Raw genomic sequence first — 212,427 nt, 5'->3', positions numbered from 1 at the left:
CTGGACGGCGGACTGAGCGATCGGTTACACCGATAAAGTGACATCGGTGTGTCGTATCGGGAGGAAGACAATAGGGAATAATCTTATGTGCTATACAGAATTCTAAAAATCCAATATTGATGTGACTGCTGTGCCTATCGAAAAGTAAAAGTTGAGAATTGTAACCGGTACGGGTATTCGGTTATTGGTTTTGTTTTTATGTTTTGTTTTCAGTATCACCTTGATACTTGGTTTTGTTTTATGTTTTGTTTTAAGTATCGCCTTGATACTTGGTTTGTTTTAAGTATCGCTTGATACTTGGTTTTGTTTTATGTTTTGTTTTAAGTATCGCCTTAATACTTGGTTTGTTTTAAGTATCGTTTGATACTTAGTTTTGTTTTATGTTTTGTTTTAAGTATCGCTTTGATACTTAATTAGTTTTACCAAAGTGTATCAATTGATACCTTTGATTAGTTTCGTTCATGCTAGACATGAACAGATTTGTGTATTTAAAGACCGCCTGTTTCTACGATAGAAAAGGCAGACTTCGACAGACAGTATTTCAATATACTTGGTTGAACGGTTACTTCTTTGTTCCTCAGTACACCCTCGAAGCCTCCTTTAGTTCTCAGCTCTCGCCTCCTCTCTGGAAGAGCAGGCCACCTGCCAACTATCGTACCTATTACCGTTAATGTGATTAGCACCTTGCGAACACGTTACAAGAATTATCTTCCACTTTCTGTGCAGAGAAGCCATTGGGTCCGAAGTTTCATTGTAGGTATTCATAAGCTATGTTTTCATCAGTCTACCCATTATGTGAATGTCCAAAAAGTATATCTTCTGGTACATCTTTTTACCTTTCTAAACTATTCGGCTATGAACTCTTCTGCCTTTAAGATAATTATTAGATTTAGAGATATTCCATCTGCACAGATACCTTCAATAACTGTAACAAACTCTCATGTACCATCTGATATATTGTAAGTACTTTTTCTTATCAATCTATTTTTAATATATACTAATTGAAAACTAACTTTGAGTATGATATTTCAATTTTCCATTCTCTCTTGGGTTTCTTATCACCTCTAATACACATTCTGACTGACCAAACCCCAGTAGAAATCCAACCTCATCAATGTTATATGTATTTTCAGGTTTTATTTCATGCTCACTGATAATAGCTTCTAACTAAATATATAGTCCAGAGTTAATATTTAATTTAAATTAAAACTAATTCAATTTAAAGTTATAATAAATTTTGAAAACTTGAATAGAAAACTATATTGAAATATAAAATTAAAAAAAAAAGGATAATAAAATACCTTACCAAATAAGCGATTCATTAATTCAAGATTATTTCCACGAATATTTCTGATAAAGTCCAACTGTCGACTAAATCATGTTTTCACCTCTGGATATCTTTTCCCAAACCCTTGTTTCCATCTCTTGCTTAATCTCTTGCTCGGATTTCTCCTTTGTACAACAGAGGTGACAATTTCTCACAATTGTCATATTGTCAGAGGAAACCCCAACAGGCAGCAAAAGTAGTAGTGCTCAATCACAATCCTCTCCTCTTCCAGCAACAGCTTTTGCCTTCACGGTCCCTCCTCCTCTCGTTTTCTTCTTCTCTTCTGCCGGTACATAATTGTACTAGGTGCTGCCCCAATCATTGCCGCCGCACTTCAAAGGCTTGAAGTAGTTCCCACTGTGGCTATCTCAATAGCCATTTGTTCATGTACTTGAACTGGAACTGGGTTCTAGTTTGGTGCCATTATTGAAATACTCTGAATAAAGGAGATTGAATCTTGTATTTGTTGGTACATTTACTCAAGATTTTGTTATAAAATTTCATTTACTGATTGTTCTAAAATGCCAAGTCTCATCGTGCCTCACTGAGTGTGCTGTCTTGCTGAAAGCTCACCCGCTTTATATGGATCAATGGAATACTATAAATGGCATTCACAAAAAAAAGTATGCTATTCTATTCCTTCTCTTTTCCTCACTTTAGTAGCCTATGATGAATAAGTATTAGTAACAAGTACTTTTTTGTTTCTTTAGATTTGGTATTCGTAAAAAGAATAAACCTCTGCGAGTACAATAGTATCAGGAATGACTTTATTGGACATATAATGATTTGCTCCAAACCTTACGAACAGATGAGTCCACATTCACAACTACAGGCTTTGGCTATCGACAGTGGATATTATATAGACCTGAAGAAGAGTTTCATCCAGATGTATTGATGAAACTTGAGAGTCAGAGAAGAAAGGTGTGATAGTTTAGGGTGGGCTTTGTGGTGAAATGAAGTCGAAGTTATATGTTATCCCTCCAAAAATGAAAGTTAACTCTTGGTACTATGTAACTCATATTCTCGATCCTATTCTTATTTCATTCTAGCATTGAACTTATGAGTATTATAAATAGACTCAGATAGTATTACATAAATAGTTGTTTTTAGTCAGATTTACAATTGCTAATAGAAGTAAAATAGGTTATTGAAGAGGACGCCCCAGGTTACCAAAGATTTTCAAAGCATTGCCGGGAAATCAACAGGGTTGAGCAACTCCAGTAGCCACCTTAGTTTCCAGATTTAAACCTGATTGAGGCACTATGGGGTGATATAGAAACAGAATTAGGAGAGATCTTTGGGAGAATTCAGGATATAGAGGTTCTAGTTAGGGCAGTAGATGTAACTAGTATGGGTACTCGGTTATTAGTTTTGTTTTATATTTTGTTTTAAGTATCGCTTTGATACTTAGTTTTATTTTATGTTTTGTTTTAAGTATCGTTTTGATACTTGGTTTGTTTCACCAAAGAATATCACTTGATACTTTTGATTAGTTTCATTCATGCTAGACATGAACAGATTTGTGTATTTAAAGACCGCCTGTTTCTACGATAGAAAAGGCAGACTTCAACAGACAGTATTTCAATATACTTGGTTGAACGGTTACTTCTTTGTTCCTCAGTACACCCTCGAAGCCTCCTTTAGTTCTCAGCTCTCACCTCCTTTCTGGAAGAGCAGGCTACCTACCAACTATCATATCTATTACCGTTAACGTGATTAGCACTTTGCAAACACGTTACAGTAGAGACTATTTGGAATTCAATTAGGATGCACTGTTTAGATGGCTTAGTTCATAGTATGCTAGAATATCTTGAAGTAGTTATTGCAGTAAGTGGTATGGATATACCATTCTAGAATAGGAAAATCTTGTGCTTTCCGATTACTTTTTTTCTTACGTTAAAATTGAAACCTAATTGGCTGCTCTCCAGTAGCCAGTAGCAATAATTGGTCAAATTAGCGTTTTTCCGATCATTTTTGTCCACACCCTGGTACGTTAGGCCCAGCAAACAGCTCATCTCAGTTCATCTCAACCCCAACATGCAATACCCGATTCAATCAAAACTTCAACTGTCTCTTCTGAGCAGCTCAAATCAAGCCACTACGAAGTAAGTTACAGGCATTAAGCATAGTTGCAACGAGACTCCACAGAGTACTATTACAGTTGACTAAACCTATACCTATACCGGTATCAAGAGACTACCATGGTAGGAATGGTGGTAGACTAGAGTCTACTGGCAAGAGGTACTATTGGTTATGTACCTCGGTTGGGCATGCTATACTATACTAAGAAGTATATGGGTACTAGTAAGGAGCGGTATTTACCCTACTCAGTAGGGTAATCTAAGTAGTCAATTTGGGAGTTACCGTGAATTACTCAACGGTGAGTCTGGGTAGAGTTACCCTACCTTCGGACTAAAGTTACCCTACCTTAGGCTATGGGTTACCCTATTATGGAGCCAAGTTGCCCTACCTCAGATGTAACTTGTTATGTAGGATTTCGGAGTAAGTTACTAGATTGTTTGTCACGCGAAACTACATAGTGTATTTGAATCTCAGGTTGTACAAATCACTTCCGTGCAACCAGTTGAGCTCCAAACAAGCTGTAACTTGGAGGTATGGTGGCTAACACCCCCTTCCAGCCCTGTTATAAGTCACTGGCATCATAGGCTATAGCCTGGAAAGTTGCTGTAAGCCTAGTAAATATCTTCAGGTAGAGATGCTCCTGTAATACTGTATACGTTCCCACCGTCCGTCCGTCTGGAAGCTGTCTGCCGGATATATGAGGGGGTACAGGTGAAGCTGGAGAATGGTCTCTAGGTGGTTTCATGTAAAATAGGCCAGAATTGATGGAGTAATACTACTTTGAAGTCTAAGGTAGTATGTGAGGTTACCAAAGGCTAGTAGGCAAGGTAACTGAAGTCCATTGCCCTGAAAGTATAATAGTATTGGAGAATCGTTAGGGATTCTGAGACACTAGTCTAAGGTCACGATAAGACCTGTTTCTAGGAGGGTTGACTGTGAGTAGCGCCTATTAGTAGTCAACATCCGAAGGGGTCTATCAGGGAAGCTAAGTGGCCATCATCCGGAATAATATAGAATAGAGTAGAACTAGATAGATGTTCAGGGACTGCAGATCCTTGTAGAAGACTAAGTATACATGGATAGAAAGTTCTATAGTTGGTATCGCATCTACTCGGACATGGCAGCTCACTACTGACATGTCCACGATATGAAGAGTTTTTACTCCTGCGGTTACATTGTAAATGCAGCGGCTAAAATGCTTCTATTGGGTAGATGTAAGCAAACCACAAGAGTAGTTTAGTTCGCTACGAGGAATCTTTAGTCTAACCCGTGGAGGTTAGCTAGTCAGCCTAAGGGAGTTGGGTGCTCGCAAATACAGAGTAGTGATGGGGAGCAACTGGTAGTTTATGAAATCTACTTAAGTATATGTAAGTTCTCCTCTACTCTGCCAATCAACTACCTCTCAAGATCAGGACTTAATTGAGTAAAAGCTGTAGTTTAATGATATTCAGTTTTACTGTTTTGTTTCTTCAAACTCTACTGTTAAGACTTTTAAAATTTATTATATTTGTTTACTTTGTGGAAGAATTCATTTTAGTGCAGTCGCAACCTTGGGATCCATCTTCCCAGAAAGAGCCCCCATTACAATAGTGAAGGTTGCGGAAAATCATCATATTCCTTCGTTTATCCCAGTTTTCATAGAACTTCTAGTGATTTTAGTAAGGGCATTAAGGGGAGTCTTATTCCAATCAAGGAAGAATGGTTGCAAGCATTGTAAGGATTTGATGGCTAATGGAGGTGAATCTGAATGTACCTAAACTACAATGTTTGACAATACAGATAGATTTTATTCTTTGTATTGATGATAGAGATCAAAGCAAAACCCACAGCAAAGAGGAACTTTACAGTAACTACATTCAAAAGATATCTGTCGTACCTTTCTCTTAGATCCTTTGAACTAATTATTGAAAATTGATACATGTGTAGGTGACTTTAACAGATAGCATCAGAAGAGACAAAAGGGAGAGGAGCGCTTAGGAGAGGAATACTGAGTTGATTGCTGAAGGGAATGTGTAGTAGGAGCAAAGCAAGCAGGAAGGGGAAGATAATTTTTACCTACATAACCAGCCTACCGAGCCTCCACTGTGTTTCCTTGTGGAATACTACCCAGACAATTTTGACCAGAAGTAGGACGATTAGTTTGACTTTGCACCTTTCATGCAAAGGTAGGATTAATAGACTGAAAGCCAGATAAGACTAGGTTCCAGGCAAGGCAGGTCTGGTAATGACCATGACGTTGTAAGAATGTTGCATTGTATAGAGGATTTGGTATAGATTCCTGTACAATTAAATAGGAGTTAATGATAACAGTATCCAACAGCTAAAAGAAAATTGGAAACCAATTTCTGCATACCTGAAGTTGAGTACTATAATAACTCCTCTGCTGATCAGCAATATTGACTCTGCCCATAAAGTCATTGTAGTCTACCAAAAACTGAGGAAGAAGTAAACATTGTACTGGATCGGCTCTCCAACCTTGCTCAATCAGGTTCCGATTAGTATTAGTAATGTGAGGTTTTTGCCAATTTCGATAGGTATAGTTTTCTGGCCCTAGAGTAGCTTCATGGGCAGTACTCAAAAAGTGAACTAATTTCTTATCCTGCCATTCTAAAGCTAGAACATCTCTACAAACAATACCAGATACAGTATTCTATGGTAAACTAGTATTCTGTTTGTTAAATTTAAACAACTTAGGATAACGAGCAGAATTGGTTCAGACGTTACCACAAGTACTACTTTGATATTCTCTAAGTGCTGCGAAGAGGGGAATATTGCTCAAATGGTTATCATAGTAAAGAGTAAAACAGAACAGTTGTGTGGGCAGAGTTGTAGCCAGTTGAAAGTCAGCCTAAGACGTAGGTGATAACTACTCTGTTCTATGGTAAAGAGATACCATATTGGAAAAGAATTCAGAGTTTGAAGTAAACATGAAACTAAACATATAGCCATGTTAACATAATGCAAAAATTTTATATCCCTGAATGATTGGTTTCCCCTTTATCATAGTCATATGATTTGATTTTCCAGTAAAGTAAACCATCATTTTATCAATTGATACCTCAGTAGCAGGTCAACAGTAATACTGAAACCAGCGCTGAAGGTTATATGCTAGAGATTGAAGCTTATACAACCACTTGGAAGAGGGGAGAGGAGATGCTTGTAGAGGAGAAACATGAAAGAATCTTTTTAATTGTTTAAAGCGAAAGAGCGTCCTATAGCGAACAATTTCATAAAAAGGAAACTCGTGATTTTTTGTCCAATAGAAATGAATACTGGTTCCTCAGTGAACACCTATATAGATTAATATACCGCAAAATATCTTCAGTTCTGCAGCACAAGTTGGCCTCTATGGTCTACCATGTTTTCCAGCACTCTTCTGTTCAGCAGATAAGTTTGTATTTCGAGCTAAGACTTCAAACTCAGTATTGGTAAAAAATAGCTGAAAAAGCTGGAGTAGAGATGACTAAGCAGTATCTTTATTTTCAGCTGAAGTACAATAATGATTATCAGAAAAGTAGACACTTTGATCATAGCGGGAGGCTAGTTGCTGGAATGACTGAAACTGTGGTACTTCTGGAAGTAAAATATTTCTGTATTGAACCAGCTGTGGAAGATCTATTAGAATGGCTTTTATCAGTATAAAGAACACTACAAACTAGAATAGTATAAAGTATCTTCGATCTGCTCATCTGCTGGTATGTCATCTCACTTCTTACCCTCCTCAGATTCAGTACCTGAATCATATGCTTCAACCTCTATCTCCTTCTCCGAGTCATCAAGATTTAATGGTAGCGCATGTTTGCCTGAAGGATTCCATGTGTTCAACACATTCTCCTCCTCATCTATAGAGACCATTGGAGCTTTTTAAAAGAGACTTCAGCAAGCTTATGAAGAGAGCTTCCTGAATGTCCTCCTCTCCTCTGTGAGGTACTTGATGTGTAGGAGAGTGAGATTGAAAAGCAGGCCTCAAACTGGGTTGGGAAACCGGATTGGAGGATGAATAGGCAGGTGAATTGGAAGGGTGAGTTGGGAAAGTGGGTTTCAGGTTTGATGCTTATGGTGGTAGGGATTCAACTCAGTATGCGGGATCTGACCTGCGGCATACTTCCTATTATTTCTCTTGTTAGTATCAACATATATTTTAATTTGAACCGAAACATACGTGAAGTGCTTGATGTTCACATTAGTAAATAATCTACCCATCTCTCAGTCAACCTGATGGTGGTTGCAAGTCTCCGCCTAATTCCCGGAATTTCCTGGGAGGAGCTGATGGTGTGTGCTAGCTCCAATCTAGCTAAAGGCTTTGCCTAGCGTGGTGCTTGAAAACGCACGAAGGGATAGCATCATCTCAATTCTAGGGTTAGGGTCGGGTCAACATTCATTCATTCATTCATTCATTGAATTTTTGCCAATTCTCCAATCCCGAATCCCAACCTTGAATTCAGAGTTGCCTCCACCACCCCCACCGTCCATCCGTGCGGAGCCACTTCACATAATGAATACCGCACTCCGACTCCATCCACTACTTCTCCGTCCGCCCCCGCATTTCTCATCACGAAGCCTCAATGCCCGCCGATCCAGCCTCCTTCACCTTCTCCTACAATCCTCCTATTCAACAGTCTCAACACCAACACCACCGCTCCCAAAGCCGAACCGGGACCACCCCCCCCCCCCATTAAACCGCCCCATAGGCCTCCCATACCCACCGGAACCCCTCCTGCCGAGCCCTAACATCAGCGCAACAGGAAAAAACGGCTTCCGCACCCTTAACCAGATCTACACAGACCTCCGCGACCCGGGACGAAACCTTGCGAAGCGGCGACACCTAACGAAGGAGCTGGCGAAGCCCTACTTCCGTGATATCAGTCGTCTGTCCGTAACGGATAAGGGGAAGTCGTTCATTGCGCCACAGAGATTGTTCAAGAGCGAGCGTGCGCTTTGGTTCCCGAACTTGAATGGCCGGACGCTTGTCGCGGCGGGGAAGGATACTACGGGTGTGCTGAGGGGTAGAGTGTCGATTGTTGCGGTATTTTCCGGCACGTGGGCGGAAAGGCAGGTTGAGCTTTGGGGGCTTGATGAGGTTGCGGGTATGGCACGGGAGGCGGGAGGGGAGGAGGGGGTGGTGGGGAGGATGGATATCAATGTTGAGGAGAACTTGCTCAGGTATTGCATTGTTATGATGTTTCGGGGGAGACTTATGAGGAGGATGGAGGAGTCGCGCTGGGGGAGATACTTCATTATTAAGGAAGGATTGGGTGATGAAACACGGGATCAGATGGGATATCATAATTCTAAGGTTGGGTATGTGTATTTGCTGGACGAGGAGTGTAGGATTCGATGGGCAGGGTCTGGGCCTCCTATGGCATTGGAGAGGGCCGCTTTGATTAGGGGGGTTAAGAAGCTGGTTGCTGATTCGAAAAGGAAGCCCGGTGGAGTGAGGGCTGGTGGGAAAGAAGGAGAGGGGGTAAATATGGGAAAGACATAGATAGACAATAAATGTATCACATCATTAAGATTATATTCTGTAGTTATAATTTCCTTTCTCCCGTCATGTATAGTACAATAGCCAAACCAGCGCCAATACAATCCACAAGAACGAAAAGAAAAATGGCCGGTCCTTGCACATGACCTACAAGTACGCTGAGACCTAAAACAAACAGACAAAAGGTACCCAATCATGCCTTCTACGGCGACGATGGCATAGCCACTGAACACCCAAAACTCACTCTATCGAAACCATAAAACCATCAAGAAACAAGCAGCAATCAAACCGGCCAAAATGATACTGTCCCTCTTCTTCCTAGTGTTAATCTTCGCAATGATAGTATTGATCCCTGGAATTTGGCTAGCAGAGTGCACAATCCTTCGATTAATGCTTCCTAGTAGCTGTCTCTGATCCGTAAAATCTGACTGGATAGCATAAGCTTGACTCAGGACTGAATCAGCAACATTATGAGAGTTATCAATGCGGTCACGCTCATCTAGCATGTAGTCTGCCTCAGATCTGCCTTCTTCAATCCTAGAGGCCGATCGGAAGGCATTGATATCGTCGCGGACGGATGATAAAAGATGTGTGCGTGAGCGGGATTCTGAGACGGTGCCTTTGAGACGGACGAACTCGTGGCGATGGTCTGTGAGAGTGGAACGGTGTAGAGAAAGATTTTGAAGTTTGGTGGCGGAGGAAGTTAACGCCGTTTCGGAGTCTAGCAGTCTAGAGAGAGAGGAGACGACGGTTTCTCGCTGGGGGCGTTAGCTTTGGGGGTGTCTAGAAGGATAGACCGGTGTACTTTTTGAAGGATCTCTTGGAGTTGAGATTCTGTTCGGAGCTCCGCTTCAGAAGGCTTTGCTGCAGGGTTGGAGACGAAGGAAGAGTAGGTGTGGAATAAGTTGTCAGTCTATGTTCATATTAGCAAGGTTCCTTATCTACACAAGCATATGGGTCGGCTAACTTGAGATTCTAGAGAACGGGCCTGCTGTCTGAGCTGGGCCCAGCTGTTCGAGGTAGAAGTTGTCATGAATAATACTTGAAGAGCGAATAGATCGGGTGTTAGAGAGCTCTTGTTTGAAGGGTCTCATACGTCTTTTGTCGCTTCCTGTTGGAGCATTACGAGTACTTCTCGGTCGCCTGGCTTTGTCATTGTGCCCTTTCATCTGATTAGATCGTTGTCTTATCTGATCCTAAGTGGCAAGGGCAAACCCTAATCTCTTCCACAGACTGCTCCCACACAAAAATGATAATTGGAGCACCACTAATTCTGGGCAAGCAATGAGGCAAGTCTCAAGTTGACCAATTCACGACCGACGACGATAATCGCCCATCCAACACCTGACAAATAGATCTAGCATCTCGCCTTCACCATGGTATGTCAATTTCTATCCTCCGCTACAATCCGGACCAAGTAAGGGGAAGAGTGAAATGCTGATGGAATAAAATTGTATAGCCCGGAGTCAAGACCTCAACCTTGTGGACAAAGTCCAAAACCGACCTCAATAAACAACTCGAGGAGCTCAAGCAGGAGCTTGCAAACCTTCGTGTTCAGAAGATCGCCGGTGGTGCTTCATCCAAGCTTACAAAGATGTAATTTTCCATCCTACACAACGGAACCATGTCTGCAGACCTTAAAACTAATGAAAAATCCAGCCATGATGTTCGCAAGTCCATCGCCCGCGTCTTGACCGTCATCAATGCTACCCAGCGTCAACAACTTCGCATCTTCTACAAAGGGAAGAAATACCTGCCTCTCGATCTCCGCCCCAAGCAGACCCGCGCTATTAGGAGGAGGTTGACCAAGCACGAGGCGGGATTGAAGACTCTGAAACAGCAGAAGAAACTTACGCATTTCCCTAAGAGGAAATACGCTATCAAGGTGGGATTACACTCCTAATCTGCTTCGAATTTTTAGGCTGGAGGGATTCGCAGTGGTGTACAGGAGCAGAGGCATGGAATACCGGCTTGAAATCTTAGACTGCTAGTCCGCTACAGGAGTACGGGGGGGCTTATTCTTGTGGATCTTTTACTGACATAATCTCCAAACCTAGGCATAAGCGTGTTTTTCCTTTTTTCTGCTTTGGATGTTCAAAACTGGGTGGTTTAAAAAATACAACTTGGTTCACTTGGGCGAGCGGCTTCTCTCCTTTATGGCCATGTCATGGGCGTCAATTTTTTCCCCTTTTACAACAAATACAAACCCGAATATACATGAGGGCTTCCAAATGTGCGTAGGGTGGTTTTAGTTTTCTTTGGTGTCAGATCTTTTGTTAGTGACTCTTACCAAAAAAAACCTTGTAATCTTAGCTATGAAGTACGGTGAAGACCTCATGGAGTAACTCTTGATAAACTGTTAGGATCGTAGTGTTGGCTTAGCGCGCTCTCGCTACGGCAGTCACTTATCGCCGGCTTGCACTGCATATTGGTATCCACCTACCCTGCCTGTTTCTTCTCTACCCCCTTCACTCCCCCCACTGCTATTCTATATCCAAGCACATAGGCGGCCATTGTTATTTCCCTAGTAGGTGGGACACTAACCTGTTAGGAGTTATCGTTAGCGCATCACTTGCGGGATATTGGAAATGTTCTTGAAATGCCCTCCGCGCGACTCTCGAACTAGAAGTTACAGGTGAAGTTTAAGAGAAATGAACCTTACTAGAGGTTCGAGTGAGAATTGATGTCGCCCCGGTTTTGAGCAACCATTGTTGTGCTAAGATCTTTGACCTCTTCGGTTTTGGGATCCGACCTTGCGTATAATACGAGTACGATACGCTGTTTATCTTCCGAGTGCCACATATTTCTACTATGCACATGCCATTATCTGGGTTGTGCAGGTGATACCTAATGAAGGAGAGCCTCATCCACACAACCACTACGGCAGAGTTTGTTACCCGGCGGCATGGATCAGGGGCCCGACCCCACTAACGGTTTTGGATGACCACTGCTGCCCCACCAGACTTTTTCTTTGTTTATCATACCCCAACATCCTAAATACCTTTTCTCTGCGTCAACCGACCCCTATTCTGATTCTACAGATAGTAAGAAATTACGCTTGCTTCGTTTCGGTTAGAAGGATATCTCGCGATCTACACGCAGGACCTTAGTTGGTGAAGATCTCTCAAAATGGCCTCCCAAATGGTCACTCTCAGAACACCTGACCTTCAATGGTGGCTCGATCACCTCGACACAGCATTTGCTCCCGATGTCTCGGTTGATCTATTTGTTGGGTAATTCCCTTGAGCAAATGGTATTTCTTGTGTGCTAACATGCGTCTTGTTGGTGAAGTGTTCTCAAGCGTCGTAGCGTTAAGGGTCCCGAAGCCGCAGCAATAGCAACGGCTCAACTTTTTCTTCGTTTGATCTACGCCCACCCGTTTTCTAGCATAGGCGATCTTGTGGATCATATCTCTTCGATTGGGACTAAGCTTTCAAAAGCTGTCCCCCGCGAGTTAGCTGTTAGAAACATGGCTCGAAGGGTGATTGGTATTATTCGTGAGGAGGCCGAGAATAATGGCATGGGAGATCTTTTTCAGGCTGCACTGGAGATAGGTATTTATTTATTTATTTTGAATGGCCACTCATCATTCAATGCCTGGGCTTTATGCTGATTGGGAGGGTTTTTTATTTATATATTTATTTAGAGGAACCCCTCCAGGTTTCTCGTGCTCCTATAAAGAGTGCCGATACTAGAGCTCAGCTTGCTGGGCATGGCTCATTTGCGAGTCCATCGAGCTCTGTGACTGGAGTTTTCGAGATTCTCTCTGTTGCTTCTTCGTCTCGCGGGTCGTCCGCAGCTTCAACACCCCCGTCCACCAGCATGGGGATGGCGCCGCAGGCACAAGCCGTCCAATATGATATTCGCCCGGCTGTGATACAGGATATCCAGGAGCTCCTTGAGGAGCTTGATTCTTGTGAACATAACATTTCTGAACTTGCAACGCAGGTAATCTACAAGAACGAAGTGATTTTGACTTATGGGCTTCCACCACCTGTTCATAAACTTCTCCTTCGTGCTGCGCAAAAGAGAGAGTTCACATTGATTGTAGTTGTGGATGAGATAGCCGGTATCAATAAGCAGGCCAGCGCTGCTGTTATGAACAATCCGGTGGGTAGGGAGGAGACCGGGGGTGACCAGGAAACTGCTGCCAGAAAATCTCTACAAGATCGCGGAATCCAGGTCATGGTTATCATGTACCATGACCTTGAGAATCTGATGCCTAGAGTTAACAAGGTGATCGTCGTAGCTCGATATATTTTCGCGGATGCGGGCATGGTGGCTGTTACAGGAACAGCGGGTGTTTTAATGGTTGCTAAAGGACACCGTAAGCTGGTATACACCGTTGCTGGAACTCATATGTTCTGTCCCATGACGACCTTTGGTCCCTATGGACTCCTCGAACGAGGGCCTCCGGATATCACACTTCGTAAGATCCGCTTTGGTTCTGCGTTGGTTCGATTTCTTCTAACTCTTTTGGCTCCTGCAGCCTATAACCCTGAAGGGTGCCGACCTGCAACTATTCTCTCTGAATACATAGAAAGTGGTTCAGTTGATTGCTTTATCACTAATAAGTATGTTGCCATTCCCCTCCTGTTGCCTAATGTGCTAATGCATATATAGCGGTCTTATTGCGCCCAATTGTATTAACCGTACTATCATGGAAATGTATCATACCGCTAAGTGTGATTTGTTCTAGCCTGGAGGCTGGGGGTCTTGGAGTGTGTTTCTCTTGTGGAAAAAGGATTTCCACTGTAGACTTGGGGTCACTTTCTATCTGGGATATTAGATCAAGGGCGTCACCGGCGGAAACCTCCTTAATTTTATGTTTTTTTCTTCTATTGAATCGTATTATTTATTTGTACAGTACAAGATATTATGCAGACAGGGCCATGGATTAGTGAACCGTTTATTCCAGCGTATTTAGGAGTAAAAAGAGGGATTTTGGACCTTCTCCACCGAGGTCCTTGTGTGGATAGAAACTAACTGAGCAAAAGATGCACGGAATACAGTGTACCAAAACCTCCACAGATAGAGAATAAAAAATAGCAAGAAGTGGATAATAAAATTATAAATAGAAATTGGCCGTGATTAAGAATTGGAACCACTGGTAATGAACCAAACAACTATAGATAAACACCTAAGAAAGTAACCATGACCTAATGCTAATTGCCCAATAGCAACAACACCTTAGGGCCCAATACATCATATTGGCTGGCTAGTGGTGTGGAATAATAAAAGGCCCAGGAATGCAGAGTATAGGAGGAAACAACTTGAAACCGGGAGTGGAGGAGTATGATATTGTCGTAGATCCTTAGGAAAACCAAGCACCGGAACAACAAAGTAGGGTCACGGTCATGATTGTAGTATATTGCAAGGGAGAAGAAAATGTGCAAAGAAGCAGCAAGGCGCTAGTGGTATGTATAATATTATGATGGTAGTAAGATACCGACTGAAGGGCAATGATAGAGGAGCCCGAGTGGGCCCATTCGAGCTGTGTACCGTAAGAACCGAAATAATTGGGCATCACGCTAAGAGGTGAAAATAAGGTTAGTCATGCCAAGATTCTGGCGCAATATGGGTTTCAGATTATGCTAATATAATTCTTCATAGTATACACCTTCCTCATCATCGTCAACCTCAGCTAACTCTACAGGATCATCATCAAACTCAGTTCCTAGCAGTATACTTTCCTGCCTTCCCCACTCCTTTATGCCCTCTTGAAGGTAAGTACTATCTAACCCCTTGATACTAATTTCTTGGTCATGTGTGCCATCAATTGGCAAAGCTAACCCAAGTACACGAAAGGATTTTTTAATAACCTCAACCCGCTCTCGGGTAAAGATCTCCCAGGCTTCGCCTACTGCCCATGTGGTCAGAATCCTCCTTCTTCCAACCATGCTGCCCGTTAGTTGGCCTCCAGAAGCAAGAATTACTTCCTCTTCTGATTCAATCTTGTCTAACTTCTCTTCTAGTGCTTCCTATTGACAAATTAACTGTTAGTTTCTGGTTTTCAGTTCTTTTTATGTTCATAACAATTCCCTGGGATAAGTGGTAAGTTATTTCCTACCTTTAATATATCTTTAAAGGGACAGTTTATACTAACATCTAATAGCTGTACCAATGAGGTACAACCACCAGGAATTAGGCTAACAGTAATATCGTTGGCCAGAAAGGTATCTAGTACCTCCTGAGTTTTATGTGCTCCAAAGAGGTCGAGGACTAATAGCGTTGGCTGATTCTTGAGAACAGGTACCAGCTGCTCTTCCAGCCACTCAAGAAGGTTCTCTTCGTTGGCATATGCCTTCGGATTGAACTTGACTATGACACAGGGATCGTACTGCTGCTTTTCCTTCACGATACTGGGGCCTATACCTTGGCCTCGGAAAAAAATCAAGGGTTTTATCCGTGGAACACCATCAGAAAATACCGTAAGTTGTATCGTTCCCTGACGCTTATCCCAGCCTGACTGACTTCCTTGCACCCATATAGTTCGTTCACTAGTACTGTTATATGTCTGCCCTTCGAGATACTCGAAGGGTAGTGGTATCTGATCCATATTACAGATGTTGGCTAAGCGAAAGCGGCCAACATCTGCAGGTATGTCTTCCAATCCTCAATGATCATCTGGTCGCAGCTGGGAATTTCGTCTGTTGAACTGCATCCAACTTAGGATTGCTTCGGTGAAATTGGTGGGAAGCTGACTGGACTTATTTGTCACTACTCTTAGGGATATGTGATGCCACTGAAGAAATCCATGAAACCAGCCATTTGAGAATCGAAAGTTGGTAAGTGGTTCCCCCGGATATGTTGATTGAAAAATCTCTTTGCTGACACGGCGAAACTATCCTCTTCTAATGAAGCCTCCCTCCGCTCTCCGAACCCGAAACTGATCGTACAACTCTCTCTCCATCAACATCTATTTTCTTTTTCTTCCCTCTCTGGTTACTCTATACTGACTTCTTGTCAGGTCTTTATACTTCCCCTTCTCCTCCTCCTTCTTCCACCGGTAAAGATTTGTGCCTGGAATCTTGAACTGTTTGGCAACCTCTGAATGGGTTGGCTTCTGAAGCTGGGTTGGGCTTATAGGTATGGATGGTGTTCTCCAATATGATAACACATGAAGTTTGTAGCTAACGGTGTATAATCGATAGGGATTGTCGACACGCTTTGGTGGAGCCCGCAACCTCTCTGCAAGCTTCTTTCTTACCGGGCCTGACTTCTTTTTTACTCCCGCATAGAATCTATCTGCGGGAAGGGGTTCTAAGACTGGCTTTATCTTGGTTCTTCCGGCGCGCTTTGGAGGCATTTTGTATCGGAGTTTGGTTTTGAGTTTCTTCTGTTTTTTGCCACTTTGATGTCGCTGTTTTCTCACTTCACCAATTTTGAATTGAAGTGCAGTGTCTATTCATTTATTACTATTTTACATCTATTTATCTATACTTTCAATCTATTTTTTGTTTTTTTTCTGTTTTTTCCATTCAACTCATTCTCATGTTTTGATGAGTTGAAGTCAAAATCATGGGCCCGTGTACTTGTCTCATGTGTTGAGTCACTCGTATTTCACCGATCTGTCCATGCCTCACCTTATTTTAACCCCTTAGCGCGATGCCCAATTATTTCAGTTCTTACGGTATCAAGTCTATACTAAACACCATCGGGTCAAAGAAGAGGTGGAAATTGACCAAGTTACAGCCTATCAAAACATTTTATCATACCATAATGTGAACTGTGTTCTCAGCTATTTTCTATGATAAAATTTAATGGAAACAGAAGGTTACGGACCCTAGAAGTCTCTAAACAAGGCTTAGGCAGAGGGGGGTAAAAAGGTTTAAACTAAACCAACATTATGAGATATTGGGATAAGGAGTTGTGATATGGGTCGCGGAAGGGTATAGGACTCAGGAGGAAGAAAAGTATGTATCATACTCGAAGGCAAGAGGAAGGTGCGAAATGTGACTTATTCCCCGCTACATTCTCCTGTATGGGGGGGAGGGTGCGGGTGGTGAAAAGTGGTGATAGTAGGATATGGTGTTGGGACATCCCCAAATAGGCAAAAATCTGAATGGAGGTTATGGGGGGTGTCCTTAATTTTATGGGCTTGTGATGTTTTATATTTCTATATCATGTGATAGGTTGCTATATTCTTGTACTCTTAAACAATGAAGGAGTGGTGCATTTTTTTTATTTGTACTCTGGGGCATGCGGGAATGCTACTGGTAGCCACGAGGGTTCAATGGCGAAGGTGTGAATTTTTCAAAGTAAAGGGTGTATCGTACTTGTAGCAGCATAGCAAATTGTGTTCCCGGTTTGGTACTCGGTATTCTCAGAATTTGTACAAGCGTTTCTAGTGACCTATGAACAAGAATTGGCACCTTAATACCGACCGAGCTTGAAATCACCCGCTTGGTCTCTCTTCGGAGGTGGAAGCTTCCCCCCTGTCAACGCGCCGGCTACCTCAATTAAGCGGGGGTTACTCTCCATTCCAAACGACGCCCCAGTATTTTCAATATCCCTCAACATATCCTCCATGGTAGGCGGATACCTCTTGACAAGGGCATTCTGCGACTTGAAAATCTTCGCAATCGCCTCATCGAGGTCTTTCTCCGTGAGCAAAAAATCCCTAGCATTCAAGTAGAGCTCGTGCAGCATCTCCAACTTCTCCTCCGTCTTTTCCTGCTCTTTTGCAAGCCTCAACCGATTCTTCTCTTCCACCCGTTCCAGTGTCATACGGTTCATGGTGGTAATATCCTCGCTCCTGAGCGTGGATAGTACGGAAGGAAGCGTCAACCGGACGTCCTCGCTCATCGCAGTGTTTAGCAGCTCGTCCCGCTCTTTGTTCCTCTTCTCGAGCGCCTCCTTCCTCCGCTGGACCGTTTGCATTGCCCTCTTCCTTAGTTCCGACAATCCCTCGCGAAGGTTGCAGCGACGCATGGTGGACATTTTGTTCTTCCATTCTATGTAAGACTTGGCCTGCTCGTTTGCTGCCGGGCCCGCTTGGTGGGGCTTGAGGGGCTCGAGGGTCGCTTTGAGGGTGGATTTGTCGTTTTCAGTGATCGGGCGTGGCCTGGGGAGCTTCCCCTTTGGCGGAGGCTTGCGGTATGGTCGGATTACCGGGGATGTTGGCATGTCGATGTAATGGGGGGATTCGGGACCAACATCTTGCATGGCGGCGGTGGTCGTGAGGGTTCTTTTCATATAGGTTGGTGCTAAACACACTGTGCGCCGGAGGGGCGTTAAGAGGGACATTTCGTTTGAGGTGTGGTTGGGAGAAATTGTACCCGTGATAGTAGGTTTGGGGAGGGTGAAATTCAATGGTTTAAATTTTGGCAGGAGGAAGTGGGTGCTGGACAAAATTATCATGACTGAGGGTTTTTTGAGATAGGGATCCTTGTAGGTCGGGTAACCCCAACACGCCGGGAAATCGTCAAGCCTTGAACCTTCTTTGTTTCCCTCTAAATTACCGTCATTGTCCGAAACGAAACAAAAACGGTCCAAACTTATCAAACACTCTCCCCATTCGTCAATTCTCCGCTCATCCACTCTTTTCAAAAAAATGCCTGCTCCAGCAGTAATTCCCCTTCTCACATAATGGATGGAGTCCTCAAGTCACTAACGGTAGAATCCGTAGAGAAGCGCGGCCCTAAAAATCAACTGGGCCCAAATCACCACCTCCCTCGGCCTAAAGGGGCAAACAGTCGCCTCCCTCCAAGCCTTTAAGAAGCGCAACGAAGACGTCCGCCGTAAGGTTGCCATCCTCTCCGAGACCCCACAGGAAGTCGACTTCAGCCATTACCGCGCCATCCTCAAGAACCAGGCCGTCATCGACGAGATCGAAAAGGCGTACCGCTCTTTCAAGCCCGCTACCTACGACCTAAATAACCAGCTCAGGACCATCGAGGCGTTCGAGGCCGAGGCCGTCAAGAATGCCGAGGCGACGAAAGGCAGGGTCGACATGGAGTTGCACGAGTTAGAGAAGACACTCAAGAATATCGAGGAGGCTAGGCCGTTTGAAGACTTGACGGTGGTATGTTTGCGGGCTTTCCTCTTACGCTATATATAGCTACTTGGGGAGGTTCTGTGTAGGCGTTTAAAGATATTGTATGGTTACTGACCTACCATGTTATTACTTGCAGGACGACATCGCCAGCGCCCGCCCTGATATCGATGCCCGAACCGCAGAGATGGTTTCCAAGGGTCGCTGGATGCCAGCTGGATACAAGGTTTGTCCCCCCCCTCCCTCTTATCTATGCATTCATCCACTGACCCACCAACTCTCTAGGAAAAATTCGGCGAACTCTCCGTTCTGTAAATGCGGACCCAAAATATGTGCCGACAGAAGTGAAGACGGCGCCCCGAGATGTAATTTCCGGGTTTATAGAGGGCTATGCTGTCGCAGCATATTCATAGAAATTCAAATTTCTCGGTAGATTGGTTCCGTGTCCAAATAGTTTGTATCACCATGTCTCACTCGGAGATAGTACAGTACTTAAGATGAAGCCATTTTATTTGAGGTTTGTGAAAGGCGGTATCAGAATGCATTAAGCTGGATAGATGCTGTAATAAGGAAAAGGGGGGGCGAGAAAGCTCCTGTTTAACTTTCATCAGCTACTAAAGATGCGTAGCCGTGGGAGCAATAATCATGCAACGAGACTCATTTAATAATATTCAGGCGGACACTTTACATTGACTCAAGAGAAAATAGAACCTACCCTCCCACAAACTCCACTACGTCCCGTTCAAGCACAAGTATGATACCGCTCCCACATTTCATTAAGATTACTGAAGATACTTCCATCAAGCATGGCAGCGATTCGTCTCAAAAGAAGAAGAAAACACGCCCAAATCTTCCACATGACATCTCATCATTGCCGCTATCCACAAATACACCCAAAAAAAACTCGCTGTTTATGAAGACAAAGTGAAAGCGAAAGAAAAAAAATCCCAATAATTCCACTCAGAAACAAGGGTGAGTAATCGGGTATAGAGAAACAATTTCAAGAAACAAGTAAAATCCCGAATAGCACAGTTTAGTCAGTTAGCCGGTTAGCTCGTTTCCTTTGCTTTAAAAAGCCCTAAAATTATAAAGTCCACATAATTTCCGATAAGGCCAACAGATTCTCATTCAACGACCTCCTCGCCTGTAAAGCCGACGCCGATTCGCGACGATTGCTCATAGCCTCAGAGAAGTACAATTCAACAAGGACTTTTAGATCGTCGTAACTGAAGTCGATCTTGCCCTCTTTTGCGGCTTTGATCAGGTCCTAGTTTGGGGTTTGGGGAGTTAGACATTGACTTGACTAGACTAACGGTACCTTGGGGAATTTGGTCTGAATTACCTCCATGCCGCCAGCGTAGAGGGCATAAAAGGCTGAGGCCCGCGTTAGCTCCCCGCCTGTCTCTATGTTCTTGAGGTTTTGTTGGAGGACCAGGATGTTCAGTTGCATGCGCTCTACGCCCTCTTTGTTGATGATTTTGATGCAGTTTGCGTTGGCTACTAGAAGGTGGTCCATCATTGCGCCGAGGCCTTTGACCAAATATCTGTAGAGGGGGAGCATGGGTCAGTAGAATTTCTGACTAAGTGAGGGGCCGGGTCGAACTTACTTAGTTTCTGTGTCACGGAGGAGGTGTGAGATAACTTCGTCAAACCAGACTAGGTCCGCGTTCAGGGCTAGAACGTTAGGATCAGGGGTGTTTACGAGACTATCGAGACAATAATTTCCCTCTTTCATGCATATGTCCAGATAATGTAGTACGTGGCACCGGGCCTCGGCACGCAAGGTGAAAAGAATTGTATTGGCCAATTCCTGGAAGGAATTCACAACACCGTCAAATCCACTGCAAGAGGTTAGCCTTATGCAGCTGCTTCTAAGCCTGGGGAATTTCGCACCTAACGGTTTCAGTAGTCATGGGGAGGTATACCGGTTTTGCTGCTTCATCGCGAGACATTGAAGATTCTCCGGAGATCAAAGTCCAGCGTCTCCTCCGGCGCTATTGAAGAATTAGCAACAGGATCTTTTCTTAAGTCAAGGGCTAAGCAAACCCCCGAGAGTCCTCCTTCCTGCCGAGAAAAGCTTTGTGTATCTTCCACATGTCGAAGTTGAACAACATTGCTGGCCAACCATTTCATGCTGGAATAAAGAATGCATAAAGAATTTGTGACCTTGCGATCAGTAATAAGATCGGCAAGAGTAAGTGTTTTGCCTTCTTGATCCCCAAGTTCGACTTCGGTCTCCTGTAGCAATGGTGAGCGATTAGGTTACTTGGCGATCGAAGGGTTGCAAACCTTTTTGAGGGCTTCAGCCTCTTCATTGCCGGTCCAAAGGCCATGCATGGCAGAGCGAATTTTGTCCACGCGTGCCCATTGGGCACTTCGCTTCATATCCAACATTGGCGTGGTTCCATCCTCTGGACCGGCCCGATGTCTCGCAACAAGCTCTAGTTTTTTTGTCTTGTTAACAGCTAATTCCATGCGGCCAGAAATAGGTCAAGATATACCTTTGTACCATTCATAGCACTTTTCATAATACGAGTTAAGCAAATCAATAGTCAATTGTCCAAAAGCTTGATCGGGAGGAATGGTATCAAGCATCTTGCATAACGCAGTTATAAGCCCTAGGAAAGCTGTCGCACCCTTCATAACAGGCTTCTTTGCGACTGATGCCCACTGAGGATCCTGCTGGAAAGCATCAAGGTCACTAGTTGTCTGGTTGAAGAGGTCCCGGATGGTGTCTTCTAATGAAGGGTGAAACACGTTAACTAAGAAATCGTCCAAAAAGGAAGTCAGTGTGCTAAGGACAATCCCAGAGCCTGCAGGAACAATATCTTTGATACGGTTGAGAAACGCAAGTGATGGGGGAAGAAGGAACCCCATGTTGAAGACGCTTGGCTCAATTAGTAGCTTGTGTCCAGTCGCAGCACCATCAGAGGACGTGTTCACATCCGAAGAGGTTGCGGCGGGTCGAAGGGATTCGGAGACGAGACCAGGTACAGAGGCCTTTAGAATAGATTCTAAGTCGTCCTGATCCTTTTTAATAGAAGCCGAGTTGCTGTCGGTGCTTGATAACTTAAATAAGATCTTATTCTTGTCTCGAGGTGTCTTTCCAGTAACAATGTTGTTGATAGCGTGATGGATGCCTTTGGGGGCACTTGATACACTTCGACTGTCAGTCATGGTGAGATAATCGTGGAGCAAAGATCGCATCTAGAAATGTTAGCGCATAAATGCCGAAAGATCTTCGGTAATAATATGTACTTCGCTCTGTATCAGTTGCCAGACTTCCATAAAACCACCTGCTAAGGATGCTACATCTTCGGAACCATCTCTCCTGCTGATGCCCTTAACGACATCGTAAATAACTCTATGACCCTCCATAACAGCTGCGAACTTAGAGTATAGAGTCCATAATAAGTCATGTATGACAGTGACCCGAACGTCATTATCGCTCAGACCCAAGTCAAGAGCTTTAGTGAAAGTCCCAATAGATCGAGCAACACCGGTTAAGGAGCTCGGATGCCGTTGATCAACTTCATTATTAGTCTTCTCAACAAGTTTAAACAGCTCTACTGGTAGGCGCTGGTTCACAGTTCCAACGGCGTTAGATATGTGACCAAGGCTATTTAATGCCTCCAGAAGCAGCCTTATGTAGTAGAGACTGTCAGCCTCTGGGTTCTTATTCGCATTTGCGTCTTCTATCATCTGAGTGTGTTAGCGTGGATAGGCATCAAGACAGAGATTACGAGACTTACAGGCTGGGTGAAATCTACGGAGTCAAGAAACACATGGAGTGGTCTCTTTCCCTCAGCTTTCGTTAATAATGCTTGTCCGGGTCAGCAAACGAAGCCAATAGTTGGGATGCGAGGACAGTCGTACAAGGCATAGAAGCTTGCTTTTCGCTAAGGTCAATTGTGGGAATATCGCCATTTGTCACTTATCCTGTTAGCCTCAATTCAGCAGCCAAAAAATTACAGAAACGTACAGTCTTTCTGATGTGGAGAGTAAGGCTTCCATCGATCCATACAGTATGGAGACTTCAGGTAAAGATGGTTATGGAGCTCCTCAATTAAGATGTCGGCAAGAGACTAATCACACTATCAGCAGAGCTCGGGGTCATAAATAACGAAAAATTGAGGGCGAGAACTCATATACCGATTCTTGACTGCCTAAATATGTTCTTAAATCGGATAAGGCGCCAATCTCCATCATTTCTGGTTGCTTTATAACCTTGAGGGCATCAGATAAGACCTCAACGGCTGTCAAAAACCGTTTTTCGGATATACGTGCTTCTAGCTTTTCCGGCACACCATTGAGTTGTTCTCTGTTGAATAAATCAGCCTCAAAAACGCCCCGGCTACACAGAAAGGAAAATCAAAAATCCAGGAAAATCAAACATTAAATTGAGTGTCCGTAGCATTGTGTCATATGTTTGAGATGTTTCCACCATATTTTTAACCTCCGGCTTTGAAGTTGAAAGATCTGTCTTTGCTTGGACTAGTGATTCTCTGAGTGCTCTAACCTTTGCCTGTGACGTTGTTATACTCCTCATTATGCTGTGGAACGTCCCAATAGAGCTATTGAAACCCTGGTGGTGATCTAATATTTCCATTTTCTTTTTTTCAGTCCCTGTACATGAAGCTGTTAGGGAGTAATTCTGGAATAGGATATGTACCGTTCACGATAGATTGCAGTGCATGTTGGAGCTGGTTATGTGTTTGCTGGTAGCTGTCGTACTGGTACGCTCTCCCCAATGAGCTGGTATCCATAAGCTGTAAGGCCACTTTGACGGGAACACAACTGTCAAGTGTCATGAAATCCCAATCCTTCTCGATAAACTGGAGAATATCTAAACGCAGGCAATTGACTGAATTTAGTATCCTATTCTCAATCCCGCAAGGAAAAAGTGGAGGTGGGAGAATTCCCCCGCACCTTCGAGCTTCCGGGTACCAGGACCATAATTCTTCACGCCATTCTGCCTTGGTTTACCGCGCAGAGCCTGATCATTCCTATCCCTACTTCTCTCTCTAATTCTATCTCCTCCATAGTAGCCCTGTTGCTCGTTCTCCCATTCTGAGTTGATGGGAGCGAACTCTCGTTGCTGTGATCGAGGTGGAGGCTGCTGTCTAGCATCTCGACCATAATCGCTTCCCCCATAACCACTGAATCCACTTCTGTCCTGGTCCCGCTCGTTTCTCCATCTGTCTCTCTCCCCGTATGCGGGTCTTTCCCGGGTGTCGCCATAGTCGTACCCGCCATAGCCAGAATATCCATTATTGATTCCCCCTCCCCCACCCTGACGGGGGCGCTGGTATCCATCCATCACCGGAAGAGGCCACCGAAGCCTGCGGAAAGCGCTCCAAGACTGAGGGCGACTTAAAGGAAGCCGGTAATCAAATTTCTAAGAGCTGGAGTCGGTTGTGGTAGGCTGGATGCAATTGCTGACTTGATAAATTGACGCGACACAAATGCCAAGACTAACGGTTTTGGTGGAGCTGGTCAGCGTTGGGAACCCTGGGGATGCGGAGTGATGGAGTGTGTGAGGTGTGGGGAATATAAAAATTATAAATCTTTGGAAACAGTATTGTAACTAGTGAGGCAATAATGCTTTGAAGCGATGACTTGTAAATTTGGGGCTCTGTCACAATTTTTCATAGTGGTGGGTCCTTTGATGGTGGATTTGAGTATCATACAGTCTCAACACGGAATGAACTCAACAATTTTGCCAAGCAAATGCCGGTAAGCACAACAATCATATGATAGAACAACTTTTTGAATTATGTATAATGAAAGCAATAGATTATTTTATAAGTATACCATCACGCAGATGGTATTCAATATCACCCTTACTCCATTCGTTGATATGCTCCTTAGCAGCGGACTCAAACAACCTTGCCCCGAGCCTTTTCATCAAGATTCTGTTTTCTACCGAGAGAACCCTAGACAACTGGTTCTCTATCCAAGAAATAATTCCGTTACGAGTGATGAGTGTGGTACCACCTCCCTCAATCCCAGCAGCGTTCCAGAGCAGTTCGATGATCTTTTCCTTCTCCTTCTCACTCGTGTAGGGAGAATTGTAGACGTTTAGGCAATTGCCGAACACATTCCGTTTCCGGTATAGATCGAGGTCCTAGGAAAGACGGGCAATCAGTCTCAGAAACTTGGAATGGATCTAGAATAATACAAACCTCTTCAGTCTTTAGACCTGCTTCCAGCACATTCAGGATCCAAAAAACTTCTTTGTGGTACTCCTCGCCAATATTCGAGAGCGATATCATGTGTGGGACATCGTGCAAATTCAACAATGGCTGTCGAAGTAGGAGTTCCATTACTTTTTCATAGAGGAAGTGGTTTGGGTTAGATAGGACTTGGACTAATTGGGCAAGGAAAACTCCAACAACTGTCGGGATATGCAAGGGTTGGGAAGCATCCAATTTTTCGTAGATTGTAAAGGAGGCTAAGATGGCGCAAAGGAGATGCAAGATTTGAGCTCTCTCCCGATATGCTGAAGCCTGGGAGTGTTAAAATAGGTGTACTAGAAGTGTCGAAAATCTCGGAGATATCTTACCTCTAACTTTGCAATAGCTGTTTTAATATAGCTGCGCGCTTGGCTGTTCGAACTCTTACGATAAGAGCAAAGACCCATAATAGCGAAACCTAGGGTATGTTTTTCAACGGCGGCCTGGGCATCAATAATAACATTGTCTGACATTAGGCAATATGTGAGAACAGGAAGCAAGAACTCGGGGTTGTACGTCCGGGAATCGATTTCCCTCTGTTCAGCACGAGCACTCATGAACGATTTAAGTGTTTTGAGATCTACATCGGACACGGTCGCCTTGCAAGGAGAGTATTGGAAGACACTCCTGGCAAGTTTCTTAGAATCCACGGCGACAAAAAGCCGACCCCGGACTCGTGAAATAAACGATTTTCCTCCTGCTCTCTCAAGAATTGACCAGTCCGCAATCCTGTTGGCGCAACTTTGGGCTAGATGCGCTTCGATACTCCATATAATGTTTAGTAAAGCGGTGTCTATAAGATCGTTGGTGCCGCGATATAATCCCAATACTCCGTCCAGTGTTGTTATAGTAGATTGAGATAATCTGGCAGCGGAAAAGAGGCGATAGATAACGAACGCCATATGGTGTGAGATCTCATCGGGGGTATCACCGCGGAACAAAAGAGGGTTCCCGCTGTGTCCGAGCACCATTTGAAGTAGCTTCCTAGCGTCAAGTGACTAATTGCGGTATTAGTATACAATATTAGGGCTGGAGAAAGAGCTGTGCGATATACCTTGGAGGCCAACTGTGAAACCACAACCGAAACGAAATAGACTATCTCTGGGGTGTCAATGAGTTTTTGAAGGCCAGACTCAAGAACAGCATTTAGAGCAGCTCGTGGCACCGATGCTGATAGGTCAATCCTTTCTTGTGCGAATAATTCTCCTAACCGTTTTGCAAACCTCAGGACTTTCTCTGACGGTAATTCATCTTCCGAAAATCTCCGAGTTAGGAAGTCAATAGCTACTAAAACCCAACTTCGAATATCTGCTGTTTCTCGAGAGTCCATTAAAGAGTCGATAAGGTCGACAGTCTCTACCGCGAGATTAATACCTCTGCTGTCTTGTATTACATTCTGGAGTGCTTTCTCTTTATCTAGGGATGGGAGCAATGGCGCCGCTCGTTGAAGAAGATCAATCTGCTCTAGGGACAGGAAATCCTTATGAAGGTCCACTTGGAATCGGGCAAAAATCTTATCAAGCTGGTTTCGGGCCCCAGCGCTTACCTTCACTGTCCATTCGAATTGAGCGGCACCTTTTCCAGGCATAGAAAATGACTCGAGTAGTGCCGTTAAGTAAGGTGAGATCTCCTTGGCCTTGGTGAAATCAGAAGTGGTGGTTAAAGATGAGAGAGCGAGCTCTCGCATAGCACCCACCTTCCTAATGAGCGCACACTCTAGATCTACCTTCGCTGCCGAATGTTCTTTTCCAGGATCTAGCGCAGACAGATTAAGGGGGATGGAGCCTATATCTATGTTCTGCTCTGGCAAGTCAAGCAGGGATTTCCCTAAGGCCCTATTAAACGGCTCGTGGTCAGGGAGGCGCCCCCGAAGTTGTACTAGAATGTCCTTCAGAAGTTGAGGCGGCAGGTGCTCGCCCGCTGTGGACAACCGCTCCAGGGCAAGTCTAAGGAGACTGAATTGCAGTTCGTCGAGCCCTTTCGCGTTGACGCTCTTCAATATCGCATTGGCGAGGTTGGGGAGATCCTCCAAGAGTAGAATTTGAAGAATTACAGGTTCGCAAATGACGGAAACCTATGAAAACAATTAGCCATGGTTTTGGGACTTGATGAAGGTGGTTATAGCTCACACGTTGCCTGCGATTATCAATGCTGTCACCGGCAAGGAGCTGATTGATATCCATCATAGATGCCTCGAACCTCGTGACAAAAGGTCTTAACACCGGCTCAAAGCCATCGAAGATAGAGCAAAGAAGCTGGGAGAATCCTAAAGTCAAGAATATTTAGCAAGCTTTCGACTCGTCCAGCAGACATAGAGGGCAATTGCCTGTTGAGAAAATGATGTATCGTGGGACTCTTCCTGGATCCACCGGCACATGGAGAAAAGACTCAATCCAAATGCTGTCATGGGCCAACATTGCTTTGGCACGACCACGAAGCCCATCGCCCCTTGGTATCCGCTCGAAGAGAGCCTTTAAAAGGCCTAGTAGTTTAGAGATAGCGGCGCAAGCATCGCCTTCGTTTATCGTGCTACCATCTAGTATACTACCCACCGCTCTACAAATCACCACAATATCAAGTAGTGAAACCTCAGCTCCTACATCCCGATAAAGGCGCAGCAAATTCTCAATAGCCTGTGTGTCTAATCTCCTCAAACTTCTGAACAGATCCCGGGAGCGCTTCTCTCCTGAAATTATTCCTCCGTATCTCTTTGGCGTTGGTTCGGGTGATTCTCTATTAACAAGTTGGAATCCCCCTCCCCCCTCCAGATCCTGTTTTAGCGATTTGAAAACACCTTTACTTGCTTTGTCATACCCGCAGAGTTCAACAAGGCGATTGCACAAAGCGGCAAGGGCATGCCCGTTTTCTCCTAAAATTGCACAAGACTCCATGAACCTTGCCAACCAAGTCGAAAAGCCTAGTTTCACTCCACGAGGGGCATCTGATTCTATGAAGAATTTGAACTGCTCAACTATTGTCATAACCAGAGGGCTCACAGCCGCGGTACCTTGCCCTTGCCTCTGAGGCCCCGATATATTCAGAACAAGCTCAGCGTAGTCGTCGATATATTTGAATGGAGTACGAATACACCTCAAGATAGACTCATCCAGGAACACCAGAGTTGCTTCAAAAGTGGCCGGCTGAGCGATAGCTGAGAGGCTCTCGAGAAGTGCCTCCAGAGGAGACACTGGTGTTTCAGCTTGTAATAAGAGACTTGGGGCTACAAATGAATGGAGCAAGGTCTTGATTTGCTGGGGAGGGAATCTTGAGCTTGAACCACAGCAAGCCCTGAGGATAGACACAAAAGGCGAAAGCGGCATCGTAGCTGTATCTCGGAGTGAGCAAGTAGGTCCGATAACGAGATTATATGAGGATATACCTGGCTTGTGCCACCACTTGATATCCGGGGCATCTCTCGCAACTCTCAACAGGTGACGCATCTCGAGAAATTTCAATCCCTTCTCGTCAGCAGCTTGGCTCTCAGACCCTCCCATATCTGCGAAAAGCGCCCCCAAAGCCAGCGCAATATCGAAATTGCCCGCGAATGCGACCTCTGATAATGTGTCACAGTAATCGGCGAGTAATCTGCTGGTGACTTCCTTTTGCAGCATGCCTTGCCCAGACGGCGACTTTACCAAACCCGAAACTGTCGGCATATCGGGTACTCGTTTGCAGAATTCCTCAACGAATTCAGACCGCATCCTTAGCCAATTTGTCGAAGGGTCCACCATAGAAGCAGAAGCCTCATCGAGGGCCGACAGAACCTTCCGGAGTTTTTGAAATGAGACTACCAAAAGACGAATAGTTAAAAATTTGATTAGATTGCAGCTACTCTCATGAGAAATGCATTTTGTCAACACCGCCTTTGTTAATGGCTTTGGTATTACGTTCTCGATAATCACATTTGTTGGGGGAGGTGTCGGGGATAGCTCAGCTAGCCCGAAGTGATCCGGTATGGGCAGTCCAATTGCTGCAGTGAGGAAACCGTAGTATCCTACCCATGTAGAAGTAAGCTTAGGATCGAAGCTGAAAGAAGAATTCGAGATAAAGTAACTAGCAACAAGCTCCGGGCACGTCTTGAATATAGCCAGTAATAGGTCTTGTTGAAGTGTGTCGGCATAGGGCCTGATGGCTGAGATAAACGACGATAGAGTGCGGTTGTGTACCTTTGGCGGCCCGGAACCCCAACGTTTTTCTTCACCCTCAACCAACCCCGGCGGATACCATCCAAAACTAGGGAAACAAATGCCGTTCCCAGGAGTGGTACAAACACTCATTAAAAACTCATGCACAATCTCCGCAATAGGTTTTTCTTCTTCTTTCCCGGCCTTTGAGATTGTAACCCTCTCTTGCCGACCATACAGCCCCGCTATATGACCCAACACCCACTCGTTGAAAACCGCCGTTTTAGTGGCCCTTGGGATTTCCTTGTCTTTTATAATATATTCAGACAATGCTCCCAATACTTCATTGATGGCTGCCGGAGAATCTGTCCTAAGATATTTGAACATGGGTGATACCCAAGCACGTAGGCCTAGTATTTGATTCTTGATATTGCTGCTGCCGTACTGGAAAAAAGATGTGATAAATCTTAGGAAGGTTGTCCTAATAGTAGGTCTCCGCGAATCGTCTGTCGTCTCAACCTTTCCGTACCGGACTTCCAGATTTCTCGTAATATCCTTTGCCGTGAAGTCGAAGGCTGAATACAAGATTCCACAAGCGCTCCCATAATCAAACCGATTAACTTCCGTAAGCATTCTCAGGCAGGGAGCAACAACATGTTCCCTATTAGAGACTAGTGTTCTGTAGATAATCTTTAGGTAGCTTTGCTGTAAAATAGCCTTGCATAGAACAAATCCGCTGGGTTTTAGATCTTCGTTCTGTGAACATATCCGTACTAACCAAGCCAGTGATGATACAACCGACGATAGTACTGAAAGAGAGTTTTTCTGATTTTAGACTTAGCTCAAACACCAGAGGTCGGAGGCAAAAATGAACCTACCTGTGAGGCATAACTCCAAACTTGCAAAATATCTCCAAATGCATTTACTTGACCTTCTCCGGCATCACCATCTGTAGCCCGCTTGCTCTGGATTTCTAACCATTCCTTTAGAAGTTTTAAATTGAAATCTGCGACCTGGTCGGGAACCTCTTCCCCCTTCGAGCACCGATTCAAAAAAGCCTTAAAACATTGAATACCTGAATCGTATTAGAGAGCTTCGCAATCAATAAATTTTGCAAGAACTGGAGGCTCTGTGCTCACCGTTATTTAGTTCCACTGGTTTAGAGAAGTCGCCGAACAAACTCTGTAATTGCCGCAGGGTCTGGATGTCTTCCGGGTTTAGCTTTGGACCAGCACCACTTCCAGTAACCTTATTCGGTCTCCGACGCTTGCTAACACCATCCGACTTTCTAGTGTTGTTGGTCTCGGATGACCGCTTCATGGTCGCAATTGGTGTTGATGGGTACGGGACGAAGTTTGTTTCCAAACGGCGATTTTCTTGAAAAGTCATAAAGTAGCTGCCAAGCCTGTAGGCACGCCCCTGCAGCAGAGCCGCCATACCGGTACCAGGACTCGATTACTCGTATCGTACCGGTACTAAAACCTAATTTCATTCTTCCTAGTCTGGGCGCCGCCCATTTCACCCAACTAAAGGTACTAACTTATAGACTACCTTACCAGTGTCTCGCACAATGCTTGGGAATGTTCAGGACATTATTTACAACCTCTGTTACGACAACTACGGTATGAAATAAGTTACAACGAACTAGTCCTGAGATATTGCCATCAGCCAATTAATGTATTTAGGTATCTACGGTGGAGTTGGGTGGAGTTGACAGACTGGTTTTCTCCATGATACCGGGTATTGAGATAAAATTCGTTCAATCCGTATAATATTGTAACGACATCCAGTCATTGTCATTGTTTCAAAACTAATGAGCAGAAAATGAAGAAAAAAACCTTTTGCGAAGACACCACCCGCAAGAGAACTATTGCTCTATTTCCCCATCCTCCGCCCCACTAACATCGATCAAATCTCCTCCGTCCTCCCCTTCAAGTCTCAAATAATGATCCCACTCTGGAAACAACTCCTCGTCCTCGCCTGGGACTCCAATAGCCTCGGAGAGCTTTCCCTTTTTGCTTTCCTTGAGATTGTCTTTCCATTTGCACACCACTTCCGTTGTTAATGAAGGTTTATAGGTTTTAGTAAAGAGAGCTGCTTCCGGAATTCTGGATGTTTTTACCAATAGTTCGGTACATTCCTTGATATCTCCTGTTTGCCATAAAGCAGCGAAAGCGATATTGTTGGCCCCAGTAATGATAGCAGAACCTGCGAGTTCCCTCAGACCCTCTTGATTGCCGGTCGCAGTGCGCAAGAGAAGTAGTGAGCCAATGTCTTTAGCATTCCTGAAACACTCCTCCGCAAGGACCAAATCCCACGCTAGTAGGGCGGCATCACCCACAGTCTTCCATTTATGTTCTGCATCGGCCTCTCTAGCGATTTCTAAGGCCGTATCGAGGTTTCCAAGCGATAGCGATAAGTCAAATCGATGCTCGGGATCTGTGGCAATCTCCAATGCCAAATCTTTGTGGCCCTGCCCCTCCAAGAACCTAGCAATCTTGCTCTTCTGGTCCTCTGGGATATCACCTAGAATCTCCGCAGCAGCTTCCATATCGCCACGCAGAACCACAGTTTGGTACTCTACTACTCTGAGTGACAAAGCATAGGAAAGAACGTTAACATCCTTATCAGCAAGGTAGATGCGACCATCGCGCGGAAGATATCCAAGGAGGTACATAGGGTGATCGAAGTGAGAGATAGTGTAGGTTTGATCACCAACGAGGTAGTTCAGGCGGTTTGTGGAGTTGGTGTAAATAAAGCAGTCACCGACCCACTCTCCGGTGCGAACCGTTTCATTGATATCCGTGATGACTTCGAAGGCGGCCTCAACGCCATCCTCCTCAACAGTCCCATTTTGCACGGCGGCAGCGTACTCGTCTCTGTCAAAACGAAGGACATAGAATGTATCCTCGCATGCGAGTATAACAAGCTCACCACTATCTGACCAGAACACACCCTGGGGGACAACATCGATCCTTCGGACAAGCCCACCAGTTTCCCAGTCAAAGAGTCCAACTGATCCCTGGCCTCTAACAGCCAATAGAACGCCACCAATCAACCCATCGGCGGGAAAGCCCACATCCAATCCTCCTGGTTTTTCTTTGAAGTTTTTGAATAGTTTTACACTCGTCTGGCTCTCGCGGATTGCATAATCATTGCTGTTTTCCCTGGAACCCCAAACGAAATCCAATGCCTGCCCGAAGGCTTTGTTTCTCCATGCAAGAGCAGTGTAAATAATATATTCTCCATCACCACAAACAGAAACGAAACGGCCATTGGGGGAATGCAGGAGTGATTGAGGGTAGATTTCGCAAGAGCCTAGATCTTTGGAGGGAAGTGATAGAGGTTCACCATCTTTGGCTGACACATCTAATATGGAAAGTCAGTATGTGGATAGGCGGAAACAATCATTGAAAGATCCCATACCACTTGGTTTAATAACGGCCGTCAGTACCTCACTATGCCTAGCCCACACTATCTTTCCACCCGCATCCATGCTGACTGCGGGCTCCTCTCTTCCCATCTTAACCACAACACACCCTTCATCGAATCCCATCGCGATAGCATTCTTTCCCTTCTGTGATGAAACACACCAGGCTCTTTCAAGACCATAGTTTAATGTTTGCTCGAGACGATAGGTGTTGGCATGCCAAATCTTAACAGTTCCATCCTCCGAACCCGAAACAATAACTGGTAGTTCAGGGTGAAAACAAGCAAAGGATACATTAGATGTGTGTCCTTCCAATGTGGCAATCAAAGATTTTGTGGTATAGTCCCAAATTTTGATTGTTCGGTCATCGGAGGTGGTCAAGATGTATGGTTTATCGGCTGCCGGATAGTAGTCGACATGGTTGACACCTTTCGTCTCATGGGCTTCCAATGTGAAATTAGCATTTCCACCGCCGCCCAAACTCCATATCTTAACAGTTCTATCCAAGCATGCACTTGCAAAGGTGTTGGTATCTTTTGGATTGATTGCCAAACTCATGACATAGTGCGCATGCCCTTCAAAAGTTTGTACACACTTCCATCCTTTCTCCCAATCCCATAGCTTGATAGTCATATCATCACTAGCAGTGAGCACAAATGGCTGAGTAGGATGTACGACGATGGAACGGATGTAATCCGGATGAGCCTCGAATGCAGCAATCTTCTCCGAGGTATTGTAATTAAAGACTCGGAGGTGGAAATCATCAGAGCCCACCACAAACCAGTTCTTTCGGGCAATAAATCGGCCGGCCCTGACAGGAACATCCGTAACTTCAAACGTTTTTACCAAAGTCTGGGTCTCATGAGACCAGATATTGACATGACCTAGAAGGTACCAGACTATCAGTAGTGTTTACTAGAACACCAAGTTAGATCCTACCGCTGTATAAAGTGCTTAGAACCCAAGGCTCTATAGGATGGAAATCAATCCCCTTCACTCTGTCGGAGCGGGCAAAAAGTTGTCTCTTAATAGTCAGGTTCATCAGCCCTAATTCCTTAATACCACCTACTCTGCTGGTCTGCCATTCCCAATATAATATGGGGATGTTTTTTTATTTTATTTTATTTTTCTGTTTTGCTGGGACTTGATAAAATAACAAGGAGGAGCTTTACCTTCACGTCTAGCCGCATGCTGTTCTATAGCTGTTCCGTAATTCCTGATGCTGGGTTGTTGGGGAGGACTTTTCTTTCGCCTGCCGCCATCTTCTGATCCCCGAAGCTGTCGCAGAGGACAACTTTCCTAGGCTTGGTGTCTTGGCGTCCACATTTGATGCTCTCCCAGCAACTCCAACAGAAATTCCGTTTCTCTTCTCCCCACAACCCAACCCAACGGGGCTGCTCCCAATCCAGAAGATGGATTCCACTTTGCCTTCACCAAACCCTGCCCTCCTGGTACCTCCATCCATGCCGCTCTACGATTCAATACGAGGATCTATATTCGCTCCCTCGCCGACAGTCCTGATAACTACTATACTGGTTATCTTCCTCACACCTATCTTCCTTCACTTTATTGTGTTCCACTCTCGTTCTCCGATTAGCCTTCCAACATTCTTGTTAGTTGGGCCTGCAGCGAGCGGGAAAACCTCTCTTATGACATCGGTGAGCGCCTACTCCGCAACCATGATTTGTGAGCTGTTGCTAAACTTCCTAAAGTTTGAATCTGAGCCTGGTCAACCTCCCGTCGAAACACGCACAAGTCAAACACCACATTCCCTAGAATGCTTTGTTCCTGCCTCCATCGCTAGGACATCGGAGTACAGATCTGCCCATGACCCTTCTCTCAAAGCGCATAAAAGATTCCTTCTTCTCGACACACCTGGGCATGGCAAGCTGCGTCATATAGCTCTTACTCGGATTTCCTCCACAACAATTCGTGGAGTTATTTTCGTCCTCGATTCCTCTCTCACCGATGTTCGGGTAGTAGCTGAATATCTCTATGATGTTCTATTGACTTTACAAAGTTCTGCCACTTCAACCACTACACAGTCCAAAAAATTACTAGTCGCTTGTAACAAAAGCGATGCTTTTACAGCACTACCTCCATCTAAAATCCAGAAACTTCTGGAAGATGAAATCACAAAAATGAGAGTTTCAAGGTCCAAAGGAATCCTGGACGTTGAGGATGACGGTGAGGGCAATGATGAGAAGGAGTGGTTGGGGGAAGGCGGTGAAGGTCCATTTACTTTTCAGAGCATGGAAGAAGTTGGTGTGGAGATTGAGTTCAAAGGAGGTAGTGTGGAGAATGGAGAATGGAGAAACTGTCTGAGTCCTTGGATTGGCAGCTGTTTATAACCTTCCCTTCCAGGGTCATAAAAGGAGTTGATGGCTTGGGCTTTTAGCAGTTTAAATTATTATTATTTTACACTGGAATTAACATAATTATTGTAGCGCCAGTTTTTATATTTTTACTATCGGGTCGAATTGCGCTTTCAATACCCAGCCTTTTCTAACACATACTTCAGAGACCTAGCTAGGTATTTGCTAAGGGTTCCAGAAACAAAAAATCTGTCTTCCTATCTCTAGTTTACTACTATGGGTACGGCAGAATTTAGCATTTAGAGGGATAAGGCCATAACCGGTCACCGGTATAACGAGTAGTGAGTGACTATACGTGATTAACTGCTGCAGGCCTCTATTGCTTCATAGGCACTATGGCTTATACCTCGAAACACTGGCGTACAAAGTAATAACCTATCATATTACAAATATAAACATTAAGTGCTTGCTCGAGTATATAGAATGAATCATGCTCGTGGTATCGTATGGGGAGCGTTAAAGTTACTGCTAGCTTCTGGCCATGATATCATCCTCCCCATTCACTGTCAAGCAGCGAAGTTCATAGCCTTTAAACTTACAAGTAATTTTAGATCTTTGTAGCTTCCAAGGGGTCTATTAAAGAACTTACGAACATTTTCTTCTCCAGTACCAGTACAGAACCCGCACGAGATACTCGTACAATACAACGCCCAGGCAGCAAAATATCGCCAAATCAAGGGGGGTGGTAGGGATTCACAAGTTATTATACTATCTTAGGCACAAATAGACCGAACCTCTAATACCGGTAGCTGACCCTCCAAGATTATTGGGTCAAAGATTGCGGAACAGTTGAGACCTCCAATTTCATAGCTTGTCTAATATTTATGAGGGTCAGCTAAAATAAAAATACACAAGTAGACATTTTCAAAAGGGAAACATCAACGACAATGGCCTCAAACACCGTGCACCTTGGATAACCACCATACATATTGAGTACTGCTAGCAGATATAAGGCACAGGTTTTCGTGGAGCAATAGGCAGAAAGAAGAAATATCGACCTAGGTATGGGCACTGCCAATTATTCCAAAAGTACTGTCTTAAATAATCGGAAATCTTGGGACACCTTCGGCCTACTCGTAGGAAATGCCAATTTCCGGGTATTTTTGGAATTGTCAAGTACTGGTGCATTATTAGTACCGTTTTATTCTCTCCCCTAGCAGGGAGCTACTGTATGCCTCGAATTTAGTGCATATTGTAACTTGTACCGTACATCATCTGGGCGATTTGATCTCAACATGCACTTTCAGAAACAATACATCCGTAGATTACACAGTTTTGATCTCTATTGGCAGTCTTGAAAGAAAAAATTTACCACTGTTGATTAATCTTCAATCACGGTGCGAAAATCATGGAAATCACGAAAACAATTGGCTAATCTCCGGCGCCGTCGGAGGCTACAGGAGAGTTGATATTGTGCGTGAAAGGCTTTGAAGCTAGGGGAATCAGGGCAGTGTGACCGGATACGGGTGGCTTCAGGCATTGTTTTTTTTTTGGGGGGACCTTAAAATGATCTTGCAAAGAAGCAGTACTATTACAATACTTCTATTATGGTCCATGAAAAGATAATTTTGTTATTATCAGATTCTTATCATTTTCGAAAATACTCGATAAGCTGTGGCATTGGAGGCCTCGACCGATTTGTAAAGCACTCGGGTACGGTAAGTTGCTGGCACCGGTACAAGGGTACTCGTAATGTCGAAGCGTTTTTAAAAAGAACTGTTATTTCATCCCGCCCAGATCTGGGCGGGAAGGCCAATTTTTGGTGGTATGCAATAGCAGTCTTTCTAAAAACGCTTCGACATTAGAGTACGATCTTGGCGACAAAATTTGTCGGCACCTTGGCGGCTAATCCCATCTTCACATCTATGAATATACAATGTCTACCACAACCCCCTCAAAGACCACCCCACAAGGCGAGTGGACGACACCTGTCCGTGTAAGAGTACTCAAGTGGCTTTCACTTGGCTACAATAAAAGTGAAATATCTCGTGAAACTGGGGTACCTCGGCAAACAATTCAGAAGTGGGCACAAAACCTGTTAGGAATACTGGAATCCGATACCTAAGAACCACCCTAAGTAGGGTAACCCCTCTCAGAATCAGAATCCATAGTCTCCAACACCCTCCTCCAGCCCCCTTACAGGGCCTACATATCACCATATATATTGATCTCAGTTGTGTCCTGTAACTATAAAGTCACAGAATTAAAGGAGTAAGAATAACACCGTATTCATCACCACTGTCCATCTGACTAGATCTTTTTCACAGGATATATGTAAGGGGACCTTCGGCTAGGTCTGGGAAATGTAACGGAGTAAATCTGTCAACTACTCAGGAAGTTACTAGGCTTCAAAGATGTGACATCTTTGGCATGGGCTATAAGTAACAGGAAGTTTTCGTGTAAAGATATGGTATTGAATAATAAGGGATCTCAATAAGAAACCAATACATTCGCATCCACCCTACGATAACTACAAGAATTCAGAACTCCGAGGAACACTACAGCAGGAACCAATAGACTTCATGAAGTATTACAACTAGGTTTTGGAATACGTTGTAACCATGGAAATAAACACCAATACTAAAACAATGATTGAAAGCGTACTACCTAGAGCAATCAAGGGTTGTCGACCATGGGATTATCTGTTAGTCTAGTGGAATAGCTCCCTACGAATTAGTAGGAAGTTTTCTGGAAGATATCTATTGGTTGGGTAGGAAGTTATGAAGGTTTGAAGTCAGACGGCCTAGAAAGATTGTAATGACGACAACCTTTGCAGATACAACCCGCAGATGAAACTGATCATTTTATCAATGATGCAGACAATTGGTGTTTAACTTGAGAACTAAGGCCATAAGTCTAATGACTCTGATAATTGGATAATTACTATTGGGAACAGCATGGTTCCTAGATAGTTATATCGTAATTATCGAAGAGAGTGTAGTGATTTTCAAGGTCTTCAGGTGTTATCACCTTTGAAGAATACCTGACATTGCAAATTACAATAAGAGAGGTACATAGTTGTATAATAAATGGATGCAGTCTACAAACACTCAGACGCAGAATATAAATATTGTAGTGTCTCTCAAGCTTTTAGATATCATCAAGTAATGGAGAAGAGATGTTAACAATGAAATATAGTTTTTACAATTCTATCTTACTTTACCTATTTTACTTCGCTCTTAGTAGTCATAAATAAAATAAGTGAATTTGAGTCTTCTTAGACAATCTCCATCTATAGAAATTAATGTTGGTTGGACTAGACAACTCTGAAGTCTATCAGGTTGTCTCTGCCTAACAAAACCGTACTCTTGACATACTAGCAAACAGTACTCTGGCCGCTGATACCTACTTACACAAAGCGATGTTTAATATCTCATTTATGTTTTGCAACACAACTGGGAGAGAAGAAGGCTGTATTGGAGGAAGTTAGCTCAAGAGGTGGGATTTGGAGTTTTGGGAAGAACTGTTCAGTGAGTATTAGAGGCTGAAGGATATACACGCTACAAAGCCTGTAAAAAGCCTTTCATCTGCTGGGATGAACAAAGGGTACATCTGACCTACGTGATCGACCACATCTAGTGGCCAAAGTAGTATTAGCGGTCCTATATTTAAAGTGACAAGGTTACTTTTAATACGTCCCGTAGAGGATCAGTATGGGTAACACAGCGATCAGATGAGCACTACCACAAGGACTGTATTCAACAAACTTTCAATAGTGGTGGTGCATCGGTCCCAGTCTGGGGTACCATTAGCCACAACTGGAAATCTCTTCTTGTCTTCCTAGAACCTATGGAAAAGCACGGAATTACGACTATTAACTATCAACAATAAGTACTCAATCCTATCATATCGCCAGCCTTTTATGGCTACCTGGTTGGGTATTCACTGTCTTCTAATAGCCTGTTTGTGGAAGACCAAGTGCCATAGCATGGTACCTAGAAGGCCATTGTCACGAACATGGCTTGGCACGGAAAAGGTTTTCACATGACACATGGTTATGAGTCACCGGTATGTTATTGTTTTACTCATATGACTCATTCGGGTTATATGGTTTGTTATCTGTGGGATTTGTGATGCTTTCGCACATGGCTCAAATATGAGCCATGGGAAGTGTGCCTGACGAGGATGCCTTGCGAGTGTGCCTTGTGGGTAAACCTTGTGCATATGATTTATGTTTCGCACATGACCTTGTTATGAGGTCATGGGTTTCGCGCATATGACTCGTTTATTGTGTTATGATTGGTTTATGAGTTTTTACACATGACCTTGCTATGAGGTCATGGGTTTTGAGCATGTGATCACTTTGGTCACATGACTAGTTTGTTATAATTTGGTTTCGCACATGTGACCACTTTAGATCACATGACTATTGGCGAGAAGAATACTATATAAGGAGGCCGATGTGGCTGAGGAAGATAGGTTCTTTATGCTTTGTTCTAAGTACTTTTCCTACTTATTACTTTAACGAATATAAAACATCTTTACGATCTTTATCTTTGTTGCACCGTTATTGTTACGCCAAGAAAGGTCCTTCATGAAGACAACTTAGAGAAAGCTTACGATAGGCATTCCTGATAGAAGACAAAGGTCTTGTACTATCGGTAACATAGGCAGAAGCCTAGAGCTATTGTAAGACAAAGAAAGAAGAAGACAGAAAGAGAAGTATCGTTTCCCGTCGCCAAGAACTAACTAACCAGAGAGGGATCGTTACATTACAAAGCGTCACCTATGTGCGACGCCAAACGATACAAGACGGCATCCTTCAATCTAGACAGGGAAGGAGATATCGACATCGATGATCAAAACCTTTACCTGGGAGGATTCAGCGACACCTTAGATCACGTCTCAGCAGAACTCTCGAGAGCAGCAAGCTCAATGACCCCAGAGAAAGGATTACCAATTGATAGCTCTCCTGCAGGAACTCCACGACCCAAGAGAATGTCGGGATCCGCAGTACCTGGGCCATCAGCCCCAGCCGCTCTGGCACCAGGAACCAGCATACTTGGAATGACTGAAAATCAGTTTCAGGCATCTCTCGCAGCCACATGAAATACAGGGCAAGGAAATGTCCAAAGACTGTAAGCAAAGGAGCCCGACACATACGGAGGAGCTGAAGACAAGCTACGAATATTCTTAGCGCAATGTGAAGGATATTTTGCTGTCAAGGGATATGGAGATCACCATGATGAGATCAAGATTCCATATGTGGAATCTCTACTCAGGGGACTTGCGGGACAATGGATCATGCCTTTCCAAGATGGAAGGAAGTAGAGGGAATTGGTCACATACGAAAAGTTCAAGGCGACACTCTTTGAACAATTCGGAGACCCCAATGCCAAGGAAACAGTAAGACGAAAGCTAGAAAAACTCCAACAAGGAAAACAAACGTTCTCGGCATACTGGAATGAATGCCGACTATTGGAATACGAAGCCGAGTTTGATGATGCTACTCTCTACATCATCCTCCTGAGAAACTGCAGCGAGAGTGTAACCGGTACGGGTACTTGGTTATTGGTTTTGTTTTAAGTATCGCTTTGATACTTGGTTTGTTTTAAGTATCGTTTGATACTTGGTTTTGTTTTAAGTATCGCTTTGATACTTGGTTTGTTTTAAGTATCGTTTGATACTTGGTTTTGTTTTAAGTATCGCTTTGATACTTGGTTTGTTTTAAGTATCGCTTTGATACTTGGTTTGTTTTAAGTATCGTTTGATACTTGGTTTTGTTTTATGTTTTGTTTTAAGTATCGCTTTGATACTTAAAGAGTTTTACCAAAGAGTATCAATTGATACCCTTGATTAGTTTCGTTCATGCTAGACATGAACAGATTTGTGTATTTAAAGACCGCCTGTTTCTACGATGGAAAAGGCAGACTTCGACAGACAGTATTTCAATATACTTGGTTGAACGGTTACTTCTTTGTCTCTTAGTACGCCCTCGAAGCCTCCTTTAGTTCTCAGCTCTCACCTCCTCTCTGGAAGAGCAGGCCACCTGCCAACTATCGTATCTATTATCGATAACGTGATTAGCACCTTGCGAACACATTACATTTTTTTAACCTCAGAAGTAGTTAAGAACCTGTCCTCAGATTTAGGCCTGATCAACCTATCGATATCCACCTCAGAACGCTAGCGGAGAGAAGCGGCAGAATCACAGCACATTCGCTTCATCTCAAACCCAAGATAGAGTCTTTGACGACCAGGAGTGGGAAGCAAATCCCACGGCAAGACCTTACAAGAAAGAAACAACCCCGGAGCTCTGCCAAAGAGCTGGGCGATCCTGCAAACACGGAAGACACACAACCCCCAGGAGAATTCCCTTCTACTCCAGCAAAGAAGCCTTCCTTTGAACCTCCAAACGACCCAGAATCTAGTAGCGAATCAGATATGGCTAGCACTGGAGGAGGGCCTTCTGGAGGAGGGAAATCTCGGGCAAGGCCTGAAGAAGAGGAGGTACCCGCAGCATTTGAACCCCCTAAGTTTAAACTTCACCTCCCAGCGAAGTTCACAGGCGAAGGGAAAGACCTCAAACCTGAAGCCTTTGAACGATGGGCCACAGAACTCTCACACTTCCTACTCTTACAAGGAAAAGATGTGGAAGATCCTACAACCGGACTTATCATTGGATCATTCTGTGAAGGAAAGGCAACCGACGCATACCACCAATGCTATAAGGACTTCGGCGGGAATGTAAGATTAAGAGGATCTACAGTTCTCGATTACCTGAAAGGACGATTCCAATCCTCTATAACTAACAACCTCCTATACAACAAATTCAACCAGCTCCAGCAAGTTAACGGAACGCATGTCAAGCGAATCACCGATGTGGCTACGGACTTGATAATGTATAAGGACCGAATGGAGAGAGGAAGCATCTCCAAATACATCCTGAAGCGACGATTCTACGACACTATGCACCCTACCCTCCGGCGAGAAGTAGAACCACTCGAGGAAGATGGCGATGATATTGCAGTAATTATTGCAAGAGCAGAACGAAAGGACGCCATTCTCCATGAGACCAAGGCCTACAAAACACAGACTTCCTCTAGTAGAAACAGCCAGCCAAGACACAAAGCCTCCAGCAACTCTGGAGATGACACCCCACGGGTTTTCAAGAAGAAAACAAAATTCTCCAAAGAATCGAGACGGGAAAAAGGAGAATGTTTTGAATGTGGAAAAACAGGACACATGGCAAAGAACTGCCCTTTGAAGAGAGGAAAAGGAAAGGCAATTAAGCAAGAGGCATCGGCCAACAATGTTGAAAGCGATAACGTCCAATCTAGTGAATATGAAGAAATCCATATCGGATATATCGATGTGGAATGCAACAGTGTTCGACCTCCGGCTACATTGAAGGCACACACCGCTCTGGAAGGAACAATCCTAATCAATGGTAAAAGGGCTCGAGTCCTATTCGACACTGGCGCAATCGGAAGAGATATGATCAGTAATGCCTTTGTCTCTGTCTATGGACTCCCCACTCGAGACCTTAACCAACCCATACCAGTCAATATGGCTGTAAAAGGATCACGATCCACAAGCCATAAAACCTGTAGTGCAACCATTCGACTTGGTTCTGCAGTCCTACCCCCCCAGGAAATGCTGATTGGAAACTTAGCCAAATACGATGCCCTAATAGGCATGCCATTCCTGAACCGCCACAAAGCTATAATCAGGTGTGGGGAATCAACCATCGATTTCCCAGATCAGAAGGTCAGAGTCTCATGCAAGCCAACAAGCGGAGAGTACCGAGCCGCAGTCTGTGAAGCAACTACCCAAAAACTATTGGATGAATACTCTGATGTTTTCCCTGATCAAATACCCGAAGAACTGCCACCTATGAGAGAGGTGAACCACCACATCCGCCTCCGAGACCCCTCCAATCTCAAGAACCAACCGACCTACTCTATTCCTGACGCATACAAAAGCCCACTTTGCGATTGGATCAACCAACAACAAAGAAGAGGAGTCATCTACAGGGCAGAAGCCCCAGGTGCCGCTCCTATGTTTGTCCAACCCAAAGCAGATGGCAAGAGGATCCGTCCCTTGGTTGATCTCAAACTACGGAATGAAAACACGGTTATGGACAGCTCCGCTATCCCAAACCAAACACAGATCCTAAATGCAGTTGGACGGGCTAGATTCCGAAGTAAGATTGACCTAAGCGATGCCTACTTCCAAACTAGGTTAGACCCAGAAAGCGAACACTACAACAGTTTCAAAACACCCTTCGGAAGTTTCATTAGCCGAGTTATGTTACAAGGTGATATGAATGCGCCCGCCACCTTTATGCGAATTATGGAAAACCTCCTAAGCGAATACCTCCACCATTTTGTTTGGGTCTACATTGATGATATTCTCATCTTCTCGAACACCGCAACAGAACACGCCTACCATATAGGTTTGGTTTGTACCAAACTTAGGGAAGCTAAATTCTACGCTAGCAGAAACAAATCAATCCTGTTTGCGGACAAACTCGATATTCTAGGACATGTTATAGATGATGAAGGAATACATGCAGCCCCAGGAAAAATAGCCTGTTTAACGGAATGGTCAACATCCCGGAATCAAAAGGAACTCATGCGATTCCTAGAACTAGTCAACTATATTTCCCAGTTCCTTCCACACCATGCCACTGTAACAGCGCCGCTCACGGACCTTACCGGTAATGCGGAATTTGTCTGGACCCACACTCATGACCAAGCCTTTACCAACATCAAGGAATTAATTAAAAACGCCAATGTTATCCAACCAATCGACTATAGTAAACCAGAACCGATATGGTTGATTACTGACGCATCAGATGTTGGAGTTGGAGCATGGGTTGGGCAAGGGGCCTCCCATGAAACGGCAAGGCCGGCGGCATTACACAGCAAGAAGTTCACTAACTCACAGATGAACTATGGAACAACAGACAAGGAAGCCCTTGCTGTGATTGATGCCCTCGCCGCTTTCAACCACATCCTGATGGGCAATACCTTCACCATTGTTACCTACCACTAACCTCTCACTAATCTTAAAACAGAAAGGATACCAGGAAGAAGAAGAACAAGATGGATAGGCGAAATCAGCAAATACGATGCAAAAATTATCTACACCCCTGGAAGAACGAACTATTTAGCTGATGCTCTTTCCCGCCTATATGAGGATCAAGACCTCGCAAGACCCAGTCCCCTTGTTTACGACCACACAAGACAAAGCGAGGACAGCCCTGACGATACCTCCTATGAACAAGAAACATCGATGGTTGCGGCCAGCTCTACTACTCCCTCCAATCCTTTCTCTTACACCATGTACTGTGCTGCCGGAACAGAACGAGGAAAGGACGTTGATGAAGAATGGAAAGACAATTACACGCTCCGCAGCACACCTCCTCTCGAACTTGAACAAAGTAGACTCCACTGGTCCCATTGCTATCACGACACGTGCCCTTTTCACCAGACTGAGATCAAGTTCGGCAACAGATACCAACGACCGTACTATATGCCTGCTGATGACTCCAAAAACACCAGTTTCGACACCGTTGAAGGAGCAGAAGAAGTGATCAATGAAGATGAATCAACCCAACCTCCTTATACTCTTAATCCTGTTCCAACACGATACCAAGGTCTTAAAGAACTCGAACAAGCAGCAGCCTACGTGGATGCAATATCCTATTTACACTCCCCACAGTCAGCCCCGCCATCCTCTCCTCCCATAATCGATTCACGACCACTTTATAGTGGACCCTTACGAGTATACAACAATGAAACCATTGTCTCGGTCATACCCCCTACTATTCCCGAGCATCGGCGTCAACTCTACGAAACCTTTGAGGAAGAGGAAGCCCCTATCGAACCAACAAGAGGATCCCTAATCGAGGATGAACGAGATGTTAGATCGACTACAGAAGAATTAACCTCCTCATTCCGAAGCCAAATAATAGCAGGATATCGCCATGACCCGATTTACTTCAAAGCCATGGATAGCTCCAGGCATGGAGACCTCGCCCCCTACAACATATCTAATGGAATGGTCTTTACCAGCACCCGTTATGGTGAACACTGCCTATACATACCAAAAGGTCATATGTTCAATGGAATGACTATTAGAGAATATGTCATATCCGAGATTCACAACAAAGGACACCATAGTGCCGACCGCAACCTTCAATATGCCTCAGAATATGTTTACTGGCCTGAAATGCGAAAGGACTTCCGCGATTTCGTCAAACAATGCGAACTCTGCCAGGCAAATAAGGAGCGAACACAACTACCTGAAGGGAAAGCACAGACCCTCCAACTACCATGTGAAATATTCGAATCGTATGCCATCGATTTCACAGGACCATTCAACAAATCTGCTGGATTTGACACCATCTTGGTAGCAGTGGATCGATTTTCTGGATATACCTGGCTCCTTCCAATGAAAGTTACCGATTCCTCCAAAGACACCTGGAATAACCTCCAACGATACCTGTTTACCCCCCATGGGTACCCCTTATCTATTGTCAGTGACGCTGATCCCCGTTTTACTGCCAGATTCTGGAAGCAAAAATTAACCTCCGTCGGAATAAACCACATTATGGCTGCCCCTGGACACCATGAGACTAATGGCCAGGCAGAACGAAAAATCCGCGAAGTTAAGACCGGAATTAGGAATATGATCAATGAACAACAAACCAACTGAGAACCAGCCCTAGTTGAACTAGCCGCATATATCAATGCCGGATTTTCGGATACCCTGGGAATGTCACCATATAAGGCAGTCTTTGGCCGCCAATACCCTCTCCTACCTACAACACTATTCAAGAACTCCTCAGTCCCTGCCTCCGATGACCATCTAAACCGCCACCAAGCAATTCGGAACGATGCCTTCCAAGCTGTTAAGGCTGCCCGATTCCGAAGCACCACTACTGCCCAGAAACGACGTCGCAAACATGTTCCCATCTCACCAGGAAACATGCTCATGGTACACGGTAACATGTTTATTACTAATGTCGGACGCAGCAAGAAACTACAACCCCGATGGCGAGGACCCTTCAAAGTCATATCCTTTGACGAGCATACAGAGAATTACACTGTCCAGATGGATGGACGCATGTACCGCCGCAATACTGCAGTCTTCCACGCCTCAGCTGTCAAACGATTTCATCCCAATGACGACTCCAAGTTTCCTGGAAGGACCCACTCTCGGCCTGCACCTATCATCATTGAGAAGAAGGATGTATGGGAAGTTGAAGAAATCAGAGATCACCGTCTTTGGCATGGAAATGATCAATTCCTAGTCAAATGGAAAGGATATCCGACGAGCGAAAACAGTTGGGAACCACTGGAAGGACTTGAGCACGCTATGGATATGGTAAACGGATGGTGGAAAGACAACATGCCAAACGAATCCCTCCCCCCAACAATCAATTATATCACCATGTGCTGGACACCTACAATGCCAGAAACTGAGCGATGGCACACAGAACTCGAAACTAGAGATGGATTTTGGGCACCACACTTTGAATCAGAGTTCGAAAGTAGCGATGAGGAGAATCAAGCTATGGAGCAGGCTCTCGACAACTTTATCTAGTCACCAATCACCATCCGAATACCATAACGATGTCAAACTATGTGGAGCTCAATGTGAGGCAGCGACAACAGGTTATTGGACTGTTGTTGAACCGCGATGCTATCCAACTTGAAGACTACTTCGAAATCCTCTGGATTGACTACTGTCCGGATTGTGACTCATGCTCTGGCCATCTGATGTACAGCACGAATCTGGTATTCGTGACTACTGTGATTTAGATTTCTTTGAGTCTAAGCGTTTCCTTAGAGTTTCCTCTTGTCCTTGGTGTGATACCTATGATGAAGAGTTTTTGGCGGAAACTGAAGCCATGAGTTTCTCGGAATCCGCCTTTGATGATTATTAGGTTTTGTTTGTTTAAAACAGTTGTTTTGTTTTGGGGAATGTAACCGGTACGGGTACTTGGTTATTGGTTTTGTTTTAAGTATCGCTTTGATACTTGGTTTGTTTTAAGTATCGTTTGATACTTGGTTTTGTTTTAAGTATCGCTTTGATACTTGGTTTGTTTTAAGTATTGCTTTGATACTTGGTTTGTTTTAAGTATCGTTTGATACTTGGTTTTGTTTTATGTTTTGTTTTAAGTATCGCCTTGATACTTAAAGAGTTTTACCAAAGTGTATCAATTGATACCTTTGATTAGTTTCGTTCATGCTAGACATGAACAGATTTGTGTATTTAAAAGACCGCCTGTTTCTACGATGGAAAAGGCAGACTTCGACAGACAGTATTTCAATATACTTGGTTGAACGGTTACTTCTTTGTCTCTTAGTACGCCCTCGAAGCCTCCTTTAGTTCTCAGCTCTCGCCTCCTCTCTGGAAGAGCAGGCCACCTGCCAACTATCGTATCTATTATCGATAACGTGATTAGCACCTTGCGAACACGTTACAGAGAGACTCAGAGAGGCATGGAGAATCTCCAACCTGCACTATACTACAGCCGAACGATTTGCAAGATGGGCAATCGATAAAGAAAGCAAATTAAACATGGTTCGAAGCAACTCGGAAAACACTATAGCTCACAGGGTGGTCCAATCATTCAGGAATGTGGATGGGACCTTCAAACTACAAGCAACTCAAGGAGAAAGTCGAGCATTGCCACCAGGCGAGCCAATGGAGTTAGACAAATCAAGAGCAAGACCTGCTCTGAACCTCTCTAAGGAAGAATACACCAGAAGAATGAACAGGAAACTCTGCCTGAGGTGCGGAAAAGCAGGACATTAGATACGAGAATGCAGAAGCCGACCCGACAACGGATACCAAGAAAACAGAGCTGCTGGAAATAATTGTTTCCAAAATCAAAAAAGGAGTAACATCCGCGAAATGATAGCAGAGGATTCACCGGCGGAAAACGATGAGGGTTCCCAGTAAACGGTAGTCTGCGAGACCCAAGATGTGGACCTAGAAAACCCATCAAGTTAGCGAACTACTACACGGCACTACACACGCAAAGAGGAGAGAAAGATGGAGATCATGTGATGATCAAAATGAAGATATACAATGAAGAAAACAAAGAAACAACAATATATGCAATGCTCGACTCTAGGGCCACCGAAGACTTCATCGACAAAGAAATATGCATCAAATATGGCCTCCACACCAAACAAGCGAAGAAAGCGAGACAAGTCTACTTAACGCATGGAAAGCCAAGTGCTATGGGTCCTATAACCCATACGACGACAGTACCTATGGACATTGACAGCCATAGGGAAATGGCAACCTTTCAAGTAGCAGATCTAAAAAACCATGAGATAGTCCTAGGGATGCCATGGTTACGAAAGCATAATCTGACGATCGATTGGAACGAGAACAAGATGACCTTTACAAGCGAACTATGTGCGACACGATGTCTCAACAGTTCGCCTGTGGTCTACTCAACACCGATACGAGAAGCGGAAGAAGAAACTTTGCATGCAAAGTTTGCCGAGATGCGGTAAGATAAGAGAGTCCGGATACAGAGGCTGGACCAAGAGGCAAGAGTGCCTACCAAGGATTCCAAAGGGGCAGCAGGACACGACCTATATGCCAACGAAGAAATCGAGATACCTGCCAACGGGCAGGTAACAATAGCGATGGGAATAGCCATTGGACTTCCAGAAGGCACCTATAGACGAAGAGCACACTACAGTGGTCTAGCGGTCAAACATTGGCTCATGACTATGGCAGGGGTGATCGACATCGACTATACAGGTGAAATCAAAGTGGTCCTGGCTAACCTAGCTCAAGAGGACTACCAAGTCCAGAAAGGTGATCGAATCGCAAAGTTGATAATCGAAAATATTAACAAAGAAGATCTGCATAAAGTAGATTAACTGGAAGAAACTACAAGAGGAAGCAAGGAATTTAGAAGTACGAACCAAAACCAGCTCGATACAACAAAAAGAATTGAGATAAAAGAGATCACAGTACAAGCCTTTGGACGGTACTATCGAAGAGGAGATACAACAGGAATTCTCAACTGGACATACGAAGACGAAAATGCAGTTCTAGCAAAAATCAACATCAGCACAGAGTTAGCAATCCAGGACAAGAAATACCAAAGCAAAAAGGGATGGAAAGAATTGGTTCCAAAAGAATATCACCAATTCACAAATATAGTTTAAGAAGAGGAAGCTACAGAGCTACCACCTCGAAGACCAGAAATCGATCACGAAATTCAGCTGGACAAAGATGAAAAAACGGGAAAGACAAAAGAGATTCATTACAAGAAGTTATACCCACTAGGAGAAGCAGAACTCGAAGAACTTAGGAAGTACATCGAGTAAAACTTAAAGCCAGGATGGATCAGGGACTCTTTCGCGTCAGGAGGATCCCTAATACTATTCATCAAAAAGAAAGACGGAAAAGTGAGACTCTGCGTGGACTACAGAGCCCTCAATTCAGTTACCAAGAAAGACCAATATCTACTACCCTTGATTGGAGAAGCACTGGACAGACTGCGGTCCGCAAAATACTTCACCAAACTCGACAACAAGGATGCATACCACAATATACGCATCAAGGCAGGAGACGAATGGAAGACTACATTTGCCTCAAGATACGGAATGTTCGAATACTTGGTTATGCCCTTAGGGCTAACCAACGTACCAGCTTCATTCCAGAGATGGATCAACAAAGTACTTAATAAGTACCACAACATATGTTGCATCGTATACTTGGACGATGTACTCATATACTTGGAAAACATACAACAACACCAAAAGGATATCAGCAATATCATGGCCGCAATACAAGGATCAGGAATGAAGAACAAACCAACAAAATGCAAATTCCATAAGGAAGAAACAGAATACCTCGGATTTATCATCAATCGAAGTGGGGTCAAGGTCGACCCTGTCAAAACAGGAGCCATATGGAATTGGGCCAAACCAAACAACAAGACAGATGTTCCATGCTTTATGGGATTTTGCAACTTTTATTACAGGTTCATAGAGGGATTTGGCAGGCTTGCAAAACCACTCTACAACCTAACAAAGAAAGACAAGAAATGGGAATGGGGAGAAACAGAACAAAAAGCATATGATGCAATATAGACGCATCTAACATCGGCACCCATACTGTTTCATTTCGACCCAAACCGAAGAACAATGATCGAAACAGACGTCTCAAAATATGTATGCTCAGGCATACTATCGCAACAATACGACAATGGAAAATGGAGGCCAGTGTCTTACCGATCCAAGACAATGACCCCTGCAGAGTGCAATTACGATGTTGCAAACAAAGAACTATTAGCGATAGTTCAAGCATTAAAAGAATGGAGGAGATATGTGTTGAACAACGACCATCCAGTCCGAGTTCTAACTGACCACAAGAACCTGGTCCCGTTCATGACTACGAAAGAACTGAATGACCGCCAGATAAGATGGATGGAATACCTCAGCAAATACAACTTCAAAATCGAATACCGACCAGGCAAAGAGAGTGGAAAGCCAGATGGTCTCACAAGGATTGCAAGCGACAAACCACAAACGAAAGAAGACGAAAGAATCAAACAAAAAACACAAACACTATTACAAAAAACCTACTTCGAGGCAATGGAGGTTATCCAATTCACATCAACGGAGAAAAGAAGAATTGAGAATGCAAACGAGAAAGACAGAACAATTCAGGCAATAAGAGAAACCTTGGAGGAAGGGAAAAAGGAGATGAAAGGAATTGCTCTGGGATTATGCCAATGGAAGGAAGGAAATATGTGGTACGATGGAAAACAATGGATCCCGGAAGAAGAGGAGATAAAGACAGACATCATACGACAACACCATGATATCCAAACGGCAGGACACAGAGGAACTGCTAAAACCACGGAATTTATCACGAGGTCATTCTATTGGCCAAGACTGCGCGAAGATGTCAAACGATATGTCAAAAACTACGATATATGCCAAAGGACGAAAATGGCTAAACACGCACCATATGGATTACTAAAATCAAACGAAGTTCCCGAACAACCATGGGAAACAATTACTATGGATTTCATCATGGACCTACCAGCATCGGAAAATTGCGATAGCATCCTAGTCGTGGTAGATCGTCTGACCACAATGAGTCATTTCACTCGGGTTAGAAAAGATATCAACACAAGGAATTTTATACAAACATTCTTCCGAGAGGTCTTTCAACTTCACGGCCTCCCAAAGAATATCATTACTGATTGAGGAACACTATTTATATCGGGACTATGGAAGAAAGTAACCGGAGAAATGGGAATACAAAACGGAATGAGCACAGCGTTCCACCCACAAATAGATGGACAAACGGAATGGGTAAATGCGATACTGGAACAAGATTTAAAGGCTTATGTCAATTATCAACAAGATGATTGATCCAAGCTACTATCTATGGCCGAATTCGCATACAACAATGGAAAGCAAGAAACAATCGGCACGACACTCTTCTTCGCAAATTACGGATAACATCCACAAAGTCAGACCACATATCATATAATTAATGATGTGATACCAGATAAAACCGATATGGGGAAACTACACAAAATATTACAGTACAAAATGAGTCAAGTACAACAACGACAAAAGGAGCAATACGATAAACACCGAAGACCAGATCCGAACATACAACCAAGAGATATGCTATGGCTAATACCACCCAATATCCATACGACACGACCATCAAAGAAATTGGACTACAAGAAAATCGGACCATTCAGGATATTGGAAAGAGTGGGCAGTTGAGCTTATAAACTCGACCTTCCCCCCTCGATACGAATATACAACACATTCCACATCTCACTCCTCGATTTACATAACGACAATAAGATTCCCTCACAAACAATTATTCCTCCCCCTCCGATCGAACTTGACGGAGAACCAGAATACGAGCTCGACGAAATAGTACATTCCCGCTTCTTTCACGGTCACCTCCAATATCAAGCCAAGTGGACAGGATACTCGCCCAAATACAATAAAACTTGGTACTTCGTACACAACTTTGAACATGCACAAGATGCCATCTCAACCTTCCACCAGCGATACCCAGGCAAGCCCGGCCCAGGTGACGATCACGTTCAACCAAGACAAAGGTGAGAGAAAGGCTCCCGCGTCAATGCAACCACATGAGGGCTGGGGCGACAGCTCCCACCAAACTACACCTACCAGCCCCGAATACTCATTCATGGGGCCGACCAACGAAGAACTCAAGGAAAGGGAACAACAAGCACAGCATAACGCCATGTCATGGATGGTATACTACGATGACGGGTGCCAAACCCATTTTGGTGACAAAAAAGGCTTGGGATGGTTCCCGAGGCAATGTTGGAAACATGGTTCACGCCTGGACCATGTCCTGAAGCATTGGCAACAATGCTTCAGAAATGGGTGCAGAATGCACAGGGCACAGAAAATATCTGCGGGATTCTACCCGCAGAAAGATGGAAGCCGGAAAGAGTTGGAAGGAGAAGATGCCAGAAAGGCATGGGCCGTGAGGACGCGGTCCAGGTAAGGAGGGGCCCAAAACTCCTCAGCGGACATGGAACTGGACGTCAGGAGCCTACACAGGCAGATCTGGGGACTCAGAGAACAACTTGGCCATGCCGAGGCCACAATTTCGGCAAATGACAAAACGATTGCGGAGCTATGACAGCTGAACAATAATCAGCGACACACGATCGAAATGGCGAATCTGACCCTAGAATCGGTAAGGGTCAGATGGAGGATGGCAGACAAAAAGTTCCACAAGCTGAGAAGGACCATATGCTCAGCAGGATGGGAACTATTGAAACTGAGAGAAAAAGCCTGATGGAACTTAGGCTTAGGAGGAGGGGAGCTAATGTCACGAACGTGGCTTGGCACACAAAAGGTTTTCATATGACATATGGTTATGAGTCACCAGTATGTTATTGTTTTGCGCATATGACTCATTCGGGTTATATGGTTTGTTATATGTGGGATTTGTGATGCATTCGCACATGGCTCAAATATGAGCCATGGGAAGTGTGCCTGACGAGGATGCCTTATGAGTATGCCTTGTGGGTAAACCTTGCACATATGATTTATGTTTCGCACATGGCCTCATTATGAGGTCATGGGTTTCGCGCATATGACTCAGTAGAGTCATATGACTCGTTTATTGTATTATGATTGGTTTATGAGTTGTTGCACATGACCTTGCTATGAGGTCATGGGTTTTGAGCATGTGATAACTTTGGTTACATGACTAGTTTGTTATGATTTTGTTTTGCACATGTGACCACTTTAGGTCACATGACTATGGGCGAGAAGAATACTATATAAGGAGGCCGATGTGGCTGAGGAAGATAGGTTCTTTATACTTTGTTCTAAGTACTTTTCCTACTTATTACTTTAACGAATATAAAACATCTTTACGATCTTTATCTTTGTTGCACTGTTATTGTTACGCCAAGAAAAGTCCTTCACGAAGACAAGTTAGAGAAAGCTTACGATAGGCGTTCCCGATAGAAGACAAAGGTCTTGTACTATCGGTAATGTAGGCAGAGGCCTAGAGCTATTGTAAGACAAAGAAAGAAGAAGACAGAAAGAGAAGTATCGTTCCCCGTCACCAAAAACTAACTATCCAGAGAGGGATCGTTACAGCCATAGTAGACGTTAAGAAAGAGTTGGAGATTCCACTTTACAAAAGACCTCTATCATCACCTGACCTGAACCACATTGAGAATGTCTGGAGAATTCTGAAGTAGCATCTCAAGGCTCAACCCCACTTCTCTGGAACCTATGATGAGATGAGAAATACTGTGGTGGAGGAGTGGAAGAATTTGAAGCCATCTGATTGGAATTCATTGATTGATAGTATGTTTCAAAGATTGAAGGATTGTAGGGAGCGTCATGGTTTACAAACAAAGTGGTAATTTTCTTTAGCATGTATACTACAACATACTCTATGGGATGCTCAGGAAATATCAAGCTTGTATTATAGTAGGATAATTGTTACTTGTGTATCGTGAGGGGTGCCGACGAATTTTGTCGCCAAGCTTGTACATATCCGTACTCGGCGATTGTTAAAGTAATCAGAACATATGTTATGCACACCCAGTAGTTTATGTGTAGGGTATTCAAACTCATAACCCACAAGTATAATTGCAAGCATACTGTAGTCTGCTGCCGCCAAGTCTGTGTTATACCTGCGTGGCATACCAGTACCTATATCGTATTTTCCCAGTTCCGATTATTTTAAAAATCGCCAAGTAGATTCTGAATTCATGGTACTTGTTTTTTTTTTCTTTATTAAATCCGCTGTTTATTTATAGCTAACTACAGGAAAAATCCATGGCAAGCACACTAAGGTATGGCCTGAAAACCTCCTTAACATAATAAAAGAAACTTCATTCACACCCTAAAAAAACAAATAAATGATAAAAATCACTAAACAAGTCCCATCATAAATGAAAATCATTCCATATCATCATAATGCCAAATCAGCATTCCTTGTAAAAGGAAAAACTCCCATCTTCACTGGAAAGTTAATCCTATTCTCCATCATATAAGAGAGAAAATCTCCTATCAGTTTCTTGCCCACCTTACCCCCCTTCCACAGCTCCGACTCTGGACCCATGTCAAAAACCTGGGGGGAATGTTTCTTCTCGACTCGGTGAGAGCCGAGCATTGCACTACATGGTCAAAAGTTTCCAGGCATTCGAGGCACCTCTCACAGGTTGTGTCCCGGCCCTGATTCGACCAGTCTGTTTAAGCCACAAGGTAACTTTTGTTCGCCCGCATTTGATAAAGTCTAGAGGCCATAAACTTAGAGAGGGTCATAAAATACCAGCATTCCCTAAACAGAGGCCTATACTTGTAGTAGGGTGGGAATTGCCATTCCACCCACTTTTTATATGTCTCATTCCTAACTCCCTCCCTGGCTTTGAAGTGAACCTTGGCCTGGGTAGGAGTAACCAAAAGGAGTCTTGAAGGTCGCATTAGTGTGGTACCATCCTCTAGCACCATTGATGCCATGGTGGCTACCTTGTCAATCGGAAGTCGTACCTGTGCGGTGGTCATGGCCGTTGAACCCCATGTCTTCTGTCTCATCTTCCCCTTATTGTTATTAAACGCTAACCTCCGGTTGGTAGGGAATCTAAAGTCCCTAGCAGTTGGGAATGACAATGGAAGCATTGCCGTAGCGATGTTATTCTCTGGAATGGCGGAGACAATTCATACCACCGTCATCTTCTTTATTTGTTCCACATACAATGAAATTGGGGCCAGGCAGGCTTCCGCCGACAGCACCATTATATTGGTAGCGTAGAAAGCATTCGTAATCCAACGGAGGACGCGATTCCAAAAGGTTTGCATCTTCTCCATCATTGTCTTTAAGGGTGTCAGCACCTCTGCCCCATACAGGAGCATGGATAGCAGAATTCCTTTTGCTAGCCTTCGGACCCCATAGGGAGACAACCCCATGCCCGGTCCTGACAGCCTTTGTATTCTCCAAAAGGCTCTCTAAGTTAGGGACATCCTCTTGGTAAAGTACGTACTCGTTTCCCTGTTGTCCGTCAACCAAAAGCCCAGCCACCGTAAGGTTCCATTGGTCGGCTCAAGTCGATGGGAATTTACCGTAACCACCGCCGTAGATCTGGGACCTTTCTCCCTCCTCTTGCGCCAGTGCATAAGTTCTGTTTTCGCTATACTGAACGACAGCCCCAAGCTGTGAGCCCATTGGTTGACCCACTGGACCTTAGCCTCTAGTAGTCACTCGTTCCGCTCCCAGGAAGTGGAAGCCACCATTATCTGGAAGTCATCAATATACGATGTAGTGAAGATCTCTGTGGGGTCATCCGACAAGTAAAAAGGTTTCACATAGATGACGAATAGGAGTGGGGATAGCAGAGAGCCTTGCGGAATTCCTTTGTTCACCTCATGGGTGCGTCTTAGGCTTCCCGGGTAGGCCAATCTTATATTTCTCGTGGCAATGAAATTTCTAATCCAGTCGGTCAAATAGTCAGGGACTGATAGGTTCTCAGCCAACCTGTCTATTAACTTTTGGTGATTCACATTATCAAAGCCACCCTTCATGTCCAGGAAGATTGAGGAGACCTTCTTTCCTGCAAATTGCACCTCTCTCGTCCAATGTTGTAGAGTAAGCACTGCGTCGACTGTATATCTCTGTGGCAGACTACCTGTTTTATTGATGCAGTACAACCCCATTTTATAAGCGATGTCCATTAGCCTACTATTGACTACCCTCTCTACTATCTTCAAAAAGGTCTGCATCAGGGCGATCACTCTGAAGCTGGCGCAGTCATTATAGTTGTCCTTATTTGATTTCGGCAAGATTACACCAGTCAACTCCTTAAGCATGGGCAGGTGAATCCCCCATTCTAGCAGGTGTTGTACCATGGCCAGAATTATCTCCTGGTGTATGCCGTGTATTCCTTTCCACACCCCATACAGTACTTGGTCCGGGCCAGGGGCTGAGTTGCTACTATATTTCTTGAGGACATCAGTAATGTCGGACGAGGTTATGGGATGTAGATTACCCAGCTCATATGCCATTGGTTGTTTCATTACAACTGGCTCAACATTCTGAGAAAAGAAGTGATTCATTATCAAGAGTTCTGCCTGTTCAGGCGTGCTACTCAGACCACCGGGTACCCTGTTCAGAACTTATTCTTTCGTAAACTAGTGTGCTGTCTACTCGTCATTCTTCTTAGTCATAGACAAGAATTGAACCCAGTGATCATGCTTCCCTTTGACCAACGCCTTCTGGTATTCTTTCCTCACCCTGTTGCTTTCTTCCACTCCCGCTCCATCCCGTCTTACATGCCTAGCAGCAGCAGTATAAACTCTTCTCAACTCTATGATCTCCGGCATCCACCATGTCTTCAACCATCTTGTAGGCCTCTTCATAGGCACTAACTCCTTGACCATATGGATCAACCTATTAAGGTTGTCCAGGAAATCATCTATGGCCTCGGCTGCCACTGTAGTTACTTTATAACCGTCTCGGTTCTCGTAGAAACCTTTGAGCATAGCTTCTATTGCAGGGTTAGGTTCTTCTTTCTCCCCCCGCCATCGTATTTCTTTCCAATTTGGCACCGGTTTCGCAACCTCTACCTCCTCAGAATCAATGTCTATGCAGATTACACTATAGTCCGATCCAGCTTTTTGCGTAATATCCTACCATCTCGTTACTCTACCCAACAGGGAAGTGTTTGCCAGAGAGTAGTCGATAGTCGATGGTCGATGTAGAATCAGGTTATCTGGAAATCTCGTGTGTATTCCGGGAGTATTTAGTATCGCATATCCATTCAGGGCTGCTGTATGCATATACAGCTTCCTTTGTCTTCTCTTAGTATATGAGAGGTTTCTCAGGGAGTCTATGTACGTCATATGCACATTAAAATCTCTGACCACCAAAGTAGGTTCGTTCATTTCTTTGAACAGAGCCTCTGCTAGAAGTGAGTTCTGTCCATCGTTTCGTCAGTTATAACCATTTATAATCCCCAAAGAGCGGCCTGGCCTCAAAAGCTTCCCCTCTCTCGCAAAGACCCTCATATGTAGCATGTCCTCCACGCTGGGCACTAAAACAAAGGAAACCTCCATCAATACCCTTAACGAAATATACATGCACACACTAACCTTATCTGTTTTTTGAAAAACATACTCATATCCTGGCACCCTTAAGGGTAAGCCATTAAATAAGGATGGATCTTGAATATATACAAAGGAAATACAAAAATTCCTAATGACATAAAATAACGAAATAAAAACATTATTACTCTCTCTGCAATTATGCTGTGCTATCTTCATCTTGATCTTCTGCTCACCAGCATCTCTTCTACGGTCCTCCTTCATCCCGGCCCAACTGCCTAGTTCTGGGTTCCCAAAGTTCCAGCACTGGCTACGGATGCCATCCACTGGTCATATTTCGCCTTCACTTGTTCCTTGACTCTGACCTTCTCAGGGCAGTCCGCATCCCTGGCTGAATGTGGTTCCCCCTGGGCTGGGCCTTTTGCAGGTGTCATAGAACAGCAATCTGAAATTTTCTTCTTGTAGCTCCTACAGGCAGTTTGATAGCATTTATAGGATTCCTCCGTGTGGTCCTTTGAGCAGATCGGGTATGTGTCATTGGTTTGCTTACAACCTATCTTAGGGTGTCCAAACTTCCAACACTGAGTATACTGCGTAGTCAAATTCGCTTGCTACATAACATTGGCTTCCTTATATTTCCCCAAGTACAGGAACTTGGAGGTGATCTTTTCGACCGCGGCCCCCGGTATCCTTACGATAATGGACGTCGCTCTCTTCCTTTCCCTATCACCCTCACTCAACTTGAGGTATTTGGCGCTTAAAACATCAATATCATGGGACAGCTTGAGAGCACTGTTGACGTCCACAGACAATTCTTTTTCGTCTTCCGGGATGGCATCGAAAGGGATTCCATGGATAAGCACATCCACGTCGGTTGGAGTCCTCCTGAAAGCCAGGAACTGTACCTCCCCATCCTCAACCACTGAGTTCAATGCCTCGGTCATTTTCTCTAGGTATTTCGTATAGTGCGACGAATTGAAACTTGCCGGAGTAGTTAGCAACACCTTACCGTTCCATATATTAGAAGAAACCTGTAGGTTGATCGGAGCTTTGCATTTGCACTTCGTCAGGGTGTCCGTGATCGCAATGGATATTCTGGCCTCATCTCTGGCCTGGTGCCTGAGTGGGACCGCCTGAGTCCTAGTCGTGAACAATTTCCTAGCTGCCGAGTGCTTCGCTTTCAACTTCTTTTTTGACCCTTTCACCTCCTATCCCTGGTCCTCTTTGTCAGTCTCATGGTCCCCTTTCGGGGTCTTCGGATTAGGCTGTTTCGGGGGCGTCAGTTCCTGATCCGCCTTTCTCTTCTTATCTCCATTCTTAGGGGTCTGTGTCCCAGGATCTGCCGTGGCCTGTACATATGACTTGGAAGCCTTAACAGGTGTCTTTTGCAAGATCTTAACCGTTTTCGTTTGACCCTCATGGATCAGTTCTCCTTTGTTCTTGATATCCTAGATCGTTTTGGCCATGTTTTGCACCTCGACTGTGAGCACCTTGACCTGTTGTGCCAGACCCAGTATCAACAAGTATGTTGTCATCTCTGCCGTCCCGACATCATCTTCATCCAACAAGGTAATGACCTTGTCAGCAGGGGAGTTCTTCGGTAGCCTGTGTACGGACAAAAAATTGCAAAGAGTTTTCTTGATCTGAGTGAAGCCAGGATCTTCCCCCGTGCGCCCACCACCAGGAGTTGGAAATTCAGGGGAGTCTGACTGATCGGTTTCTATAACCTCTCCAGAGGAAGCCATATTCTGGAGTAGCCTATCCGTTTCTTAATCTCAGCTGAGTTGGTGTTCATGTAACCTAACAGGTCACGTTACATGATGAGAGAAATTTTTTGTATGGTGGTGTTGAAAAAAGTGCAAAATGCACTTATCCGGAAAATAGGGGGAGCGGAGCTTGATTCATGGTACTTGTACGAGTACTGTACTAGTACTGCACAGAGCAGGGATCAGAGGTTTGATGGCAGTGGTACTTACAGCCTGAGTGCTTGCAATATGGGTACAAAAACTCCGTCTAAATCGGAGCTACGTATTGAACTCGATGAAGCTAGAGCTAAGGAACCAAATATATTGTGATCATAGCTAACAGTTTCTGATTTTATTTTTTCCCTTTCACCTTTCTCATCAGTCATTCATGGCCCTGGATTGGACTGCATATGATAATTTTCCAGTGTTCCAAAATTACCTTTGCGAAGGAGGAATAAGGGGCTCGGTCGTGCCAAGCCGTTTCGACACTTTCTAAACGCGGATTACACGCCGTAGAATTCTTGGCAACAAGCCATCAAATCGAATGCCTAAAACACCAACTACCGCCATCGCGTCTCCCTCACTCACGCCTAGAGTTCTCCCGCTACATCCCCACCACCTTCTCCCCCACAACGAATTTTTCTGCGAGATCTTGTTTTGATATCATTTTTTTCCTTCCACTTAGTCTTGAATCGTGGTCGGGTACGATAACATGGCGTTTAGGGATTCCAATCCCCTTGGAGCTCTTGCGACGGGTGGCCAAGAAGGGCAGCCGCAAGCTCAGTTGGTCGGGGGGGTTCAGCAGTTTGAGGTTGTACTTGAGGTTAGTAGCAGGTATTGTTGTATTAATTTCGCGATTGTTAACAAATTGAATGTGTTATAGAACCTTGGTTTTTTAGGCCTGAACGGAGAGACCAGAGTCAAATTATTTGCACAGGGCTACAACACCGACTCTTTACCTATCCCGAGTGCATCTTTATTTGCTATTGCCAACAAGCGCGGTTTATTTGCAGCTGCTACGTTTTCCAGTGGGCACCTTTCTCGCGCTGATCGAAGAAGCTGTTGACCCTTTCTAGATCTTATCGTTGGAAGCACCTCATCCCTTCGCGAAGCTTTCGCCAACACCACCCAAAAGATTGCATCCTATAACTCTCGAATTTCCCTTTCTCTACCAACCAACATTTCTCATGTGGCATTTACAGCGGATGAATCTCATCTTGTGCTCGGCTCATCCTCTGGGGGTCTTGCGATATATCTGGTCAGTGACTTTTCCTCAGCTGGGGGCGATTTGAAACCTATATTCGAGTTGGGCACAAATGGTGTTCCATTGCGAGAATTAAAGCCCAATCCTGCGGTGCCAGAGCTGGTGGCTATTGTTACCTCGACAGGAGAGGTCCAGATGGTCAACATAGACACAAGGGGTTTTGAGAAGAGCTCAAGTGGAGATGTCGTATTGAAGAAAGAAGCCTCAACGGTGTCATGGAGTCCACTGGGAAAACAGATTGTTTGCGGGATGGGAGACGGAACTGGGTGGCAGATGACCCCTGGGGGGGAAGTAAAAGCTGTTTTACCGTCGGTTCCAGGCCTGGAGAATTACTTTATATCGTCAATTGTTTGGGTTGGGAATGCTACATTTATCACTACGCATACCCCGGTCCCATCTGATGATGCGAATAACGAATCTGTTTTTCATGCGTTGGTGCGAGATGGTACATCATATCAGTACACGAAACTTCCTGATCCTATTCCGCCGTTTGGGATGGACTCCCGAACTCCACCCTACTTTTTCCACGCCATGATTCGGCAATATGCTCCAGGCATGAGAGATATGATCATGTTTACCAATACTTGCTCATCAGACGTCGGCCTTGTTTGCCGGTTTTCTACTGCATTGACTGGAGATCCTTCAGTGCCAGCGGATAACTGGATCACCGCCGGCATCGGCGATGATCATCGGAGAGCCCAAATACCTTTGGGCGGTGAAAGCTTTTCTGATACCTCGCCAATCGGAATGGCTCTGGATTTGAGCAATAAGGCAAACGTGAAACGCCCCGTTGGTGGAGAGGAAATTGAGGAATCGCCGGGACCGTTACCAATTCTTATGGTGCTCAATCACGAAGGATTGCTGAGTGCTTGGAATGTTATTTACAACGATGCTATTGAACAGAACGAAAAGTATAATGGAATGATGGTTTACGTAACGCAGGAAGGACCCTCACAATCGGCACCGCAAACGCCACAGCAGCCAGCATCTCAGAGGCAGTCAGTTCAGAATATAACGCCTAGTCCCGCCTTTGGGGTGAACTCTTTTGGACAGTCACCAGTTTCTAATGGCAATGGCACATTTGGCCAGCCCTCAAGCCTAGGAAGCCCGAATACATTCGCAAAGCCCGCGACTGGCGCTTTTGGACAGTCTGCGGCGTCACCAACATTCGGCCAACCCTCTAGTATTGGTGCGAGTGGGGCAAGCGCGTTTGGAAAACCTTCTGCTCTTGGAGGATCTATGTGGGGTTCCACCTCAGGAGCTTCTCCTAGCGCACCTGCTCCAACTTCGGCAACCGCTTTTGGTCAACCATCGGCCCTTGGAACAAGATCTGTATTTGGTCAACCTGCAACTCTTGGGGGTCAACCTGCTTTTGGCCGGACCGCTGCCCTTGGTGTCCAGCCTGTGTTTGGCCAACCTGCGCCATTGGGATCAGCTACTACTGCTCCAGCATTCGGGGCACCTACTCTTATAGGGGCAAATAAGCCCGGAACTGCTGGATTCAGTGCTGTTTCCTCCCTTGGAAGCCCCCCTGCTGGAGGAAGCCCGTTTGGAAGTACTTCTGCTTTTGGAGGTGGAAGTGCATTTGGTGCGTACGCGAATAAGGGGGGATTCTCAGCAGCAGCGGCAGCGGCAGGTAGCGGAGATAGTAAACCTATCTGGGGCACAGGTAAGAGCCTAGGCTCTGACACCACGTCCACAATGTTCGGGGGCGGTGATAATGTACCTAGTCCATTTACTTCCGGGAGCACCGGTTCCTTCAAGCTATCCAGTGCGTTCAAGCCAGACCCTGAATCCGCCCCTGAGAATAAACCATTCCCTCCAAGCGGTGGTTTTGGTAGCCTTGGAGTGGGGCTAGGGGATGCTCTTACTTCTACACCGTCTGCCATTTCTCGCCCCGGACCACTGCCTACTCCGGGGGGAGTATCTGATCAGAATATCAGAGATGCAAGCATGGACGATAGCGACGAGCAACCAGATGAACCAAGTGACGATGATGACATAATTTCTCCTGAAGCAACAGAAGCTCGACAAGCCGGGTTCCCTTCAACACCCGCGAAGCCAGGCCTTCCCCATGGTATCTTCTCGAGCACGAAAGCGGCAGGCTCCAGTTCATCTGCGAGCAACCCGTTTACGTCAGCGAATCAAAGTTCATCACCCTTCAGCTCTGTACCTGGCCCTTCTTCGGGATCACCTTTTGGTGCTTGGGGGGCGCAACGCAAGACACCCTTTGGCGTTCCAAGCACTCCGCCAAAGTCCCCCTTTCCCACTACACCAAAACTTTCGAGCCCGTTTCCTGGTCCGAGTAGACCTTTGACCTTTGCTCAGTCACCCGAAAAAAGTCCCGAATCCGCCCAAGCGGCAGTGGCAGCGCCGGTAACTAGCTCGCCCCCTCCGCCATCGCTTCCACCTCACTCACCATTTACTTCCGAGGAGAAGGGTCTCGAGACACTTCCAGCATTGCCAGCAGACGAGTCCTCTACACCCGCATTAACTGAGGAAGCATCGTCGATACCGTTACCCTCAGGTCCTGAATCCGTGAAGGAATCAAGCGGCACTCAGGCTAGTGAGTCGCCTAGCTTGCCTTCCCCGGGGCCCAAGAGTGTGGGAACGGATAATGAACAAGTTACCTCGCTAGACGGAAGCGATGATGACAATGATGGACACCAAGAGAGTAAGGGAGAGGGTGATGAAGGCAAGAGAGACAATGGAGACGAAGATGAGGACGAAGATGGAGATGACGAAGATGGAGATGACGAAGACGGAGGTGACGAAGATGGAGATGACGAAGATGAAGATGACGAAGATGAGGGTAACAGCGAAGGGGATGACAGCCCACTATCCGAGGGGTTTGTATTTGAACCTAAGCCAAAGTTGCCCTCCGCATCGAGTGGTCCAAGCACATCTGATGTTTTTGGAACCGATACAACCTTTAGTGGGACGTTTATTAAGGGAGGTATTGAAGAAAACGCGCTATTCAGTCCTTTGGCTAAAACCCCCCTCCCAGTCAATGATAGTGACAGTGATCGATCGAGAAATTCGTTATTAGCCAGCCCAAATCTAAAAAATCGTTCTCCTGGCGCCGCTGTTGGCTCCCTAGCGAACAAAAATAAGGGGGGGAAGAACAGTCTAGGTCGACGGGGCGTGTCCAACAGGCCGCCTAAGAAACCTGACGCTTCTAAAATACTTAGTACTCTTTGTCCGTCTGATTTTCTCGCATCTAGAAATAAGCCTCAAGGGACTTTTCCCTTCCAACCCTCGGCGGACGACTCCATAAACAAACCAGCCGGGAGCAGCCCGTTAGCTGCTCCGGCGTTGCAGGCGAAACAGGCTAGCCAAGAGGAAGGAGAGAAGGAAGTCCAAGAGGAGGAGAGAGTCCAAGAGGAAGGAGAGGAGGAATTCCGAGGGGAGAGGGAAGCCCAAGGGGAGGAGAAAGTCCAAGAGGAAGGAGATGAGGGACCCCAAAAGGAGAAGAAAGCCCAAGAGGAGGAGGGAGCCCAGGAGGAGGGAGTCCAAAAAGAGAAGAAAGCCCAAGAGGAGGAGAGAGTCCAAGAGGAAGGAGAGGAGGAAGTCCAAGAAGAGAAGAAAGCCCAAGAGGAGGAGGAAGTGGAAAGTGATCTGGATTTTGATAACGAATACGACGACTACGATCCGGACCGGGTACGGAATAAGTTGTTGAATAGTGACGTGAAGCCTGTCCAGGAGTTGCCGAAATTCAGGCGCAATGGGGAGGTTGAGGTCGCAAGTGTAAGGTGCCTGCTCTACCCACCCAAAGTTACTCTACTAAACCGCCATTTCGAACTTTAGGATTTCAATGCAGTGTTCGATTCCATTTACCTTAGCGGCAACATGATGATTAATAGGCTTGGCCTAACTGTTCAAGGGCTCAAAGCCTACCATCTTGGCCAAGAGAACCCACTCCCGGATGTGGAGCATAAGACGGCAAAGGAAATGAGGCATCCACTAGACTGGAGGTTTTGCGAAATGGACCAAGTCAAAGAGATACTCGAGCAGTTACTTGCAAGTGTGAAGGGCGAAAACCAGGGAAACGATGAATTGGAAGCGAGGTATCAAGCAGCGAGTAAAGGGTTCATTAAACGTTGGTTTTTCATTACCCCCGTTTTATTTTTGCGGCTTAGAATATAACTGATGAAATTGGATAGTTGATGTTAAGGATGCGGAAATTAAACGGCTCCTTGCTGTTCACAACGATGCTCAGGCCGCCGCGATTGCTCGCGCTAGGCCACTTACGCCAGAACAAGTTCTACAACAACGGAAGCTCAGGAAGGAGTATGCAAAAGTGGAAAGGCTCCTTAAGGAGGCCGAAAAGGAAGTAACGCAGCTCAAGGCCAAAATCGCATCCCGAGACAGGGACAGGCCTGGGGCCGTGGTTCCACCGACTGTGGAAGCGGTCAAGAATACAATCATGAAATTGACAGGGATGGTCGAAAGAAAGAATGGAGATATCGATTACCTCGAAGAGCGTTTGAGACGAGTCAAAATCAAATCTCGAAGCGCTTCTGCCACTCCGGGCAAGTCTAGAGGTTTAACCCCGAACCAGACCCCTAGAGGAGAAACACCGCAAAGATTTGAGACTCCAGAGAAATTGAGATCATACGATAATAATACTTCAAGTGTTAGTTACCCGGCGAGCCCAGTGTTGGCCCTAGCAGATCCCTTGGATGTTGAGGAGGCTAGGGAGGAAATTAGAGCAAGGAAGGAGATGGGGAGGAAAATGAGGGACGCTCTGGAGATATGTGGACCTAAATTGACGACGGTGTCAAGATGGAGCGGTGAAAATTAATCTTTCTTGTTGGAAGGGAAAGTAACCTGGCTCCTTGTATTTTTAATTCGGTGAAATTTAAAGCTCTGGTTTCAAAGTTCGTAAGTGGTTTGTGGCAATGGTTTAAAATTCCCTGACCGTATTATCATAATTATTATTATGATGCATTGCGGTTCCTCGCAGATCATGTTTCTCGGGTGTTAACCTGGGGCTTGGTCTTGGCCAATGCGCATTACAAGAGCTTAATCTATGGTATAAAAACTTATATTTGTCATTAAAATTTACCGAGTGACTGTCTATGATATAAAGTGATCTATTATAGATAACTTTTTCTTACCACACATCTCATAGGTGGCCCACTTTTTCGCAACACCCTCTAGGCTCGTTCGTAACTAGGCGGACATCTAGGCAAGAGCTCATTTTTCATTCAAACGGAGCCGAGAGCACCGCTGGCTTGGTATTCTGCAGACTGGGTGGTAAATGCAAATCAAGGTTCCCCCAAGCCACGGTCTTGCATCTTGACCGATGCCCTCACCACGCTTGATGTCGAGGGCCGAACCCCGAAAGCGTCTCAGGAGGAAGAGTCGTGGCTGTTGATACGTAGCAAAAGGTTTCTTAAAATCAGATGGAGCACTGGCGCTTAATCAAGATTCACGAACCTTTACAGACTAGTTCCATGTATACCCATGCGTGGGAGCCAGCTACGGTACCAGTACTGGGTACATACACGTAGCTAAGCAATTCGTACCGGTATTTACCCCGAAGGAAAACCCCCCCCCCACACGGATGGCAGACTACGGCACTTGCTCTGTGGTAGACGTTGTTGCAGCAAAATAAACGTCTGCAATATCAAAGCTGAAAAGAAAAAAAGAAAAAAAGTGAGATCTCTTTTTTTAAATTTTTTATTATGGCATTGTAGGTTTTCATAAGACAGCAGTGTTCTTCTACTCGGGATGCACACGTTTATAGTATATAATTCACCCTAATTAAAAAGAGTTCGCAGTAATCTCAGTTCGGACTGACTTTGGGGTATTATGGATAATTTACTTTAGCACATATGATATATGCTGTATGATATGTATGATACGGGCTTCAATGGTCGGAAAGTTACCCAGTGACCTCTGCATAGGAAAATAACCCAGCCTTTTTCTCTCCTATTTCCGCCCTCCACAACCTACCGGTGGGAGTTCGCTTGTCCTCTTTCCCCTAAACAAAAAAGTCCCCTACAAAAAAAGAGCAATTCATGAACAAAACCACCATACGATAATGTCACTCCCCGATTTTCCGAATGAGATTCTCCTCCTCATCGCGAAGCATCTAAGCCCTGGAGACCTGAACAGCTTCCTCTCCACAAACCGCCATTTAGCCGCCGTGCTTACCCCGCTTCTCCACGACCTTGCCGTCCAGGACAAGGACGGTCTGCCGGCATTGGAATGGGCGGCAATCGAGGGCTACGAGGACTTAGTGACCCTGGTACTAGAGCGTAAGAAGGAAGAATGCGCGGGCATTGATTGGGCGAAGGGAGCGCTGCACCAGGCCTCAGCCTACGGCCACGGAGCCATCATAAGAAAATTGCTGAATAGCGGTGTAGTCGAGGTGCACAGTCGGCTAGACGGGCTAACGGCATTGCACTACGCTTCCCGCTATGGCAAGGAGGTTGCGATAAGATTGTTGTTTGAGTATGGCGCGGATGTCAACGCCCGTGACGGAAGGTCAAATGATACGGCGTTGCACTTTGCCATTCATGGATTCGAGTGCGTCGCGGGCGGAAGGAGGATGGAGGATGAATTGGGGGTTTGGAGGACGTTCGGTGGTGGACATGGCGTTACTTGTTCGGGGATTCAAAAGGGCTTTCTGGCGTGCGTGAAGGTGCTCTTGGAGAAGGGTGCAGATGCCCGGTTGAAGGATTCGTGCGGGAGAACCGCTCTTGATATAGCTCGGAAATATAAACTTGGGGATGCAATCGGGTTGCTGGAGGAGGCCAGACTTAGGCCTAATCTCTGACTACCGCTGAGCTCTCCCTATCGGATGTTTTCTCTTCCCTCCCCGGTATGCGAAATGGATTCGTCGGGCTATTTATCCTCCTCTTTCCTCCCGGGACTACAGAAACGATTCCGAGCGTGTTGATGTCAGTGGTATGGTTTGATATTGGGAACTTCTGGAGAGGGTTTTCTTTCTACTCGAGTATTGAATTACCTATGTTTCACTTTTACAATCGGATACGTCATCGGGCAAGGGAATGGTCATTGCTCAATCATTGATTGCTGACCAGCCTTTCTCACTCCTGGTCAGGTATTGGCAGCTACAGTCTCAATTCTCCTTCCCACCCAGTTCACTCACAGATAAATATTTCCGACCCCTTGTTACAAGTATCTTTAACTACTTCCTATCCAAAAAAAGCTGCATTACTTATTATTACCCTTTTCGATCCCCCCACAACTAAGACTTTCCTACCTTACCTTACTTTCTTTTTCTTTTTCCAAATTTGGACGAAGAATTCAATCGCAATACGTGTGAACCCACCCCCTTTGTCAGCCTTAGGACTAATATAAAAATCGGCATCGCGAGCATCGATAATCTGAATTCTGCGTCATTACCTCGATTCGCAAGACCTTCTTGACTCTTTTTTTTCTTCTTTTCTTTTCTTTCCTTTTCTTTCTTGCATTCGATGTTCCGCTGGATCTTGGTGCGCCATTTCGGTGCTCCTATTCTGCCCCTTGCCTCTGGAGTAACTCTCTGTGCCGTAAATACGTTCGCGGCGCATCTACTTACCGTTGGTCATGTCAGCTGCACATGTTCGTCGGGTTCTTCTTCTTTTCTCTTCTCGTGTGTTCACCTCCCCCCTCCTTCCCAACAGGCAAGCTGTCTTTAAAGTGCGATCGTGCTGTCCATAATGAGCTCCCGTTTCCGTCACCCGGTTTTCGTAATTTTTTGTCATTACTTCGGAAGAATTGAGTGCTCCTCCACCGGTTCCCCTGCAGTCTGTGGAGGCGGGTGGGCGGGCTCTGCTGTGCTGTACAGTATGATACTTTACCGTACAATGCGAGTCCTCGAGTACTCAAGTACTGTAGGACGATCAGATGATGGAACGATAATCATGGAATGTCAATCGATCGTACCGGTTTAACTTGTGACTTTTCTTACCCCCAGCCGGTGAGCCCACTTCTTCATCGCCACCACGAGTATCTCTGGATGAGAGGGCTAAAAAGAAAAGGTTGTCGGAAACAATGAGCTCATCCCGTAATCCAATTAAGTTGAGTTTGAAACGAATGTACCGGTACTGCGCTTCTCAGCCATTCGACACCTAAACTCTCTATCGTCACACTGAGGGCCTCAGCCTATTCGCTAGTTCGACGGCTTGCTCCTTCGACCCCATTCGCGGCGCAGTAACCGTTACCAACCCCACTTTGTTTTGAATACACAAGAGCGATTCTCTATAATAGCAGTTGTGGGAATGTTCTGAGGGCTCGGTGGGGGAAAGGTGAGAAAAAAGGATAGGTGAGAAAAAAATATAAAAAAATATTAAAATCGATAATCAATTGGCCAGCAAGTGCCCGATCCTCGATGGAAATAAAAGTGGAAAAAAAGTGGAGTCTTGTTCCAACTGGGACTAGCCTTTGATTTTTGGCTCCATCCTAGTTTCCTGATCTCCCGCCTGATAGGTTACACGTTGTCCCAGTTGTGTTACAAAGATGGTTTTGTAGTGTTGATTTTTTGCCCCCCCCAGTCACCGCCCGCCACGCACCTACTTAGAGAAGAGTATCGGGGACGTGTCGAACCCACAGTAGGCAAGCAGGCAGAGTTCTACTTGACACGAGTTTTTTTTTGAGGGGGTAGAGGAAGCTGTATGGTTGCTTTTTCCTTATCCTTGGCCAAATATCGTTTTGGGGGTGCTATAGGTTATTCCTTGGGTAGTAGAGTAGCAGAGGTAAGAAGCGGTTGATTACTCGAGTATTGTTATCCGTCCAACTGTCATCGTATCACCGGCGGACCGTCGACACTCCTATACAACACTGGCTCGCTCTCTAAACTGCCTGACACTCTGCCATCACCAAGTAAAAAAAGGAAAAGAAGAAAAAAAAACACACAACAGTCTATCCGTACGAGTAAACATAAAAGTAAGGGAGCTCAGGGGTAAATTCTGCCTCATAGCTTTTCTGTACATCCTATTATTTTCACTACCCCCCCCCTCCCTACGATTTTTCCTTTTCACCACCGTATTATATATCTTTTCTAACCAAACCAGCATTTCATTTTATTTCATTTCATTCCCTTTCCTTCTCTTCTGCGACCCACCTCCTCTTAGTTGATCTAGGAAGGCAGAGAAGAAAAAGAAAAAAAAAATCGGTCTTTTTCTCGATAATTTAACGATAAGCTCCCCGTTTACCTCTGAGGTGGAAGGGTTTTGAAAAAGAGGGACCTTGAACCAGTACAGTACAGTCAGTACATTACAGTAACAACAACGCAAACATGCCTGCGATTTTCACGACTCCCATTAAGCGTGCCAACCATTATGCTGTTCTTGGTGTCACTGCCGATGCTTCGGACGCTGAGATCAAGAAAGCGTATCGAACGCTTGCCTTTGCACATCACCCCGACAAGAATCCAGGGAATGTGCAGAGCGCTACTGAGAAGTTTACTGAGGTACGTTTTGGGGTTTATATTTGTTTCCATGGAGTCATTTGGTGGAAGTGTGGGAGGTGGTTCCATTCGATACTCTTTGTTCCCATTGAGAGCAAGTTTGGAAGAAATGAGCAAAGCGGCTTATAGGATATACGGTGATATCAAGGTCAAGGAAGCATACGAAGTATTGAACGACCCAGAGCAGCGGGAGAAATATGACAAAGAACTCGGAAGATACAGCCTCAAGAGCTCGAGTTCATTCCCAGGTGAGCAACGCAAAAACTCCGACATTTGTATCTACAACTAACAAAAAAAAAACCAGTATATGAAACTCCTGTGCCAAAAAAACATCAATATACTTTTGACGGAGCCCCGAATCGCTCCGCATCAAGATCCCGTGAATCATACCCACCTTCTCCCCGTCGCTCATCGTCAAAACCCCGCGACCTCTTTGATGGGGCCGCCATACCCCATATTAGGCGTTCGTCGAAATCCTCTCGTGATCCATTCGACGCCTCGCCAACGACCCCACCCCCGCCGCATATTCGCCGCTCCACATCGAAACCCCGTGGTGACGCCGCTTTCGACGCCTCACCAACGACCCCACCACCTCATATTCGTCGCTCCTCATCAAAATCCCGTGGTGATCACTCCTTCGACGCCTCGCCAATAACCCCACCACCCCATATTCGCCGCTCGCCATCGAAACCCCGTGGTGATCCCTTCGACGTCTCGCCAACGACCCCACCGCCTCATATTCGCCGCTCTTCCTCAAAACCCCGATCTGACCCCTTCGATGTTCCGCACAGCCCATCCAGGCCGCGCGCGGACACGTACAACGGCACCCCGCTGCGCTCGTCGTCAATGTCCCGCGATCCTTTTGGTGTATTGGGCACACACACATCTTCCAAGCGGCGGGATTCCTTTGACGCTGTTTCCACTCGCCGCTCTTCCTCGCGGTCTCAGGATGCGGACCAAATCCTGCTCGACCCAGAGTTGGGCCGCTCGAGGCACACTGCTGCAGAGCGGGCTAAGGCGCCCTGGGAGCGCAGGCAGAAAGAGGCAACAGAGAGGATTGAGGCCGAGAGAAGAGAGGCTGAGGCCCGCCAGGCAGAGTTGAGAGAGGCGGAGAGGAGAGAAAATCTGCGGCGAGAAGTGGAGAAGCGGGAGGCTCAATGGCGAGAAGAAGAGGCTAGGAGACTTGCTCGCAGAGCGGGGCTGGAGAAGCGCCAGATGAGGCGGGAGGCAAGACAAAAGGAGCTGGAGCGAAAGGAGGCTGAACGACGACAGGCAGAATGGAGAGAATCTGTGAGAAAGGCTGCGGAGCGAAAGGAAGCAGAAAGGATTGATCTTGAGAGGGGAGATAATGGCAGAAAAGAACAGATCATCCAATCCATCTCGACAGTCCAAGATATGATCTCGGAGTATAGAATGGAAACTCCTACTAGGAGCAAGAGTTGGGCAAGATATCGATCAGAGGACGAATTGAAATCGTACCTCCAGCATCAGTGCGCAACCTTAGTTGAGATTCTACAGGAGTTGAGCTAGATTATTCCTTCCAATTCCCCCCCCTGTATTCATCATCAAAAATGGCTTTGAGAAAGTTATTTTTTTCATGGTAAACAAAAAATTCTTTGTACATTTTTAAAAACGGCTTTTTTTTTTCCTTTCCCCTCCCTTCAATCTCATTTGTACGAACACTCCCACGCCCCCCCCCCGTTACAATTTATTGCCTTTTAATTCTCGTTTTGGAAAAAAAAAATTCAACTGTATATATACTACCCCCGCCATGTCGCAGTTAGTTCTTCAACCCCCAAAATTTCTTATGTTCACTTGCACACCCAGCTCATCTGCCTCCCTCCCTCCCTACTTCACCACCTACCTGCTCTCCACAAAAATACCATTTCCTTTCTTAGGGCTGGTCTCACAAACGCTCACTCGCTTGTATGAATTAATTGAAAAGTATTTACCGTGTAAAAGTTTACGTCGGTATCCCATCATCAAATTGCAAAATGTCTCTTCTATAATAACACTAAAATACCAACCCCTCCTTTTCTCCCTTGGGGAGCCTGGCCCGTGCACACTCCGCGGTGTGTTCGATGTTTATACGATCCTGGCGATATGCACGAGTAAACTCCCTACCGCAGCTTACCATAGGATACCACAGTAAGAAAAAACGGGGAGGAGCTAATTAAGTGAACAACCAAACAAATAAGTAGGTAAAATAAGGAAATGAATGAATGGAGGGAGAAAGAGGGGAGGAGAGGAGGGGCCTCTTTGGAAATACTTGTGCTTCGCGCGTTGAGAAAATTGGGATGGCGGGGCGGGCGGGGGTTGCTGCCGGTAGTGGGGTGGGGTAACCCAGTTTTGCGGTAGACAGTTGGGTAAGATATGTATGGATGAGGGAAGCTCCCGTTCGTGCGTGTGCTATGTTGGTTCATGAAGGGTCACTCGGTGGGCTCGGACTCCACGGGTGGCGTGGCCTGTGGGTTTGGTTGGGTGCTTTTTCGAAGTGCAAGAAATTTATCTTGGCGAACCAGATTGCGAGCTGCAAGTGTTCCCTATTCTGCGACGATTATTGGCTGGATAGTTGTTCTCGTACGGTTTCTAGTGCTGCTCGAGGATTGTCTGGAGATCGGTCGGCCCGGGGGGGGGGGGAGATCCTAACATACCGGGACCCGGAACCGGGATGTGCCCCGCTTGGCGGTGAGTGGAGTGGGGCACGGCCGACTATTTTTATGGATCCCGCTCAGTACGGTAGTTCGGTCGGCCCCTTGCGCACAGGGGGTAAACGGTTTGGGGAAGTGTGTGATGGACTGTCCAGGCTTGGTATGTGCTAGGTGACGGTTATAGCACTGTACTTCGCAGGCACCCGTGTATACTAACACTGACGTGGTATTCTGTTCAGGACGTATACCGTCACGAAGGTTGGCGCCTGACCTAGTGGTTGTATGATACAGTAGGCGCACATTCGAACCCGACAACTTACTCGAGTGTAAATACACCCACTCAGAGGGAATTGCATCGATAAGAGATGAGCTACTATAACAGCGCTGTAAATGACAACGATTCGAGTAGCACGGAGGTACATCTTAAACGGCTCGGGATCCAGTGATTCCACTGCAACGATGGAAGGACATGCGGAAGCATTCCTCTACTGTGGCATGTGTTGGATAGAATGCGGACACAACACCATAAACAACGAGACTCAATGAAAGGCGCAAAGCGGTACTGTCCGCTACACAGCAGGTGATACTGCAGAAAAACTACCTTGCAGGCGCCTGTCTTTATGATAAAACACGTGCGCTTCTAGGGTATTCACGGGCTGTACTAGTAGGTTCTCTTATGTCTCTACCCTGTAACACATCAGCCGTACTGTCATGGCAAAAGTATTGTGCAACATATAGTGCCTCACAACAACCCAACTTCACCAAACCTCAGATCCCATTGGAATATCATTCCTCAGCTGCAGATAATATAACCCGAGCATATAGGAAAAGGCGGAACCCATTCCTACGATGAACCAAAGCTCTCAAGAACACAGGTAAGGACCCCAATGTCGCCATTTTCCCTCTCATGTGAATCATGCGCAATTTCCGCAGCAAATTCTCTCTGAGGACAGCAGGATCGATAGGCGAGGGTCATTGGCATAATACTCGCACAGAGTACTTATCATGCACGCTTCCATACAACGGAACCAGAAGGAAATGCAATGGATATCAGCATACGTCAGTGCGCGTTTGACGTACTCTTACTGGACATCATTTTGTGGTTGCTGCTCATTGATTTGCTACTTTAAGGCCTCATCCCCTCTCCTCCCTTTCGAAGGTTAAAATTCATTGGGCTGGACTTTCGGGTGGTAACCACTATCAGCGCAGTATTCTGGCGGAGGTTACTTATGGTTATCACATATCTCATTAACTTCAGAGAGTAAATATGCTTCTTCCGAACAGGAGTTCTTCAGGTCCAGGGAGTCACCGGACCCCGATTCATGAAGGGTGGTACGTAAGTTTCTCTTCCATCGCCTCCGAACAACTGGATACCACAAAGGGAGGAGGGAGAAATAAAAGAAAAAGAAAAAGAGGGCTTCTCTTTTTCGCCTTTGGCGCATTTATACACTTTCTTAATTGCGCAGTTTATTACACGCTTTACCGATGTTTCCCACATCTCATTACTCACTTATCCTACTCCGCATCCCGCAGACTACACTCTCCACCTTCTGGTGAGAATTTATTGGCAGCCCTAAAGTTCTTTTTATCGCGTCGCACCTCCGTGGGTCGGCACTGGTGTCAACAGTCTTCTAGAGAGTGAATACCGACATACCAAAGTACTCTCTAATTACACTGCCGGGGTACCATAGCTTTACTACCGACGCCCTCACACCTGTGGACAAATGGACTACCCCACTTTTATAGTCAATGCTACCTGAGGTTCATGGTGGCGTGATCAGCACCCAGGGGGCGTTGATATTTCGGGTTCTCGGGGGTGCATTTTCTATCTCAAGGAAGAGATGAACCGCTATGCAGCTCCGAACGAACCAAACGTGGGCTTTTGAATCACGCGCGGGAGTCGGTAACTTTTCGGTGAACGGATTATTTAAAATTAATCTCCTAGCCTTTCTGGAAGAAATCAATATTCCATCATATCATACAAAACCTAGCTATAAGCTGGCCCGCAGCAAGGATGGGTGGGAATGTGGGGTCGGGGCCTGGGTTGACGCTGATAGGGTGGATACCAGACCGTGAATACGAGTGTGATACTATACCGGCCCCGTGTGGTGTTGTGCTGCCAATGGTTTGTGGAACTATCCGCCTAACTTATGCCCGAGGTGATAAGCTATCTGCCTAATATTTGGGTTTGGGCTATATAACCTAGGATGCAGAAAAGTGTCTCAGCCACCTCCGCTCGAGGATTGCTTATCTCATGTGAACGGGAACTTTATATAGCCTTCAGCTGGAAAAGTTAGGTTTCCCGCGACGCTGGGACTGCAATTAAAACATTTACATTTCCACCAGTTTCATAAAGGCAGTCTTATTGCAAACAATTGCTCCCTTATCCTAAGGCATTATTGAGCTCAGCGTTTCCAACGTTCTAGGTTGGTGATGGGTCGCTCTATCAGGAGGCCTGGCCAGGCGGGCACAGTACAGGCAGAGCTCGGTGGAACGGTGAAAACCCCCACAAGACCCGGCCCTAGCCTACGGCCCACAGGGCTACAGGTTGTTTTCAAAGACAAATTCCTTCCCCCATCCGTCTCTCCCTTCCTTTCATATTTTTGAGTGACTGAACCATGAGTAATCCACTATACACGTATTATACAAATCGTGTTAACTCATCTCCCGGATCACTGGGAACCCCACCTTAGAATACTATAGTTTCTCTTAGGCTGGAATCTTTTTCGCTATGGTAGCCATTCCTGGACACCAAAGTTACCACCGTGTCGTTGGCCCAGAGCTCTCACGGTATTCTACTCTACTCCGTAATGTTGCGTCATGAAGGTGTCTTATTTCACAAGCTCGTCTCATCACCGCAGGGAAGCCATACGGGTTGCATGGGCCAGGCAGAATTGGGCTGTGCATAGGCAGTTTTGGCCAGGCTTTACAAGCCGTGCACACAAGCTCTGCATACAGGGTCGGCCCGTCGAAATCACAGGCCGAGTGAGTACTAGTACAGTAGCGCAATCCGCATCCAGCCAGTTACTAAACCTGTGGCCAGCAATCCTTGATCTTGAATCCGTAAATCTCCCACCGTATCAAAGCATCTGCCACATCAGGACTTCACTTGTAACAGAGGATGTAACTACCGAATATGGCGACCTGGAGCCGAAGATTCTAGAGCTCGTAGGTAGGTTAGCTCTCCAATTGTCAGCATTTATCTGAAATCTCTCTTGCGCCCGGCATGCTAAATTGGGACCCTTCTTTTTGTTCTCTTGCTCAATCATTGTTTCGTTGTTCGCAAGGTATTATACAAAATACTAGGACCCTTCTACCCAAATACAGATTCCTGTGCATTCATAGAACTAGACCAACTGTAGAGGGGGAGGAAAGAGACACTTCTCCAGCAAATACATTAGTTGGACCCCATCGTCGTTATTTCAAATCTATCCGGCATCCAGGACATGTAAAAGCAATACTTATATGCCCTTTGGAAAGACCGCCGTTCAGGAAGTTGACGGCAAGCCCCCCCAGTCCTCCAGCTAGCTACCAGTAACCCCTCCCACCACCAACAGGCAACTGATACACTAGCAATTGAGGCCCCTACAAGGCCCACCCGTCCGTCAGGACCCCGAAGACGGAACGGACCGGGTACTCGGGCACATACCGTACCACCGAGTGCAGCGTTCGCAGGCAAGTAGGCGGGCAACGTCAAAAGCAGCATGCATGCATACATGCAGGCCCAGCGACTCGTAGTAGTCTCTCGGCATATATTCCCCCGTGGCCAATAAATAAATGCTTTGCCAACAGGGTAGGAGAAACATTTGAAGATCTCTACCAGGGACTGTATGTTTGAAAACCTCTGAGAGTGGTTGCGTGCTGAGCTACTTCTTATCACTCGATATGTTTTCGACATGTACTGTACATAACGCTTTACCTTGTTGCTTCTTCGCCACCATGATAACTGGAATTAATTAGTGATGGTCGTGAAGGGGTCTGGACGAGCTAGTCGTTTATTGAAACTTCGGACTCCGCGAGTGAGTGGGCGGGATCGTAGGACTTGCCGACTACATTCGCTAGCCTCGACGGCGGCTGCGCTTACACGTGCAATAGGAAGTGAATCCTAGCGTGGTACTGTGGTGTTCGCGGAGGTTATTTCGGGCTGTTCAGTTGCCGGGGGTGCTAGCTCGCGATTGTTTCCTCAAACGTAATTCTGATCGGCCATATATCGGGAACATGATTGTCATTTTGCGATGCTCCAAGAGAGCCCTTTGCAAGGGGCGCTCAAGTAGTGTACATACACATGTCCTGACAAAAGACCAAAAATTAGAGTGGTCATGCCGGATCACTCGGAAACTCGCAGATATCTGTTGGGGATATCGACATCCAGCCTACCACAGGTTGCCATAGAGATGTCTACATGCCGCAGTATGACATATCTGAGCGAGTTTTCACGTATTCAAGACGCTCGTTTATCCCACCTCGAAGGTAGGTCGCTCGAAGATACAATCTATCCCGATTATTACCTCCTACAAACAATCTACCCTGTCCTAATTTGCCGAACGATCACAGCTCAGTTCCCGTTAGGCTAACTTAAAAAGGAGCCCATGCCGGCCTCTTGGGTAGCACCCTCCGCCCCATCAGGGCCTGAGGACGGACGGACAGACCGGGTTAATTGTCCGTGGGACCGAAGCTACAGCGCAGTGGTCCTCAAGGGAAACATTAGCTTACAGCATATCCAGAACGTTTGTTACAATTTCTAAGTTATTCGGTACGATTATATAGCAAAACGTGCATCGCATTTTACTCACCCACGAGGGGTTCTAGCATCTTAGCAATCCATCCATAAACTGGGACAGGAAAGAACCTCACGGATATGATATCATACATACCTCTACTGTGCATAGAAGGGGCTTTTACTAAGTTACTACTCCTACAGCGCATCCCAAATCCTCAAGCCATCATGTATGTATATAGACCACCCCACACGAGCGGCGAGCCCCCAACTATGATACTTCCCTCACACGGACGTGAGAGCCCGCCGGCACCCGTGAGCGCGAGGATTTAATACAGAAATCCATCAGGCGTAATACTCGCGCTATAATAATAATAATAATAATAATTCCAGTATTCGATAAACTCGGTATTGGACAATTCCTCCAAAATTCACCCCGATAGGGGGAAAAGGTGGCGCCTACCGAAAATTCAATGATTTTCACATCCAGATTCTCTAGCATAATAAATACCCCGAATGAGAGTAAGTAAAAGTCTAAAGACCGAAAAAATAAATACACTGCTCAGCAACATCAATGAGCGCGTCTCCCGATCATAGTAGTGACCTGGGTGAGGGTAAGTTAACTCCCCCCCCCCACCCCTCCCCTGAGTGGTCATTTATTCAGCAAGTCCAGACCCGAAATTCACCAACCAACCACACCAAACTCAGCCCGTCATCCCCTATCACTCTAATCCCCCCATTCGATAGATTCAATAAATGACAGACAGACAGACAGACAGACAGGGCATTCATGATGGTTAGACCTTTTTTTTTCTTCCCCCTCTTTGTAACGTCCTCCTCCTCCCATATATGCCTTTCCAAGACTCCGCTGGCGGTGCTTGAGCAGTTCTGTTGAGCGTCATATAAATCAGTGTCAATACGGGAGCACGCGGACAGTACAGTACTTGTCGCGGTTCGAGCCCACGGCCCAGATCAAAAAAGTGTGAGTATGAACACACACACACATCCAGTTCCCAATCAATAAGTTACCTTGAGGCGGTAGTAATCCTAAAACTTCTAACCTAGCATTTGCAAAAGGCCAAAGCGACATAATACCATACTACCAACACGACATGCTAGCCCCAGACAAATTCCAACATGGATAAACCAAGTCACATCCTTTCAGCGATTGCAATACTTAAATCTAAATCGGAGAGTGAGTAGAGATTTTCATAGTTATGAAAATCCGAGTAATGGAAGTATGACAAACGATACGGGAAAAAAAAAAATCAAGTAACGACGTTTCCATATATTATGATAGTATGTCATCAGTCATAAAAAAATCTAGGAACTTAATGCCAAATCCCTCGCACTACTTGCTACAAGTTATCGAGCAATTGTGAAATATGTGAAGCTCTGAATGGGGCGGTGGGTGGTGGAAATAAGGAGGTGTCTTTGATACATTTTGTGAAGGAGAAAAAAGAAAAAATTCTTATGATAAGTCATCTTACTTCTCAACTGTTATGTGATGGCTTTGCTTTTTCACCTTGGCGTAGGTTTTACAGAACTGGGAAAGCTCATATCTCCCCATGGACCGAGGAGGTTTGGCGGAATGTGAGAGTGGACCGTGGTGATATCATACCAACTTTGCAGGTTCTCACAGCGAAAATTAAGGGCTAGAGACGAAGAAATTGGCGAGACACTCATTTCGTCTATCCATTGCTCCCCCCCCCTTTTTTTCCAGTATCCCCATAGTAATAATCCCTTATAGATCTCCAATAAATGTCACAAATAATCACTCGTTTATAGAATTGTGTGCAAATAATAAAAGGCATCCAGGTTTCCTCGCATCATCACTCAAGAGCTCTCGCTTTAGAGTAGTATACTTGCGCACTGCAGAAGTTTCCGGAAATGTGGAAAATAACTTGGCACCTTGGCACCCAGGTTGCAACCTGTCAACACACCGTTTATGGGTTTTTTCTTGTGATCGGTGCAACCACAACAACACCGCCATGCCACGGAATCTAGTAAAAAGAGGTGAGTTTGAATAGACTCTGTATAGATGTGTTACTAATATATCTTAGGAAAGGAGATTTCACCTCGGCGGTGTGCGGTCATCATTGCCTACCAAAGTCTACCAAAGCCAATAACCTATAAGCAAATAAAAAAGGAAACTGGAGTTTCAATATCAACCGCGAATGATATCTGTCATAATGCGGTGGATAATGCACGAGTGGCCCGCCAGGAAGCCACCACCAATACCCTTGCCTCCGGCAGTATGTCTGTTATTAGACAGGCTGAAGACAGTGTCGGATTAGCGGTTCCACCAACTTTGGAAAATCGTGTCACACAGTCCGGCCCCCCTGATTCAACCCCTCTGGACGCAATTCCTGCCCTTGCGGTTCCTGCCAATAGTGCACCGGTTACCGAGGCACCATTCACTCTATATGAGCTGATCTCAGGAGGTTGCCTGAACTCTAAGAAGCGTGCTGGTAGGCCAGCTACCCTCACAGCAGAAGATAAAGATCAGCTTGTGAGGACAGTAAAAACAGGCTTTAAGACGCGACATATGAAGCTGATTGATATACATCGTGAAGCTGGCCTGGAGCATGTAAGTGATGCTACTGTGTTTAGAGCCTTAATTGAGCGAGGCATTCATGCATACAGGGAGGAATTTAAACCAATATTGGATGCAGAAAATAAAGCAAAACGCTTGGTAAGTCAACCTAATTTATTATACTATTTTATATATATATTGGAACTTTACTAACTATCTACTGGTTGACTATATAGATATACTGCACGGGCAGGGAGAACTGGAGAGCAGAGCAGGAGTGGGCCGGCCTTATCTTCATGGATGAGATGTCAATTGAGGTTGGAGCGGTGTTCGGAGTTAGTATTGTGTGGAGAGAGAAAGGAGAAAAGTGGCACAATGACTGTGTTGGTGCCAAAAAAAAAAAAGGCCGTTCGGTGATGTGCTGGGAGGCCATTGGATGGGGCTGGAAAGGGCCTTTCTTTATTTGGTTGACTGAAACAAAGCAAGAAAAAGAAGAAGCAAAATCCAAAGTTCTTGAGTACAATTAGCAGTGCGAGCAGGAGGAACATTTACTCAATACAGCTTGGCGGAGCAGTAGTGAGTGGAGAGAGCTACGAGAGGCGGAGCTGAAGGCAGCTCAGGAAGCCCGCAAGACAGCAAAGGACACAGGGGAAAAGGTGAAAACGAAGCAGACCTGGTAGTCTAAAAAATTGAAAATTGAAAAATTAAAGATCCGGGATGGGGGGGGATTGATTCTTGGAGGTATGTGGCTTGTGTCTGTCGGCCAATTTTGTGGCCCACCTACTTGGAGAAATTAGCTGCCGATCCAACCTCGAGCCTATTGTTAATGGAGAATAATGCTCCATCACACAATTCAAACTTTACGAATTCCAAAAGGGAAAAGGTGGGGGCAAAAAAGATTGCTTGGCCACCAAACTCTCCGGATTTTAATCCGATTGAGCATATCTGGCGGATTATGAAGGCTAGGATCCTACGGCGGCGTGAGGAGGAGCAAGTCATGAATTCTGCAGATATGAGAACAATTCTCAAGGAGGAGTGAAACAGAATCACAGTTGAGGATATCAATCATGAGATATCTAAATTGCACTCTATTGTTGCTAAATGTATTCTACAAGATAGAGGTAATAAGTTTCAAGCATAGTATACTTTGATTTTGTTTTCTCTTTTCTTTCTGATTGCCCGTTTCCTACTCCGGTTGTTTTTACTCTTTTTCTTTTTTTTGATCGTGCCAAGGTGCCAAGTTATTTTCCACATTTCCGGAAACTTCTGCAGTGCGCAAGTAGAGGGTGATATTCACTCCGCGAGGTGCCAGAACACCGCTCAGTAGACCATCCCATCTCCACTATCTTCATACTCAATCACTCGAGAGTATGCTAAAGTTCTGATTCCACCTTACCTACCTGTATCACATCGTGTTACCAGCCAGCACTACACCCTGTCCGACAAACAAAACCGAGCATAGCAACACCGTCCATCTCATTACCACCACAAAACTATTACCTACACATACTTCCTTCCCACCATCATGAATTTCAAGCAATGTAACTTACACCCCAACAAGAACGAAAAAAAAAAAATGAAGAAAAAGAAAGAGAAAAAGAGAAAAAAAAGCTGATACTTTTTAAAGAACTAACATTTCACTAACTGCAAAAAAGTGAAGGGTGAAAGTTCCATTAAGAACAATTACGGAAGGGAAGTGACAAAAGAGAGGAGAAAGTAAAAATTGAAGGTAAACATTTCCACCGCTCATGCTTGCAGGGGTATGGGTTTCAAGGGAAGCGCGGAACAAGAAAGGTGTTAACATAAGGGACAGGTAGAGATGGCGCGGAGTATGGGCCAGACTGGACAAGACGAGAGACAGGGACCAACAGAACATAAAGGAGTATGACAACAATAGCGTGAAGTAAGGAATAAAAGAATTTGTTCGCGGAGCAAAACAAATGTGCTAAGTCTTCCCTCTGCTCTCATTCCGGCATTTTCCCAGTCCATCTTTTCAAAGATTTTTTTGAATCTCTAAAATTCACAGGTAGAAAGGAAAAAATAAAGCATGAAATAGAATAATAAACACCAAACTTTGCTTTAATAAAATAAAATAAATCACCATTGGTAACTTCTCCGCGCAACTTACGAGCTCGTTTGCATTTGCGAACCGAAAAAAAAAAAAAAAAAAAAAACCGAAAAACCCATAGCAGGAACTCTACCTGAACTTTGCTACACAACGACCCATAACCTCGCCTTGGCAGACCAACTCTGCATTAAATTCTGATCCGTCAAGGGTGAGGAAAATATCGAAATAGACCCTGTAAAATGTTCCCTGAGGAGTATCCATCCGCTCGAAGTCCTTCTCCAAGTTCTTTCGAGACAAGTCAGAGGTGAGTGTCACAACTTCCTTGATACCTATATCATAGCTTATATAAGTACTTTACATCAGGTTAGGATGAAGGATAGGGGATACTAACGAGGGTCTTTGGTGTACTCTGGGCAAACGTCGTCGTCACAAGCATACAGGATATCCTCGTACATCAGAGTAGCGCCAGGAGCGACCTGTCTGAAGAAAGAAACCTTGACAGGTTCCCCAATCTTGACTCTCTGTCCCTTGGTGACGAAAATCTGGCGAGTATATTTGCACCTGTCCTTTCCGTCCAAGCTGGGTACGCGGTATTGCTCGGGGTGATGCCCCTCTTTGAACGGTTGCAGAGTTGCCATGAGATAATGTCTACGGGCAACACGCGATGTAACAACCTTCTCAGTGATACCAGCGGTGACAGCTCCCTTCACAATAGCAGCCACAGAGTCCATAGGACGTACAACCTTTGATTGGAACTGAGGAGGCACATGTAATTTGATTTGCTGGAATAGGTACTCTGAGGCACCAAATCCACCAACAACCAAAACATTCTATCAATAATATTAGTTATGACTGTAGCTCCCGTGTAACGTTTATTGCAAAAACATACCTGAAGTTGTCTATTCTGCGCCTGGATGGCAATGATTTGATTCCTTACCAGCTCCAGAATTCTATTGACCACAGGTTCAAAACACTGAAGAATTTCTTCATTGGTGAAAGTCATGTAACCTTCCTCGATACCGGCATCAGGGAACTCAGCCTCAATGCCGACATCAACAGCCCACTTTTGTCCATTATTTCTAAAGTCCGCCTTGATGCGGTTCTCAAAGTCCATAATACACTTGGCGTATACCTTGCCAGCAGTTCTCGATCCATCCGGCAACTTCATCTTCCTAATCTTGGCACGCAAGATGTTCGAAAAGTTCCTATTAAGAGCTGTCGAACCGCAAGAGTCACCGGAACCTGCTGTACACTCCGCCACAGAGAAAGGGACCTCTTCTTCGACCTCGTAAGCAATTAAATCGACAGTTCCACCACCGCAATCAACAATAAGAACAGCATCATGGATCTTAAGATTAAGAAGACCAGTCTTGGAACAGAACATTGCCGCAGCCTCGGGTTCTGTAATCAATGTCAACCTATTGTCGTTTTCGTCTCTCAAAAAACCAGCCTGAATAGCTGCAGCTCTGGTTGCGGCTTTCCCCGCATCATTCCAGATAGCTGGTACGGTCAAGAAATAGCGGATATTACGCTCCTCACGGTTAAAGACTTCTCCTAAGGTCTTCTGAAGCTGAGCTCTCATAGCTTGGCGCAACTTGAAGAGATAGTCCGCAGCGACATCGACTTCAGATTTCCCAGGAGGAAGAGGGGGAAGATTGATGGGATCGATGTAAGTATTTCCAGAAAGCATAAGCTGCAGTTTGAACCATTCGACCTGCACAGGTTTAGTATGCAACATACCAAAAAGAGGCCAAGATATTATACCTTTTGTACACCAGGCTTAGGATAACCGGTAGGAGCCAAAGCATCCGCAATATCAGGTCCCCAACCGACAACCTTCTGATACTGGTCATAGTACAAAACAGTGGGGATCTGCGTGCAAGTTAGACGTGATTGGTTCAATTCCAAAACGAGAAGAGCGAGTTCACCTTATTCTTAGTCTGGTTACCCGCACCGGGCCACTCGGTAATAATATCCTCTTTCGCTTCCTGATCCGTAGCAAATGCAAATGCAACACCACTGAAAGTGGTACCCTATATATGCCTTTATCAGTGAACATTCCCCGCTTCTCTGGATAAAATATCTGCGCTCTGGTATGCTCACAAAATCAATTCCAACGATCAGCTGCGCTTTGCTCTTGTTGGTACCTTCAACTTCTGCCGCATGAGGCCTATTCTGCATCTGGTGCATTCCAGGATGACTGTCCCGGTGACCCCCCATCTGAGGGGCAGGAGGGTAAACTGGTGGATGTGCACCATAGGGTCCAGGAGGAGGGCCCTGCATACCCATGGGAGGTCCTCCTTGCGGAGGAATAGGGCCAATCTGACCCGGTCCATACGGCCCTGGCGGAGGCATTGGGCTAGAGGCTCTACCTGCTATATGCTGTGGAGGGGGAGCGTATGGTGGGGGATACGATGAAGGCCTCGGAATTCCGGGTTGGTTCGGAGGAGGACCAGATGGTTGACCAACGTTCGGAGGAGGGGAGGGATTATTGTTGTTCTTTTTACTAGTATTGAAGGTAAACCGTCCTAGACGGCTGCTGAGTTGATTGCTCATACTTCAAAAAAGAGAATGTGATGCGGGGGAGAATTGTGGGTTTATAGAATGCAAAACAGAGGATCGGGGACGGAGGGAGAGAGGGGAAGGAGGGGTGGACGTGAGGAGATTTCGGTGAGGCTGAAAGATTCGGGTTTTGCCTTGCGGTAAGGTATCGAGTGGGCAAGAGACAGCAAGCGGCAAGAAGCAACAGAAGAAGAGCGAGCGTGTGTGATGCGGGAGGAGTGACAGAACGAAGAAGAAAAAAGAGAAAAAAAGAAAAAAAAGCTATGGGGGAGGAATAGAACACGAAGAATTGAGGGCTTGATTCCTCGATGTATGCAGCAGTAGTTAGGAGCCGAAGAGACTCGAGGTCGCTAATTTCGGCTTGCAACGGGGTTTGTTGAACAGTTGGTGAATAACGGTTGTCAATGAGAGGATAGCGAGGAGAGGAGTCGGATCTAGTGAGGAGATAGTGAGGAGATGCCGTTGACTATAGGAGTCTGTGACTTTTCAGCCGTGGTGCGGCTGGACTGGGCGAAAAGAGGGGGTGGAGCTGGTCGTGATGGTGGAGGTGGACGGATGTGGAGATGGTGGAGGGTGTTGGCTGTGAGGGACACACACAAAGAGAGCAAGAGGCAAGAAGACCCAGTTTCTGAGGAGTTCCAAGCGCCTTGCGTAGGGGGGGGGGTTTTTTTTTAGGAGTGAAATTTTTAAACAGAAGGGGTTGTAAGAGAATGAATAAGGATCACTAGAGAAAAGGGGAACGGGAAAGAAGATCCCGGTGCTCTGTATCGACCGGACCTATTCACTGACAGCTATTTACTTGCTTCGCTCCTATTGCCCTCTCAAAATTATTATTTTCAATACCTTTCTCAATCCGAAGACACGGAAATCTCGATTCACTGGCGGGCTGTGAAACCCAAAAAGGCGGTCAGTCAGCCTCCTCCAACAGTGACCAGGGGGTCGTTCAAGTTTTCCACCTTTCTTGTGTAGCAGTGCCCAATTGTGGGTACGACAAAAGGTTTCCTTGTCCACCCGTACTGCATGTTGTGATAGTGGAACCCAAAAAGTATCATAGAGTACTCAAGTAAGGGCAAGCAGTGGGTGCAAAATGTCTAGACAAACAGGAGTTGCAATTAATTACCATGGAATGCCTACCCTTTCAACGATACAGCTCTTCAACAAGTGGCAAAGGGAAGCAGAGGAATCGAGTGAGTTCCCATATCCTGTAAGGCTGAGTACCCGTACAGTGCCTATATAGCTCGATTATTGGTTGCTCCACGCGATCCAAGTCCTTTTGTGCTTCTAGAGGTAAAGTACAAGTACCATTAACTCTCGTCGGGCCCAACGAAAATCTCTAGTGGACGACTTGTGTGCTCCTTGAACAGCTTCCGCGCTTCAATATTATCAGTGCAAGCACAGAGCACAGCTAATTACCTGTCCTGCGATTTCGGCCCTTTCCTCGCGCTCTCTGGTCGGTCGGGCCGGCTGGGAGGCGGAATTCTCGGTCGGTAGGCCACCATAAGAAAAGCTCTGCCTCCCCCGCCTAACCCAACCACGATAAGAAGTGCCAAGCTTCAGCCGCAACGACCATACCGATAAAGTCCCCTGTAACCCTAAAATGTGGGCCAAAAACCCTCTCGCACCATGGCCATTCGTCAGGGAATAGGAAGAGGGAACATAAAGGGTACCGGTACCATACAGTAAATAGTGAACTTGGCGAAAGTCACTTATACTCACTCGTCAAATTTCTCTCAAACCAATCAGTTGATTTTTGGATGGTTTGCCGTACTCGAGTACCAGTGTTATTGGGAAGGATTGTTGCTGAAAAGAGGGAAAAAATAGGGTGAAGGCTAGGATTACTCAACCCGGCGCCTGTAAGCATGGAAGGGTCTGTGCTCAGATGGCCAGCTGCAGCAAGACCTGGGGGGAGATACTCGTACTGTCTAGCCCCTCGATGATTCGACGTTTGCTAGCAGAGTGAAACCTTTCTCCCTATAATATCCCCGAAGGCAGAAATTTCTTGAAGAATGCTATCGTGTTGCTTTACTGTGTTATCAATGAGATTGCAGTAGAATCACACAACTTCATCATAGCCTCTTCGTATGCTGTGACCTCTGGGTAGCCACCCACAGTGTATTGTCATGGGTAGCGAATGGAGGAGAGTGGGGAACAAAATACTGATATAAAGTTAGTACGGTATGGTACTCAGCAGAAGCTTAAGTTAGCTACTCAAGTATAAACGTCGGGCTGTGCAGGGGGGCACGAGGTGGTGGAGATCTTCGCTCTCCCGGGAGTGAGCGCGCTATCAGATGCTGACATTGGTGCCATCATATAGGAAAGCACTTGTTTACCGTACCGGTACTAGTACAAGTACTGTCAGTGTTTGAGCTGAGATTAGACCTGTGGGTGCGCCGGGCCAAGTCGCAACCATATTATTGCAAAAGAAATAGTGCGGTGGCAACTCGAATACACAGATATCTTTTCAAAACTGTGGTCGCAGGCCTGACCTCTGCACCTACAGGCACGATCTCACTGGCCAAGTACTCGTACTCGTAGACTATCATACATGTGCTCGAGTTCTGATACCGGTGTGTCGTTCGCGCACTTGGTATGCAACCCTAACCCCGAACCAGCACGAGAAACTGGGTCAAACTTTCTTTGTTCGGGCGATTGATGGTCCAGGCGGGGTGTCTGTTCCAAGCCCCTGCGGCTATCACGCTAGAGTAGCCTCTCCAGGTCCCCCCACAACAACAACCATGCCTAAGCTTCGAGCACCGCACCGGCACTGTACGAGTACGATGAGGATTGTGCCCACCCGCATTACCCCAAAGCTGAAAGGAAGGCAGGCACGAAGGATCGAAATATCGGCAGGCCCTCAAACGTCTCAGATTTGGAGATGCTGGTAAACCAGCATTAATCCCAATAGCATTAGAACCCACCTTCATTTCTGACTGGTTTCGGATGTACGCTGCTAAAAACTTGAACCCTACCTACCTACCGCACTGTCAACATCGCGGTCCCCACCTTCAATGAACCAGCCGTTAAATTTTACAGAGGTGTATTTTTGGAACTGCGAGTATAGACCCCCACCCCCGAACCAAAGGACAAGAAATGACAGTGATCAGCTATGTATAATACTATGCGAAAATGCTCACTTGAACATATGATAACTACAATAATAATAATTATGGGCAAAAAAAGTGGTAAAAACGAAAGAACCTAATACAGAAATATATCCGTCGCCCTCAACACTATTACCCACATACCTTCATCTCCACTATATAACCTTCGCCCAGAGTTCCAGAAGCCGTTTGGTATGATAAACAACTCCTTGATTCCTCTCCTCCCCCTCGACCCTGCCAAGGGCCTTTGTCGCAGCATTGGTCAAGTGCATGTACTGTACTGTACGGTACTGTATGTCGTCCACGTGGCCGCATAAAACGTCTTGAATAGCTACTGTAAACGCATTGAGCAAGTCTGATGATAATTAAGGATAATTACAGTTTATTGGGATTTGTTTGGGGGGGGCGGTGCACGAAGTATACTTCTTCTAGAAGAGATACCGGTATGGTGTGGTGAGATCCTGTGCGGTATGGGGTTGAACAACGCACTGTGGGTCGCCGTTGTGTGGAGAGTGACAGGGTATGATTGGCTACGGGGGGAAGCCGGGGACGTCTTTGTTTTTTTTTATTGTTCTTTCAAGATTAATTTACTACTCGTACTTGTACGGGTGATGCTTGGAGGGGGAGAAGGTGAGAATAGGAATTAATCGCTCGCATGCGGCGCACGGAACACCGCCCAATGAGATAACATTATGATAGAAAAAGTCGTAAACCGGCTGTATGCCACACCATTCCTACCAGCAGCTGTGGGGGCCAGACCCACTACTTGAACAGTGACCAAACGCTATTATGGAACTAGAAGACCCCAATTAGTTTCCAGGCATCCTCCCAAGAACTGGCAGCAGTAAGTGTAGTAGCAGTAGAGGAAGCGCATACCCTCCCACCCAGCATCACAATATTATCCACACAATCCAGCACCCGATACCTCTGCTCGGCCATCTTCCTGAGCGGGTACGTATCCGGATCACTCCCGCCCAACCTCGGCAGCGTGAGGAGGTAAACGGCAAAGCTGTTCCCCTGAAGTTTCTCGAAGCCGAACCTCCTCTTCTCGTACACCACCTGCCTCTCCAGCCACCTTATCAACCCCTCACCACTGGTCGGCTGGCCCCACTGCACGAATCTCAGCTCTTCCAGGAAAGCCCTGACCTCCTCTTTCCCCTCCACCCTCCTTCCTTCGAATAGCAGCTCGACAAAGTAAACCCTGCACAGCGGCGCCGACAGCCCCAGCGTCAGCGAATTGAACAGCGTTCCCCAGGTGCTGTTGGAGGAGGTGAAGGTGAAGGTGGTGCTCTCGCCATCGTAATGGGAACCGCTGAACCACAGCTTCGTCGAGAGGAAGCGTCTGGACTTGTCCGGCTTCGTGTCCTCCACCGCCGCGATGCTCTCCTCGGCTTTCCGCGCGGTGGCCGGGGTGGTTGTCTGCGGGGGCTCGTAGGCGGAGGGTATTATCGCGGTTGGGGCGTGGTAAGTGAATGTCGCTGAGGCACTTAAACTCCCACCACCACCACCACCACCACCGCTGCCGCCGCTGCTGGATGAAGAACTGGATGTTGTGGTGGCAGAGCGCGGGGTTAGACTGTACGTCGTCCCGTTCCGTGAAATGCCCGGCACTGGGGTGGGCTTTGAGGAGAAGGAGGGAGTGCTCGACGAGCGGGATAATGTAGCTGTTCGAACAGTCGTTCGAATAGCCATTTTGGCAGAAGTTTTTTTTCGGCGTACAAAGAAGGCGCAAGCTCGATATATTTTTTTTCTTTTTTTTTTTCTTTTCCGTTTCCCGTTTGTATGATACCGGTATGCTGCTGCGGATTAGTATTTTATGTATATGTCTTCTAACAGCGAGGATGGAGCCGGCCTTATTTCTCCTTTCGACTTTTGGATGGAGGGGGGGGGGGGATGAAATCTGTATATAAACTGACTGTGCTCGAGGGGAAGGGGAAGGTAAGCTGGCTACTTTATATTACCGGTTTATTGTTTATTAGGGGTGTGAGAGATGTCTGGATCTCTTCTGAAACAAGGAGGTTGCATGTGTAAGTTGTTTCGCGAGTTTTGCTATAATATAGGCGCTGTGTGCTACAATACCGGTATAATGCTTTCGTGCCTGCGTCACGGTTAAAATAACCCGGAACATCATCATCATACAAGTAAGTATGGAAGTCGCCTGAGGTACAGTACTGTACTGTACAATACAATAATAATATTATTATGTTTTTTTTGTTTTTTTTTTCTTGCCCCTTCATCTATCGAGGCATCCTGCGAGATGAGATTTCATACAAGTACACTTTTGTTGGTGTGGGGTAAAATGTTCCAGTGAGCCTCATCTAGACCAAGTACAGTACAGTACTCGTATCTGTTCATTATTCGAGAGTGACCACCTGTGAACGAGACCAAGCCAACTTGATCAAGTCTGAAGATTGTAGACTCGAGTTCGGTGACCAACGTAGATCATCTCAACGCTTCATGCTATGCATCCATTGATGGGTAAGGATTTCTGGAAATTGCAATGACAAATAAATGTGACAAGGTGAGTCCCTCTCGCTGATTACATTAAAGCACCCTGTATCATATACGAGTGTGTCGTCGTCGTCGTCGTCGTCGTCGTCGTCGTCGTCGCTTGGTACCCGATCATGCGGGTTACGGGGGGGGAGAAGCTTGTTTTACCGGGGCAAAAACTCAAATCACGTGTTTTAGGAAGGTAGGAGAATTTTCATAGTTTCACAATAATTTACCGCTATGATGCCCCACTTAACCAACCTTATTGAGGGTGTGAAGTAGACAATAATATTATCTTACAATTTTTAGTAAGGGAAAAAAAAAAGAGAGAAAGAAAGAAAGGAGAAAAACATAGGAAAAAATATACAGCAGAGCTAATAGAGAAAGAAGAAAAGACATGGTATGATGGTGTGTATGATAATTGTAGTTGGGAAATGATGATAAGTGAGAATGAAGGGACCTGAAAACCGTAACGCCATGCCCATCCTGTAAACAGTAAGCCCCCAATGCAAAAAAAAGGAAATCGAGACCAGCTCAACCATCTAGCTATGTACGAGTACCAGTCCAATCATCTAGCTTTCTCCACTTCCCTCCTCCCCTCTCCAATCCAACCATTATGCTTTCTTTTCTTTTCTTTTCTCTAGTATGATATGTGCCAAACAAAAGAAAATATGTAAAGCGGGAGAAGGCATCCAGAAAGGGTACACATGCGGGGTGTGTTCCTCTTTCTTGCTGTGCATCCTCCACTCTGATCCCTCTCACAGTCCGGAAATAGCCAAAACCAACAAGACTCCTCCTAACATCTGCAATACTTCCCTCCTCCCAATTAGAGATTTGGAAGCCCCACTGCAAACATAACCCTGAGATCTCCAATAAGCGCACCCTTGAGTATCCTGCACACTGCTAGGTCCTGAATCGCCCCCCGCTATGTTAGTTTCAACAGCTCCATCTCCCGTCTGGGTGGCGGGGTTGACCGTGCTCACCACCACCTCCCCTCCAGCTCCACCGCCGCCAGTGTGGACGGGGGTATCGAGCGAAGTGAAGGACTGGGGTCTTGCAACCGTTTTACTGCTCTTCTTTGCAGCGCTGGATGAAGCACGGCGGGTGGCAGTGCCCGTCGCCCCGCGCCGGGAAGACGAAATGAAAGTTACGGAAGCCTCACCTCCTCTATTTCCACTACCCTGTGTTCCCTCCCCCGTGGTACCTGTTCCAGCGCCGCTGGTGTCGCCCCCGGCTGTGCCGGTGCCGCTGGAACTACCGCTTCCACTACCACCACTTGTGCCGGTTCCAGTTCCAGTTCCGGTTCCACTCCCGCTGCCACTCCCGCTTCCACTTCCACTGCCCCCACCGGCGCCGGAATTTCCACCTTGACAATTACCGGTGGGCGGAGCCCTGGCGCCAGCGTTTCCTCCATACTCAATATTCGGTCCGGGATTAGGAAAGGTCACATCCGTTCCCGCTGGGGTCGTACATCCGTTGCCGATATTCGCTTTGAATACCTCGGGACCGCTAAAGGCTCTCTTGGCCACCGCTCTGCTTTTTTTTGTGCCGCCGATTGTGACCGATGCGCAGTTCATGTACATCTCTCGATTTCCGATGTTGTTGAACCAGGTCCTGACATATCTCGTGAGCCTTTTGTGCCTTTTCTTCTTCCGGTGATGCGCGTCACATAATTACCAGGCGAAGACGGCATTGCCAGATGGCGCATCTTTGGGAATTGTGAATTTGAATGTTTGGTCGCCGCCGGGTGTTGCGTGGGGACAATTTCCTACGAAGGATTTTATGACCGTGAAGGTCTTACCCTTATCATAGGAGAGGGCGCATTGACATGATCCACCTGCTCCGGATACAGCGATTGGTGAGCCCTCTTCCTTTAACTAATTCTCTGGTTTGGGTATTTTTTTTAATTTTTTTTAATTTTTTTTTTTACTTACCACCATGCACAGCTGAGCCAGAGATACTGGAATTATGAAGTCATGTCAGTGCCCATTTGAGGAGATTGGGATATACCAGGGCCTCGATTAATACGCACACCATGTTATAGGTTCCGCCCTGTGCATAAGTTCTCACAGGTCTGCCCTCTGGCGCATCCAAATCTTTAAGGTGCCCTTTACATGGGTAATTTGACCCGGAAGGCGATAAAGGAGCGCTGTAATCGAAGTCGCCCTTGGCAGAATTGTAGTTTGGGTTGGTTTTATAATTGATCGGCGGGGGCTCCGACATGGACATGTGCGCTGCCGAAGGGGTGGCCCAAAGAAGGAGAAAGAAAAGCATTGGTGTGACCAGCCAGGAGTGTCGGGTTGCCATTGTGATTGAGTTTGATGGAATTGAATCAATAAATATGCTTTATGAAAGAATGTGAGATGTTGGTATGCCTTGTTAGGACTTTGGAGGTTTGTGCTCGACCTATTATCAGTACTCCTTGGCTGGCAAGGTGAGTTGATTGAACTACGGAATGATGAAATGGGAGTCGAGACGCAGTAACTTAAAGAAATGTTTGGGTATCAGGAAAGGGGACTCTTTTGAATACTTCTCGCAATAGGAATTGTGTTGACGTGGAGGATATCTGAGGTGTTCAGCCCGAAAAATCAATATCTAGTTTCAACTTGGGGCAAAAGAAGGGTACTGAGGATGGGGGAATACGTGGACTAAGCAAATGGGAGGCAGAATGACGAAGGGATGGGTGTGAATCCTTGGGTATAAACGGAATTGGATGCGCAGACACGGGAAGTAGAAACGCAATGATCACTCTGGATTCAAACGAAAGCAGATAGGCCGTCTGGGGCGAGCACACGATAATTTTATAACAGATTTGACCACTGCTAAAGCTGGGTCACATAGATACAGTCACACCTTCATCCCCCTTTGGTCCGGCTTTGTTTTTTTCTTTGCAGCCTTGACCATCAGCCCCCCGAGCGCCCTGGCAAACAAAAACGGCCAATATGAAAACGGTGCGGCAGAGCCACAAGGCAAGCGAGGACCCCCGAGCAATCGGAGAGGAACCTCACGGATGGGGAAGTACTAAGATGACGAATGAAACTCCATGCATCCCTCACCGACCTAGAAAGAGGTTGACAGCGGATTCAATTCTGCAAGCCTTTTGAATAGGTACTAGGGCGACCTAAGCTCAAAGAATAAGAGAAGGGAAATCAACCCACCTTGCACATTGCACATTATGCGCTGGTCCAAACTCGCAGTGCTCGTATGCACGAGCAAAACCAGCTGCACCTTAGTGCTTGCCAACAATGCAGGGGAAACCTCTAATTCCATTGCGAGAGCGGGCCCGAGATGGCTCGCGGGAGCGTCGAAAACGAGAAGAGATTGCAGTCGTTGACAAGGAACAACGTGTTCAAGGCGTGGGATAATTGCATTCTTGCTGGGGGTCGCTGCATTGGCGTAATCAAATCCAACTGCCCTCCCGCGCCTACGGAACGGAAACGCCTCAGGAGGTTTCTCGAGGCCATGATAATAATAGGGATTAGCTTGAGCAATAGTAGCATCGAACACAAGGGTTCCATAAAAGAGATGTTTTACTTTCGTCGCTAAGCAACCTATGGTGTTTTCATATTGGATCTGGAGAGATAGAATAGCCCTTCTGTTGGTCCCGAAAGAAAAAAAAGAAAAAAACAGCAATCAGGAGTGTTGAAAGACGTGGAGTCCAAAAGACCCCACACTTCTGGTTGTCTCAGAATCAATCCCGGGAGTTCTGGCAGTGGCCAACCCTAGTGCGCTTGTTTCGTTGGTCAACGTGTCAACTAGGGGAGCCACACGAATTGCCGTACTTGGCAATGGTCCCTGCCAGCTTTTGGCTGGGGACTTGTGAGGGGTAAAAACTTCGGCTGGTAGTGGCATTGCTGGTGCTTGACGAAAATAAGTTGCCAGGCATCTAGGATCCCATGTCAAGGGTATCGTACTGAAGCTTTTTTCTTATCGATTAAAGTGTCGGCGGTGTCAATAATCTTTGTAATTTGCTCGAGGAACGGTTGGATCCTAGGGAGCTCGCTAGTAACTCCCTAATATCATGCCTGCGGTACGCTCTTTTGCTTATGAATTAAGCTTCAAAAAAAGCTGTTGCAGAAAGGTGACATGCACAGTTGATCGCTCAGTCTGACTCCGACTTTCGAAACACTGGCGTCCAAAATCCATCATCGCGCAGGGCTGGAGGCAGTACTTCCGTTCTGGAGCACCCAATGAGTGAGGGTGTCCACGTCAAGGTCTTTCACCGAGATCGTGGGATTTTGTTGACTGGGCCGCACTGCCGTTTGGGGATCATGGCGTTGTGCCGCGGACTTTGACAAACTTCACATTAGCACTAGCAAGCGGCATGGTCCGATATCATGATTAGCTTAAGACTTTTCAAGCAATCTGGTACGGGCTCGAAGCAAAGCGGCCTCAAATTCGCCGACTTAAATTCCGCCATAGCAAATCTGTTGGCAATTGGGAGCACTCTAGCAGATGCATGAATTCTGCAGGAGTGGCTTAGGTCCGATCGGAATACCCCGTATATTTCTTGGTGTTGGACGGTGTTTATGGCCAGGCGCTACTTCGGATGATGTGGAGAAAACAAGTGCTCGCGCTTATTAAAGTATTCGAGTGACGCAGCGTAGTAATTCAGTCCAAGGTGTTTAAACGTGCTAAAGTATTCACACGTCGAGCGTATCCCAGTACATGGGCGGTCATCGCGGCGGTTCCCATTTGAGTGATAGTAGGTCGGTGGAAGCCAGCATGTAATTCTAGTTAGGTAGGATCTAAGTATAAGCCTCTTTAGAGAGATGAGTGCCGTAGCAATTCATATGTTTGCAATCGGTGGCGACCAGATGTTCTATCCCCTGAGATAGATAGTTGTATCTTGGGTCGCTGAGCTCCGGAGAAGATGCTAACAGCATGAAACCGCTCTGAAATGTCTTGATAAATGGAGGCTGCGAAGCCCCTTCATTTGGGCCCTTTGTGCGAGACTCAGCTCCTTGCTTCATGCTTCGATTATTCGAGTGTTAGCACTGTCTCCTCGGTCACCCGCCGTGGTGTTGGATATCAAATTCTGATGTGGAGTCTCTGGGATTCAATATCTTTCGTGTATTGAAAAAACAACGGTGAATAAGATAATTCTTAATTCTCCCTCGGCAGATTTTGCTGGATGATCAAATCCGATTGCGATGCCTACCGGTCAGCGAAATTTCGAAAACTTTGAGTAAATGGTCCTACAAGATTAGCAAGCCGCCGCGAAATTAGTGGTCTATCTTCAAAGAATTAGATCCTAACACCATAACAGTTGTATAAACACATATAGAACAAGAGCAGAAGATGAGGGGGAGACATCAAGGTTTGGGAGAGGTACTGGTAAAGGATAGCTTGAAAAGACTTCGATGAGATGTGTGGCAGGTCTAGCAAAGGTTGAAACTGGTATGAGGCCGAGCGAATCGATCCAACTTTAACAGGGCCGGAGTGAACTGATGGGAAGTAATAGTAAGCACCTAAGGGGTAGGGACGATTCGAGGGGCAGAACTGATATGTTTCAAGTGTCCTTGGCCTGCTTGTGCCACCAATTTGAGCTCTTCGTATATCACAAGTATCGATATCCTCCATCCACACGCTAGCTTTCCCAAGCCTTTAAGCAACGGATAGTAAATCCGGGACCTGCTGCTGAGCGTCCTCAATCGCCTGCGTGTAACCGATACCCTGGATATCCGAATTCCTGCGCATCTGATGTGGACGACATAACTAGTTGTTAGTTGAGAGATAATGTTATCAAACATGCCGAAGCAAGGATGAGTGTTCAACCGCAGTTCAAATTGCAAACCCACTCAATATGAACGAGTCCAACCCATTGCCACAAACACAAGCTGGGGAGCCTGCTTGGATAGGGCATTCCTTTGCATGCGCATAATATGTATGTGAGTGCGAAATTTGATCTTTTCCGATCGAAAAAGTAGACATGCAGATTTGGGTGCGGGGAGAAACGGTAACGATTTCCCAGTTCAGCCCTGCTGGGTTTGAATGCTCCTATCCCGAGCCGCCGTATCAGGGAAGGTTGTAGCTTTATTTCATCCTCTCCCCCGGCTCCTAATCCCAGAGCAAATTGTCTTTTGATCCCGCAGGGCCAATGCAATGAGAGAGGTTGCAAACTGAAGCCCAAAAAAGCGCCAGTGTGCCGGTGATGGCCACGGTTTATTCGGGCGAATCGGCGCCAAGCTAGGTGAGAAACCGTGCGGATAGTTCAGATTTAACAAGTTAGTTGTTTTTGAGAACCTTACCTTTCCCGCAACGGCCGCCCCCCCCGTTCACCGCACTCGCCCATTATCAAAACCAAAATCCTCAGATATCGCAGAGAGGGAACCAGTTATCCGATGTAACTCCAGACCTTCAAAAATTCTGCCGCAGAAGATGAGTTCGAGTGCTGATTATCTGGATTGTTCGGAACCTTGTGTTATAATAGGGTTGGTGAGCTTCCTGAGATTTGAGATGCTGTTGAGGTACTGCTGAGGTATTTTGGTGGTTTTAGAGCTCCTTTTTACCACAGGCGCGGTGTGCTTGCCGATGAGGGTCCTCGCCGTCCCCTAAGATAGTAGATAGTTTGGAAAGAAAATGGGGACTACGGTCCTAAACGCTATCTTTATGGATTCCCCCAAAGCTATATTCGGTGGGCGGAAGAGGTGAAACGCTAGGAGGCTGAGGGCCTTCTCTGGGCTCTGGGAATGAGAGTCGATTCTATGGTTCCCAGGCGCAAGTACTCGAGCAGGACCTGTCTGATCCTGCCACTGGAGGGATATAGTACACGTCGATGCCCTAACTTACATTGGTATGGCATCAGGATCCTAAAAGGAGTACACCCGAAGAGCTTTGGCACTATTCCCTCCTGTCATATCAGACAACGTGTTTGAGAGAATAGTTGCAAAACACCCTCTCGTCTCCCAGCGGTGCCAAACGACGCCAAGGGCCCCGTGGACCCTAGAGAGATGCTCACATCGTGATGAACTCAGCTGATACCGAGCAATCAGAATTTCTCAAGAAGTTAATGGCGCCAGAGATTAGAGGTTTATGATGGGAGATAGCGGCAAGTAAGCCCGACTTGCGAATCCGGGTTCTCTTGACGCATGCCACAACCTCCCAACCCGAATCAGCCATCACCCCTACCGATATGACGATAAAGACCACCAACTGGGATAACTACCCACCTGAAAATGAAATCAGCTCAGATAACTCCCAGGGCACTCGGAAGCATACTATGAAACATGCCCCCCCGGAGGCAAATCCTCTGGATAGTGGGTCGTATTTAAAGCTCTCGGTAGTGGTCAGGTGCTTCATATTCGGAAGGGATAGGTTTGCTTACTGGAGAACAGGAGGATATTTATGAATACCGGTAGGGGCAAGTAATGGCAAACAGAGACGAGATGTTGAAAGTGAAGATTGGGGTTTCGCGTGGCGTGGGTGCATGGGCCCCTGCTTTGGATTTTCCGAGACGGAATAACGTATCTCCAGGCACGGCACGCCATCTCCAAATGATATCCCGTCAACCTATGATATGTACTGGTACCTACCCCATGCGTTTGTGGCTGTTGATCTATTGATCCATAGAAGACTACCGAACAGAACCGCGGTTGAGTGGGCAACTGACGCCAGATTCCCATAGACATTCCACTTTCTGTGGGGATTATGAAATTACTGGAGAACATTTACCGGTATCACTTTTTGTCCAGAACCGATAGAAGATCTGCCCTTATCAGTCGAGTTTTATGAAGCTACGCGCTCACCCAGGAGCTCCCTACCAGATATTATACCGAGAGCTCGCCTGCCCAATTCGTCTCTCTGCCACCCACCCCATTGTTGACCTATCTCATGCTAGCAGTTCTATCAGGGATTTTGTTTCGGGAGCCCTTCCCGGATCTCCCCATCAGCTTTGCTTCCACATCCGGGAGGAACGCCTTTGGGGATTATCCTCACCTAAAGTCTGCGAGCGATCCGGAAACTGCGCTATTGGGCTTACTCTTCTCGATTATATATTAGAGGCTAATATTCCTATGCCTCGGAGTACTGCGTAATCGTGCAAGTGGCCACCTGAGGACTCAGGTCTATTTGCATACAAGAGTTAACAAAAGTGGGTTAGATGGTGAACTTTTCATGACACCGGGTATCTTATCAACCCTGCATCTATTTTCTTGCTTCTTATAAAGTCGTCTCCGTTGTGGGGGGTATATTTCACACTTCGGTCACTTTCAGGGCTCTTACTTTATCATTCAGTATTCTTGAGTATAGAAATGATGTTCGGTGAAGGGTATTCTGCAGAAGATAAAGGTTCGTTGAAACTGGGGAGAGACGTTGAAGCCAGACATGCCTCACTCAATCATGGAACTGCGATAGATTCCCGGCGCGCCGAAGTAGATTTGCCTGAAGCAATCAAGTTCGGAAAGGCTACATGGGGCCTTTCTAGCAGGCAACTCCAGGTTTGTTTCTTTTATCCTCTAAATAAAATGGAACATATATTAGCTGAATTGACCTTTAGCTTAAAGCAATTGGGGACTCGACAGGCACCGGCCTATTCGTCGGAATTATATCCTAAGTAACCGCCCAATGATCAGATACTCTACAACCGCAGATCTAGTGGCTGCTAACTCGAGGTGATCAAAATGCTCCCGCTGAGGCTGGACCTTGGTTGGTGTTTCTTGCGTATTACTTCGCTCTCCTTCCGAGTATTGGTCAGTATTTTTCTAATAGTGATGTCAGCTCACTTCTCTTTGCTATCGCGGCTCAGTATGGGCTTATGGTAATCACTAATTCCTACTATTGAGATAGGGGGGGGGAGTCGAATTAGGAGCATATCGCTGCTCAGGCGTGTCCCTGGCCACCTGTCTACCGAGCCTCGAATTTCCACTCTATTGAAAAGTGGGCGAACGGTGCTCTCAGCCCTGATGCGGGATTACGTATTAGGTGGGTCTCTCAAACCACCAGGCGGAAGGATCCAGAGTTCTAATTAATTGATAGTGTGGGGCTAAGGCGTTTGTCTGTATTGACCTCGTGAGTAGCCCCACTTGTTTATATGTTGATTTTAGCTTTCCTGATTCCCAAATAGGTTGCTTGGTCTGATCTGAGTCCTGGCATCCAGATTACAGTTGCCCTTGGTCTTTCGATTCCACTAAATTGCTTTGCCGTGCGGTACTCCGGTGAGGCCAAGTTTATTTCCTCATTATTCAAGAATTTCCCAATCGCAGGATTGATCTGCCTAACATTCACCACACTACTTGGGTGTAATCCCAAACATGACTAATATGGGTCCAGATGCTGGAAGGATCCGCCTAATGAGGGGATGCCTGGTTGAAGGCACTACTGGAAGATTTCTAAGCATTTGGTCCTTTCTGATATACGCAGCGTTTGCCCGAGTTTTCATATTGAGCTAGAATTGGGTGACCTATATCGGTATGAGGGCAGCAACATCAATACTTCCAATGAATGACATAGGCCCCGATATATTAATAATGATCTGGGGGAGTCCAGAATCCACGCAAAATTATCCCCATCGCAGTTAAAAAAGTCTATATTAGTCTCTAAGTTACCATTTCTATGTCATGGGCATGCTATATGTAGGTATTACCTAACTTACAACCTTATCCCAACCACCTCAACCTAGGCTACCATCATTCCGCCTTCTTAACACCCCATATGTCAGTATTACAGATATGTCTATTCTGCGAGGCGAACTCGATACGCTTTAGCACGAATCAACAAAACGCCCAAAGCACCCAAAAGGTGCCTGGGCGCTGGTGTTCCGATATATTGTGTGCTCCCTACCGCACTTATCTCGTTGATATCAACTCTTGAGCGTTATCAGCTCTACTAACCCTATACTCGGTTGGAATTATATATCTCATCCGAACTACAGATATGGTACCATAAGCTTAACTAACGTGTGGGGTGCATGTAGTTTGTTAACTCCAGCACTGCTAACTTCTTACTATCATACATGATTATTCCCACAACACACATCCGGCCCAGAATGAGTGGGCTCTGAAGTCCTATCATCTGAGGTCACACCTTCCTCTCATGATAGAAAGACATGCGAGCACAAGGGGCAGTAATGAGGGCATTTGCCACAAAACACTCATTCACCTCTCACCATATCCAGCATATGTTGGATTACCTTCTTTTTCCTCATTCTCTTTCTCAATGGCAGAAACTCTCTCCACCCGTACGCTGTGAGAATGGAATGCCGATATCCCAAATAATATATGGTTTGGCTTTTCCTGGCCAGGCGCTTCCCCAGTGCCTAGTTTCTTTACATGCTACTTCTGCGCTTTCTCTCTGGTCGCCCGCTTCGTCTTCTGGGAGATTTTCAAGGAACGAGGAGACAAGGAACCGGCGATGAAGAAAAAAGAACCCTTAGAAAAAAGAGGCCCGGAGGTCAAAAACTGGAAGATTTTATTGTATAGGTCTTTTTTTTAAGAAGCTAATGCAGCATCCTTAGAACTCTGGCTGAGATTGGTGAATTAAAAGTTGATGATTGATTAGAGCTCCACAAACAAGTCGTGTATGGAGTCACAAAGTGTGATTTGACTATCCGATGCCCCGAGACGCCCAACCAGTCGTGCTAATTTGGCTACAGACATACCCTCAAGAAGACATGATCAAGTTCGCGATTGGAATAGATGGTAGTTATGCAAGCTTAGGCTACAAGAGTTCTGAACACAACTCGCAAAGTATTGAGACACTTTTTTTGAGTTTAAATTGCCCTGGGCTTCTCTCGATTCGCTAGTGAACTCGATCTCACCCCATAGTCATGTGCGCATAGTTCGGGGCATTATCAGGATCCGATACTTCTCCGAAGCGCGCCACCAATACGGGGGGGTTTGCTGCCTCAACATTTCGACAGAAAGAGCACCTTGAACCACACGTCGATACTTCATTTTCCGCCGGCAAGCCGCGAACTTGAATGAATTCACTGGGAAGGCTTTTTTTCCTACTTTTGTCAGAATTCCTCTTCACCTGCGAGTCCACTTGGATATGTGATAGCGCATGCAAAGGAAAGGATCCGCCAACGGCCCGGCACTGACACCTGATAGGTGAGCTGCTGCATGCAGCTGTCCGCAATGTTTTGCTGCATATGGTCCGCAATGGTTAGCCGGTTCGGCGAGTCTATCTATTGGTCCATTGCCCTGATAAGAGAGAACGAGTGATGATTAAAAGAAACTCATCTCTCTATTTCAGGTCACGCATGTTACTGCCCCAACTGGTGGTGCCCACGAAGCTTATGGATTATCACCGGTGTATGAAAATGTTTCTTGTATAAAGGGGACTCCCCTTTCTCGTGTTGTGTTGTACTATCATGTTACACATCTTAGTCTTAAAAACCCTATTCTGTATCCTCAAAAATGGCCGCTACTACGACCTTACCGGCTTCCTGGTTCCAAAGTGCCCCCCTCTATCAATTAGAAAGAAGGGCGATATTTCTGAATGTGTGAAACAGTCCCATCCCCCCCCCTCCTCCTAACATCCCTTCGCACCAGAATTGTACTAACAATTCAAATCTCTTGGTAAAGGCATGGCATTTTGTAGGACCTGTCACACGATTCGTAAAGCGGGGTGAAAGAGTGTACTACGAAATCGCCCAGGTCAAATTCTACGTTGTCAACACAAGCCCTGAGGGTACTGAATGGGGAACCGATGGGATAGAAGTACACCGAGACTACGATGTGAGTGTCCCATGTCTTCACAAAAAGTACAGCCAGTAGTAACCCAGCATGTTCGAGCAATACCGGCCCACAGGACAGCTCTATTCAAGTGCATTTCACTTCAAGCGGCCTAGTCTTCATCGCCCTGTCATCGGATTCACTACCATTCGAAGAATTCTTTCCAGATCTCGAACCTCTTTTATCAAAAGTAAATTTCACCAAATTAAAGTATCGCCGGAGCATTTCCTATGAAGGTGGTTTCAACTGGAAAACCATGTACACATTCCCGCATCATGATCATGGGTTCTGGTCAACTAACAGCCTAACACAGGATAGACGGCTACCAAGAGTGTCTCCATTGCCAGTACGCCCATCCTTCCTTTAGCAAACGCTATCCGCCTACTTTCTACTCGATTCAGAACCATGGTAACTTTTGCAGACACATTGCCGACCCCAAGAAGGTGCACACCCCTACGCCCCTGTCGCCCAAAGAACATTAGGGCTCACCGCTAACTTGCACTTGTGAAAGCCTGACGATGGACTCTTCTTGTACTTCTTCCCAATCTGCACACTAAACGTAAGTCCCCAACCTATCCGGTGGACCGCCGATCTAACACACCTCAGGTCTACGGCGGTGGCATGTCCTCATTCCGCACATGCCCAACTTCGGACCCCACCATCTCAAGAATGGAGTTCGACTACTACTACAATGGAGAAGACGAAGCCTTTGAGGAGTATTTCAAGTTTGTGCGACAAGTTGCCCTAGAAGATTACGAGTTGTGCGTTGCTGCTCAACGAAATCTCCAGAGAGGTGTGTATGTAGAAGGGGTGCTGAACCCTGAGAAGGAGAGCGGGGTGATATGTGTGTCTATCATACTCTATCTTGGCAGTCACCAAGCGGATGACTAACACCAGCTTGTCCGCTTAGATTACCAACAGCTAGTCAGAAATCTAGTCCTAGAAAAATACAAAGCCGAGAAAGCGGAAGCAGAAGAGGAGGCAGTAAAAGGCACCATCTCCCTCGTTTCCCAAGTTAATCAAGCCACTCCTGGGCTCTCGGCGTCGACAACAGTCGGTGTGGGCGCTTAATATCTTTGGGCGGGAAGTCCGCTCCGAGTGATACTACTACCCTACCACCTCCTGGGAATGGGCAACCCTCGTTGTAAATAAAGTTATTCAACCCTGCCTCGTATTGATTTCTTGGCTTTTTTTTTCTTCTATGGGAAGAGCATCTGATGAATGAAGGATAATTATTTCGCAGGGGCCCTGAGAAGGAGCGGTAAAGGTGACAATTATTATTAGATTGTCAGTCACGATGGATATGTTTTTTCTTTGCTTCTCGTCCATAGTCTATTGGAAGTAAAATTTGCACGATAAAGACATGTCCCTATTATCATTACCGACCAGTCCCCACTAAACACAAGTCCATCTCCCCCATCCATCCATCGAACCACTGTAGCATAGTCCAACCACGATAGAAGAGCCATCCACCATAACAGGGCCATCAGCCCGTCACAGGCTCACGACAGGCGCTCGTATTCACAATTCCCTCGCAGTGTAACTGCGACTTGGAAGACCACTGCGACTGTATCATACTTACTGTAGTCACCCATCCCACCTTTACCCTACCCTACCGCCCCCCCCCCCACAGCAGTGCAGACCTGCGAACAGGACGGTCAGGCCACGCCAGACTGGACCGGGCTAGACTCGGCCAGGCCTGGATAAACGAGAGCACGATATATCACCAGCAGTAAACGCAAACAAGAAGCAGAACGATACTCGCACGGCAGGCCAGCACCCGTTTCCATTTCCATCAGGGGTAAGTAACGAACCAAAAACATTCGATTCCACGGCAGCCGTCCGTTCGCACTCTCTCTCACCCTCTTTCCTGTCGATATCCGCGTGGAACGGCTGACTACCATCCCGCCTTGTCGAAGTTAGGGGAGTTCATCATACCACCCTCACCAACGGGTTCCTGAGTTTGTCTATATCACACAGTGGAAGAAACTTCGTATGTTATCTTACGACGGAAGGGGGAGAGAGAGAGAGAGTGTGTGTGTGTGTGTGGTCAGTATTATAGGATCACCCGTGACTTGAACAGCGTGGTAATGTGGGGACCAATCCCACTCACTCACTCACTCGAGAGTATCATAGTCTGATGTTTCTCGTGGTATGGTGGTGGGGGTACGAGAGCTGTGTATCCGACTATGGCAGTTTCGCCATGAGTTGCGCTCCGTTGCGTCGTAGTTGTGGAGCTATAAATTTAATTGCTCGTGATGTGGTAGGGACATGGTATCGTAAAAGTATCGAACCGTGGGTATCGACGATCTCGTATCTGGCTGTTGCTCCAATTACAAGTGTACAGTACAGTACAGTGCAGTATAAGTAGTGAGTGCGCTTAGGGATAAAGATTGTTTTAATTATATCATATATATATATATACGAAGCACCTCGCATACATACTGAATTATTATTATTATTATTATTATGTTTCAAGCAGGAAAGTAATGATGCTCTATGCTACCGGATATGCATCCGCCGAAGCACCTTTATCGCCTCGATATAAATAAATAAATAAATAAACGAATAAATTTTAATAAAACAGCCCGCATCTCGTATCCATCTATCCACGATATTAGCGGGTACATATCTTCCACTCAACAAGTAAAGTTAGTATGGCACGATATCATCATACCAACATGTAGAACAGAAAGGTTGTAAGAGCACAACCTTCCCGATTCCAGAGCGATATCCCGTTTTTCCATGGAGTGCGTTGGGCGGGTGAACATGGGGTCGGGAGTATAAAGAGACAAAAAGTAGGATACAGTACAGTACAGTACTGTACTGTACTCGTACCGGTAGGGGGTAATTGTGATTCGTAAAAAGCGATCGACTCTTTTAGAGAAAAAAAAAACACGAGCTTTTCATTTCCTCGATGGAGAGGCCGGGGTATGATTTCTGTATGATAGCGGCAAGTTATTTTGGTAGAGCGGTGTACTGTAACTGCACTGTACAGTACTTGTACTATCGTTTTTCATCACCGGCTTTCCCTATTACAGTACTGTACACGACTGACGGTGTGTTAATATATTCCTACCAAGGTATGATAGAAGATCCCCAACACTCTGTCTGTTCCTCTTTTTAAGAAAGAGAAGAGTGGGACGGGGGGGTGATTCGTCGAGTTAAATTTACTTTTTTTTTTCGTACTAGAGTAGGATACTTGCGCACTTGGTGCCTGGTAGGTAGACTTGAACCGGACAGGTTCTGCGAGTTCGGAAGAGGGATCGTTGTGTAGCACCAAGTAAGCGGACAATAGTATAATACAGTGCGGAATACTTGTATCACCCCCCCACATTCCATCGCGCTACCGTATATACTCGAGTACTCGAGCACAGGTATTCGAAAAGTGGATCATAGGGCTCAAAAAGAAAAAAAGAAAAAGCAAAAAAAGGAGGCGAGTTCTTCATGCACCGATCAGCAGTCGTGCAGTGCCGGTATTACTACAATTCCTTCTATCCCATAACCCGTTAAGACATTCCGGTCCGTTTTTAAATCTGGAACACTAGCCTATTCGCGTAAGGTGCAAAGACACCTGATATAAAATAGAAGATACTATTTACAGTGAAATAAAGTAAAACACTTGTGGCATAAGGAAAGGTTACATTCTCTACAACATGTATTTACTGACTGAACATTTAAGCTACCTCCAGTTACCTTTCTCCATTGACATAAAACATACCAGGTCCGAGTTGGCTGTTGCTCATACGAGTGGGCAGAGGGAGGAGGGAAGTGTACTGGTTCAGGAGGCTTTGAGTAGGTAGAAATATAAAGTATGCGCTTAGAGCTAGCATGATTGTAGTGAGAAGGTGGTGGTAGTACTGGGCAGGGAGCGGAAGGTGAACATATATGGGTATCTGGAAGAGGAGAGAAAGGTATAGAGTGGTAGTGTTGACCGGGGACACTATTTCTGGGAGGGGGGCCAGGCAGCTCAGACTCTGCAAGCTCAAATGATTCCGAACGCTCAGTTAAGCAAATATTGATTAGCTTATTAGCTAATCTCGTTGGGAATAGGTAGTGTTGACTTTTGCCCTTAAGGTGAGGATAGTGGGTTTTCAGTAAACAATAGGTATTCACAATAGAGGTATCTAGAAGCTAATAAAACAATGGATACCAATTGCGGGAAGCCTTCTGCTGAGTACAGTAATAGCTCCGAAGTTGATCTGCGATGTCGACATTACCCATATGATAGTTGTAGTCATGAATAAAGGTAGGAATCGGAAGGAGCTTTCGAGATTCATCACAAAAGGTCCTCCGAACCATATGTGCATTCGAGCTCGTTTTCTTTGGCCATCGACACATTCTGTCTACTGTGCTTGTAATGTCATGATAGGTTGTCATGAACAAAACAGAATTGTTATCCTGCCAGACTAAGCAGCAGGTATTTTCTACCACAGCTCCACTTAAGTATCCCCATGGGAGAACCTTTTTTGCTGCAGATTTCTCAATCTTTAAGCAAATAGGAAAGCCTTGAGTATCAACCTGGGTAGTACCTGCTGCCCCAATTCCAATCTTTAATAACTCTTCAAATAGCGGTATATTGGTAAAGTAATTATCCAATACTAAATTCCACCTCTTTCCCACTGAAAGTAGCTTTGCCAGCTGATAGACCCCAGAGGCTGTCGGTATCAAGTTAGGCAACTTGACTAATTCTGCAATGCCTTGCGAGATAGAGTACCATTGAAATCCATATGTATAGCCATGAGAGCAAAGGGCAAATATCTTGTACTCTTGCTTGATTAGCTTATTCTTAACCTTTACCATATGGGAACTCCGGCCACAGAACCTCACTATCATTTCATCAATCACAACCTTAGTTCCAGGAAGAAAGTATCTTCAATAGCTTTCCTTTAGCTGATCTGCTAATGGGCTAAGCTTCCTATACCACTGCTTTTGGTCAAGCTCAATCGTCGGATCAGATACATGGAAGTAGCACTTGAGTTGCTCGTATCTCACAAGAGACATGCAATTTTTTGGAAATTTGTACCGGTAAGGACATGACAGATGTCTTTGACGCAATATGGGTCGTATCGAGGTCTTTCTCCAACAATTTCTTCCTTCCTTAGACCAATGATGAACTATTGAGGACTCTCAGTGAATGCTGATCTTAATGGTCAAACCGAGCCAAATCTTCAGTTCACTTGCAGAGGTTGGAGTCTATTTGCGAGATCACAAGTCTGCTTTCACACAAACAGACTCTCATACGGACTCTGTCTTTCTTCCATGGGTTCCTCTTCCCTGAACCTTTTTCTTCATCTCTGCATACTTGTTTGTATTCAGAGCCAGTTCCGCGAAGATCTCATCAGTAAAAAAAAGTGCAAATAATGCATATGGCTCATCCGTAAGCTCTGTTGGCAATAAAGCCTGCTTCCTATGTTAGTCCTTTACCTCTACGATGATCTGTATAGATTCTGAGCTGGATTTCTACCTTTGAACTATGTTCTGGATATGGAGAATTGAACGGCTGAAATTGGGTAGGCAGTGGGAGTGACTCGGCTTGAGCTCGCTGCTTTATTTGTGGCTTTTTCTCTTGTAGAATACCAGTAGCACTTGAAGCTGCATGCTGGCTGGCGGCTTGCTTCAATTCCAAACTTGATCTTATTGCAGATTCCTTTTTGTGCCGCCGGCATTGTCTCTTCAAAGGCTTCACACTTTCTTGGTAAGTTGGAGTATTTGCTGAACAGGTATTATTGGTTGGTAAATCGCTGAGAACCTTCCACTTGGGTGGCATTTTGATCTGAACCTGAAGGTTCTCCTCTCCCACGAGTGTTCTTCTTGGATGAGCTGAGGTTGACAATACCTTCAACACTATCCCTTAATAGGCTAGTGTTCCAGATTTTAAAACGGACCGGAATGTCTTAACGGGTTATGGGATAGACCAATAATTTACCCTCTATTGTACAGTACGAGTATCTCAACTTATTCCTCTCCACCGTCAAGTTCGATAAAAGCGCCGCTACGTTGTATCATCACCCATGGAGAGAAATACCGGTAGTCTACTGTACTGTGCGCCATCACACTGTGCTCAAGTTTCCAAGGGGGGGGCTATGGTTAGCGCGGGAGCACGATATAATAGTTTCTTCATCGCAGTCTTCTTTTCTAAACTCGTACTCGAGTACAGCGCAATCGCGGTATAGTATCCGAACTTTTTTTTTTTTTTTTTTTTTTTTCCTTCAAGCGCCCGGCGGAATCTTGTAAATTTATATAGATTGTGGTTAGCGTAAATGCTATACACTACAGTACTGTATAGTATATGCCCCTTTTTCCAGATAAATTGTGCTTGAAAGTTTTTCTCGTATACTTCTTGTACGAGTACAAGTTACACTGTGCTGTACAGTACGGTACCTTACTGGTGTGAAACGCCCCGGGCTTACAATAGCTACGGGAGATGTCACCGTGCCAGTATTACCGGTATCATTGATGAAATTAGTTACGGTGTCGCGCCGTCGAGCTTTTTAGCTCGCATATGGTTTTTTTTATGTATCGGTGCAAGCACGAGTATCATACTCCAGTACAGCATAAGTTGGTGAAACCAGTTCTCGCCGCAGAGGGGTCGTCGGAAGAAGGTGTGGCGTAGACTTTGCTCGGTTGAGTGGGGAGAGCGTGTGTGCGCGTGTGTGTGGAAAGATAGTCGAGTATCTGCCTTATCCTGACCTCTCGACGTGGAAACGGGTTTCGTCAGTTTAGACTGCGGTATGGGTTTGTTGGGTTGGTGAGAGTGAGGTACAGTACAGTACTGTATAAGTGATGATACATCTCCAACAGGCCAAACCAGGTACTGTATTGTACTGTGCTCGCGAGAACCAAGGTATGATACCGTGTGAGAAGTTTGAGGAAGCAGACGTGCCCAAGCACAGTACTGTACCCGTGCTCGAGTACTCGTACAGAGCTCGAGTAGCACAGTACAGGGTGTCATATCGCACTCGAGTAGTAAATCTAAATCCCCAAAAGCCCAAACCTCGATAAGGGTAAAAAAAAAAAAAAAAAAGAATTAACAAGGCACCACCACACCACCCCACTCAGATGGTCTGAGCTTTCCCCACCACCCCCTCCTGGCAGACATTTAACGGCGATTCAATTCGTCCACCCCCATCCATTCGCTGTCCTACTGCACTCGAATACTCGAGTACTGTACTATAACTATCCGATATGAATAAAGTACCTGAATATCTTTTTTTCTCCCAAAGTCCAAATTTAGCACTGGCGCTCCGACACACAATCTGCCATGCATGCCATGCAAATCTCTGATCCCTGTGCCCACTTCGTTCCTGCCCTGCTACCCGCACCGTGCTCGAGCAGAGCGCCGTATGCAAAGCAAGTAAGGCCAGGCAACAACGGTAATTCCGGCACGTCTGTGAGACCCTTCAATCTGCTGCAGTCACCGGTACATGTTCTTTACTGTACTAGTACTCGAGTACTGTACTCGTACATTGCGCACAATGTATGGTACCGGAAAAACTCTAGAAATCCATTCATTTCTGCCACCCCCCCCCCGTCATCTCCGGATTCGATATGATGGAACAGAACGGGGTTCCCGAGAAGAATGGTGAGCACTTTCTCCTTCTTCTTCGCGTGGTACAGGGTTAGGCCATCGGATCCGTGTTGGGTCTCTCCCCCTCTCCCCCTCTCCCCCTCTCCCTCTCTCTCAGCGACTGGTACACATTCGTAACTTTGTCGGATCAAACATGTTGTGTGGGATGATGGGCTGATGGGCTGGGCTGATGGGCTGATTTTCCGGTGATGATCCGGTGGTAGCTTTCGAAAAATTTTACGGCGCAAGTACTGTACAGTACCGCGCTGTACTGCGTTGTGCTTTGCGATGAGTTTTTTCCACTCCTGGAATTTTAAAAATGTTTCTATCGGGAAGGAGTTGGTTGGGAGCTTGGACCGGGGGCGAGCCAGTGAGAGTGGGAAAGTTTGTGGGTTAAGGAGGGTTGGATTGATTAAACGGGTTATGGTTACTATCACGGTATCGTATTGTATTGTATTGTATTGTATTGTACTGTACTGTACTGTACAGTACCATACTTGCATTTATGATACGAATAGGGCAGGGAAATGGGGTAGGATAGATACCACGATTCGGGTTTTGTCTTTCTTGATTGGTCAAGCCATTGTTGTGCGAGGGAAGGGGAAGGTGTGCGGTTCTTGTTTCGTTTCAATTATACTCTGTTCAATTATACTCTGTTCAATCATACTCTGGGTTGTTTAAAGGTGTGAAAGTTGTCAAAGCCTTTGACACGGTGTGATACCGGTAGCGAGTACAGTACGTACCGGCGGCACTCGCAAGTGGGGGGAGAAAAGCTATTTATGTTTTCATGTCAAGACCTGATCCTAATAACGAACCCTCGTCATAGATCCCTTGCATTACCTGTAATCAGTGTGCAGATATTGTGCGGTTGATGACCACGGGTTAGGTAGGCTAACATCATTACCAAAGGAGGAATATGGCCGGGGGATATCTTACTATATGACCCGACCAATAATGGTGGAGAACATCTGCCGGTAAACGATTGCCATACTTGGACCATTCCTAATCTCGGAATATCATACCAAGTACAAGTACAATACAGGAAAGGTGACAGTACCGGTACCGGTAGACGCTCTCATGTATAATGTACGAGTACTTTCAATGGTACTCGAGTATATTGCTAAATAAAAGCAGGGCTGTGAGGGAGAAGTGTAAAAAAGGGAAAAAAGAAAAAGAAAAAAAAAGTAAAAGCCGTTATGGGCAACGTGGGATCCCTGATGTGATTCCCCCACAGACACGGATTGGTGTCTCCATTGAAGAGGGGTGGGGATAGCCCCAAACTGGCAGAGGAGAGAAAAACAAGGCAAAACACAATAAAACCTCCTCTATCACAATAATCATTGTTTAGGAATGTGCTCCCCATTCGCCCTGCAAGAGAAGAGAGAGAGAGAGACCGATAATATTATGATAGCTTAGATGGGACTTTTTTTTTTTTTTTTTTTTTTTTCCCTTCAAACTACCACACCGAATCTCGCTCGTCCCAGTGAACGGCAAGCCCTAGCCAGCAAATGCACCCTTAACCGCCAAAAGCTGCCCCCCCATTTAGGGACTAAACCTGAGCGGTGGTCAGCTCGATAGTATCATACCGGAAGGGCACCTCTCTCCCTCTCTCCTCTCTCCACCAAGGAACGTCCACTCGTGTGCGATATTCTACCGGTAATCTTTTTTTCTGTCGCTTTGTCTCTTGATCCCTCCTATGATAGCGAATCCACAGAACTGCACGGTCTGTGAGGAAGTTATGGAACGGTTATCTAAGGTTAAAAAGCCAAATGAAAAAATGCCCGTTTCAGTTAGTAATCGTGCCCTTGTATCAGAGCCGGTTATCCATCGTTATCTACAGCTACTCGAGTAAATCCCCCACAGATTTATTCCTGGTGTGGGAGCACGCCACTCCGCTCGCCGAGGCTCACATCCCTTTCCTGATAATTCGGACTCTCTCACACTCTCACTCTGTCTCCCCTTCTCTTTTTCTTCTCCATTTGGTCTTGCCACCCTCGTTCGATGGGCTGGCTTCGGGGGGGGGGGGTTGCCATAACATACTTTTACCGGTAGTTTGACCAAGTTAGCATAGTACGTACGAATCTGATACTGTTTTGGGCGGCAGGGCTCTCCGTCCGCGCTGAATCACTGTAATAATAAAAATATTTATTTGCTTCTCCCACTCACTTGCTTGCTTGCGCACTCACTCAGCTACCAAACCCCCCATTCGTCCCTCCGACAATCCCATCCGTCCACTCACCCTCCTCTGCCCCATCCTGCCCATCCCAATCCAACGTAAAATACACATATATACGTGCCCGCGCCTAACCTACAAGTATATCTCCCTTTCCCCCCACCTCCTCCCCACACCCGCCATACATACATACATACCTACATACCTACATACCGTATATATACACCCATCCAACCACCAAAACCCATTACATGTCCGCCCAAACATTTCAACCCACCACCGCCACCCTCTAAAGCAATCCCCAATATCATGATGCCGGACGACATAAATGGTTTCATAGCTCTCGTGGCGTTCATAACAGTGCTGACGATATTTGGCACGATCGGGAGGTTATGTATACTAAGGCGGAGGCCCAGAACACTCGCGGTGAACATTAGTGACGCTGCGTTCGTGCTGTTCACCGTTTTGATGGTCGCGACGGCCGGGATTGCGTATGATGTGGTTCTCCAGGAGCTCCGCATCCGGCGGGACTTTGGGGATCAGGCCATTCCACACATGTTGTTTACGGAGGGATATCTGAAGGTGGGCCTTCTCCGGATGCATCACTGGTGGGGGGCTGCGAATGGGGAATTGGGAAATTGGTGAAGCCGAAAGCTAATTTTGGGGGGATTGCTTGTTTCTAGGAATTCTTCGCCATTACCCTATTCTGCACGACGCAGGTTTGGTTACTAAAGGCCGCATTCTTGGGATACTATTGGAGTTTAAGAGAAACTCTTACGGATAGGATTAAATTTCTGCTGTATGCTGTGTCGGCGTATTGCCTTGTGACATATATTGGGGTTCTATCCTTTCAATTTGCCTATTGTCACCCAATATCTACGAATTGGTACGTTCTCGAGCACAATTATCTCCTATAGCTCTAAAAGGTCCCCAGCTAAGAGAATCTACAGGTCCACCGGCTCAGATAGATGCCTAGCAACCCTCACCGTCCCGGGGATGATACTCCAGCAATGGACAAACATAACCAGTGACATAATGGGTACTTCCCCCGCCCCCACGTCTCCCCTGGCCTGACTAACCCACCGCAGTCCTAATAGTCCCCCTCTTCACAATCTCAACCCTAAACCTCGGCCGCAAGGACCTCTACGCCTTAAGCGTAGTCTTCTGCATCGGCGCCCTCTCCATCGCTGCGTCGGTAGTGCGCTTCACGCAGGTCTACTACGTAGTAATGCACGCCGACAACTCCATCGAGGCGATCCGGAGAACGCTGGTGTGGGCCGTTATCGAGAAGCTGTTCGCCTTCACGGCCTTCTGCTTGCCGTGTCTCAGAGTGTTTTACAGGAAGAGGCATTCCGGCAGCGGGTGTCTGCCAGCGGAGAAGAAGACTTTGTTTTCTACGAGTAGTCACTCGAATTCCTGTAGGAGTGGGGGCGGAAGTGGGCGGTCTTGTTAGACGAGGAAGGGGAGTGTATAATTCAAGGGGTTTTTTTTCTTTTTCTTCTTCTAGGAGGGTTAAGCGTTTAGGATTTTTCAGCGGAGATATCATGTGGTTAGTTAGCTGGCACTGTAGTTATCGTAGATGGAGTCGGGCGTTTTTTTCTTCTCCCTTTTTCTTCCCCTTCCCTTTGTTCAAAGGAATGGAACCGGGTTTCTATTCAGCTTTAGGCATTTACCGAAAAGTAGCATATCCATCTGGACAAGAAGAATCAAACATTGTCATATCAATGCAACACAATCTGTGCTGGTTTCTTTAATGAGAGAATAAAAATAAAAAAATAAAAAAATAAAAAGAGAAATCGTCACAGCCCCCAACAACCAGCTCCGCATAAACAGCACACAGTACAAGTACGAGTACAGTATAGTGCCAGAAGTGATAAATGTGAACCAAGATTTTGACACCGGCAAATGTTAACGACCTTAAGAGTTTTGCAAGATTTACAATAAAAAAACCACAACAATGTAGGCCAGACCAAGCACTAGAGGGTAGTAGTTTTTTGCAAAGTGGAAAACCAGATAGCGATGCTTGGTTTAATGATCGATTCTAGTCAATTTTGGTGTAAATGTGAGAGATATGCAACGTGTCAACGGTGGCATATAAGCACGAAATGCTTGGCTAGAAAACAAACTCCGGGATATACCATATCATGCTAATCAAACCAACGGATTCTACTTACCAGTACCATTACATACCAGCATTAACCTTTCTTTCACTCTTTCTAGTACATCAAGTATTACAATTGCCAGGTGCTCAGAATGGGGTGACTGAGCGAACCAGAAATTGTTTAAGAGGAGTGTAGGCAGACCTGGTGGTCGGAACAAGAATGGTATCTTTGAGCAAATCAGCGGTATTGTTCCTTCAGCAAGGCTTTTAAGTAGAAGAGAGGTAAAATATAGCTAACGAGTATTTGAACAGGAGAGGTAGCAGAGAAGTGTGACAAGGCAAATACAAATAGTACCTTATCCTAAAAGGCAGGTGGTAAGATGCCACCTTGCTGGCAAACACTGTGGCAGCGAAGAAAGTAGGCAGAAGCTGCCAAGGAAATGGAGAAGAAAATAGAGAAAGCAATAGAAAGTAGTCACGCTAGTAGATTCAGTCCAGATAATGAGGCGAGGAAATTCCAGGAAGAAAGTATGAATGATAGTTTGGTAGAAGCAATTGAGGGTATAGCTTCAGATTGAGAAAGTACAATAGAGGAAGTGGTCATCAAGGGTCTGCGAAATTGGCCCCATATGTTGATAAAGCAATAGAAGAGAATTAAGAACAAAAGCTTGACTGCAGGTATGTTCTCTTCCTTTCTTAGTATACTTTAAGGAAGAAGAAGAAAAGCTAATCTTAAGATCTTATGTTATATAGCAATGTCAGACCTCCGGAGAGAGTTAAAAAGAAAGAAAACACAGTTTGTGGGTCATGATCAAGTCCAATACCATCACCTCTTGAATTCATGTGGCTGGAGCAGCTTGGTCTTGTAAAACCATTTTGGAAATGTTACCAGAAAGAGATCGTAGCTATGATAGCAGCTACAGCAGAGAAAGGTCACTGAGTAGTATTGTGGATTATCCATTTGCGATGGCAGTGGATCCAAAACCATATAATTATTCCATAGAAGCAAGATTGATTTATGAGTATTACATCTAAGTTGCAGGATGAGTCTACCTTAATTGCTATTCGGGAGTACATAGCTGGAGCTGGTATAAATCTAAGTACTCAAGTTTTTGACAATACTGTTACCACATACTGGAGATCCAGAAGGCTGGACTTTGGAGATGACAATTTGTGGGAAGTGCCAGAATGAGAAATTTGTAACCTACATCCCTCTACCCTCACTGTCAGTACTGTAGAGAAAATTATTTCACAGTATAGTAACAGTACCTGGTTACGATCACTAGAATACAAGTACCATGAGGTAAGGAAAGATGTATATAAAGATGGTCATGAGAGACCTAATGTAATTTCCTATCGGCAAGATACTTTTCTTCCAAAGCTTAAAAGCTTAGAACACTGGCTAGTTTAATGGAAGGAAGACTCAGGAGGACAACCTCATGTCCACTATCCAGACTCAGGGGTGTTAGGGCCAGGTGAAAAGCCCCTTATTCTAATTATACTTGATGAGTCAATCTTTGATTCTAATAATGGCTGCCATTACCTATAGAGTCGTAATGGAAATGTAATCTTAAGGACAAAGTCATGGGGCCAAGGAATCATGATATCAGACTTCATTTTTCCAGGAGGATGTCTGTGTTCCCCTGAGTGATTACCCTCTGAAAATTTACCTAATTATAGAGAAAGGGAAGGGCAAAGAATAAGCCTCTATACTGCTACAATGAAATTGGAATATGGAAAAGGGAAATAGTGGAAGGTAGAAGATTTAGTGGAACAGGATCTGTGTCTTGCGATTCTACTTATTTGCCCAGATTTTCCTCAGTGCTAGGCTTTATTTTTGTTCAATAATGTAACCAGACATGCCATCTATGCATCAGATGCCTATGAATCTCCATCCCAGTAGCTAGCAGCCAATCATGTGCAATGGATTCAACCCTCTTACCTCAGCATCACAACCGATAGTACAGCTAAATGGTGAGTCAAAAGGGCTCAAAACAGTATTGGAAGAGTGTGGCTTATGGCACTGTGGATTGCGCACTCAGTGATGCAAACCTGAAATAGATAAGTTACATAAAACCTGTCTTGGAGGTGATCAATGCTGTGCACATGTTCTTCTTTCTAGTCAGAAAGACTTTCAAGATCAAAGATGCCAACTTCAGGAGGAGGTTGAAGCTAGGGGTCATCTAGTACTCTTCTACCCTAAGATTCATGGTGAATTGAACCTAATTGAGTATTTCTGGAGTACAGTGAAGTGTTTTACACATAAATACTGCCACTTTAAGATTAATGCTCTCCAAAAGCTCATACCCATTGAACTTGATTCTGTTTCTGATACTTTGATATGGCACTTCTGGTAATACTCATTTCATATAATGCAGGCCTATTGAAGTGCCACAGCTTACTGAACTCCAGAATTTAAAAACTATGTTCAGCAAATCTATTGTAGTCATAGGCAAATTCTAGAGTTCCATACTATAATGTATTGCTTGTGCATAGGTACAAACAAGCTTGCTATACTGAATACATGTGATATTACGCAGAGTGCTTGGTACTATTTGTACTCTGTCAGTTACAGTCATTCAATTAGAACTTTTACTCATAATTTTCTAACATTTGTAAAAACAACTGGGTCCACATGATCCCACATATGTAGCTAAGAAAAGATGTAGGAGACCTACATGAGCAGGAAGGGAAGTACTTTTTAGAAACACAGAATAGCTTATTGAAAGGATTCAGGTGCAAGAAGTGCTAGGAGGAGATTCTGAAGAGGGTCCTAAGAAATAGAATCATAAAACGGTCACTCAGCAGTAGGCCAGTGGGAAATTACTGTACAATATATAGATAGAAAATAGAAATGAAAACAAATTATAAAACAACTAATGGTCAAAGGAATTACCACTACCATCAATAATACATGCTTTTATTCGGCTCTGTATAGACATAATATGCTGATTGATCCTCTCTATAGGATATCAGAGCTATTTCTTCTCCACAAACATCCAAATCCCAGTAGCAGTAATCCAAATTCCTCATCATGCCTTAATACTAACCTTTAACTCACACCAAATCGTCTTGATTGGGTTGAGATCTGGGGAGTTCGCAGGCCATTCCAGCTTCTGAAATTCAAGCTACTGCCATAGGCAGCCATGATAATAGTAGATATGTGCTGACACATTATTCTCTATTATCACCATCCTAGAGCGGACAGCCTGAACCAGGATTATAAACGGATGGAGGAGGGGGCTTAGAATATGTTCACGATATATGAACCAATCTATACCCCCTCTTCTATCCTTCCCTCATTCCTTCATCACTGGTAGAGGTCTTAGATTCTCAACACTAAGGTTTATAAGATTATACCTCTCAACTTTGGCATTTTTATCTTTCCACTTTCAGCAAAGCTGGAGAAGAGTGGCAGCCTTCTGGTTTGTCAACTCATATGGAGTCATATACATATGGTATGGAAGTTCAACTCCTATATATATTGTAGATTAGTATTAAAACATGTAAATAAATTAAATAAAATTAATAAATTTACCTGACTTTCTGTTAGTAATACTAGGATTCTATACCTAGGAACTACCTTAAGTAGGGTAACCCTATTCGGAATCAGAATCTCTGGTATCAACACCCTACTCCAATTCCTTTATGGAGTCTGCAGGTCCATAGCCCAATGGAAATATCACATGACATGCTTTCTGAAGGTCACGTGTTCACCTCCTGTTATCATTAAAGTTATTTCTGGTATTGAGTAATTTTCAACCAATACTACTTGCAAGTGCAAGGCTTCCTGTATGACACCCAAGGACCTGTGACTAAAGAGTTATAATTCTATCCTATGGAAGTGTTTCTCCTCTACACAAGGGAAGTTACTGGATAAGAATCTATCAGTTAGGTCAGGAGATATTTAGTATAACCAGTAAGGGTACTCGCTTATTACTTTTATTTTAAGTATTGCTTTGATACTTGGTATGTTTTAAGTATCGTTTGATACTTAGTTTTGTTCTATGTTTTGTTTTAAGTATTGCTTTGATACTTAGTTTGTTTTAAGTATCGTTTGATACTTAGTTTTGTTTTATGTTTTGTTTTAAGTATTATTTTGATACTTAATTAGTTTTACCAAAGTGTATCAATTGATATCTTTGATTAGTTTCGCTCATACTATATATGAACAGATTTGTGTATTTAAATACTGCCTGATTCCACTATGGAAAAGGCAGACTTCGACAGACAGTACTTCAATATACTTGGTTGAACAGTTACTTTTTTGTTCCACAGTACACCTTTCAAACTCTACTTTAGTTCTCAGCTCTCACCTTATCTCTGGTAGAGCAGGCTACCTGTTGACTATCTTACCTATTACTGATAACGTGACTAGCACCTTGCAAACACGTTACATTCAGCTTCAAACTGGGCGACCTAAGAAGGTTGCATATACAACATCACAAAACCACCCAAAGTAACCAAGAGTTGCTGACCAAGGGATTATCTATCAATCCGGTAGAATAGCTTCCTGCAAATTAGGAGAAAGTCCTCTGGAAGGAACTTGTCAGTTGAATATGGAGTTATGGAGGTTTAAAGTTAGGCGATCTATGAAGGTTGCAATCATGACTACCTTTGCAAATACAACCTGTAGATGAAACTGATCATTTCATCAATGACAGAGACAATTGGGGCCAACTTAGTTCGACTTGAGAACTAGGCCATATCTAATAACTGTGATGATTGCATAATTACTATTGAGAACAGCATGGCTCCTAGTTAGCAATATCGTAATTACCGAAGAGGGTGTGGTGATTTTCAGGATCTCCAGGTGTTTGCATCTTTGAAGAATACCCAACATTGCAAGTTATAATCAGAGAAGTACATATTTGTATAATAGATAGATGTTGTCCATGAACTCTCAGACATGGAATATAAATATTGAAATATCTTCCAAGCTTTTAGACATCATCAAGTAAGGGAGAAGAGACCTTAACAATATAATATTGTCTTCACGATTCTACTCATCTTTACTTACTTTACTTCACTCTTAGTAGTCATAAATGAAGCGAGTGAAATCCGAGCCTTCCTAGACAATCTCTGTCTACAGAAACAAATCTTAGTTGGCCTAGACAACTCTGAAGTTTATCAAGTTGTCTCTGCCTAACATTTATATAAGGGTCATAATAGATTAACTAACTATAGTAAAATCTCAATTGTATAAAAGTATTTATCTACTAGTGTAGGCAAGTTGCCCAAATGTCATACAACAATGCTTACTATCTGAGAGTGCCACCTCAACTAAGTATGTTTTTTGCTCAGCTGTGAGGACAGTATTGCATCCCTTCTGGCTATTAGGCTTGGGAGCCAGATTAACTGGAGCATAAAGATCAGGATTTCCTCCAGGTTCCACTGCTCAACGTTTTGCCTCCTGGATAATATTGGAACATGTACTGAGAAGAACACCTGTTTTGGCTGCAATTTGCATTAAGGTTACCTTACGGTGACCTCTCATAGTTGAATAACCTACGATTTGGGCTCTCTTCACCATTGAGGTTGTTGACCCTCATGGAACAAAAGGCATCTGGAAAAATATTCTTTTTTGAGAGAGAAAATACAAATTAACACTGAACAATTGAATTACACCAAGTACAGCACAGAAGCAATTTTTAAGGATGGGAACTTGTGTACTGGGTATCTGGGTCACAATTGTAGCTTTTGTGCGTTGTTACTATCAATTTTATTGGGCTATCCTGCATATCGTGGCTTATCCAGGATCATGCTGACCCGGTCGTTTTTACAAACGTCAGAAAATTACGAGTACACACATTCATCACTTCTAGCATCATACCAAACCACCAAACCTCATAAGGCTGACCAAAAACAAATCATAGAACCCACCCCCCTCAACCATCAAGATAAATAACAACTCCACCCGGCGCCAAAACGCCCGACGTGCCGCCGCGCCGCCCAAATCAAGCAACTATACTCGAGCACTCGAGCAACTTCCCCCCCCCGGAAGGAAAAAGAGAAGGAAAGAAAAAAAAACAATAACTGCGGTAGCACCACACAAACTATCCGCCGCACCCACCATACAAGTACAATAACACAATCGCTCGGCCCCGCAAACCCGATTAAGGAGGAGAAGCGATAGAAGGAGCAATACTAACTTTTTTTTTCCTTTTTTCTTTTTTCTTTTCCTCGTTTGTGAGTATTACGAGCGTGGCAAGCATGGCAAGCGTGGTACACTACTAGTATGTACGGTACTACTTGTGATTGCGCTTCGAGGGGAAGGCTGCGAATTGGCGGCCAGGAGTTCTATTTCCCCTTAACTTTATCGTACCGGTGTCTGCCTACAACACTAGAGCACTTTGTGTGACAGTACTCGAGTTATCATAGTCACTTTGGCACATGTACATACCTTATTAAGGTAGCAGACGGGCCCCTTCCCCTCGGAACGGAACCGCCACCGCAGTTGTGGGACTTTGTAGTAATTTACATAGCGTAACTTTTTTTATCATAACACCAGCGAGTTAAGTTAGAGTCGAGCAGCCTTGTTACCGGTATGTCACCTTGACGGCGAAGGGAGGAGAAAGGACGAGGATGATCGAGGGGGGCGAAAAGAAATGTCGGTTGCTCTCCGCACATTGCCTCAAGGAAAGGAAGTTTGTCCAGTCATGATATGATACATGAGCGATCACTCGCTTGCGAGGGTGTGCTATTGGACTGGATAAGCGAGGTGTGTTTTCTTTTCTCTGCTTTTGCCTGGATGTATGGTTGGTCACGCACTCGCTCGTTTTGGATAACTTCACGGGGTGATATATTAGTATCATGTACTGTGCCCTCTGGTTCGGTCGGGACTTGGATTCCATGTCCCCGTTTCGATGGAAACTTCTCTTCCCCCGCGGTCGTCTAAAACGGTACGATAGCGTAATCGGTGACCTGCTCGGGGGTGGAATAATCGCACCCTTTAGTACACGAAGGAGAAAAAAACCGTGTGCAAACGCCATCTTCCTACACCGATACGAGTGGATAGATGAAATAGTTCTATCATACCCATCCCATCATAGTGTAATCTGTAAATTCCGGTTAAATCCGACTTAGCGCTCTCGTTCTAATGGTTCGATGGTGGGAGCGCAAGGGATTTATTATTACTATTATCATCAAGTACGTTTTTTTCGTAAATTTACGCAGCGTATCGTATCGGGTTGTTCTTACTTCTGGAAGTTGTCCTAATTTTGATTTATGATGGGTGGGTAGGGTATCGTAGGTGCGTTTATGGTTCGGTGAGAACTCGGGATCGTGATTCCGATTATTAGCACAGAGTCCTCGGATATTCACCGCGGGCACGAGATCTCACTCGTGATACCGACGCTGCGCTCCGGTACGAGTACGATACGGTCCTTACTGTGCGACTGCTACAAATATAAGATCGTGGGTTCAGAATGCGGCCTACTTGTACCGGCGGCGTTTGCCGGCCTTTTGTGGCGCCCGGACTTGGGTGATGTGTGTCGGCCTGGAAGGTTTAGACTATGGCATGATCGACGTTTTGTGGGGCGTCCGGGCCAAGACTTGACGCATGAGACCCGTCCTACGATACCGACCGTGGTGGTGGGTTTTTGAGCATTCCTTTTTTTTCTTTCAATCATCATAACTGCTTGGATCCAGGTCACATCTCCTCATTTTATTGTATGGTCCGGGTTGGGATATACTCATGTGCGGAAGGTGAGTATGACATAAGCAGAGATATTAGCCACTAGACTCTGACGAAGCCGCTTCGGCCCTCCTGCGGTACCGGTACTCAACTATAAACAATAGAACAAAGAGTCATCATCAATTTCGAAAAGAAAAAAGAAAAAAAAAGGTCAGGCTGCCCCAATTCCTTTTTCTTCCCACGCCAGGGGTTCAGGATAATTCTTCAACCCAGAGGTGAAAAGGTTCAAGGCCAGAAGAGGGCCGTGGGAAATCCGAACACTGCAGCGAGTGAGCTTCCACAAGCACCCATGTGGAGGAAGAGTAGGATTGCAACAAACACCAATGGGTAATCACAGGGGGCGATTACACCACGCGCCGGAGAGGAAGCCAATTTAAAATTGGGTATACTTGTACCGCATTCCAACATGACCATGGAAGAAGGGGAAGAGGGAGCTTATGAGCCGGAATCCTGGTTGGGGAGAAGCAAAGCATACCGTAAGAACCCCAATACCGGTAAAAGATCCTCGTGCTCGGACGTTCGACTTGCCTCCCTTAGTAAGGTCTGGTGTTTCTTTTTTCCTTTTTTTATCTGTCTCGGAGAGCAGGTCTTTTGGTGTGTTTTCGCCCCTTTTCCAGAGGAGGAAATTTTGGACTACCTTGCATAAGGATCGCCCATTCGAGTTCTCACGGTAGTATGGATTATGGGCTGCTTGTACAGTTGTTGGAGGGAGGAAAGGCTGGGGACTTGTAGCTTATTTTGCACAGCAGTGGAGTTGGCACATTGGCCAATTCTAGCTATTCGCAGTCGACTGCCGCCCACCTCGCCCCATCGCCCTCACCCCACATTGGACGGTCTACGATAGAAGCTAGGAGCACTACCGGTATCCAGAATCATTGGTGATCACTTGTAGTACCGGTATTCGCCCAACACCCTAATCTCACAATCAGAAACTATGCGTCCTCAGTGTTACACTTACTTGCGGTTTTCATTCACTACCGGCACAGCGCCAGAGCATCATTTCGGAGAAGCTTGTTTCCGCAGCAGCAACAACATGAGCGCGGGTGGTACAGTGCCTGTGCAATAAAGTATCTATATGAACTTCTCTCTCCCCGGAGATTCCTAGCTTCTCGGATATCTCTGCGGTGTATTCCGGTACTTTGTCAAAGAGACATACCTGTACTGTTCTTACCGCAAAAGCTCTCGAAATCGAACATCTCCCTCAGCCCCGTAATCTCCGGATTCATGGACAAACTCTCCTGAGAGAGATTACCCTCTTCCCGATACGGTATAAGATCAGCCCACTGGGCGCCCCGGATCTGGTGAACTGATACCGGTATTCCAAGTTCTGTTGACTTGTCGGGCTGGACCTACTGTGGGCCGATGAGCCGGTTTCCGCTGACCATCTAGTACGGGTAATTAGTTTCGTGAGTTTTATGGCACAGCAGGAGCCGGAATAATTGAACTCCGCACTAGGACATTGGAGTTGCCCCTCTTAGTAAAGTATGTTTTATCCCTTTCTCTTTTATCTGTCTCAACGGAGGACTGAGTCAGTTTCTTTTCGGGGTGATTCCACCCCCACCCTCACAAAGAAGGGAATTCTAGACGTCCCGGCGTAAGGTTTAATCATTTCCAGTTCCTACCGCAGTTAAAGGAGAATGGGAGACGAAAGAGGTAGAAAAAATAAAGTTTGAGACAGATGAACTGGATCCCGGTCCCGTATCACGTGAGACTTGGTATCGAGTTACTGGCACTCGCACAGGGGCTGATGCGTCGTAATATGACACTATACCGTACTTGTATGATGCTTGGTAGGGGAGTGTCGGAGAGAGTGAAGGTTCGGCCTGGCGGGATATGCCATGAACCCCTCTCTTCCCCGATCTCGGACTGTTCTTTTGCGGGGAAATTATTTGCGGGCGATGATTGTGGTGCTTTGGGCAAAATTTCGGTCTTCTCGTGATGGGATTGCTCGTACCGGTATCGCGGTGTGTGCTTGTACCCTGCGATACCCGGAGGTTCTTTTTCGGGAGTTTGCCACGGCGCTCGGGAATACCAAAGGAGTTCAGTACCGGCGACAGAATACCAGTGGATATCACCGCGTTGGTCCATGATAGCCTTGGTTTGGCGGGCAAACAGAATTGTGAACTTCGGTCAACGGGATCCAACACGTCCAAGATGCTCCAGGGAGGCGCTGACCTCTCTCGCGAGAGCTTTTTGTTTCTGGATCCGGAGATTAGAGGCCTGCGGGATAGCGAATCACGAGGGTTCCCGCCACAGTGGTTTGTTCGTTCGGGGGGGCACTCCCGGAAAGCGTAACTTGTCCGATGCGGGTCCCGATTCCGAGTGCATGATAGTTGCCTTGTCCTGCCCTTTCAGAAAGCCACTCGTCTAGTTACAAGGCATGTGGCAATATTTGACCAAGTTACATAATATCTATACGGCAGCTGAAGTAATGATAGTGGGTGAATGAGACTAAATCATATTCACGCCATCCAAACCATTTGCCCCCGACACATTCGCCTCGCGGTACACTGCTGAGGATAGAGGAAGAAGAAATAGGAACCACGATAAGGTCCACCAGTCCATCGATTCGAAACAAAACACCTCGAACATCAACCCCCAGTCAAGTCCACAGTATCCGCCACACATTCATCCCACCCATCCTCACGAGCAAAACTGGTTCACCCTCTTTTGAGGACAAGCGCGTGCAACAACGCCCCTCACCCCACTATTGACACCCATCCCGCAATACCGCATACTGTAGTCAACCGGCCTCTTACGAGTATTTATTGTACAAGTGCCATACCCTGAAACGACAATGCACGTGCCACCCTACAACTCCCCCCCTCCCCTACAAGGAAACTCGCATCGTGAGAACCCGACCGGCCGACCGACCGACCGCTTCTCCAATCCGGCAGCGGTTCGGTACGGCGGCCCGGCGGCAACACATGATCTATTTTCACAAAGTATCACTCGCAGAGCGAGCGCGACAACGATGTTGAATATATTTTATTGAATTCCGTTGTTCATAAACCTTTTCTTTCCTTTCCCATATCGTTCTCCTCATATATTGTTGCGTTCTTTTCGCAGTGTCATACAGTATGGCGATTTTCATTGGGTCCCAATTATCGGGCGGCTAAGCGGTACCAGGTTGAGTTATCTTCCATACCCTTTGGGATGGAGGCGCATTCTGATGTGTGGGCGATGCGTTACTAATGGTGGATGAGATCATTGCTACTCTCCATATACGTTCGGGTATTAGGCCTTTCCCTTTTGTTCCTTTCTTTCTTTCTTTCTCCAAGAAGTATTTGAGTTCATTTCGTATTCTACTACTACCTTTCTCTTCAAGTATCCGCGTTCGTAACGAACGGCATTTGATATGATACGATTATTAGCAGGTGAAAACGTGAGTGGCGGGGATGAAAAATATGGTTCGGTTCGGTGGTATTTTGCAGATTACCGGTATTTGGTTTGCCTTTGTTCTATTCCATCAGTGCACCGGTATATTCGATGCAACCCACCGCGAGGCCCGGGCCCGGTTCCCAAACAGTTGCACCTCCCAGTGTGATATCATACCGCTCTAAAAATCTTGGGCTTCGTGGGCATCCCCGCACTCATATGCTTCATTTTTTTCAGTATGGCAATCACAAAAGGCCTATCATGCTTTCCTCCTTCCCTCTCACCCCAAGCATCGAATAATCAAATAGCGAACAGCACCGTCCCACCACCATCGATCCAAACGTAAATTTTATACGACGAAAAGGAAGCTCCAAGCAAACTACTAATACAATCCCACCCCTCACCATCCACACATTGTATATACCGCGTTCTAAAGCAACCCCTGCTTCTGCAAATCCTCATAAACCTTCCTCGGCATGACATTCCCCTGTCCGTCCTCCATTTCCTCCACAGTCTCATTGGCCATCTTGGTCTTCTTCTTGTCATTCTCAAGTTTCTCCCAAAGCCTCTGTGCTTCGTCAATCTTGGTGATTTCGCGGAACAGCGTTGTGTTTGTGATTCCAAGGCAGCGGAGGCCGTAGGTATGTCTGTACTCGTTGAAGTGTTTATCGAACGCGCGGCGTCCCATGTAGACAAAGTTTCCGCAGATCTCGCAGGAAAACTCGACGCCGAGGCCGTGGAGCTTGTAGAGCCAGTATGGGATCGGCTTGCCGTCCCAGGCTAGGGGGAGTTTTAGGGGGTTGTAGATCTTCTCGTCGTCGTTCTCATCGTCTGTGTGGGTCTCAGCTTCGATGTTTGGATCAGCCGAGTTTTCTTCATATAGGGCATCTAATTCCATCTACATAAAGGTTAGCTTCATCGTTAGAATTGGTAGGGAAGGAGGGAGGGGTATGTACTTGTCTTTCACGCTCTGTAAGTGACTGTTTTCTCTCAACATTGGTCATTGTCTCATCTCGCTCTTTCGACATGACCTCCGTCAGCTTGACTATCCGCCATTCCCGCTCAGCAATGGCTTTGTCCTTCAGTCTTGACGCTGCACCACTACTCCCCCCTGCTTTTCTGGCTTCGCCGTTCTCAGCACTCCCTTCAGCCTGTTTCGCCGCCGCCTTTTTATGCTGTTTTCCATTGAAATGGTGGTCAAAAACATTATTATTTTTGAACCCCTTTGCGCAGACATCACAATAGAACTCCTTCGGGACCCGCATCTCCTCCTGCCTTGGTCCGATATCACCGTCACTCTTCTCTAATCTGCCCCATCCCACAACATTATCCTCTTCCCATGCCTTCTCAAAATCCTTCCCAGTCTGTTCAACGATGCCTTCCGGATTCTCCAAGGGCCGAGTCCTCGACAGGAAACTCTCGAGATACTCCGCCAATGCGCTGACATACTTGAAATACTTGTCATTCATTTTCTGATTGCGCGCGAACTTGTCGAACTTATCGAATAATGACAGATAACTCAAGTAAGTGATCCTCTTGACGCCGGGAAGATTTAAATAGTCCTCATGATTCTTAGTCAAGTCAAAGAACTTGCCATGAGCCTCCTCACCGGTAAACATGGTGTCTATCTCAGAGACATATTCTCCATCGGTAGCTTGTCGTCGCTTGTATGCGCGCTCTAAGTTCTCGACGGGTTCGTTGGGGTAGCGACGATGAAAGTCTTTGATTTGGCCCAGTTGGCGGTAGAATTCTTCGAAAGGGTCTTTGGACGAGAGTGAATCAACCTCTTTTTGCCGGGTTCTGTCCACCGCGCCGGTTAGCTACAGCCTTAAAATTTTGGTGAGTAGAGGAAATGTACCCATTTCTATCCGCCTGCGTTTCTAGCAGCCGCGCCGATTGCTGTTGAAACCTATCGACAAACTTTGCGATTTGGTGATCGCGAGTAAGGCGTTCTCGTGCCTGTTTGCCGTTAGCTAGCTATCGTGGTGGTTTTCGAGGTAGGCAACATACTGATTTAGGCTCTTCCAAGATTCTGTCTGCGCATGCTTGCTCGAGCCGTTCGAGATCCTCGCACAAACTCCGTTGTTCGTCGAGAATACCCATTTCGTCCTGTGGGTGATTGGGGGAACGCGGTAGCTGGCAGAATTAAACTAGGCCTCGTTAAATTGGGTGCTGGGACTTGGAGAGACGCGCAGGAAGGGTAACTTTAGTGCCAGCTTAGGTTGTACCGGTTACCCGGATGTGAATCATGGTCTCTCACTGTAGACACCTGTATCATGGTATAGACCTATCATAGGTTTCTATTGGGTTTTTCATTACAAGAGCGGTGGTGACACCCTATATAACAATTTAAGGACCCATCATATTTGAATTGACGTGCCAAATTCAGTTTACTCTTAGAAGTATGATAGTGTCTATTTGAATTGTCGCAATATTGTCATACTCAGCAGGATAAGATTGGAAAAACGACAACACCGAATAGCCAGAAACTATGATACAGAATACCAACTCGGAAACCCAGTTGCCGCCCCGTACCCTTAGTACGCAAACTTATCGTGCTTCCCAAATTTAACTCTAATGTCGAGCAATGCCTCGTGAAATCGTCCCTCTTAGAATCCACGCGTTAGCTTGTATTCGGCTTTGGAGTTTGGCAGGAAGTTCAGGTGCTTACCTCGCCTGGCACGTTTCAGCGCCTTTACTTGCTCATCGTCAAGCTTCACACCGGCCCTGAGAGGTTTCAAGAGTTAGCTTAATCACCAACTGCGTCTTAGAAAAGGTGATCGCACTGTTCTTCCAGCTCCTTCCGTGTAATCTTATCCTTGCCCTTCCCTTCTGTCCCCGACTTCTTCCTCTTCTTATTTCTCGCCTGTAACCGAACAACAAACGTCTCCTTAAACCCGACGGCTTCCGCATCACCACGAATTTCCGTAGCCCCACCAGCGCCCACCTCATCTACACTGAGAAATTTATCCCTGACGGTCTGCAGCGCCCACCTTCCACTTCCCAATTCATTTAGAACAGGCAAGAATTCTTCCTCCGGCGAGATGGCTTCCCGTGTAGCGCTTAGGCCCCCAAATTTGTCACACGAAAGATACCTTCCGTGATGAGATTTGAAAGAGTATTTCTCGGTACCGTGTATCTTGGTTGCAACCCAGACTTGCTTAACATCTGTGGGCTCCGCCGTAGATAGATCTTCACCTTCGGTTGAATCAATCGGGGATGCAAAGACTTTCCCTACGGCGTCGCAGGCGATACATATCGGTCTTGCTGCGGAAAAGGTAAGAATTATCGGTCCGTTAATATCCTCTATCTCCTCCCGTTAGCCCTTTCCCTCTCTTGCGAGTTCTCAGTTTCTCAGTGAACAAAACGAACCTAAGCTCTCGGAATCAACCCATCCCTCTGGCTCCTCGCTCTCCTGTTGTTTGGCAACTTTTGACGAAGAACTTTCTTCAGTGTTGCCATTATCGACTTCTGTCCTCTTCCTCTTCTTGACTTTCTTGTCGCCTTTGAATCGGAGTGCTTTTACCATTGTGTTGTTTGGTTAGTGATGTTCGGGTTTGGGCGGTTTCAGTTGTGCCGCTGGCCGGGTAACGACGAAGGATGGTCTCCAAGACTTGAGGAGAGGGGGATGGCAGCTGAAACCGCGAATTTGGCAGCAAGAGGGCAAACAGGGAGGAACCATCTGAACGCTGGTATTCAAGTGTTGAGCTTTTTGTATGGTACTTGTAGGTTGTGCCATCCGTGCTGTCATGTGACCTAGCATACTATCATACCGTAGTATCACCTGGCTTTCTCTGAGCTCCAACGCTCCAATAAACTCAAGGTTTAAGTTACTCAGAAAAAAAATAAAAGGAGCCAACCAACTTCCTACAATATTATGACCTACCAAAAGGCAGATCCAGTTCTTGTTCGTTTGGACGATTTGAGATCGGGTATGTGGAGCACAATATACCTCCATGCTTGGCTCCTGACGCTGTACCAGGAAATGTTGATCTTAAGCGCCTCGAGAAGGCATTTGGTCCCGAGTCCTTAGGAATAATCGTTGTTAGCGGTCTTCCAGAGAAGTTTATAGGGTTACGCCAAAGGCTTCTATCGTTTGCCTCACATTTGGGAAATCTTTCACAGGTAGAACTTGAAGCTTTGGAATGCCCTGAAGCAAAGTATCTAGTTGGATGGTAGTATTCGCTTTCTAATTTTCTCTCTCTAGGAACTTTGGTACTGATAGAAGTGGAGAAAAGGTCATGCGGAAAAGAGAAGCTATCAAATGATAAAGTGGATACATTGAAGGGATCTTATTATGCCAACTGCGCATTTTACAAAGACCCAAAACTAGATGGCGCAGATGGCGATTATCCAGATTTCCCCGAGTATACGAAGGGTAATATTTGGCCGAGGGAGGGATTGTTAGTGGGGTTCAAGGAAACCTTCGAGGAATTCGTAAGTAAAGTAGCAAATCCTTTCTCCAATTTAGCTAACGGTGACAGTGTGTAATGGTTATTGATATCGCTGGCCTAGTTGCTAGGGTGGGTTTCTTAAAAGTCTGGTTGTGTTGTGATAGAGCTGATGAGGTGAACATAGGCATGTGATAGATATGGTAAACACCCGCCTGTGCTTGACAGTGCCTAGAACAATTACTAAGAATTAGCATAGCATTAAAGCACATCTCCGGTTACCAGGAGGGATATCTTGAGCACGTAGTCAAGACTTCCACTTCTACCAAAGCCCGCCTTCTTCATTACTTCCCGCCTCCAGCTCTCGAGACTGGCTCCATCGAAACCGAGGAAGACCTCGACAATTGGTGTGGGACACATCTTGATCATGGCTGCCTGACAGGTTTTGTACACACCGCTACTGTCTGTTTCTCGGCCTAATGTTGTTACAGGTCTAACTTCTGCCATGTACGTGGACGAAGGCTCCCTAACTCTTGATATCTCTAGAGGCGTAGATCTCCCGGAGCTTGAGTCGGCACCGGATCCAGATGCCGGTCTTTACATAAAAGATCGTAAAGGTGGTGTCGCTAAAGTTGGTATTCCAAGGGACTGTCTTGCTTTTCAAACCGGAGAAGCACTGGAGGTTATAACCAAGGGCAAGTTGAAGGCTGTTCCACATTTTGTGAGAGGTTGCAGAGCTGGCAAAGCGGCAGGTGTCAGTAGGAACACTATCGCAGTTTTTACGCGTACGTACTCCGGTTGTGTGGAGGAAGGGGATGCTAACAATTTTGGGGCATGACAGAGCCCAATCTCTGGGAGAAAGTTGATGGGGATAGAGATTTTGCTACATTTGCGAAGGAGATTGTGGCTAAAAACACTGAGGGATAATCAAATAGCTTCTTCCATTGAATCAATATCCGTTAATCGCGTAATATTTCTGGAACAATAATCTTATCCTGATCTGGTTGTGAGTGATTCGTCGTGAAGGGGATAATTGGTGTCACGTGATCTTGAAATTTCCCGAGTTCGATGGGGGAAAACATTGATATTCAAAGGTGCCCCATAGTCTGGGGCTCAGAAGCCCCTGTGACGGTGTTATCGGAGTATCATATAATATGATATCATACTAACCCTGGTCCGTATTTTTGCCGCGTGATGAGGGATTCGGGACTTTTAATTTTTTTATGGTTGTGGATCATTTAATCATATCGCACAATTTGTATCATACTTATGATAAGAAATATTGCACCAAAGCCCGCATCTCATCCCAAAAGCCACAACAACCCTACAACCAACCCTTACAACCACCAATTGCCCCTCCACCCCGCCCTTACATTTCCCTCCTAATACTTTACACTATTCTCGTCACCACACCACACTCACCTAACCACCCGTTTACGCCCGCAGTGGCGGGATTGCCATGTCACTTGGATCCCGGATATCAAGTTTCTTCACGAGTCCTTCTGCCGAGCAAGACCGTCCGCGTCAACCTTCACCGATAGCGATCGCCTATGATGATCCCACGGCTATAAACTCTTCCAAAGCTTATAAACCAATGTTTGAGGATCATGAGACGTTTGAGGCCCGAAGACCGCCGTACCTACACGTGAGTTTCTCCTTGAAGAGGGAAAAAAAAGAAGGGGATTTACAAAAAGATTTGATGATTGACGGAGGCGGGACTGACCCTTTTCTAATACAAAGTGTATGGTAGCCGGCGGTATTGGGGGAAGTACGGGCGACATCTTGATGCATTCGCTTGACACCGTCAAGACTCGTCAGCAGGGTGCCCCTACGGCCATCAAGTACTCCACTATGTCTGACGCATACGCAACTATTCTCCGTGAGGAGGGTTTTCGAAGGGGGCTCTACAGTGGTGTCACTCCCGCTTTTATGGGGAGTCTTCCAGGCACAGTCATTTTCTTTGGTGTCTACGAGTTTTCAAAACGGAATTTGATCGATGCGGGATGTCCGGAGAATTTGGCATATCTATCTGGTGGTTTCTTGGCGGATCTCTTTGCGAGTGTGGTGTACGTTCCATCTGAAGTTCTGAAGACAAGGTTGCAATTACAGGGGAGATACAATAATCCTTATTTTAAGTCCGGATATAATTATCGGGGCACGATAGACGCAACTAGAACAATCATTAGAAGAGAGGGACCGGCAGCTTTGTTTTATGGGTACAAAGCTACAATTATGAGAGATTTGCCATTTTCGGCCCTTCAGTTCGCGTTTTACGAGCAGTTCCAGAAGGCTGCAAAATCGTATCGTGGATCTAGAGATATAGGATTGCCGTTGGAGATTGCTACAGCCGGGTTCGCAGGTGGTTTAGCTGGTGTCATCACTTGCCCTCTTGGTTTGTCGCACCTTCTCATTGTATATAGATTTTCGAAAGAATACTGACCCAGCATACAGATGTTGTAAAAACGAGGATACAAACACAGGTCCGAACATCATCCCCATCTGCGTCCAAAGCTGCTACTACACTAGTATCCGGTGCGCTGAAAGAGTCTCGGCAGTTTGCTACATTACAACCTTCGCCGTCTCCCCCACCTCCCCCGCCACAGCACAGGTCAATATCAACATCATCCCCGTCCACAACCTCACCTCCGAAGACCGGTCCATTAAAGTTCAATACGTCCTCTGTTTTTGAAGGTCTCAAACTCCTATATCGGACTGAGGGCATCCAGGGCTGGTTTCGTGGCGTAGGCCCTAGAGCCGTGTGGACTAGTGTGCAATCTGGGACAATGTTGGTCCTATATCAATACCTTCTAAAGCAACTGGAGCATTGGTCAGAGGCCCAGTCAGAAGGGAGTCCTTTATGATAAGATAGACATCGGAATCACGGAAGTTTGTTGGTGAGGGGAATGGGGTGACTTTTGTAGATAAAAAGGGATTTTTGCTTCTTGTAGCTCATAGACTACCGTATGTGACCCTCCTCTTTTTTCTTTCTATTTTTTGTCTTTCGAGTGGTGGGGTTTTACACATACACTTTTTTTCACTGTAAAGGGTTCATAGAGCGATATGAGTGAGGGTTTAGGTCCAGAGGATAGATGAGAAATAGAGAATTATGATAGGAGGTGACTTTAAAAGGCTCCGGGGGACCACTTAGTAAGGCAATTCATAATATTATTATCCTAGTGACAAGTAATTTTTGCGAGTCTTCTGAAGGTTTATGATACCGCAGATTTTTACCACTGCGTTTTGGTACCTTGCAGCAGGGCTTGGGCGTTAAACATAATTTGAGGGTTTAGGGTTTGATGGCTGACAAACTGCCTAAGCTCCTACGAAACACCGCCGTGCTTCAAACACCATGCTAAATCCCTTCCATCATCCACCCACCATCGTCATCCAAGTCGCCTTTATCCTTTTCTATTCATAATACTCATCTGTCGTCCAGTGTCTTCTATTTCATCAACCCTTGAACGATAAACTAAGCAGAGTCACCATAAAGATTTGATATGGTAGGATATTATCCGAAAGCTGTTTTTCTGAAGGGCATCGAGGTGTCTATCTTAGAGAGATAACCTTTGATTGATATTTGGATGGGTTCGATATTTGATACTAACGGGAGCAAATACAGGGTAATACTCAGTCTGGAATAGGCGGACCTCCAGCGGGAGATGGCGAGAAGGGCAAAGATCAAAAGGTAAGGTCCACTCTGCTTTTACTCATTATTGCTGGACCTCCCAACCCTATTTTTATCCATTCCATCACCTCCGGTTTCATCAAAAATTACCACAGATAATGCCGCCAGGCTAATTTCATGTGCAGAAGGAAAAGCCAAAGTACGAACCCCCCCCACCGACTACTCGTGTCGGCAGGCGCAAGCGCCGTACCGCTGCCGGACCAGACGCTGCCAGCAAGCTTCCAACGGTTTACCCCAATGCTCGTTGTAAACTCAAACTTCTCCGGATGGAGCGTATCAAGGATCATTTACTTCTTGAGGAGGAATTTGTTCAGAATCAGGAACGTCTACGAGGGAGCAAGGGTGAGAAGGGAGGGTTGGAGCAGAGGCAAGAGGAGGAGCGGAGTCGTGTTGACGATATGCGTGGGAGCCCAATGGGAGTTGGGAACCTGGAGGAGATGATTGATGATGACCATGCTATTGTCTCTAGTGCTACAGGCCCTGAGTGCGTTCCGCATTATGAGTAGGCTGTACTAGCACGTAAACTAATTATTGGGTTTTAGGTACTACGTTTCCATCATGTCATTTGTCGATAAGGATCTCCTGGAGCCTGGGTGTTCCGTTTTGCTGCACCACAAATCGGTCTCGATTGTTGGTGTTCTTACAGAGGATTCAGATCCTTTGATCTCAGTTATGAAGCTTGATAAAGCTCCTACAGAGTCTTACGCGGATATTGGTGGTCTGGAACAACAGATTCAGGAAGTTCGTGAGGCGGTTGAGTTGCCCTTACTTCATCCTGAGCTTTATGAAGAGATGGGTATCAAGCCTCCCAAGGGCGTCATTCTTTACGGCTCTCCCGGCACCGGTAAAACCTTGCTTGCGAAAGCGGTTGCCAATCAAACATCCGCTACATTCCTCCGTATCGTTGGTTCTGAGCTCATTCAGAAATACCTTGGGGATGGCCCTCGTCTTTGTCGTCAAATATTCCAGGTCGCTGCTGAACACGCACCTAGTATTGTCTTCATTGACGAGATTGATGCTATTGGTACCAAGCGTTACGACTCAACAAGTGGTGGTGAAAGGGAAGTCCAGAGAACCATGTTAGAATTGCTAAATCAACTGGATGGTTTTGATGATAGAGGTGACGTCAAGGTCATTATGGCTACCAACAAGATTGAGACTTTGGATCCCGCCTTGATTCGTCCGGGTAGGATTGATCGTAAAATCTTGTTTGAAAATCCTGATCGTATGTCTCTTCCCCTTTTCCCAATTTGAACGATATAAAGTTACTAATGCTTCCTAGAAAATACAAAACGCAAGATTTTTACCCTCCACACCTCAAAGATGTCGTTGAGCTCTGATGTAGAACTTGAGGAGTTTATCAATCAGAAGGACGATCTTTCTGGTGCCGATATCAAGGCTATCTGTACTGAGGCTGGATTGCTCGCTCTGAGAGAGCGGAGGATGAGGGTACAAATGGCGGATTTTAGGACGGCTCGGGAGAGGGTCTTGAAAACCAAGAGCGAGGGTGAGCCTGAGGGACTGTATCTGTAGCTGGTTGGCTTGTTGTTGCTTTGCGCGTAAATAATTGAGGTTTTACAATGGACTCAGTTGGCTCTTCATACCCACGCGTTGGTGCATGTGATAGTATAAGTTATCTCAATATAACAACTCGACCGTTTTTCCACTACTCATTCTCACACATGACATTTACAAGCCACCGAAACACTCACAGCTTTCACTACTTGAGTGGAAAAGTAAGTATTGTTTTTTCTTTCTTTTTTTCTTCGGGGGAGGAGCGCTGCAGGTAAATATACATTTAAGATCTTACGCAAAAACCAAACTTTTTTAGTGACTGTACAAGAAAGCTTCCTCCTCCCTATCTTACCATACATACCATACCGCATATCATACCATAACGCAATTACACCCCCCCCACTCTCGCCAAATTCCCAGAATCCTTAGAAAACCTGGGCGGCATCTTAACGTCCCACATGGGCCTCTCGATGATCACCATTTCCATAGCCTCCAGCACCTGACCGTCCCTCCAGCCTTCGCCCTTGATGAGGATCTCCTCGCGGTAGCCGACGGGCAGGAAGCCAAGCATGCTCTTGTACCTATTTGAGCTCCAGAACGCGCTCTTGACGCCACTTTTGCTGCGCTTCTTGTGCGTGCTCGCAAGGACGATAGCTCTACTGGCTCCGCCATCTTCGTAGCCTCCGCCTTCCCATTCTGAGTCTGTCACTGCCCCTCCGGTGTTGGTTTTAGCGGGAGCGGGGAGCGGGGGGTTAACGATTGGTCCGGAAGCCACGAGACCGCCTGTCATCACACGTTTATGCCCCGCTCCGGAACCCAATTTTCCTCTGGTGGCTTCGGCGCGGGGTTGGACTTCTGGTAGGTCCTTTAGAAGGTCAAACATCCAGAGCCAGTCTGCGGACCAGACCCACAGTCGCTGCTTCGCTTTCCATTGACTGGTTTCGAAGAACGTGCCCGTTGCGTGCGACTTTAGCGTGCGGAAGTCTAGTGGTAGGTAGGTTGGCGGGTTGCGGCGGGACCAGTCTGATAGTGCGCCCGTGGTCAAGTGGAGTTCTAGGATGTGGTTTTCTTTGGAGGTTATTAGGATCAGGCGGTCTTCGGGGTTGCTTGTGGAGGTGATGGTGGAGGTAGTGGGGGAGGGGAAGGAAGGGCGGAAGGTTAGGGTGCTCAGGGAGGAGTTGAGGCGTGGTAGGAGGGGGTTTTTAGGGTTGAGTTTCCAGGTGGAGTTGGTTAGGATGTAGGTGTCAAGGTACCCGCTCAAGTCTGAGACTGCCAGGAGGTTACTGGTGGAGGAGAAGAGGTGGTGGTTGATGGTCCTTGGGTAGGCTTCTAAGTCACCTTCGTCAATACGGTGGACTAAACGCTTTGGTTGGCGTTTGCTAGGGGTGTCTGCGGTTGGCGGAGGTGGGGCTCGAAAAGCTGTCTCAGGGCGACCTTGTCTGGGTAGTTCGAAGACTGAGGATTCAAATGTGACTGTGGCTTTAGACTTAGGACTTGCTGGTGGTTCTACTGCCAGTTTGGCGATCAGAACCCGGGAGTCGGGAGTGACTATCGAAAGCCATTGTCTATCTGGGGATATCCTGATGAGTCTTGCCCCCTCGTTGGCGAGGTCAACATCTTCTTCCATCTCGTCGTCGGAGTCGTCTTCGTCCTCTGGTGCTTCGAGATGTAGTGAGTCTGGAATAGTTATTTTGCTAACCCTAAGGGACGCAGAACCAGAAGAAGACTTAGGAGGCCTTAAGAGGAAGAGCTTGACTTCGGCAATTGTCGAGACTGCGAGAAGATGACCGCCGTTCTGAGGAATTGGTGACGATATTGATGCGGAAGTAATGTACTCGTCATTCTGCATTATATATTAGTCCTAGATTGGATAGAAAGCTGGTCGAGATGAACTTACGGCCAAGACAATCCTGCTCAAGAGCCTTCTACCTCGTCCTTCCTCTTCGCCAGGGAAGAGGTATAACTCGTCTCCTTTGTTTTCGTCATAGCCCAGTTCTTGGATTCGCCAGATCTTGATTTCTTGCTCCCACCAACTCATTATCAGTCGTGATTCTGGGACTGAAGTGACGATTGGTGATTGCGGGACTGCAGGGATCGTAAGGTGAGATTCATCTAAGAATTGTCGTAGAGGTATAATTATTGGCGTCATGTCAACACCTAAGTCTCCGTTAGAACAGATTCTGTTTAATCTAGGGTGAACGGAATATCACCTCCTGAAGCAATAACACTGAACTTTCCACATTCATAGGCCGCCATAGCTCTCACATCGTGTTTGTGAAATCGCCGGAGAGTGACTTGAGCCCACTTCCTCCCTTTACCAATATACTTGTAGAGAATAGTCTTCATATCCACACCTCCAGAGATAACAGTGTCCCCATTGATCCCACCAACCTCCAGCGTCAGACAATCCCCATCATGGCCTTTAATTCTCTGCTTGAGCGTATAATTATCCCCATCCCAAAAGCACACCTCCCCCCTCGAGTCTGCGGATACCAAATCCCCGTTTGGCAGCGCTCGAACAGCCCAGACCAAGACATCCCTCCCACGGCCCTTGTTCAGCGACAACCTGGAAACTACTCGACCGGAGCGAATATCCCACACTCTAATTGTCGAGTCAGCCATCCCAGCAGCCACCGTATGTCTATTCTGCCAGGCCATGGACAAAACCCTGGATTTACCAGTTCCGGCCCTCATCAGTGTCTTGACGTAACTTAACGCGCCTTTTCCACCGGCGGTCGAGAGAATTGTCAGTGCCCCATCCTGCATGCCCACGACAATCTTCTGTGAACAGGCCTCCTGGTTCTCTTGGTCGACCTTATCGGAAGAATGAAGCCGTGGCTGAGCAGCGATACTCCAGATCACGCCGCCATTGCAGTCCGTATGCGTGCGCGGGCGGCCGGTTACCAGGTCCCATTCTGTAACGACGGAGGAATACCCAATGCTGAAGAGGCGGAGGAGACCTCTTCCATGGGAATCATAATCCTGAACCCATGTGAGGTCTTCTATTGAGCGGTCTTTTCCGCCCGCAAGAGTGCTCTCATAGACCCAGGCACCTAAAAGGGGATTCCAGATCTCGATGGATCCATTCGCGCGACCAATTGCTAATCGTAGATTCTTGGGCGGAGGATGCGGTGACGCAGGCGTAGATTGGTGAGAGAAGGCTAGAGCTGTGATCTGTGAGGGTGGGAAGTCGACGAACCGACAGCGGTGGAGAGAGACGTGGGTCATCCTTTTTATTTATTAATTGAAGTCGGAATTGTCTCTTCCTGTGGTTGTTGTGGGTTCTTCACCCAGATTGGCAGTGGGGGGGTTGAGTTTAAATTCCCCGAAATTTTGCACCAAACTTTTTTCTTCTAGTTTTTGGGGCTCTGTTTGCCAAGATTTCGGCTCAGGTATGATAGGGGACTACCGGTAAGTGATGGCAGGGGCATACAAGTTGGGTTTCGCGGTAATACGGTACTGGCGTTATGCTTACGTGGTTTTCAGGGCTGTGGGGCAAGTCACGTGTCTCACAGGAAAAAGGAATGAAAGCGGGGGGATAATAAAAAACCGCTTTATTTTAGTGCCCGTTCGTCTATTTTATAGATTCGAGCTAATCTCTATCCAGCCTAACTGCTGCATTGCCCTCCACAAAACCTAGGTCAACCTTGTGGCCCACCAACTCTCTGATATTATTGACCTTATATCTGATCATGGTAGGGCGTTCCAAGCTCAATCCCCATCCGTGGACTCGCATATCTTTAGGTAATCCCATAGATTCCAACATTTCCGGCCGGAACATGCCAGAGTTGCCAATCTCAACCCACTTTCCGAGACCCTCATGATAACCGAAGATTTCCATTGACGGTTCGGTATAGGGATTGTATGCCGGCTTGAAACGCAGCCGATGTACACCCATCTTCTGGAAGAACTCTTGCATGAAGCCAATAAGATCTCCAAGTGTAAGGTTGTAGTCTGCAATCACACCTTCAACCTGATGGAATTCGGCGAGATGAGTTGCATCAACAGTCTCGTTTCTGAAGACGCGGTCGATGGAGAAATATCTTGCAGGTCGTGGGTTTTTGGCGAGCTTATGAAGCATGTTTGCCGAGATTGCAGTGGTGTGTGTACGAAGAACTAGACGAAGAGACTCCTCCTCTTTCCATGGGTAGCGATATCCGAGGGAACCAAATTTGCCTTCTTGATGGACCTCTCGTACATTCTCCCAGTATTCGGCAAGGAACTCTCCTGTTTCGTCATCTCTGGGTTTATCGGCGACAGCAGGATCTGAGATGTAGAAGGTATCTTGCAGGTCGCGGGCGGGATGCTGTTGGGGCACGAAGAGGGTATCGAAATTCCAGAAACCTGTCTCGACAAAACTGATAGTGTTGTCAGTTCGCTATTCATGGGCTAGTGACTGATTGGGGGCTTACCGATTGGTTGGCATTTCTGTGAAACCCATCTCAAAGAAGATATTCCTGAACTCGCTGCGAACCTTGTTTACTACAGGGCCGAAGTGTGAGTATGCAAGCTATAGCTGTTGGACAAGGAGATAATGGAAGTAGGCGGGGGCTTACGTGGGTGCAAAGCTCCACTGGGAGTATGTGCGCCCAAGGCAGCAAAGTTATAAGGCTTGAAGGGTTTGCCCTTCCAGGCGCCACTGGGGGCTCCAAGTAAGCAATTTGAACATGGCTCGTATTGGCAAGGGAAGAAGGAAAAAAACATGCCTAGCGATCATTTCCACTGTCAGATCTGTCTCTTCTTTCACAACCTCCAGAGCAAACTTTGGTCCCTTATCTATCTTGAAACTAATGCGCTTCTGCATAGTGATGAGCTTCCTCTTTTTCAGCTCTACTAGAAGTGCCGGCTCGGGCATAGTTTGCTTGGCTTTGATTAATTCCAATTGATCTCGAGTAGTGTCTTGAATCGAAGCTGCCTGGGTACAGCATCTCAGCCATTGTCTCAGATATTGAAAAACACTATTAGCTCCCCGGCGAGAGTTCATACCTTTTTAAGCAACCTATCACCATCCTTCATGATCCATCCCTCCTTGAAAGCTTTCCCCTGACCAACCTTCGCGGTAGTCCCACCAACGATTCTCTACCCGAATTAGAAGCCAAAGCAAACATTAGACTAAAACAGGGGCTTCCTACGGGCAGTTCACTGATTTTGATACCGTCCATAGCAGCGCAAACCGCTTCGTAGACTTTCGCCTCATGGCTTCCATCCCTTACAATTTCCTCAGCCTCCTCTGTCAAGACCGGCTCTTCGCGGTCGATTGTCTCATAGACGAGCATCTCCCTGCTTCGGAGTGAGTCCAGAGCTCCCTTCAGCACCGTAGGCTCAACATCTGGAAAGGCCTCGCTGGAGGCAAGAGGTAACGCTGACAAGTCGTTGAGGGAGTGTAAGACTCGAGTCGCTAGCTCTGTGGCCATGGTTCATAAAAATTATTGAAAGTTCGGAATTTGTAGGTAGCGGCCGACTAGGTTTTTTTTGGTTGTTTTCCAATAACTGGCTCAACTGGATGAGGGGTTCTGGTTGATAAGTTAAACAATTGCGGGGAAGGGGTTAATTTCTATGCCGGGTAACTACAATGAGAGATTTAATGCCGAAAGTTAGGCTAATTACCCGGTCGTAACGTCCAGCTCATCTCACTCTTGCCTCCTCCTTCGCAGTCCACTAAAAACTTCTCCTAGCACACATCGACGGCAAAAGCCAACGCTATTCAAACACTTCGACTTACCACACGACAAGCGATTCTCAACTAAAGCACCAATATGCCTAAGAATAAAGGAAAGGTATGTTTTCTTCTCCTTTTTTCTTCTCCTGCTGCTGGCGCTACCATTCAGCTAAAAAAAATACCACAAATATTGTACATTACGCAGCAGGTGGCTAACTACGCCGTGACAAATAGGGAGGAAAAAATAGGCGTAGAGGAAAGAACGAAAACGACAACGAAAAACGCGAGCTGACCTTCAAAGAAGATGGTCAAGGTATGCTTTCAAAGCTTTGGCTCTCTGCTCCCATGGGGACAAAACGATCATAATCAAAGCTTGAGCTGATGCCTCATAGAATACGCACAGGTCGTCAAGATGTTGGGTAATGGTCGTTTAGAAGCCTTGTGCTTTGATGGCGAGAAGCGTTTAGCGCACATTCGCGGGAAGATGCGCAAAAAGGTATATATTCTTGCCCCTCTTAAACACACCTCTTTATATCAGGTGCGTCGGGCCATGAGCTAACACAGTAAACAAAGGTCTGGATTAACCAAGGAGACATCATCCTTCTCTCTCTCCGTGACTACCAGGACGAGAAGGGCGACGTCATTCTCAAGTACACCGCAGACGAAGCCCGCTCTCTTAAAGCCTATGGCGAGCTTCCAGAGAATGCAAAGATCAACGAGACAGATACCTATGGTCAGTTACCTATTACCCTTCACTGCCACAATCTCACTCTTGAAACCAATATTGGTATTAATATATCAAACAGGCCACGAAGGAGCCGATGAGTGCAACTTTGAGTTTGACGTCGAAGCCGGCGATATCGATATCGATGCTGTCTAAAAAAAGAAAGAAGAAAAAAAAAGCATATCAACTAAACAAAAGTTACAATTTTCTTTTCTCCTTCCATGGTGAAACAAATGAGAAAATACTGCCCTGAAATATCTCGAGTAGGGGGAAGAGAGAGAGCGTGTGCAGTTCAGGTTTTCTTCTTTTTTCCCTTCTGGCGTTTATGATACTTTTCTTCTTTTTAATCCCTTCGTTCTCTCTTCCTTTACCATAAGGTGACTAGAGGCATAGGGATTTAGGGTGGGTCGGGGGAATGGGAAGGTCGGGGTAGTTGGGCCGGGCGGGCTGTTTTTCTTTTTTACTTGCGTACCAGTCCGGTGTGAATGGTCCGCGCACCGATAGCTCACTTCACCTCTTCTCTAAGCGACGTCTTTCTGTGAGTTACGATACATAAAATAGAAGAAAAAAAGAGATTTTGCAATCTTGTATAATCTAGAATTTGTCTTACCCCTGTTCTGCCTTTGATTTGTACGGAAGTATTGAGTTGGTTTGGATTCTGGTTTTCTGCTTCCTCGGTGTGATAGTACTTGAAATCTAATGCGCTCGAGTAAAGGTAATAGCCTGACGTTAGGTACAGTACTGGTACTGTACTGGGCTATCACACTCTCTCGAGTACGGGTGTAGACTATTTGTACCCTCAAGTACGATTCCACCGTACTGCCCCTACTTTCTAAATTACATGGTAAGAGAGAGTCTTGGTGCCCAACCAACACAGCCAGGCGATGGTCGAACGAAAGCTAAACAAGCCCAAGGAGGATATAAGCCCGTAGTAGGCTTCCTCTAAACCACCTCAGTGTGTGATGCCCCTGTCGGTTATAAGTACTCGTACAGTGCCGGTACTCACGAATGCGTCCAGCCCAACCAAAAAAACCTTCCTTTACGGTATGATACCAGGAAGTACCGTTCTCGTACAAGCATCCCCAAAACGACCCGCAGACAAAGTCGGCCCAACGGTGTCAGCACTACCCTTGAAGTGCACCTACGACCACTAACCCTGACTCATAAGCGCACGGTACTGCACTGTACTTGTACCGTACTATCGGTATCATTCGGGTTCAGACTATCGATATATATATCATAAGCAATGGCAAGAAGTGCTGTCGCTGTGCCACCCATACAGCACCGCATCCATAGACGGCTATGGTATCGATAATACAGTAAGGTATTGAATCCAGATCGAACTTGGAAGCAGGCGGGATAAACTGCTGTGATGTACTGTTCTGTACCAATACCGCAGTGCACGATGTGTATCCGGGGGGGGGGGGCGGTGAATTGAGGACGGTTGTGCACGGCCCAATATAGCAACTCCCGGTGCGGGAGAAGTACGTAAGGTACGATACTCGAGCGCACTATACGAGATTCACAGTGGGGGCTCTGGTAACCTGCGAACTTCTCACGTTCTCATATGTTGGGAGGATGGACTATGATACCCTTGCCCGCTTGGGGAAATATCATAGCTGTGATGGGTACTTGTAAGTTAACATACACCACCAGATCAAGTCACATCGACACAATGGCATATATACCCCTCTAGAGACCTCCACAACAAGTGCGTGAAGATTTAATTAACTAAACCACACTACTTGTACCGGTACTTTCCAAGTTTGATGTGAAATTCGGCGGTAGAAATTTTTTTAAAAAAATATCAATTCCCAAAAAACAGTACGGTATGGAAAAGCAGACAATGACCTTACCTAGCAACAGGCTTCTCCAGAAGATGCATGCATGCATGCGCTGCCACTATGTACAGTACCTGCGCTGGCAGAATTCACCTCAGCTTGACTTCACACCGGCCTGGCTTCACGACGACGTCTGTGCCATGATACTAAGGTACTGGTCATGAGAAAGCGCTAAATATTGTTAAAAATAAGGATATCTGAAAACGGGGTGTTTTGTTACGGAGCTTTTTTACTCTAGAATATATGATACCACGAAAACTCTTTCGATTCACTTTCTTCTGATAGGTTGCTAATATCTGGATTCAGTGATAAAGATTCTTAAGAGGGATTAGTGCCTTCCTGACACGGTATGGTCCGAGCCATTTGGCTGTTATTGAATCTCGTTAACTGGCTTTTGCAATTGTGCTAACCTGGCGGGCTGAATTTATCTTGGTTTGATATTGCCATTTACAGGAATATTTACGATACGGTGGAGCTAGCAAATCACAAGAGTTTTTATGGTACAAGTACCACGCCGGCACTTGTATCATATTGAAAAGGTTGTCCCATTTCACACATCCCCGTGCTCCGACAAAAAGTAAAAATAATAGAAATAATAAAAAGCAGATCCCTCTGAACATCTTTCTATATTATCTTCACAGAGGGTTTTGATCTCACTCCCTACATATCAAAACAACCTTTCCATATTTTTAGTGAGATGTGCAAGTTACAGCTTGAATATCTTAGAGCTCTAACAAAGAGTTAGTAAAACCGGTGGCAAAAGTGAGAGTGGAGAAATTTTGTTTAACCTTCTTCATTTCTATTACCCTTCTACTCGTACAACCGAGTCCAGGCTCAGTTAGATACTAGTACTATCACGTCTAGATTAGTATTTTTGTATTTATACTATTTTGCTCAGTTAGTACACATGAACAACTCTTATCAAGATTAGTTGAAACTCACCAGGCTGGTGCTAAACCATCCAAAACGGGAACGGAAATTACTATATGTAATATCAACTTGAGGAAACGATTTCAAGGCAAGAATTGAATGTTTAAAATAATGGTGATATAAAGGAGATGGCGGTATTTAGACTTAGAGGAGTTCCTGCCTTAGCTATATGGAACACTTCACTCTGACCTAAAACCCCTCAGTATATGTGCAGGTACTTGGAATGGGTTAAAATTTGCGAACAGCTGATTAACTCAGGCTACTAGTATACTGCGTCAGGAAAGCACCAATACTTTTTATGAACTGTTGCCTCTAAATCCCAAGGTTAGCGACCTAATGGGGATAGCAAATCACAAGAGTACATACGGTATAAACAGAATAATTTGATCCTGCAAACCCTCTTCAAGGGCTCGGCCTTTGGGGAGTAGAGCCTTTCTTGGTCCTCAGTATCAAGGCGCAATAACGTGGCTGAGATGAATCATACCGTAGCATGTTTTGATACTTCGCGAAGTGTTTCCGACAGCCTAGGAACTGCCAAGAGCCTCGGACTGGACCGGACGGCTTTCAGGAGTCCGTCCAGGGAAGTGATGTTTCAGAGCGGTTGTCTTTGGCCTGGACGGCGAGGGACAGAGGTTAATTGTCGGAGTTTACCGGATCATACAGGGCCAGGAGCTTGCCCATGGGATGTGGAATAGCAAAAATATTGATGTTTCCTTTCGCATAAGGGGTAAGAGGTGGTAATGATCTAAAGTGAAAATGTTCTGAGTGATGGCTGCAAATGAATGAGTGTGAATGTGAATGTGAATTGCGGGGAACTGAGATAGTTGTACAAGTAGAAAGAGATGTCGGAAGGGGGGTATGAGACGTATTTATATAGAGCTGGCAAATGATAAGAAACAGTGGACTCCTAGGCCGAAATACCGGTATGCCGCGCGTACCAAGCTCTAAACTGCATGAAGGGGAAACTGGCGACGGACTGTTCAAACCGAGTGACAATACATGATAATCGGCCCCTAACTTGCGTATAAAACGTGAAGCAAAAAGCAAATCAGATGATGGGACAGCCCAGAATACATTCTCTTTAAGTCTTGACCTCATCCCTAGGAGTTGTCCCCACCTCCTCTGTCTCCTCCGGTTCCCCCTGCTCATCGTCTTCAACCGAAACTCTTAACCCCCCCACACCCTTCTCAACTTCATCCACAAGGCCCTCGATGTACTCTTTATCAGGACCGGTAAGGGTTACCGTGTTCCTTTTTTTCCCCCAACGTGGATAACTCCCGACTTTGATCCTCCGCTCCTTGACCTTCTCCTGCAATTCTGTTAAAAAGCCGGCAATCTCGCTTTCCTTCATTGGAGTAGAAATAAGGACACGGGTTTGCTTGTTGTGGTTATCGACATTAAATTTTAAGAGTGGGCGTAGCCCTTCAAGGAGCTGCTCAAAAATGCGCGGGATGCCGGGGAGAATGTGGACGTTGTCTACAATGCAGATCGGGACCCATAGGTCTGGGGAGATGTAGACATTCCGCACATTTGGTCCGGTGGGTAAGAGTGCCATTCGCTGCTTTGCGCTAAGCATCGGGGAAGGGGTTTCCCAATCAAACGGTGGGTTCGTTTTGCTCGATTTCGAAAGCCTGCGCATTCGGGCCCAGGTTTCGTTGTGAAGGGTGAGTGGTAGGTTAAAGGCTTTGGCGATCGATGAGTAGGTGATATCGTCGTGGCTATTATGTGCCTTAATTATTATGCGCCTAGAGGAGAAGATTCGAAACATACGTAGGGCCAATCCCCCCAGAGGTGACCACGAAATCGTAGTCCTTGTTCATGCGTCGAACAGCTTCCATGATTTCCCCTTCGTCGTCGGCGATTACCTCCACCCGCTTCATTTCAACACCAAGGTCGAAGCAAAATCTCGCGAAGTAGTTACTATTCGTATCCACCGTCTACCCTACGGTAAGTAACCTCCTAAATCGGCGTATAAGGGTGGATGGATACCTTTCCGTTAAGCAATTCGTCTCCAATGATGAGACATGCTGAGGTGCATATTGGTTTCTCGGGGCGTGCGTTTTGTGGGGTAGTCATGATTGGTCGTGCTAAATGGAGAGTTAACTGGGAGAGTCGTGGTACGATAGCATGTAGATATGGGTTGTATCTTGGGTATTTAAGTACCATAATAGGGCGGAATGGTGTGGGTGTAGGAGTATCGTGTGGGCTCCAGTAAGTCACTGTACCCCAAAGTCTCGAAAGGTTGATGCTCGGCGATGTTATAAATGGCGCAGCCCGGTGACATGGGGACAACTGCCGTGGTTTATGATCTACACAAGTCGGGGATGCCCCACGTCCCTTCATGAACCTCAGCTTCGGTATTCTGTTCCCAGGTTACTGCGAATCTCATGACGTCGTGCCATGTTGAGGGACACCATCAGCCATCTGCTACCGGTACTCGTGTACAGTACCGGTATTGTCCATGTGGTTGTGGCCGTGCTGCCTTGGAGTGCTGAAGTGTGCTGCCAATAGACTGTCAGGAATGGTGCCTGGATGATGGGCGCCGTGCATGTTTTATTCACCTAGATTTGGTAAGTCGCTTACCCGAGCACGGCAGTCTAATTCAGACCCCGAACATCAACAGTTCCTAAGAAGCTGGGTCGCTCTTATACTTACCACGTTGAATAAAGACACGATACTGTACCTTAGGCTACGATAATGAGGGAAAGTCGCCAACAATCTATTGGCTTCTATCAAATACCGGCAATGATTGTAGTAGGCCTCCAACAATGGTAGTCCTTATTATCTTATCTTGAGTTCGCACTGCGAATTTCGAACTACGATGCGTCCACAGGTGAGGCTGAGGTTTGGTCTGGCTTCTTACGACAAGGGCGGGGATCTCATGATCTTTGAGGCTCAATACTGGTAATTGCATGCCAGCTCTAAAGTTAGAGGGTATCCTGACCTAATACCGGTAGTTGGAGCTGAGCTCTACATGTGGGCTACGGGGTACCAATATGATATAATACAGTACTCGATTGGGCAGCGAGAACCACTGCCTCCCTAGGAGGAGATAGAGTATCACACTGGTGCCGGTACTCGAGTATCGCAATGAATTAAGAATGAAGAATGCTGACTCATCTGGACCACTGTACTCGCTACCATATTCTGCCTGGCACCCTACTGAGCGCAAGTAGTCTACTCGAGTACGAGAAGATAATTTAATCTCGTGTTGACAAGCCTTGCGCTGAAGGGATTCCCTCGCGATACGGGGCTCCAGGTGGCTTTTAATGCTTGCGCCCCACCAAAGTTCGTCCGAACCTCACAGGGAAACTGGTTGCACCCACCACCGCTGACCAATCCCCCTCCCACTAAGCACGTGTCCTGCCATCTACGGGTAAACCCTGGCATCTTTCCCCCTCCAATCCGTAGACTCGTTCACTCATTTTCAGCACTGAGCCTCTTAATTAGCTACCGGCATGGCTGAAAGCCAAACCCACACAGCCCGCAAGTGCTTGCATTTCTCCTGTTCATGTCCACCCCACTAACGAATTGCAGAGTTGCTGGGGTTTTGGCATTCATTCCGTTATCCGTTGTTCTTCCTTGGAGTGGCTGGAGTCTTGGTTATAAAGCTTCGATCGTACATTCGAAACTTCGAGCAACGTGAAAGCAAGGGTTTAACGGCATTAAAGCCAACAACATGGGTCGAGGTTCCTGTGAGAGCTGGGTCCGAGCCGGTGGCTAAGACACACCCTAATCCAAGGAGGGTGGTTGGGAAGAAGAAGGGCTTGAAGCCAAAGAATGGAGGGAAGGTAGCGTTGGAAGTCGAGGAAGGAGAATTCGACATTCAGACTCTGATTTTTTATTCCACACTTACTGGGTCGACTCAACGGTGTGCAGAGGAGCTGAGAACCCGACTGTTTAGTGTTAAGGGTGAGAGCATTTATCCAACCCTTTCAATTCCCACACCAGCCAATTCACTTGGCTCGGTCCCTCTTCGGAGGAGCTTTTTACCACCGGTCATATACAACCTCGAAGAGGTGGGGTTGGACGACTTCTTTGTTGCGCCACCGAGCGAGATAGGGAAGAGAGTGAAATATGTTTACCTTTTGTTATTGCCTACATACGAAACAGAGGCTCCCATCCGTCCCTTCCTGGCACACTTACAGGAGACCCACCACGACTTCCGCATTGACACCGCCCCTCTTCGTTCGCTTGCTGGGTTCTCGGTGTTTGGCTTCGGCGACTCGTCAGAATGGCCAGCGGAGGAAGGCAAGTTCTGCAAAGATGCAGTTGAAGTGGATAAATGGATGGGGAAATTGACAGGAGGAAATGGAGGAACAAGGAGAATGTTCCCTGTTGGCATGGGAGATGTAAACCCGGCTGTGGGACTTAATAGTGCGGAGAAAAGTTTGGACGAATGGAGAGTCCACCTAGAAGATGCTATGCGAGAATATGCTGCGACTGGGGCTCTGGGTGATTCCGCTGATTGGCGAACGGCAATTGAGTCTGGAGACGAAGATTCCGATTTCGAGATTACCGACCCTGCAGATGATATGGTCGATGTTGAAGATCTCGGAAATTTAATCCAAGGAAACCCGACTGTTGCTAAAAGTGGCGGTGTAGTAAAGAAAAAGGCCGTCCTACCCGTGGATTTTACCACACCAACAGGAAGGAAGGCTTTGGAGGCCGGAGAAGGGCAGAACGCGGACCGTAAAGAGATGGTACCAAACGGGAGTGTTACATATGAAGCATTGACCAAACAAGGCTACACCATTGTTGGTTCCCACTCGGGGGTGAAGATCTGTCGATGGACTAAATCGGCCCTGAGAGGACGAGGAAGTTGTTATAAATTTTCTTTCTATGGAATCAAGTCACATCTTTGCATGGAAACTACACCATCCTTATCATGTTCAAACAAATGTGTATTCTGCTGGCGACACGGGACGAATCCTGTTGGGACTACCTGGAGATGGAAAGTAGATCCACCAGAGGAGATTTTCAAGGGTGTCGTTGAGGGCCATTACCGCAAAATCAAAATGATGAAAGGAGTTCCGGGGGTCCGGGCAGATAGGTTCAGCGAGGCCTTCAAAATCAGGCATTGTGCATTGAGTCTAGTCGGCGAGCCTATCTTCTACCCATATGTCGGTTTCCATTCCATAACTCTCCACGGAAGTCTCGTACTAAAGATGTGTTTTTTTTCTTTTAGATCAATGAATTCCTCCACCTCCTCCACTCCAGTAAAATATCATCCTTCCTCGTGTGCAATGCCCAGCACCCGGCCCAGCTTGCAGCACTTGGCCACACAACCCAGCTTTATGTCTCGATAGACGCTTCCAACAAAGATAGTCTAAAGAAAATCGACCGTCCGCTCCACCGTGACTTCTGGGAGCGGTTTCAACAGTGTCTCGACATCCTCCGTGAGAAGCGCAACCAACATAGGACGGTCTTCAGACTAACCCTAGTAAAGGGCTTCAACATCGAAGACGAAGTGCAAGGCTATGCAGACTTAGTGGAAAAGGGACTCCCCTGCTTTGTCGAAGTCAAAGGAGTGACGTACTGTGGAACATCGACAGCTGGAGAAGCAGGCCTAACTATGAAGAACGTACCCTTTTACGAGGAAGTCGTAACTTTCGTCGAAGCGCTTAACGCAGAACTTGCCAGGCGTGGGCTGGGGTATGGTATCGCCGCCGAGCATTCTCACAGGTTCGTTCCCCCTTCCCCCTGCCCTATAATGTGCTGGTGCAGTGGTTACTGATGTTTGCAGCTGTTGCGCCCTGATCGCCTCAAACCGCTTCTTTATCAACGGGAAATGGCACACACTAATTGACTACGCCAAGTTCTTTGAGCTGCTTGAGAGTGGGAGGGAGTTTGGCCCAGAGGATTATATTGGAGAGGCTACTCCGGAGTGGGCCAATTGGGGGAATGGGGGATTTGATCCGGCGGATCAGAGGGTTTATAGGAAAGGGAAGGGGCCCAAGGAGGAGGTTGAGGAAAGTGGCGGGTGTGGGTAGTGTATCATAATATTATGATAGTGGGGGGGTAGATGTACAGATACTGGTTTCTGGCGAATTTGGAATCGAGCTAGATAAAATATCACTAGAGAATCTACGTAGGTGCATGCACATGAATCAAATTCTTGGGCTCTAGATATTCACTTTTGACATAAGGTTGAGAGAGAAGAAACCACAGACAGTTGGGGTTAAACTTTAGTAGTATGATATCATCAAGGCACTCCAAGTACGAGGAACTGTGATATCTAAGAATAAGATACTAAAACACCTTTCGCTAATCCTAAATATACCTGAGTATGATACTTACCACTGCGAGCAAGCTCAAGAAGTCAATCAACGCCCGAATTCAAACATTATCCACCCTATCCCAAGCACCTACACACCCCAAACCAACAATCAGCCCACGAAACAGACGAAAACCCACTCCTCTCAAACGCAAGTAAAAAGCTCAACCCATCAGAAGGTCTCCAAGTTCATTCAACACAATTTTCAGCCGGTACATACTCATGTATTTGGAACGTTCTTCTCATCACAGGATTGTCCCCCCCCCAAGCCAGCCTATCTACAAAGCAAGCAAGGAACAATAGCGAAATGAGACACATACATACATTGAACCCATACATGCACACCAATATTACTACTGCAACCGCTACTAGCGACAAGAACCACCAAAAATCGACCTGAGAGTATTATTATTAACCGTACCCCCTACCATACCCTACCTCCCCCCCCACCTCCAGGTAAACTTCCCTAAAACACATCAAAGTCAGCCCCCCGCACTCGCAGCGAGCGAAATTAGAAGGAGGAAAGAAAGAAAGAACAGGTAGGAATCAGAAGGTGGTGATGCAAAACGTTTTGTCCACAAGCTTTTTTTTTTGCGTTCGGAACAGGTCTGTGTTTGTTTGGTATCATATCATCATGAAATCGACTCCCCGCGCGGTTGTGCGCGGAAGGAAGGGGGGTGGGGATGGGGGGATTGCGAGATGGATGGATTGTATGATAACGTACCGGGTAGTATGGTAAGGGGTTATTGGGTGTGGGGCTGGGTTTGTTGGCTGGTTGGTGGGTTGGTGGGTTGATGTTGGGGAAGGGGAGGAGGGGGTTTCGTGGAGAATTTATTTGATCGGCGAAAATTTTGATGTCGTAGGGTTTAGGGCTTCTGGTATGCCATTTGATCATTGATGGCGAGTGAGTTACTGTGATAGACAGGTATTGGAAAAGTGCTGATATTATCATAAGCGACCCGTCTACCCAAGGTTCTTGGAGAGCATGTGACCGATGTGGAACAGCACTGCAGACCTTCCTTCCACCACATCATTAAAGAATGCCACATGCTGGAGGACTTCAGGAGGGTGGAAGAAGACCCGGAGATCTTCACCCAACATAGGGTGCCGATTCGGCCTTGTGGAAAAACAACAACGGGGGGGAGGAGAGCTGATCAAAACGTTTTCTTCAGATATGATAACTAATTTTTCCCAGTTGGGATCGGAGGTTTTTTCCTCTTACAAAGGGGGACTCCAATTCAAGGGCATAATTTGTTCTCACTACCATTTCGGTCCGGATTCGATGGGATGATAAGCCCATCGTTTATCATACTTATTCTCTTATAGGGATGGAAGGGAATTTTCTCTTCTTATTGGGTTTTTTATAGTAGGTCATACCTTAGTGCTGAATTTTGCGAATGAACCCAAGGACTTGACCAAAAAAATAAAACCCCCAAAAAAACTTTAACGATAATTCCTCTGGTAAATACTGTGAAAGAATTTATACGTTTCAAAGGCCTCTTTACTTTTTACCTTATTCTTATTTTATTAGTGCTCTCAAAATCAACAACTGGAATCATGTTGCTGGATAAAGTTCGTGCAACGACTTCGATTCTGATTCCAAACCCCAAGAACGACTTTCCCGCATGACGTTAGAATGTGATGGAAAAACAAAAAAATCATAGACCAGTTTTGGTTTACTGTTTAATAATTTTATCGGGGAAAAAAAGAGGTTATATCTTCTCAAGAAGAGGTTACTCACAATTTTAGATTAGGTTGGCTGTATGCATAGGTTTTTGTTGTGCGGGACCATGCGATGCCGTGTCCATAGTTCCGCTTCACCCATTCACAGCAAGAAATGGTTGACAGTAATAACTAGGGGATTACTGAAAAAGTCTAGCTACGCATGATTGAAAAAGCCCAACCCGGCAACTCCCCCCACATAATACTAATAATCCCCCAGCCCCAACGGTGCATTACAATTTACTAATAACATTATTATCACACTCCCCTTCTCTACCATCCTTCAACCTCACAAGTCCCTCCTGATAGCAGGTCGCCAACAACCCAACCTCCGGGTCCCAAATCCTCTGCGTAGCCAATGCCCTCTCGTCCGCCGCCCACGGTGAATCAGACTCCATGAGGAGCCACCGATCCGCCCTCGTCTTCCGTGCGTTGTGGAAGTAGATGGTGTGGTCGAGACTTAGCATCATCCCGATCTGCCCGTGGCGAGCCTGGGGGTTCACTCTACTCACCGTGCCAATGAGTGAGCTGTCGGAGATGTATGCCAGGGCGGGTAAGTGTGCTTCCTCATCGAAGATGTTCCCGCGAGCGCGGATCCACTGTCGCTGGATTTTGTGCGTGGGGTCGGTCCCTGGGATGTCGCTTACTATTCCGGCTCTCCGGGATTCGAATGGGCCGCCCGCCTCACGTTTCCTTAAGAGTTCGGCTACTTCAGTGTCGACCTTGCCCCCGCTCAGCCATTCATCTATTGTCTGGGCCCCTGTCGGACAGTCTTCTGGAGCGGGAACATCCTTGGGGAACTTTATGGAGTGCTGGACTTTGCGTTTCGGCTCATCCGTGTCTTCTGAGATGGGACGGGTAAAGGAACATGTCGTTGTGAATATCGCCTGGCCCCTCTGTTCAGCGTACACGCTGCGGGTGGCGTATGACCGGCCAGAGCGGACGTTCTCGACACGGTAGACTATGGGAATGGTAGCGTTCCCGGCGAGGATGAAGTAGCAGTGCATACTGTGGATTTCCATCCCGGGTGGAACGGTCTTCTGTGCTACTGCCAATGTCTGAGCAATTACCTGTTGTATCCTGAAAGTCAGTAACTAACTCCTAACTCTCGACATCCGGAATCTACACAAGTACTCACACAGCCACCGTAAATCCCCCTTGCTCCAACCGGCTTATACAAAGCCCGCGTATTCGTAAACACCCCCTCGCCGAACTCCTCCAGCGTCGTTATCTCAAGATTATTCTCGATTTTAGACTTCTCAGGATCAGCCGGCCGCGGAGGCTTTATCGTTGCGGTGTCGGAAGCTCGTCGTTGCGCACCCATGATTGTTGATGAATAGCGATAAATTAGATAAATTGACCAGCAAAAACCCGAAAGTAATTCGGATGAGCCTGATATAGGAAATGGTGGTGAGGAGGAGTAGGAGAAAGATGGGGATGAGGAATAATTGGGAGCATTGCTCACCCCGTAATTCTAGGGGCCTGGGATTCTAGTTACGGTTGTGGTGCCGAGGTTCGGACATCTGATACAAGGGTCAGGCAGTAAGAAGTTGTGAGGTGTACTCGTACAACTGAACTTCCAGCAGGGGCGGTACCCGCACGCCAAGAAACATGACCCTAGAAGAATCTCTTCCCTTCGTCAACTTGTATCATAAGAAATACAACTGACGGATGAAGTGTGTAAACTCCAATTCAATCTATCTATCAAAAGAGCACTGGTGCAGGTCACATGAGTTCGTGTGTGTTGCTGGGGAACCAATAGGAGGTTTTGGCGCTTGTGAAAGGAGGAGCGCGCGGTGGATGAAGCTTCTTTTGGACGTCTGAGCCACCCTTTTTGGCGAGTGGACTTGCATGATGGCGAGATATCATATAGATCACTACAGAAAACCATACATCGGTATTTGATACGGCTTGATGTATCACAATTATTATCCCAGTATCACTATCTCCGCTCTAGCGAAACCCTAGCTTGGGAAGGAATACCGGTATCGCGGGATCTGTCAAAACGAAGATTTATTCACTTGACCCCCCTCACCGGGAAAGAACGACTCAAGAAGATCGAATTTCCATCGAGTGACTGGGCGTGATAACATCACATTCGGTAATTGTATGATAATATTATAATGCTGCGCTTGTACCCGTACATCTTACGTATATATTTGGGAACTGTGTAGAAATACCGGCATCGTACCTGGATTATTAGGGTGCTTGCAGCACCAGCACACACCTTCCAGCATCTCAATTTGTGTCTGCAGTACGCATAATTTCATAAGCCCTATGTTACGGTAGGACAATTGTGCTGCCATAGTACCACATGACGACATGGAGGTCTCAGATGGTGGTACTGTACAAGGCTGATTCGGATGATGATTTCCTTGGGAGATGCTTAATATTTACACTACCAAAAAAACCGGGTAGAAAAAAAAAAGAAAGACTTGGTCCTGCCAACATCTGTGAGTTGCTACAATGCTGGACTTGAGTAGGCCCCAAGAGCGTATTAACTCCTCAGTTTATATCATGCACCAGTATTATCCAGGAACTATCCGAGCTCGGCTTAAATTGGGTTTGGAACAACTGAGAGGACATCTAAAATCACTTTGTACGAGTACTAATGGGGGAAGTCATAGTGGAGATATTCCCCCTTTCAGCTCGCAGTTGAGACAAATATCAAGAAAACACAACAGACCTTACTGGGAAAGGCAACTTGAGCGCTTTCTCGAGATTCTCAATTGTTTCATGGGCAGTTTTTAGGGCCCGATACCTCGCGCCTTTTTCGTATCATACAATGATCAGAATTGAGGCGCAGTCAACTCGACTGCGACTATATAACCAGCCGTACCGTGCTGTTTGCACTGAGTCACCAAAAAAACAGTCCCCCCTCTTCCCTCTTTTTCCTGGTGAAATTAATTATTATACACTCCCTTAGCCTGATCGTACCCCACCCCACCGAACCCCACAAAACATCCCCCCCCCCCTCCCCCCCATGGATCAGGAATCCTCACAAGCGGAGCTAGTCGAGCACTACCGACTGGAAACACGCTTCTGTGAAGCTAGTGTCTGCCACACTACCTTCTCACCCTCCATTCGCACAAACGAAGAGGAATGGAGGCGTGCGCAAGTAATTGGAAGAGGAGGTTTCGGTGTAGTTCACTTAGAGCACGGCCCAAAGAATCGCGTTCGGGCTGTGAAAGTTATTGACAAGACGACATTCCCGCCCGGGTCGGATTTTACTAGGGAGTTGGCTATCATGAGTTTCTTGACAAAGGTATGTTTGTTTGTTTGGTATTCTTCTAGATAGAGTGTTTCTGGATCTGATAGCGAGATAGCATCGTGGGTCGTTGTTCGTTCAGTTCTTGGGCTGGTTCGAGAATAGCGAAAGTTTGTATATCGCTATGGAGTACTTTGAGAAGGGGGACCTGCGACGGCATCTCGGTGAACGAATGTCGGTGCCCACGGTAAAGCTGCTGGCCAGACAACTTCTGGAGGGTTTAAGTTTCATGCATAAGAGCGGGATTGCTCACCGAGATATAAAACCCGAGGTACTTATTCGCTCACCCAGCCTATCATACAAGCACAGAGATGACAAAGCTAAGTAAACCGGGGGGAATAGAACATCTTCGTAGTCTCCCTCTCTCCCCTCCGTGTAAAACTCGGCGACTTCGGCGTATCAAAGTGCATCAATGAACACACCATGCTTCACACGCTGATATTCACGCGTTCATATTCTGCGCCGGAAATCCTGGGAGTGTTAGATTCCTCGCTGGAGACATCAGAGTATACCTGCGCTGTGGATATCTGGTCTCTGGGATGTGTGATATTCGAGGCCCTGACCGGGAGCGTACTCTTCCGGATGGAATGCTTCGTTTGGCATTTCTGCTACGGAAAAGCCGAGCTTATGCTTGAGCCCTTGAGGGAGGCTGTGGATGGGGAGGATGGGTTTGAATTTGCGCATAGACTGTTGTCGCCGGATCCTCTGGGGCGGCCGGGAGCTATGGAGGCACTCCGTGATCCCTGGTTGAAAGAGCCTAGGATTAAGGAGGTGAAGGAAGGAGGGGACACGCTTGCCCGCGTTCGAAAGTTGCTACTCCCGATTCCTCAACGAGTCTTCACGCACATATCTCTCTTCAACGGAGTTCTGGAAAAACCCCTAACCCTATACCTGGGATCCTGTACTCGTACTAGTACTCGTGGCGGCGGCGGTGGACGAGGGTCCGCCGTGCGCGACTCCAACAATGCCGCACGTTGGCATGGGCTCCTCTACGCAATACTCGTCCGCGGACGTGAAATTAATGGAGAACTCACCAAACCGCTGCTACCACTAACCAAAGGTTCCAAAAACCTCCTCGTCTTCTGCCTCAAAGGACTTCTCGCACTGGCATCTATACTGCCCGACCGACAGAAATATCATCGGGATCACTTAGGAGGAACCACCAGCGACGCGATTGGCTCACTCTTCGCATCAGCCCTGGGACTTTGGTTGATGCAGGAGGCGTTCAGGTTGATCTTCAGGCTACTACTTCCCCAGCAGAGGCTCGTGTCGGTGGGAGAGAAGGGGGGCTCGAGATTTGCTGATGTGTTGACCCCGGATTCGTTGGTTTTCTACTTCTTGGCAGTTGCTTTAGGAGGAGGTTGGAAGAGTGGGGTTGGGACGGATGGGACGTATGTTGGAGGAAGGTCTGGGGGGGGCGCTGTTAGGATTACTGGGTTCGATTTCGGCAACTAGGGGATGCGTTGCTGACCTTGTGGGAGTGGTTGGAGAGCTGTGTTGGCTATGGATTTGTACTTGAATTATTAAGTTCGGGTACTGTACCGTTTGATGCTGAAAGTCTTGGTTGGGTTTCGCATCTTTGGGCAGTAAACTGAGATATCGGCATGGCCCAGTGTTTTCTTGCATAGTCATTGTTTTACCATTTCTATGTCTAGTCCCTCTCTAGAAGTTTGGGGTACCTAATGCGCGTACTACCAATAATATAATACTCGATTCCCAAGAGGGGCTGTCAATGATCGCTGAGCACGGCTTAAGTCGTACTCGTACTGTGCCGGGAGCTAAAATACAAGTAGCACCACGAATCCTTAATTTAACGCTAGTCCTCACTGGGAGCTTTAGCATACTATTTTATACATGATACCTACTTATATTATTTACTGTCTGCGCAATGTGCCTAACATTTAACATTATTTTAGTTAGTATCTGCTCTCTAGGGGAGGGCGTGTAGTTGCCCGAGGGGTCAGGAAGAAAAATAACCTCAAAGAAGGGAAAATATATATATATATATATATCTCGACATCGTCTTGCTATCCCTCACACCCGTGTTCGCAGAAAATACGATCAATAGGGGATATCAGTATCGTACAGCAAGGAAGAAGAGCTCGAAGTATCAGCATTTCAAGGATGCATATGCCTCTGAAGATTTCGCCCGGTAGTGTACAGTGGGGGGGGGGGCTGAGAGGTATCACAGGACGGCGACTAGTGATGAGAGATTTTGGTTTGATGGTATAATAAGTGGCCACACCTCAAACACCGGTTCGGTCCCGTCTGCGCTGGGGGGTATCATAATCCTGGGAATGCTAGCGCTATTACGAATCAAGAAGAGAAACAAAACATTTTTAATCATTCTCGTCTTTCTTCCAACACACCGCCGATCGCGGACCTCATCCCCCTCAGTGTATCAATCATATATGGTCTCTAGAGTCGGATTCAATGATACCACCTCGTAACAGGTCTGATTCATTCTTATAGCCTGATTGAGGGAGGACAAGTCTTCAGTCTCCCAATTTTCTAGGGATTGAACTCCTGGGCTCCTGCTACGGTAATTGATTGCACGGGGGTTAATTGGCTCTTGACGTCTTAACGACCCCTCCGGCTAGGTATTTCACGCAATATTACCATCCGAACGAATACTCATACCGCTAGTGGGCGGGTCCGGAGTCTCTTTCGCCAGGGGTCCGTGATAGCGGTATTGCGATACATTTATTAGACATAGAGTGGATTGTATCATATAGGAGCGGATATATCCTTAGGAAAAGAAGAGAAATCACAACCGGTCGTGAAAAATGGGTAAGCTTGATAGAGGAAAGTAGGATTTGGAGGGGGGGTTACGAATTACAGATGTGTAGTGCGGCTGCGAGCTGCTACGGTAGGCGCCCGTACATTGATGGGTGTATGATAGAACAGAGGAATGCCGGTACTGTGATACAATATTCATAACTTATGGCAATCTGGCGCAGGGAATCGCGTCCGGCTTTCGGGTCGGGAGTTACAACTCGTGTAAATGCGAGCCATGTTAATGTGTTTCTGGAACTGCTTTGGGGAATGTGGGATGGAGCACTGTCTATATGAAATCGTATCGCGTTTGGTAGGTCTATACGCACACGCTGCCCTTGGGCACAGTGTTCGGAGCTTGGTGGGGGATTATCATAGAGGGCTAGGAGTTAGGGGCGAGGCCTGAAAAACTTTCGATTGTCATTCGCCCCTTGTCACTTGACATTATAATATATCATAGGAAGGTTGATTTCTCACTCCTTCCCTGATTGGGGTACCGAAGCCAATATGGTATAAATCCCTAGTTAATCCTAGCTATTAGCCTTTTCAGAGCTAGATCAAGAGATATTAAACTATGTTACTCTTAGCAAATACACAAGTACCCAAACATAATATCTATTTTTGCGAAAACGACTGTCAACACCACATATTTAACCCCCTTGTCTAAACCTTGCCAGCCTACTAACTGGAGCGGCTCCGCTAACCAATCTGTAAAGAGATGAACGAACAAACAGTCAATAATAGTCATGGAAATCGCAGAGCACAGGAATACGTACTTCTCCAGTAGCACCGGTCCATTGATCGGATTAACGCTAGCATACCGCCTCATCCTGGTATCGATACTGTAAAACTCCTCCGCATTGTCAGACTGCAGCAAGTCGATCGTCTGCCTCAGCTCTTCAAATATGGTCGGTAGCAGCGGTTCGTTGAGACTATCCACAAACTCCATCAAGTACCGAATGTCCATATCCAGCGCCGCAACGGCGTTCTTGTTAATCTTTTTGACAGAGTCTGACATCGGCAAGGCTAGTATCGACGTAGCGATGTGACTCAGCGCGTCAAAGTAGATAAAACCCTTGATATCTTTTGGCAATCCCAAGAGCGTGGAACTCATGATGTTGCGCATCCACAAGGTCATTTGCTGGAGGTATTCACTGGGCTCTTCGAGTTTCTTGGTTGCCATCCAGTCGTACTCTGCTGTCTCTACGAGGTCGTCGATTTTGCTATTGACTAGTTCGAAGATGCGCTTTTCGGCAGTCTTCTTTTCGGAGCGGAAGCGCTCAGTGGCTTTTAGCGAGGTGCTGCCGCCGTGGTTGGACTGGCGTGCCTCTGCTAGGAGAATCTCTAACTCATGGCAGGCGTATTCGAATTGCTCAAGGTTGATTAGGATTTGGACGATTTGCCCTAGGTATTTGGATGTTAAGCGTTCGACTAAGGAGGTGCAGACTTGACCGCAGAGGAGCTCATCGAGGGACTGTGGCTGTTAGCAGATGGGGGGCGTGGGTGATGTGGGAGAGGGACTAACTGATTTAAGTTCTTCGTCGATGGCGCTTTGATGGGTGAAATATTCGTCGGAGAAGAAGTAATATTTGTTTAGGAAGTTTCGGATATCGATACAACATAGTGGATACATCTGAGAGAATGGAAGCACGATTGGAAACCTGAAAACATCTAGGAGTTAGTCATGAATCAGCCTATTGGTCTGTGGGGTGTACGCACTCTAACTGGTCACGTTCTTTGTCCGGCTTATACCAGCTGACGTTAACGACATTATCATATTCTTGAAGGGAGTTAATCGGCATGGGCATGTAATCATCGCTCGTAACGATCTAATAGAGCGTAAGCGTTTGGTGTAGGGGCTTGTGGCTGTCACCACTTACCTCTTTGAAATCAGCGCTGAACTCTGTCTTGAGCCGCTGAGAATACTTCGCGAAGAGAACTAATAAAAAGCCATCCAAAGCCTCTACGGAGTAATCCCAACTCTGGTGGTGAGGTTAATACCAGCGGCCCCACAAGCGCAGGATGCGGTTTTACTTACATCCATTGTCTGGATAAAGAGGGCAAGAACATTCTTGATTCTCAATAGAGCGTCGGCTTGTGTAATGTTATCCAATGCGGGGGTAATAATACTGATCGCCTTCTTGCACATTGAATCCCAGAGCTCATCGACCTACAACCCCCAGAAATGAGCAGCGGTTAGAGGAGTGTTGGGGGGCTTGAAGTGCGCACTAACATCGACTGCCGAACGAAAGCTCATAGTTTTCTTCATGGTAGCTCGTTCAATTATAGCAAAACCGCAGATATCCTCTAGCAATTTATTAAGGCTGGATATATCTTCATTTGATAGGGTCAATGACCCGGACAGTAGCAGCTCCTTTTGCTGTCTCCTGACGTTGGCGTAGGTGACTCTAAACTCATCCCGTTCCCCCAGAGCTTCATGGATGTGCAAACACTCAAACAATGGTGTAAAATTGATGTTAACATTTTCGTTGTCAAGGACATCAAATTCTTCTCGCTCATCTAAAACTAGCTCGATCGCAGAATTGAGTTTGAAGGAGCCTTTTGTGCGACAATTAGGACACGGTTACCAGGATAATAAATTAGATTGAGGGCTCACGTAGATATGGCGACTTTTCAATCCTTTCCTTCTGCCTTCGCCGTCGTAGCTCCGTTTGATCAAAGGCAACCTGCCCCAAAAGCACAGAGCTTTCACGAATCCTATAGAGCCAACTATTCAAGTCCGTCATAACCGCCTCTTTCACCATCCCTTGCATCGCAGGAACCGACTTCTGTATCATATCCGCAACATCATACTGCATCACCTCCTTAAGGTGAACATTCTGCAGTTCATCCAGAGTCCTCAGAGCAGCATAATGCTTCTTCTGCTTCAATAGGTCACCCACCCGGTTTGCCAATCCCAACACCTCCAAGCATAGTCTTAGAGCTTGCGTCGCTTCGTCAATATTTTGTCGGACGTCTCGTGAGTCCACGAGTGCCTTCTTCTGCTCCACTAGCTTATCCGTTGACTTCTGTATCGATTGGTTGAGCTTTAAAATCTCCTCTGTTAGGTCCACGGTCCCTTTCCGCACGTTGAGGAGCTGGTTCACGGACGAGACGAAGTCTTGGTGATTGTTATTGCACAAGCGCTCGATCTCGGATTCACGGTCGCTGGAGAACCGGTCGAGTTCGTCCATAAGAAGATCTTCGCGACCAGCAGAGCAGGCATCTTTTATGGTGCTGATTAATTGGTCGAGGTAATCGGTTTCTGAAGGGGCCAGAAGAATCTGTTTTGGTTAGCCAAGAAGAGGTACGTATAGGAGAACTAGTAGTGCGACGTGCGTGATTAACGGTTGAGGCGAGAGTAGTAGACATGATGGGTGGATGATGCAAAGCACTATAACGGGATAATAGAAGCTCTAGATATCGAGTGTATAATATAATCAAGACAATTCTTCCTTGCAAACGGGCCCTAGGATTGCCAAATTCGCCTGGGATAACCCTCCTGTGATGGTGAGTGACAGCGGCTCTGCGGGTTAAAATTGCCAAGGTATGGTCTCATAGCTAAATTACTGTCAGCCTCATTGTGACTGTTGCCCTACCGGTATCCAAGACCTATATATAACTTTAACCTTAAAGCTAAAAGTCACTTAAAGCAGGGTAAGTTTGTCAATTTCCTTATCAGGGTCTAGCTCCGGTAAAGAGCAAACCTGAAGCCAACTTCCCTAACTTCAATTTTTTCCCCTTCTCGCCCCATCCTTCATCACAATTACACCTTACATACCCCCTAACCAAAATTTACCCTTACGACAAAATGACCAACAGACCTCAACCCGCCGTTTACCTAGTCTCAGGCAGCGGGCCCACCACCGTCGCCATAGCACAAATCGAGTTGAGGAAAGTTTTCACCTTCCACGCCGTGTGGAAGTGGATTCTTTCCAAACAACCCCAGTATATTGGAAAACCCATGGTAATAGAGAACCGCTTTTTCGTCGAAACCGAGATCGTGGCTGATGATCAACAATTGCCGATTGGAAGCACTGGATTTCACCGCATCTTCGACGACGCATCCTGGGACGACTGCAAGATCGATCTCCTCGCTCACAACATTCCCGATTTCCCCGGAGCCGCAAACCGTAAGCCTATCTTCAGCGTCAGGGTCCTCCAGCCCGACGTTGACGTGTTTGATTTTCAGAATAGGGAGATTGTGTTCTACTCTGTTTGGAAACTGCTTAACATAATTAGCTCCCCCCCCCCGGACGAGGAGATGCTTCAGCCTAGAGGCCACCTCCTGGCCTATCTCCAGGCTCTTGGGGAGAGAGGTCAATAGAAGTAGTATCGTTATTACCATATCTGACCCCCCCCCGCGCCTGTTTTATTACAACCCAGCCCTACTGAAGCTCTACCGTAAAAGAAAATTAAAATTGCCACTTTGTATCAAATTAGAGGAAGAAATTGGCTTAGAAAAAAGAGGAGAACAAAGAGGAAAAAAAAGAGACCACGCAAAACATAAGTCCGGATCCTTCGATACCGAGAGCAAGTTGATACGCTATCAACCTTACCGACGATACTAAAAATGTACACAGCCGTAGCCCGCAAGCTAATTAAACCTTTTTTCTATAGCTAATAGCTAGCAATAAAAATACTTTCTAATCTCTCTTCATGCCTTCTATCCTTATGTGAAGCGAATTCGTGAACCTATAACTTAACCATGAGAATTGTCTAGGTCCTCTAAACTTTGGCACAACGTCTGATTCAACACGCCTCTTCTGTCAACTATAATCGTATTGTATCATGCTTTTAAAGATAGTGAAGTGTGGGGGGGGCAACACTAGAGGTGTTTTGATGCACTGATTATCACTCGGTAATTAACTCATCTTGCTCAGTCCCCGATCACCCATTCGGGCGGGGGAAAGGCCGGGGGCTCGGTTCGGTCATTTCCTACTCGCAATCTCGCTTGTTATAACTTGTCGGGTCAGGACGGGTGGTAATGGGTGCAAAGAAGTATGGTAAGTTAATCGTGTCCTGAGGGCTTTATCACACGATTTATGGGAATATTCAGCTGGCACCAGGAAGTTTCCCTTCTAAATTATGAGAATTGTTATGAGAAATCTTTGGAAATTTACGAGAGCTCAGTGTATTTCAGTATTTCTACAGTCTCAAAAATGCCCTGATTTTTGCCAATCTTTGGGTGGGATGGGCGATACACCAGAGAGCTGTTTCACACTGGTGAACTACTGGATAACAGGAAAAAAAAAAACTTTTTATTTCTTCATGGGTTGGTAGTTTAAAACTCCGATCTAGAAACAGTACACACTAGTGTACTATCGTATATCAGGCTGCTGATACAGGTGTACGTGAAACAAATTCCGAACGGAAAGAAGGAAAAAAGAATGAAGGGGAAGAAAAAACGATTGGGTACAGTGACTCAAGGCATAAACCCATATCTAAGACCCCCGTCCTCCCATCACCTCCAGCTTCCTTATATCTTCGAAACAAGCAATCGCCACTTAATGCTGAATGACGGGTCTGGGGATGTGAGCATGTCCACCGGGGGTGATGAGGACGGGAGTGATGGAGGGAGTGGCCTCGGGAAGTGAAGCCGGGGCTTTGACCTCGGCTTCAGCGGTGGCCTTGGGGGTTGGGACAGGGGCCGGCCCGTCAGTTTTGATGTCCAGGACAGTAAGACGATGCTTAGCGCTGCGTTCGATAGACCCCTCCGGGTCCTTAGCATCAAGGAGAGCCTTGGGAAGCAAATCGGCAGGAACCGTATAATCAGGGGTATCAGCTGTAGTGACGGGATCCTGCCTGAAGCGGTTCTGTAGATAGGCATGGATATTCGCGCTATCGGTACCTTTGGCTGTTGTGGTGTTGTCCGGGGTGATTGGGACCTGGACATAGCCCTCGAAGTGATCAGGAATGGGCTCATGAGGATTTACAGCGGGGGCAGGTTTGGCAACATGAGGGTCTACGGTGTGGATAGGTTTGGGAATATGCTTGCGGCGGGGGGCACGCGCCTTAGCTTCCTTGGGACGCTCGCCTTGCATGTTCCTCCAACCGCGTCTCCAGTCTTCGCCGCCGCACTGGAGGTGGGACTCAATGCATTTTTGGATTCTGGCAGCCTGGTTCTCAGTGTGCTTTTGGATCCTGTGACTAAAATCGAAGGCGGGGTTGTCTTCGTCTTCTTCGTCTTCTTCCTCTTCACTAGAGAAGTCAAAGGAGACATCTCTTTTTTCGATCGGCGCTGTATCCTCGATTTTATAGGGTGCTTCATCTTGTTGTTCATTTTTGTCGATCTCGGAGGCGTTGCAACGGCCCTTGATGGAACTTGCAACGCTATGGTGAGGTCGTACTTCGCTGTTGCAAGCACGGTCAATGATTTCGTCGTCGGACGGATAGTTGAGGACAAGAGCTGGCTCGGGGACTGCGGTACCCTCTTTCAGTTCGACGGGGACTTCAGCATAGCGAAAAAATGGACTGTTGACCCTCTCGCGGATGACATCCAACGGGAGGGGAGGTCCGTCTGGACGGAAGCGATTCTTTGGAGTCGGGAAGGCCAACGTAGATGTTATGACGGCCCCCAAGACGGGGAGTGCCAACACAATTTTACGGGTGTAGGGTTTGAATCTCATTGTAAATGGTTTGCGGGGTTAGGGGAGCTGGGGAAGGAGTGGGTGGATGGGGGGGGGGGGGGAAGAAGTGGAAGGAAAGGCAGCGAAAGGGCGGGGGTAGAGGGGGGTTTTATCAATTTTTTGTGGCCGTTCGGCCAAACTTACTTATTCTCCGCTGACGAATCCCGTTGGGTTTTGGAGCATCGTGTGAATTGCGAAAAGAGGTAATTTTAATGTTTAGCGGGTTGGATACCAATAAAGCGATTCTCCCAGATGCGGGTATGTAAACGTGTATTCTTCGAGCCTATATAACGTATCTCGCGCGCCAGAGGCCCATAAATAGAAAAGAAGAAAAAAACCATGATGCATCTATCATACCACACCCAACCATAGGGAGACCTATCCCTAGTGCTCGAAATAGGTTATCTATATCCTGGGGTATTGCCTTAGGTGCCGTAACATATTCCAGAATCATAGGCCGTCACTCTAGGTATATATTTGTATCGCTAGGCGCAATATCAATTGGGTTAGCTTCAGATAATATATCGGGAACTGGGGATTCGGTGTGCAACTTACAAATCCCCGAATCTGTCTCTTCCTTCTGCGGCCTTGTTGACCCAAACGCTGACACTCATAGCATAGCATCGGAATTTTGCCCAACCGTCGTCCCCAATTTTGACGTCCCCATCACTCCATGGCAAAAGATCGGTCCAAGTCTCGCCTCTATGGTTTTCACCAACAAACATCCTCTTTTCCCCGTCTCCAAAATTGCTCATGAGCACTGCGCATCCATCTTTTCTGTCATGTGTGCCTCTTCTTACCCACCCGATGCAATTGGGATCATCAAAGAAGTCATTCTGATCTCCGTACGCGTACAATTTCCTTGCCAGCACAAGGCTTGGGAGGGCTCCTGAACAGGCAGGCGGAGACGGGTCATTCCCCTTGATGCCGTATATATCTCCGAAAAACACGCATGGGTACCCTTCAGCTCTCAGAAGAATTAGAGCGTAGGCGAGTGGTTTGAAGTAGTCTGGAATTATCCTTTCGAGATCTTGGCCTGACTGTGTATCGTGACTCGTGACGAACGTCACAGCATTAAGTGGTCGCCTCTCCACCAATGCACCGTCGAAGATCGTCCTAAGGTCTGCATATGGGAGGTTGGATATCATGAAAATGTTCTCTAATAGGGGGAAGTCGAATAGCGAAAATCTGTGGTCCATTTCATCAAGGAATTTTTCAAGAGGCTCAACATATCCTTTCCAGTATTCGCCCACAAAGAACCAGTCCTCGCCGAGGGTTTTGTCTAGGTGGTCAATAAATTCCTTAAGGAACTCTAAAGAAAAGTGTCTTACGGCGTCGAACCTGGTAGAGAAACGGTTAGCGGAGGCTGGGATGATATGGAAGAGAATGGTCTACCGGAATCCCTTGAGCCCAAGTTCTTGAGTAACCCAAACGCCCCAGTTCTTTACATCGTTACAAACATCAGGGTTAGAATAATCAAGATTGGCAAACATCAGGTAGTCGTAGTTGCCGAGTTCGGACGTATCCACATACTGACACCATTCTTTCTCCTCATTATCACCTATGATTTTATATATTGCTGTCTTCTGATTCTCTTGATTATAGTCTGTCCCCGAGAAATGGTACCAATGGTATTTCATCTGGCTGTACCTATCTCCTCGAGTGGCGAAATCGAAGTATAACCATCCATCGATTTCGTATGGTTCAGAAATCACCTCGTTACGATCTTCCGGGTTTACTTCAACGACTCGGCACCGTTCAGTGTAGTCCGCATTTGCTTTGTGGTTCAAAACAGCATCGAAAATCAACCCGATGCCATGATGTTTGGCCGTGTCTCGCAGGCGGATAAGGGATTCCTTGTGCCCCCATTTGGTGGGCCTTGACCATTTATGGTCGAATTCCCCAAGGTCGTATAAATCGTACTACGGCTTTATGAGAAACATTGGGATGAAGGGTGCTGGGAGGTGGGGTAACGGACAATATCGTAACCGTTGCTTGATGGATTTCCTGCCTTGCAGGCTGGCGGGATCCACAAGGCAGTGATACCAATCTCCTTCAACTTAGGCACCGCACCTGCTAGGCGGTCCCAATGGTGCTGATCAGCAGGGGTATGCCATTCAAACCCTTGAAACATAGTAGGGTTCTCAGGGGTTGGGGTTTTTGGATCTAGTTCAACCCCGCAGGGTATAAAAGTTAGCGCTGGTCTACTTCGCGCAAAGCAATGGTACCCACCATTTCCTGGAGCTCCAATAAGTTCTCGCATGCTTTTTTGATTGTTGATCGAGAGCCCTAGATCTATAGAGGATGATAAGGACGCAGGGTCGATGTGAGACAGTCAGAGTTGATGTCCCGAGATTACTCGAGTAGATGATTTACTGATATCGCGAGCCGCCATGCTGCCTACAGTCGACTGCAGCTCCAACCAGTAACCCAGCTGTTTTGCCATTGTGATGAAAACACGACATGCGATGCCAGGGGTCGAGCTGACAGGCCTTGGATTGGTTGGATTTACTGTATGGAGGGCGATAACCCCGGTGCGCCAAGGAGCTCTAGTATCATACTTCGTGGGGTACTGTACGAGTACATAAGCCCCATCACATTTTCTATGAACAACGCTGTTTGTGCGGTGCGATGCCCTAGAATGAGCCTTGTTCGTTGAAAATGCAGCACTCAGCTTTCTACTATCATACTGTACCACAGGTGTTCAGGAGGAAAAAGATAATATCAACTTCTAGTACCACTAGAGTAGGGCGGTAGTTGTATTCAATTATCGAGTATGATACTTTTATGATACGACCAAAAATGACCGTGAACGCTCTTAGGAATCCTTTCTTTTCCGCACGCAGTGCAACAGCGCCAAGGCGGAGCATGGCAGAGAGCTAAACCACATTTCTGGTTGACGTGCTGTTGACCAAAGGGCGTGATGGATAAACATGAGATCATCTTTGAGCGGTAGTTTATCGATGAGATAATTTTGTAAAAGTTATACTTTCTGGGGAGATAGTTTTAAAGGTTGGGCTATATGCCGGATTTTAAATTTAGGTGACAATGAGAGTAACTGATGCCTTCAAGAAAAATAAAAAACAACGAGCCTAGCAAACAGCTAAATCCCTTTCTCCATCCTCTGTTTGGGAGCTGACCAGTTGAAACAAAAGCCGCCAGGGAGTATCATAAGGAATTATTTCTCACATAGAAGATACCGATGCCCTCATAGTGGAAATTTGAATCTTTGAAAAGGAACAAAAGAATGATGATCTGCGACTTTTGAGCAGGAACTATATCGTCGGAAGAGCTAGTGGGGTGCCATATGGTAGTCCTAGATCCGCTAACTAATTTACATGGGGCAACTTATGCAGAGCTGGTAAGTTTAACAAAATCACAGGCAGCGTAAGAGTACCGCACCAAAAGTACTAGTATGATACCCGACTTTCAGGTATGATACCGTACTTGTACAGTAGTTGGGTTTCCTCCCAAGGTTACCCGAAGGATACAAAAATTGCTCGAGTTCTAGTACTCGAGTATAGGCTTTAGAATGTGTACACAAAGGATTAGTCTAATTTAAACCAAGCAAAGACAAATTGATGTTTTGGCAAATCGTAAAATCATTCGCAACCACAGTTTCCTACACAAAAAGCGCCAAGACCTGGTTTCGCTTTTACTCTTGGTCAATGGACATCCTAGAAAATGGGTTATCATATTTATTTGTGACGACCTGGAAGAGAAAGAAGAAGAAAAGGAAAGAAACCAAGGAATTCTCTTAGATATGCAGTAAATTTTGAGTTTTGTCAATGGAGCAGAGGCGGTGTTATAATGTTAACATGGTTTGCGTTGGATGTAAATCACACTTCTACTTAGCGGTGATTTTTGTTACCAGCTTTCGTACAAGACCCCCCTGCCTAGAAGACAGTCTAGGAAGCTTGGATTAGTATAGGGATGTCTGGAAGAGACTCACAGATTTCGGCCTGGTCAACAATGTTAAACTAAAGGCGTGGGGGTTGCCCGAGGCTTATGTCTCTGGGCTTCATAGCTAATCTAGTGGCTATTGGTGATATGTGCACTTGCTATGCTCCTGGAATCTGGCTTTTGCCATCAAACTGGCTGCTCAGGGCCGGGAAACATCTTACTACGGCCATTTAAGTGAAATTTACTATCATATAAACCCTGCTTACATCTTGAATGACATTTCAATAAGGATGGCACTGCTCTTGGGCTCCTGTGCGAACGAATCCATCATCGGGGAGATAGTAATAGTGCCTAATAATATCGGATAGGTGGGATACAAGTACCGTAGGCTTTAGACTACCTCGAAAGGTTCTTAGTATAATAGGCGACTCAATATTGAATATCAGATGCGTGATGGGTGGGGAATTGCCCAAAGAAACGGCTACAGGATGAAGCGGTGAGAATGGGATTACCGGGAATGAAGAGGAACCGAATGCGAGAGGGTGGTGAACTAGACAACCGATGGAGATGCAAGCAAAGGACAGGCCAGTACATATACCCCCTTGGACACTTGGCTCGGAGACTGAACGAAACTCCACGAGCCCTGATAAAATGGACTGAATGCGGAGGATCACACTGGTAATAGCAAGAACCTAGAAAAGTAGGTAGGCAACCCACCACCATCCCAAACAATTCACAACAACCGTGGAACCCAAGCCCCGGATCTGATGTCCCACGCCGAAAGGACCGAAAAACACCAAGCCACAATAAACCTGATTTCCGGTGCAATAGCAGTAGGTATGGGGGAAGTAAAACTAGCACCGACACTCTATTCCTAACGGGATAGAATACGGAGGAAAAAACCCATAACCGCATGTCGTAGGTAACCAGACATTCAGAAGTCAGGTTCTAATCCTTCTTACTCTTCTCCGCAGAAACTATCCTCTTCAGCTTGAACAATCCAAACACACGCATCATTCGGAAGTCCTATAAGGAGTGCACATTAGCTCGGCCGCGGGATCACCTCCCGAAGGTGACTTACAAAAGCCGTGCTCCACAAGAATGTCCATATGAACCAGACGACTTTGGCCTTGTTACCTTCCCAGAACCAAGCTGGCTTCCGCCAATCTGGTTTCATCACCTGCGCGACGACGGAGCGGGCGTAGGCATCTCGGTCCATTGCGCCATCTGTAATTTCTCGGTTAGATGATAGAAATTGGGAGAGTGAGAAGGTACTGACCTTGCGAATCGGTAACTCTTTTGTGGAAGAAGTCTAGGATGGGCGTGTAGATAGATCCTGGCCGAAGTGTTGTTCCGTGCCTTGCTATATTTGTCTTAACGCCGCCAGTGACGATCTGTGATGCTTTCATTAGCTTATTTACCCCTAATTCCTCTCATGTATCGGGAACTTGCCACCATGACTTTGACACTACGGTCATCTATTAGTACACCTACAAAGTTAGATAATTCCGGCTGGGGTTAGGACGCACTTGAAAGGCTTCATTTCAACCCTCAGAGTATCCGAATAGCTATGCAACGCCCCCTTGGTAGCATTGTATGCGCTGCCAAACACATACGGGATGACTGCCGCCACCGATCCAATATTCACGATAGTACCTTCTGCCGCAATCAGTAGCCCGGAAAATTCCTGGACCATGCGCATCACACCGAAAACGTTAATTTCAAACATCGACTTTACGACGGTCTCAATGAGGAGGTCCGTGGCGGGTGTTACGACCCCAAGACCTCTGCCGTATCGGGAATCCCATTAGTATGTTAAAACAAAGACCTAGAGGGAGGCATGGTTACGCATTGTTGACAAGAACATCCAACTTCCCGCCTGCACGTCGTGACATCTCTTCGGCTGCTGCCCGTACACTTTCGGTAGAGGTAACATCTAGGTACAAAGTCTCTATAGAGTATTTTTCTGAAAGTTCCTGCACCGTAGTGAGGTCTCGAGCTGTTGCAAAGACACGATAGCCTGTTTTTTTCTTTCCCATTAGCGTGATAGGGCGAATTAAGTACAGGCATGTGAGACCTCTTAGATGAAATTCTTTGGCGAGAGAGCCGCCGATACCGGCTACTCCTGCACTTCGTGATCGTTAGCTGATAACGTTTCATAGCTACTGAGTAAAGGGACAAAAGTATACCCAGTTATTAAAACCGTCTTGCGAATATCTGCCATAATGTTTCCTTAAGCTTCTAATAGCGGCAGGAAGCCTTGTAGCTTGTACGCCCCTTAAGCGAGAGAATCAACTAATCAAGGATTCCTCCAGGTTGCTGATATCTATGGGATGTAAAATACTTGCAGATGGCTTTCCACTCTCCGGGGTTTAGGCAGCGTCTTGGAATGTAATTAGTGAGGCTTTAGATGAGTGCTAGGTGGTTTTTAGTCGCTATTTGTTCTGTTGAGGAGGTTGAGGTTGAGGTTGATGCCGCGGTTGTAGTTTGCATGGCAGTTCTGTGAGTCGAGCTACGTACGATACTGTACCGAGGCTTCGTAACTAGCATGTGGACGGGTGCGGGGGCCATGTCCTCGGGTTACAATATCGGTACGCTTTGGCATGCTGGTTATGCGGCGGAGCGACTCGGGGCCTTTGATGTCCTAACATGTTATATCGTCTCGAACTTATGCTGCATGGCCTTTCCCTCGAGGTGATTGGGAAGAATACTCCAGTTCGTAGAGTCCTCACTAATGAAAGGTGACCAGTAGTGCTGCTATAGCTGGGTCTTGGCCTGGCTACAACGCTAGCATAGGTGGTGATACCATTACACAGTACCACTCACTTTAATACACCACCATGTCTAACCCCCTGAGCTGATGAAAGCTACTTAGATCATTTATAAACACCGAGCTCGCCGAAAGCGAGCGATAGAGGCAAATAGAGATCACATCAAGTATTCAGATCCACCGGTTTTAGGGTGAATTAATATGGGTAATCGATAATGAAACAGAATAGGACTGGTATTTTGCTGTTGATAGGACCTGGCCAAGGTGCCTTTGCGTCAGCGAGTACACTGCCGTACAGACGGAAGTCTGGGCAGGGTGTCAGGAGCGGGTTGTGTATTGTGCCTCTGAGAGGTGAATTCCCCTAAATGAAGAAAGAAGTGGGTGGGAATATGATATGATACGATCGTGGCGGCGGGGAAGAGGCAGAACAAGAGGGTAACTTAGTTTCGAGGTGGGAGACGGGTAATCAAAGCACAAGTCTGTCGCCAAGGTGTGATGGGGCAGCTGGCAGGGGCGTGGCAATCGCTCTCATCTGGGGAGGCTTATCTGTAGGTGAATTCAATATTTCGGGCAGGAGGATTCAGAGATAATGGGGAGCAAACGCAACCATCCCAAAAGAGACCCAGTGCAGTGTCCGAATGGGCGCAGACAGGTTGCGAAGAGAGTTTTGTTTTGGCGAGTGCCCCACCTCCACGTCTCGCTGCAACCCCTCCCCTTGAGGGCGCGCTGCGGCTGAGTAGCGGGACTTTAATTGGATGATTGGGAACCCCACCGATCAAGAAACTCTTCTCATTTGTTCTTTGAACTATTTGTGCAACCGATTGAACTAAATGGTGCGCGAGGCTACCATGGAAGCAAGATATCGTACCTCACGATCAAGTATTTGGGTACCCCTCACTGAAATGTGAGCAGCACGGGGGTGGAGGTGGCTGAAGCTCATCCCCCTAAGTGAAAGGAGCTCGAGATAAAAGACAAGTCGTTACGGGCCTACTCTAGGAGATTTCGGATATTATCTAGAAGATAGTCCACCAACTTGATCCCTAATCTGCAATGGCCTACGGCATAACAACACTCCCCCAATGGCACGATTTCTACGGAACCGAAGCCCAAGCCTTCCTTCGTCAATGCTACCTCCCTCTGAATGCTGTTGAGATCAGAAGATCCCTTCTGAGGGACCACCTAAAAGCTTACGCCGAAAAAAACCTCTCTGCCAGAGCACAAACACTGCAGAACTCCGGCACCTGGGCTTCTATAGTCCAGGGAACTGCTGCCGCTGGCGCAATCCCCATGGGCAAGGTGTTGGTAAAATCTGGCGGTGCCTTGTTCTTCGCTTCAGAAGCTTTAAAGTCCTTCGGACTCGACGGGGAGATGGAGGCGGAACTCTTCGACATAGCCCTCAAGGCAAAGCTAATCGAGACAAACCCAGAGAAGATTCTCAGGAGCCACGTGAAGAAGAAGCTGAAGAAGGCCATAAAAAGTGGAGCAAAAGACTTTTGGGAGAAGGAGGATATGGCAGACCACATCAAGGATGAGTTAACGGAGGAATTTAAAGACGAGGTGGCAGTAGAGACGATTGAGGAGTTTGTGCACTTCATCCCGGTACTCGGGCAGATCTGGAGTTACGGCGTTGGGTATTACAGGGCTGAGAAGAAGTTGAATAAGGTGCTTGGTATGGTGATGGAAAGGGCTCGCGAGGTTCATGTTGAGGTGGTCATCCCGTTGATATGTCACTCGCTTGTGTATGTGCTCCTGATCTCGGATCTTAAATCGGGGTTTAACACTTGATATATACCGTATAGTAAGGATCAACCACCACTGCCGCCTCTCCCCCACACCCCAAGTTTACCCTCCCCCCGAGCGGAGAAGACGAACATCCCATCACTACCGGAGACCAAGTCTAGTCGACTAAGCGTAGCACCAGTATTGACACTCAACGCAGTGACAAAACCTCGGGTGTCGCGAAAACAGACCTCCTTCCTGGTCGGGCTAAGTCGGTTACCGTCAATTGGTAGCTCCCAAACCCTGCTCATTCTCTGCTTGTTCTCTACCTCCGTCGCCATCTTCGGGCTGGCGCCAGTGCTAGGATTGATTTTCGTGATCATGGTATTCTGGTGTATCTTTTCAGTGCTCTATTATTTCCGAAGGGCTATCCTTTTGACAACAGGATTGGTGGTTGTGACGGTGTTGGCTTTGGCTATATGGGAGAAATTGGTGATAAGAGATATGTTTTATGGATATGGTTAAGATGATTGGGGAGATGCTAAAGTATTTTCCTTTGGCTTCGAGAGCTTATCAATCTGTGTTGGGAGCTCTTTTTTTCTCTACAAAACCCAAATCCCCTACTTTTATGAAACTCCATAAATCTCCTAAATGTTAAGTCAAATACGGTAAACCTTTGTGCCTGATATCGCCGGGTGGCATGTGGTACGCTCTTCTATTCGTATTACAGCTACACGAACAGAATCGGTGCAGTAAAAGCCAAAAGCCTTACCAGTTCACTCGCATTTTAAAATGTGTCTGAGCTCGAAACTCTCTTTCTATTTAGCTGCCTCTACTTCGTGCTCATCTAAGTCCATCCGGTCCTTGGTCTAATTGGGCTGGTTCGCCTTTTCTCTGGAACCGATTGCTGGTGCAGTTTAGATGAGCCAGGAGTAAAAGATGAGCCGGGCCTTTAAATAGAGAGTTATTGGTTTTACAAATGCCATGTGGATTAATGAGACCAGGTGTTTATCACCGGGGATATCTCACCAAGATGAACCCCCTTTACTTAACGCCTGGGGGTTCCGTCAAAAAACTTTGCTCGATAACCTATCCTCGCCACTACTCCGAAAGGCCCAGCCCGCCCGCCCTGGAGGTAGGACGAGGCAGACGATGTGCGGTGGTCGCCAGATTCGACCAAAATAGTCGCTATTCGGGGCAGATAGGTCCCAAGATTTACTCCCGGATAGAAAGCAGATTCACAGCTTAGGCTTCCAGGTTTATACACCATGGAATCCATTCGACTTGCTTGTTCAATTTAGTTCTCGCAATTGGGATGGGGAGAGCTATGCTCATGAAACATCACTCGTGCCGTCCCTCATCATCCCCTTCTACTTCTTTGCCCATCCCACCCCTACCCCCAAGGATTTCTATCTTAGCAAGCATAATAGCAGGTCCAGTTCGTAGAGTTCTTCTGCTTTTTCAGGGTAGCAGACTTAAAGGGTTCGAGCTCAGACATATGCCATATAACTTGCATTCATACATAGTCACTCGTTGGAAATGCAGGCATTTGATGCACCGCAAAAAAACTCGGAGAGTTGAGCCAAGTGCGAAGTTGCTAGATTTTCCTCCTCTGGCTAGGTCTGGTGCCTTTTCGTCATTTTATGGCCTAGTGGGGTTGAGTAGCCCCTTGTTTCGGTGTTTTTCAAGTCTTTTCCGGGGTACGGAACTCTCGCAGGAAGAAGGACAGGTATTTGCGGCACACAATCACTGCACTGAGGACATGTATCTAAGCGTAGAGCCTAAATATCACTCAAGCAATGAAAACTCGAGAGATCATGAACTGCTTACGAATGCAGATTGGATGTGGGTAAATTGCACTGTAGCTTAATAATTAAAAACTTTATTAGATCAAATCTTGTACAACTATGGCATTTGGGACCTTAACTGTATTTTAAAAAAACATATCTACATGGGGAAGATGGAAACGCCCCATTATCACCCCTTCTGGGGCTTTCTTGTTATCTAGAGAGCAGTATTTCCTACCACATAAAATTACCTATTCTATCTGCACGCCCTCTTACTTATGATTCTTCTACCGATTAATCGGCCCTTTGCTGTCGGGCGACACCAATCCCTGGGGGTATACATATCCTCTAGGTCTCCCAATAACCCCCAGTTATCGGTGGATAACTCGCCCAATTTTCATGCTGGAACGGTGATTTTGGTATCAAATGAAAGCCATGGGGGAGCAGAGTTGATTCCAAGTATGCATATGAAGGTAGCAGGCAATGTGGGTGAAGGGGATCACACTTGTGGCCAAAAAGTACCCTATTGACAATAGGACGACGAAATGGAGAGTAACTAAGAGCCTATTGGTTGGTAAGGTGAGTGAATGGTAGCTGAAGGAGCTGCATGACAGGTGGCAATAGGGGAGAGACCTATCAGATGATATTGACTTTTATTAGCTCGTATTCATGAAGCAAAGAGGCGGTAATTTTCAGTATTTCAAGAAATTAATAGTAAAGGCAGAAAAAGAGGTATAAAGGAGGATGAAAGATGTAAAGTAAGATAAATTTAATGAAAGATTAAGGTAATGGAAGGAGGTTGGGACAAGTGAAAAGTCACTAGCAAGATTCGCGAGATAAACAACTTACGGATGCAATTAATGCCTTTCAAAAAGGCAAATACCCATCTATAACAGCAACGGCAGTCACATTCGATCTTCCAAAATCAACTTTGGCCTACCAGGTCGGCAGTCAGTGGGTATCACGCCAGAAGGCATATGTTGAACAGCAGTTATTGAATGAGGCTAAGGAGAGTGCTGTAGTTCGATGGATTAAGTGGTTGGATGATTGAGGATAAGGTTGATAGAAGAAGTGTAACATATCTGACTAGATCTTCTAGACAGTTACATTTATTTTTCATTGTATCATAGAATTATATTACTCAATTCTTTGAAGGTATTCTCACCTCCACCATCATCTTTCAGGACGCAATAGAATGTTGATAAAAGCGAACCTTGCATTGAAAAGTCTGAAGTATGGCACACATGATTCCCTCAGGCCTTCTCCAGATAGATTCTCGTTTCTACAAAACTTAGGTGCAGGGTAGAAGTGAGCAAGACATTTGATTAGATCTAGTATCGTAGCTGGATCAAATATTTTGGTAGCAGAATACGGTACAATACAAGACTTGGGTGTGCTGTACGTACTTAGAAGATCGTATCCTGGTCATAGCACAAAGTATCGCATACTCGTATGTGTAGTGCTGTTTTAGCGGTACCAATGTGCAAGGTCACTCTAACTTTCTCCAGCAAACAATAGAAGGTCTATCACTGGGTATCATATCTAGCCCAATTATTATTTTCTCAATTTTTTTACCCCCGCCGCTGTCGTCTATCCATTCCAACTTCTCCTGCGTAGCCCAGTCTCTATCACCCTATTTTTTGTAGCTGGTAGCTAACCCGACTACTCTTACGCACAGTGCTTATTCTATCATAGCTTGAATTGTGTAGTTTAGTGTATGGAACGTCGGGCATATCCATACAAACCTTGATTGTTTGGCCCGTAGATCGCTTCCCTTCCCCCTCTATCTCTTCTCTTGATAGGTTTGCTATCGAGTCTGAGGGTTTAGTCCATATCCCGCAACTATCCAAGTATTATACGGTGCTATACACCACAAGCATATTTCTATCACATCATTTAGAATACAGCTCCGATACTGTGCGGCCGAGTACACCGCAATAGCAAGGCAGTGTATAGTAGGTAGTGTCATTCCGGGACAAGGACCGTATCGCGCCAGCGTCCATATTTCTTCCCTTCTAAATCCTTTCTTCCCCACCTCTCGAGACCTTTATCGTATAACTAGATTTATTGGGGTTACTGTTCTCCTATATTAGAAGTGGTAGCCCTACACTTTCGAGGTGGAGATCATATTTCTCACTTGCGGGTTCGTGCAAAAAATCACGGGGAGGTAAATCATTCGACCGATGTTTAAATTAACCCGCAAGAGCACGGCCGCGACACCCCTAAATTTAACCAATTTTCTATCGCATCGAAGGATACGCCACGACTGCAACCGACCGGCAAGAAACTGCGGGGAAAGCTTGAACCAAGCCAGATGTCGGGAACCGATCTGCCTGAGCATCTCAGCGCTCGGGCAAGAAGCTGCTAAACACCCGGCAAGTACTCGTAGTTCAGCTTAACTTAAGTGCACAAAGGATAAGTTGTTCACCTACTCCCTCGTCACCTGGCCTGATATTGATCTCTAAATTATGGAAAGATCGCTCACCGTAATCGACGGAATATGTTGGACTAAATATCCACTCAAGTAAGCGCTACTCAGGAAACCTTGCTATCCCGATCATACTACCGTACTCGAGTATCCGGGTGTGGACTGCTGATAGGGTGCCGAGAAGGATAGGGTGGGGAGAATAGCCGGCTCTCCCTGATGACTCGGCCCTTCTCATTCAAGTTAAGCATCATATTTCCTCCGAGAGAAGTGTTGGTTCTCGACACCCTATTAAACGGTCTGGTACATCCCGGAAAAAACTCCGTCCTAATTGGATGGGCATAGATCAGTCGCCGAGCTCTTACATGTGCACTCATTCCCGCCACTTTACTGGTGTATTGCCACTGTGCTGATCCCGATAGTTACAGCCTCCATCCGTGCCGGTGGGCAAACCACCAAAGTTTGATGGCGATGAGCATGAGGCATACTCGAGCAGTCTACTGGCACTACTCGAGTAGTAGTACGAGTAGACTATCAAGAGATGATTGCCTTGAAAAGGGTGGTGAAAAAAAAAACCAAATAGAGGGCACTTTCAAGTTCTCTCGCCGCGATGACACTATTGATCGTCAATCGAAATCGCTTCATCCTCTCTTCGAGTAGGGTTTTATGGGGGGTTTCCTGAATCCAACCCGGCAAACCGTAGGATGTTTTCTCTACCCACCTAATCAAGTATTATGGTAGCCACATTTTACTTCCTCTTGTTGGATTCCGGCACAGTCAATGCGGCTGAGATGGAAAAACCTATGCGCAAGAACTAACACAGAGCCGGTACTCTAAGTACTAGTACCTGCGCTAGTGGATAAGACAGGCATAGTGCCTGGCTGATTTCGTCAAATAAGAGTTGCTACTGGCTATTTTGGGAGCCAATGCAGATATGATACAAAGCACTTGTTGTCTCATATAATTGCAGAAGGTTGGGTCAAATCACGTGTGCACAAAACGCCCCCCTTAGTGAGTACCGGTGCGCCCAACTTCCGTATCTCTACGAGTACTGGAGCAGGGAAGCTCCCTCTGTACCATATCTAGCCTGGGAGAAGAGAATATGCTGCGGTTTTTGAGGCCAAATCCCGCACAATCCACGAGTTAGACCCTTTAAAAACTCCCTCAGACTTTCTTTCTTTTTCCAAAAAAGGTATGATTCGTACCATCAAAAACCAGCACGAGGGGTTACCGTTTTCAAACGATTATACGCCTCTACTATGCTAAAATATGGATTCAAAAAAACCCTCTAAGTTATTAGGAATACTAAGGGGAATATCGTAGCGGTTGCTTTGAAGTGATTGCAGGTCTTAATGGTGAGGTATAATCGATTGAAAAGTCTCAGCCTGGTGCAGGTTTTGGATGGCACGAACCATACCGGTTCTCGCTGGTCTTATGGGAATATGATACCTTGGCAGAGAATGCGGTCCTTTTTATAAAACTCAGAGACTCGGGAGTACAATCCTAACGGATTTAGGCAAGTACAATACAAGTTCCAAAGGAAGAACCCACTTTTCTACCAGAAATGGTCCATTTGTGACTTAAATAGTCTGAGAATTTATGCTTTCACTAGTTTGTTGAAGCAACCGTATCCGAGTCTTACCAAGGACTTGTTCTGTCTTCGAGTATCAGAATGTCTTTATTCCCCTTCAAGAATGCCAACGAGCGAATTCCTAAGGGGTACGTGTTGACACAGCACTTTACCGCTGTGCTCCCGAGGCATCTAAGGGGCGGGCTGCTTATGGTATAACCGTAGGACAAATCGCAATAGCCTAATGTACTGGTACAGCCTCCAAGGGTACTTGACGGGAACCAGCCAGTGACGAACAGGGATTAGTAACACCTATTCCTTTGCTACCCCCGATTTGGTGAATTCAATTTTGCTCCAAACCCCCCAGGGACATGACTGGCAGGTTCCCATCACGCCCCCCCCGTTATTGGGGATTCTCGGGAATGGTGATTCGTGATTGGTGGCTGAAGTGCTTGACATGTTCCATCTTTATCCAACTATATAAGTAGCAACCTGCACGATCATTGGAGTTTATATAACCGAGAAGCATGGCCCTGAGAGGATATCCATTACCCCTCGTATCACTCCTTTGAACGAAGATAATTGATTGATCGTGTTCCGGCCTCCATCCCTGTAAGTACGGTACACCCATCAAAAAATATAACTCTCTCCAAGCAATGGAAGGCTTATTCGACATCGAAACCGCTACTCGGGGTCACCTTTTTATAGCTAACCCAATTAGCTCTCTCGCGTTCGGACGCGGTGGGGCTCTTTCACCATCTGGACCACTTGGTTGGACTGTACTCGGTACTCGCAGCCACCCGACCTGAAAGAAAGGCCATACCAAGTAAAGTATCATATGCAGGGTACCGGTTAGTCTGCCGAACTAACTTCCGTTTGTCTCAAGTGGCTTCTCCAGTTGGAGAACGGCGTTGTTCCAGCCACCACGCAATGAGTTGTCGAGTACTTATAGACTTTTTTCCTTGACCAAAAATTAGCTTCACTTACTCGCGGCAGAGGTAAAGTACTGTATTGGAATAACCTGTTATCTGAGCGTAATTGCTTTATTTGGGCATTCCCGCGAGCTTTTAATTCAGATCCTACTGGCTTGAGAAATGTCCGGTAAGGCATAATACGGTACCCTTTCCCGGGAGGACTCCCCAACTAATTCACCCCCAGGCAAAATCCCAATATTTTACCCCTACCGCAGGTACCTATTGGCCGCACAATTCCCGTTCCACGCACGGAATTTCGACGAACCAGAGCTTGACAGACTCGAGCACTCACCCTTGGTACGGCGAGGGTGGTGAAAATAATTACTATTTCTCAAGGTCAAGGCCGTGGAAACCATGGCGGTATCCCAGCTGGTCCTGATTGAGACCCATTACCAACTTCAACACCTTGGGGAGATGGGCTCTCCCCAGCACGTTCGAGAAGGAAATATTACACGGCATCGCGCCCGAAAGAAGCCATCCCTCCAATCCGCGGTCGGTGCTTTATCCCAGACATCTGTTCGCGGTCGCCTGCTCCCACCACTGTCGTGATGCCACAAATATTAATCGCCCACCTATACCCCCCGAGAACCAGTGCAAGTACACTACTTGTATGGTACTCGAGCGCCCGCACGAGTAGTAAGATCGTATGTCGCTGCGAGCCATCTTTTGCGAACACGGATGGACACGATGGCTCACAAATTCTCACCCTGGTGATGCTCTGCTTATTTCATCGTCCGAGCTGTGCATCTGACTTTCCGGCATTCGACGTAATTTCACACGTTGATAAATCCGGATTATCACTCTTCCGATCGTTCGATTGCGGACACACGCCTGAGATCTCCCAAGTGCAGATTGTCATTGGTTAACGTAAAGTGGTAATGCGGCCCTTCTGCACACACTTTCCAAGGAAAAGTGCACTTCTAGAACCCGTGATATGTAGTAAGTTAACCCAAGCGGTGGCGGGCGGCACGGGTGCTGATGGATGGAATAACAAGAATGGGGGGGCGGGTCATGAAGGTGTGGAAAGCATCGTCCCAGTTCACTATCCCGTTCACTGCTACACTCCTCAAGGTGACGTACCCAGAGAGGGGACTATGGTGGTCTGGAGCGGGGGCGAGCGCCCCGTACCGGTACACAGCCGCAACAACATCCCGAACTCTGTATGGCGCTCGCGTCCTCCACAACCGCCACTCGATCCCACATGGGGCCACATCACTCGGCGAGGGGTTCTGGGAAATCCGAACTGCCTCTCTTGGCTTGATGCCAGAGCAGGTTTTTTTTCCCCAGCTACTGAGGCGAAAGAGTTCAACAGACTTTTTGAGCACACCATATTCATAAGTTCATGTAATATTTTCAATCTATAACAGCTAAGATAGGGGGGATTACCCCGTATTAGACAAGTAAAGGGAAAGGAAAGAACTGCCGTATGTATGCATAACACCGATCCAACGCCGCAAGTAAAGAATCCTAAACCTGTACATAACTTTCTGCGAGTAGCGTATTCACCATACTCGTACAATCACCGAAGACAAAGAGGGGTACAGTGCTGGTGGGTCCAAGAGAGAAAAAAGGAGAAAAATAAAAGAGCGGTGGGGCCTAAAAAATCCTTCCAGAACGTCCTTCAGCTAGCGGGCAAGCCAGCCGTGAATCAGACATACGGTCTATAGATACCCCCTGTTGACTCGTAACTATTATCCACCCGTTTTGTGTGCTTAATTGCGGCTTCCTTCTCGTCCAGAGCCCTCTGAGCCCGCTTCCTGCTCTGGTGCTGTAGAAAGCAGTACCAGAATATCAGAGCTAGAGCAATGGTACATAGAGCGCCGATGACCAGGCCGGCGATTTGGGCGGGTGTTACTTTACTATATTAGGAAAAGGAAGTTAGTGATTTGTGGTTGTACGGGACCGGCGAGCGAGGGAAGGTCGGATGGATGAATGGACCTACTTTGAAGCGGCGGTGTCATTACTATGCACGCCGTTATCGCTATTATCACTATTACTATTGTTGTTATCAGAGTTTGAAGCTCTTGTCTCGAGCCGTGGGCCGGCGCCCGCGGCGGGGGTGCAGGTAGGTAATGCCGATACCGTGGTGAGGGTTTGTAAGATGAGGATGAGCAATGTGAAGAGCACGCTTGAGATCGAGGTTGAGGACATTACGAATTGGTGGTAGGTAGTTGGGGCGGTTAGGGGTGTGTTTAAAGTATATGATCGATTGAAATTTGGAGGATGTGTCCAGCGGTACCTGACCGTAGTTGATTAAAAATGTGTGGGAAGCGTGTATAAAATGAGCTGAAAGAATCGAAAGTGAGAGAGGAGTATGAGGAGTGAGTGAGAGGGAGGGTTATATTATATTATATACCAGATAACCCACCCATCCATCTCTTTCTGGATGCGCTGGTCTTCGAGTACCGTAGTAACATGAGGATGACCTGATCTAAATTAGTTGGATACCGTGATCAACCACCCCGCCACTAGATTAGTGAAAGAATCCCTCATAAGTGAAGCCCTTGGTTGGCAGACACTATGTTTATAATGGTATTGGTCTGATGCTCTGATCCCGACCTCACCAATTGAAACTGCAGGCGCCCTGGAGCGGGCATCAGTCCCCCAAGAAGGGCCTCCCCATGCCTCAACGGACAGGGATCCGGGTGCTTGAAAACGTACCAGTACGAGTACTCCGCTCAGCCATGGTAAAAAAAAAAGGGCGGAAAAAAAGGGCTGAAAAAAGGACCAACAAGATCCCGTGGGGTAGTGATCAGATAGTCAATCCTAATAGGAGAAAACAAGGCCTAGTTTGACACGAGCAACACAGAGTACCGGTAGATACCTTTATGATAGATAAATTATCTTACCAATAGGAGGAGGATACTCAAGAAGTGTAAGAATCTTAGAATTGGGCCCACCACAGACCACAGTAGTCCCATAGGATTTCTCGCAGCCCCCGGCAGCTCTTCAGAATCTCTAAATCTCATCGCCGGAGGAAAAAAGGCAGAGGTTGCAACCGGTTCAGGCTTCCAACCTCTATAATACTGGTTCTTATTTTTCCAAGTATCGGAGTTTATTAATTGGTCAATATAATCCCTAAATTGCCACCCCAAGTTTTCCGCCCTCTTCGACCACAGGTTCACAGAAACTCCACCCCGTCTGCCTGTTATCGGGTACTTCTTGCTGATTACGGGTGCCAGTAACCCGCTGAAGAACGGCTGCTTGAGTGAAAGTCCGAGCCCCGGGCGAAGAGAGGGGCCCAACAATAGCTCCTCAAGTCGTTTTTGCCCCCGAGAACAGCGTCTGCAATAGCATAGTTGCTCGTGCATTGGAAGAAACACTGGGTTGTGCTTTTCGTATGGCGAGGCGCCGATGAGCTAAAACACCCCCCTCCTACAAGGGTTCATTTTGAGGGTCTGATCATACTCGGTGACTAGAATTCCGTAGCAGAGGCTTGTTTGGTGGAGATGCGCAACAACTCAAGTGACAACTAGGCAGAAACAGAAAACCGTGATAATTCTACCCGAGTGAGCTCTATTAACTTATGGCTCAAGAATAAGCTATTCCCGGTTCAGGAATATTGAAAAGTGGCTACAGGTACAGGTTTTCGTTGTCATGATCCGTTTCAGTGCATGGCGGCGGGGTTGGCTCAGGTTCCCCCACGATTTTGCAACAGCCGCTAGGGCCCAAAGTCCGAACTGGAGGTATCATAGCTTGTCATATCATGCACCAGATGCTCGTAAACATCCTTAGAATGCATGCTTTCCCCTTCCCCCCCCCGCGGGCGGGGAGAGAAGAGCTAAGACTGCGGCCCGAATTGCCTCTGTTTCAACAATATTCCGAACAATATTCCTTCCCCACAGGCAGGGCAGAAAAAAAAGGCTGTTGCTCTACAAGTATCCGCTTTCTGCCTACTGCGCCGCATTTATGGAGGCTCTATGATTGGCTGAGCTCCCCCTGTGAGGCTCAGCCGTCGCGCTTCCTCCAAACACGTTGCTGAGAACCTTGCGCTGATGAAACCCGCCACAATTACTCGTACTCGTAGATTATGAGGGGACCCTGTGCGCCCATGGTGGCTTGCATATTAGTTTGCGATGCCGCCGCGTGGTCGATTAATGCCGGGGCTAACCTAACCTTCAATCGTGCATGGGGTGGAACTACAAGTTTCACACCAAAGTTTTTTCAAGGATCCAGAGTTCACTTATGACATGTTTCGTCGGCGCAGCCACGTCCGTAGAGTTCTCATACCATCTACCCTTCCTTATATAGAACGAAGCTGGTATGATATCATTACAAAAATCACCGGTAGTAATGCGTTTTGCGCCCACAGTAGCCAGATTGACAACACTATAGCACCACCTCCACCCCATCAATAAAACCCAAAATTTACTGCATATCCAAGAGAATTCCTCGAGCTTTCTCTTCCAGATTGTCACAAATAAAATATCTCAAAGAGCAATAGTGAAATTATCCCTTGACACTTTTCTGCATGAGATGCACATTTTTTCAACTTCGAGCGAATAGTTCTATGATATCTGCCAAAACATCAATCTGCCATTACTAGGCCTAAGTTAAGCTATTGTGCATGGAAATTTGGCATAGCTTCGAAGCCCGTACTACATATCATTGCATCTTTTGCATTGATTAGGTAACTTAGAGCAGGAAATTCAACGTACTTGAAGTCGGTTAGACTACCTCTGGCGTAGTGCGCTTACAACTACCGGTGGTGATATTTGTTATATCACCAGCTCCGTACCCCAATAGCGAATACCCATTAGCTATAACCGGGCAGCGAGAGCCCCTCAGGAGCTTCTCCCGGATATTCCTCCGGGGGCACTGTCGCCTTAGAAGAATAATGGAGAGGACTTGAGAAGCATCTCCAATGCCTGGTAGCACTCAGAAGGGTAGGTATTGGTACTTCCCCGATGCGGGTGTAGTGTATACCCTATCTCGGAGGTTTACCCGTATATCCCCACTGCATCATATCATACCTATCCAGCAGTAGTTTTTTACCCCGCCAAAAGAGCATACGGAGACTAGAATCTAGATGAGGTGGACACATATATGTCCCTTCCAAAAACTCCCCACCTAACTTAGTAGCCAAAAAAAAAAAAAAAAGGTGTGGATTGTCGCTTAAGTCACTACACCTTAATATTGGGGGGGTTTATCAGGTCCGGGGCACGGTTTTCTGGACCAAGAAAGCCTCTATAAAGAGTCTCTAGGGAGGATACCCGAAGATCGTCCCTACCCACCTAGGCTGCTATATACCCACCTGGGAAGTGTCTTGTCTTTGAATGCTTCTCGGGTGGTATGATAACAAGAGCTATCATAGTGAAGTGGATTTCTGAAGTGGAATTTAACGTTCAAACCCTAGGGTTGTCATTGAAAAATGAACGGAGAAAAGATATTAGGTTTCAAGAATGTTGTGAGGGAAGAAACGAAAGTTGATGGTTTTTTTAGGGGACTAATCGGGATTAGTATGATACATTTTCCTCATCCGCCTCATCTCGTAACTGCTATTATCCATGGCAACCGAAATGGACTCTATTGCTATGATAGAACGTAGTTGGGTGAGGGCTAGGGAGTTATCCCACTTTCATTACCCCCGCAAACCGTGCCCCGGACCTGTCAAGTCCCCCTAACGCATGATAACAGTTGAAGATTAGAAGAGTGCTTGCTACGGCCTAGCGGTCTGCTCAGGTTCAGGGACAATCCAGACTTCTCTTTTTCAGCCTGTACTGTATCATACATCGCTCGCTCCCGATCCTCTAACTATGATACTCCCATTTCCTTTCGGACACTTATGCCAACCGCATTATAGCGCATTTTCGACACTGTACGAACTCCATACCGAAAGACAATGGGGAAACACCTGCTATATACAGGTTTCCAAGTTCGGCAAAGCCACCCGAATTATCTGCTCATGCTATACCAGCCCTCATTCCTAATATCAGCCGTCGTTCCGAATCCCAATGTCATTATAGCAATATACTTTCAACCCGTTCCCGGCGAGATCGATGCCATTCATGGCAACAGCGTTCCAGCCACCGCCACGAGTGACAAATCATGATCCTCTCACAGGGTATCGTAACCACCGCAAACGACATCCGAATCGGGAACGTGCATACGCCCTGCATCTATGATAAAACAGGAAAAAAACACGTACCCGAGTATAATAGCATTATTATAGAACGTGTCATCCATACTTACCCGAGGAGCTCTAGCTCTGGTCTCACATCAGGGCAGAAAAAGAGAATAATAGAAGAAAAAGAAGAAAAAAAGAGCTTAGACTGGTCAGTGTTTGAACCCGATCAAGTAGGGCAACCTTGTGACGGGGTTTTGGGACTGTGCTCCAGTAGGGCATTTTGGTTTAGTCCTACTGGCATTTTAGGGGGGTAGATGACGAGAGGAGGGGGAGAGGGGGAAGAACGCGACGCCAGTTGTTATAGTGTATCATATGTACAGAGTACACGACCCCGCTATGTGTGTTCGAAATGCGGAGACAGCAATGTTTAGAAGATTTGACTCGGGAAGCCAGCTATTTCGGCGTCGGAGAACAAAGCGCAGTGTTACATAACGTGTGGAGAAAGTGAAGGGGCACTTTGGAGCATCATTCTCATATCATAGGAGTGATTACATATGAAGGCTCTTATTCTCTTCGACATATGGTTCCGGGCGTCTAGAGAGCGCACCAAATATTTTGTAACGAGGGACGCCTTGGCATAAAATTTTCTGTACAGAGTGCAGCCTATGTTCAAATCCAGGCCACAACACGATTGTTTTTATTTTTGTTATGATAAACACTATTGGAGAAGTAAAAATAGAAACCTCGTTCCCATAATACCACCTACAATCCTAACGCTTTGGCCTCCAATTCGATGGCATCGTCGAGGGTTTCGTCTAAGGGGGCGCCCTTCGGCTCCCATCCGAGAACCTTTCTAGCGCGCGAGGCCCAACCGCGGGAATTTGTGCCCCAGAGGATGTGGCCGAAGGGGTGTTGCTTGATAATTTCCTCGTTAGGCAAGGAGATAACTTCGTCTGTCTTCAGGTAGCCCTTAGCCTTAGCTTTCTTGGCGATTTTCTTGGCGAGCTCGCCCCACGTCTTTTACCCTTGTTAGCGCAGCCATCCAAGGAGAGGTAGGGGGCGACTAACGTGCTCGCCGTTCTCAGCAAAGTAGTACCCTTCTGGCCCCCAAGTAGCCTTTCCACCGTCAGGCTGAGCAGCAGCTTCTGTCAGGAGAAGGTAGAGGTTAGCAAGATCCTGGACATGGACGTTGTTCCAGATGGTCGCCCCGTTGGTCACCTGGAAGGCCTGGCCCCGCTTCAAAGAGCATTTGATCAATTCAGGGACTTGGTTGCTACGAATGTTTCCCGGACCGGAACCAGGACCGTAAATAGTGGGTGGGCAAACAATAGCAGTCTTGATAGTGTTAGAATTTGCTCCAATCACAATCGAATCAACATCTCTGTGTAGATGGCCAGACTCTGGGAGTGAGGTGATTTCTTGGACATTGTCAATGTCATCGTAGATCTTGTCTGAAGCGGCTTTGCCGAATTCTGAAGCAAGATTAATGTCGGGGAGAATTGCGGATCCGGAGGTGTGGATGAGGTATGAAGGCGTCGCGCGCTTTTCGAGACCAGCAACAATTGACTTTGCCGAGGGGACGTGATCGCAATCTGCAAAGTGGAGGACGATGTCTGCCTTTGAGGACTCCTCCTCGATTAAGGAGCCAGAGTCGAGCTCTCCGGAAACGGTCTTGACGTTAGGGTACTTTCTCGTTACCGCAGTGGCTTTTTCTGGGCTGCGGACAAGAGCGGTGATCTCGTACTCAGGATGGGCATTGATGATGACGTCGAGGGCGGTGCCACCAATGTAGCCCGAAGCTCCGGTTCTGGGTCAAATATCAGTGAACACCCACAATTGAGACAGGAAGCTGGTCGGGAAGACTCACACAAAGAGCTTAGGAGGCATTTTATGAATTATTGATCTGAAGGAGATAACCTCGGGATTTTTTTACGGTAATTCGGCGATAAAGAAGGGTCGTTGGTGATGAGGGAAGATTGAGTGGGGGAAAAGTAGGGAGAGCGAGCAGAAGCAATGGAGGGGACACCGGTAGTTTATAAGACAAGGGTTTCTTGAACCTTCCAACTGCATGCAATTGAACTCCTTCCGAATAATCATACCGGTACAACAAGCTGTAAATCACACCCACTATTCTACGAAAGATCAATTCCATCATGATACCTCCATCTTTTCTCCGTTCTTCTCTCCGCTCTCTCTGCTCCAATCTTGGGGCTGCTGGCCCGCCTAAGGGAAAAGTGTTGCGACGTCAATAGAGGTAGTGGTCAAGCAGCCGTAATTGGAAAGAGTGCAATTATTTTTGGTGGGTGCAACATCTACCATAGCTTTCGATACTGTACTGTACGTAGGATGCCACCTCTACTCCACCTTCTGTCTGGCCTAATTAACTCATCCCTTACTCGTTCAGTATAATAAATATACTGCAGACTCATTCAAGCTTGTGCGAACCCTCAACTAGGAGTCCTCAAAGTAGGAGGACAATGGCAGTCTTTCAATTCGGGCCATGGAGTTGATTGGCTAAGAGGTAAGTCGACCGAGGAATATGAGGGGCGATTCCCACTCCCCAAGTCGGTCCCCCGGCTCTAACGAAGCTTCCTCCTCCCCAAAGAGTTAGTTAGCACCGTGAGCTACGATATCATTACAGTATCGACCAAATCCCAGCTGAATCAAGGAATCACCGTTGCCATTCTACTTTGAGGACCCCTAGCGGATTCCTAAGAAACTTCAAACAAAGAACCTCTTTAACTGGGTGTACGGGTCTCCGTGGGGAATTCAATCTACTCGTACTCGATTATTTCAGGGAAAATATGACGTGACCAACGGTGAAGCGGCACATCACCGGGAATGCGGGATAGAACAAGCCAGTTACAAAAGCATCCATAGCTCCATCAGTTACCAACCAAATTGAATAAAACAAAAGGGAATAAATACACAGTGATTACCGGTATGGGAAGGCAGTCAGGAATGAATAATTATTAATGAAGAAAGAATCCCATGAAAGGTGAACCACTAAAGACAATATACTCGTAAGAGAAGAGAAAAAGTAAAGGCTCTGGATTGCATAAAACCATTCAGGAAGGAGCAGCGGCCGCCTTTCGGTCGGTAGGAGTAACATGCCGTTAGGCGGGGGGGCAACAAACAGAATCACTGTAAGACACCTTTAGTTCAATCGAGCGTCTTCGCTAAGAATACCTCCGCTAGCCGATAGCTTAGCGTTATGGAGGCAAAAAGCATTATTTCAATCAATGGTAACCAAATTTAGACTAGTGGTGATATTCCAGAGGGAGGTTTTGATAGGTGCTGCGGAAAAGCTTTCATCGAAATGTACCGGGGGTTGTGGGTAAGTTTGTCGAACCCGAGCTGATTCATTGTAGATGTTTCAGCCAATGATGAATAGGCTGCTGCCACTTGTAGTAATTAGTAAATATGTCACAATAGCAAAACTCTGAGTACTCGATCATTCTTCACTCCAACAATTAAACTGATACTTCAATTTCAATCACTGTAGTACCTGCTTTTTTTCCTTGTCTTCTTCACAATGAGAGCCAGAGGACGTCGAGGAGATTATATTCCAGCAGGAGGGAGTGTGAAGGGCCATGAGACTATACATGATGAGTGCATGCAAGTTATTACTTTGTGGGAAAAAGCAGGAATGACCTAGAAGGTAGGTAAAAAACAAAAAATTAATATTAATAACTATGAATCAAAGGTGAAAACTAATCATTGACCTGGAGCTGTTATATAGGAGATTGGAAACCAGGTAGATTTGAACTACGATAAACGTTAGAAAATCTATTTATCACAGTGCAAGACTTAATGGCAGTTCTACCGTCAATTAGCCTTGCTCTGGCTGGCGGTGATGTTCAATGAAGTTGAGAAGGCAAGGCTTTGTGCTTTTGTCACTTAGGATAAAAGGACTCACCATCTGCAATAGGAGGAGGTAATTATAGAAATGGGGTATGCCTACTCTGTCCGGATATTGAGAGATGTTATAGTATCTATGGGATATCATAAGCATCTCCCAAGAAGAAAGTAAGTAAATTAATCTAATTCACTCTAGGAAGAATACTAAAATATCTACTGTAAGGCTTGAGCTATCTACTAACTTTAATTATTTTCTTTTTACTTAATAGGTGGAGAATATGGGAGAGGAATAAACCTAAGCCTGTTCAGTGTAAGGAGTAGTTAAACTGGACAGAGGAGGAATGGATGAGAGTGGTTTGGACTAATGAGTCCAATTTTAGCACTGCTGAGTTCTCCCATAGGCCTCGGAGAACTTGCCTCCCTGATGAAGAGTTCCACCCAGACTGTATCGATGAGGTTCATCAGCAAAAGTTTACCCTGCATCGGGTGCGTTGGCCCGGAGTCCTGATGGATGTCATGTACCATCTGGGTCCCCTGCATCCTGAGCCTCTGATATTGTATGGCAACACCCCGCGCATCATGTGCATCTCATGTTGCCACCCTCTGGTTCTTTACGCCTGGTGCCTCTGGGCCCTCGCTACTACATCGCTCAGACGTCCTGATAATGTCCTGTGTGCCCCCCGCCCTTATGCCCTGTCATGGTAGAACCTCCCACAAATTGCCCAGTACCTAAGTTCTGACGCTTTACTTATGTCCTTTGTTCTCTGAAGGGTGCTGCACATCGCCGCTCTTGGTTGAACTGCGTCTTGTTCCGCACGTAAGTTCTCTGATGCCGTCCTACGCACCCGCAAACCCCATTTCCCACTCTCAACGTAATTATCTTAACCTCCCCTCTCAATTACATCCTGATGTCTCATTGTTGTTCCCACATTGCCAGGAGGTTACAACAAGGCGACACCAATTCGAGTTCGTCCGCCAGTGGTTTCTGTGTTATGTTCTCTCGACATCTGATGTCCATCCCATGAGGGGTTTTGCATCCTTTGCCACTGATGGCCACCTAGACATCCTTGGGCCCTAGTATCTACACTGGAACTTATCATTCTTGATATCTCTACTTCCCTAATTCTCTAGTTAAAATCTCGATCCTGTATACTTTAGTTTAAATATTACTCTTCTATTATTTCTACGTAACCTCCACAGCCCTACGCGCCCTGCATCCCATGTTATCTTTATCTCGGCCCCGACATGGTGTCGAGATATTGCCAATTCTAATGCCCACATAATTGCGGAGATTTCGTCTGACACTGTTACTCGATGTCAGAGCAGCGACATCAGGCGAAATCTCCTCTTTTTTTAATTACACACTTGAAATGTCTTCACGAATTAATAGTGGCCCCTGGAGTGCAATATCCTGGTTTGTCGAGATGGCACAGTTTGATCAGGTAATTTTTCAATAGATTGCATTGAACGTCCTTAAATCTATCTGACTGTTGATGAGCCATCACCCATCCACCTCGGGGATTAGGTGGGCCGGGCCTCGCATAGTGCCAATGTCCACTACCGTAAACCTCTGCAGATCCAGTGTCTTCAGCAGCTCTACAGTGACAAGATCATGTAACTCTAATGGGCGTCCAGAGTTTAGTGTATTCAATACCTGAACACCTGCCAGACGGTAGACTATATCTTGGTGCCAGTAGTCACGGAGCTTGAAGAGTGTAATGAGTTTTCTGGGCAGACGACTCCATAGTGCACTATACATTTGCTCCCTACCAATCTATATTCAAACTCAATCGTTGTGACTTGCCCCATTTCAGAAGAGCTTGGTGCCCATACATTGTGCCCGGTCGATGTCGTAAATATTGGTTTCCTGGAACACTAGAACTGGGATTTCAAGTTGCATCAATTGTTCAATGGGGAGGCGTCAAAGTATTCCGGGATCATCAGGCAAGCAGTACTTAAAGGGCAAGAACTACCTACTATATCGAACCAATTCAATACACATATTGTCGCTCGAGATGCCCAAGGCTGTCACGAATATAGCTTGGCGAGGAAAAGGTTTTCATATGACACATTGTTATGAGTCACAGGTATATTATTGTTTCACACATATGACTCATTTGAGTCATATGATTTGTTATGTATGGGATTTGTGATGCTTTCGCACATGGCTCAAATATGAGTCATGAGAGTGCGCCTGGCGAGTATGCCTTGCGAGTACGCCTAGCGAGTATGTCTTGTGAGTGTGCCTTGCAGGTAGGCCTGGCACATATGATTTATGTTTCGCATATGACCTCGTTCTGAGGTCATAGATTTCACGCATATGACTCAGTCGAGTCATATGACTTGTTTATTGTGTTATGATTGGTTTATGAGTTTTGCACATGACCTTGTTATGAGGTCATGGGTTTTGAGCATGTGACAACCTTGGTCACATGACTAGTTTATTATGATTTGATTTCGCATATGTGACCACTTTGGGTCACATAACTACAGGCGGGAAGAACACTATATAAGGAGGCCGATGTGGCCAAGGAGGATAGGTTCTTCACGCTTTGTTCTAAGTACTTTTCCTACTTATTACTTTAACGAATATAAAACACCTTTACAATCTTTATCTTTATTGCAACGTTATTGTTATACCAAGGAAAGCTCTTTACGAAGAAGAGTTAGAGAGACTTACGATAGGCGTTCCCAATAGAAGACAGAAGTCTTGTACTATCGGTAACATAGGTAAAGGCCTAACGCTATTGTAAGAGAAAGAAGAGGAGAAGAAGAAAAGAGAAGTATTGTTCCCCATCGCCAAGACCTAACCATCCATGGAGGGATTATTATAAAGGCTTTGTACAAATTACTGAGGTGGATAATATCTCTATGATACTCCTTGAGGGCCCGACAGCATGTCAGTTGTGGGAATTCTGTACTCATTTTGTCCAAAAGATCCATGACCTCCGTAAGGATGTCAGCTCCGGAACGTCGTATGGCATCTAGGTTCAAAAGTCTCATTCGGATCGCGTAGTATCGTATAACTCTAGAGGATCTGCTGCACAGCATCATTTTTATTTGAATGTCGCCATCCATCTTTTATCTGCTCCTTATGCGCTAACTCACCAAACTCAGTAGAATACTGCGGAATGTCGCCAAACTGGTACGCATAGTCGCGAAAGTGATGAACTAGATGTATCTTAATGAAGTTGAAATGAGACTCTGCTTATATCAATTCTATGCGTTGGTTATTTTCTTCTTCCTGGTGCTGCTCCTACATGTGGGACCACTTGGATCTAGTTACAGATTGATCCAGCGTTCTCTGATGTTGTAACTCTGTTCACTGGTCGTGAATCTTTGCCCCCGTCTATTGAGACATTCTAAACTCTAAGAAGATATCCTTTGTTGAGTGAAACAGATTAAGATAATAATCCATATAATCAACTGTCTCACATGTATGGCTCCAGTATTGTGCAATTAGACTGAAATAGAGTAATGAACGGATACAGGCAAGTGCTTATTTGAAGGGTAAGTGTTGCATAATATTAGGCCATCTCAAGGCCACAGCCAGAACTCCCCAAATATAAAGTCCCAAGTTCTTCATCTCCTTTCCTTACCACTGGGTAACCTCGCGGTACGCTTTGCTGGGTACAAAGAATCTCAGGTATGGAGGTAAAGCTTTCCAGGCGTCATCAAACACCTCCAGCCTTGAGTGTTTCTTAAGAAATCTCTGAACCCAATCCATCATATACTTGAATAGTCCTAGATAAACAGTGTGGAGCAGATCTAGCTGGTACAGGTCAGCGGGTGAAATGCGCGGTAGTCCATCAAAAACATTTCATCTCATCTTGATACCAAGACCATCAAACGTGGTGTGGACGTTGCCCGATGTGGGCTTCCCCGAGCCTTCCTGAACTTCTTGTTCCTGGCACTTATATCTCACATAATCTCTTACTGGGTACCTCACCCGAGTGTTGGATCCTAATATATCCACAAGGATCTCACATTTGGGACAAGCATTGGATTTTACACCATGTAGTGCAATATTTTCCATATGGTCCGCAATACACACTGTGAGGATAGGAAAACATGTCTGTATTTTCCTATCTGTACAGTCAATCGTCACAACATTGAGCACAGCCTCTTGCAAGTGCTCAAATAGGAGCTCAAATACTGCTTATAGTGTGTCGGCATTGATTTATCACTGTAGTTCGTTTGCAGAAGAAGACTGTGGGAGCTTGGACGGGATGGGCAATAGCGACAGAAGCAGAATGGCCATTGATCCAGGTTGGTTACAGATGGTCGACAGAAGATTTCTAAGTGTAATATACACTAGCCATGCCTTCTTGTTACTAGAGAAGTTGGTGAGATGTGTTTGATCCGACATTCCAATAATGGGAACCACAGTCGTGCCAGGTGAAAGTATTTCCTGTCTTAGGTTAACCTCTGTTTCTGTTAAAAAGAGTGCAATTGCTGTTGGCGGAGTACTTGAACATTCCACCACCAGTCTGCTGTATGCATTTCTACATATGCTCTTTGTCTATTGGGATTGCATTTATATCGTGGCATGTAAACAAAATCATCTTCGTAGGCTCTTTGATGAAGAAGATATCGGACACAGTCTAGAGCATTATGGTAAAAGAATGGCAATGTTCTCGCGCCATCCTTGACCTGGGCCTGGAACCATTGTATATATAAGCTATATAGATCGAGTGAGCGGAGGTGGTTCTTGAGTGTATGCATCGAACTATAGCCAATATCTGCCCCATCACCAAGGCCACTTGAAAAGTATTCATTAATCTGTACTGTGGATACCTTGCTTTATATGAACCAAGATGTAAGTTTGAAATCGTGCACGCTATTAAATGGTGCCCACAGGTCCTTACACAGATCTCTGTATTCTTCGGCAAATTCCTTTGCATCTCCAATAGGTTCCCCCACACAGGGATAATACTCAGGTTTGTCGGACACCGAAGAAGCGTTGACCAAATTCAGTGATTCCATATCAGACTCATGCGCAACCCCATCATGAATGGTATTTGGTTGGCAGGTGACAGGGTCGGGGTCAGATTCATAGTTGGAATCAGGCTGATTGTTCTCGTGGTCTGGAGTGTCATGAGGCAATCAGCGGGATTCCGTGTCCTAGATACTCTTCGACAAAGAAGTACTCTGTATGTAGGATGCGAGGAGAGCGCTGACATCCGCATGTGTGGTTCCCAGATGTCTCTCATATAGGCCAGGACGGGCATACTTCCAGCAACAATATGAACATTTGGTAGGCATTATGGGACTAAAGTTAGTGGATTTGAAGAAGCCTGTTTGTATGATGAGGTGTAAGTAGAAGGCTTACAGTTCCGTGTGTAGATTCTGATGTCAGCTAGGGCCAAATTCGGATAACCCAAGATATAGCTAATAGTCAATTCGGTTTAGCGTATGGTTTGTGTATATCATATGTGTTCGACTGTTCCTTTTTGTTATACGGTTTCATGAGTACTTGGACTGTGATATCAGGTTTCATGGCTTGTGGACTAGAGACCTCCTGCTTTTCAGTCTACAGGTATACGATGTCCTATTTTCAACTTAAAACACAGGCGGGCCGGAGATATCTGGGGCGCCTGGACTCCAGATTATACACGAATGTTGAAAATATTTCAGAGCACCTTGAATGTCAGAAACTGAGCTTGAATATTTAAACTGAATTAATTACAACCAAGGGAAGGTCACATCAGTCACACCAGGAAAAATATCCACAATATTCACGATATCCACCGTGCTCACAATATCAACACTCACAACTAACTAGAAGACATCACGTAAAACAATAACAACATGCAATATGTCTACTCGCCAATTGTTCCAAAGAGACATATGACTCTGCTGGAACCTGTCTACCAGCTTCCAGTCATTGCTATTGTTGGAGAGATTATACCTGCAAGAGCTGGTAACTAAAAAATCAGCACATATAAGACATTGCTTAACTTTACTCCAGATGATATTGTCAAACAGCTCTAGATAGCGTGGTGAAATACTATCAAAGACCAAATGTTAGCAAGGAACTTTACCAATAGCAACACATTCCTGAACACTAATTTTAGTGAGACTTTTCAGGGTATGAGGAGATTACGCCCTGCCTGCGATTGTCTTGTGACTATGGGAACTAGTGACATGCTCCAGAGGCGACAGATTGAAGAAGCCATCATTACGCTCATTAAGGACTGAGGTAAGAAGTTAACAGACACTCTTCTGAAAAATTGAATGACTCACCAGTGCTGGACGCCCTAGCAATCGCCCCAGCACATGTTACTGTTAATCAGCTGTTGCTACCGCCTGGTGCAATGGCCCAGTGGGGCCTCAATGCATAACGAGGTTTTGTACCATAACTTGAAGTAGCACATGCTATACAAGATAACCAGGTTGATAGGAATGGCAAGGATGACGAGGATGACAGCAATGACGGCAGTGACACCGGTGACCTGATGGACATGGATAGATGACCTTTTACCAGATTGGGCCAAGAGGATAATGAGGATAACCAGGACCTCTATGAACCTCCTACTATAAATACACATCATAAACATGCACTAAAAGGAGTCCCAGCTACACAAGAAGTGCAGAATACGCCTGAACATCCCGCACTTGTACACTGGCCCCCAGCACTATCTGTTAATATTTCAACTGGTTAGTTCATATCCCTACAAGTTGTTGAAGTCAAGTCTCCACTTACTGACAAATGAAATATAGATCAGAGCATATTACTTGGGCACCCTCGTATGGTATGTATAGTTTGGATCCAGCCTTCATTATACAGTGTAGGTTTAGGCAGTATACAAAGAAGGTTGGCTGAAGCTTCACCCGATTATCAATCTGTTTATTGGAAAGCTCCAAACATTTCCAGAATCCGATTTGGTGTGATGGATTCCTCCAGCATTGCAGAGTTGTCTGCCATAATCTTGAGATGGATACCAGCATAACGGGTTTGCTATATGCTGAGTGCTATAGGTGAAGGAAGTAGGTTACTGTGCCAGCATTCTGGACAACCCTTATTACAGTTGGACTTTATTTTCATCGAAAATGGTGAATCAATGTGTGCTTAGCTGCTCTCAAATCCTGTACAGCAGGACCCGCTGGATCTCTTAGTATATTGCTACTGAGATGAAGGCGATACGAGGCCGGAGATGCCTGCACTACGAGGACACGCATATGCTGACGTGGATGCATTATTTGAACTCAGTACCAAACTAGATAGAACAAAGGGTCAGCTGCATACTAGAGTACCTGCGCCGGACATTGGGGTGGCTGGTGGTTAAAATAATAATCCTTGGGGAGGACAGGCTCAGAAAGAAGACATGACATTCTCGGTGCCTGTGTCATACCAGGACGCACATCATGCAAGTGATGATGAGATAGACAAAAGTCTGACAATCTCTGAGCCCGTGTCAAGCTCGGATACGCATAATCATTCAGATGAGGATGAGATGCATGCCTCGCTCTCTGGTAAGACATATCTGGAATCATCTCTTATGGAAATCAGTCTATTTCTCCCAGATCATGTCCCATTGCAAATCACAAACTGGACTCTCCTGAATAGACAACAGCCCTCCGGTTTACTTGTGCCTCGTAGGACGTTCAAGAACATACTGAAGCGACACGCCTCTTTTGAACTCATAAACATTCCCATGCAAAAGCTAAAGAGGCTGCGCCTACCTTCAATTCCAGACCGTGATGCGATTGATTGGACACTACAGGTATTCAAATGGTGGTTAGCCTAGATTGTGTGTTAGAAGAGTGTTATAGCAGTGGATTTGTGAGAACCATCGCAAAGCCAACATTCCTTCTGTTTATCTTATGTATCTATCATTCATTGTACTTCTCATGAAGAATAGTATCATATCCCCCATTGCGTATTTCCCATTGCTAGATCATTCTTATTGCATGTCAGGAACGCCCTCGGGGCGCATGAACCTGACACCTGTGGTAGATGTCTTGGCGTGTGGACATCTATGCGACTCAAAGGTTTTGATACCAGTGTGCAGGACCAGTGTGCAGCTTAAAACCTTATTTTGTAAACCTTAGAGCAATTTCTTCTAGGACCCCATACAGATCATGATATGTTTAGAATTATATTAGAAGCTATACACAAAAACTTCCTGTCACTCTGAAGACAAGGTGGTTAGTCTGTATAGTTGGCACAATTTCACATCGTTGCGCAACGATGTCGCATACATTATTTGTCAGGACCCCCCCCCCCTTTGGGCTCTTAGCATTGTTTGCGTGTGCACTCCACTAGGGTATAAGATGTTGAACATCCTCCTCCAGACCTCTTGTCCTGCACCTATCAATCTCCCCTCAGCCTCCTGCCCCCACCTCTCCATTCCTCACTAACGTTCCTCATCAATGTCCTACTTCTATCTCCAACTCCGTCACATCAACATCTTGCTTCGATTTGTCCTCCCCCCTACAAGCTGTGAATCAACTTGTTTTTTTTAGAAGAAAAAAGAATTCCCATCTACCGATTTCAGTAATATCTTTTTTCAAAAATGCCCCCCCCTCAAAGCAGAGAAACAATGCCACATGAGCTGCAAAGACTCCCAGCGTGAGTGACCAATTATGCTCCATCAAACCATTGACTACTGATGCTGAGAATTATTAATATATTGCTTTTAATATCGATACCCCGCTGTCCTGCCCCCCAAAAGCGACACAAGGAGACACAAGTGCCAAACTCAGCCGTCGGGCACCGGTTACAGACGGGCTATGCTGGGCAAGTAAGCAATCACCCTAGCTTGTTGTCATAGGTGTCCTGATATGGAACTAACCTTTTGTGAACAGTAATGCAAGCCCAGAGGCAGAGGAGAGGCCACCATTTGAGCCGGCGGAAGACTCCAAGTAAGTGAAAATCGTAAGCTACATGTATTTGGAGGAATTAGTTTAACTAACTCTCCGACTTCAAACAGTAGGCACTATGGCAACATTGTATACACCAAAAACTGGTATGGGTTTGAGAATCCTCACACTACCACCACTCCTTACCGGAGGTGGCACGTAGACCTCTGAGCCTATATGACAGTGTGCTCGTTGGACCCCCGCTGCCTGACCGACTCCCAATTGGAATCAGTCCTAATTGTGGCCCGCTCCCTTCCCTCCATCACGGTCTGGATTAAGCTGATTAAAGACTAGTACCAGGCCAACCACGTCAGGGAAGTCAAAGGTCATCTGAGGATCTTGGTGAGGAACATGGCCAAGAAACTTCAGACGACAAACGAGTGTTGTCTTGCAGAGTGGGCTGTGCTAGCCGAGGTTAAGGGACATCCGAGTAAGTGTTTCCATTCATCTATGTTCCGCTATATTCGTGCTAACTTATTTTATCAGTAGATCAACCCGAGTGATCCTCCTCATATTACATACAGGTAATACATATCCGCATCGTTTGACAGACGGGGGCTACTCAGGGAGGGTACCCATTTCTTGGCTACTTCTGGTACACTACCAACTCTGACCGGAGAATTGCCTAGGGGGTCATGGCATCACTGAGTATAAAAAATGTGCTCGTGGTATCTAAGGGCCAACAAGTGGAGGAGTGCATCGTGTGCCTCCAATATCTCATCGGGGTGACTGGCGAGGGCTCACGATTGCTTTATCGTGCATCCACAGAGCCTCTCCTACTCACAGGTCTCATTTTTTTATATAAAAATGTTGATGTCCTTGTGTGGATCCTCGCTAATAGTGGCAAAGATCCACTGGACCTTATAGTCCTGGAACAGCATCAGAGGGAGGCCTGAATTTAGACCCTAGAGCCTGCCAACAGCAAATACCCGTTTTTTGACAGCAAGGTCTGAGATCGCCATTGGCGAGCAGGAGAAATTGGTGGGGCCATTGAGGTAGAGGTGGAGGAGAATGAGGACGAGGACAATGAGGACAATGAGGACAATAAGGAAGAGGAGGATGAGGAGGATAAGGAGGACAACAAGGACAACAAGGACAAAAAGGACAACAAGGACAGCGAGGACAACAAGGACAACAAAGACAACAAGGACAACAAGGATAGTGAGGACAACAAGGACAACAAGGACAATGAGGACAACAAGGACAACAAGGACAATAAGGACAACAAGGACAACAAGGAAGAGAAGGATGAGGAAGAGGAGGACAAGGAAGACAAGGAGGAGTAGGAGTAGGAGCATGAGGAGGTGGAGGAGCTGCTTTCTCCTGGGCGCTGGTGCACATCACAAATCATTGTTGAGGAGGTCAGTTTCTAAACATTCACATCCAGAACCATTGTCCATAGCTAATAACATACATAGGATGAAGACTCATTCACCCCCGGCTCCTCAAGACCCCGTTGTACCACCCATCATGACTCTAGGCATGTGGTAGCAACAGTAATTGATGATATAAGTTCGTTATCATCACAAACTTTCAACTAATACGTTTGTTATTATCTATATCTAATAACATACATAGGATGAAATCCTGTTCACCTCCGGCCCCTTGAGACCCCACCCCCCTACCAACCCAGACCCACAGCCTTCGCCGCCATCTAAATTAGAGAAGCTCCAATGCATGACAGGGCTTGTCCAAGAGAACCCCTGGATCGCATTGTACCTTCAAACCCCCTGACCCCAGGCCAGACCTCGTTATGGATACGAGAGGCCGAAGACACCTCTCCCACGCCTTTTTCTCAAAGTAGTACTGAAGGAGTAACTCCTACCCCCCCACCAATTCCCCTCACAATTCTGCTAGGGCCCACCACCCCCCATCCCATGACCCCGGTTCCTACCCTATCACCCCCCTTGACATCTAAGGCTACAACCACTCTGCCAGCTCCCCTGAACCTCTGTCCTACTCTTGCATCTCCTCCGACTCTGTGACTATGACTGATACCCGGCACCACCCACCCTTGGTCCTACTCTAGCTCCTCTCCCGACTTCTGTGGTTACAACCAGTCTACCAGCTGCCATCACCTCGCCTTCACTCCAAGATTCATTGGCACCTGGCTCTCCTGATTCTTGCTCTTGTGTAGCTGACGAATCACCAACACCTCATCGCAGTAGCAGACATTGGACTGCTAGAGGGTCATGCTGGATTTGCCATGTTTTCCTCTGTTTCTGTTTTTTTGTTTTCCTTTCTTGGGTTTCTTTTCTTTGCTTTGCTTTTTCAGGTTCCTTTTTTTTGCTTTGCTTTTTCAGGTTTTTTTTTTTGTTTTACCTTTAGATTCTCAGTAGCTGTGCGGGATTTTCACACTGAGGCTGTAACGTGTTCGCAAGGAGCTAATCACGTTATCGGTAATTGATACGATAGTCGGCAGGTGGCCTGCTCTTCCAGAGAGGAGGCAAGAGCTGAGAACTAAAGGAGGCTTCGAGGGTGTACTTGAGAAACAAAGAAGTAACCGTTCAACCAAGTATATTGAAATACTGTCTGTCGAAGTCTGCCCTTTCTATCATAGAAACAGGCAGTCTTTAAATACACAAATCTGTTCATGTCTTAACATGAACGAAACTAATCAAAGGTATCAATCGATACACTTTGGTAAAACTTCTTAAGTATCAAAGCGATACTTAAAACAAAACATAAAACAAAACCAAGTATCAAACGATACTTAAAACTAACCAAGTATCAAAGCGATACTTAAAACAAAACATAAAACAAAACCAATAACCAAGTACCCGTACCGGTTACATTCCCCAAAACAAAACAACTGTTTAAACAAACAAAACCTAATAATCATCAAAAGCGGAGTCTGAGAAACTAAAGGCTTCAGTTTCCGCTAAAAACTCTTCATCGTAAGTGTCACACCAGGGACAAGAGGAAACTTTAAGGAAACACTTAGACTCAAAGAAATCTAAATCACAGTAGTCATGAATACCAGATTCGTGCTGTACATCAATCCAAGCATGATCTCAATCAGGACAGTAGTCAATCCAGAGGATTTCGAAATAGTCTTCAAGTTGGATAGCATCGCGGTTCAACAACAGTCCAACAACCTGTTGTCGCTGCCTCACATTGAGCTCCACATAGTTTGACATCGTTATGGTATTCGGATGGTGATTGGTGACTAGATAAAGTTGTCGAGGGCCTGCTCCATAGCTTGATTCTCCTCATCGCTACTTTCGAACTCCGACTCAAAGTATGGTGTCCAAAATCCATCTCTAACTTCAAGTTCTGCGTGCCATCGCTCAGTTTCTGGCATTGTAGGTGTCCAGCACATGGTGATATAATTGATTGTTGGGGGGAGGGATTCATTTGGCATGTTGTCTTTCCACCATCCGTTCACCATATCCATAGCGTGCTCTAGTCCTTCCAGTGGTTCCCAACTGTTTTCGCTCGTCGGATATCCTTTCCATTTGACTAGGAACTGATCATTTCCATGCCAATGGCGGTGGTCTCTGATTTCTTCAACTTCCCATTCATCCTTCTTATCGATGATGATAGGTACAGGCCGAGAGTGGGTTCTTCCAGGAAACTTGGAGTCATCATTTGGATGGAATCGCTTGACAGCTGAGGCGTGAAAGACTGCAGTATTGCGGCGGTACATGTGTCCATCCATCTGGACAGTGTAGTTCTCTGTATGCTCGTCAAAGGATATGACTTTGAAGGATCCGCGCCATCGGGGTTGCAGTTTCTTGCTGCGTCCGACATTGGTAATAAACATGTTACCATGTACCATGAGCATGTCTCCTGGTGAGATGGGGACATGTTTGCGTCGTCGTTTCTGGGCAGTAGTGGTGCTTCGGAATCGGGCAGCCTTAACAGCTTGGAAGGCATCGTTCCGAATTGCTTGGTGGCGGTTTAGATGGTCATCAGAGGCAGGGACTGAGGAGTTCTTAAATAGTGTTGTAGGTAGGAGGGGGTATTGACGGCCAAAGACTGCCTTGTATGGTGACATCCCCAAGGTATCTGAAAATCCGGCGTTGATATATGCAGCGAGCTCAACAAGGGCTGGTTCCCAGTTGGTTTGTCATTCATTGATCATATTCCTAATTCCGGTCTTAACTTCGCGAATCTTTCTTTCTGCTTGGCCATTTGTCTCATGATGTCCAGGGGCAGCCATAATGTGGTTTATTCCGAGAGAGGTTAAGGTTTGCTTCCAGAATCTGGGGGTAAAGCGGGGATCAGCATCACTGACAATAGATAAGGGGTACCCATGGGGGGTAAACAGGTATCGTTGGAGGTTATTCCAGGTGTCTTTGGAGGAATCGGTAAGCTTCATTGGTATGAGCCATGTGTATCCAGAGAATCGATCCACAGCTACCAAGATGGTGTCATATCCAGCGGATTTATTGAATGGTCCTGCAAAATCGATGGCATATGATTCGAATATTTCACATGCTAGTTGGAGGGCCTTTGCTTTTCCTTCTGGTAGTTGTGTTCGCTCCTTATTTGCCTGGCAGAGTTCACATTGTTTGACGAAATCGCGGAAATCCTTGCGCATCTCAGGCCAGTAAACATATTCCTGAGAGCAGGTATTGAAGGTTGCGGTCCGCACTGTGGTGTCCTTTGTTGTGAATCTCGGATATGACATATTCTCTAATAGTCATTCCATTGAACATATGGCCCTTTGGTATGTATAGGCAACGTTCACCATAACGGGTGCTGGTATAGACCATTCCGTTTGATATGTTGTAGGGAGCAAGATCTCCATGCCTGGAGCTATCCATGGCTTTGAAGTAAATCGGGTCATGGCGATATCCTGCTATCATTTGGCTTCGGAAAGAGGAGGTTAATTCTTCTGTGGTTGATCTAACATCTCGTTCATCCCCGATTAGGGATCCTCTTGTTGGTTCGATAGGGGTTTCCTCTTCCTCAAAGGTTTCATAGAGTTGATGCCGATGCTCGGGAATAGTAGGAGGTATGACCGAGACAATGGTTTCATTGTTATATACTCGTAATGGTCCACCATATAGTGGTCATGAATCGATAATGGGAGGAGAGGATGGCGGGGCTGACTGTGGGGGTTGTAAATAGGATATTACATCCACGTAGGCTGCTGCTTGTTCGAGTTCTTCAAGACCTTGATATCGTGTTGGAACAGGATTAAGGGTATGAGGAGGTTGGGTCGATTCATCTTCATTGATCATCTCTTCTGCTCCTTCTATGGTGTCGAAGCTGGTGTCTTTGGAATCGTCAGCAGGCATATAGTACAGTTGCTGGTATCTATTACCGAACTTGATCTCAGTCTGGTGAAAAGGGCAGGTATCGTGATAACAGTGGGACCAGTGGAGTCTGCTTTGTTCAAGTTCATGAGGAGGTGTGCTGCGGAGCATGCAATTGTCTTTCCATTCTTCATCAATGTCCTTTCCTCGTTCTGTTCCGGCAGCACTGTACATGGTGTAAGAGAAAGGATTGGAGGGAGCGGCAGAGCTGGCGGTAGCCATCGATGGTTCTTGTTCATAGGAGGTGTCGTCAGGGCTGTCCTTGCTTTGTCTTGTGTGGTCGTGAACGAGAGGGGGGTCTGTGATGTCTTGATTCTCATATAGGCAGGAGAGAGCATCAGCTAAATAGTTCGTTCTTCCAGGGGTGTAGATAATTTTTGCATCGTATTTGCTGATTTCGCCTATCCATCTTGTTCTTCTTCCAGGTATCCTTTCTGTTTTAAGATTAGTGAGAGGTTGGTGGTCGGTAACAATAGTGAAGGTATTGCCCATAAGGATGTGGTTGAAAGCGGTGAGAACATCAATCACAGCAAGGGCTTCCTTGTCTGTTGTCCCATAGTTCATCTGTGAGTTAGTGAACTTCCTGCTGTGTAATGCCGCCGGCCTTGCCGTTTCATGGGAGGCCTCTTGCCCAACCCATGCTCCAACTCCAACATCCGATGCATCAGTAATCAGCCATATCGGTTCTGGTTTACTATAGTCGATAGGTTGAATAACGTTGGCGTTTTTAATCAATTCCTTGATGTTGGTAAAGACTTGGTCATGAGTGTGGGTCCAGACAAATTCTGCATTGCCGGTAAGGTCTATGAGCGGCGCTGTCACAGTGGTGTGGTGTAGGAGGAACTGGGAAATATAGTTGACTAGTCCTAGGAATCGCATGAGTTCCTTTTGATTCCGGGGTATTGACCATTCCGTTAAACAGGCTATTTTTCCAGGGGCTGCATGTATTCCTTCATCATCTATAACATGTGCTAAGATATTGAGTTTATCGGCAAACAGAATTGATTTGTTTCTGCTAGCGTAGAATTTAGCTTCCCTTAGTTTGGTACAAACCAATCCTATATGGTAGGCATGTTCTATTTCGGTGTTCAAGAAAATGAGAATATCATCAATGTAAACCTAAACAAAATGGTGGAAGTATTCGCTCAGGAGGTTTTCCATAATTCGCATAAAGGTGGCGGGCGCATTCATATCACCTTGTAACATAACTCGGCTAATGAAACTTCCGAAGGGTGTTTTGAAACTGTTGTAGCGTTCGCTTTCTGGATCTAAACTTGTTTGGAAGTAGGCATCGCTTAGGTCAATCTTACTTCGGAATCTAGCCCGTCCAACTGCATTAAGGATCTGGGTTTGGTTAGGGATAGCCGAGCTGTCCATAACCGTGTTTTCGTTCCGTAGCTTGAGATCAACCAAGGCGCGGATTCTTTTGCCATCTGCTTTGGGTTGAACAAACATAGGAGCGGCACCTGGGGCTTCTGCCCGGCAGATGACTCCTCTTCTTTATTGTTGGTTGATCCAATCACAAAGTGGACTTTTGTATGCGTCAGGAATAGAGTAGGTGGGTTGGTTCTTGAGATTGGAGGGGTCTCGGAGGCGGATGAGGTGATTCACCTCTCTCATAGGCGGTAGTTCTTCGGGTATTTGATCAGGGAAAACATCAGAGTATTCATCCAATAGTTTTTGGGTAGTTGCTTCACAGACTGCGGCTCGGGATTCTCCGCTTGTTGGCTTGCATGAGACTCTGACCTTCTGATCTGGGAAATCGATGGTTGATTCCCCACACCTGATTATAGCTTTGTGGCGGTTCAGGAATGGCATGCCTATTAGGGCATCGTATTTGGCTAGGTTTCCAATCAGCATTTCCTGGGGGGGTAGTATAGCAGAACCAAGTCGAATAGTCGCAGAACAGGTTTTATGGCTTGTGGATCGTGATCCCTTTACTGCGATATTGACTGGTATGGGTTGGTTAAGGTCTCGGGTTGGGAGTCCATGGACAGAGACAAAGGCATTACTGATCATATCTCTTCCGATTGCGCCAGTGTCGAATAGGACTCGAGCCCTTTTGCCATTGATCAGGATAGTACCTTCCAGAGCAGTGTGTGCTTTGAATGTAGCCGGAGCTCGAACACTGTTGCATTCCACATCGCTATATCCGATATGAATTTCTTCATATTCACTGGATTGGGCGTTATCGCTTTCAACATTGTTGGCCGACGCCTCTTGCTTTATTGCCTTTCCTTTTCCTTTCTTCGTAGGACAGTTCTTTGCCATGTGTCCTGTTTTTCCACATTCAAAACATTCTCCTTTTTGCCGTCTCAATTCTTTGGAGGATTTTGTTTTTTTCTTGAAAGCCCGTAGGGTATCGTCTTCAGAGTTGCCGGAGGCTTTGTGTCATGGCTGGCTGTTCCTACTAGAGGATGTCTGTGTTTTGTAGGCCTTGGTCTCAGAGAGAATAGCGTCCTTTCGTTCTGCTCTTGCAATTATTACTGCAATATCATCGCTGTCTTCCTCGAGTGGTTCTACTTCTCGCCGGAGGGTAGGGTGCATGGTGTCATAGAATCGTCGCTTCAGGATGTATTTGGAGATACTTCCTCTCTCCATCCGGTCCTTATACATCATTAGGTCCGTAGCCACATCGGTGATTCACTTGACATGCGTTCCATTAACTTGCTGGAGCTGGTTGAATTTGTTATATAGGAGGTCGTTGGTTATAGAGGATGTGAATCGTCCTTTCAGGTAATCGAGAACTGTAGTTCCTCTTAATCTTACATTCCCGCCGAAATCCTTATAGCATTGGTGGTATGCATCGGTTGCCTTTCCTTCGTAAAATGATCCAATAATAAGTCCGGTTGTAGGGTCTTCCACATCTTTTCCTTCTAAGAGTAGGAAGTGTGAGAGTTCCGTCCCCCATCGGTCAAAAGCTTCAGGTTTGAGGTCTTTTCCAGTATAAACTTGGGGGGTTCAAATACTGCGGGTACCTCCTCTTCTTGAGGCCTAGCCCTAGATTTTCCTCCTCCAGAAGGCCCTCCTCCTGTGCTAGCCATATCTGATTCGCTACTGGATTTGGGGTCGATTAGGGGTTCAAAGGAAGGCTTCTTTGCTAGGGTAGAAGGGAATTCTCCTGGAGGTTGTGTATCATCCATGTCTGTAGGATCGCCCGGCTCTTTAGCAGAGTACCGGGGTTGTTTCTTTCTTGTAAAGTCTTGCCGTGGGATTTGCTTCCCACTTCTGGTCGTCAAAGACTCTATCTTGGGTTTGAGATGAACATGAATGTTCTGTGATTCTGCCGCTTCTCTCCGCTAGCGTTCTGAGGTGGATATCGATAGGTTGATCAGGCCTAAATCCGGTGACAGGTTCTTAACCACTTGCTGAGGTTAAAAAAATGTAACGTGTTCGCAAAGGTGCTAATCACGTTATCGGTAAGGGATACGATAGTTGGCAGGTGGCCTGCTCTTCCAGAGAGGAGGCAAGAGCTGAGAACTAAAGGAGGCTTCGAGGGTGTACTTGAGAAACAAAGAAATAACCGTTCAACCAAGTATATTGAAATACTGTCTGTCGAAGTCTGCCCTTTCTATCATAGAAACAGGCGGTCTTTAAATACACAAATCTGTTCATGTCTTAACATGAACGAAACTAATCAAAGATATCAATCGATACACTTTGGTAAAACTTCTTAAGTATCAAAGCGATACTTAAAACAAAACATAAAACAAAATCAAGTATCAAACGATACTTAAAACTAACCAAGTATCAAAGCGATACTTAAAACAAAACATAAAACAAAACCAAGTATCAAACGATACTTAAAACTAACCAAGTATCAAAGCGATACTTAAAACAAAACATAAAACAAAACCAAGTATCAAACGATACTTAAAACTAACCAAGTATCAAAGCGATACTTAAAACAAAACATAAAACAAAACCAAGTATCAAACGATACTTAAAACTAACCAAGTATCAAAGCGATACTTAAAACAAAACATAAAACAAAACCAATAACCAAGTACCCGTACCGGTTACAATTGGACACAGGTAATTACATTTTACTAATGTAGGTAACTCTGCGAAGTCATATATGCAACCTTCTTTGGTCGCTGACTTCAAAGCTCAATATCTCGTGATCCAACTCACAAATCTCTATCCAGTAACTTTCCTGGTGTAGAGGGGAAGCACTTCTATAGGATAGAATCTTAACCATTCAGTCAAAAATCGTCAGTAGTCATTCAGAAAGCCTTACAGTTACAAGTGGCATTGGTTGAAAATCACTCAATACCAGAAATAACTTTGACAACAGCAGGAGTTGAATAAAACACTTCCAGAGAGGAATCACATGATATTCCAATTAAGCTAACTGAGATAAATATGTGTAATGACCTGCGAGCCCTATAAGAAAACCAGAGGAGGATGTTGGAGTCCAGAGATTTCAATTCTTTGTAGGGTTACCCTGCTTAGGGTGATTCCTAGGTATCGGATCCCAGTAATTATAACACTTATGGATGTCCTATAGCATAATCCAGACTGAACCTCAAAGGTGCTGAGCCAGCTTATATATTGCTACAGTTCACACCAAATATTCAGCTTATGGAGGTATCATATTCATTGTAGACCTCGAGTACTCAATTACTAGTATGACACTCAAGTAGTCTACTAGTGCATCTTTGCCCAGATTATCTCCACTACCCAATAGCTTAGTGCTTTCAAGATATATCCTGTATTGCAGGACATCAACAACCTCTATGTTAAATGTGATACATCTTCATATTTCTTATAAACCCGGATGGTAAACTCTCATATAAATCATAAAAAGGAAGTAACAAGAGAGTTCAAATAGATTTAGAAATGGCTTGAGGTATTAGAGTTATTTTTTCCACTATTTTCCTTCAAATGACATAAATTTGAATGAAACTTGCAACAGTATTTATCTATAAAATCCTATGGAATGGCAAGGTATTCCTTTCTTATGATATCAATATATTTCTCAATTTCTTTTCGTCCTTGTTCCTGTAGACTTGTATGCTTAGCGATGTGGTCTTTAAGTACATACCAAGAGGTTCAATTTTGTTGATATCAGGTGAGTTTTCCTGGCCACACTGGAAGCTCATAAATTAACATGTTCTCATAGGGTATTGGGAAGATCTTCTGGGTCTTTAGTTCCTTGGTATTAAGTCATATTGCTTGGGTATAATTGACTGCATTAGCTTTCAATCAACCAAATATGCTTTTAGCACTCATGGCTAAGTTCTTTAAGAAATAGTTAAACCACAGGATGCAGAACCTCTTTTCGGTACATGAACCAATCAAATCCCTCTGACACTTCACTCCACTACCTCCTCACCAAACTACCAGTTTGGAATTCAAAACCTCTTCTAGAAATCTCTAGGCTTTCATTAAGCATTGTAATTTTTGATTTGATTATTTTTTTCAGGTAAAAACTTGTATTTTTCTGTTCCAGGCTGTGTTGTCCAGTGATGCTTTTCTGTAATTTGTTGAATCTTTGTAACATTTTTACCCATTAACTCCTGAGTATTTTCTTTTCTTTCCTTTTTTGTTTCCTTGTTCCAGATATAAAGTATACCTTTACTGTTAGGAATACCAGAACTCGATACCTAGAAACCACCCTAAGTAGGGTATCCCCACTAGGAATTGGAATCTCTGGTCTCCAACACCCCCCTCCGACTCCCTTATGGGGCCCACACATCATCATATATATTAATCTCAGTTGCGTCCTGTGAATATATTACAACAGAATTGAAGGTGTTAGAATAACACCATATACGTCGTCGCCATCTGTCCGACTGGGTCCTGTTCGCAGATTATATGAGAGGGGACCTTCGGCTAGGTCTGGGAAGTGGAACAGAGTAATTCTGTCAACTACTCAGAGAGTTACTTGGCTTTAAAGACATGACACCTTTGGCATGGGCTGTAAGTAACCGGACGATTTCGGACAAAGAGATGGTATCAAATGGTAAATGATCTCTACTACAGATCAATACATTTACATCCACCAGAAGAGTCTAGAACTCCAAAATACACTATCAAAGAAGCTAACAAACTTCACGGAGTATTGCAACTGGGTTTCGGAATACGTCATAGCCATGGGGTGATTCTCAATGCTACAATAGTTACTGAAACCTACTACCCGGAGAGCAACCAAGGGTTGCCGACCAATGGATTAATTACCAATCTGGTGGAATAGCTTCCTTCAAGTTAATAGGAAGTCATCCAGAGAAAATCTCTTGGTTGGGTATGGAGTTACGAAGGATCGAAGTCAGACGACCTACGATAGTTGTAATGACAACCACCTTTGCAGATATAGCCGTGGATGAAACGGATTATTTTATTAATGGCGAAGACAATTGGGGCCAACTCAGTTCGACTTAAGGACTAGGCCATAAGTCTAAAAACTCTGCTTATCGGGATATTACTATTGGGGACAGCACGTTTCCTAAGAAGAAATATCGTAATTACCGAAGAAGGTGTGATGGTTTTCAGGATCCACAGGTGTTCGCACTTTGGAACAAAACTCGACGTTGCGAATTACGATTGAAGAAGTACATAGTTGTATGATAAATAGATGTAGTCCGCAAACACTCAGATGCGGAATATAAATATCAAAGTGCCTCCCAAGCTTTAGCCATCATCAAGCAACGGAGAAGAGACCTTAACAATATAATATTGTTTTTACGATTCTACCCTACTTTACCTATTTTACTTCGCTCCTAGTAGTCATAAACGAAATGAGTAAAGTCCGAGCCTTCCTAGACAATCTCCATCTACAGAAACGAATCTCAATTGGCATAGGCAACCTTGAAGTCTATCAAGTTGTCTCCGACTAACATTTGCACTCAAGAGAGACATATGCAGAAACTATCAGAGTAAAGAAAGGCTTGTCGAAAGAAACAATAAAATCATAGAGGTTGAAATTATGAGAATGGATAATTTTCTGGTAATCATGAGTTCTAGCAATCTCAATCTATGATTTATCAGTAAATGCAAAAGCCTTCAATAGTATTTCTAAAGCCCAATCTGTAAGCTGTACTTGAGTAGCCCAGTCTTGTCCTTCTAATTTCAGCTTATGACAAGGATTGAAACATCACAGATTGTAATGCCTTTTCATGGTTTTTTAAAAGTAGAAACATGATATATTAATATCAGCCTTACTAGCAATCTCAGGAAATATCTTTTGCCAGTCATAACTAGTATGGATACTTGGTTAAGAGTTTTGTTTTATGTTTTGTTTAAGTATCGCTCTGATACTTAGTTTGTTTTATAAATTGTTTGATACTTAGTTTTGTTTTATGTTTTGTTTTAAGTATCATTCTGATATTTAGTTTGTTTTACTAAAGAATATTGTTTAGTATTGTAACCTATACGGGTACTTGATTAAGGATTTTGTTTTACATTTTGTTTTAAGTATCATTTTGATACTTGGTTTTGTTTTATGTTTTGTTTTAAGAATTACTTCGATAATTGGTTTCGTTTTATATTTTGTTTTAAGTATTACTTTAATACTTGGTTTTATTTTATGTTTTATTTTAAAGTATAGTTTTGATACTTAAGTGGTTTTACCAAAGTGTATCACTCAATACCATTAATTAGTTTCATTCATGCTAGACATGAACTGATTTATATATTTAAACACCACTTGATTCCATAATGGAAAAGGCAGACTTTAACAGACAGTATTTCAATATACTTAGTTGAACAGTTACTCTTTAGTTTTCTCAGTACACTCTTTGAAGCCTCCTTTAGTTTGCAGCTCTCGCCTCCTCTCTAGTAGAATAGGCCACTTGTCAACTATTATCTCTCACTCTGAAATGTGATTAGCATCTTGTGAACATGTTACAAATATCTTTAATTAGTTATATTCATACTAGATATGAACAGAATTGTGTATATAAAGACTGCCTGACTTCACAATAGAACAGGCAGACCATAACAGACAGTATTTCTATACTTAGTTGAACAGTTACTTCTTTAGTTTTCTCAGTATATCTTTGAACCCTTCTTTAGTTCACAGCTCTCACCTCCTTTCTGGAAGAGCAAGCTACCTGTCAACTATCATACTCTACTCAGAAATGTGATTATCATCTAGCAAACATGTTACATCAGCCAAGTTATTGGAAACAAGTCCTGTTGAAAGAAACACTTGTCTAATATTGTCTGGTGCAATTGCCTCTACTCTTGCTTCCTCAAGTTGTAGGTAAAAAGTCTCCTTAGAAACACTTAAGAAGTGGTGTTCAAAATGGTCTTGGAAGATTCAATGATAATGGCTTTTTAAAGGACTAAAAACTGAAACATACAAGAGTTAACACTTATATGATGTATGAGGAGGTAAACAGTAAGGTATGACTTGTAACTCTAAACAGTGACTTAAAACTCTGCTATTCACATGATTATTGTGGCCATAAAAAATTAAATACTGATACTCCTGATATCCTGCTTTTCTTGCAATTATACTGTCTAGCCTGAAGTTCACTTGCAGTATTCCATTACTTTTTCCTGATCTGTCCAGCCATTTAGTAACTTGCCAAATACTATTCCTTCAGGAATATTATAATTAAGACTCTCAAACTATCTTGAAAGCATATCCTTTGCTTTGAAAATAATGGCCGAATTTAGGACAGATCCATCGCCATAAATAGTCCTAAAAACTGTGACAAATTCTCAATTACCAGGCTGCTATCACTGAAACTTCAGTCTTTTCAATTAGTATTTTTAATAGCTAGTAGGATACATGGGTTGTACTGAGCTAGCTGCTGTTTCAGAGTCTAAGAGTTAACCATTTATGTGTGGGAATCGTATAGGTTCAAGCACCATGCCCTCCAAGGATAATCCTAATACAAAGCCAATCTCATCCATGTTGTATGGGTTTTGTAGCTTGATGGAATAATCTTTTACTATTCTCGAAACCTAAATTTTGAATTTCTTTAGCTTCTATTCTTAATTTAAAAAATGTTTCTTAAAAATCATACCATCTTGAAAAACTCAAGCACAACACCTAAATCATTACCTTGTTCAGCAC

The 212,427-nt window shown here is 45.8% G+C and overlaps 37 protein-coding genes; 18 read left to right on the top strand and 19 right to left on the bottom strand.

Moving 5' to 3' along the window:
• Positions 1 to 7,836: 7,836 nt before the first annotated feature.
• Positions 7,837 to 8,894, top strand: GSTUM_00004297001 (uncharacterized protein; the record flags this gene model as incomplete). XM_002835536.2 has 1 exon in its annotated part: positions 7,837 to 8,894. The coding sequence occupies exon 1, from the start codon at positions 7,905 to 7,907 to the stop codon at positions 8,892 to 8,894; it is 990 nt and encodes a 329-aa protein (XP_002835582.1). The 5' UTR covers positions 7,837 to 7,904.
• Positions 8,895 to 8,918: 24 nt separating this feature from the next.
• On the bottom strand, positions 8,919 to 9,995 carry GSTUM_00004296001 (uncharacterized protein). XM_002835535.2 has 3 exons: positions 9,859 to 9,995; positions 9,697 to 9,804; positions 8,919 to 9,649 (listed from the first exon to the last, which is right to left on the bottom strand). Exons 1-3 carry the CDS (start codon positions 9,922 to 9,924, stop codon positions 9,137 to 9,139), a joined length of 687 nt encoding a protein of 228 aa, XP_002835581.1. The 5' UTR covers positions 9,925 to 9,995; the 3' UTR covers positions 8,919 to 9,136.
• A 180-nt stretch (positions 9,996 to 10,175) lies between these two features.
• On the top strand, positions 10,176 to 11,203 carry GSTUM_00004295001 (60S ribosomal protein L35; the record flags this gene model as incomplete). XM_002835534.2 has 5 exons in its annotated part: positions 10,176 to 10,184; positions 10,253 to 10,270; positions 10,351 to 10,487; positions 10,551 to 10,776; positions 10,949 to 11,203. 5 exons carry the CDS (start codon positions 10,176 to 10,178, stop codon positions 10,952 to 10,954), a joined length of 396 nt encoding a protein of 131 aa, XP_002835580.1. The 3' UTR covers positions 10,955 to 11,203.
• A 667-nt stretch (positions 11,204 to 11,870) lies between these two features.
• GSTUM_00004293001 (uncharacterized protein) lies at positions 11,871 to 13,319 on the top strand. XM_002835533.2 has 3 exons: positions 11,871 to 12,124; positions 12,183 to 12,445; positions 12,540 to 13,319. The coding sequence occupies exons 1-3, from the start codon at positions 12,021 to 12,023 to the stop codon at positions 12,584 to 12,586; spliced, it is 414 nt and encodes a 137-aa protein (XP_002835579.1). The 5' UTR covers positions 11,871 to 12,020; the 3' UTR covers positions 12,587 to 13,319.
• A 5,049-nt stretch (positions 13,320 to 18,368) lies between these two features.
• On the top strand, positions 18,369 to 19,320 carry GSTUM_00004291001 (uncharacterized protein). XM_002835532.2 has 4 exons: positions 18,369 to 18,462; positions 18,523 to 18,918; positions 19,028 to 19,114; positions 19,174 to 19,320. The coding sequence occupies exons 1-4, from the start codon at positions 18,448 to 18,450 to the stop codon at positions 19,201 to 19,203; spliced, it is 528 nt and encodes a 175-aa protein (XP_002835578.1). The 5' UTR covers positions 18,369 to 18,447; the 3' UTR covers positions 19,204 to 19,320.
• A 652-nt stretch (positions 19,321 to 19,972) lies between these two features.
• Positions 19,973 to 23,699, bottom strand: GSTUM_00004290001 (uncharacterized protein; the record flags this gene model as incomplete). Its single annotated transcript, XM_002835531.1, has 13 exons — positions 19,973 to 20,155; positions 20,207 to 20,432; positions 20,496 to 20,729; positions 20,782 to 20,882; positions 20,935 to 21,126; positions 21,178 to 21,329; positions 21,390 to 22,095; positions 22,147 to 22,580; positions 22,637 to 22,711; positions 22,871 to 22,973; positions 23,041 to 23,209; positions 23,283 to 23,484; positions 23,561 to 23,699. 13 exons carry the CDS (start codon positions 23,697 to 23,699, stop codon positions 19,973 to 19,975), a joined length of 2,916 nt encoding a protein of 971 aa, XP_002835577.1.
• Positions 23,700 to 24,685: 986 nt separating this feature from the next.
• On the bottom strand, positions 24,686 to 27,307 carry GSTUM_00004289001 (uncharacterized protein; the record flags this gene model as incomplete). The annotated part of the gene is made up of 5 exons (XM_002835530.1): positions 24,686 to 25,015; positions 25,074 to 25,397; positions 25,454 to 26,122; positions 26,179 to 27,198; positions 27,254 to 27,307. 5 exons carry the CDS (start codon positions 27,305 to 27,307, stop codon positions 24,686 to 24,688), a joined length of 2,397 nt encoding a protein of 798 aa, XP_002835576.1.
• A 99-nt stretch (positions 27,308 to 27,406) lies between these two features.
• On the bottom strand, positions 27,407 to 28,444 carry GSTUM_00004288001 (uncharacterized protein; the record flags this gene model as incomplete). The annotated part of the gene is made up of 1 exon (XM_002835529.1): positions 27,407 to 28,444. One exon carries the CDS (start codon positions 28,442 to 28,444, stop codon positions 27,407 to 27,409), a length of 1,038 nt encoding a protein of 345 aa, XP_002835575.1.
• A 2,526-nt stretch (positions 28,445 to 30,970) lies between these two features.
• Positions 30,971 to 33,926, bottom strand: GSTUM_00004287001 (uncharacterized protein). XM_002835528.2 has 4 exons: positions 33,851 to 33,926; positions 33,618 to 33,702; positions 32,675 to 33,562; positions 30,971 to 32,617 (listed from the first exon to the last, which is right to left on the bottom strand). The coding sequence occupies exons 1-4, from the start codon at positions 33,866 to 33,868 to the stop codon at positions 31,116 to 31,118; spliced, it is 2,493 nt and encodes an 830-aa protein (XP_002835574.1). The 5' UTR covers positions 33,869 to 33,926; the 3' UTR covers positions 30,971 to 31,115.
• A 164-nt stretch (positions 33,927 to 34,090) lies between these two features.
• Positions 34,091 to 35,136, top strand: GSTUM_00004286001 (uncharacterized protein; the record flags this gene model as incomplete). XM_002835527.2 has 2 exons in its annotated part: positions 34,091 to 34,336; positions 34,391 to 35,136. 2 exons carry the CDS (start codon positions 34,091 to 34,093, stop codon positions 35,027 to 35,029), a joined length of 885 nt encoding a protein of 294 aa, XP_002835573.1. The 3' UTR covers positions 35,030 to 35,136.
• A 25,632-nt stretch (positions 35,137 to 60,768) lies between these two features.
• GSTUM_00004283001 (uncharacterized protein) lies at positions 60,769 to 65,521 on the top strand (the record flags this gene model as incomplete). XM_002835526.2 has 3 exons in its annotated part: positions 60,769 to 64,380; positions 64,441 to 64,732; positions 64,797 to 65,521. The coding sequence occupies 3 exons, from the start codon at positions 60,769 to 60,771 to the stop codon at positions 65,435 to 65,437; spliced, it is 4,545 nt and encodes a 1,514-aa protein (XP_002835572.1). The 3' UTR covers positions 65,438 to 65,521.
• A 3,959-nt stretch (positions 65,522 to 69,480) lies between these two features.
• Positions 69,481 to 70,346, top strand: GSTUM_00004281001 (uncharacterized protein; the record flags this gene model as incomplete). XM_002835525.2 has 2 exons in its annotated part: positions 69,481 to 70,060; positions 70,095 to 70,346. Exons 1-2 carry the CDS (start codon positions 69,887 to 69,889, stop codon positions 70,344 to 70,346), a joined length of 426 nt encoding a protein of 141 aa, XP_002835571.1. The 5' UTR covers positions 69,481 to 69,886.
• Positions 70,347 to 82,158: 11,812 nt separating this feature from the next.
• GSTUM_00004279001 (uncharacterized protein) lies at positions 82,159 to 84,437 on the bottom strand (the record flags this gene model as incomplete). XM_002835524.2 has 6 exons in its annotated part: positions 84,133 to 84,437; positions 83,958 to 84,062; positions 83,794 to 83,901; positions 82,919 to 83,743; positions 82,421 to 82,859; positions 82,159 to 82,358 (listed from the first exon to the last, which is right to left on the bottom strand). The coding sequence occupies exons 1-6, from the start codon at positions 84,382 to 84,384 to the stop codon at positions 82,159 to 82,161; spliced, it is 1,929 nt and encodes a 642-aa protein (XP_002835570.1). The 5' UTR covers positions 84,385 to 84,437.
• Positions 84,438 to 90,447: 6,010 nt separating this feature from the next.
• GSTUM_00004277001 (uncharacterized protein) lies at positions 90,448 to 97,590 on the bottom strand. XM_002835523.2 has 13 exons: positions 97,404 to 97,590; positions 97,144 to 97,265; positions 95,984 to 97,025; positions 95,686 to 95,900; positions 95,518 to 95,629; positions 95,385 to 95,419; positions 93,965 to 95,312; positions 93,717 to 93,904; positions 93,341 to 93,635; positions 92,215 to 92,748; positions 92,117 to 92,142; positions 91,860 to 92,019; positions 90,448 to 91,796 (listed from the first exon to the last, which is right to left on the bottom strand). Exons 10-13 carry the CDS (start codon positions 92,487 to 92,489, stop codon positions 90,941 to 90,943), a joined length of 1,317 nt encoding a protein of 438 aa, XP_002835569.1. The 5' UTR covers positions 92,490 to 92,748; positions 93,341 to 93,635; positions 93,717 to 93,904; positions 93,965 to 95,312; positions 95,385 to 95,419; positions 95,518 to 95,629; positions 95,686 to 95,900; positions 95,984 to 97,025; positions 97,144 to 97,265; positions 97,404 to 97,590; the 3' UTR covers positions 90,448 to 90,940.
• Positions 97,591 to 98,053: 463 nt separating this feature from the next.
• On the top strand, positions 98,054 to 100,187 carry GSTUM_00004276001 (uncharacterized protein). XM_002835522.2 has 8 exons: positions 98,054 to 98,620; positions 98,680 to 98,718; positions 98,779 to 98,872; positions 98,970 to 99,010; positions 99,061 to 99,104; positions 99,159 to 99,191; positions 99,247 to 99,337; positions 99,453 to 100,187. Exons 1-7 carry the CDS (start codon positions 98,438 to 98,440, stop codon positions 99,263 to 99,265), a joined length of 453 nt encoding a protein of 150 aa, XP_002835568.1. The 5' UTR covers positions 98,054 to 98,437; the 3' UTR covers positions 99,266 to 99,337; positions 99,453 to 100,187.
• Positions 100,188 to 101,539: 1,352 nt separating this feature from the next.
• Positions 101,540 to 103,184, top strand: GSTUM_00004275001 (uncharacterized protein; the record flags this gene model as incomplete). XM_002835521.2 has 7 exons in its annotated part: positions 101,540 to 101,623; positions 101,708 to 101,873; positions 101,950 to 102,115; positions 102,171 to 102,300; positions 102,369 to 102,416; positions 102,464 to 102,701; positions 102,768 to 103,184. 7 exons carry the CDS (start codon positions 101,540 to 101,542, stop codon positions 102,926 to 102,928), a joined length of 993 nt encoding a protein of 330 aa, XP_002835567.1. The 3' UTR covers positions 102,929 to 103,184.
• An 8,443-nt stretch (positions 103,185 to 111,627) lies between these two features.
• On the top strand, positions 111,628 to 113,327 carry GSTUM_00004274001 (uncharacterized protein). XM_002835520.2 has 4 exons: positions 111,628 to 112,182; positions 112,284 to 112,486; positions 112,551 to 112,639; positions 112,689 to 113,327. The coding sequence occupies exons 1-4, from the start codon at positions 111,913 to 111,915 to the stop codon at positions 113,051 to 113,053; spliced, it is 927 nt and encodes a 308-aa protein (XP_002835566.1). The 5' UTR covers positions 111,628 to 111,912; the 3' UTR covers positions 113,054 to 113,327.
• An 11,700-nt stretch (positions 113,328 to 125,027) lies between these two features.
• On the bottom strand, positions 125,028 to 126,925 carry GSTUM_00004273001 (uncharacterized protein). XM_002835519.2 has 4 exons: positions 126,786 to 126,925; positions 126,634 to 126,734; positions 125,732 to 126,575; positions 125,028 to 125,673 (listed from the first exon to the last, which is right to left on the bottom strand). The coding sequence occupies exons 1-4, from the start codon at positions 126,876 to 126,878 to the stop codon at positions 125,206 to 125,208; spliced, it is 1,506 nt and encodes a 501-aa protein (XP_002835565.1). The 5' UTR covers positions 126,879 to 126,925; the 3' UTR covers positions 125,028 to 125,205.
• Positions 126,926 to 127,175: 250 nt separating this feature from the next.
• Positions 127,176 to 128,304, bottom strand: GSTUM_00004272001 (uncharacterized protein; the record flags this gene model as incomplete). XM_002835518.2 has 4 exons in its annotated part: positions 127,176 to 127,383; positions 127,447 to 127,502; positions 127,562 to 128,081; positions 128,148 to 128,304. 4 exons carry the CDS (start codon positions 128,302 to 128,304, stop codon positions 127,313 to 127,315), a joined length of 804 nt encoding a protein of 267 aa, XP_002835564.1. The 3' UTR covers positions 127,176 to 127,312.
• Positions 128,305 to 128,586: 282 nt separating this feature from the next.
• GSTUM_00004271001 (uncharacterized protein) lies at positions 128,587 to 130,093 on the top strand (the record flags this gene model as incomplete). XM_002835517.2 has 10 exons in its annotated part: positions 128,587 to 128,707; positions 128,758 to 128,900; positions 128,944 to 128,953; positions 129,014 to 129,047; positions 129,170 to 129,212; positions 129,260 to 129,298; positions 129,354 to 129,369; positions 129,426 to 129,608; positions 129,658 to 129,951; positions 130,008 to 130,093. Exons 1-10 carry the CDS (start codon positions 128,653 to 128,655, stop codon positions 130,091 to 130,093), a joined length of 903 nt encoding a protein of 300 aa, XP_002835563.1. The 5' UTR covers positions 128,587 to 128,652.
• Positions 130,094 to 130,496: 403 nt separating this feature from the next.
• GSTUM_00004270001 (uncharacterized protein) lies at positions 130,497 to 132,111 on the top strand. XM_002835516.2 has 3 exons: positions 130,497 to 130,811; positions 130,907 to 131,558; positions 131,618 to 132,111. Exons 2-3 carry the CDS (start codon positions 130,910 to 130,912, stop codon positions 132,025 to 132,027), a joined length of 1,059 nt encoding a protein of 352 aa, XP_002835562.1. The 5' UTR covers positions 130,497 to 130,811; positions 130,907 to 130,909; the 3' UTR covers positions 132,028 to 132,111.
• Positions 132,112 to 132,462: 351 nt separating this feature from the next.
• GSTUM_00004269001 (uncharacterized protein) lies at positions 132,463 to 133,515 on the top strand (the record flags this gene model as incomplete). Its single annotated transcript, XM_002835515.1, has 8 exons — positions 132,463 to 132,501; positions 132,559 to 132,593; positions 132,657 to 132,666; positions 132,786 to 132,851; positions 132,977 to 133,175; positions 133,199 to 133,240; positions 133,321 to 133,335; positions 133,394 to 133,515. The coding sequence occupies 8 exons, from the start codon at positions 132,463 to 132,465 to the stop codon at positions 133,513 to 133,515; spliced, it is 528 nt and encodes a 175-aa protein (XP_002835561.1).
• An 8-nt stretch (positions 133,516 to 133,523) lies between these two features.
• On the top strand, positions 133,524 to 134,514 carry GSTUM_00004268001 (uncharacterized protein; the record flags this gene model as incomplete). XM_002835514.2 has 2 exons in its annotated part: positions 133,524 to 134,076; positions 134,134 to 134,514. The coding sequence occupies 2 exons, from the start codon at positions 133,524 to 133,526 to the stop codon at positions 134,382 to 134,384; spliced, it is 804 nt and encodes a 267-aa protein (XP_002835560.1). The 3' UTR covers positions 134,385 to 134,514.
• A 240-nt stretch (positions 134,515 to 134,754) lies between these two features.
• Positions 134,755 to 137,594, bottom strand: GSTUM_00004267001 (uncharacterized protein; the record flags this gene model as incomplete). Its single annotated transcript, XM_002835513.1, has 3 exons — positions 134,755 to 136,209; positions 136,264 to 136,523; positions 136,577 to 137,594. 3 exons carry the CDS (start codon positions 137,592 to 137,594, stop codon positions 134,755 to 134,757), a joined length of 2,733 nt encoding a protein of 910 aa, XP_002835559.1.
• A 307-nt stretch (positions 137,595 to 137,901) lies between these two features.
• On the bottom strand, positions 137,902 to 139,869 carry GSTUM_00004266001 (uncharacterized protein). XM_002835512.2 has 7 exons: positions 139,499 to 139,869; positions 139,353 to 139,445; positions 139,090 to 139,281; positions 138,923 to 139,037; positions 138,779 to 138,848; positions 138,565 to 138,724; positions 137,902 to 138,501 (listed from the first exon to the last, which is right to left on the bottom strand). The coding sequence occupies exons 1-7, from the start codon at positions 139,778 to 139,780 to the stop codon at positions 137,959 to 137,961; spliced, it is 1,455 nt and encodes a 484-aa protein (XP_002835558.1). The 5' UTR covers positions 139,781 to 139,869; the 3' UTR covers positions 137,902 to 137,958.
• A 170-nt stretch (positions 139,870 to 140,039) lies between these two features.
• On the top strand, positions 140,040 to 141,337 carry GSTUM_00004265001 (uncharacterized protein). XM_002835511.2 has 5 exons: positions 140,040 to 140,143; positions 140,260 to 140,338; positions 140,418 to 140,521; positions 140,599 to 140,758; positions 140,832 to 141,337. The coding sequence occupies exons 1-5, from the start codon at positions 140,123 to 140,125 to the stop codon at positions 140,903 to 140,905; spliced, it is 438 nt and encodes a 145-aa protein (XP_002835557.1). The 5' UTR covers positions 140,040 to 140,122; the 3' UTR covers positions 140,906 to 141,337.
• Positions 141,338 to 144,465: 3,128 nt separating this feature from the next.
• Positions 144,466 to 145,997, bottom strand: GSTUM_00004264001 (uncharacterized protein). XM_002835510.2 has 3 exons: positions 145,510 to 145,997; positions 145,291 to 145,457; positions 144,466 to 145,238 (listed from the first exon to the last, which is right to left on the bottom strand). The coding sequence occupies exons 1-3, from the start codon at positions 145,594 to 145,596 to the stop codon at positions 144,602 to 144,604; spliced, it is 891 nt and encodes a 296-aa protein (XP_002835556.1). The 5' UTR covers positions 145,597 to 145,997; the 3' UTR covers positions 144,466 to 144,601.
• Positions 145,998 to 146,935: 938 nt separating this feature from the next.
• Positions 146,936 to 149,571, top strand: GSTUM_00004263001 (uncharacterized protein). XM_002835509.2 has 4 exons: positions 146,936 to 148,058; positions 148,188 to 148,643; positions 148,709 to 149,205; positions 149,267 to 149,571. Exons 1-4 carry the CDS (start codon positions 147,810 to 147,812, stop codon positions 149,511 to 149,513), a joined length of 1,449 nt encoding a protein of 482 aa, XP_002835555.1. The 5' UTR covers positions 146,936 to 147,809; the 3' UTR covers positions 149,514 to 149,571.
• Positions 149,572 to 151,638: 2,067 nt separating this feature from the next.
• Positions 151,639 to 152,897, bottom strand: GSTUM_00004261001 (uncharacterized protein). XM_002835508.2 has 2 exons: positions 152,658 to 152,897; positions 151,639 to 152,589 (listed from the first exon to the last, which is right to left on the bottom strand). Exons 1-2 carry the CDS (start codon positions 152,841 to 152,843, stop codon positions 151,753 to 151,755), a joined length of 1,023 nt encoding a protein of 340 aa, XP_002835554.1. The 5' UTR covers positions 152,844 to 152,897; the 3' UTR covers positions 151,639 to 151,752.
• A 1,605-nt stretch (positions 152,898 to 154,502) lies between these two features.
• GSTUM_00004260001 (uncharacterized protein) lies at positions 154,503 to 156,385 on the top strand (the record flags this gene model as incomplete). XM_002835507.2 has 3 exons in its annotated part: positions 154,503 to 154,784; positions 154,846 to 155,058; positions 155,130 to 156,385. 3 exons carry the CDS (start codon positions 154,503 to 154,505, stop codon positions 156,240 to 156,242), a joined length of 1,608 nt encoding a protein of 535 aa, XP_002835553.1. The 3' UTR covers positions 156,243 to 156,385.
• Positions 156,386 to 158,066: 1,681 nt separating this feature from the next.
• Positions 158,067 to 161,131, bottom strand: GSTUM_00004259001 (uncharacterized protein). XM_002835506.2 has 8 exons: positions 160,180 to 161,131; positions 159,796 to 160,121; positions 159,601 to 159,732; positions 159,443 to 159,544; positions 159,282 to 159,391; positions 159,088 to 159,223; positions 158,339 to 159,036; positions 158,067 to 158,270 (listed from the first exon to the last, which is right to left on the bottom strand). Exons 1-8 carry the CDS (start codon positions 160,754 to 160,756, stop codon positions 158,213 to 158,215), a joined length of 2,139 nt encoding a protein of 712 aa, XP_002835552.1. The 5' UTR covers positions 160,757 to 161,131; the 3' UTR covers positions 158,067 to 158,212.
• Positions 161,132 to 161,373: 242 nt separating this feature from the next.
• Positions 161,374 to 161,889, top strand: GSTUM_00004258001 (uncharacterized protein; the record flags this gene model as incomplete). Its single annotated transcript, XM_002835505.1, has 1 exon — positions 161,374 to 161,889. The coding sequence occupies one exon, from the start codon at positions 161,374 to 161,376 to the stop codon at positions 161,887 to 161,889; it is 516 nt and encodes a 171-aa protein (XP_002835551.1).
• A 2,853-nt stretch (positions 161,890 to 164,742) lies between these two features.
• On the bottom strand, positions 164,743 to 166,633 carry GSTUM_00004257001 (uncharacterized protein; the record flags this gene model as incomplete). XM_002835504.2 has 5 exons in its annotated part: positions 166,424 to 166,633; positions 166,170 to 166,357; positions 165,587 to 166,113; positions 164,915 to 165,532; positions 164,743 to 164,860 (listed from the first exon to the last, which is right to left on the bottom strand). The coding sequence occupies exons 1-5, from the start codon at positions 166,452 to 166,454 to the stop codon at positions 164,743 to 164,745; spliced, it is 1,482 nt and encodes a 493-aa protein (XP_002835550.1). The 5' UTR covers positions 166,455 to 166,633.
• A 2,140-nt stretch (positions 166,634 to 168,773) lies between these two features.
• Positions 168,774 to 170,778, bottom strand: GSTUM_00004256001 (uncharacterized protein). XM_002835503.2 has 8 exons: positions 170,284 to 170,778; positions 170,172 to 170,224; positions 169,943 to 170,114; positions 169,751 to 169,881; positions 169,624 to 169,631; positions 169,374 to 169,506; positions 169,176 to 169,321; positions 168,774 to 169,120 (listed from the first exon to the last, which is right to left on the bottom strand). The coding sequence occupies exons 1-8, from the start codon at positions 170,316 to 170,318 to the stop codon at positions 169,043 to 169,045; spliced, it is 756 nt and encodes a 251-aa protein (XP_002835549.1). The 5' UTR covers positions 170,319 to 170,778; the 3' UTR covers positions 168,774 to 169,042.
• A 9,892-nt stretch (positions 170,779 to 180,670) lies between these two features.
• Positions 180,671 to 181,643, bottom strand: GSTUM_00004255001 (uncharacterized protein). XM_002835502.2 has 2 exons: positions 181,282 to 181,643; positions 180,671 to 181,198 (listed from the first exon to the last, which is right to left on the bottom strand). Exons 1-2 carry the CDS (start codon positions 181,488 to 181,490, stop codon positions 180,988 to 180,990), a joined length of 420 nt encoding a protein of 139 aa, XP_002835548.1. The 5' UTR covers positions 181,491 to 181,643; the 3' UTR covers positions 180,671 to 180,987.
• Positions 181,644 to 182,129: 486 nt separating this feature from the next.
• On the bottom strand, positions 182,130 to 182,761 carry GSTUM_00004254001 (uncharacterized protein). XM_002835501.2 has 1 exon: positions 182,130 to 182,761. The coding sequence occupies exon 1, from the start codon at positions 182,648 to 182,650 to the stop codon at positions 182,180 to 182,182; it is 471 nt and encodes a 156-aa protein (XP_002835547.1). The 5' UTR covers positions 182,651 to 182,761; the 3' UTR covers positions 182,130 to 182,179.
• A 3,277-nt stretch (positions 182,762 to 186,038) lies between these two features.
• Positions 186,039 to 187,391, bottom strand: GSTUM_00004253001 (uncharacterized protein). XM_002835500.2 has 3 exons: positions 187,274 to 187,391; positions 186,475 to 187,213; positions 186,039 to 186,423 (listed from the first exon to the last, which is right to left on the bottom strand). Exons 1-3 carry the CDS (start codon positions 187,291 to 187,293, stop codon positions 186,169 to 186,171), a joined length of 1,014 nt encoding a protein of 337 aa, XP_002835546.1. The 5' UTR covers positions 187,294 to 187,391; the 3' UTR covers positions 186,039 to 186,168.
• Positions 187,392 to 212,427: the final 25,036 nt, after the last annotated feature.

This window comes from Tuber melanosporum (genome assembly GCF_000151645.1).
Source record: "Tuber melanosporum whole genome shotgun sequence assembly, scaffold_11, strain Mel28".
Taxonomy (NCBI): domain Eukaryota; kingdom Fungi; phylum Ascomycota; class Pezizomycetes; order Pezizales; family Tuberaceae; genus Tuber; species Tuber melanosporum.
The sequence above is the reverse complement of the archived record's forward strand: the minus strand, read 5'-3'. Positions and strand labels throughout refer to the sequence as shown.

What these genes read in the sequence shown, in the direction of transcription:
- GSTUM_00004270001 (XM_002835516.2), top strand. Translation starts at nt 130,910, where the DNA reads ATGGTAGCCGGCGGTATTGGGGGAAGTACGGGCGACATCTTGATGCAT. An exon ending in TGTCATCACTTGCCCTCTTG is followed by an intron (nt 131,559 to 131,617) that starts GTTTGTCGCACC and finishes CCCAGCATACAG; the next exon opens with ATGTTGTAAAAACGAGGATA.
- GSTUM_00004259001 (XM_002835506.2), bottom strand. Translation starts at nt 160,756, where the DNA reads ATGGACGAACTCGACCGGTTCTCCAGCGACCGTGAATCCGAGATCGAG. An exon ending in TCAGCGCTGATTTCAAAGAG is followed by an intron (nt 159,392 to 159,442) that starts GTAAGTGGTGAC and finishes ACGCTCTATTAG; the next exon opens with ATCGTTACGAGCGATGATTA. An exon ending in GGACCGGTGCTACTGGAGAA is followed by an intron (nt 158,271 to 158,338) that starts GTACGTATTCCT and finishes ATCTCTTTACAG; the next exon opens with ATTGGTTAGCGGAGCCGCTC.
- GSTUM_00004277001 (XM_002835523.2), bottom strand. Translation starts at nt 92,489, where the DNA reads ATGGCAACCCGACACTCCTGGCTGGTCACACCAATGCTTTTCTTTCTC. An exon ending in GGCGGAACCTATAACATGGT is followed by an intron (nt 92,143 to 92,214) that starts GTGCGTATTAAT and finishes TCATAATTCCAG; the next exon opens with TATCTCTGGCTCAGCTGTGC. An exon ending in TGGCTCAGCTGTGCATGGTG is followed by an intron (nt 92,020 to 92,116) that starts GTAAGTAAAAAA and finishes TATCCGGAGCAG; the next exon opens with GTGGATCATGTCAATGCGCC.
- GSTUM_00004274001 (XM_002835520.2), top strand. Translation starts at nt 111,913, where the DNA reads ATGCCGGACGACATAAATGGTTTCATAGCTCTCGTGGCGTTCATAACA. An exon ending in TTACGGAGGGATATCTGAAG is followed by an intron (nt 112,183 to 112,283) that starts GTGGGCCTTCTC and finishes GCTTGTTTCTAG; the next exon opens with GAATTCTTCGCCATTACCCT. An exon ending in CATAACCAGTGACATAATGG is followed by an intron (nt 112,640 to 112,688) that starts GTACTTCCCCCG and finishes AACCCACCGCAG; the next exon opens with TCCTAATAGTCCCCCTCTTC.
- GSTUM_00004253001 (XM_002835500.2), bottom strand. Translation starts at nt 187,293, where the DNA reads ATGCCTCCTAAGCTCTTTGT. An exon ending in ATGCCTCCTAAGCTCTTTGT is followed by an intron (nt 187,214 to 187,273) that starts GTGAGTCTTCCC and finishes TATTTGACCCAG; the next exon opens with AACCGGAGCTTCGGGCTACA. An exon ending in TTGCTGAGAACGGCGAGCAC is followed by an intron (nt 186,424 to 186,474) that starts GTTAGTCGCCCC and finishes CAAGGGTAAAAG; the next exon opens with ACGTGGGGCGAGCTCGCCAA.
- GSTUM_00004256001 (XM_002835503.2), bottom strand. Translation starts at nt 170,318, where the DNA reads ATGGCAGATATTCGCAAGACGGTTTTAATAACTGG. An exon ending in GATGTTCTTGTCAACAATGC is followed by an intron (nt 169,882 to 169,942) that starts GTAACCATGCCT and finishes CCGATACGGCAG; the next exon opens with AGGTCTTGGGGTCGTAACAC. An exon ending in TCTTGTGGAGCACGGCTTTT is followed by an intron (nt 169,121 to 169,175) that starts GTAAGTCACCTT and finishes CACTCCTTATAG; the next exon opens with GACTTCCGAATGATGCGTGT.
- GSTUM_00004265001 (XM_002835511.2), top strand. Translation starts at nt 140,123, where the DNA reads ATGCCTAAGAATAAAGGAAAG. An exon ending in TGCCTAAGAATAAAGGAAAG is followed by an intron (nt 140,144 to 140,259) that starts GTATGTTTTCTT and finishes CGTGACAAATAG; the next exon opens with GGAGGAAAAAATAGGCGTAG. An exon ending in CTTCAAAGAAGATGGTCAAG is followed by an intron (nt 140,339 to 140,417) that starts GTATGCTTTCAA and finishes GATGCCTCATAG; the next exon opens with AATACGCACAGGTCGTCAAG.
- GSTUM_00004266001 (XM_002835512.2), bottom strand. Translation starts at nt 139,780, where the DNA reads ATGGCCACAGAGCTAGCGACTCGAGTCTTACACTCCCTCAACGACTTG. An exon ending in TCAAAATCAGTGAACTGCCC is followed by an intron (nt 139,446 to 139,498) that starts GTAGGAAGCCCC and finishes TAATTCGGGTAG; the next exon opens with AGAATCGTTGGTGGGACTAC. An exon ending in GTGATAGGTTGCTTAAAAAG is followed by an intron (nt 139,282 to 139,352) that starts GTATGAACTCTC and finishes TGCTGTACCCAG; the next exon opens with GCAGCTTCGATTCAAGACAC.
- GSTUM_00004293001 (XM_002835533.2), top strand. Translation starts at nt 12,021, where the DNA reads ATGGCCTCCCAAATGGTCACTCTCAGAACACCTGACCTTCAATGGTGG. An exon ending in TCGGTTGATCTATTTGTTGG is followed by an intron (nt 12,125 to 12,182) that starts GTAATTCCCTTG and finishes TTGTTGGTGAAG; the next exon opens with TGTTCTCAAGCGTCGTAGCG. An exon ending in TCAGGCTGCACTGGAGATAG is followed by an intron (nt 12,446 to 12,539) that starts GTATTTATTTAT and finishes ATTTATTTAGAG; the next exon opens with GAACCCCTCCAGGTTTCTCG.
- GSTUM_00004263001 (XM_002835509.2), top strand. Translation starts at nt 147,810, where the DNA reads ATGGGGAAATTGACAGGAGGAAATGGAGGAACAAGGAGAATGTTCCCT. An exon ending in CCGACCCTGCAGATGATATG is followed by an intron (nt 148,059 to 148,187) that starts GTCGATGTTGAA and finishes AAGGCTTTGGAG; the next exon opens with GCCGGAGAAGGGCAGAACGC. An exon ending in AGCCTATCTTCTACCCATAT is followed by an intron (nt 148,644 to 148,708) that starts GTCGGTTTCCAT and finishes TTTTTCTTTTAG; the next exon opens with ATCAATGAATTCCTCCACCT.
- GSTUM_00004291001 (XM_002835532.2), top strand. An exon ending in CGTTTGAAGACTTGACGGTG is followed by an intron (nt 18,919 to 19,027) that starts GTATGTTTGCGG and finishes TATTACTTGCAG; the next exon opens with GACGACATCGCCAGCGCCCG. An exon ending in GGATGCCAGCTGGATACAAG is followed by an intron (nt 19,115 to 19,173) that starts GTTTGTCCCCCC and finishes CCAACTCTCTAG; the next exon opens with GAAAAATTCGGCGAACTCTC.
- GSTUM_00004255001 (XM_002835502.2), bottom strand. Translation starts at nt 181,490, where the DNA reads ATGTCCTCAACCTCGATCTCAAGCGTGCTCTTCACATTGCTCATCCTC. An exon ending in AATGACACCGCCGCTTCAAA is followed by an intron (nt 181,199 to 181,281) that starts GTAGGTCCATTC and finishes TTCCTAATATAG; the next exon opens with TAAAGTAACACCCGCCCAAA.
- GSTUM_00004276001 (XM_002835522.2), top strand. Translation starts at nt 98,438, where the DNA reads ATGTTCGGTGAAGGGTATTCTGCAGAAGATAAAGGTTCGTTGAAACTG. An exon ending in TTTCTAGCAGGCAACTCCAG is followed by an intron (nt 98,621 to 98,679) that starts GTTTGTTTCTTT and finishes ATTGACCTTTAG; the next exon opens with CTTAAAGCAATTGGGGACTC. An exon ending in CGCTCTCCTTCCGAGTATTG is followed by an intron (nt 98,873 to 98,969) that starts GTCAGTATTTTT and finishes CTATTGAGATAG; the next exon opens with GGGGGGGGAGTCGAATTAGG.
- GSTUM_00004261001 (XM_002835508.2), bottom strand. Translation starts at nt 152,843, where the DNA reads ATGGGTGCGCAACGACGAGCTTCCGACACCGCAACGATAAAGCCTCCG. An exon ending in GGGGGATTTACGGTGGCTGT is followed by an intron (nt 152,590 to 152,657) that starts GTGAGTACTTGT and finishes AGGATACAACAG; the next exon opens with GTAATTGCTCAGACATTGGC.
- GSTUM_00004264001 (XM_002835510.2), bottom strand. Translation starts at nt 145,596, where the DNA reads ATGACTACCCCACAAAACGCACGCCCCGAGAAACCAATATGCACCTCA. An exon ending in ACGAATTGCTTAACGGAAAG is followed by an intron (nt 145,458 to 145,509) that starts GTATCCATCCAC and finishes ACCGTAGGGTAG; the next exon opens with ACGGTGGATACGAATAGTAA. An exon ending in TCTGGGGGGATTGGCCCTAC is followed by an intron (nt 145,239 to 145,290) that starts GTATGTTTCGAA and finishes GGCACATAATAG; the next exon opens with CCACGACGATATCACCTACT.
- GSTUM_00004254001 (XM_002835501.2), bottom strand. Translation starts at nt 182,650, where the DNA reads ATGCACGAGCAACTATGCTATTGCAGACGCTGTTCTCGGGGGCAAAAA.
- GSTUM_00004273001 (XM_002835519.2), bottom strand. Translation starts at nt 126,878, where the DNA reads ATGGGTATTCTCGACGAACAACGGAGTTTGTGCGAGGATCTCGAACGG. An exon ending in TCTTGGAAGAGCCTAAATCA is followed by an intron (nt 126,735 to 126,785) that starts GTATGTTGCCTA and finishes AACGGCAAACAG; the next exon opens with GCACGAGAACGCCTTACTCG. An exon ending in ACGCAGGCGGATAGAAATGG is followed by an intron (nt 126,576 to 126,633) that starts GTACATTTCCTC and finishes CGCGGTGGACAG; the next exon opens with AACCCGGCAAAAAGAGGTTG.
- GSTUM_00004296001 (XM_002835535.2), bottom strand. Translation starts at nt 9,924, where the DNA reads ATGACAACTTCTACCTCGAACAGCTGGGCCCAGCTCAGACAGCAGGCC. An exon ending in CCCGTTCTCTAGAATCTCAA is followed by an intron (nt 9,805 to 9,858) that starts GTTAGCCGACCC and finishes ATATGAACATAG; the next exon opens with ACTGACAACTTATTCCACAC. An exon ending in TCCAAGAGATCCTTCAAAAA is followed by an intron (nt 9,650 to 9,696) that starts GTACACCGGTCT and finishes TAACGCCCCCAG; the next exon opens with CGAGAAACCGTCGTCTCCTC.
- GSTUM_00004287001 (XM_002835528.2), bottom strand. An exon ending in TCTAAGCACTTTATACAGCG is followed by an intron (nt 33,563 to 33,617) that starts GTAGGATCTAAC and finishes GGTACCTTCTAG; the next exon opens with GTCATGTCAATATCTGGTCT. An exon ending in GGCCGTTATTAAACCAAGTG is followed by an intron (nt 32,618 to 32,674) that starts GTATGGGATCTT and finishes TTTCCATATTAG; the next exon opens with ATGTGTCAGCCAAAGATGGT.